The following is a 243793-nucleotide window of genomic DNA, read 5'->3' on the forward strand; positions in this document are numbered from 1 at the left end:
CTGTGAACACTATACCTCACTTTGGTGTAGTACATACAGAGCCAGCTTCCTACAGAGAGGGGTCTGGCCTGGCAACTATTGCTGCTATGCCTGTCATTAATTTCACATCAATAAGCACAGCAAATTATGAACACGCTATTAACCTATTTAAAATTATCTCCTGGAACATTGCTGGTATTCACATGAAGCTGCTCAATGAGGTGTGGTTAGTGTATATCCAGGGCTTTGACATCATATGCCTCCAGGAAACATGGCATATGGATGATAGTGTGATGGACGGCTATCGCTTGTTTACCATCCATGCGACACCCTCATTGGCAGGGAGGGCTGGTGCTTCTAATTTCTGTAAAATATGGGTCTAACAAGCCTCTGTCATTAACTCCTCACCCTGGTACCAACTCATCTTGATTTCTAAACTGATTTGGATCAAGTTATTGGTGGTGAATTGGTACTACAACATCTTCGACCAAAATAGCTCCCATGTTATTGAAGCGCTTCAGGCAGAAATCAACACAATTTCAGGGAAGTGGCAGCTACTATGTATTTTCTGGGTGGGGTATTTCAATTGTACCGCCTGCACGCATAGCACTAAACACGTTTGTGGGCTGTTGGACTTAGAGGACCAGCCTCAGTCGCATTTTATTCATACACCACAGGGCAAGGCCTTAAATTCTATTATTATTGATAATGACCTGAGTCTCATCAATGATTCGGCCACGAGCCTTGTGGCACAGTGCCCCACTTATATTGGAGGAGGTATGGGGAGTTTTATAGATTGTATGTTCATCTTGAGGAGGTATTTGGCGTTTGTTGGTGATTTTGAGGTGGAACCAAACAATGCCAGTGATCATAATCCCCTCACCATTTCCCCTAGTGTAATAGCCCTGGTAGGGAAAGGAGATGGTCGCCGTATTCAATATGACCGCAACAAAGGGGTAAGATTAAACTGGGGTAAAATAAACCCTACGGATTTTGAGGGAACAATTGTGGCAGCAAATGTGGACTCTATTATGAGATGCCTTCAACACGACGCACCCCCAGATGAGGTAGTTCACGGCTTTGAACTTGTTTGTGCAGACGTAGCTAAAAGACTTACTAGACCTGTACAGATAAGGGAACCCCAAGAGAGGCGCTGGTTTAATACAGAGTGCTCCAGAGCCCAAAAGAATCTTAAAACGGCCCTTTATGCCAATTCTCATGATAGAACCCAAATTAAAAGCGGAAGACAGGCATATAAAAGTGTTATTAACCAAAGGGAAGAAGAGCTGAGGAGATTAGCTTGAAAACATTTGGAGAGAGCCAGTGCCCTAAAAGACTCTAAAAGGTTTTGGAATATCTATAATTGTCCCTTCTTTACTGATGAGGTTGGGCATATGGATTCTCTGATCTTGGGGGATGTTTTGGAATCCCATTTCTCAGCTGTATTTAATCCAAACTGTGTTCAGTTAGAGGAGGAAAGTGAGGATCCACCCTCAGACCTAACCTTGTCCGCCCAACTAAGTTTATCCCTCACTGTGGCTGAGGTTGAGGAGGCTCTAGCAAAAGGAATCTGTATGAAAGCCCCAGGCCCCAATGGGGTCCCTCTTGATTCATTTAATAATATTACCAACCTCTGGGCACCCTTGCTGACCAATGTTTTTAAATCAGTGGTGATTGGCCTCATCCCAGTGTCATGGAATAGGTCATTGTGGTTCCTGTGTTCAAAAAAGGTAATAGGAGCGATCCAGCCTGCTATAGGACAATTTCCTCATTGATGCTACGGCTAACGTTTTGGGGAGGGTCGTCCTGGCACGACTCGAAGCCTGGGCGACCGACACAGGGATCAGGTCATGGATTCAATATGGCTCCAGGAGGGGTTTGGGCACTACAGAGCAGTGCCTCAACTTGTTCCTGATTATGGGCAAGTACATGAGAGCCAGGGGAGATTCTAGCCACCTGGCCTTCATGGACTTGTCCAGTGCTCTTGATACTGTAAATTGGGAGAAGTTGTGGGCACTAATGGGGACAATGGGTGTTGAGGAAGCTCTCATCTCCCTTTTTACGCAGGCTTCATGTCTCTACCTCGGTTGCTATAAGACATGGTTCCCAGGGGGAGAAGTCTAGGCCTATTGTCTCTACAGAAAGTGTACTGCAGGGGTGTATTTTAGATCCATTCCTCTTTTTAATGTGTACTAATGGTCTTGAGGCGTTTTTAATAGACAAGGAAATTGACTTTCCCCGAATAGGCGGGAACCCGGTCCCACTACTATCATGCGCGGATGACACTGTGTTAATGGCTTTGACAGCAAATGGCCTTCAAAAGTCACTCAATGCTTTTACGGATTTTATTTTTGCTCTTCAACTAAAAGTCAATTTTATTAAATCTCATATTATGGTGTGTGGCCCCAAATTGACCAAAACAAGAAAGTTTGCTGTAAGGGGTGAGTCTATTGATAAGATTACTAACTTTACATTCTTGGGGTATCATTTTAATATTACTATGAATTGGGGTCCCCTTGTCACCACCAGGGTGCAACATACCAGCCGGGTTGTGGAGGGGCTATTCCGCTTTGCCTGTAAACTAGGTCACAAACAGGTGACAGAGCTGGTTACCTTATATAAAGCTAAATGTCTATCTGTTGCGTCCTATAGGGCAGGAGTTTGGGGGTACCACAAAAGCCGCCACCTACAGGTTGTGGAAAAGACATTTATTAAAAGGCTATTGATGACCCCTAATAGTGCCCCCTCACTCTTTTGCCATTGTGAGTTGGGGCTGGAATTTTTACAAGATCGAAGAAATACTGCCGCTCTGTTTTTATGGGCTAAAATTTGGCTGTCTGATGATCTAATGTTTACAAGAGATGTTATCAAGGATTGTATTCACCTAGATAGTGCGTTGTCGATCCCCTGGCTATGATTTGTGAGAGATAGACTCCATGAGATAGGCTTGGGGCACTACTACGACAACCCTGCTAGTATTAACTCAATCAGTAAGCCCTGCTCCTGACCGCAAGTGCATGATTTAAATAGTGAAGAGACTTCTATTTTTATCAAGGGGACTACAGAGATTTTACTGCAATGGTTTTTTTAATTTTAAGCAGCTCAGCATTTTATCCACATATTTACTGTGATATTTGTGAGCTGTTTGACTGTTTGCATGTACCCTCACTCCTGGTTGCTTCTGGCTGGCGAAGCTCCTGCCCTGTTCCGCCACGGCATGTCCGATTGTGCGGAGGGAACTGCAACGCTTACTTTGACTTCCGTGGGATCTTGGTCTGAGTCACTTCCGGCGGTGAGCGGTCTAGCCTTTCCCACCAGCCCTCACGATATTAATTGAGGATGGTGTGACCACTGAGGGGGCGCACCACCGGCGCTCCAAAGGCAAGCCCGTCTGCACACGTCTGCACCTGGACTGGGCCTAGGGCCTGAAATTCTGGTCCGTTAATTATTAAATAAAAGTGCAACATTCTCTTGGGAGGATCAGAAAATTCACAATAACTACTAGTATTCTCTAATATCTCTTACACGACACAGTTCACCATCTATACACACTCAATCAGAAGACCCCGGACCCTATTGGCCAATTATAGTACATGTAATACAACAGGGAAATGCATTAAAAAAGTTTTTATTAAAAAGATTTTTTACCAAATTCTCTTAGTGTCAGTGGAGTAATCCATTGTTTCACAATACATTGTTGTATCCAAGGAACTTGTTTATGTCCAATAGAGGATAAGGGCTGTGGACATTTTACAAACAATAGAACAAATTCCATAGGGAACAACCAAAAGTAGATGTGATTAATAGTTTGCACTTTCATTTGTTTGTCTCTCATTACGATATGTATACAACATTGTGTTTTTAATGTATTGGGAAACAGTGCATTACTGTTGCTCGCTCGCAACAGCAATTTTATCTTACTTATACCACCAATGCCCGGATTCGATTTCTCTTAACCAGATTTCGCTTATGCACTCTGCACTTTCTAGTGGAATTCCCAAAACAGTCAGGATGGGTTGACAAACTCACACCTTGCCCTTGTGGTAATATGGCAGCTCGGAGCACCCTGGACTTTATGTTGTTCTGCCCCCTTTATGAAGAGCCGAGGGGAAAATTCCTGGCCCCACTCTTGAGGGAAAATCGGCCTTGTACCTATATTGAAGGTTTTAATGTTTTACATTCTTTGGCTACTCTTGATATTTGCCCTGCTGTGATTAATTTGATCAAAGTTGCAATGATCATGAGAAAACGCTATAAATCACAATAGATGATTGTGAATGCTATAACCTTTTAGATTTTATATTTAAGCATTAATTACATTTTAGGATTGATGTCGTAGTATGTCGAATTGAGTATTTGATATCAAGAAGATTTATATCTCTTTTTAACTGTTAGAATTCTTGGAAATGATTGTTTGTATTGATCATATCCATGCTATTGTACAATTATGTTAAAGAGAAATCTTTAGACTGCAATGTATGTTTGTTAAACTTTTATGGTCATTGTAAGCTGACTAAAGTTATTTTGACTTGACACCAAAGCTGTTGAACAGACCTATTCTATCAATATGCATACAGTAGATTTTGGGTACATCCCCTTTAACTGTTGTCAGTCTTCCAACTGCTTTTATCAACCCTTATCTGTGTCAATCATGTCTCGGCGCAGCCCGGTAGAGTATTCATCTCTCACTTAATTGGCTGCTTTAAATGTATCATTCTGCTTTCATTTAAGTTCTTGCATTTAACTGCAAGAATGACTACTTTACAATTATAGCCCTACCAGTCTGCTTCCACTGACCCTTTCTTGTCTGTCTTGTTCTAGTGTGCTGACTCTTGCCATCTCCCCGCCTAGTTTACTCCCGGGCTGCCCTTTTGGAACTAAGACCGATACAGGTGTCTCGGACTCAGAAGGCTACCGTCTCTCTCCCGTCTCAATCCCTGTCCTGCGGTCTGCTGAATGTGCGGTCGCTTTGCAAGCACCACACAGAGATTGCCTTCCTGATTGAGTCCTCAAGGCTGGATGTGCTGTTTCTAACCGAAACTTGGACTCGAGAGGACTGCCTAGTTGAATTACGATTTGCTTGCCCCCCAGGCTTTAAAATCATTCACACCCCTCGACTGAAGAACAGAGGTGGTGGAATTGGTATCATCTACAGAGAAAAGCTGGGTCTCTTTCAGCTTAAAATTAGTGAGGTTTCGGGTTTTGAACTGATGGGGTTCTCTATTAAAGATTTGGAGAGAACACTGCTTACAGGGGTGCTTTGCTATCGTCCACCGGGCTCGGCACCCTACCTATCAGACTTTCTTGACCTAATATATGATTTATCTAACACTCACTCTAAGCTGTTGGTCCTGGGGGACTTCAACTTATGGCAGGGGGGTCCACTGGATGGGGCGTTCACGTCACTTTGCCAAGCCTTTGGGGACATTCAGTTGCAGCAATTGGTCTGCTCAGCGACTCACAGGGGAGGTCATGTCTTGGACTTGATTTTCGCTGACGCTCAATCGGTAGTGATCAACGATATCTTACGCCAATGCTGGACCGACCACGCTCTTGTGGCCTTCTCCCTTCATATAGGGGATTATTCCTCTGAGGCAGCTGGGGTAGGACGGTCGAGACTGGGTAGACCTTGGTCTCGACTACTCAGTCTATCTCCTTTGCCTTCTTTATTATCGGACAATTTTTGTCTGAGTAATTCAGTGGAGGAAAGCTACTTGACTCTATGCCGGTCTATTACTGACACGCTAGATATGGTTGTTCCCCTTCGCAAGTCTCGTGGGAGAGTGAACCGGGCCTCTCCCTGGTACACGGAAGAGCTTCGACAGTCGAAGTTGAGCTGCAAACGTGCAGAGAGAGCATGGAGGAAGCAGTATTCACCACCAGCAAAGGCCTTGTTTAGGCTCGCACTGCAGAGCTATAAGGCGCAGATTAAGTTGGCCAAGGCCGCTTTTTTGGAACTTTCCTTGAATCAGGCGCCTAATAAATCTCAAGCCCTGTTTAGAATTGTCAGGGACATGTCCCACCCTATATGTGTGGTTAACTCGGTACCTGCGTCGCAGGCCCTGTGCGATTCCCTGGCTGGGGCTTTTGAAGAGAAGACTGCTAAGATCCTAGAGGGCCTAAAGTACCCTCTGCCCGCTGCTCTCGGCTTGGGAGCCCCGGTTAGCCCGCTCAGTCGACCCCGGCCATGTGGTTGTAACCCTGGCCCGGGAGCTCCGAACGGGTTATCCAGTCGACCCCAGCCGACAGAATCTGCTCCCCCAACAAGAGCCCTTGAACTGGGAGCTCCGGGTGGCCTGCCCAGTCGACCCCTGACAGGTGCTTTTGGCCCTGATCCGGGAGCTCCGGACAGTCCACCCAGTCGACCCCAGCCGAGTATCCCAGCCTCTAGCCTGGGAGCTCTGGACATTCATCCCAGTCGACCCCAATTAAAACTTTTCCCCCGTCCTTCCTTTGAGGAATTCTGTAGTTTGGCAAATACGGTGTCTTCCGGCTCTCCGCTTGATCCACTGCCTCCCAAATTTTGGAAGGTTTTTCAGGTGGAACTTTTTCAACCTTTGTATTCTATCTGCCTCCAGTCTCTGGAGTTGGCATCTGTCCCTGAGTGTTGGAAGCTAGCAGTAGTGTCACCTCTGCTCAAGAAACCAACGCTGGACCCGACTTGTCTTCCAACTTTAGGCCAATTTCCTTGCTCCCTTTTCCTATTAAGATCATGGAAAAATGGGTGTCCCGCTCCCTCTCAGGTTTCCTGGAGGACATCGGATGGCTCGATGAGGCACAGTTCGGTTCCCGCCCCGGGCACGGGACGGAGTCCGTGCTGGTAACCGTGTTGGACAACCTTCGTTCGCGTGTCGACAGTGGTCGGGCAGACTTTTTAGTGCTGCTCGACATGTCGGCCGCGTTCGATACGGTGTGCCATCGGACCCTCATCAGGAGACTGGAGGAGTGTGGGGTCACAGAGGATGCAAGAGACTGGCTTACATCTTATCTGGGCAGTCGGCAACAGTTGGTCTCGCTTCCTCCATTTTGCTCTGAGCCAAGGAAAGTAGGGCAGGGGGTCCCACAGGGCTCGGCCATCAGCCCAATACTTTTTAATTTGTACCTCCGCCCTTGGTCCAGCTTATAAAATCTTTTGGTGTCTCGGCTTTTAATTACGCCGATGACACCCAGCTGGTTTTTTCCTTGGAGGGCAATAATGCGGTCTCGCTGGAGACATTTCATCGCTGCATGGCAGCCACAGCAGACTGGCTACGGGCCAACTCCTTACAATTCAACAGTGCAAAGACGGAGGTGCTCTACTGTTCCACAGATCGGATTCCGCGGGTACTTCCTGGGAATTTCTGGCCTGCCTCCTTTCCCGAGCCAGTGTCGGCAGCAGAGTCTGCTCGCAACTTGGGGGTGATCTTCGGCCCAAATTTACAGCTGGATATGCACGTCAATAAAACCTCTTCTACGTGCATGATGTTGTTGCGCATGCTGCGCAAAGTTCTGCCCCTTCTCCCTGCCCAAGCTAGGCCGGAAGTAGTTCGCGGTACCATATTAAGTCGTTTAGACTATGGTAATGCGTTACTTCTAGAGGCCCCAAAAAATCTGTTGGGGAAGCTACAACGGGTGCAGAATATGGCCGCCAAGTTGGCTCTCTCACGCTCTAGATCTAGCTCTTCTACTCTAGCTTTGAGAGAGCTACACTGGCTCCCGGTACATCTGAGAGTGCTGTACAAAGCCGCGTGTTTGGTGTTTAAGGCAGTACATCAACTGGGCCCGATACCTCTGCAGAATATGTTCACTTGGTACTCCGCCCCGCGACTTCTTCGCTCCTCTTCGGCGCATCTGCTGGTAGTCCCGAGGTTTCAGAGAGTCAGGATGGGTGGTCGCTCATTCAGTGTTGCAGCGGCCAAACTCTGGAACTCCCTGCCTCTCTCTCTGAGAAGCCACAGGGACTACCTTATGTTCAGGAAAGCGTTAAAGACGCACCTGTTTCCTAAAACTGTTGAGTAAGCTAATAGTGCAACTGCTGAAGTTGAAAGCGCCAGGATGCCCTTTGGGTGACAGGACTGCGCTCTATAAGTACACTAAATAAATAAATAAATAAATAAATGTGTTGGCACACTAGACCTAAATCTATTGGTTTTGCCAATGCTTGCTTCAAAATGCCCCTGGGATCTTTGTTCACTTAATTTTCCATCCTGTCTGGTTGTCTCGGTCCAGTGTCATGACTGGATTTCTATTGGAAGAGGAAGGATGGAAAATCAAATGTATTACAAATCACAGGCCAAAGACATCCTAGCTAGACAAATCTACAAGTTCATGAACCAATCCTGCTACTCATCTACACAGAACTTAAAAAGATCAGACCAGTTACACCAACCTCACATGCTCTTGCCACAGCCCGTCTACTCTCTCATTCTATGCCACTCCACTCTATGACTCTCCTCCACGACACGACACTCTGACACTCTGTAACACCCCATTCTTTGCCATTCTACTCTTTGCCACTCCACTCTTTTCTGCGCCGCTTTTGGTCATGCTGAACAGCAGGCACGCTGGTGTACACCATGGCTAAAAGACACTGGCAGAGGCAATAACTCTTGTATAAGCGAGGTCTGTTGGCTTTACCAATGCTTGGTTTGCGGTGTACTTTTCAATCCCCCCATACCCCTCAAACAAATGTAACTATATTTTGCTTAATTTCTCAGTCCCCTCCAGGCAAATCCACAATCCATGGGCACCTTTAGAATTCCTATGATGTAGGGAAAAAGGACGCACATTTTCCATGGATACCTTATGTAGTAAAAAAAAGTTATGGAGCCCTAAATGCAAACTACCCCATAATGAAACAAGCATTGGCATAGCCAATAGGTCTCGCCTTTGGGACCTTATAAGTGTTTAGCCATGCAACAGTTAATATTGTTGCAGTAAGGATATTGTGCTGCATAACTAAATACTTATAAGATCCCAAAGGCGAGACCTATTGGCTATGCCAATGCTTGTTTTTTCTTGGTCTCACCAGGGCCCGCAGCACAAAAAAACTAGCCCACCCACAGCTCCTTTCAAGCTACCCACCGTGCAGTGCCAGCCAGGCCTGTACAACACTGATGGTTCAATAAATAAAATTATCAGCACTAACAGAAGCACCATGGTCTATAAAGCCACTAATGACACACTGTGATTCCTTTTGCGAGAGTAGGAAAAGTTTACTAATGAAAAATGAATTTTCTATGGCAGCGTTTACGCACAACAGGGACATGTGGTGCCATATTTAAAGAGGATGTTGATTAGTGAAGCTAGGCCTAACAAGAAATATCAAACACAGTGAGAATGCGACCAGTTATTGCATCTGCATGTGTTTGAAGCTGACACACCTGGGAGCTTCAGTGCCACCACCACACGCCATGCCCCAGACGGAAGCACGTTGAGCACGGACAGATTGCTTCCATATGGCCATGTCACAGGAAAGCTCCTGTAAGCATGAGCCACTCTAAATGTTTACAAGACCAGATACCTAATTGCGGCCATAGGGCCGAATCAGATCAAAAGGGAGCGGTGCCCATGCCAGGGTGCGTGCCAGGATTTTTGGCACTTGTGCTGATGTGTGGCTCGCCCTTCCACTCGCCTCGACGTCCCTCTCTTCAGATTGTTGTCTGCCGCTGCCTCTGAGGAAATAAACCTCTGCAGACACGAAATGGAGGTTACGCATTGACAGGAACGAAATGCGATTAGCCCTTAAACGTGTAATCCAACTCAGGAGGACGGGCAATAATTGTGTAACTGGCTCCATTTGCCCCAGGAAAACAACCAACAGCAGCATGTTCCAGCAGAACTCAAGATGGAAAACAAGCACTGAAACACAAACGCGGCCCTCGGCGGCGAAAGTTAATTGCGAGTGGTGCGCCCTCGCGCGCTGGGGACAGCAGTTTGCTCCTTTTGGAAGCACATACTTGTGCTTGGGGCACGCGCTTGTGCGCTCCTGCAAGGCGTATGCCGCCACAAGCACGAGTATGTGCATCGAAAAAGAGCAGCACGACAGCTAAAGGTCTCCATTGCAGCACATGCGCTCTAAATAGACGAGACCTAAAAAGCTCAGCAGTTAGGCATAGGATTTCAACTGGGGGGCAGGCTCCCCGGAAGTCCTACAGTGATCTCTGGGGAGGCACCAGGCTCTGACCAAAAGACGTTTCATGCTGATAAGGAGCAGCCGTACATCACTAAAATATTTTGTCATTTATACCCTGGCTGGGAGTATGTGTCTAAGGGGAAGGGACTCCAAATAGTTCTCAAACCTCCCCTCTTGCATTTCTGATAATTACACTGTGAATACGTTTACACTTTTGTAAGACCTGACTGACCAGACCAGATTGTAGAGTCGGGAAACGCAGGAATGATGCAAACAAATTTCTTTATTTACAGGAAAAGGAACGCCATTACATCCACAGGATGGCTAACCTTCCTTCCACTCCAACTGCTCCAGTTGCACTGCCTAAGACTCTGGAACGCGCAGAGGAGAAAATGGAAGGAAAGGAAGGTTTCACAAATCTAAAGCATTAGGACACAACACATCCTCCTCTCTAAGGAAAACAAAACGTAATAATTAGATTCTTCTGTATCACAAATAAAATCATCCAACCATTTGGGCTTGGTTTGTATTTTAGAACGTCTATCTAAACATCTGGAGTTGACAGAATTATCCTCATACCCACAAACTTTAGAAACGTCCTCATTTCCCTCAATAGGAATTATGTTAGGAACAATGACAGTGTTATCATAAGGTTCGATATCCTCTGAAACCTTCCTGACCTCCATTAAAGAAGGATCAGTACTGTTACCTGCAACCATGTCACTTATGTCTTCGTTCTCTGAGTTCCTGTTGGATTGATACCGTCACACTGATCATGTGTCTTCTCCCCAGAATTCTCAAAAACAAGATCTGGAAAACATTCATCAGAGAAAGTAGAAGTAGAAACCACATCAGAAGGTCTAGTATATACACCATGTTCCCCTTTAAGAAAGGCAACTCTTTTCAAATTCCAAACTTTCCCATCTTTAAGACGGACAGAATTTCGTAAAACTTCAAAAAATTGAAAATGTCCTGAAATCTGGCTTTCTCCTTGGTCTACCTTCCACAGGCGGTTTACTTTTTCCCACGTACCAACTTTCATTTGTTTATAAAAGACCCTCTTTTCTCATCAAAATCGTTCTTGTAAGAGTGGCGCTCCCCACCTGCACACAGTCTACGTACTGTGGTGGAATTGCTGCAGCTGATGCATATGCATATTATGTTGCCGTGCAAGTCCTAATAATTAGTGAATGGTGGTATAACTCCCCATCTGACCTGTCATTTGCATTGTAACATGCCACCATGGACAATACACCTCTTCTCCAGCTCCTCTACAGTTCTCATTCCTTGGAGTCGCTGCCCTCTGCGAGTCAAGTAGTGATCCAGCGTTGGCGGTCTTCCGTCTGGCGGATGGGATGGAATGGGACTCTAACACACACGACCCCCTTGTGGCATGGTACATATCTCTGCCCTGTGGCCGCCCTGCCAGGTTTTCGTGGTTGGGACTTGGTGGGGATCTCGACCCTGGGAGATGTGATGAGGGGCACCACATTGAAATAATTTCAGCAACTTTTGGAGCAACTTCCAACTGCATAAGTCCCAGTTTTATAAATACCTTCAATTCCGCCACGCCTTGACCCCGTTGATCCAGGCCCTGGAGTCTCTGTCAGAGTTCCATCCCCTCGAGTGATGGCTCTTAATGGGTGACCTCGGCCTACATAAAATCAGACAAATATACCAAACACTGACGACGCACACACAGACCACCCTAGACAGGACCAGACGTGCATGGCAAAAAGATATTCCGGACCTCACTGGCGATGACTGGGCAGAGGCCATAGCCAGCCCTACAGGTGCGGCGGTGTCTACCCAGTATCGACTCATACAATTTAAATACCTACACTGCACATACTGTACCCGCACCAGACTTTGGGCTATGAGTACAATCCAATCCCCTACATGCCTGAGATGTGAACGAGAAGATGGGACTTTTCTTCATACAATATGGGAGTGCTCTGCACTGCAGCCCTTTTGGCGCAGGGTCTCCTCGTGCATCAGCACTGTGTTGGCATGGGAACTCCCATACGACCCACAACTCTTTCTTCTACATAGTACATATATGATTGGGGGCAACAGATATAAGCAGCACCTACATTTTTTTTTTAGCCTTCATCATTGCCAAACGTGATATATTGCAGCTGTGGAAGGGGACTCCCCCCCCCCCCGCCCCCCCCCCGCCCATCTCTGGGCAAGTGGAAGACAGAACTAGATAGGTGTATGGGTGCGGAAATTGCCATGTTTTTGGCGCTTGGATGCCCCCAGAAGCACCGTAAAATCTGGACCCGCTGGGCAACGTACCGCGGCATTGAGCTCCCCCCCATACCTCCAGCCGATCCTTGAATGGCCCACCTCAGTAGGTGCTCTTTCCTAGTTCCCTTCTGCTCCACATTGGACTTTGCTGTCTCCATATACTCTTATCCGGGGTTTCGTTTGACTGAGTCTGGAATTGTCTGCATACTGTTTTTGTTTATGTTCCTGCATGTTCACAGGCTTTACACGAAATGTGACATAATGGTGTTCCTGTTAATGTATGCTTTCTTACAGATATATGTAGGGCTTCTGCCCAAATGCTACAGGAAATGCCAAATAAAATCTGTTTTGAAAAAAATTCATTGTTCTTGTATTTTAAATGTTTATCAACAATCCTATTTCTTACCTTTTCTACAAAAGGACATGAATTATCACTTTGATTTAACCACTCTGGGTTGCATTTGGTCCTCTCATCTCTACCACACATTATTTTAAAAAGAATAACTCCCAAAGCATTATGAACAGTAGTTCTGTAAATCCAAACAGATTTGTAAAGTTGATACTCCCAATCCAACCTATTTTTGATAGCCATCTGAATACTTCTTTTCAATACCCTGTTAAATTTCTCGATCAGTCCATTACCACTGGGGTTGTAAAGTGAAGTGGTCTTGTGTTTGATTCCTAACTTGTCAAAATAATTCTTAGTTGCATTGGACTTAAACTGCACACCATTGTCGCTAATGATCTGTACTGCTAGACCTTGATTAACAAAAACATTGTCCATAAACTTTTAGCACTTCATTGGAGGTATTCAAATTCAAATTAGTCTTTAATCGATCATTTTCAATCATAAAAGACACATATAAAATACATACAATGTAGAAAAATGACATAAAATGTTTTAAAAGAACAGTGTCATAGAGATTAGGGTTGGATAAAAAATTCCAATAAAAGATTCCGCACCGTAACAATACTTAGTAATGAAAATTGATTACATAAAGGAAAGGAATAAAGAATCATAATAAAATGTGTAATCCATAGCGGAGCAAGGTTAGGTTGTTTTCCTTTTTTTAAATACAATTTGCCCATGGTTGGCAACAGGAGAAGGGCATCACAAAATATAAACAGGTTACTTAATGCAATGCAGAGCCTACATTTGCATCCAAACTATTCCTTCTGAGGGCCCATGTCCAGCTCAAGAATGTTGCCATAGTTATAACTACGATTTCTCTTGTGTCTGTCTTTAGAATGCACAATGCAGATTGGCATGATCTTGTGCCAATTTTTAAATAGATCGGCTTGAGCCATTTATAACGTGGGCCCTTGTATGCGGGGCATACAAACAATACATGTGTTAAAGACTCTTCCTGGGATAGGCACATGTGGCATTTTGTGTCTTGGTCATCATCCCACTTTGCCGTGAAAGATTTTAAGTGGAGGGTACCCACTCTAAATTGTTGATAGAGTTTCCTGTCACCAAGTCTCGTAATAAAATCACAGTAGGCCTCCAGCCTATATTCGTACTTATGTTCTAAGAAGAGGCCTGTTAGGGAGGCACTATTCACCAATGACAAGGACTTTTGACAGACTATGTCCCTATATAGAGCTTTAAAATCATGTTTGGTTGGGAAGGACTTCCCTTCTGGGTCCTCCCACAAATGGCTGAGCCCCATATCAAATAATGGGCCCTTAATCTTTTGTAACCAAGTAATTTTTTAAGACTTATCGGCTTCTCTAATATGCTTAACTGCTTTAGCATAAGGTGCTAACTCCGGGGTTGTCCATAGCCGTCTCCAATACGCCAGGGGTCTGAAACCCGCTGCCTGCTCAAAGGAAGAGCATTCCAGGTCTAGAAGTAGGGACGATTGAGGGAGACCAGTCAATGATCTCAGAAACTTGTTCTGGGCTAGGACTAAAGAACCTAAATTTTGAAAGCCCCAGAGTTCTGCACGATAAATTATTGAAGCCCTAATTTTCCCTTGATAAATAGTTAGTGCCGGTCCAACTGGTTTGGTATGAGATAGCCGTTGTTCTTTCAGAAGGGCCCCTGCTAATTGATTGTGCCTAAGGACTAGTAAATCTATCTGTGGCTTCCAATTCATCCTTTTGCCCATCGTTACGCCCAGGTACGTAAAGGAATCAGTTTGCTCCAAAGACGCATTGTTAGGCTAGTATTTAATATCCCTAGATGCCTAAGCGTGCGTAAGCAGCTGAGTAATCTGCACTGGCTCCCAGTTGCCCAGCGAGTGCACTACAAAGCACTGACTATGACCCATAAGGCACTTCATGGTCAGGGACCTGCCTATATTGGTGCCAGGCTGTCCCCTTACATGCCCAATCGCCCTTTGCGGTCTTCTACGCAAAGACGGCTGGTGATTCCCAGATTTCGGAGAGCGCGTCTGGGGGGGGATGTCCTTTTCAGTTAAAGCCTCAACGCTCTGGAATGGGCTCCCTGAGGACCTCCGGCATATTGAGGAATTGTCCGCATTTAAAAAGAGGCTAAAAACTTATCTGTTTAAACAGTCCTTCTAATCCCTCCGGTCTCTCATGTTTTTCTTTCTCCCACGCGCCAGGACACTCTTGAGTAGCAGTGCGCGATGTATAAATTCTTTTATAACATATAACATAACATTTCTACTCTGCCTTTCACTATTTTATGTTAGTGCAACACAATGAACTTGGTCTTGTCAACGTTAACTACTAGATCATGGTCGTTGCAGAATAAAGTGAATCTGTCAAGGGCTCGTTGCAGACCAGATTGTGTTTTGGACAAAATTAAGGTATCGTCCGCAAACATTAAGAGCGGAACCCTCGAACCGGCAAGAGTGGGGGCGTCAGTTGTATACTCAGTATAATATGAGATAACATTATTTATGAACAATGAGAAAAGGTTAGGGGCCAAAACACACCCCTGCCGTACTCCCTTGTTCACAGGGAAGCGATCTGTTAACTCACCCTGTTGTCCCCACTGAACCAGGGCATAATTAGACTCATTAAGCTTAATAATAAATGTTAAAATCTTAGGGGGCATCCCTGCTTCCTTATGTGTGTCCCACAACTTGTAACAGGGCACTAAATCGAATGCAGATTTAAGGTCTATAATTGCTGCATAGAGAGTCCCTCCTGCTAAAACTACAGTGTTCCAATATATCATCATGAATCTAAAAACTTGATCGATAGTGCTAACGTGAGGATGGAAACCCGCTTGATAGGTGGATAGGATTTCGTTACCATCTATCCACATATTTACCCTACTTAGCACTAGTCTGGCCAAACTCTTTTGCAGAATGTCTATAAGGCTTATAAGCCTATAGTTACTTGGACTGGCACTGTCCCGTTTTTTATAAATAGGAATGATTTCTGCCCCACGCCAGGATTCTGGTAAGGAGGCACCTCTTGCCAGGCCATTAACTATAATGAGAATATATTTGAGCCAATTCTGCCTATCGGATTTAAATATATCCGCCGGGATAGAATCCAGACCCAGGGCCCTGCCTGCTGCGACACCATCCAGAACTCTCTCAATTTCCCCTAAATCAAAGGTAAGGACTGTATCAGAAATTACTCAAGGGTAATGTCTTAGGCTAACTGTGGTAGATGCAAACTGGGTCTGGTAGTGCGCGACCCATACTTCTGGTGGAACATTATTAACTGGTACCGGCCCTATGTCACCACTACCCCATTTAATTGTCTGCCAGAACCAACTCCAGTTTTTCCCGTTGCTTGCATGTAGCAAATCCTTCCATCTATTTTCATCGAAGGTCTTCTTTGCCTTTGTTGGGTTTCCCTATATTCAGACCTTGCTTTCCTAACCTCCTGCGGGACTCCCAACCTAATAGCTTGAGAGAGGCGCCTAAATGCTATCCTACATGCCCCATTGTACCATTTTGCTGATTTTTGGATAGGCTGCTTAGAAAGGGGCTTTTATTTTTTTCAACTTTGCAAACAACCTCATGAGCCTTTGTAAGAGCAGGAAGAGAGGCCTTGTGCATATCAAGATGTGAGAGGGCCATTAGAGTATCTTCAAGAGTTGACTTTATTAAGTGCCATCGTCTTCTGAGGCCAGTGCCCATTTTAATCTGCGACAGTCTTGGGACATAATTACATCTGACGTCGCGATTCCTACCCTCACCATAGGATGGCCCTTTACCTCTAGTGTCAATATTAAAGGATCGTGGTCACTCTCTGTTCTATGATGGACCTCCATGTCCCCTAAGCTTGACCATGATTCTAAGTTAATAAAGAAGTAGTCAATTCTGCTACTTCTTGACCCGTTATTAAAAGTATGGGTGCCTTCACTATCTGATTTCGATCTCCCATTGACGGCCCTGAAACCCCTCTCCAAAGATAAGCTTTTTAATTGGAGGACTGCCTCTGACCATTTGTTAATTGGGGGAAGCGTTAAGAGTGGTATACCCCAAGTCGCATCCTCGTCACTGGTAAGACTTCCATCTTCTAAGCCGAGTGGCTCAAATGTACAGTTGAAATCACCAGCAATTACACAGTGATTTGCCCCTTTTAATTATTTAATGAAGGAGTCCAGGCTAGAAATGGTTGGTGAGGCTTTACCTCTCACCATCCCTCTTGCATAGACATTAATTAATATAAGCTTTGGCTCGTATTCGGAACGTATTTTAATAGCCAAAATGTCAGGGTTGTCGATCCTTAGCTCTTCTACCTTATAACCTGTCTGCTGTCTAGCCCAAATAATCAATCCCCCAGAGGGTCTCCCTTTAGATCTTGCGATTGCCGGTTTACCAAAGGCCAAATAGCCAGGACGAAAGATCGTACTCAATGACCAAGTCGCCTGAAAAGGCGAAGATATCATAATTCTCTATGAAGGATGTCCAATCAGAAGAGGTAGTCCTCGATGGAAGACCAGCAATGTTCCACGATATTATACTTAGTGTGGTAGAAACTTTACCGCCTCCCCGATCTATCGATAACAGGTTCTCGGTACTCTCTGGGGGAATAAGAGTTGCTAGCTGAGATCTCAGATCGGTCAGAGGGGAATAAGCAAGCTGAATAACGGTATTCTCTATCGTGGGTAGATCTACAGATTGTAGTCAGTCGCATGCATCTAGACCGGACAAGGGGGCAAATCTATTCGTTAAGTTTAAATCAAAGGATCTATGTGTAATTCTATGGGGTGCACATGGGGTGCCCCACCCTATCAGAGGGGAGTGGCGGAGTCTATAAAAGAACCCATGGGGCAGGAGAGGAATTTTCCAAGAATGGTACCCTTGATTTCTACTACCTAAATGGTCCAGGAGAAATCTCACAAAATGCTCATTGTTGAAGTTGGCAACTACGCAATCACCCCTCCCATCCTTCATGGAATGTCCTATCCATGCTGAGCGTCTGGCCATGATCATCTGATTACAAATATCCTAATCCCATACCCCGACTTCCTTCAATTGTGTAGTAAGCCAGTGCATGGTTATAGCCATTAGCTGTTCGGCGGATTCACTCTGCCCAACCTGTAGAGTTGGAACGTTCCTCAGGACCAACACCAGAGGGGCGGCAGCCGGAGGAAGGTGTATGGCTCGGGGTCCTTCTAAGGCTGAGCTATGGTCCAATCTAACGTGCATCTTGAGGGATCTCAGCCAGATGTCCCTGGTACGGAGATGGCCTGATTTGCTAAATCACGAGTGGTGGGCAATTTTGCAGTATCACTTACTGGCCTTGCGCAGGATATATTTTCCTCCCCCCCTCGGGGTGCTCGGGAAAGACTGAGCAAATTCGCTAGACGCATTCCCTGTTTCACCCACTTTACCACCGGATACAACTATAGCAACATCAAAATCAGTAGCTACCGTGCCATTTCTCCTAGACGGTAGTAGCGTTGGCCTAATTGTTGGAGGTTTGGCGGGTATAGGCTTTGCTACTACAGTGTTACTCAGTTCGTTGGATATAATTACAGGAGACCAGTTAGTTTTAGCCAGTAAACCCTCGATAGTACAAAAATTGGACATAACCTTCAGTTCAAAATTAGTTAGTCTTTCCTCAATCGTTGTCAGTCTGTGGATGATAGGGGCTAAAGATATTGAGATAAGATTTCCCAGTTTGTTCCACATAGCCTCATTTGCTTTGGGGGAGGGATCGCCCACTGAGTCTAAATTCAAACCCCCAGAGGTAGTGGGAAGAGGGTCTACTATTGTTAGTGGTATTAAAGATGCGGTTTCTCCATTTTTATTTCTCCCTTGCAATTTTGCATTTTTCTTCCTCTGAGGGCCCCCTCCCCGCTTCCTCTTCGATAAAGGCTCCGGAATGGATCAAGAGCTTGAATTTTTGATTGAGGCACAGACCTCGTAGTAATGCGTGAAAATGAACTACTTGCTATGCCCTTTTGCACCAACTCACCGGATGAGGGGATGATATGAGCTTCCGGTGTAATAGATGTTTCCAATGGCACATTCCGGGACTGTGTAACATCACCTGCCATATCATAGGAATCAGTATCTGTGGCCAAGCAGCGGTCAGGAGTACGAGCAGACATCAAACCACCCAATGATGATTGTTTGGACTGGAGGGGATCCAGAGATAGGCGGCGCTCGGTCAATGCAATCTCGTGGGCGAGGACAGTGCTAGCTCTAATTATAAATTTGTCCAATGTCCCCGCCACACTTCCGCTGGTTAGCGCGTTTCTCCCCTTTCTCTCTCGCATATTCATCTTGGGGTGGGTATAGTAGCAAGCAGGAATCCAGATTAATAACGCCCTCAGGGAGGACAGGCATGAATTAAAGCGGACTAACTTTGGGTTTTAGGTGGGTTTGGAGGGGGGCCCGGCCCGGTCTCTAATGGGCTCAAACGGGCCCGCCCTTGGCCCGGGCTTTGCCCGGCACGTGCCCGTGCTCTTCCTGCAATGCGGGTGCCGCCAGCAGTAAAGTAGCTTCCTGCTGGCAGTCACAGGTGCGGGCAATTGTCGGCAAAGCTCCCTGGGACTTGCAGTCCCTCGAGGTGTACAGCGGCCTCCTCAGCCTCCTCAGCTAGCGAAGCAGCTCCTGCAAAGCGGGTGCCGCAAGCAGTAAAGTAGATTCCCGCTGGCAATCACAGGTGTGAGCAATCGTCAGCAAAGCTCCCTGGGACTTGCAGTCCCTCGCAGTGTACAGCGTCCTCCTCTGCCTCCTCAGCTAGCGAAGCGGTGGAGTTATTATTATCCACTAATTTGATGATGGGCCACCTTGTAAAATGTCAATCATAGCTATGACATACTTGGTAGGTGACCCAACCGGTCCCATAATAACTATTGCTACTGTATGCCAAAGTTATTTTGGGAATAATTGGTTCACACATGTTTGGTCTTAAAGTTTTAAGAGATTTGTCGCAATTGGTGCATACTATGCAGTTCCTCACCAACCTCTCCACATCCATATCGATACCTGGCCACCAATACCATTTCTTGACTCTTTGCTTGTTTTTTACCACTCCGAAATGTCCTTCATGCCAGATAGCCAAAATCTCGTTTCTGAGGGACAAAGGAGGAATCGCCCTATCTTCTCTGAAAATAGTATCATTGTTAACTGACAACTCCTCCTTAATCTCCCAAAAACTTCTCATCTGGTCTTTCAAAATGGATTTGTTAGGCCAACCCTTTCTGATCCACTTGATGATTAGTTGTACTTCTTTGTCATGAAAATCTTTTTTTCTCCAAACATCCTCAGACACCCTGGGAACTCCTTGGCCATGTACAAGTGCCACACTCAAATCATCCTACTCATTATCCCCACACTTCTGCATTTCAATAGGCATACAAGAAAGAACATTTGCTAATACGTGACTTTTCCCAGGAACGTAGACCATGCTGTAAATGAAATCTTGGAGACGCACGGACATTCTTGCAATTCTGACTGAAGCACTGAAAAGTCCTTCAGTGGTTAAAAGTCTCACTTAGGGTTTATGGTCTGTGTGGACTGTGCAATGTCTGCCCCAAACAAAAGAACGGAAATGTTCGAGACTCCACACACAGGCTAATGTTTCTTTTTCTATAACAGAACATTTCTCTTCTGTAGGGGATAAGACATGTGAGGCATAAGCTATTATACATTTGTTTCCTTTGCCATCAATATGAGATAAGACACCACCCAGTTCCTTATTACTTGCATCCACAGTAATGACATTTTCGAGATCTGGATCAAACCCACTAAGTACAGGGGCTTCGGCAATAGCCTTTTTTACATCAAGAAATTCATCTTTGCATTCATCAGACCACAAAAACTTGACTTTGTTTTTTAGTAGCTACCTGATGTTGAACACTCTACTGGAAAACCCTTTCACATTGTAAAATTCCACAAAACCTAAAAATGACCTGAGCTCATCCTTACTAGGAGGATGAGGGGCATTAAGTATTGCTTCAACTAGTTTTGGTTTGGTGGCTACACCTTCACAGCACAAAATGTGTCCCAAATAGGTCACTGACTTAACTGCAAATTTGCACTTGGAGAGGTTTACTGTGAGTCCATTCTTTTGTAAAACTTCAAAAACATTTTCTAAAGCTTTGTCATGTTCAGATTTGTCTTTACCAAAGACTAAGATGTCATCCTAGAAACATCGTACCTTAGAATGTTTACCAAAAAGTTGATACATGATCCTTTGAAAAATTGCCGCTGCTAAAGCTAACCCAAAAGGTAATTATTTTACGGAAAGCAACCGATAAGTGTTATAAATGTGGTGATGTGTTTACTTTCCTCATTAAGGCGAATCTGGTGGTATGCGGCTGAAAGGTCGATGGTAGAGAACCAATTAGCCTAGTTCACTAAGCTAAGAATTTCTGATAAAAATAAATAAATAAATAAATAAATAAAATCATTAACATGGCGCAAATCAATGCAAATGCTAATTTTGCCATTGCTGCGTCTAGTGATAGCAACAGGAGAAATCCACTCAGAAGATTCAATTGGTTCAATAACATCAGCAACGCACCAAATAATGTCCTCTGGGAATATTTTTCAAGCCCTGTTGTTCAACATTTCACCAATTACCATACCATATCACACTTACCAAACATTCAAGCGTACGGGTTACTATTCAGACCAACTGTCGCAATGTGTTAGCACGAAAACGTTCAAATCGTATATCTGTAAACACAATTTATTAAAATGTATCACAAAGTTAAAAGCTCATTTCATACAAAATACTCTTATATGATATTACAGTACTTTAAAAACCATATATTTTTTCATGATTACAAACACAATAGGAGCACACCTTTATAAAAAACAAGGCGAGAGTTAGACCAGACACTACTATTTGTCATTAACAAGTCATTTCCATCTATACTGATTCAACTATTTTTTCCAATTCTTTCTCCACCTCTCCCCTGAGGAGTACAGAAATATTCCTTACCTTGTGAGTTTTAGGAGAAAACCCCTCTTTTAAAATTCTTTCATGTTCAAAATTTTGTAACATTCCGATTTTCTCACTGAAAACTCACTGACATTTCTTAAGTATTTTAGTTCCTGTATTTTCTCCATCATCAATAACTAAAACAGGTTCAGGGCTGTTTGGGTTGGTCCTTCCAATCTAGAACAGAAGGACCCTTCTTGGCAATGTAAAGTTTGCCTATTGATTCGCTATTCTTAAATTTGAACACTACGCTTCTTAAACTATCCGGTCAATTTTTTTCACCTGAAAATCCTTCAGGAGTAACATCTGGTTCAAATACATTACTGCCTAACTTTTTTTAAAACTCTGAATTCCAAACACTTTCATCCACTATGGTGAAAGGTGAACCCGAATCAGCATACATCTGCACGTCCACGCCACCAATACTCGTAGTACACACCTGTTTCTTTTTCTCATCAACTACCTCATAGTTGATGTTAAAAAAAAAAGAATCATGTTGAGATGTGTTATTTATGCCACAATGCATTATCTTTTTGACAATGTCATCCTCCTCACTGGAAGTACCTTTATCAACACACTTAACTTTGATATCTTTTCTTTTCCTGCAAACCTTTGCAAAATGTCCAACCATATTACAGATTGAACATCGTTGTTTAAGTGCAGGTCAAAACTTAAAGGAAGCTAAATGTGCAGGACTGTCACAACAGAAACATCTGAAACCTTTTTTTTTGTTAGCAAAAAATTTACCTTGTACTTTTTTGTTGGAATCTTGTGTTTTAGAACCCTCTTTTTTAGTTTTTTCATAATTTTTGGTTTTTACCTTACAGATGACTTCCTCACCTAAAGTTTTACTTTCAGCTTTCAAAACTTTGGCGCTGCGACTAGAGAGTTCCGCTTTTCTTACAATAGCTAATATTTCATCTAAAGCAGAATCCCCATGAATCCATAATCTTTCCTGAATCACCGGGTCGCATGCATGATTAACAATTTGATCACGTATGAATTGCTCTTTCAAGTGATCAAATGTACAATCGTCAGTCTAAGTGCAGCAACATACTCATCAATATTTTCACTAGTTTCTTGTTTTCTCTGAAAAAAATTAAATCTGACAATACCAATACACACTTTTGGAGCAAAATGATTATCAAAGTCATGTAAAGTATCTTGAAAAACATTAGAATCCCCCTGTCCCTGAGCATTTTTTCATTTTCTCATACATTTTTACTCCTTCTGGCCCTACGGAGTGTAAGAAAAGTGTATTTTTCCTTGACAGTTTAATTTTTCCATCTTCATCAATGGTGTCAAGGAAATTAAGGAAATACGTTTTCCATTCCCTCCACTTCATACAAGGATTTGCTCCTGCAGGCCAAAATGTTTGCGGCGGTTGAATAGCGAAATTTTGGTTTGACATGGTTGAAATAACAGTGTCCACTCTTCACCCAGGAAGTGGGGACTAGTTCACTGTATTACAAGAATGGTAGGGAGGTGTTGTGGCTTTAGTAATATGCTTAGTGTTGCAAGTAAGAATCTTCAGGATGCCAAGGTGTAGGTTCCAAGTAATATCTTTATTTGTAATGAAGTTACATGAAGCTTAAGATTGAGCCAAGATGGTAGTTAGGCATAAAGTACGCCCCACCAGGAGCTGTTCCCTTGAGCTCAGCCAGGAGTCAACTGTCACATATCAGTCACACCACATTCCAATACACCAATGAACATTCTAAGTGTTCCTAGGCTGAACAGGAAAGGAAGACAGGGTGGAAAGAAGGAAAATGGAGTAGCAGGCTTGGAGGTTTACAAATGTAGATTGGCACGGAAAATGTCAAAAGTAGAAGCACACCATGACAGTGCTTGCAATTCGAGCATACATTGCAAGTGATCTTTCGCTGTCACACAAGATGGCAGAAGTATTTGCTTGTGAAGAGAAGTAGACAGAATGCAGTAATAACTCACCAAACTGGAGTCACTAGAAACTTGACAAGCCCGAGTTGAGGCTGACAATGGTCACTGGTGGGGCTGGGGCTGTCAGGTGGTAGAACAAAGATGATACCAGCTTGGGTTCTTAGTTGAAGTCGCAAACAAATCTTTTGTCGCTGAATATGTTAATCCAAATAGTTGTAGCGAAGCATTCCTTGAAGTTCAACAGGTTTTGTAGTTAAATCAGTAGGTATCCAAGGGTTCAAGACCAGATCGTCGCCAATGTTGCAAGTAAGAATCTTCAGGATGCCATGATGTAGGTTCCAAGTAATATCTTTATTTGTAGTTAAGTTACAGGAAGCTGAAGATAGAGCCAAGATGGTAGTGAGGCATAAAGTACGCCCCACCAGGAGCTGTTCCCTTGAGCTCAGCCAGGAGTCAACTGTCACATATCAGTCACACCACATTCCAATACATCAATGAACATTCTAAGTGTTCCTAGGCTGAACAGGAAAGGAAGACAGGGTGAAAAGAAGGAAGAGAAGGAAAGACCTCATAACACTTAACAAGGAATTAAATGTTATAAACTAGTAGTATTGTCCACACTTCACAGAATGTAGAGGGACTAGTTCACTGTATCGTTGTATACCATGGAATCATCTTTAACCATATAGGTAATGCCACGAAGAATATGGTTGTCACAAAGATTGTCACTTAAAACAAAATGCCACAAGTAAATTCCAAAGTATAACTGACGCGCGCGCCCCAACGTTCTCAATTGGGCTTCTTTTGGGTTTCTTTTTGGGCGCGTTTGGGCGGCGCGTCTCAGCGCGATTCCCCGACAGTTTCAAAAACGCATTTTGGATCGGTTTTGCCGCTCTGCTTAGGATCGCCTGTACCAGGTTGTAAAATACTGGCCAGAAGAGTGAGCACACGCTCTGTATACATTCATTATTGGCCCTGGTCTCTGACCTCTCTGACTACAGCTTTGCTGAGGGGGTTATATTAATACATTGACAGTTCTGCTGGTGTGCTTGTGGGCTGACCCCCCCCCCCCCCCCATTACACCTCCTGGTGGCTTTGCTTATTGCTGTCTCAGCATTAAATTATAAGATTACTTGTATAATATCCTTCAGTCAACCTGGATTATGGAAGATTGGGTTAAATACCCCAATGAAAATGATGATGAGGAGGAGGTGTATGACGGACAGCAGGAGGCTGTCCTAGAAGATAACCTGGTGAAGGCACTGGACGCCTCGGTCCAGTCCTCCGTTAGTAGAGCAATGGAGACGACGTTTCCCCAGACTGTCCAGCAGGCCCTGGCGGCTGCCCTGCGACCTATTAGAAAGCAACTGGAGGGTTTCGCTAAGCGACATGGCAATGGCATGCGGCCTCAAAAGAGGAAGTCAGAGGCTTCGACTTCGGGTCAGGGCACGGTTAACGCTAAACAATGGCCACTTGCCCAGGCGATGTCAATGCTGCCCGGCAGTGGGGCAGTTGACCATTCTTACTCGGGGGTTAAGGCCAAGGCTAAGCTAACAGCTTATACCGACACGGATTCTACCACGACGGGCACAGACACCGATACCGACACCTCGGAGGAGCCTTCCCCTCCAAAGAAGGCGAAAACTTCACTTCCGTTGGCTGCCGAGCCCCCGAACACTCCTTTTACATTCGACCCTTCTGACATCATGCACCCCCGATCCTCTGACTGGGCACCGCCTCCTGCGGTTTCTGACTACTTACATGAGAATCTTCAGAAAGGGTTTTCACGGGAGGTGCGCAATCTACTACGGTCCGAATGCCCACGCTGCCAGACAAAATGGCTGAGACGCCTGAAATAGACGCGAGCCTACTAACATTCCTAAAGAAATTCTCCCAGGATCCCAAACGTGGCATCGACTGCGCTTGGCGCGGCTGCCAAGATAAGATGCTTGACGTGGTGGGCCCGTTGGCCGAAATCTTGGAAATGGCCTTGGCGGCCAAGGAAAGCGCTGCTCCAATTGACCCTGATATTCTGGCGGGCTGGACCCACCGGGCCATATGCCTCATTGGCAAAGCTAATTGTGCGATTTCTGCGGAAAGACGCAAATCGTTGCTCATAAGAATGGACAGTTATCTCACGGAGTTGGCGGACGCCGAACCTGGTCCCTTGGCGGGCGGACAGCTCTTCGGGGAGCGCTTTGTTAAAGACGTTTCAAAGTACGTAGGCACGTTTACATCACCGGACAAAGCGCAGACTGGAATAAAGAGGGTCTTCCAGCAGGGTGTTTTTAATCGGGCCGGACGAGGCAGGGGCCGCTCGTCAGGCAGCGGTTTCCAGCAAGGCTCCCAGAGAGGCAACTTTGGTTGCGGCCGAGGGGACTGGGACTCCACTCGTGGAGGTACCTTTAACCCATTGCGCCGAAGATTCAACAGGGGACGATTCCAGACCGGCAATAACAGGGCGAACTTCAAGGCCCAGCAGTCCTCAGGTGAGTGTCACAGATCACTCTCATCTTCCTTTGGGGGGTCGTACTCAACACTGTCTGCTGCAGTGGCAGCAGGTGACTCAGGACGCGTGGGTGTTGCAAACCGTCATGGGTTTTCATTTAGAATTTTATTCTCCTCCTTTTCAGAACGCTCCCCCCGCGAGTCTCCATTTTTCCCTACAAGATCGCAGTTCTATAGACGAGGAAATTGCAGGGTTGCTGCAGAAAACGCGATAGCACAGTGCAACGAGGGGCCTCACGGTTTCTGCAGCAACATCTTTCTTGTGCAGAAGAAGGGAGGTGGGAACAGGCTTGTTCTGAACCACAAAGATTTCAATCAGTTTCTCACCTACATTCACTTCAAGGTGGAGGGGATCCATCTTTTAGCAGACTTATTGCAGAGAGAGGACTGGATGGTCAGGTTGGACCTCAAGGACGCCTACCTCTCCATTCCAATTTTCCGACCGCATCGCCGATTCCACCAATTCCGGTGGGATGGCCGATGGTATGAATTTGGCCCTTCCTTTCGGGCTCTCATCAGCTCCTTGGTGCTTCACCAAGGTGATGAAACCGGTGGTCGATCACCTACGGGAGCGAGGGGTAAGACTGATAATATACTTGGACGATATTCTGATCATGGCGCAGAGCCAAGTCATCCTCTTACAGCATCTGAACCTCACGACAACGCTGCTTCAGAGCTTGGGGTTTGTGATCAACCTGGCAAAGTCGGTGGTTCACCCGACGCAATTGATAGACTTCCTCGGGTTCACGATAGATTCCAGGTCTGTTCAGCTGTGTCTTCCCAAGGCGAAACTGAGAGATCTAAAGAAAGAGGTTCTGGCGCTGCTGAGCAGGCAGACAGTCTCACTCCGGGCCATTACCAGGGTAGTAGGGATCTTGGCCTCATCGATTCAAGCCATATTTCCGGGCCCTCTTCATTACAGGGCCCTTTAACGTCTGAAGATCAGACACATTCAGAAAAGGTTGTCATACCCGGATGCCATTCCACTGTCTCAAGAAGTCAGGACCGAACTGCAGTGGTGGCTGGGTCACGTAGATGCCTGGAACGGCAGAGCAATCTTCGGTTCTCAAACCGCAGTGAGGTATATCAACAAGTTGGGCGGAACGAGATCGTCTCTATTTGTCGAGATAGCCAAAGATTTTTACCAGATTTCGGTGATTGTGGAGTACATTCCGGGACAGTCCAATCAGGTGGCGGATTGGAATTCCAGACACCTCAGGGACTTCAGCGACTGGATGTTGCTTCCCGAGGTCTTCCAATGGCTTCAGAAAATATGGGGTCCGTTTCAGACGGACCTTTTCGCTTCCAGACTCACTTGCCAGATACCCCGGTTTTTCAGCTGGAGGCCAGACCCAATGGCTCAGGCGACCGATGCCTTCCTACAGGATTGGTCGGGCGCGATTCAGTATGCGTTTCCCCCGTTCCTACTGATCCCCAGGGTGATGTCACAGGTGATCAGGCAACAGGCAGAAATATCCTAGTGACGCCATGGTGAACATCCCAACCGTGGTCTCCGATGTTACTTCAATGGAGCTGTGACCTCCCCAGGTTGCTCCCCGAGTCGAACTCGTTGTTGCTGGGCCCTCATCAGGAGCGGCATCCAATGATATTGGAAGGACGACTCACTCTGATGGCATGGAGGCTTTCAGGGAACAGTGGCACATGCCAGGAGTTTCAGACAAGGCTTCTGAATTTATCAAGCAAGCCTAGGCACCTTCCACCAGGAAACGTTATTCCTCGTCCTGGAAGAACTGGGTGGATTGGTGCTTGGAACGACATTTGGATCCCGTGGGGTCGGAGCTTTCCCAAGTGCTAAACTTCCTGTCGGATAAAGCTGCGGAGGGACTGGCTTATCGCTCAGTCAACAATTTCCGATCTGCCATTTCGGCAGGGCATGCGCTGGAGTGGGCATGCATCCGGTTGTGTGCAAACTGCTCAAAGGAATTAGGGTTGCTAATCCTCCTAAACCCAAATATATGGGTCTTTGGGACGTGTCCTGAGTTATTTCCTTGTTCAACCGCTGGCCTGTTAATAGTGTCCTTTCTAGGAAACAGCTCTCTGCCAAATTGGCTATGTTGTTGTGTCTGTGGGCGTGCAGACGTTCCTCAGACGTGAGAGCACTCGGCGTTACAGGTAGAGTGTTTACCCCAGTAGGGGTTTCTTTCACTATTACAGGACTTACCAAGACAATGTCTCGTCATATTGATTATAATGCTTCCCAGAAAATGAGAAATTATGTGTAGTGAATTGTTTAAGGGCATATGAAGAGAGTACAAGGGCATTGAGACCTCAAAATTGCTCCCAATTGATAATTGCACTGCAGAAACCGTACAAACCTGTGGTGGCTGCCACCATTGCCAGATGACTCAGATTCATAATGCAGGAAGCTGGTGTTGACATACAAATGTTTGGTGCACATTCTGTTAGAGGAGCTATGGCCTCGATATCATACATGTTGGGTTCTAACATTCAGAACATTATGCGTTGCGCAGATGCGTTGCGCAGATTGGTCCTCAGAGTCAACCTTTAAAACGTTTTATTATAAGCCGGTGGGGGATATTACTTCTGTGGTGTTTGGACAGCTTTAAACTAGCATAATCTGAAGCCTCCGGTCCTGTAATAGAATCAAAAATTTGCTAGCATTCGCGCCAAGAATTTTCAATTCTATTAAGGACACGGAGGCGAGGATTATCCCACCCGGCTTTATTATTAATGCCTACCCGCCCATGTTTTCATGTTATGACATGATTGGACTATACAGTGGTTACGGATGTTATTTCCTTTATTTCAGGATCAGATAAGAAATCTGTGTAGAAGACGATGGATGGCGAGAGTTTGCACCTGAAGACTTCAGTTTATTTTTCCACGTTGGAGGAGGTTTTGGGACTTATTCATGTTGATGTTTGGACTTGTGTTCTCTACAAAGAAAGAGGATGATGGGACCACGCAGGAGGTTATTATGGACTATGGAGGCGTGGCTTGTATATGTGCATCATGGGCAATGTAGTTGTCTTTATTCTAAATTGCATGTTTTTATTGGCTGCTGTGTTTTGCAGTAAAGAAATGAGAAGTATAATCCTCGCCTCCGTGTCCTTAATAGAATTGAAAATTCTTGGTGCGAATGCTAGCAAATTTTTGATTCAAAGATGTCACCCAAACGGCGTGTGATGACGTCAAAACGTCTGCACGTAATCCTAATGCAGGCTGGGAATTACATCAGAACTGCACAGCTGAGGACGCTGTGCGCATCGTGTCCAGAGGCGGAATGCTCCGTGTGAAGAATGCTGGGTGCGCACTATGGTATGCTATAAACTTTTCAAAAGATGCATGAACGAGGAAATGCTAAGATCCTCATAAATTCAGCGCAAACAATTTGAAGGCTTACCAGGTGAGAGGAAAAGTCTTCTGTGGATGTTCAGCAAAAGTTGAAAACCCAAAAACGAACGAAAGACAGGATTTCGAATTCCAAAACAAACGAGAAGGCAGAAATTCTTGAAAACTGGTTACCGCTGGATCAAGGTGTTCCTTAAAGTTCGTAGCCAAATTTTCAGAGCCGGGAAACGCAGGAACGATGCAAACAAACTTCTTTATTTACAGGAAAAGGAACTCCATAACATCCACAGGATGGCTAACCTTCCTTCCACTCTAACTGCTCCAGCTGCACTGTCTAAGACTCCAGAATGCACAGAGGAGAAGATGGAAGGAAAGGAAGGTTTCAAAAATCAACAATGATGCACGCGAGGTCACGTGCTATAATAACAAAGTAAAGCATTAGAGCATTAGGATACAACACAGATGTTTTGCAATCATATATTTGACTGTTTTTTTAATTGGGGTAAAATAACTTAACTGCTACGTTTAAATAATTTTAGACATATTTAAACAATGCCAATTTAATGGAATGATTGTGAAAAATTCTTGGGTTGGGAAGTTGGGGGGGGGGGGTAGGCTATGGTCTTTTTAATGTTTCTTTTTTTACTTACACATGGCAGTCTCAGCCTTAAATAGTTTGAAGACCACTGGGTTCAGGGGTTGAGACAACTGTTGGATACCTGGCATTATTATTATTGTCAAATTAAGCACCAGCGAAGGGTCTTCACCTAAGCGTCCTTGCTGCCCACTTCAGCCCGGGCCGCAGGTGGCTGCAGAGACTTCCATCAAGCCGAGCTTCCACCCATTATTCACGCGCCTTTCGAAGCCTCTTCGCAGAAAGAAGCTCGAGACCCTGTGATGTCACAGACGCATTTCCTGGGTTACCGCCGGCAGCTGGAAGCCGAGGCGCGGGGCCGCCGTTACAATGCGCCCTGCAGAACCCCCACGGCTCGGGCTGCCAGCGAGGGGCACCGTGGACCTCCGCTTCGACCGCCGCCCGCCGCTGTAGGCCAGGCACCTCGCACTCATACTGTACGGCGCCATGAGCAGGCGGGACCGACAAGCCGAGGGCGCCACCTGCAGTCTTCCCACGGAAGCAGCCCTGCCCGCCTCTAAAACACGGGGTCACCAAGCCGATGGCGCCACCTGCAGTCTTCCCACGGAAGCAGCCCTGCCCGCCTCTAAAACACGGGATCGACGAGCCGAGAGCGCCACCTGCAGTCTTCCTACGGAAGCAGCCCTGCCCCCCTCTAAAACACGGGGTCACCAAGCCGATGGCGCCACCTGCAGTCTTCCCACGGAAGCAGCCCTGCCCGCCTCTAAAACACGGGATCGACGAGCCGAGAGCGCCACCTGCAGTCTTCCCACGGAAGCAGTCCGGCCCTTCTGTAAAACACGGGATCGCCAAGCCGAGAGCGCCACCTGCAGTCTTCACAGGAAAGCAGTCAGTTCCGCCTGTAGAGCACTGCAAGCACCTTTCGGCTCGGTGAGGTGCATTTGCCAGATCTGCATCTGCGGGTGAGTAGTGCACGCGGCGGGAGCACCTGAGGGGAGACGGGGCTCATGTATTTTGGATAATTGGATTTAAGGGTTGGAACTGGCGACTGTCAGACTACTAGAATGGCGTGCACTCATGCCTTTCCGTAGCACAACCCCGAACCCGCTCTCACAGGCGTACACCAGGGCAGGTGATGGAAAGCTGAGGGATTACACTGACAATCTGATTACATTAATATGGCGTCTGCGCGAAATGAAACCTTGCTAATATATCAGTTATGGTCTAACATTTAAGACCAGGGAACGACGTGTTTGGCTGTTAAGACAGCCTACAAAAATTCAAATACGAAGCCAAAAGCAGAATTGTGAGTTCAAGACTGTTTAACATGTTCTTTTGATAAAGTGTCCATCGATTTAATGACAATGTTGCACTTTTACATAACTTGTTCTTTATTGTGTAGTCATGGTCTTAGCTTTCTCGACACCGAGTCATCGCATCAGTAATGTTGCTGTTTGTTGAGTGGGCCCACAGGATGTGTTTCTGTATTCAAATTGTGGAGGGGGTACCACCGATGATCGCCTTTGTAAATTGTTGGTTTTATATTTGATCCAGATATTCGTATAATCTTATCTAGTTTCCATTGAGAGACACTTCTTTTGTCTCAGTGTCGTTTTACAGTACTTTGAACTATTTACAACGTCCCAAAGTGACACACAAAGTGACACAGGTAGATGCTGTTTTACATTGTTTGACGTAACTTTTAGCAGTAAAATTGATTCTGAGGAAAATGAGATATAATACTGTGACAAGGTTGCAAATGCACATTATCCAAAGGCCTAGCAAACTTTAAAATAACACGAACATCTGAGTTTTAAATAGCCAGTGATGCTCGTCCTGAGGCTTGTTGTTAAGAAACGCCTACAAGCCCTATCTTCGCTGTGTTCATTATCCATCCATGTTTCAGGCCTAAAAGAAGGTTCTGTTTTCTTGTCCAATGCTGTCTCCTGTGGTAAAAAGCATCCCCTGAAGCTGGAAACTGTAAGGGCAAACCTGACCTCTCCATTGTTTCCCTGACAGTGCAGATATATCATCGGAGTTTTGGCCGACTTATGAAGAGTGTGTCTTTCTTCTTGGGTTGAAATGGTTTCTTCTCTTTCGAACACAAAATACTCATCCTTTTCAGAGGCAATTTGCAAAATGCAGCGACCCACGCAGAAACTGCTTCTGCTTATAGTCTTGCGGTTCCTGGTTGACTGCAGGCCAAATGATGTCATGCCCACAAATCATCTTCCTTCCACTTCTGTTCGACGTTTGCCCCCAGTCAGTGTCTGATGGCTGCACGCTGTCCGTGCTTAGGCTTTGACATCAGTTCTCAAGTCAAGTGGCTTGTGTTTGCATCAGTGGACACTTACTTGGAAAGGCTCCAGGTGCATTGGATGTAAATGCTTTACAGCCCCGCCGTATTTTAAAAAAATGAATAAAGTTGGTATTTATCATGAAATGTTACTTGCTCCCAAAAAAGTATATGATATAAAATATGCGTATGCAGTGCCTAATTTGTAATAAAATAACTTCAAAGCCCAAAAGATTTTTTGGGAGTCACTACTGGGATTTTAGGGCTGTCTAGTCTTGGTTTCACCTTAAGCCTCTTTCTTCCACCACCACACAATTCCTAACTCTTTATCTTGCAAGACTTTTTAATCCCCGATTTCTCCCTTTGTTACTGGTTTTCTTTCCCTTCCTCCTTCTAGCTCAGTTTTCTGATTTTTTGTTATTATGTATTAAAATCTGATAACGTGAAATATATGTCCTGGTCCCCAAAAATAAGTGCTGGTACACACCACTTTAAAGTATATAAAAAGTGCTGAGTTGCTTGTGTTCCAGTTCAAGGAGGACCTGGCCTGGCAGTTCAGGCTGTATATTTTCCCACTGGAGCAGGGTCAAGACTGATTTGCATATGGCTTGGTCCAAGCTGAGGTGGCACAGTGTGTAAAATAAAAATGGATTTCGATGTGGCCCGAGTAATTAACAGTGGCTGAGATTAATTCAAGCATTCCATCCATTATTTTTTTTGTATACTTTAGTGTGTCATCCTAAATGGGATGAGTATGCCAAGACGTGGGTCCCTTGTACACTTTGTCACTGGAACCATGCTATACATGGCTGATGAGCACTAACTAGGGCGGAAACTGGTCCTGGGTTGCTTGTGTTTCAGTTCCGGGAAGACCTGGCCTGGTAATTTGGGCTGGACTGTTCCCACTGGAGCAGGGTCCGGACTGATTTGCCTCCGACTGGTTCCAAAAATAAAGATGGAGTGGGATGTGCTCCAAGTAAGTTATAATAATAATAATAACAATCTTTATTCGGCATATAAATAATACCATAAAAGATACATGTATTTTTATAAAATAAACCATCAGGTAAACAAAAAAACTCTCGAAAGGTTACCACATACCAAACAAAGATAATGTATGTACACTTTCGTTATCCCCCATCTCACAAATTATCATATATCATCCACTCCAACCCATTCTGATTATAATATAAAATTATTATTTGTAATAATCCGTTAAAACTTATACAGCAGCAAGTCATAGTGCAAAGACGCAAACATTTCTCTAGGGTTCAGATCCCCTTCGTATTTCTTAACTTTAGAGTAGCTCTTAAGAAATTAGAAATACAGAAAAGTGTAAAAACATCTGACGACAATTTTAAAAACACAAGGCTACACATGCTTGTCTAAAACTTGATCTTTTAAAAAGGCCCTTCAGATAAATTTTTCTAGGATATGCATAAAACGGGCAGAGTAGGACGAAGTGTAGGGTATCCTGTGGAGACCTATTGTTGCAGCCACAGGGTCCTTTATCTTCTATGTTCAATGTAAAACCCTCAGGAACGGGCAATAAATAATGAAATAAGTTTAATCTAAAATGCGTGAGTAAAAATGTGTTGTGTGAGCTGATTGTAAACATTTAGGGCCCGATTATGATTGCGGTGAATCCGCGTCCTCCGGGCTGGCAGAAGCCACCGCCGGCCCGGAGGATGCCGATTCACCGCTGCGGTGAGTCACAAGACCCCCCGCCAGATTAGGATGGCAGGGGGGTCAGAAAGCCTGTCCGCAGCTTTTCCGCCGCGGTCCCGCGGCGGAAAAGCTCTAATATGGTGGCGGTGTCTATCAGACACCGCCAGCCATATTAGGATGCATGCGTAAACATGCTTTTCCACGGTGGCTTTTCCGCCGTGGAAAAGCATGTGGTCTTTTCGGTTTGGGGGCCCGTTGCGGGCCCCCAGGGTGTCAGGGGGTGGGGGGTTGCACAGGGGGTACCTATGGTACCCCCCTGCTTTTACATGAACAAAGCAGCAGGCACCGCAGAGTGCCTGCAGCTTTGTGCCTGTAAATGCTATACATGCAGTTTTAACATTGCGGCGGGTGCTGCTTCAAGCAGCACCCGCCGCAATGTTAAAACATACAGAATGTGACAGCCAGGGTGGCGGTTACATCCTAATTTGCAGGGAGGGACCGCTGCTGCCCCTGCGGACGGTCCCTCCTCCTCTGGGGTCCGTCCGCCATCCTAATCGGCCCCTAAGTGAGGTTCTATTCCATGTGTTGATTTCACTAATACATATTCTCTCACCGTGGGCTTGGAGAGTTGTATAGCCTCCGATGCCCCATAGCATACTTAAAATGCAGGTCTTTAATGAGTGCCTTATCCTGGGTTCTCGAATTATCAGGGTTTAGGAAGAGTTCTACACGTCCTAGTCTCGAAAGAGAGTCCTTCACATATTTTAACCAGGGAATCTTGAGCCAATGTGCGAGCGAAAGACAATCCTGGAAAACCCTTCTACTGAAGCCAGCCTCTTCATTTGTCCAGACTTTTGCCCAACCTAGTAACGGCTTAACTGCCACTATTTTAGAGATGTATTTGAGCCCAAGTCCTTTGTGAACAATGTATGCAGGGCTGCTTTGCGGTACTTTCAACATGCAAGTTATTATTAGTGGATGAGATGAATTCTAGCATTCTTTTTTTTTTTATACTTTAGTGTGTCACCCTAAATGGGATGGGTATGCCCATACGTGGGCCTCGTGGGAGACTATGGCACTAGAACCAAGATATTCCTGGCTGTTGAGCTTTTACTAGGGCAAACCCGTTCCGGGGTTACTTATGTTCCAGTTCAGGAAGGACTTCACCTAGCAGTTCGTGCTCGACGGTTCACACTGGAGCAGGGTCAACTGATTTGCATTGAGGGCGGGTTGGGGCAGGTGTCCCTTGAGAAAATCCGGGGAACGTCGTTTACGACGCAACTTTTAGCACGCAGTGCTATTACAACACGGTCTTTAAGTCGCATTCTATTACAACGCATGACTCTGGGGGGCGCTCAAGGATAGGAAATACTTTTAATTTACTATCCAACACCTTGCCTAGTGTCAACGGGGACTGGTGTTGGAATAGTAAATTAAAATATTCACTATCCAACACCCCTTTCTGTTATGTGTTGTAAAAGAATGCCTTATAAAAACCGCGTTGTTACAGCATGCGTGCTAAAAGCATGCGTTGTAACAACGTACATCCAGGAAATCCCCTACCTAAAGCCCCTCATCAGAAACCATGAATACAACATTCAGTTCTTTGGGCTAGGGTTTGTAAAATCCGGGCTGTATTTATTAAAACATATAAACTTGGAAAACACATTTCATCATTTCCAATGCACAGTAACCCACAATTTTACATTTCCTTACACAGTTACGTCCTAGCCTTCACAGAGTCACCAATGAATGGAAGTTACCTAACCGTAACTAAGATTGTTCCTGTGCATCTATCACAAGCATCTTCGGAGAGAGATCATGACTGGTTCAGGGACCCTTCCTTGTAGAACCCCATTGTCCAATACCACATTGGGCATGGATGGGCTCCTCCTTTTGGAAGGACAGCACCCACTGATCTTGCATTCCGGGAGTGCCTGTGCAGAGGGCCGTCTGCCAGCCAGGATACCTCCTATGGGCACCCCCATACACTCATCTTCCTCACCCCAAAGGGCCTGCGCTAGCTTGCACCCACTGCGCATGCGTGGGTGGGTGTGAGGTAAGGGCCGCGTGTCACCAACCACCCCAACCCCCGCGCCATTGCAACCTTCTTTCTACTTGTGATGCCACTGTTGATTTGGTTTAAAAGGGGGACTCACATGGACCCGAACTGTTCCACCAGTCATGACCTCACCCGCTAAAAAATATATATACGACATGAATCTGCCCTATAAAAGAAAAGCACAAACATGAATGCAACATACTACAATCACCTGTAAGAGAAAGGTGTGTTAGACTTGAGACATGACTTGACTAGACATGACTTCCATAAAGCCCAGATTACTTCACCAAGCAAGGTTACAAACCTTACCTATGTCACTTTCCACCAAGCCACATAGACCATGCATCCCCGTGGTGCCCTTTGCTCTGGGAATGGTGGGCGGGGAATTTCTCTAACCTGTACAGCTCCCGGGAGCACCACTCAACGAAAATGCGGGGAGGTCGGTGGCTGCAGAGTTGTGGCAGCAGAGCGTGCCATCGCTGGAGGCATGCGGGTGGGGCAGTTACGAGGTCATACTGTGTCTGAGGCGGCAAGGGGAAGAGACCTGCCCCCTGCCTCGCTACAACTTTTATTGGGCGGGGCTGACCACCTTGCTGGGAGCACCCCCTGGAAACATTTTAGTGCTTCCAGGGCAGTTCCCCAGCCAACCAATCTTACAACTGACCCTTCCCCAATGGCCGCAGCAACTTACGCCACAATCCTGTATTCGGGCCCCGGCGTCACCCCCATAGGCTTGGCTCTCCCTAGACAGGTGAGCCTCTGCATTGGCAGGGTCCACACTAAGGTGGTGTGGGGGGCAAAAAACGATGGACTGGGAATTGGCCCCAAGTAATTACTAGTGGCTGAAATTAATTGAAGCATTACCTCCATTTCAAGCTCGCTCTCGCCAAAGACCTATAGTTAGCGTGTCAGCTTTCCAGGAGGACAGCACTGGCCGCGCGCGGCGATTTGTTAAGGTCACGCGCACGAGAACGCGCTCGCGGCCAGGTGCTGTCCTCCTCGAAAGCTGCCTCCCTTCCCCGTGCAGGGCGGGCCGCCGCGCTGCCTGCGGCGACCCGGAAGCATTGCCGGCCAAACCGGAAGTCGGAGCCAGATTACCCTGCGCTGCAGTCCGACACAGACTGGGGCTTCACACCGCCCTCAGAGTCTCTGAGGCTGACAGGCAAGGCGAGGATGAGGTGCTGCTGCCGCCACTTTTCTCTGCCATGGGGGAAAGTGTCCGTTCCATGCTGCCCAGGGGTGTCGGGTGTGCCGCCGACAGTACGGGCGGCTGGACATGGCACTACCTGGCAGAAACACGCCACAAGATGTAATGGCGGCTGGAAAGGTAAGAGGGTTAAACGAGCCTCCAATCTTCCTCCAGGAGGCCGTTGGCCAGACTGATACCCGGGTTACAAAAAATGATATTTCGTTACATAAAATGTGGGCTGGAGCACTTTAACACTGAGCCATTATTACGAGGTAATTAGACTTTTATAATGGCCAATTAAATTTGGAACTTGCACGTTTGAACAAATTCATAGACGGCTGCCAAACAGTGAAAACTGACGTCTAACAGGCAACGAACGACCTCTGACTCAGAGTTCCATCAGATGTACCAAATGAAAACCTTCTAGATTCTTTAGGGCCAGCACCATACCTTTTCACTCCACCTACTGGGCACACTCTTCACTCGGAGTCTGTTATATGCGTGAGGAGAGCGCCCCACCTGCTCGTTGACTTTGGTATGCGAGGGTCCCTGGTGGATGAGAAGCTTGACAATCTGGGCGTCTCCCTTCCAGGCAGCGAGGTGAAGCGGGTAGCAGCCCTTGCAGTCCCCCACGTTCGTTATTGCATCGTTCCTCAGCAGCGCTTCCACCACGTCCCTGCAAGAGAGAAGAAGCAGGCAATCTGAGAAGAGGGGGGCGTCTGTGAAGAGGAAGTGAACGGCCAACACCCCAAAAGTGGCAGCTGAGAGCATCAACTAGGTCGGTACAATGGCTTTTCCTCAATGCAAGCTTCCCATCATGTGCTCCTATACTGTATGCAGAACATTTCGGATGCACCAGTTGCACCCCACACAAAGACCCTGATTAGGAGTTACTGATTACATCAGATACTCTAGTCTAGAGATTGTTTATTGGATTCGACAAGTAACTCCAGTAACAATCTGCATCCAGGAAATCTGGGCATAACATCCTGGTTTTGAATCTTACTGCACGAAAATAAGCACGTTCCGTTAGTTTCTGGGCCTTTTCCCATGGTAGATATCGGCAAGATTGACATGCCAACATTATGCACGGGGAAAATGGTGCTTTTTGACAACCTTTCAAGTGCTGTCATTGGCGTTGGCGCACACATTGCAAGGAGGTACAGCAGGAGCAGTGGCACCGGGCCGACAGGCGTACTGGTGCACTGCACCACATTTATGGGTGCCTTTTTCTACCCAGCCATAGGGAATGGGTCTGTTTTCAGTACTTGCATTAGGACCAATGACACACTTGTTATGCCACTGTGAACAGGTCGGATTTCATACAGGGATGCAGAGAGGATGAAAAGCTCTGTGGTCCCATTCAGTGTATAGCTTTGATCGACGGGAACATTGACAGGCGATGTTTTTACTGCTGGCGGAACTCTGCTCCGGTGAATGAATGTAATCGGTTCAGAGCCGTGAAGAAATCCATTCCATTCCACGTTTATTTACCATTGTAATGCCATGAGTAAAATTGCACCATGAGACTGGCAGAAACACAAAAAGTTTTTAAATAGAAAAATGTGACAAATCCAGGTTTTGACGGGAAACATCATTTACCACGAAGGCATTACCACTACTCACGTTTAACACGTGACACTTACCACGCAGGGTGCCTTCCACGCAGGGTACCTTCCACGACGTCTTTACCACGGGTTAGGGGGGAGACGTGGTATTCCTTCAAGTCGATCTGCGTGGGCATGGGGGGGCAGAGGGAGGGGGGGCTCGGAGGGGGGCTGGGGGGGGTCTCCCCCCCCAAAAATAACAAGCAGGTTACTTTAACAAAAAAACTAACATAAATTTAAAAGAAAGAGGAAAGAGCCTCCCCCAAAGACGGGCCGTGTACGTCAAAAAAGCAGTCCTTTTTTTATTTTGGTATACGTGTTTTGACGCTTGTTTCAAAGGAGGATGGAAGTAAGGGCTCGTGGAGAAAGACGTGAAGGTAAGACGTTGCAACGCGTAGTAAAATGCTACGTTGTAAATACCAGCGTGGTAAAGCCACTTGCGAGGTAAAATTCGCGTGGTAAAGCCATGCGTGGTAACTGAAATCGTGGTATAATCATATATTCGGTTTTGACAGCTCAGTTGGCAATCTCGAGAGAACAAAGTGACACTCTTTGATAGAGTCTATCTTTCAGCTTTAACATTCCTCACGGCGCTGTGACTGCCCGCCCTTCTGAGACGCCGTAGCCCCCCGCCATTACACAGCGGAGCTCTGAACCCGCCCGCGCACGGGCACTAAATTGAAAGCAAGAGGCCAAGTTAATACAGGAACATTTTAAAAGCAGTAAGGCGTCTTTAAAGCGAAACCCTAGCCTGGGTGTCACTTAACCTTTCTTCGCCAGTCCCGGGCGGATGGGAGCCTATGACTGGGGCTGTCAAAAGCAGATTTGTGAGAGTAGATGTACTCACTCAGGATGGGGTGGCATCTGAGGCAGGGGTAATAGCAACTTTGACATATGGCACTTGTGTTGGGCTGTTTCTCTGCTTTTAGCAGTTGTGTGCCCAGCAGCAGTAGTGCCTGCAATGGTAAATGACAGAAGTCGATAGCACAAGTGGTTGATGTGATGATTACAAGTGTTGAAGCAGAGGGGGTGGATGTGGTGGCCACAGGTGTTGCAGGAGCGATGGTGGTCATGGTGGCTATACGAGTGTCAGCAGATGTGGTGCTTCCTGCCATGTTTGCGGTCCATCTAATGGACATGTAGGTAGGTGACTTTGAGCGGCTTGTGGCTCATTTTCATCGTCCAAACTCGCCTCGAGCCCCCAAACAATGAGACAGTCTCGCCCCACACTCCATCCCTCGCCCCACACTCCATCCCTCGCCCCACACTCCATCCCTCGCCCCACACTCCATCCCTCGCCCCACACTCCATCCCTCGCCCCACACTCCATCCCTCGCCCACACTCCATCCCTCGCCCACACTCCATCCCTCGCCCACACTCCATCCCTCGCCCACACTCCATCCCTCGCCCCACACGCCATCCCTCGCCCCACACGCACACCCTCTATCACACGCCATCCCTCGCCCCACACTCCATCCCTCGCCCCACACTCCATCCCTCGCCCACACTCCATCCCTCGCCCACACTCCATCCCTCGCCCACACTCCATCCCTCGCCCCACACGCCATCCCTCGCCCCACACGCACACCCTCTATCACACGCCATCCCTCGCCCCACACTCCATCCCTCGCCCCACACTCCATCCCTCGCCCACACTCCATCCCTCGCCCCACACGCCATCCCTCGCCCCACACGCACACCCTCTATCACACGCCATCCCTCGCCCCACACTCCATCCCTCGCCCCACACTCCATCCCTCGCCCACACTCCATCCCTCGCCCCACACTCCATCCCTCGCCCACACTCCGTCCCTCGCCCCACACTCCATCCCTCGCCCCACACTCCATCCCTCGCCCCACACTCCATCCCTCGCCCCACACTCCATCCCTCGCCCACACTCCATCCCTCGCCCACACTCCATCCCTCGCCCACACTCCATCCCTCGCCCCACACGCCATCCCTCGCCCCACACGCACACCCTCTATCACACGCCATCCCTCGCCCCACACTCCATCCCTCGCCCCACACTCCATCCCTCGCCCACACTCCATCCCTCGCCCACACTCCATCCCTCGCCCACACTCCATCCCTCGCCCCACACGCCATCCCTCGCCCCACACGCACACCCTCTATCACACGCCATCCCTCGCCCCACACTCCATCCCTCGCCCCACACTCCATCCCTCGCCCCACACTCCATCCCTCGCCCCACACTCCGTCCCTCGCCCACACTCCGTCCCTCGCCCCACACTCCATCCCTCGCCCCACACTCCATCCCTCGCCCCACACTCCATCCCTCGCCCCACACTCCATCCCTCGCCCCACACTCCATCCCTCGCCCACACCCCATCCCTCGCCCCACACGCCATCCCTCGCCCCACACGCCATCCCTCGCCCCACACGCACACCCTCTATCACACTCCATCCCTCGCCCCACACGCACACCCTCTATCACACGCCATCCCTCGCTCCACACTCCATCCCTCGCCCCACACTCCATCCCTCGCCCCACACGCCTTCCCTCGCCCCACACGCCATCCCTCGCCCCACACTCCATCCCTCGCCCACACTCCATCCCTCGCCCACACTCCATCCATCGCCCCACACGCCATCCATCGCCCACACTCCATCCCTCGCCCCACACGCACACCCTCTATCACACGCCATCCCTCGCTCCACACTCCATCCCTCGCCCCACACTCCATCCCTCGCCCACACGCCATCCCTCGCCCCACACTCCATCCCTCGCCCCACACTCCATCCCTCGCCCCACACTCCATCCCTCGGCCCACACTCCATCCCTCGGCCCACACTCCATCCCTCGCCCCACACTCCATCCCTCGCCCACACTCCATCCCTCGCCCCACACTCCATCCCTCGGCCCACACTCCATCCCTCGGCCCACACTCCATCCCTCGCCCCACACTCCATCCCTCGCCCACACTCCATCCCTCGCCCCACACTCCATCCCTCGCCCCACACGCCATCCCTCGCCCCACACGCACACCCTCTATCACACTCCATCCCTCGCCCCACACGCACACCCTCTATCACACGCCATCCCTCGCTCCACACTCCATCCCTCGCCCCACACTCCATCCCTCGCCCCACACTCCATCCCTCGCCCCACACTCCATCCCTCGCCCACACACCATCCCTCGCCCCACACGCCATCCCTCGCCCCACACTCCATCCCTCGCCCACACTCCATCCCTCGCCCACACTCCATCCATCGCCCACACTCCATCCATCACCCACACTCCATCCCTCGCCCCACACTCCATCCCTCGCCCCACACTCCATCCCTCGCCCCACACTCCATCCCTCGCCCCACACTCCATCCCTCGCCCCACACTCCATCCCTCGCCCCACACTCCATCCCTCGCCCCACACTCCATCCCTCGCCCCACACGCCATCCCTCGCCCCACACGCCATCCCTCGCCCCACACGCCATCCCTCGCCCCACACTCCATCCCTCGCCCACACTCCATCCCTCGCCCCACACTCCATCCCTCGCCCACACACCATCCCTCGCCCCACACGCCATCCCTCGCCCCACACGCCATCCCTCGCCCCACACTCCATCCCTCGCCCCACACGCCATCCCTCGCCCCACACGCCATCCCTCGCCCCACACGCCATCCCTCGCCCCACACGCCATCCCTCGCCCCACACGCCATCCCTCGCCCCACACGCCATCCCTCGCCCCACACTCCATCCCTCGCCCGCACACGCCATCCCTCGCCCCACACGCCATCCCTCGCCCCACACGCACACCCTCTATCACACGCCATCCCTCGCTCCACACTCCATCCCTCGCCCCACACTCCATCCCTCGCCCCACACTCCATCCCTCGCCCCACACTCCATCCCTCGCCCCACACTCCATCCCTCGCCCCACACTCCATCCCTCGCCCCACACTCCATCCCTCGCCCCACACTCCATCCCTCGCCCCACACTCCATCCCTCGCCCCACACTCCATCCCTCGCCCACACGCCATCCCTCGCCCCACACGCCATCCCTCGCCCCACACGCACACCCTCTATCACACGCCATCCCTCGCTCCACACTCCATCCCTCGCCCCACACTCCATCCCTCGCCCACACTCCATCCCTCGCCCACACTCCATCCCTCGCCCACACTCCATCCATCGCCCACACTCCATCCCTTGCCCCACACTCCATCCCTCGCCCCACACTCCATCCCTCGCCCCACACGCCATCCCTCGCCCCACACGCACACCCTCTATCACACGCCATCCCTCGCTCCACACTCCATCCCTCGCCCCACACTCCATCCATCGCCCACACTCCATCCCTCGCCCCACACTCCATCCCTCGCCCACACTCCATCCCTCGCCCCACACGCCATCCCTCGCCCCGCACGCACACCCTCTATCACACGCCATCCCTCGCTCCACACTCCATCCCTCGCCCCACACTCCATCCATCGCCCACACTCCATCCCTCGCCCCACACTCCATCCCTCGCCCCACACTCCATCCTTCGCCCACACTCCATCCCTCGCACACCCTCTATCTCTCTCTCGCCCTCCCTCTATCTCGCCCTCCCTCTATCTCTCTCTCGGCCTCCCTCTATCTATCTATCGCCCTCGCTATCTATCCTATCACTACAGCATCACTCAGGGGCACCACAACATCACTATGCGCTACCAAAATGCTTATAAGTACAACAGTAACTTACAATATTATTATAATATAATATTATTGCCAACATTGCTTAATATTTTGCAACAGCTATCATCTTGCAAATCATCTTTATACACCAATACAGACTTTGCTAAAAATGTAATGCAACACATTGTCATATACAATGCCAATAACTCAAACTTTAATGCTGCGAGACCTATTGCATTGCAAATGCTTGTTATTTATGCTTTGGTGCACACTACCCAAAATATTTTACGCAATGTACAAATGAAATATGAAACACTCAAAACGGAGTTGAAAATGCTTAAATCTACATGCCACAATTGGGTATTAGCTATATTTTCAAAATAGTATTTTATTAAGAAATTAAGGGCCAGATGTAGGAGCCTAAATACCGGTCGGACCGGTATTTAAGAATTGGCATGTAGGGGCATTATTTTACAGAATCGGTAAATTTACCGATTCGGTAAATTTACCGATTCTGTAAAATACCGAATCGGTATTTTTACTGATTCGGTAAATCCCAGATGTAGGTGGGACTCTTCTGAGTCCCAAAGGCCCTACAAATTCGGTATTTTACCACCCAATCCAATTGGGTGTTAAAATACCGAATTCAGGTGTGCATGCACATGTACATGTGTGCATGCACACCTAGCCATGTGACAGACAGACATGCCCTTAGGGCATGTCTGTGTGCCACATGGCGCACATGCCTATTTTTGGAGTGCCAGAGGGTGTCAAAGTGACACCCCCTGCACCTTTGCAAAATTCGGTATTTACCGATTCGGTAATTACCGATTTGGTATTTCCCATTGATTCCTATGGGCTTCACAGCCCATAGGAATCAATAGGGAACACCGATTCGGTACTTACCGAATCGGTAAATACCGAATTCTAACGATTCGGTATTTCAACATCTGGAAATACCTACATCTCCCCCCTTCATATTTACCGACTCTTAAATACCGAATCGGTAAAATTCAGTATTTAAGAGTCGGTAAATATGAATTACCTACATCTCGCCCTTTATCTTTACGTATGTGGATTAGATGGTTTAATGAAGGTAACCAAAATTAAGTTGAACAGTGGGAGCATTACAAAACTGTGCATGATGTGACACCCCACTTCATACTTAGTAACTCAACAACAGATCTTTTCACACTTTGAGGACGAATTTCGACATGTCAAACACACTGTGTGTTCAGGTAATATACAAACTTTAGGAAGAGAAGAAGGCACTTGATAAAGGATTTACAGACCGCCTCTACTGTTATCTCCTGACAGAGACTTTCGATTTCGGATGTCTCTATTTCTTGACTCTAGTAATTGCCCAGAGTGGAGGGGATGGTAAGATGTGTCAGTCCGAGGGATAGCTGACCCTGTAAGTTCTCCTTAACGTTAGTAACTGTTGTGTTATTGGCCTTAGCCTGTAAGATCTGTATAATGTAAAGGAAAGTCTAGCTTTGCACAGCCGAAGAGGATAAGATTGATGCAACCTGATGAATGGTCCTGCTGTATCCAATGCTACCTTGTATGTTCTGTAACTTAAGGGCTGGGTTTGCTGGATATTTGTGTCACGCGATAGTGAGTGATACCTGAAATTATAAATTGTGCATATCTTGATGGATAGCTTTCCTGGCTGAAGCCTAACTGTGAGATCTCAGTAACCTGATGTGAGAGTCTGAAGGATGCGTTTGCTGCACTTTAATAGTACTACACTAGTACTAAAATGCTACAAAATGCTATCCACAGACCTATGTGTGTAAATCTCCTCCATCTCTCCTATCTTATCTATAGGGAGATCCTCAAATATGTATGTTTACTACGTAGCAGTAAATGAGGCAGGGGCCAGAGGGAGAGGCTGGAAAAACAGAAAGATGTAAATGTGTCTTGGCGCTAACCCATCCTTAAATAATCTGAAGATTGGATGTGGGGCAGTCAATGCATTACAAAATTACGTTGATAGTGAGGGGAAGGGCGATGTCTTCAGAGCCTGCATGAATTTCAGAGGTGAGGACTGTGCTATGGCAGCAGTTGGAGCAAATTCCAATGTTTCACCACTGCAACAGAAAAATCTCTGCCTGTGATGAAACATTAACAGAGCTTATTGTAAAACAAGATTCTGAACAGTGATGGCAGCTTGGTTGTAGAAGTTAAAAACCGAGAAAGAGGTGATAATTGTTTGTCAAAGAGCGGGCAAAGATTCAACATAGCGGGTTGAATCTTTGCCAGCACGACTTTTGGCGGATATCTCAAACGGAGCAGCCGATTAAATGGGTGCAAAATATGGTGAACTGATCACACCACGGAGAATATACCACTATAACTCTAGGACACAGTGTGTCCCTTATCCGTCCTTGCGATACATTTTTTAGAACTTCTGGCTATGATGATCAATGAATGATCGGTCCTAACGCTTTTATGCAGATATATAACGCTCAAGCAAAATTTTTAGTCCTGAAGATAATCGCGCAATAATATAGCAGTCGAAACGCCGTCGACGCCTTTCTGTGGCCAAATTAAATAAGGACACATTATGTTTATGTTGTTGCTTTATTGTGACATGTAATGTTTTTGTTTGCCACTTGTCTGGTTCGTGATATGTTTGTTTTGTATACCAGCACTGTTTCTTGAGCGTAACTGTTTTTAGAAATAATTTTCTGCAATGTGTATAGTAAATAATAACTTTTTTGATACGTAAATATTGTTTTTCAATTTGAAGGGCTTCTCTATTTTTCTTCTCTCTGTCTTTAATGTTTTATTGTTGTTGATTTTTTATTATTTGTAAATCCAAAATTAATGCACTGGATTGCATAATTTTAGGTAACCCTTCCCCTGAACCTCTGGTTAGGTGTATTAACTGATTGCCCCTGGTTCAGGGTTGTCGGATAGCCCTTGTGGTTGTTAATGATCCTGCAAATTTACAGGCGTTCGTCCCATCTCAAATTTTCTTCCAACAATATCATGATAATTAAAGTTCTGCACATTGGAGATTGGGCTACCACCTACATTGTGTTTATGTGAATGTATTTTTTGAGGACCGCAGATCATATATATGAGTTCTGGTGGTTAATTTTTAATTGAAGCTCCCCTATAAATTCATTAAAGGAGTAAAGTAGTGCATACAAACCATTAGTGGTGCAGGCAATTAAAACCGCATCATCCACGTGGAGTAAAACGGGAACTGGGCTGCTCCCTTCCATTGGTAGGTCCTTTTACTCTTTTCGGCAGCATGGGCTCAAGGGAATTGATGTAAAAAAAAAAATCAAAAAGGGCTAAAATGCAGCTCTGTCTGACTCCTCTATTGGACTGAACGGGGGCGGGGCTACATTCTCTATTTAGACCATATCGAGCCTTTGTGGTCGTACCCCAGTGCAGATGCTTCAAGAGATTAATCAAGGAGTTATTGAAGCCTGCCTTGCCCATCATATCCCATAACTTGCCTCTATCAACTAGGTCAAACGCGCTGGAGGGGACCATAAGTGTCATATGGAGCGCACTTCCCCTAGAGTTAATTCATTAAGAGTAGTGGAAGCAGGATATGGGGAGTCCCCTATATTAATAGGTCGACAGTGGGTACCACAGTATGAGGAAGTGATATTTGCATGAGAAGTGGTTTTTGTCTATTAAAAGGTGAATGAGGTTAGATTTTGGGAGGGTACAATAGTGCAAGTATAGAACAAAATTCAAGTAGTTGTTGTATAAATTCAAACTCAATATGAAGTTATGTTTATCTTTATTTTCAACCTGAACACGGAAGCACTGTTTTCACCTCAGCGCTGGGTAGCTCCAGAGCGACGCCACGCCTTAAACCCACGCAAGAGAATGCATATGTAACTCTAACATCTTAATCTATATAACATACACTTATAAATACAAAAACTTGCCTTAGTAAATACATCGAACAGGAAGAAGACTAAAACATACAATACATCTTCACCCTTTTGAACAAAAAAAAAGACCAGTTGATAAAACAAAAGTAAAACATTGACATTATAAAAACAAATATGTTGAATGGTATTGGACTCATTTAATTAATCTTCTCCGACATAATCCTGTAAACAATTTGGCAGTTTCCATGCTCTTTCTCTCGCCATGCAAACATTTTAGGTAGTACCCACACCTTCAACACTGGTATCTTTAGGAATGATCTGTTCCCCATTATCATTCACAACACCACATTGTGCCTAGAAATAGTATCATTACCATGTGGACTCTTAACAAGCTCATTGAACATAACATTAACTTAACCTAGGTATTCATCAACTAACTTATCTATAACATTGGTGACGTTATTATTATTCCAGTGATAAGGTAATTCTTTATTTCCTTGCAACCAAACTTTTCCATCACTGAGTCCCACTGAAGTTTTCAATATTTCAACCACCATCTTGGGTTCCATGAATTGAGTCTCACTTTTACACACCAACCATGTTTTTAACATTTATCCACTGTCCTACAGAAATGTTCACAGATTTAGAGCCATGATTTTGGTAATAATGCTCCTGGTTACCATCTCATATTTTTTATATTGTATCTTACCTCTTCAATTGGTACATTCAAAACACTACACTCAACCAACCATCCAGGATTACGCTTAGTTCTAGCACATCACCCTCTCATTAATTCACATGATGTAAACTCTAAAGATTAAGGGTCTGAGTGAGGTCCTCCTGTCGGACCGCCAAGCCCATAGTGCGTCCGCCTGCTGGATTACAACTGTAATCCATGGCGGGTGGGGGGTGCTGCGGCAGTGGCACGGCAGAGGCTGTCTAAGGCTCATATTAGAGCCTTAAGACATACCTCCGCTGTAAAGTAAAGTAAAGTCCACATTTGTAAAGTGCACAATCACCCGTAAGGGTCTCTAGGCGCTGGGGGCCGTTGGGAAGATTAAGCGAGCTATTGCCCAGAGTCACATGGTGCTGGGCTAACCTGCCGCCGGAGCCGGGGATCGAACCGTGGTCCCCAGATTCCAGCGTCAGTCGCCCTGGCCGCGGCGCCACACCTCTCCCGCTGTGAGACCGCTGCAGCACATTCCTGCATTCCATACTGTGCAGGAACTGGGGTGCAATTCCAATGGGGCACAAATAGTGCCCCCCTGCATGCACCTCCTGACAACTTGTAATATGCTTGGCGGGGCCGCAGCGACCCACCCATGCTTTTAATCCAGCAAGACCGATAGAATGTAAGATAATCCTCTTTTTCTGTTCCGGAGACATCTCAATATGTTCTTCTACCGTTGCAAAATAGTTCAGAAACTATTTCTTCTGCTCCAAACATTTCATGCCGGGTCGCTCCCAGATGGCTAAAATTGGAAAACTTTTTGAGGCCAAAATAAATGCTGGAAAGTAGTAGTTCAGTGTCTTTGCGTCAACCAAAGGAAAGGGTGAGTTCACTGTTCATTCTTTACTACTTTATCCGTGCAGCAATAAGCACAGGCTAAATAAATAACAAGGAGTTCTTATAACTACCCAAAAAAAATGCCGAAGAAAATTGCTGAGCAGGCAACCACCCCTTCCCACCCCCCAAAAAAAGAAAATCCTTTCATATGCGGGGTAGCATATAATACCTGCAGGAGGAACTCTTACAACTCCCCAAAAGATGCTGAAGAAAATGGCTGTGCAGACTGCCCCCTCCAAAGAAAATCCTTTCACATGCTGAGTAGCATACAATACCTGCAGGAGTAAACTGAACCAGAGTGCTAAAACGAGTCAGCGTCAGAATTAAAATGCAGAAAATCTACTGTATACATTCAAAACAAAATCTTTCTGCATGCTCAGTAAAATACAATGCACTCCCAATGTCAAATTGCAGCAGGGTGCCAAAGTGGTTCAATGCCAGAAAAAAAGTGCAGAAACATGCTGTGCTTGCAGTTCCATGGATCTCCCTTCATAACCAAACTTGAGGAGATGCAACACTCATCCTTTAACACACCAATGTGACTGATCAGGTGTAATATTATCAAATATGGCACCAATGGAAGGTCGCGCAGCCTGACCTCATAAGAAACTTAGGGGCATATTCTCAAGCCCCTATCACCACAGGAACGTCACTTTTTCTGACGTTCCCGTGGCAATAGGGTCAGCCCCATATTCTCAAGGCAGCGTTAACCCACTTAAGTGGCTTAACACTGCCTTGAGAATAAGGCCCATTTCATGCTGAATTTAGCATGTATGGGGCATGCAGTGGGTGTTGCGGCGGACGTTCCACCGCAACACCCATTGTGATCGACGCTGCCGCCTATTATCAAGAGTGGCAATAATAGGTGGCAGTGCCGAACTTAAGACCGGAAAAATCCTGGTGGGCGAAACGAGGAGAAATTCTATATTTCTCCTTGTTTTTGCTTTTCCCATGTGTGCTTGCCTTGGGAAAAGCAAAATGGTATTTCAGGAATGTTCATGTGCAGGCACCTTCCTGTACATCAACAACTCTCCCCTGCACACAGACACACTTGCACTCTGGTGCAAGGATGCTGTGTTGGCGCTAAGTTGTGAACCTTAGCGCCATCGCAGGGGTAAATGCCTGGCTGCACCACATTCTTGAGAATAGGGTGAACCTCACGTTTTCGAAGTGGCGGTGAGAGGTGTTAAGCCAAGGAGGCTAACGCCTCTCACCACCACTTCCTTGAGAATATCCCCCATTGTGTTTTAAATACTCCTTACAATGAACATTTGTTTCTTTTTCCACTATCCTTTAAGCCCCTTTCATGCACTGCTTAACTTATGATGATTAACAAGATATGCCAGCGTGATTGTTAGAAAATTTGAAGCTCACCCCCACCCAGTCTTACTGACCAAGCTTTGCCCCTGCCCACAACTAGCTCTTTGTAAGAAACAATCATTAGTAACGTCAATAGATATGGCTTGCCTTGGGAGTCCTGACTAAAACCTTAAAAAAAGCCTGCTGGAGTGAAATAGAATGAAACAGAAATGGTTACTAATCTCTATTCAATGCAGCTATGTGATAAAGAATGTAATGTGCAATCATTTAGTTGACTTTCACATGTAAATTAGCCTGTCATGCAATGCAGTGCAAGCACTCCATAGGAGGCAGAATGATACACCAGTAAGCCAACATTATAAGGTGGGAGAGAAATACTCCTCTAGGCAGAGCCAAAGCCCACTGTAAGTATATTTTGAAGAATTGATAACAATAGGTCAATGTGAGCTGTGCAAAGCTCTTTGGTCGGAGCACTTAACCACCTTGTTTAACTTTGTGCTTAGGACTTCAACTGTTCCAGATTCCTGGCATGGGGCTATAATTCACCCAATCCATAAATCAGGCTCCTGTGCCACTCCAAGCAACTATAGACTAATTGCCCTCCTTGACATCGAGGCAAAGCATTACGCAGGCATACTTCTGAAGGAGCTGAAGGGATGGGCAGAACAGCGTGATTTGTTACCAATGAACCAAACAGGCTTCACTGCCAATTCAGGGACCCAGACTAACTTGCTTACATTGTCTATAATCATCGACAAAACGCTTTTATCATCAAGATCTGTGCACTGTTTTGTTGATTTTAAAGCAGCGTTTGATCGGGTCCCAAGGGCAGCTCTATGGGATAAACTGAAAAAAATGGGGGATCCCTGAAAAACATCTGGATGCGATAATCCAACTTCACTCACACACCTGGGTTTAGGTGAAGCTGGGGTCCGGCACGCACCTCTCACGGAAAATCATGACAACCAGAAGAGTCAAACAGGGGTGCATGCTGGCCCCCCTCCTTTTTAACCTGTTCATTGCAGACCTGACGGTCACACTTGATGAAATAAACAGTCACCCCCCTAAGGTTGGAGGCGTAGCAATAAGCAATCTTCTTTACGCCGACGATCTGGTTCTTTTTAGCCTTACTCGGGTCGGGCTTCAAAGGCTTTTGGACAGGCTACACAGTTACACAATTAAGAACCAACTTGAGGTAAACTTAAAGAAAACCCAAGTTGTGTCCTTTGGAAGGAAACGCAATGGTGGCGGTGTGTGGTCATATAACAATAATAATCTAACAACAGGACGCTCATATAAATACTTAGGGGTCCACTTTGATTCCAGGGGTAACTTCTTCAAACAGCGTGATAAAATTGCAGTAAAAGCCACGATCCTACAGGTTACTTTATCTAAGCTTGCTAAAGAGCTGTCCGGTCCAACCCTCTCATTACTACTGGAAATTTTGAGAGCAAAAATCAGACCCACCCTTACGTATGGTAATGAACTATTTAGGGGTAAGCTAAACACAACTCTGAACCAACTTGTGACCAAGATTTACAAAAAAGTGCTACATTTGCCCAAATCTGCCTCTGCTGCCCAGATCAGGCTAGAACTGGGCTTATTAAATCATGAGGCCTTCAACACCGGCACATATCTAAACTTTTGTCACAAACTTAGAAAAGCAGCTATAGGTACTTTAGAGTCTCTAGTTTGGATGGAGATCAGTCAGAAGAACCCTGGGGGCTCGTATGGCCGCCTTTTTATAGACTCTATCCGCGAAATGGCGGCGGGTGATCTATGGGCCCTCAATCCCAGCATGACAGCATTTAAAACATGTATCAAAAAGAGCGTCAGAATGTGCTCACTCATTATGGACAAAGCGCTACTTCGCAGACGCAGTCATGCATAGTCAGTCATGAACTCTTATGGGCGCATATCACCGGCTACTTACCTCTCCTGTACTTATTCATTGCACTTAAAGCGGAGCTTTCTGGCCATCAGATTGGGGGTTAGGCGTTTTTTAAAAGATCTGCCCATATGGCAGCGTACCACGGAAGATCTAACTTGCAGAGGGTGCGGCATGACAACCGAAACGCTAGAGCACGTGGTTTGCTTATGCCCCGCACTTACGTCTCAACATAGACGTAAACTCAGAGCAGAGTGGAACAGGTTGGGTGTTCGGACCTCTAGACAGGCAATTATCACCTCTCTGTGCCCAGAAAACATAGCTCTGAATATCGCCTTTACAACATATATTCGGGATGCTTATCGCATCTTTACAGCAAAGGCGAAAGGAGCAGCAATCCCCGCGCAGTCCCGTCCAGTGACCCAACCCAAGCTGCATTTTAGCCTTTAGCTTTAAGATTAAAAAAAAGAAATAATAAAATTATGAGTCTTAGTTGTTAAACGCCAGTACATCAATACCCCCTGCTCTTTTGCTAAGTGTTATCGCTGTCTAATACACAATTGTTTTAATTTTTAAGGTGTAATATAATGCGAGTAACAGGTGTCGATAGATTTTTACTGTTCAACTGTGAAAAAATATGTTTTGAAGTTTTTTTTATTACAATGTACCGATTTGTGGATTCAATTTGTAATGCTTTTAAGGATATTTTTCTTTTATCCAAATAAAGATTTTACATACAAAAAAAAATTAAATGTGAGCTGTGCTGTAAAGCCATACCTGAAAAGATGTGAAGTTAGTTGTCTATAATGAAGTCAGAGATTCTATTTTTTATGGCCTGGCTTGACAGCGCAGCTTTCGCCAGACAATTTTGTGACCATCACTAGAGAGGGGCTTTGGCTCCACCCACATGCTGGGATCCAGAAGTATTTACTTTGATTGCAGAGAAGTTATGTGCTTCCCCAAAAAAAGTGCTTGCCCTCCACACAACTGTGATAATTTGTTTTTCCAGCTGCTGAGCTTGACCCTTCAGGGGCACAAACATGACATTGTAATGCTATTAAAGTGTTAAAGTGTCTTAGATAACTTGATAATTTATACTGTTTTTCTCTGGCAGCACCACAGATGGAAGTAGGGCAGGCATTAACCTACACAGATGTTTAAGTCTGGCTTGACATTGCAACTGTTGCCTGACTTTTCAACCTACATAAACGTTACTCTACAGTTCTTTGTTTCCACACAAATACTTATCTATTCCCATACTATTTAATCATAATGCTTCGCATTGCCATACAACCAGGGCCGGCTTTAGGGCAGTGTGACCGGTGCCTCTGCATCTGGTGCTGACCTTGGGGGTTCTGTGTTTAGAAATATCTTCTGGGTTTAAAAGCACTGCTGCAGAGTTCAATGTGCTCCCAGCAGTTTTTAAGTAACAATGTCAAGGTAACTGGTGATTCATTTTACTTCTGGAGAGAGATCGAAGTTTTGTCTAGTGGCAGTGTTAATCCATCATTAAGTAGTGCAGAGGGTTAATATGCCTGCTGCACAGAATGTGTACCATGTAAATCACAGAACTGTTCTTTATGTGAATAGCTAAGTAGGTTACTGTTTTTGTCACAGATTTCCTTTTGTAACTTGCAGTTCAAAATCATAGCACAGTGACCTATAAACTGCCATCAAAATACTGCATGGAGACTGCATGATATAGCTTAGAACGTTATGTTTTTTCCCCAGTCTTTCATTATCCTAAAGTTGCTAAAAAGGGTTTACTTAAGTATGAATTGATTCTCATTAGTAAAGCCAACCACTGTGATATGTTTTAAATCCTAAATTTGTGCTTCCCCGGACCAAACACTGTTAACATATACTGTCTACTAGTATGGATGATGTGATTCCTCCACCTTATAACCCTCACTGTCTTATGTAGCATTTCCTATAGACTTATTTACACATGGTCGATTAATTGTCTCTGTATAAGGTGTGTGTGATGTAAAGTGCTCTGACACTCAACCCTGGTATGATTAGTGCCATAAAACAAATGAAATGCTTTTGGGAAAGGGGCTATGGAGAAATGAGGGGCACTTTTAGAGGGTGGTTGTGAGTGAATTTGTGGACAAGGAGGTCAGTGGGGCAACAATATAGATTGTTGCACTAGGCGCTCCAGCACTAAAGCTGGCCCGGCATACAATGTTGCCATATCTATTGGCATTGCCAATGCTTGTTATACTAAGTTAAAAACCTTACATTGAGGAGTGCCCCTTTACTCTGTACCACTTGCTTTAGCACTCAGTAACTGATATGGGGAGGATGCACTAGGTTGAATACCACCCACATTTCAGGAATTTGATTTGACTGCACCACCCAGCTCCATACTGATGACATAAACCATACAGCACCGCTTACATTTCAAGTAAACGTACGCTGAAAACTGCAGCGAGCTCTGCTCAGTTTCTTTTTTCATCTTATATGTATTGCTGTCAGTCCTTCCCAGCTCCTCTTTTCACATATTAAACTGCTGAGTAATATTACTCAGCAGAGGGAGATATAACATTTTCCATTCGAACATGGTGCTCTGTACCTCTCACAAATCGAATCCCTCTATCTTGACAGCCCTTAAGAATTATTAGCCTTCCCTGTGACTTTTTTTTAAATTACACTTATTGTTATCAGAAAGTGTTAAGGTCCCTGCAGCTTGTGGCACCCGTGCAGGGCAATATTGCTCTAGTTTTTATTTCACTTATTAATCTTGCATACCCTAAGACTGTTCTCTATTTACAGAATGTTAAGTTCTGTATTTTTTGTGTAGCATATTACTCTTGTATAGTGCATACTGTGAACTGAGTTGTCTTCATATGTTTATAAAGTGCCACAATTAAGAGCTCTGGAGTGTGAATTTCTGAAGGTGCCTGTCAGTGGGTTAAAAAGGTGCTCAGAATATATGGTCATCCACTCCTTGGCCTCTCTGCAGAGCGCACAGAGCAGTGGTCACGTATTCCAGTTGCAATTGTGATTGTGTACAAATTTGTTTAAAGCAGGTACACAGTTGTCAAAATATTGGCAAGGTAAAAGTAAAAGAAAATGTATTGCTTATTTATTTATTACAAGTGAGGGGTGTGGTGTGCTTGGGGGTCGTGATGTGAAGGAGATGCAAGAAAGTGCATTCAGGAGGGAATGAAAATAGGGTGCTGAAGAGGAAAAAGATGAAGGGTAAGATATGTAGATGGACAAGATGTGGAGAGAACATCTCTTGTCTGACATAGAGTGAACACAATAAACGTGATTGAGACACCCTGACAACCACTAACCCTTGCACAGGCCTCAGTAATGTTTAACCTTTTCGCTGCTAGGCCTTTTCTCCCCCTGTACTAAGCCTTTTTTTTGGCTACTTGGGGTAGTTTGCGCTTAGGTCCCTGTAACTTTTTGTTCACATAAGGTATCCATGTCAAATTTGCGTCTTTTTTTTCTAATGCCCTGAGGATTCTAAAGGTACCCAGGGTTTGTTAATTCCCCTGGAGGGAACCCAGAAATTAGCCTAAATGGGAAAAAAGTGCTGCAGAAGAAAGTGTCTGTTGTTTTACCTGCAAATGGCATCAACAAAGGGGCTGTGGTGATGAAATCACCATCTTCTCAGCTTTCAGGGACAGGCAGACTTTTGTCAGAAAACCAAACTTTTCTACTTAGTTTTGGCATTTTACTGGGACATAGCCTACTTTTTGTGCTTCCAACCGCCTTTCAGTTAGCGGTAGAAATGCGTGTAAAAGAAATAATGGATCCCAGAAAGCTATACATTTCTGAAAAGTAGATACAATTCTGGATTCAACAAGGATTCATTTGTTTCAGTTTCTACAAGTTTTGTTATAGAAACTAGGGGGCCGATTAGGATAAGGGGCGGACTTTGTCCACCCAACATCCCTATCGGTAAACGGGACCGCCCGCCATAAGGGCGGGGGTCCCATGGGGGCAATTAGGATGCGCCCGCCACAGTGGCAGGCGCATCCTGCATTCCTGTCATTGTGGCGGGCGGTGCACTCAGCACCGCCCGCCACAATGCCAGGAAGGCATGTTGTGCAATTCCATGCACAACATGGCAGGCACCGCGCGGTGCATGTTAATATGGCGGGGGCAAATTGGGTGGCGGGTGGGGTAGGATCACGGGCGGATCACCACCGCCATGTGGGCGGTGGCGATCCGCCCGTGATCCTAATGTGCCGCTAACAGTTGAAAATAAAAAATATTGAAATTAAGTTGAAAAAAACAGCCATTTATGCCAACGTTTTCTCCTGTAATTTCTTCTAAATATGACAGATTTTTTAAAGCAATATGCTGTTACATCCTCTGGACTCTTCTGGTAGTTGAGATATATAGGAATTGTAGGTTCACCAAATACGCGAGGATCCAGAGTCAATAACTGAGCTGCATCTTCCAACGGTTTTTCATTGTGTACCGGGTATATAGCAATTGATTTGGTAAAATATAAAGAATGGAAAAAGGGAACCAAGTAAACCTATATATTTATAAAATGGGAACATAATATAGAGTTTCGAAGCAGTGGTTATTTGCACATCTCCAAAATTGTGGGCACCCATACCAGCATGTGAATTAGAGATCATTTTTCAAAATGACTTTTTTTTACAAATTGTCTTACATTTGGAAGGCAGAAATGCAAAGAAAGTGCACTTGTTCTACTATTCTGTGTTTCTCTAAGTCCCCCCATAAAAATGCTACCTCACTTGTATGGGTAGGCCTAGTACCCACAACAGGAAACAGCCCAAAATGCAACATGAACACATCACATTTTTCCAGCGAAAACTGACCCTTTTTTTTGCAATGTGCCTAGCTGTGGATTTTGAACCCTAGCTCAGGGAAACCTAGAAAACCTGTACATTTTTAAAAACTAGACACTCAGGAAAATGCTGGATGGGGTGACTTGTGTGGCTCTCATCAGGTTCTGTTACCCAGAATTCTTTGCAAACCTCAAACTTTGTCAAAAAAACACATTTTCCTTACATTTCTGTGATGGAAAGTTATGCAATCTGCCTTTATCCTCAAACTTCCCCCCACCCAGCATTTCTGAAAGTCTCCCGATAAAAATGGTACCTTACTTGTGTGGGTAGGCCTAGTTCCACAGCAGGAAACGGCCCGAAATGCAAGGTGGACACATCACATTTTTCCACTTCACACTGACCCTTTTTTGCAATGTGCCTAGCTGTGGATTTTGAACCCTAGGTCAGCCAGCACCTAAGGGAACCAAGCAAACCTATGCATTTTTCAAAGCTAGACACCCAGGGAAATCTAGGATGGTGTGACTTGTGTGGCTCACATCAGGTTCTGTTACCCAGAATCCCTTAAAAACCTCAAACTTTGTAAAAAAATTAATCTAATTTTCCTGACATTTCAGTGATGGAAAGTTATGCAAACTGCGTGTATCCACAAACTTCCACCCACCCGCCATTCCCCAAAGTAAGTCTCCTGATAAAAATGGTACCTCACTTGTGTGGGTGGGCCAAGTGCCCGCGGCAGGGAAGGGCCCAAATGATATTGTGGAGACAACAAAATTACCAATCACAAAACAACCTGGTTTTGCAAGGGAGGGGATCACCTGGGTTTTTGGCCACGGGCTCAGCAGCCTTCTAGGAAAATCTACCAAACCCAGACATTTCTGTAAACTAGACATCTGGGGGAGTCCAGGGATGTGTGGCTTGCATGGTTCCCTGAATGTTTTCCTCCCCAGAATCCCTCCAAACCTAAAATTTCTGTCTGAGATCACTGTGCCGGCACAAATGTCCAACCACTCAGCGTTCCCCCTAGTCCCCCAAGTAAAATGATACCTCACTTGTGTGGGTGGGCCGGGAAACATTGTTTACAACGTGGTGTTTACACCGCAGTGCCTTTATAATGATGCCATTACAACGCAAGTCGTTACTACGACTTGCGCTGGATGGCGCTGTTGGGCAAGGAATGTTGTAATTTTATATTCCAACACCTTCCCTACTGTTACGTGGACTGGTGCTGGAATATAAAATTATAAGATTCCAAAATCCGCGCCCTCCAACGCAAGTCGTTGTAACGACTTGCGTTGTAAAAACAGCGTTGTCAAGTACCGCGATCTTTTGGATCGCGTTGTACTGACATACATCCGGGTGGGCCAAGGGCCTGAGACTGGGAAGGGCCAAAAAACATAGGGATTGAGAGGATAGCACAGAGAAACTCTAAGCACTGTATTTTTAAAAAAATACATTTTTAGGCGATTCTGCACTGTCCATGGCCATCCAAGAAGGAGGAGCAAGTGCACACCTGACGCAGACTGATGCAGTGTTGGTTGGGTCGGCAAAAAGACTGTGTTATCTCACTTGACTGGACCTTGTGAGGAGACACACAACCTGGAAAAGCGCTGCCCCAGTCTCTCACTGGCACTTGCAAATGTGGTCAGTCCATCAGGAGATAAAAGGGTAGAAAAGTACTGTGAGGGGTGAAATAACCAGTGGGGGGGACTCTACATCTTGGGACTAAGTAAACTGCATTTCTTGAGGGGGGGTTGGCAGAATCATAGTGAGCCAACGTTTAACATTACCACTAACTCCCACAGGTGGGCAAATAACTGAATTGCATGGCACCACCATACAATACCTGTGTATTAGTTTAAATGCACTCTGATTACGTACAAAATTTAGTTGTAAGAAATATTTTATTTTATATTCTGAATACAAGCACTGGCTGGACTTTGATTTATTAACTTATGTGATGTTTCATTGATTTCTGAGTTTCTGTGCCACACCACCTTCCTGCATAAGCCTTGGACAGCTCGACTTTGCTACACTGAAGGTCAGTCAAGCTAAACTTGGTGCGCACATTAATGGCAGAAGACTCGTTCTATGAAAACCCGCTGCTACCATCTTAATTCCGCCCTTTGTACTTTGCTTGAATCAACAAGCCTTTTTGACTCATGGCCTGTGTTATCATGTTTGCAACTCTTAACAACACTTTTTGTTCTATAGGTGTGCACATCAGATTTCTTGTGCCTCTTACTGGTTGACAAAAGCGGCGATTTCTATTGCACGTGACACTATGTATTCCTGTTCATATGCTCCTGACAGGAGAGGCACATTGGCTTACTTTTTTGTACAATTATTTTTAGATTTCGCCTGGCCGTAGCACTGCGAAGCAGTGCTCCGCCCAGGCGAAATCTTATGATCCTACAGTATGGGGCTGTGTCCCGCCTCGGTCTTCCATTGGCTAGTTCCATAAATGGAGGCTAGCCGTTGGAAGAGATTGCCTGTCAATCACTATTTCCCCGTCGGAACGCGATTCGGGGGTGTTTCTGTGTCTTTTTTTAAGTCCCGCCCTCTCCTCTTCCCATTGTCTGGAATTTTATCTTCCAGCCAATGGGAAGGGGAGAGCACGAAAAACACGCCCTCGAATCTGCCGGGCCGGGACACCCCCGTGACGTCATTCCCCGGGCCGCGCTGTGATTGGCTGACGGCCCGGGACCTGACTTGTTTTTTTACTTAGCACATTTCATCAGTTGAAATTGGTCTCTCTGGAATCAAAGGACGGTATTCTACAAAACCCCCTGCTGACTTTTATATAGGCTGTTTTATTACTCTTTAAGCAGCTCGCTCTAACCTTGTCAAATTTAAAGAGCGTTATTTGAAGTGGCCGAGGATATAAACGAATCAGTAGAGAAGTCCTTGAAGCGGGGTGCGGGTGTCCACACGAGCTAGACAGCACTGCAGAGACGTTTCCCCCCTTCCTTCAGCTGTCAGCGAGTCTCGCCCGGAAGCGGCGGCTCTGGAGCTGGAAGCTGTTGCCGGGCGTGGTGCACGCTGGGAGTTTGGCGCGTTTGTTTTTGTGGCTGGATCTGAGTCCCACTGTGAATGAAGCGAACACTGCGAGTCTGACTGGCGCCCACTGACAGAGGGGGGCCTTAAGCTAAGGCATGAGACCACGCACACTAGCGGAGGCATGAGACCTGACATAGACTCTTAGAGGGGAGACCGAGCTGCCGGCACAAAGTGGCAAGGAGCTCAGCTCCAGCAGCATGTCCCACCTGAAGATCCCACCCCGCTGGCTCAACTGCCCCCGCCCGGGGTAGCCCGTAGCAGGTACTGGAGGGATGAGGTTGGCATGCAGGCAGGACATTCCAAGAGTCTGACGCCCTCTTGTCTTTGTAGCAACAGTTGTTGCTTCTTTATGTCATTTCAATCAGTTACGGTGATCTATATAGTTCCACCGTGCATGTGCGGTTTGTCATGTTTCTTGGGTGATTTAAATGTTCAGTTGTTCCCTTCTGCAGTTACCAGGATAATATATCACTGTGCGTTTTCTACTTTGCTCTGCGAAGTTACCCCTTTTTGTCACGCACGACTCCATTAAACAGAGCTGTTGCGTTATCCACGAGTACCTTGGATAGTAGGACTCGTATCTTTGTTTCTGTTGCAGCTATTGGCTGTACGTTCCAATATGCTACTACTGCTTATAAGCAAAAGACTGTCACGCGTGATAGAACTACTTGGCAGCTCACTTTTAATCATCTTAATTTTAAGTTTGCGGGAAACTAACAGTCCGCATTCTCTACAGCTTCGTGTTCAGAGCATCTTTATTTGACTAGAGGTCACCAAAATATTACACTAGAGAACACATTGCATCTTGGACTCAGGATTAGGATGTCTGTTACCTTACTTCAAAATATTTTGAAGGGGTGAATTGGGGATTGTTTATGTAAACAAACCAACAATACATTTATAAATAGCATTCATTCGCATTTACAATACAAACGCACTACTTACTATCAAATCTTTGTTAAAAGGAACAAGTATGGATTTCAGGGGGGTTCAGAAACTGGTGATGGACGAGGCGAAACATTGATAGCTCAAATTATCAATGCATTTTTCATATCTGTCGTGTATAGTCTTGCATCAACCATCTTTGAATTCTCCTGGGTGACAGGTCAAAGATCTGATTGGACCCTTTCATGACATTATATTGACAAGTTTGGTCCATAGCTTCTATGTATGGAGTTATCTTTGCATTCAACTATTAGACGCTGGCGTGTCCAGAAATTGCCCTTTGACTGCTTCAATCATATTGCACGAAGCTTTTGTAATCTGAATGGTTCACTCTTTCTTTAGAGTCTTATTCATCAGAGCTGTTATGGCCAGTAAGACTTTTGAATACAGTGGCTTCTTATTTGCATAGGATTTTCATTTGGTAAATGACTGAATTAAACTGTTTTGTTTCTCAGAGTTTGCCTTGTTTAAAATAGTGTTTCTCGGAATGCAGATCTTTGTGATTTGAACACCTCACACCCCCACCGCAGGATCCTATCAGATTTGTTTTGGTTGTAAGGCTTATATTTTCCACACGTTAAATCGCTGGATATTTTCCCTGAAGCCTTTTGCTGATGACAATTACCTCCTCTGAGGGACAGCTGGCAAAGAGCTGCCAATTTGTCAGTCATTTAAATAAAGTGGGTGATTGAGTAAACTCATGCTCCTGATTTACGTGTGATCTACACTTACACCTTCGAATTCAGGTAAGGCCAACTCGGCCTGTCATCCTTCCGATGTCATTATGCCGTAGTAACTCCTGCTGTCTGATACGCTTATACGCGAGAAACTGTTGCGTTAAGGGGACAAGTTATCAGTGACCTTTAGTTAATATAAAAGGAAGACTTTATTTAAGTAGCATTGGGCTTCAGGGGTTCACTGATTAGCTCTGTGTGTGGGGCTCTGTGTGTGTGGGGGGGAGCTCTGTGTGTGTGTGTGTGGGGGGGCTCTGTGTGTGTGGGGGGGCTCTGTGTGTGTGGGGGGGCTCTGTTTGTGTGTGGCTCTCTGTGTGTGTGTGTGTGGGGGGGTGCAAATCCAATAGGTCTCGCATTTGCGAGGGAATAAGCTATTGACATTGTAAATGGCAATGCCATTTATTTATCTTCTTTCAAAACCAACACATAAATAAAAATGTTGTCATTTACAATGCCAATAGCTCTAACTTTGGCAAAGGCGAGACCGTTGCATTGTAAATGCTTGTTTTATTATATGTTCCAATTGCATGTAAAATTGTAAAAATGTGTATCTCCTCTTGTCTTGTCCTGGAGCTTTTTACCATGTGTATGTTTTTGTCGAATTGTAATGGTTTTAATAACCACACAATAAAATGTTTAATATTATTGGTGCTCACAACGCCCATTATGACCAATAATTGGGTAAAGTCGCAGGACACCAGCAGTAAAAGGCTCTGATGTTTACATGCTGAGTCCAGCAACCCCATTCTGGCCCGGGGCTCCCGAAAACGTTCCCACATAGCACTGCTGCTTTTCAGACTTTGCCGTGCTGCATGAATTTTAATACATCTGAGCCTTAATGTGTATTGCCAGGTTCCTTCCAGGACACAGGCCAGTGGTCTTTTCCAAGTCCGGAGGCTCATTTCCCATTTCTTATGTTCTTTATGTTCAGTGTAATTAAGAGGCCAGGGCCACACTGTGCTGCCTCGCCATTGCGACCATAAGAGCCAGGCCTCACTGCTTCATTGACAACAAGTTAGGGCATGAATAGATTTCACTGATTAAGGGCGCTGCCATTTTAGTCCTTAGACCCCGTTCTGTCAGCGGACGGTCAGTCACAATTCTTTTGAAGAGAGACGGGCTTCGGTGGGCTGCAGTTAACTGAGCAGTCGCCCTGCGTGTGACGAGTACGCAGGGCTTTAAGTGGGCCGGGTCCTGCCGGTGTTCTAAAAGAGACGAGTCTGTATCAGGCTTTCCATTTTCGCCCTCATCCTCAGGTTGAAAAAATAATCTTAACTCAGCAGAAGTGGCACCCTTCACCGCCCTTGATGTAACTTCAAAGAGACTTGTTATAGTTCTTTCAGTCTCATCACTTAAGAACTGAAGCATTTTCAGTATTCTATACAACCAAGCCATAGTTCTTGCTTATTTATCTTATGCAACTAACAACCATTGGCAAAGCCAATAGCTCTGGCTTTTGTTGGTGTAATGTTACTTGTTGTATTACATCTGGATGCAATGAGAGAAGCAGCACATTAACAAGCAGGCGGCACACTATGCTGAGCACAGATGATTTATAGCTTACTTGTTAAGCCACGCCCATCATCCACGCCCCTTTGACAGACTCCCCAGTATTTTCATCCCACTTAAAGCCCTGTGCGTCGCGAGCCTCTTGCTTGGCTCAGTAGTTCGCCCTCCACGTAGGAGCAGAGTGCATGACCTAAACTTTTCAGCGACTCTTCAGTTATCTGAAGCCACCCTGGCATCAGAACAAGCACAGGGAAATGGTGCAGGGCCGCGGGCCGAGCCGTGGGAAGAGTGCGCGAGGTTCAATAGCATTGTATTACATGTTATATGAAAGCAATAAAGTGAGAGCGATGGTTCTGACACAAGGCTGAAGAGGGTGAATCCCGCGAGGTCATCCCGTGCCATCTGTTCCCCTGCGCCCACCGCTCACGTTTAACATTCATAGTTATCCCAGAGGCATGACGTCAGTACCAACGAATCATCATGTAATTGTTTCAGAGTTATTTATGGTGCTTGGATACAATAGACACCAAGCTCGTCTTGTTCTTCAAACGCCGTTCCTATCTTTTGTTCCAGAAACTCCACTGTGATTGAACTGAAAGTCGGGATAGATTTTCCCTGGTAAGAGCCGAAACAACTGAAATTCAATAGCGGATTTGTTTCGACTCAAACGCTGTAGTAAGTATACACATGGAAAAATGGACAGAGAATTACGGCAGCGAACCATCAGCTGACAGGCAAACAAGCACAGTGGATTCAATTGAACGTAATTTGGAAAATAACTTACAAAAATGTCTTGCATCACCTGGTCCAGAAAGAGGTATCAGTGACTAGGATAAAATTCAAAAGACTTCATAAACTTCAAATAATTTAGATTCCATACTCATAAGTACCTTCAGAGAGTGAAACCTCTCTTCTGCCATCCTCAGCAACAGGTCAAGCAAAGCACATCACCTAAACTAGCAATAACTTGAGGAAACAGGACAATCAGTACACTGGGAACAAAACTCTGCAATGCTTTGAGCTCAACCCAAAGGAAACTAGCCAGTGTTTTCCATTCTGCAATGTTGACGGAATAAGCAGGCGGATGAGATGCCTCTCATGTCCAGTTTCCTGTGTTGGCTTGTGCAGGGCCCAAACGGTGCTTGCTGATGTGGCATAGCCCCTTATTGGAGAGGATATGTCCTAGAATTGACTTGTTACAAGATGAAAGCCTCTATGAATAGACCTATTATCAAGAGGGCAAAGAGCGGCCTCATATCAAGCAATTCTTTAACACTGCAGAGCGGTCGAATAGTAACCGTTAAATAAGTGACTTGTATATAAATAAATGTAGGTACCTTTTTAGAAAGTCGAAATTATGTAATCGTTGTGCTCTACTCGTCCAATGTATTTGCTATGTGCATTGGTGTGTTGACCCCCGCACTGGTTGTAGCCTGCTAAATAATCTCTACCATGTGTGCTCTGTCTAAATTATAGTTTTTATACATTTACAAGTTTCCATAGGTGTCTCTATTGTAAGGCACTCCTGCAAAGTTGCCCAGAGCACAGATACAGGAAGTACGAGTAACATATATTTTTGACCCACCTACTTTTAAAACGTTGCATGGGACATTCAGATTACTTGTTTTGCTAGTATCCCATACCCCAGGGACATATGCCTGGTTTATAAAATGTATTTAAATCCTAAATCTTTGACATTTGTTTGTAAATATCTACCAAAACAAATTGTGCCTACATATAACCAGGAGAAGCTAGTTTACATTCCTATCCCATATTACCTTTACAGAAGTGAAGAAATATGAAATCTATTTTGCCTAAGCTCAGCAAATGTGCATTATAAAAAGTATACATATTTCAGTCCGTTATCAAACTTCGTTCACACATTTTTAGATCTATGCTTGCTAGCTGCCACTTTAAATTACTATTTCACAATGCATAGGATGGGAGAGAATACTCTACTGGGGTACCATCTTTGAATGGGTCTGCTGCAGTTTCTAAATTACAGTCATTACTACTACCTAGTTTATGGTTTTGAATTTACCAGGCTTGAAAGCACGATTCCTTGCCTGGATTTGATCTTGTAACCTTTATCTGCCTGTATTTGTTAGCGATAAGTGTTCTGATAACTGAGCCACCCTGTCAGCCATCGCACATTCCCCATTGAGAGAGGTAATCTTAGCAGACTCAGCAAACTTCGGGGCTAATATCGAGTTTGGCAGTCCGATGGACCGCCAAACCCACAGTGGTGGTGCGGCTATTGCTGCACCGGCAGTCCGACCATCGTATAACAAGTTGGGCGGTCGGACCACCATAGGACCGCTGCTAATGCCAGGGATCGCAATCCCTAGCAGTCTTGTACGGGTCTGAGGCCCATAATATACTGGCACTGCTGCTGCGGCACTGCCAAACATATTAGTAGTTTCCTCACTGCCACAGTTTTCATGGCGGTCAGCCCACCATGAAAAGTGTGACAGTGAGGAACCTAAGGGGGCCCTACAGGGCCCCCTGGCACCTCTATGAACGAGGGTGCATTCAGGGGGGAACATGGTGTGCCCCCCCTGTCGTTCTGAATCCCCTGTTCCTGTATGGCCTGGACTTCGAATTCCATGCCATGCAGGAATGCGCTTTGGTAGGCCCACTGTGGTGCCTTTTTATAGGTCTGCTATGGGTCTGCAACTGCAGGACCGCACGCCAAATTTATTAAATGTTATCTTAATTATTTAAGTATATTTTGTGATTTTAAAGTGCATTTTATTTTTGTATCATTAATTTACAAATTTATATTTTAGTAGTGGGTTAGTGGGTCTGTAGGAGAATATGGTGGAAAGGTATTTAAATTATTTGTTTTTACAAATTAATTTTTATATTACATTTTTATTTGGCAAATAATTATGCTAATGTCATTATTTTTTGCTCTCAATTACTTGCATTTTAATTGGTAATTTATTTTTAAGTGTATTTAATAATAAAGATTATCAATCTAATTTATATGTATTATTGCTTTTATTTAGTTCTTATTAAATTACAATTTTAATATGAGAATGGTATTATTTTTAAATTTCTTTAATTTGTTGGGGCCTGTGTTTTTTTCAATAATAGGCTAGGATGGTATTCATGTTGAATTAAAGTGTTTTGTTTTTTATTTGTTAAATTATTTCTGTATTCATTGTTTTCATTTACATTTAATTGTATTTATATACATGGTCTATCTATCTATCTATATATCTATTAATATATTCCATAATAATAATAATTTTATGTTGGTAAATATTTAAATGTTTTAAAAAAAAATGATTTGGAGTTGGAATTCTGATGCTGATCCTGATTCCACTCTTTTCCATGTCTCTGCGTGCATTGGAGTGGAGATAGTAAACGTAATCCCTCTAAAGCCCAACAATTTCTGTGCTTTTGCTTGGATTTGAGTAAGAACAGTAACTAAAACCCCTACAGAGTCCAACAGTTTCCCTACAGTTGCTTAGATTGGAATGGGAATAGTAAATCTAACACATCCAAAACCCAACACGTTCTTTGATTTTGTTTAAGTTGGACTGGGAATAGTACATCTAACCCACCCACCGTCCATCTCTTTTTCTACTTTTGCTTGAATTGGAGTTAGATGAATCAATTTGACTCCCTCGTAGTCTAAAACTGTTGCTAGTGTTTTTTTATTTTTCTTATTTTTTAATATTTCGTATTTTGTGTTAATCTTTATATTATTTTTTCAACAAATATAATTGCATTTCAATTGAATGTGTTAATATTATTTTTTTAATTAACTTTGATTTATGTTTTTGATAATTATGTTTGTTAAGTTATATTTTTAAGTTATTGCTCTTATTAATGTAATATTAAAAAAATGTTTAATTTTTTTAAAAGATATGTATTATTTATGGATTTAGTTCATAGTATTAATTCAAACTTTTTTGTATTTTAATATTTACATTAAGTTCAATATATCATTTGGTTATATACATATTCAATTTTATTTTTAAGGTATTCTTTGTATTTTTTATTTTAATGGATTCTAAAAACAGTTTAATGATTGTTTTTATGTTTGCAAATATATGTATATATACATATGTATTACATATGTATATGTATATTTACATAAATGTATTATTTACTTTAACTATTTGAGCTATTTAATTTTAATTATATTATTTTTTGTAGTGTAATAATTTTAATAAATTAGTAATAATTATATGTATATTAATATTTCCATGTACCAATTTTTTTTAAAGATGGAGTATTCCACAATATTTTGACACAGGATTTCGGTAATTCACATACAAAGTATATTTGTAGAGGATATTTTTGACACAATATTATGGTAAATCAATATTGTTGTTCTCGATATTCTGTTGTACAACTAAGGCCTTCCAGAAGGACAGAGATATTCATGAAGCTCCTGTGATGGATAAGGCATTAGCATTGCTTCGAGTTGTTGAATGCTAAGTAGAGAGACTAGGCTTAACCTAAAAGGATAAGACTACATGAATCCTGTTTTGAGGGGCCTGCAATTGCTCTCGGTGGAACAAGGTGCCACCTGAAAAAATCTGTGCTTGACCCACTAGGATCGAATTTTTAGAACCACAAGAACCCAAGCAAGGAATCATAACATTAGGAAACTTCCCGCACTGCTTTCAGCGGACCAAATTCTAGCAATAGTCAGAATTGGTTAAGCCAAAAAGAAGGTGTAGAGATGGCCCCCTTTTTCTGTTGTAAGTGCCCTCTCCTTAGTATAACATTGCAGAAGCTGGCAGCAAATAAAAAAACATAAGTGAAGGGCTTGGAGGCAGTACTCTCCTGACCACGGTGGGATCAGGGGTAGGAAGACATGGAGGATTCGAAAGCCGGGAATAGGAGAGTTTAGATGAGGAGACAAGTAACATAGACATGGGCACAGCCAAGTACTATAAGTTTGAACGTAACAAAGAATTATAAGTCCATATAAAGTGTGCATTAGGAGCATTGGAAGTATTTGAGCAGAACAAGCACTCAGAATCATGGAAGTAAGAGGGGGCCTGAGTCAGAAACACAGTAGTCGTAATCCTTTCTTTCTTTAGTCTTTTCTTTTATTTCCCTGTTATTCAGAGAATTTTAGCCAGCCAACACGTGTTTCGTCGCCACACTGGGAAATTGTCCAGCGACTTTTTCAAGGCTAAGTAAATAAACAAAGAATAAATAGCCAAGTTACACCATACAGAAACTGGCATACTTTTGACACCTCCAAACATTTCACCGTGACTGAGTATAGTTCCAATCACAGATTGGAGACATATAAGCAAAACATGCAACGTGTGGATCCCTCATACCATATTACAAAAAAGCAGAAATTGGGTGAGAAGAGAAGGTCTTATAATTAGGATGTTACAAGGAGACCACAAGGCACCCAGCGCTACTGCAGTAAAAATAAAATGTGCGTGAATATAAGAGCTACATGATGCACGACCAACCACATATCAAAAGTATGTCTAAGAGCAAAAAGAAAAGACGGAAAAGTGCAATAGGCACCAACCAGTGCCAAGACAATCATGCGTAAATGAAATATTTTCCAAATACCTCAAATATTACTTGTCCAAATCTATATACAAGGGAAATGAAAACGATAGTAATCAGAAAAGCTACGTCCATCTAAGGCCTACTCTCATCTGTGATCTCGAACGAACACCAACACACAACAATATCACCTACTTCTCTTGTGGGGATAATTCCATCCCACAGATTATATAGGAAGAAATTTGCTGTTCAAGTTCGATATCCCAAATCCAAGTCAGATGACGATCCTAATTAGATCCTCCAAGTCTATAATCTGTAATTGAAAAGATATGTATCTATATGTCCGACCTGCTAAGTTCATACTGCACATACCACACATCCTCCTGTAGTGTAGTTCCTATTTCCCTTATAGGCTCTGCACATTGAAATAATCTACACTAAAGTTTTGACATAGGACTGAGGTCAGTATGTCTCTATCGAGTACATCTAACTTAATTACTTGTGTGTGCCAGCCAACTCATCACCACCCCCTTTTCTGTATAGCTAACTCAGAGGTCACTAGAAACTTCTTGAATGAACAAGAAAGGATTCGTTTCTGACAACCGCATAAACATGACAACTTTGTTTCCCTTTAGAATCGGAACAGTCTCAGAATCGTGGAAACAATAGATAAAAGTTTCACTCAGTCAATCGTGCATGCTTAGTTTCTTCAGAGTTACACAGAAATAGGTAGACGGGCGTTTCAATAAAAAGTTTTTATTGAACAGTCTTATTTCTTGTTCAAGAGATATGAACTGCTACAATCCTAAAACAGAATGCGAAGTATAATACGTACAGTGTTAGGAGTAAGATAAGATAGTCCTGCAATAGCATGGTTTGTAGCTATGTTTGTATATCCATTAAATACATACATAAATAACACAGGCTAAATGTGAATACTCATCTGGTGCTTCTAAATAGTTCTACCCCAGTGTACCTAACCTAAGTGTAGTACGAGGTAAGAAGTAGGTGCTGTTTTCTATAGTCTAGTTTAGCTATAGTTAGTATTGCCAAGAGTCCCTCTAGGTTCTAGTATGCTCCATACCTTAGAATGAGAGAGGTTGGAATCTCTTTCCAGATCTCGATCTCTAACATCCCGTGAAGGGAGTCAGAAACACTGGAGCTGGATTCTCTGCGAGGAGGATGACAGTGTCTGGTCAGTGCGTCAGGCGGGGACTCAAATTCCTTCCGAACTTGCCGTGGCGAGCCGAATCGAGCTGTGCAGCCGAGCCGTGATTTGCCATGGTAAGTGCAGGTATATTTATACATTGAAGGTGTTTAGGAATACCAGTGTTGATGTAGAAGTTGGGCAGAGGAACAACATGAATGAACCCCTAAGGAATAGATGTTGATGCATAATAAATGAGATCTTGGAGAAATCAATAATCCAAGCAGGGGAAGTCCTAAAGGCTTAAGAGTCTGGTTTTCCAAGAACTCGTTGTGACGTGTGATGAACGGATGTAGGTGACCATGCCTGTATTTGGTTTGCATGGCTAATGCCTAAATAAGCCTGGAATTCTATGCCTAAATAAGGGCAATGAGAGTTGTGCCTATATAAGGGCATGATTCGGGAAACCTATGTACGGGTTATCTAAATCGACATACAACACTCCTATGAATTAGGTCCTTTACACCATATAAGGCATCCTGCTAATAATTTAGGACGGACAGGTGAACCTCCCATAGGTGCCCTTATACACAAATAAATCCTTATCTATGTACCAAACACTCTGCGATAATATCATAAATCAAAGCGTGTTTAAAAATTACAAACGTCCATGGGCCATGACACTATATTAAGTGTTCAGACCCACTCTCACAATCGTGATTGTGTAGTCTGATGTGCTCGTAGCAAGAATAAGCTAAAGAAGCTCAAAGTCCAAGCAACCTATCACTTACCACTGCGTATGTAGATGGACAAAAAAGGTCTCCTTGGGTGTCCTTCCATCATCAGCAATCTCAAGTCACTGAAAATGCAAGGCGCCAACATGTAACACAATCTAGTAACATGGTAGTAAAATAAGGTACACTACCCTAAGTCAGCATTCAAACTCTCTTACCGCTTATCGAATATGTTGACCGTCTCCCTACGAGACCCGTTTGACCAACACTCCTGCATTTAAATATTTCCCGCAAGTTCGGTGCTGGTAAACATGAAGATAGGACAGAGAATTCTGTCCAACCCTTCATGGGCGCCATCTTGGAAAATCAGACGGTCAAACTTAGTCTCCATCTGCGGGCGCCATCTATAAGTTACTTCCTACCAGTATATAAAACGCAAGGGGTAGGGCGCCCACGTACCTATTTAGGGGTTACCTAGTGATCACAAAAGCCTTATAATTAATATTAAAAAATCTTCGGATGTTGTGAAATAAAGTGTTTCTCATACAGTATACAGTGATTACCAAAGCTGTATTCTCAATAATTAGAAATCATCGAACAGCGCCAAATATAAGTGTGTCTCAAACATTAAACCAGTCCTGGTATAAGTGGTAGGGCGCCATCAAGCCCACTTTTAAACATGCAGTTAAATGAAACCTGCATTCACAGCCAATGGAGAGTGATTCGACGGACTGGGCTCAACACCTCAAAAATTCATAAGGCACAAGTCAAAATAATATATAATAATCATAATGTCATAAATCAGTACAGAGAACGTTATCAATAAGCACAGTGTCACCAATGATAACCGTATATATACCCATACGGACGTTACTGCCAAAACGTCAGACAGTCACTAGTGGGTACGTATAAGAAAAGTGATGTTCCATATGTGGATACAGTAAATCGACTGCGCAATTATTGACACAAACTCTGGAGGAATGTGTGGCAATAATCCTTAGTTCAAAACCTTCTAATTTCTATTGCTCTTGCTTAGTGTGCAAAACCTAAATCCCTCTGGATTGCCCCACCAACACCAAAATGCCGGTCAATATCATCACATATTGGACTGTCCATCTCCTCTAGGTGCTCAATATATCGAGATGACCTCAAATGTGTTATGGAAAACTGATACTGTTGTGCCCACAAAAAATCAAAAGTCTGAGCACAAAAATGCAAAAAGATGTCAGTGACTCAAAAATCTAAAAACAAAACACAACCATATTATAACATCTCCTCAGACTCCTCAACATAACAAAGGCAAATTTAAACAGGTGTATCACAAATCATTACAGTAATGCCATTCATTAACACACATGACAGTAACAGTGAACAGCAAAACCTCTTACGTATATTATACATTCATGGCATCAGATGTATTTTGACAATTATCTGCCTAAAAAGTAATGAAGCTCTTGATCCAGGTTAAGACTTATTTCTGTGCTACATAGTCTCAGAATCCAAAAGGCTTCTCGTCTGCGTAAAGTCAATTTCCTGTTGCCACACCTTGGATGCCTCAGGTTCTGATTAAGCCCATAAAATAGAAAGTCTCTATTCCTGTTCTGGGAAGGGCACTGAGCTATGTGTGCTGCAATCGGGTACCTATTGTCTCCTTGCTTGACAGCTCTCATATGCTCCCCAATTCTCTCACTTAAGGTTCTTATAGTCCTGCCCCCGTAACTCTTACTACATTTCCACTCAATGATATACACAACAAATTTCATGTTGCAGTTGATATTTAACATGATTTTATATATTTTATCACCAAAGGCCATTAAAGTGTGTTTTCCTGTTACAGGCCCTGTTACATATATTACAATGGCCACATCCACAAAATCCTATTGTGTGTGGAGTCAACCAGTTTGTTTTGGTTTTCGCCCCAGGGTAACTGGGACCCAAAAGATTCCAGAGGCAGAACCTCTTCTATAGGTAATGTTGGGTCTTTCAGTTAAATAAATAAATAAATTGAACCACATAGTGATCTGTCTGCCTTACGGATGTGCCAATGTCTGTTTAAGCTACGCACAAGTATCCTGACAGAGTATTATAATTCTTGACCATACGTATTTTCCCACCCTTCTTAGTCACCTTTTTTCACTCTTTCAATGTATCCTGTCTTTTGATCTTATGTATTCTCTGTTCAGCCCTTGCAGGTATATTCTTGGCATAGCCCTTTCTTTTGAAGCGAGCAAACATTCCTTTTGCGCATTCCTCTAATTCGGGGACATAGCTGCAATTACGTCTCACACGAATTAGCTCTGCAAAGAGGATACCCCTAATTTGGTGTGCAGGGTGTGCACTAGAGGCATGCAGCAACACATTACACCCAGTTGTTTTACGAAAGAGTCTACTGTGAATCTTATTGTCCCTGATTTATAATTCTACATCCAGGAAGGTAATCTGACTCGCACTATATTCAAATGTGAACTTGATAATGCATCCATTTTTGATAAGGTGTTCAAAAAAATCCCACATGTTTCTCTATGCCTCTAGTGCAGACCTTTAGGCAGTCATCAATGTACCTCTCCCACAAAAAGGATGGAATCATTCCACTTAGTGCCCTTGGGACCCCAGATCCACGTCTCCTCGAACCAACCCATGAAAAGGTTGGCATATGAGGGAGAAAATCTGGAGCCCATGGCCACTCCTTGCTTTTGGCGATACCAATTATCTTTAAATAGGAAAACATTGTTGTCCACAATCAACTCAATCACGTTGATCAACATTTCAGTATGGTCCTATGTGCTAGCAGATCTGGTGTTCAAAATTCTTCTAATAGCACGCAACCCAATATCTCTTTTGAAACTAGTGTAAAAAGCCCCCGATATTTGGAACCAAGTGTGCAGAAGGACACAAAAAATTGTTGAGTAGAAGCATTCAGAAGTAAGTGCATATGAGGGGGTGACCCATGGTCATGTAGTAATTGTGGGATCTTCTTGAATCTGCAAGATATTGTGTCCTTTTTCCTCTTAGATTCTTTAGCACTGATAAGGGACAACTTGGACACCAGGTATGCCGGGCTCGTATATGTAAAGCCATGTAGATAATACTGACTGTCCAGAAGTTGCTTTGATCTTCTAAGGGAAGCCACTTAAGAGATAATAGAATTGTTTTTTCCGGGCAATGAAATGGGCAGCGGAGTGAAAAGCATCTCTTAGTGGTGAAATTCAGGTATCAAGAAACAGTGAAACAGGCATTGCTGTGAAACAGGCATTGCTGTGAAACAGGCATTGCTGTATTCTATTCTTGAAATGCCCAGGGCTTGAACTAGGGCTTTGAGATCTGTACTGCATAAGAAGTGTCTGGTGTTCGGAGATTGCATGCAGAACATTTGGTTGTTGCTTTTGCGTGTGTGTCAAGGCAAGTTTTAGAGTCCAGGGTTACACCGAATAATTTCGCTGAGAATAATGTGGGCGAAATGCCATTCTTAGTCAGTACCTGCAGCCGGTTAGAGGGAAGCATACACTTTGGTCTCCAAGAGAGAATGAAGATTAGGTTTTTTAGATACTGAGCTTAATTTTCATATTTTTCATCCAGTGTTGGGCATGAGAAAGGAAATTTAATAGAGTTGGAGGGTTTTGGGGGTATACATTGCCAGGTAGATCTATCTGGATGTTGTTTGTGTATTGGCAGAAAGTAAAGCCATGTTTTTGCATCACTTCTCCCAGAGGTTTCATTTATAAGTTGAATTAGATGGGAGCCAGAACCAAGCCTTGTGGGGCCTGAGAAAGAAGGGGGAGAGGGAGAAGGAGGAGTTGCCTAAATAAACTTGCTGAAAGAGGTTTGAAAGGTATCATTTAAACCAGCTCAGTATAGTCCAATCACAGCTCATGGATTGTTTGAGAATTTTGAGGAAGATGTCATGGTATGTGTTATCGCAAACAGATGATTAATCAAGTTTTACTGAACTGAAGGGAATCACAACAATCTTTCTTGAGAAAGTAGTTTCAGTGCTGTAGGTGTCTCTGAAACCTGATTGGGAAACCCCTAAGTGTTCTTGGTGATTGCTCATTTCTGGGAGTGGAAAAACATTTTTCAAGTAGTTTGGTCAAGTATGGGAGGACAGTGATTGGTCTAAAATTGTTTATTTTGGGGGATATGCATCATTCTTTTAAATAAGATGAATAATGTGACCAATCTTCATATGGTCAAACACAGTGACTGTTTGAAGAGAAGCTTTGATGCATTTTAAACATAAAGATGAGATGGGATACTTTAGTTCTTTAGCTTTATTAGAAGAGTTCGGATCATCAGTGTAGAATGGCACAATTTTATTTACACAGTGGAAGACAAATTCCTAGGCAGTCTAACGAATCAGACTACATCAATCTATTTTCAACAAGACCAAAATGATAACATCAACTCAGTGTAAAGGGAAAACAACTGTTTAAAACGTATTGAAAATAGATTTATTCATATTCATCTAAAAATAGGCATATAAGAACAGGTAGGACACGAATTGATGCGTCATAAGTCTGATACAGTGTGTTCACCATTTAGTATAATGTACAATGTTACTATGGTTAGTATTCGATTCTGAACACGGTACAAGAGTCGCTCGAGGCAGTGGTTTCTGAAGGACCCGGCAGTGGACACACAAAGGGATAAATTGGTAACAGGAAACAGTCAAAAGAGAGAGCTTTCTCCGCTCTGCTTAGTGCTTACGATGAAAGTGCTTGATAAGTAAAACGGAGGTCCTGCTGAGAGATACCGTCCGTGTAGTTTATACACTGCAGAGAGCCTGGGTAACCATAAAAAGAACTATACACAGATAAATTAGGCGGCAAAATAGTTCGCCACGGCTGGGACACTTTCCGGTTTAAAATATTTATCTATTTTCCCCCCGATCAACGTGCCAGTGGCAAGAGACCCGGAGGGCTGCTGACGGGCTCAGGCAGATGTTACACAAGTAACTCGGCAAGGGGGTTCGCCATGCTGGAAAACCCAATTTTATTTACATTCTTCTCAAGGTATGATGTGCACCTCGTTGTAGCTGTTCCGGGGTAACAGAAAGAAGGTTATTAGTATATGCGGGCATATTATCAACTTATTTCCTGAGACCAAAAATCTTGTTGGCAAAGTAGCTCACTAGTTCTTGATATCTAGTGTTCAAGTTCGGAAATTTGTATAGCGTGCTACTCACCCAGAGGGTCTCAAGGCGCTTGAGGGAGGGGGGGTGCTTTACTTATCGAATATCCAAGTCTTAAGTTGCTTTCTGAAGGAGAGGTGATTCTGTGTAAGGCGGAGGTGGGTGGGGAGAGAGTAGTGGACGTGAGCGGTGGATAATTGTTGCGTAAGGATGTGGAAAATCTCTCTAGGACAGTTTTTTGCAGCCTTGAGCCTGTTTGTAAGCAATGTGCATTTAACTTAGTAAAGAGGCTGTTTAACTGATAGATTTGAATTGCAAGAGTGTGTTAGCTGAAGTGTGTTTTCTTTGTTTCCTCTCTAATGTTCTCATAAAGTGCCTTTAAGTGCTAAACTGGCTGGAGTACCAATTAGATTATTTCTTTTTAGTAGTGGCCATAGTAGAGGAGGGGGAAGTGGTGTCTAGAATCTATTGCATATTCTTGTTTTAGTCCTGAACAGTGTTTGTGTGTGACAGGAGAGAAGCATTTGTGGAGGTCACCATCATTATGCCGAAAGTTCTGTAAGTATTTCATGGATTTTAAGATTTAAATCTTGGGAGTGCTTGATAGATGGGGTACTGGGTAGAGGATGGCTGCAGTAGCGGCCCGTGCAGGTAAGGTGGTGGGGCGGGGTAGGGGGGACTCGGCAGATGACAAAGAGCGAAAATGAAATATTTATTGGACACTGTCCCACCGCCCCACCTCTCTTACCTTCACGGGCCACTCCTGAATTGCCGACCAGTCCACCAGAAAGGGAGTCTATATTTTTTTCTAGGCAGCTATGAAAATGGGATCGAATGTTGATCTTTGGTTGTCCATGCTTGAGATGAGATACTGAGAAAACAGTTTTTCGTTTTTTTTTTAATATATTTTTATTGAGAGTTCATAAAAGCAAGATCAACATTGCAGAATACATTTGTAAAAGATTTAGTACAGAACATGGTATACAAATATAAATAAATAATCGGCGTTCAAGTATCCACAGCATAATTTTAAAGTGCAACATAGAGTTGTAAAGTGCAAATTACTTAAAAGTGCATAGGAGCAGACTGGTGATTATGAAGATATACATTACGAATTAAACACACTCCAAAACTTTTCATATTTCTTGAGCGCCCCTGATCTAAGCGCGTATTTTCTTTCCCTGCCCTGGATTCTTAATAGTTTAGCCTTTCAAGCCTGGAAGGTCGGTACTTGGTTGGTTTTCCAGGACTGCAGAACAAGCGATTTAGCTATTAGAGAGGCTATAAAAATAAATTCGTCGTATTGGGTGTTGGTCGCTGAACAGCCTAGAACAGGGACTAGATCATCAAATATTATAGAAGCTTTAAGCTCAATGGAGAGGTATTTTTCAAATTCCTTCCAAAGTGGCTGAATTTTGGGACATTCCCAAACAATGTGCTTCCAATTCCCTTTTTCCTCACAACGGAAACATTTGTCGGCAACAAGGGGGAAGATATTATGGAGATAAGAGGGAGTTCTGTAAATCAGCCATTTATTATAAAATTGCATGCGTTTAAAGTTCGCGCCGCGGAAGATTGTTTTGTTAAATTTATTTATTTTATCCCATACTTGTTGATTGATTTCAATATCCTCCCTCTTTTTCCACCTCTCAATAATCTTACTAGGAGATTCCTGCTCCTTGTCCTCTTTTAGTATTTTAATCCAAATACTCATCTTTTTTGGAGTTTTATTATTCAACACTGTAGAGATAGTTTCGTTAAAATAAAGATTTCCTATATCTAGCTCCCTGAGTATTGGGTTAAACATAAGAAAAGACCAGTTCAGGATGGAATGAGAATGATGCACCTGTCTGGCTATTTGGTCCCATGACTTCCACCTATTGCCAACCAGGAAGTTTTCAATTTTCCCAAAGCCATTGTCTTTCCAGAGATTTATTATTTTACTGTCCATACATCCCTCTTGCCCTATGTTGAAATTGTTCAAATCCGTTGTATTAGATATTCTAGGAATAGAGTGGAATTTAAAAAACTGGGTTTTCTGTCTGAAAATCCACTGAAGGGACTTATAGCGAATTTTCTTTGGATCTTTAGTGACTCTGATCGGATCAGTTATTTTTACCTCTGGCAGCATCTTCTTCATAAAAAAATTGTCTGCCTCGTTAGTGTCTAGAAAGAAAAACCTAAAGCTGTGGTGAGCAAAAGACGCAAAATAATATTCTCTAGTATTTGGGAGGGACAGCCCTCCTTGTGTTGATGAAAGATGTAAAGTGCTAAGTGCGAGCCTAGGAGTCTTTCTGGCCCAGAGAAATGAGGAAATCAGGGCATCCACTTTTTTTTAAAGAAGCGAGAAAACTGTTTTTCAAGTAAAAAGGCTTTCAGTTGGTTGACAGATTTTTTTTCAAAACAAACTTATTTAAGTTGTTGAATCCGCCATAAACAGCACATCTACATCTGAACAACACCATAGGGGTTGCACATTTCAGCTTGAGAAATCCCATTCCCGGTCCACGGTAAGCTCCAACTTGTAATGGGGTGGTCGGATCAACAGTGCGGCAGTGGCTGGACCGTCACCGCTGCGCCCCCACGAGTCTGGCTGTCCTCAGATCGCCAGACTCTTAATCAGGCCCATTGTGTGAAGATTTGCTGTTCAGGGTGAGTTATGTGCACCCATTTCCTGCACACTGTAGCATCGCATAAGAGGATGCAGATGCTTGTGCTCCCCCTGCTGCAGTAAAGATAGAGTCAGTACACATATTGCACCAATGCAATCTTAAAAGGACATGCCCTCATTTGCATGGGGGTGTGGCTGCACCAGAGCCATCTTAATGACACAGGCCAAGAGGCCATCAGGAGATGCGCTGACTGTTTCCCACAATGAGCTGGCACACAGTCAGTGCTCAGGGCCGGACTGGGAACTGAAACCAGCCCTGGCAAACAGCTCTGCCGGAAAGCACCACTGCTGCTTTTGTTACCGGGGCCGATATTGCAGCTATGCTGCAAACCCGCAGCCCCAGTAACAAACCCTCCCCCCACCCCCCAACCTGGCGGCCCACCGGGGAAACACCCAATGCCAGCTATGGCCAGTCCGCCCTGTTAGTAATCCCTTGAGGGGGGCACTCTGGGGTGAGGAAGAGGGTCCCATGGACTGGCCAGACATCCACTTGCAGGTGGGCGAAGTCACTCACTGTTCCACCCTTCGGGGCGAACTCTGTCCCCCTTTGAAGTGGAGCTCATCTGCCTCCTCCACTATAAAACATGGAGCGGCTGCTTGAAGCAGCCGCTCTACTTTCACTAAGGTGCTGTCCCCAGGGTAGGTACAAGTTTGCGGCTGCTTCAGCGACAGCACATTATATGTAATAGGGTACACTGTCCTTATTTGCATTACATGTAACATGCCCCCTGGAGGGTACAGTTTAGGTGGAGACAGAGATAAAGTTTGAGAGGTTGGGGTTGTTGGATTACTTGACATGTGTAGCGGGCTAGGGGTAGTGGAAAAGTGGTGGAACATTGTGCAGTATCGGTATATTCCCCAACGGGTCATAAGTGGCAGAGAGCGGTTGTCAGCTGTGAGCGTGGAGTCCTTTGTGTTTGCCAGGTCAGAGAAGGTATCAGAGTGGTGGTTATCAGGGTGCACAGACATAATATCGACTCCAAAATATCGTTTGGACAGAATATCGAGTTTGAAATATCGTTTGGGCAAAATATCGACAGGACAGAATATAGACAGCCAAAATATCGTTTTTAAGGTAAGTGAAGTAATATCGACTGTAAATAATATAGAAAGTGAAAATATCCAAGTATATAATCTAGATAGTAAAAAATATCGTTCTTTAAATAATATTTAATTATTTATAGTGTTTTTATGTTATAATATGTGTGAAAAGTGTCATTTTATGTTATAATTATTTTTAATTAATGATTTTTTTAAATTATTGTGTAATTTTATTCTGTAGCTGGTTGTGGGTTTATAGGGGAATAGGGTGGGAAGTAATTTAATTATAATTAATTAAATATGTAAATTTATTAATTGGTAGTAATAATTAATTAATTGGTAATTAAATAATATTTGTTAATTATTTTAAATTTAATTGGTAATTAATTTAATTGATTAATTGCTAATTATGTAAATTAAAATAATTTATTTCCTGTAGCGGGTTGTGGGTTTATAGGGGAATAGGGTGGGAAGTAATTTAATTATAATTAATTAAATATGTAAATGTATTAATTGGTAGTAATATTTAATTAATTGGTAATTAAATAATATTTGTTAATTATTTAAAATGTAATTGGTAATTAATTTAATTTAATTGATCAATTGCTAATTGTGTAAATTTAAATAATTTATTTCCTGTAGCGGGTTGTGGGTTTATAGGGGAATAGGGTGGGAAGTAATTTAATTATAATTAATTAAATATGTAAATTTAATAATTGGTAGTAATATTTAATTAATTGTTAATTAAAAAATATTTGTTAATTAATTAAAATGTAATTGGTAATTAATTTAATTTAATTGATTAATTGCTAATTATGTTAAATTAAAGGGTATTTTTAGGGTTCAGGGTCAGTTTTTAGTTTTTGGGTAAAGGGGTATTTTTAGGGTTCAGGGTCAGTTTTTAGTTTTTGGGTAATGGGGTATTTTTAGGGTTCAGGGTCAGTTTTTAGTTTTTGGGTAAAGGGGTATTTTTGGGGTTCAGGGTCAGTTTTTAGTTTTTGGGTAAAGGGGTATTTTTAGGGTTCAGGGTCAGTTTTTAGTTTTTGGGTAAAGGGGTATTTTTAGGGTTCAGGGTCAGTTTTTAGTTTTTGGGTAAAGGGGTATTTTTTGAGTTCAGGGTCAGTTTTTAGTTTTTGGGTAAAGGGGTATTTTTAGGGTTCAGGGTCAGTTTTTAGTTTTTGGGTAAAGGGGTATTTTTAGGGTTCAGGGTCAGTTTTGGGTTTTTGGGTAAAGGTTTTTTTTAAGGGTTCAGGGTCAGTTTTGGGTTTTTGGGGTACAGGGGTACAGTGTAAAAATAAAGTAAAATTAAATTTACATTAAATTAATTTAATGAAATTAAATTAAATTATATTAAATTATTTTAAATAATTTAAATTAAAAAAATTATTATATACTTACCAATACTTACGTTGTAATGGTAGTGCATTGTAAAAGTTGCGTTGTAATGTCATATATCCACTGTTGCACTCTTTGGAGTGGGAATAGTAATTTTAACCCCTACGCTATCCAACGCTTTCCCTACTGTTGCACCCACTGGAGTGGGAATAGTAATTTTTACTCTTTTGTATTTGTACGTTAATAATATTGGCTATTATTTAATTAAATGTTGTTACTATATATATATATATGTTTTAAGAAATATGATAAAAAAATATTATTTTTTTACTTTCATTAATTATTTAATTATTAAGTTATTTTAAGTATTGTTAAGTATATTTTAGTAATTAATTTTTTATATTATTGTAATTAAACATTGTTTTTATTAAAGTCAATATTTTTTATAACTATATTTTTGTAAACGATATTTTTAACTCGATATTTTTGTACTTACCTGTTTGTAGATAGAAACTCGATATTTTGTCTCTCGATATTTTGTCAACGATATTTTTGTTGGTCGATATTCTGTCCCTCGATATTATTTCAGTGATCCGGTTATCAGCTGTCAGAGGAGCGCCAGGTTGTGTTTAGACCTCTGAAATCTGGCATCACGTTGGTGACTGTCAGCATACGTCACCAGACATGGGGTATCTGATATGCCTTCTAGTGATTCAAATAGAATGGCAGAGTCGTAGTTTCATTTTCTCCTGGTGTAGCCTGTGAAGAGGAGCCCAATAGGAGTGAGAGGTTGAGGTTTAGAGAGAAGTAGGAGAGGTGTGGGGTTGGTTGGGGAGGTGGAAGTGGAAGGCAGGCAAATGTAAATGAAGATAGGATTGGAAGGGTTGGGGAAAGGGTCTGTGTTTTGTTTTTCAGGGTGCTTGAAGATAGTGGTAAAAATGTGGAGGTTGAGATCTGCTGTTTGGTTCATAACTTTAGCACTGTTATATAAGCTAATGTGGAGGTCAATTTGAGTTTGTGTAGTCGATAACTCATAGTTTCTTCCAGCAAGTTAAATTGGATTTTTGAGGCACAATGAAAAAGCCCTAGGTACATATATACATACATACGTGTATATATATATATATATATATATATATATATATATATATATATATATATTATTTATACATTCCTGAGTGCGGCTTAAAAAGCTTTAAAAGTATTTATAATTAAATTGTAATATAAGTCACTGCTACAGTCAATAATATTAATCTCCCTTTAACATGTTCCCAAATTGTTGCCAGTCTCATTAATCAGTAATAACAACAAGTACAATGAACATTTTGTTTGGGACAAGACCCAAACAGCGGAAAAAGTCATAAATTCCATTTGGCAACTATTTCTTAATTCTTGACTAGGAGGCCTTGCGGCGGGGTCTTTGTGCACAGGACTCACTCACAGCGAGGTCACGTTTATTGAGATTAATCGGACTCTTATCTAATATTTTTAGGAACTCGTACAAAATGTTTTCCTGGCAAATGATTGCTCATATGTGGAAGAAAAATATGTATCCTTATTTTCTTATTGCCAAACGATAACGCACCTTTCCAAGTTATAAAAGAGGCCGATAAAGCCAGCTCTTGTATTCACATTTAAGTTGAATGGATGGGGTGAGAGAAAGGGGCGAACCTGTTTCAGGAGAAAACTAGTCTATTTGATTAATGTTAAATCTCTAGTAGGAAGTGGAAGTTTTTTTCTAAGTGAAAAAAACGAGAGCGACAAAGATAAGAAATGCAAAAAGGCAAAAACAAGAACAAATTGTTCCAGTTGTGCCCTTGGTCCGCTCGAACCCTGTGCACCCACACAGCAATTTCTGCTGCTTCGGGGTGATGTTTAACCCCTCTGCTTCCAGTACGTCAGTTTGTCCTAATGACTTGGCCTTCTCCATTGCCAACCAAGTGATCTTTGTTCTTTGCTTCTTTGATATGTCCATCAGTCTTGCCTTGGTTTTTTTAATGTCAATCATGGTCCAGTTAGCTATGCTGGTAGAGGTCATGGGGTGCACAACCCTACCCCGAATTTAGGGGCATATTACCAACAACTAGCGATAATTATCGCTATGTTGGTTTAGCGGCGATATTTTTATCGCCGAGCTGCGGCGGTTTTTATCGCTTAGGAACCCTGCTATTATCAAGGTTTATCTCCGAAGCGATAAAAATCGGCCGAAATGCATGAATATCGCTGAAAAGTCAGCGATATTCATGCATTACCGAGCTAATGCTCTTAGCCATGTTATCCACCTACCATTGGATAACATGGCTAAGAACTGCTCAGGGGCAGGTCTTAGCTTTTGGAGATATTCTCGCTTAGCGCGAATATCTCCAAAAGTTGGAAATAGGAGATAGCGATGTTAGCGACTGTTTCCAGTCGCTAACATCTTGGCACGCCCACTTTGCATGTCATTAGTGATAAATATCACTGACATGCAAAGCGGGGCCCAAGATGGTCGCTATCTCCTACTAGCTGTCGCTAACTGGTGTTAGCGACAGCTAGGTAATAGGGAGATAATTTTATCTCCGCTTTCTTGGCTTTTAAAGCCAAAAAAGCGGAGATAAACCCCCTTGAGTCTTTTGACAGTATAGAGGACTGACACTACTTTGTGTGAGTGAGATCAGTATTGTGGTTTGACTTCACCTAGTCCCAACTCACCTATGGTAGTGAGCCGCCTTCTTGTGGATCGCGTCGCCTCCTCTTCTGCACATCGTCCCCCGTGTTGTGTTGGTAGACTGATGCTGGCTACCTTTCTGTGCACCGGTGTTTGACTGCAGCCTGTCTGACAATATGATGCGATGGGAGCACAAATTAAAGATGTGTATTTGCCACAAAGTCACCATTTGTTCTGCTATTGTTAAATAGGGCTAGTTCCATCCTCTTCCATTTTGCAGCCTGTTACTAAGTAAACAGGGAACTTTGCAGCACTGTTCCAGAATGTGATACAATTCAGATTTTGCTAGACGGTGCACATTTTTGACCTATCACCCTTTTTTGTACATGTGCCACTTTTCTTTAATGTTGGCCCATGCAGTTGTCACTGCCATTCATAAGTATTGTTGAAGAAATTGAGGCAAAGAGAGCGGATGTGATTATTTCTAAATCCGCTGCAGGTTCAGGGGAATCAAGACATGAACCTGTGGTCTTCAGACTCCAGGACCACAGTGGCGGCTGCCAGCTATGAGGAGTGGTGGGCGGGCACCCGCTGCTGGGCACCTATGCAAAACAGAAGCAATCTGGCACAACCCTCTAGCCTTACCCATCCAAAAAATCTGAACTCATTAAAACGAACAAATTCTCCCTAATGGCAGCTCCATAAAATCGAATTAGTCTCTTGTCTGTGTTAACATTTTTTGAAAGGTCAAACCTCTGACTAACAAAATTCAGTGCAGGGCAGTGCCCAAGTAAAGGTAGATTGTGTGCTCTACGAAGAACAGTCAACATTAACTGTGCAACAGGAAGCACGTGCCAAGACAGACATTGGCATACCATGGGCATAACAGTGCAATACCATCAAAAACCATTTACATCTGAACTGTAGTGTTAGTCTGTTGTAAATCCTCACAACATCTTCAGAGAGCGAAATGATAAGGCACAACAGCTGCCAGCCTGGAATCTGTGCTGGACGCAGACAGGTCAAATGGCTGCACACAGTGAAAACCATTCTTCTATCATAACTTGACTCAGGGTTGAAGGTCATTTGGCTGTTATGTATGCATCCTGGTGACACAAAGTCAAGGTACGGGAAGCCATACATATCGCAATCGCGTCAGTGGCAGCTGGTAGGGAACGGGGGTGGGGGGACGAGGGGGTTGAAAAATATTTTTTTAATAGGACTTACATTTTTACGCCATCTCTCCTCGTCATCTCTGCTTCTCTTCTCTTCCTGACTCCAGCCTAGAAGAAGCAGGAAGCAAACAGGCTCCCCTAAGCCAATCACAACTCTGCAATGCAGCGTTGTGATTGTTCTGATCGGCGCTCAAGCGGGGACAGGGAGCCTGTGCAAGCAGTTGTGCACGTAGTGTGCACAGACCACTACTCCTCCCTGAGCCACCCTAACCTGCCCTGCAGCAACAACAAAAAATGATAACTTCGTTTCCCCCTGTTCTAAGAGCAGTGGAGCCGCCCGCAAGACCATCTTCCATAATGCACCATTATATGCCAAAGAGGAAACCGGCAGTTGCTGTCTACTGTGGAGGGGGTGCACCACAGTACAATCTGATTGATTTATTTATTTATGTCACACTATCTGCAGCTGGCTTTCACCATTTCCCACAGTAACTGAAAAATTACTTCACCATTACTCCTAGTTCTACTCTTACTCTTCGTAGTCCTATATCTTACCCAGAGTTTTAATTTTTTTTTAATTTAATGCGATTTTATATAGCGCAAACTTTACCCGAAGGTTTCAGAGCGCTTTACATAAGAACCAGTTGCAAAACATAAGGACTAAGGATTACATGTGTTACATAAAAGATACAAACAGAAAAAAATTGCAAATGTACAAGATGTAGAGTCACACACGGAAGAGATACAAACAGAAAGAAGAGGTAGGAATGGATATACTCTAAGAGTCACATAGGAATGGTAGAGACTACAAAGGTCTATTGCATATACTAGTGATTAGAGTCATCTCTATATACATAGGGAAGTGATACGAAGGGATATACTCTAAGAGTCACGTAGGAATGGTAGAGAGTACAATGGTCTACTTCATATACTAGTGATTAGAGTTATCTCTATATACATAGGGAAGGGGATATGAATGAATATACTCTAAGAGTCACATAGGAATGGTAGAGAGTACAAAGGTCTACTGCATATACTAGTGATTAGAGTTATCTCTATATACTGAAAAGCAGAGTTCCATTAAGTGGGGTCAGAGGGGGGATGCAGTCACAGCACCAAGGGAGGGTGGGAGGGATACAAGGGTATGGAGAAAAGGCAAATCAGAAAAGGGAAGAAACATTTGAAGATCGTCGGAGAAAAGGGTTAAAGGACGTGGGAATGGACTAGATGGTGGTTCAGAGTCCAGAGAAAAGTGGCCGAGATCAGCAGCAAAAATGGCGGCCAGGACAAAGGAAGAAGTAAAGAAGTACAGGAGAGTCCGTGGCGTAGTTTCTTTCATTCGAATGTTGCTACAGGGCTGCTGCCTGCATCTGGTGATTTCACGGGCCGCTGCTTTGTTTTGCGGAGGGGTGTGTGTGCCCCAAGTGCCGCTCTGCACCGGCCCTCTCTGCTGGCCCAGAATTGCCGGGGCTGCCGCAGATGTGGGGCTCTGCTTGCACTGGTTGCTGAGGCAAAAGGTTCCAGATCTGCTTGGGCTGCGAGTTATCACCCTCCCGGGCCGGGCTGCTGCCCTGCTGGTGGTGCTGGTGGTGGTGGTAGAAGGTGGTGGTGTGGCACGGCTGCCCGTCGCACACTAGCAGCACGTTGCCCAGGTGGGAGATGAAGCTGGAGGCCAGCCGCAGGCGCGTCTCGATCTTGGAAAGCTTGCGGTCGGTGGGCTCGGTGGGGATGAGGGAGCGTAGGGCGGTGAAGGCCGCGTTGACGCTGTTGGTACGGTGGTGCTCCCGCGCGTTGACTGTGTGGCGCTGGCGCGGCTCCCTGTGCAGCCGGTGGGTTTTGTGTGGGTTCATCTGCCCTGGTTGTTGTGTGGGTTCATCCACGCTTGGCGAGGGTGCTAAGTAGCTACTGCGCTTTAGGCTTCCGGGAGATGCAGAGCCTGCCTGCTGTGGTAGCCTCTGGGCCTCTACCCTTGATGTGACCACTCTTGCTTTAAGGCAATCCATTGTTGGGCTACGCGCTCAGGATGTCCTTATGTCCGCCATTTTGGAGTCAGGAAAGCCTGTTTATACCGATATTGCCGGAATCAGGTCCTAATTCAAATAATACCTTACCGGAGCTTCAGATGTGTGTCAGTTCCCTGCAAGCATTCAAGTGCTGCACGAAACATGAGTGCTTGTATCACCTGGTAACCACTCTCGGCGGTCGGCTCTTCTTCCGCTCCCCTCAGTAGTTTTTCAGCGCTGGGAGCACACTATGCTGAATTTCGGAGGATCTGTGTCTTGCGCTCCCCCAGCGGGTTTTGGGTTTCCCCCACCTTCTAACCTGGTGCCGGGGGCTGCGGGTCTCTGTTGTTCATGCCGACAGGACGCGCTAGTAGCGGGGCTCCGTTCTGTACATCGCGACTCTCTCTTGGTCAGTTTCGGATTCCATGGTCGCCATCTTGTTCCGGTCCCTTCATGGCGAGCCTCGCTCCTTAAAGCACTTTTTTTTCTTATTAGTGAGTGACTCTGGCATCTCGGGATGACGGTGTTGCATGGCGCTGGTGTTCCGATACCCTAATCATCCTTTTGTCTGATTTTTCTCAGGGGGGGCCGGCCCCCTCCGGGGCTCGGAGCCCCCTCCCTCCCTCTGGGGCTGTGACGGTCCAAACACCAGCTGCCTCATATGTGATGAGGGGTATCCACCTTTGAGCTTTGATCTTTACCATGAGGATTGTGGGAAAGATCACCTACTACGTTGACAAATTTCTAGCTACAGAGGATCCTGCCCAGGAGGTGGATCCATTTTATAGTAAGGACAGTAAGACCAATGACCAATGAGTTAAGTAATCTGGACACTATTTCATTATGGGTCATCTCATTTACTTCTTACCTTTGAGTTCTCATCCCTTTTTTTCCTCCTAAAAGGGAACACTGCATTCCTTTTCCAAGATTTTCTTTTGCTGCATCTTCTCTAATCTTTTTTGGGAGATGCTTTCCATAGGTTTAACATTGTTGGCAGTTACAGACAATAATACGCGTTTTTGTGATTTAATGAAGAGAGTGTACATTTATGATCATTTCCATTTGTTTACATCAACTGACTTCATTTGTTTAATAAACAGCACCTGTCATTGATAAAGTGCCCTAACCTTGTAAATGCTGGTTTACCTGGATTGTGTGGGATTGTTATTGACTGAGCTGCTGCGATCTATAAGCGCCCCATAACTTTTGACTCCTGCCGATTGAAAGGAAACTCCACCTGCTGATTAACCACACCAATCTTTGACTCACACACTCACACAAAGCATCAGTATGTTGTAATTGAGTTTAGTTCTGAAATTAAAACTACAAATACTTAACACAGGTGTTAAACCTGGATATTATAATCTTGGTAAAATGCTGTTTCTTGTTTTTGCCAAGACCCCATGATGAAGTAATGTGCCTTGCCATAGATGGTCAGATAAGATGGAATTCAACACTAGGTTGGCTTTTTTATTCATTTTTTATTAGCTGTAAAGCACTGCATGCCGCTTTTTAGTCACCGAACAACACTTTGATGAGAGGAAGGTTGTGGGACCAATGGAAATATCTAACAGCTCAAGCCACATATGGAATTGTAGGTGATTCTTAAGTGTGGCATTACAAGGCTTGTATTGCTGCTTGGCAACTGCCTTGCTATGATACATTTGAGGGTGAAGCATTCAATGAAGATTACCTTTAGGAACCTGACAAAGCACGGAGAGGTGATGCAGTTTGTCGTAGGTGCCTGATTGACAAGCTGATGTAAGGTGAACCGTGACCAGCGTGGAATGCTTGACAGAGCAATCTCAGCTGTAAGCCGAGTAGAAGAAGTGCGTCTTTACGCCTCCCCACAATTTTAAGAAGTCCCCTATATAATGGATCCTGGGTTTCAGATGGCATTCCTGGAATTAGAGCCTTGTATATAAATTGATCTGTCCCTGTATTCTTCGTATCAGGGTGGGTAGGTGAATGTATTTATTTTTGTATTGATTAAGCATATTTCTATAGCGCAAATATAGTTACTTGTACACACGAACAAATCAAATGAAACAGGAAATAAACTGAATGTGAGGCACGTTTCTGTGGATGGAGTAGAGAAAGGGTTAACATTGTGCAGGTGGTTGTAATTAGTCTTTCAGCTAAAACCTTAATAAATGTGTTTTCAGGTTTATTCTGATGGACATAAGGTTGGAATTCAGTCAGACATCCTCGAGTAGATGGTTCCAGAATCTTGGAGCTAAATAGGAAAATGATTGGTTAATATTTTGGATTTTTTTCACTGTCAGGATTCGTAAGAGCAATCAAGGTTTGCTTCCACTATTTCTTTTTGCTCCAGTAATGTCAAGTTGTCTTTAAGGTACTTGGTTGGGCCTTTGTCTATGGCACTGTGAGTAATGCATGCCACTTTTAAGAAGATTCATGTATCAAGAGGGAGACAGGAGAGTTCTTTCATAATAGTGGGTCACACGTTCTAATGACTGAGCGCCTTTGACTAGCCAGGTACAACAAGTAAGCTGGCTCTGTAAGGGTCTAGTGCTGCTTTAGGAAGTCTGGCCAGTATTGCATTTCTGGCAAGCAAGTGGCACCCTAGTCTCAAGAATACATGGAAAGTTCTAGTTTTCTGACAGGGTAAAGCTGGAATGATGTGGTTTTAGTCAGTTTGGGGAGGTGAGGTGATATGAAGACATTTTGATCAATTGTGAATCCTAGAGATTTTATGGCAAGGACCATGGTGTAAAATATGCATTTGCTGTGAGATCCACAACCCATTATTATTATTTTTTTAAATGTTTTATTTGTATTTTGAGCCAAAAAAAACCCAAAAGAAAGCCTATCACCTTCGGTTACAGTCGTGCAGAGGTGTACCTATACAATCCACATCATCATCTCATCAAGCGATTCGAACCTGCAAGTTCCACCCATTCACCGTTCTTCGCGGCAGTGTCCCATGTTTCTTCCCAATTCTGGAGTGCTCTGGGTCGAAAGAGCCGGCATTCATGGCTAGGGTTAAAGGAGGGACCCCTTAAATCCCGCTAACCATCGCCCAGTCCTCCATCTAGCCCATAATATGTCCTCCATTTGCCCCATACCCTGCAGAACTTTCATGGGCAGCCTCTCGCCTTGTATGTGACCCTCTCTGCCGCCATGTACATATCCAGTCCCGCCTTCCATTCTCGGAGCTCTGCAACCCATTTTTGGACTGAAGGCAATGCTTCATCAGCACAGAGGAGAAGAAGGCATTGTAGTGATTTCTCTTCAGAGAGAATGAGCCCATCCACTTTGTAAGGTCTTTTTAGGAAGCCTTTTGAGGTAGTAATGTCGAACTGGTGAAATACTTTAAGGTAAAGTTGGGTGTCTTTGGCATATTAGTTATCTCTTCAGTATGCAGCACTGTGCCAAGTTGTTTTATGTAATGATTGAATAGAAATCAGAGTGAAAAGCTTAGTGGTACACCATAGTTGTAGGGGACAGTACGCGATCTGAAAAATTCCATTTTACAAGTTGTGATATTGATGTGATGAAAGATGAAAAATATTTCAGTAGTTGGCCTTTGTTTTCCATTCGGGCAAAACAAACGATCAGTAGAGTTTCTTGATCAATAGTACTGAACACTGCTTGTAATTGTACTGGGGTGTTTAACTAGAGTTAGCTGCCCTACTTGAAATATACAAGTCATAATTATAATAATTATAATGAGACCCTGACAGCTTGGAGTATATAATGAATAATAATAATAATAATAATAATAATAATAATAGATCACTATCTCCACAATTTCTGAAGCGAACCAGCAGGACATAGTCCTCTCTATGTCTAACGTAAAATCTACACTAAGGTCCACCAGAACCGTAGGGCCTTATTTACAAGGAATTAACGCAGCGCTATGCAGCATGCCATTTAGTTGCGCAGTGTCGTGTTAATTATGAAGCAAAGGGATGCGTCATATCTACAAAGATCTTGCTCTCCCCCGCGTTGGCACACAATTAGCTACCTTGCGTCTATTGCGGCACCCTTGCACTATGGTGCAAGGGTGCCTGTGTCACAAGGATGATTGTTTCTGTGCAGAAAGGAACACCTTACTGCACAAAAACAATCACAAGAGGTGATTTCCTCTTCCTATATGTGCTGCAGAATGCAGAATGCAGAATGCAGCACGCATAGAAAGAGAAAAATAACGAGGAGAAATTAAAATATTTCTCCTCCTTGCACCTCCCTACGCCTCCCCTGGTAAGGTGTAGCATTCTGATGCATTTCCAGGTTTATGATTTCTCGTAAATCTTGAAATGCAGCAGAAGACATGGGTGTTACATGGGGCCACCAACACCTTTCACACAAAGTGTTTCTTGTAAAGGGACCATATTTACAAGGACACAAAAAGCCACGCAGGGTGGCTTTACATGTCCTTGTAAATTTGGGGAAGCAGGTTGCGCCGCCGGTGTGTCACAAAAAGTGACCCACTGGCAGCGCAAGGGGATTGTAAATAAGCCCCCTAATCCTAATGGATTCACCTGGGTCACTATTTAATTTAAAATGGATTTATGCGCATAGGTGTTAATTCCACTATATGCTCATTGCCAGAAAAAAAAATGCAGTCCCAGATCATTCTTGATGGCTATTCACAAAAAGGGCCAGTACTGCTCCCTAGCCATTTATCCATTGATAGCATTACTAGAAGTAGAACAGAACTGCTTTGTGTAGGTAATCTGATTTTTCTGCATGGGCCACCTGGATTTTTTTGCCTTTTGCTGGACCCTATGGGGCAGATCTACAAGTAACTAACGCAGCACGATGCAGCAAGTCATTTTGCTGCGCCGCTCTGCATTAGTTTCAAAGCACAGGGATGCAACATATTTACAACAATATGTCACATCTCTGTGCTTCCCCCTGCGCTGGCGCACAAACTGCAGCCATGCGCCGGCGCAGGCACCCTTGCACCATGGTGCAAGGGTGCCAGCGTCATGGGGAGATTGTTTTTGTGCAGGAAAGGACACCTTCCTGCACAAAAACAATCAATTGAGGTCATTTCCTCTTCCAATGCTGTGCTGCAGAATGCAGCACGCATTGAAAGAGGAAAAAAACGAGGAGAAATGAAAACATTTCTCCTTGTTGCACCTCTCTACTTTCTGACGCATTTCCAGATATAGGATTTCTCGTAAATCTGGAAATGCATCAGTGGACATGGGTGGTGTGTGGGAACAGCCATTTCACGCCCCTAACATGCAGAGTGTTGCATGAACAGGGGCAATATTTACAAGCACAGGTTAAGTCACGCAGGGTGACTTTACCTGTGCTTGTAAATATCACTCAGCAGGCTGCGCCACCGGTGCGACATGCAACGGGGTGCACCGGCGGCGCATGGGGCTTGTAATTCTGACCCTATATTTTTGGGCTTTAGAACTTTAGTAAAGTGCCTGTGATCCCCCTTTAAACATGGTTAAATTGGTATACACCTAATTGGTAAATTTGCTAAAGCCATACTAAAGCATTTTGAGGAATGGGCTGAACATAAACAGCTGACACCCAACTACGAAACAGGCTTCCAAAGGGGCAGCAGTACTGAGGACATCTTAGTGGCATTATTAATGCTTATCCATCAAACCATCAACAAAATACTCTTTTATACACAGCCTTTATCCATTTTAAATCGGCTTTTGACTTCAAAGATTGGGCAAATTATGGGGGAAATTTGTGCCGAGTGCATCCCTACAGGCATATGAACGCGCCTATCAGTTAATACTCAAACACTTGGGTAAAGATCAGACTGGCCCCAGATATGACAAACTGTGGAGAAAATCAATACATTAACAAGATTGAAACAGGTTTGCCTCCTAGTCCCTATATTATTTAGTTTATATGTAGCTGACTTAGAAGCAGCCCTTAAGAAATCCCTCTCTTCCCCCTAAATTATTTGGACAATCTCATAATAGCCTGCAATACACAGATGATACCGTGGTTTTAGGAAAAAAGGAAATTGGCCTTCAAATAAAATAAAATAAATTAAATAAAATAATTTTATGGAAATCTCAACCAGAAATTTAACAATGACAAGACAAAGGTGGTAGTTTTGGGACATAAGATTCAAGAGAAAAGAAGTTGGTATCTAAACCAGAAAAAGTGGGAATGCACCAACAGATATAAATATTTAGGCTTATGGCTGGATGAGCGTGGTGGTACAAAGAGACAACCGGCGGCTATGAAAACAACTGCCTTAGCATTAAACACCCCTTTCTTTTAACTAATGGGCAAGCTATCAGGCCGTCACTGAGTCCACCCATGCGAATAATCAAGAGTAAACTTATACCTACATTAATTTTTGGTCCAATAATTTTCTACTGGAAAAGTACCAAATGTGATACCACTCAGTACCACACCTACAGGTTTCTCTTCATTCTCCCGGATAACTCAGCACAAACTCAAGTGCGACTGGAGTTCAATCTGCACAAGCAAGCATATATTCTTAATGTCTTCTGCTTAGCCTATTCCACCAAATTTAGAGCAGCCCCTGAAAGGTCCCTAAAACATCTATTATGAAAGGCCATAAACGACTCTGTGGAATGTATATAGAACTTCCCATAGAAACTTTGCAGTTACAAACCATGTGGACATTAACCTTTCCTCCCCAAGAAACAAAAAAAGCTAGCACTAAAGCAAGCAGAATAATACCTTTTGTCGAAGACTGCCTACTCTGGGGAAAAAAGAAACATAAACTGGGTGGTATTAAATGCATATGAAACCAACTCAAAGTAAAGGTACTGGTACCTTCTGCTCAGTATAGAGAGAAAGAGACGGTTACTCAGAGCCAGATTTTGCTCGCTGCCAATAAGGGTCTTCCACTATGGCTGTCTCAAAGGCAAACTGTTTATCACTTGCAGATTGAGTAAAGTTAACAAGGAGACATTGCTCCATATAGTTTACGCTTGCAATGAACTCACAGCCTCAAGGCGGACGTTTTTAAGACAATCCTTCCTGAAGTTGAACATCTAAAACAGAACTAACGCTACAAAAGCATGTTTAAGCTGTGCCAACCCCAATTAACTGTCTGTTTTTTAAAAAGAAAATTGGACAATGTTCTACATAAGATCACATTGCTTGAGCATCACAAACCAGGCGAGCTTAGCCGCCTATAAGATCATGAACATTCAGTTGTGAAACCACACATGTAGTAGAATCAATGCCTGTGTTGCAATGATTTTAACCGCATGCGCGCTAGCGGTTTTCCCGCTGCGCGCTGCGTTTTTAAAAAAGCCGCGTTACATGACGAGCTCAGCTCGTCATCAGCGTGCGAGCGGTGCAACTCATGACGAGCTCAGCTCGTCCTGAGCGCCGAAGTGGTTAAAGAAAGGTACTTCGCCCAACGTCTTATAAGGACAAGAAATTGTAATTGTAAGATTACAAATGTGGTGGTTTCAATTGTTGTATTGATTTGTAATTTTTTTTAAATAATTGTGGAATAAAATCTTCTTTTCTTATTACCTATTGATAATAAATTGAGCAGACAGAAAAAAAGATAAGCGATTACATAGCCTTGTTATTAACAGTAGAATTAGCAGCAATAATACTTCAGCTTGTATTAGTAATACTATCATTAGTACTGTTACAACTAATATAATTAGTTGAAGATTTTTAATATTTTGATTTTGACTGCAATGGTGCTCTTTTAGGAAACTGTTGTAAGAAGAAATGCATTACTAACCTGCTTAAAACTATTATTAAAACTATTACCAATAATACTGATATTTATAATGTGATGCTGTACTGAAAGATTCTAGTTTTAAGCTAACATCTTGATTGTTTTTCTTTTTTCTTTAACAAATCAGGCGTCACCATTGCCCTCATCTTCCAACCAAGATTTTTGATCCTGCGGTGAAGCCAAGCCTAATCTCAGAGTACGTAGACCAGTACCCTCTTCGCCAGCCTCAGCCTGCAAAGTCCTACAAGCCATGTCAAGTATATGCACGACCGACTGTAAAACTTGATGCCTTGTCCACTTCCAGGTGAGCAAAATCGAGAGGAGGATGAATGAACACCCAATGCAAATTGTATCTAAAAACACTGCAGCTGGAATTATCTGTCTTGATTGCGCTACCTCTAGAACAGCGGCCACAATCACACTGCTTTGGTTAAATGTATGCAGGGATGCTTAGCAAACTAAGTAATATGAGTTACTAATTAAATGTAAGGCCTCTGTGACTATTAAAGGACAGAGGGTGCAGATTGCTGAGAACTAGCACTATAAAGATGTATTGTGTGGCTGCGGGAGCTCAGTCGAAAAGCCAGGTCTTTAGTTTCTTTCTGAAGTCCGTCAGGGAGGGTGCTGTTCAAAGGTGGAGGGGCATGTTGTTCCAGGCTTATCGACATAGGAGAAGGAGCGGCCCCAGTTGTGGCTGTGACAGATTCGAGGGGTGTTCGCAATGAGGATCTAAGGTGTCTAGCAGGTAGATGAAAGCTGAGCCGTGGTTGATGTAGGTTGGCCCTTGATCGTGCAGGGCTTTGTAGGCATGCATGAGAATTGAACTGGCATCTCTTCTGGATGGATGGGGAGTCAGCGGAAGTTCCTAAGGTGGGGGGTGATATGAGTCCGATTGGAAAGGTGCAGGATGAGTCTGGCTGCAGCGTTCTATATGGAGGAGCTGCGGAGAGGTCGAGGAGAATGAGGGGCACCGTCTTCCCGTGGTCAAGGAGGGTTCTGATGTCGTATGTGGCAGCGACCAGCGTGGTTTCTGTGCTGTGGTTGGCATGGAATCCTGACTGGAAGGCGTCAAGCTGGTGGTTTTATTCCAGGTATTCGGTGAGCTGTTGGTTGAATGCCTTCTTAAGTACTTTGCCAGGGTAAGGGAGCAAGGAGATTGGTCAGTAATTTTTTAGTTCACTGGAGTCGAAGGGGGTTTCTTTAGGAGGGGTAGACCTTTGCCTGTTTCCTTCTGTCCGTTAAGGCTGCTGTGGTGATGGAGGCATTGATGATGCTGGTGAGTTCCGTGCTAATTTGGTTGGTTCTGAGGTTGAAGAAATGGGAGGGAGGGGTCAGTGGATGCCCTTGAGTGGATGGGGGAAACATCCTTTACAACGCAACTTTTACAACGCACTAACATTACGACGCAACTATTACAATGCAAGTCATTACAACAACTTGCGCTGGAGGGCGCTCTAGGATAGGGAATAGTTTAATTACTATCCAACACCTTCCCTACTATCCACGGGGACTGGAGTTGGAATAGTAAATTAAACTATTCACTATCCAGCGCCCCCCAACGCAAGTCGTTGTAACGACTTGCGTTGTAAAAGTTGCGTCGTAATGGCATGCGTTGTAAAAGCATGCGTTGTAATGTCATACATCCGTGGATGGATGCCCCGATAGCTGAGATGGTTTGTGCGGTGAGTGGAGACCATGCGGTGATCCTTCAGCTGGTGCGAGCTGGTTCGCTGAGGCTGTTGAGGTTGAGCGCAGTGGGTTGGGAGTCAAAGTTGTTGTAGAGTATGGCAATCTTGCTGTGGAAGTAGTCCCAGAGGGTGTCGCAGATTTTTTGGGAGGGGTGGATTGTGTTCTCTGGCTGTTGAATTGGAGAAATCCTTGACTATTTTGAAAAGTTCTTTTATGTGGTTGGCTGCTGTGCCGATGTGGGCTGTGATGGCTGCTCTCTTGGTTTCTTTGATGTGCAGGTGGAAATTTCTGGGGATGCTTTGTGAACCTCTCTGTCGGAGGGGCTCCTTGTGGAGCGCCATTGTTTTTCAAGTCGGTAGCAGTTATGCTTGGTGGTTGTGAGCTCTGGTGTGTTCCAGCTGGTGTGATTTCAGGTTTTATTTGTTTTTGCTTGTTTCCATGGGGGTGACTGTCAGCGCATTTGGTGATCCATGCAAAGAAGTTCTGGACGGCCTGTTCCAGGTCTGATGAAGCTTCAGGTTGGGTGGTGCTGAGGGCTTGAGTCCACTGTGTCTCTGTCACCTTGCCCCAGCACCGGTATGGGGAGCTGTGATGTTTGGTGATGGTGTGCCTAGTGCTGGCCATGGGGAAGTGGATGATGGCGTGGTTGGACCAAGTGAGTTCTGTGTGGAGTTGGTATTGTTGGGGTAGTCGACGTGGAACTCGAGATTGCTGAGTAAGATGTAGTGGTCGAAGTCGATGACTAGGGGGGCGATGAGGTAGGAGATGGTGTTGCAGAAAGCCGGTCAAGGTGCTGGGGTCTAATTAAGTGTGTGGAGGGGTGATAGGTCCTGGTCCCTTACTCGCCGTAGGTTATTGAGCAGTTCTTTTAGCGGCACTTGCCCTTAACAGGGGGAAACCCCTAACCCCCTACAAAAAACGAGTTCCAAAGTGATTGTAAGGGCAAGTCTGATTATCGTACGATTTCAGGAAAAATTTCCAGTAAGAAAGGATTCATGGTGATAGTTGTTTATAAAAGGTGATGTCACTCTTTCTGTGAGGATAAGCATAGAAGTGACTGACAGCCAACACGTCTTTCACCCCTTTACATGGTCATCCGGCCTGGGGCTTACTCAGGGCTATTATATTACAGGCGTAATGCCGGTCCGGTCTGTGCGGATCCGTTGTTGTGGCTCCTGGGGTCTGTATACGAGGGTGCCTCTTATTGTAGTCTTGGTATCGGTCTGTAGTTGAGAGTTGAGGTGTTCCATAAGGGGTGTGTGGTCATCATTGGTGGTGATGCATCGGATGATTTCGTTGAAGATAATGGCGATGCCACCACCATGTTTGTTGGTACTTCTCAGTGTATCATCTTGTTGATGTCGGGTGTTGCGGTGGCTATGTGGGGGTTGGAGAAGGGGCTAAGCCATGTTTCGGTGATGTTGGGGCATTGGATGGTAATGGTGTCGAGGGATCGGGCGTTGAGCAAGATCCATTGGAGCAGTTCCAGGTTGTCTGTGGTCTTCTGGGCGGATGTGGGGCAGGATCCTCTGTGGGCTGGCAGTCCTGTATTGCAGGAGAATCAGCCGTGGCAGCAGGTCAAGGGTCCTTTGGTTGTTCGCGGGGAGGAGGTGCAGCAGTTGGTGCAGCGTCCAGGGCTCACAGATCTCAAAGCAGAGTTCCTGTGGGTGTCCGAAGGGCCAGGGTCCCTGTCACATTTAGATTTCAGTGCAATTACAAATAATTTTATTTTCGTCTGGCAAGTGCCATTCAAAAATAAAATTAGAAGTGTTTAGGTAATAGATTACTGTAAAGTTGCATAAAAATATCGAACAATGTGGGTAAAAATTAAGCTACGACTCTAGAAAGTGGAACACAATATTAATTAACAGGTATTCTGTTTTGCAAGTCATTTAGGGTCAGTTGTCAGTTTCACTTACTTTCTCTTTGACTTCTTCTGCATAAAGGGGAATGGCATTAGATCTTCTAGGTAAGGTCAAATCCAAAGACGGGATCAGTCTTCGATTTTCAAAAACATTTTTAAGATGAACCGTTTAGGGCCATGTGCACACACGGTTCTTATGGCCACAAGCACTACAGTAATTTTATGAATGAGGGACTTGGAAGCCTGTAGAATCTCACTTAAGAATGTAAATTCTACAGTTCCATAACTAAGTCATTTGTATTCATGAAGCAGGGACTTTGCAGTCTTTTCACCACAAAATGCATTTTCTTGCTCGTCAACCAAGTCATGGCGCTATAAACACAATTGCATCAGTTGCTGCAAGCAACTTGAAGTGATTTTGCTTCCATACAGTACATCCACTTTGTTATTACAGAAAAGGTCTTTCTTCTTCGTTATAGGGAAGCTTACGTCCCCCATGAGGTGTTACGACGAATATGGAAACAACCAGACGCGTACAAGCCAGGCATAGGGGACATGGACATGCTTACCACCTATAAGGAAGCATTCAATCCATACTGCGTCGAGAAAACAGCTTCCTTCCGACCAATTTACAAGAGAAATGAAATGACTGCAAAAATGGACACGGTGCCCACGTATACAGGTAACAAATGTGAATAGCCAGAGCATTGTCCACGCATAGGTGCCTTCACCACATAGCATTTCATACAGACATAGAACACTTATTGAGTATCTTTGGACCTCAGACTTTTCAAAATGAAGCAAAATTAAATAGGAATTTCAATTCCCAATAAGTTTTAGAGGGGAGGGCATATTGAATGATACTGCCCTGCACAAACTCCCCCAGACTTTTAAAAATGTTGCGTCCACAGAAAGGCAAAGTTTCATTTTTAAAAATACTTAATAGCTCTCGTAGAGATCACAAACCAGTTGTATAATACTATATCAAGGTCGATAACATCAACCTTCAAAAATATTGAATTGACTATATCACCTACCACTGGATGTATGACATTACAACGCATGCTTTTACATCGCATGCTTTTACAACGCGGTTTTTACAACGCATACCATTACAACGCATAGTGCTTTGGGGTGCTGGATAGTGAATAGTTTAATTTACTATTCCAACTCCAGTCCCCGTAGATAGTAGGGAAGGTGTTGGACAGTAAATTAAACCTATTCCCTGTCCTAGAGCGCCCCCCAGTGCAATGCGTTGTAATGATTTGCGTTGTAAAAGTTGCGTCGTAAAGGCACTGTGTGGTAAAAGTTGCGCTGTAAAGGATGTTTCCCCCTACCACTGCATCAGCAAGGTAAATATATGTTTACTATTCTTAACTTCACATCAACTTACCTACACTTTCCTTGTACGATATAGGGATTAGGTTGATGTAGTAAAAGTGATATTTTTGTCATGTGATATAAATATTGCATGTAGAATGATGGTCGTGTACCCACCAAACATCTTTTCTATTCAGTACTTCTTGTATGAGGTATATGGAGTTAATGCACCTTATTTTCCAACCACTTTCTGACATTATGGGGCATATTTATGAGTCTTGCGTCACATTTGCACTACGCAAAGTGGTACATGCATAACTCAAGGCTCTATGGTGAATTCATGAAGCCACCCAAAACCACATGGAGTGGCTTTAAGTGCCTCATAAATCTTGAGTAACGCAGCGGAGCGCAAATCGCTGCATTGCCTTACTCTGCGCAAGGGAGGCATCCGTGGACATTGCAGTGGGTGTTTACATACTGCATCACACACAGAAGGTGGAAATGCTCCTAAAGATTTTTTTCATGCAGAAAGGCGCCCCTGCCTGCAAGAAACTATCCTGCCCGCAACGCAGGCACCCTTGCATGGGGCAAGGGTGCCTGGGTTGGCGCTAGGCTGTCAAGACGGCCCCAGTGCAGGGTAAAAGGACAGAAATGCACAGTAATTGATAAATACGGTGCTTTCCTACCAAAGCCCCCTAAATGTGGCCCCAGAAGTCTGCATGGGGAGTGTAAGTTATTGTAGCTTTGCACAGCTAGTCTCAATTGGGCCTTTGATAAGGTCAACATTGCTTCCCTGAGACCTCATATGTTTTCGAAAGACTCTGAGGTTACATGGCCATGCTACTCAAAATTCAGATATTATCAGCCACGGCTCGTGCAGGGCGTTACACCGAGCGGTGACGTCAGGCAGAAGAGGGGCAGGGTGGGGGTTGTAAAATGCGGGATATAGACGATGTCAGTTAAGTACCGGAAAAAAAACCCGAATTTCGTTGCGCGCGCTGCATCACATTTGGCGATGCAGCGCGGGTAACGAAATTCGTTTTTTACATTTTTTTCGGTACTTACCTGACATCGTCCATATCCCGCATTTTACAAACCCCTACCCTGCCCCTCCTCTGCCTGACGTCACCGCCCGGTGTAATGCCCTGCACGAGCCGTGGCTGGATATTATGGGCTTGATTCCCATTATAAAGACTGTCTACAACAATCAGGAGTACAAAAAAGCATGAAGGACCAGACTGATAAAATCAGTTCACTTTACATATAATATATCAGTGACAGTCCGTATTTACGTTTATGCATCAGCTGTAGACGCAAAAACACCTCAATACAAATACTATTTAGTGTTTTCTGATGGTTTCCAACATAGGTGGCTTGTATCACACACTTGGGCACATTATGAACATGGTAAAATCATTCTTTTAAACTATTTTTCCTAAGAAGTTACTACCCGATATAAACTGTTAGCAAGCGCTATGGCAAAAACTAGAGCACATTCAACCGCGCTAAGCTACCAAATAGGCGTTATTGCTAAAAGAGGTGGAAAAACTGTTTGCAATTGTCTTAGCCAGAATAGCGAAGTCTAAATGGCCCTAATACTCTACTTAGGCTAAGTATGAAGAAAGTTATATGAAAAAAATAAGAAAATAGCAGTGAAATATTTTAATGTATGGCAATCTTAACATTCAAAATATGTATGTAACCTGCACACCACAATTTTAACATTCAGCCAGTCATATTGGAACTACAATAAGGAGAGAGGTTGCAGCACCTGAAAATTTAGAACACCGTGGCGGTCATTTAGAGCTAGGAAGTAAATGAAAATTCTTCAATTTGTGGAAGAAATTCTAAAGATGGGCTAGAATGTTCTGGGACGAATTTCCTTCTCAAGATTATCCCCCGGAGGAGGAACCTCAGCCACGGGTTCTATTACGCGTTTAGAGTTTCATCCAGAAATCTGATGTTTTTCAGTTTCCTCTCAATCTCAAATGAGATTCTGGGTGTGGAGTAGGGATGATTAGGAAGAGGGAGTTAGACAAAGTAAGAGAACTCTGATGTCAGGATGATTGTGGCTAATTAGATGCAAGAACATAAGGAAGCTTTCCAAGGTGGAAAATGACAAAAAGCAAATGAAGCAGAAGAAGTAGTCTAGTGAACTTGGGGCTAGACCGCATCAGTTGGACCATTGTTGGACAATTTTGCGCTGACACCGGGCAATTTTGCATTAGCTGTAAACTGGTATTTGCACCGACTGACTGGTGCACAGCGTAGTTGTGCATTGGTCAGTTGGTGCAAATTCCATTTTGCTCTTGTCCTTCATGAAAAATGTTCACAAAATGCCATACAATTGCCTGGTGGCAGTGCAAAATTGTCGAGAAACTGCAAAATTGCCCCGCTCCAGTGAAATTACTGTGATATGGTTTCAGATCTCGATGTTGTATTGGTGTGGCAGGCAGGGGTGTGTACAATTGTCCATGGGCTCAGCGTGTCTTTTTGTATCTGTGTGTGTTTGCATGCATACGTGTGTACATAATGAGAGTGCCGTTGCAGCTTTAAAGCGATGGAGGAAACAGTGGAACCACTGTTTTTGCCACAAAGCAACCTACCTCTTCAGGCATTCCTTTTAATGTATTCCTTCAAACTATCTTGGAGCTCCTCACCTCACCTTACAACATCTCAACACCCATCAGGGGTAACAAATGCTATATGAATGCAAATCTTTCTTCCCCTTTTATCCCTCCGCTATCCTTCTCACTCCAAGTAACTGACTAATATCCACCACTGAAATTACTTCATATTTCACCATATTAATTCACCACTAATCCTTTGTAGGCTTCCTGAATAGCATGTGTCAACAAGCGCTATATAAATACAAACCTTTGTCCTCCTCTATCCTTCTGCTATAATTCCAAATCCAAATAACTGACTAACCTATCCACCACTTAAAATGTACTTGGATGTTTCACTATACTAATTCAACACTAATCCTCTATGGGTCCCGGAGTAGCGTGCTACTCGCCGAAAAAGCGCTTTGACGCCTCGTATGGGGTAGTAAGCGCTATATAAATGCAATTACAATACAATACAATACCCTACTCACACACTAGCTCACCCTGCCGTTCTCCCTTCTCCATTACCCTCTTCTTTCCCACGTTTTCCCTTTTTCCCCTGGTTCCCACGCTAGTTATGTGATGCGGTTTAGTTATCCAACCTTTTATCTCACACCTATTGCATGACACTGCAATGCACTGTAAGACATTTCTTCCTCATAATCCTCCCACCTTGGCACAGTTGTCGATATTGCTTGTAAACTTGATGTGTTATTTGCTGGTTGCTGCCCTCTGCTGTCACTCTATTGTACATTGTCTTGACCATCGTTGAAAAGATGGAAGTGAAGATGGTGTAGAAAAAAATGGAAGCCACAGTGGGATTTCAAAGGATTTTTTGTTTTTTTATGCGTGGTTGTGAAATGCTAGTCCAAAGGAAGCAGCATGCAACCTTTTGTTTTCAGCTCGTGAAATGTTGCCCAATTTAAATAAACATGTTCGCAACGTGAGCTGCATCCACGCTGCGCGAGGAGGGAAGGAAACTGACAAGGAAGAGTCACTTTCCTAACCTAATTGGAAAACGTTCACAAGAGCCGGCACCTTGGAAGTATTTTCTTAGGAATTTGAGCTGTGGAAAAGTCTTCTTTGAAAAAAGTATTTGGTGTCTGGCAATGCGTGCGTGCAGAAAGTTGAAAAAAGTGCAACAAGTTTGCATACTTTGTAGGTATATTTAGGATATTATTAAAATAAATATTTAAAAAATCCTACAGAATTAAGGACGTGCTTGCTCTCTCCGTTGGCCTCCTCTTTCGTAGTAAGTGTCCTCCAAGACTACAACAGTGGTACCCAGCATTATAAAAGTGGTAATGATATTGCCATGTGCCTAAGTTTTGGGCTCTTCAGGAAGTCTCTGGTTACAATCCCCCTGTCTTTCTCAAGTGCACAGCAAAACATTGAACATTGCAAGCACTCACCCCCAATCAACCGATCTGGGTTTAATCCATCATCATTCTTTAGCTCACTCCACCACCCCATTTCAGACATGCCAATATGCAAACCAGTCTGACCCTGTGCCTCATGGGAACAGACCAGCCCGAACTGTCAAGCCATGTCTTCCCTGGACCGGAACCAAACATCCTGGGACCGGTTTCTGGCTAATCAGTTGTCATCAGCCAGGCTAGCTTGAATCCAGTGGTAAAGTGAGCAAGGGACCTACGTCTGGGCATACCCTGCCAACTTAGGGCGAACAAACAAAACCAAAGGGGATGATGGACGGAGCGTTGACTGGGGGTGAGTGCTTGCAATGTTCAACACTCCGTCCATCATCCCCTTTGGTTTTGCTTTCTCAAGTGCACAGCATCCTCTGAAGCTGGAAAAGCATCCAACGCACACCTGGGGGAGGCATCAGCAGACGGACCAAGAACGAAATGTAGTTGTCTGTGTCCTCTGAGGATCAACATTAGAGGTGGCAGCATCTCCTAGTGTTACTCCCTTGCTAGGTTGGACGGTCAATGTGACCCAAAAAGACCACCCTAGCTCCAGAGGTCTTACCCTCTATTTTTTCCTCATGGTGTCACCAGTAAGGCCATGGGGTCGTATAAGGGTCATCAGGTAGGGCAGGGCCTCTTTTGCTGTTGACCTGGTGGACATTGTGGGTGCAGTGGTCAGAGGGGGCTCCTGGAGCTAGCAGACCCTATGTTATGGGGTGAGCATAGAGTAGTATGACCTGGGGTTCGGCTCTCATCGAAAGGTATTAGTCTGCCTTTGGAGGGGGGGGGGGGGTTGATATAAACAGAGACAGCTCACAGAATGAGTGACAACTTAAAGTCATAGTCTTGGATCCAAGGCGCTACGTGATTGCGCCTCGTCATCACTGAAGTGTAAAAGTAAGGTGTAAGAGCAGGGCTTTAAGTGGGCCGGGTCTCACCGGTGCTGAGCACCGGCAGTTTTTTAAAGGAGTCCTCGAAACGGGTCTCTATCGGGTTCTCTTTTGTGCCCTGGCAAAAGCGGTCTGTTATTTCCGCACTGCAGTGACAGCAGGCACATCGATGTGCTCTGCTCATACTACTTTCTTCTCACTAGTGGTGAAGTTACAGCATGACAGCATGCCAGGGGAGCGTTGTAGGGAAAGGGAAATCCTTTAAAGAGAGTCATTTTCTCTCTGTATTTCCATTCTCGTTTTGAAACTCAGGAGCAGCAACAGTGTCGTGGTGTCAGCAGGGCTTTAAGTGGAAGCTTTTTTAATAGTATATACAGGCCACATTTGCTTCTTATTTATCTTATGCAACTAACAACCATTCACAAAGCCAATAATCCTGACTTATGGGTTTGATGTCACTTGTTGTATCATATATCTGGATGCAATGACAGAAACAGCAAAATACCAGTCGGGCGACACACTATGCTAAGCACAGATTTTTAACTTACGTGTTTTTAAGCCACGCTCTTAATTACATTGACCTCGCCCCTTTGAGAGACCCCCCCCCAGTGTTTTCATCCCACTTAAAGCCCGGTGTAAGAGTACTAAGGCATGAGATGGGAATGAATGTTTGTGCCTTCCAGTATATGTATATTAATATAGCTTAACAGTATTTCTTATTTTGTTAATGAGCTGTTTCTTGGTGAAGTGTAATTTTGGGCTTGTTGACTATTTTAGATTTTTTTAAAGAAGGTTGGTGAATATGAATCAACCGGAGAGAAATGTCACTGGCCTCGAGAATGCCAGTGGGTTTTTAACAGCACTTATAGGTAGGTATATTTTGGGGCCTTGGTGATATGCAGATTTGATGTGTTACAAAAATATCCTCACCATGAATGTTGATAAAGTGGGCTTCGTGGGCACCCTGTTGTGAGCAAAAAAGTGTTTGTGTCTTTCTTATCGATCACATTAAAATAGTCCACTAATCAACTGTGGACTGGAATGCTCTACTTGACTTATTTGTTCGAGGTAACATTAGAAAAGTGCCTCATAGGGGGACGTAATTTCAGTCGCATACCACTCTGTAACGAGGGTGGACAGATGAAGTTTACAAAAACATTTCTCTTATGAATTGCTACAATTACAAATATATTACAAGGTCTCCTACAAGATAAATGTATACCAGAAATATACAGATTTGGAAATCGTACAAATGTGGTACATGTCTGAGGTAAGAGACATTATCCTATTATGTATAGTCACAGTTGGGTAATATGCAAATGCCCCAGAGGTACTATGGTAATGGCCTACCTCTAAATTATGAAACCAAATTCAAAATGTCTATAACCTTTCAACTTCCGGGGAAAGTTGCAAGATCCCAGTATTGCTGGCTACTGGATAGTTTGCCTGTCTTTTAGTTAACTTGAGGATTTCTAAATCTTCAGACTGTTGTCACTTAAGAACTGTAGGTCATAGCCTCAGTAGTCTAATGGTCTGGGACTACTAAGACGCCTCTCTAGCTTTTGGTGTTTTTTGGTCTCTTTAACCTTGAGCCGTCATTTGAGATCCAGGCCTCAGATCGGTCAATACTCATAGGTGGTTTGGGATCCAGGCGGAACAGGAGCCATGGGAAGGGTGGATCTCTGCACAGGGCCACTGGAAGGTCCTTCGGTGTGAGACTTAGGAAATGTTTAGTAGCCACATTAAAACATGCCAGCTCTTAAGACCATCTTGGGTGAATAGTGTGTGTTTGCCTAGCAGGTTGTGAGCAGTCACGGCACCATGACTCACCGGTAGGGGGGTCGGGTGGGGGTTCGCGCAGGAGCAGGTTTTAAAAATAAAAAATAAACGTACCTTACCGGATCCTGCGCCGCTTCTGCTCCTGGCCGGGTCCCGCGCTTCCCTGCTGCTTTCCTGCTCTCCTCCCTCCGGCAGGAACAGGAAGCAGGCAGCCTCCCTCCCCTCCCCTAAGCCAATCACAACGCTGCAACTGCAGCGTTGTGATTGGTGGGGACGGCACCCAGCCGGGCACTCAAGGAGAGGCCATTTTCTCTTTGTAGGCTGCATGCAGGCTACATAGAGAAAATGTAGAGTGTGCATGACTGGTTTGGTCAGCCCCAGAGGGGCTGCTCCTGGTTGTGAGTTTTCTTTGAAGAAGGAGACTTTATGTTGGCTTTGGGAAGCATGCTCACTGGACAGACTTTTGCTGCCCTGCGCTTAAGCCACTGGTTCTTGAGCCCTGCAGGTCTCATCTGTGGCTCAGCAGAGTTGTCACAGAGCAACAGGTTGATCATGAGTGTCTAAAGAAAGTAGATGAGTCGAAGAGCCATTGAAAAGTGACTCATTTGTCTACCTGAGGATGGGGAGGGACCACACTCCAACTGGAGGCCTGGCCTGAAGGAACAAAATGCAATGTTGCTGGGGCACATGAATGTGATAGAATGAGCAGAGTTCAGATATAATTGAAATGGTCTATATAAACTCCTTATAACATGCCTGCAATAAGACTGGTGAAAAGAAGCTCCTGCTCACTGGACCATACTCGGACAGAAGATTGATCTGGGACATTCATCAAGTTCAGGGTCTAATTAAATCAAGTCTACCTCGAAATTAGGCATATATAGAACAATTATGGGACAAATTTATGAAATAGTTGCTTCACCCTTGTGTCACACCATGTGGTGCAAGAGTGATGCAACTCTTAAGTTAGATTTATCAAGCCATGCAAGGCCACGTTAAGTGGCTTGATAAATCTAGAGTAGCGCAACGCAGCACAAATCGCTGCGTTGTTTTACCCCAGGGAGGTATTCCATGGATGGAGCTTTGGTGCTTTAGTGTTCTCACTCCTCCACCCGATGATTTTTGTGCATTCCCAGATTTACCATTACAGGTAGACCTGGGAATGCATTCTGCAGCACTCATAGAAAGAGGAAAATGCCTCTCAGGATTTTGTTTAGGATGTTGTCCCTTCCTGCACAAAACCAATCCTGCTTACAATGCAGGGACACTTGCACAATTGTGCAAGGGTGCCTGCGTTGGCGCTAGGCAACACATTGTGCGCCAGTGCCGAGAAAAGAAGGACTAGCTACCAGATGGATGATTATGATTCTAGATCACATTAGACTGAATTCTGATCTCCTCTTGTTTTGATAGGATCTAAAAACTCACTTCTTCAGACTATAAGTTCCTGATTAAATTCCTCTCCTGTGACTCTTCTTTTATATCTTTCAATCATGATTATGAGTTTTAACTGTAAAGCTCTCCGCTGTCATGTGGCAAGGTCTGCACTATTGAAAATATTTGAAATAAATAGAAAAATGCCATTCAGTGGTGAAACTGTGGAAGATACCACTTCTGCGAAGTCTGACAATATGGTGAAGTGAGGTCCATAAATGTGTCATGACGAGACAAATTTATAAAAAACAAATTCACAGCCGTGCTGGACAGATTGCATTGGTGGAGTCAGTACTATGTCAGGGCAACATTTTAGGTACTTTTGCCCAATATATATGGTGGAATCATAATCAGCATACAAGACAGTAGTTTTGTCCTGCTGCCGTGTTCTTCTTTTCAAGTAAAGCGCATTAGTTCCCCCATATCTCTTGTTGCTAGTCATTATCTGACTACTCTCCAGCACAAGAACAGCATGTTCTGGGTCAGTGGTTCTCAACCTTTTGACAGTGGACCCCCACTTAGGGGCCGATTATGATGTTGTTAGCAAAGCATTCCCTCCGAATCGGGTTAGGAATGCTTTCTGAACGATTCGTATACAGGAAGTCCTACAGACCGATTACGATGTGTCCGGATACTTACAGACTCTGTTCGGTCGGACTTGCATTGACTCCAATGGGAGCCTGTGTCCCGAACGAGAACACAGGCTCCCATTATAAAAAGGGGTGGGTGAGGAAAACCTTGCACCCTGGGACGGTCACCCCATGGTGCCTGCCACATTGTGCATGGTTGGGAAGAGGGGTCTCTTGGGTACATCCACAGGCCACATTCATACATCTCTGGTTGAAGGGGGGCCCACAACGTGCCCCCAAAGACCGATTCCCAAAACTGTTTCATCTCGGGCAAACCGATTCGGAACGGCTGTCCGTATTCGTTATCATACTCGCTCGTTCGGAAACCGTCTCCATTGGGCTTTACGATTTGGCTCCGAATGACTCGGGCTGCCTGAATCCCATTCAGAACCGATTCGGACAGCCCAGATGCCTTCCTTGCATCTTACTCTGTTGTCTGGAAAGCCGACGATTCAGTAGGAAACAAGGGTTCCATATCGAATTCGACAATAATGAATCCCATCTGAGCCCTTCCTAACGACATCGTAATCGGCTCCAGTGATCCCCGCTGAATAGATATTGGAAACCTAGGGTCCCGGCCTAATCAATTTCGAAGATTTGAACTGCAAAACAATACACAAAAATACAGCAGCAAGCATTCCCAAAGTCAGTGCACAACTGATTAAATATTTCATTTAATTCACAAACAAATATTTTGAAAAACAAAATTACTTTAATGGAAAGTTGGTGCTTTTCTCAATTCAATAGAGGCCACCATACTATATTTAGTTTGATGCATTTGCTCTGCTCGCATGATTTAATCTGAGGATACCAAATAATGGGCATAGTTACGAACCCCGTTGCGTCGCTCTTGCACCATGCAACATGATGCAAAAGCGACAAAACACAATAAAGAGATTTATGAAGCCACACAAGGCTACCTTGCATGGTCTTCATGGTTTTATAAATATCAACTAAAGTAATGCAGCACAAGTCATTACATTGCATTACTGTGCACCAGGGAGGCATTTCCATTGATGTTGCATGAGTGTTTCCAAGCAATATCCATGGATTTTGACACAGTCCCAGATTTACAAGAATAGGTAAACCTGGGAATGCATCAAAAAGATACGCCTCCCCAGGTGAGGAGTAACAAGGAGAAATATGTTTATTTCTCATGTTTTTTCCACTTTCTATGTGTTCTGGATTCTGAAGCACGCTTAGAAAGAGGAAAACGCCTCTCAGGATTATTTTAGAGCAGGAAGGTGCCTCTTCCTGCCCAAAAACAGTCCTGCATGCAACAAAGGCACCCTCGCAACATCGTTGAAGGGGGCTTGTGTTGGCGCTAGGCAGCCCACTGTATGCCAATGCAGGGGAAAGGACAGGAACGTCCCATATTGCTTTAAATACAGAGCATTCCTGCCCTTTCCCTGTAATGTAGCGCAGCAAGGTGACTTGCTGAGCTGCGTTACTTTTCTATAAATTTGGGCCTTCGTTTTTAGCCTCCAGGTTCAATTTCTTCACATCTACACAATGCTTAAAAATGTTCTATTTTACTTTTCCTAAGAGGTCGCGTACCCCCTGAGTAAGCATTGCAGACCCCTAGAGGTTCCTGGACCACAGGGTAAGAACCCCTGTTCTTGCTCATTAAACCTTAGGGGAAAGGGAGGGGAAACTATTTTCACTTTACCTACCCAGACCTAGTAAATATCTCAGTATCAAGTAATATTTCCATTCAAATGTAGACTTGTCGGCTGATTTACCATTTATTAGGTTATAAACAGAAATCCTAAGGTTTGTGGAAATGTTGTTAAACCGGAAGAGAATCCACCAGTGGAATTTCCTCCAGCACACAGATGGTATTGGTGCAGTGGCATAACCATAGCCCCCACAGTGTGGGGACTCCTCAGGCACTGCGAAAGCCCCTGACTGAGTCTAGAACACAGGAGAGGCCCCCCTTCTTGTACTTTGCCTGCCCCCCTAAAGTTTTTGTTATGCCAGTGTATTGCTGTAAAAATTGCACAGATTTTCCTCCAGATTCTGCAGTTCCTTCATAAATGTGTGAATTGCCATTAAACTCTAACTAAGGCACACTGGGGCAGATTTACTTGCAATTCACACAATGCAGTGCAGCAATGCACGTTGCGTGAATTGGAGAGAGCTGAAAAGTGCCATATCTACTAAAATCTGGTACTCTTCAGCTCTATCCCTGCACTGGTGCACTTGAAGCTGCTTAGTACCAATGCAGGCACCCTTTCACAATGGCATGGGTGCCTGAGTTACAACCAGGGTTGTTTTTGTTCAGAAAGGAAAACCATTCTGGACAAAAACAATCCTTAGAGGCAAACCGCCTGATTCATCAAGCTAAATTGTACTCGCAAAGGGCAAGATTCTCAGAATCTTGCCTTTTGCGAGTGCAATTTTTGCATTTGGGATTCATCATCCCAAATGCAAAATTCGCTATTTAAGAATTCGCACATTTGCGATGAAGCATTTTAAAATTGCGAAATTGCAATTTTGGGCCGCTATTTACCGAGAGGTCAGACCTCTCGGTAAATAGCAAAAACTTAGAAAAATGCTTTTAAATGCATTTTTCTAAGTTGCATGTTGCACACACACATGTCCTTTGGACATGTGTGTGCGCAACACCAATGTAGATTACATTTCAGGGGTGCTACAGGGTGTCCTTTGGACATCCCTGCACCCTTGAAATCGCATCCTTTTTTGCGATTAGCTAATTGCTAATTGCAAATAAGGAATAACTCCCCATGCATTCCTATGGGCCTGTAGGCCCATAGGAATGCATGGGGAGTTATTCCTTATTAGCGATTAGCAATTAGCTAATCGCAAATAAGGAACATGTAGGAATCGCAATATTTATTGCAATTCCTACATGAATACCGTTTTGCAAGTCCCTAATAGCGATTCGTTATGAATCGCTATTAGGGGCTCGCGAAACGGGAGAATGATGAATCAGGCTGATAGTCCTCTTTCTAGTAAATCTGAAAATGCGCCAAATCCCTTGGGTGTATGTATGGGAACGCCCATGCTCCACCCATGGAATTCCTTCCCAAAACAAGATAATGCAAAACAGCGCCATGCGCTGCTTTGCTTTCATTTGTATTTACTAAAACACGCAAAGCCACGTAAAGTGCCTTTGCATGTCTTATCAAATACCAACATTGATTTTTTTTTTGTCAGGACTGCGCGCCAAAAGTGGGGCAAACCCGACTCAGAATTAGTAAATCTGCCCCATAGTCTTTAAAAACACAGCACTCTGGGAAAGATATATCACAGTCTCTTATTAAATGTAACATTGTATTGATTGTGTCGTAGCTCTGGTTTATGCTAATACAAATCCAGTTCGGTGTGCATAAAGGATTCGAAACCCAAAGGGTTCTTTATTAGAAATACTTGTATTTATTGATGTGCTAGACAGCTGACACGTGTGCCTCTCAGACTCACATTGGAAATCGAATCCCTGTAATTTTGAATATTAAGCAACTTAAATGGCTGAGTAAACATGATGAAGCAAACAGAACAGCAGCAGAAGTTTGAGCCCTGGGAGGCCAGCCACACACACAATGTTATCCATACGTTTTGAAGAGATTGCTTGCACCTTTGCATTGACGCCTTTTCATTCTTGAGTTGCATTCCATCATTTTGTTTGCACTGCAAAAGTCATCTCGCTCCAGTGTCTAATTTGTAAAAGAATAAGTACTGGGGACCAAAGCTTTTCTCAGAATGACACCGATCACGCTGCCGAATGTCAACGTGGTGTAAGTCTTTATTCCACTTCATGCCTCTGTTTTTACCACCTCAATGCACCACATCTGTCGTCTCACTTTATCAGGACCTTTTTCATCCCTGCTTTCTCCATTTGTCACTGTTTTCCATCTTTCTCTTCCTCCTTCTTTCTCCCTTTTGTGTCTTTCTCTCTCTGGGTCAAAGTCAGAGGACGACAAATAACTCCTGGTCCAACAAGCATTTGCAATGCAATAGGTCTCGCATTAGTAAAGTTTGAGCTATTGGTATTGTAAATGACACATTTTTTATTTATGTGTTGGTTTTGAAAATAGCAAAATTAATAGCTTTGTCATGTACAATGCCAATAGTTATAACTTTCGCAAATGTGACACCTATAGCATTTGTAATGCAATATGTGTTGTATTTACGTGACTTAGATGTAATGATATTACAAATAACAATGGCTTTTATTTTATTTTATTCTTAAATAAAAGTTATTGTAATATATAATGGCAATAGCTTAAACTTTTGTAAATAACTTTTGTGAAGATTATGTTCAGTGTATTTTATTGTGACGAAAATCCAAGAACAGAAGTGAAATATTAACATCTTTTTGTGACATTTGTAATAAAGCTTGAAACATTGAGAGAACATATTTGAACTAGTTGTTGTTGAATGGTTGCACAGATTGATGCTGCGGTGGCGCTGAGTGATGTTGTGGTGGCAACGAGTGATGCTGAGGTAACGCATAGTGATGTTGTGGTGCCCCTGAGTGATGCTGTGGTGGTGCTGAGTGATTCTGTGGTGATGCGATAGATAGAGTGAGGGCGATAGATAGATATACAGATAAATAGAGTGAGGGCGATCGATAGATAGAGTGATGGCGATAGATAGAGTGAGTGCGATAGATAGACAGATAGAGTGAGTGAGGGCGATAGAGTGAGGGCGATAGATAGAGTGAGGGCGATAGATAGATAGATAAATAGAGTGAGGGCGATTGATAGATATAGTGAGGCGATAGATAGATAGCTAGTGAGATAGAGTAAGAGCGATAGATAGAGTGAGGGCAATAGATAGCTAGAGTGAGGGCGATAGATAGATAGAGAGATAGAGTGAGGGCGATAGATAGATAGAGAGATAGAGTAAGGGCGATAGATAGATAGTGAGGGCTATAGATACATAGATAGAGAGTGAGGGCGATAGATAGAGTGAGGGTGATAGATAAATAGATAGATAGAGTGAGGGTGATAGATAAATAGATAGATAGAGTGAGGGCGATAGATAGATAGATAGATAGATAGCGATAGATAAATCGATAGATAGATAGAGCGAGGGCGATAGATAGAGTGAGGGCGATAGATAGACAGATAGAGTGAGAACGATAGATAGAGTTAGGGTGATAGATAGATAGATAGATAGATGGATAGATAGATAGATAGAGTGAGGGTGATAGCTAGCTAGATAGAGTGAGGGCGATAGATAGATAGATAGATAGATAGATAGATAGATAGATAGATAGAGGGCGATAGACAGATAGATAGATAGATAGAGGGTGATAGACAGATAGATAGATAGATAGAGTGAGTGCAATAGTTAGATAGAGTGAGGGCGATAGACAGATAGAGTGAGGGCGGTAGATAGAGAGATAGATAGAGAGATAGATAGATAGATAGATAGATAGATAGATAGATAGATAGATAGATAGACAGATAGATAGACAGATAGACAGATAGATAGATAGATAGATAGATAGATAGACAGATAGAAAGATAAAATGAGGGAGATAGATAGATAGACAGATAGATAGACAGATAGAGTGAGGACGATAGATAGGGTGAGGGCGATAGATAGATAGGTAGATGGATAGATAAGATAGAGTGAGGGCGATAGATAGAGTGAGGGCGATAGATAGATAGATAGATAGATAGATAGATAGATAGATGTGTGTGTGGTTGTGTGTGGTTGTGTGTGTGGTTGTGTGTGTGGTGTGTTTGGGGTTGTGTGTGTGTAGTGTTTGGGGTTGTGTGTGTGGTTGTGGGGTTTTGTGTGTGGTTGTGGGGTTGTGTGTGTGGTTGTGTGGTTGAGTGTGGTTGTGTGCTTGCTTGTGTGTGTGCTTGTGGTTGTGTGTGTGTGGTTTGTGTGTGTGTGGTTGTATGTGTGGGGGGTGTGTGTGTGTGTGTGGTGTTGTGTGTGTGGGGGTGTGTGTGTGGGGCGTTGTGTGTGTGGGGGGTTGTGTGTGGGGTTGTGTGTGTGTGTGTGTAGAGTTGTGTGGGGTTGTGTGTGTGTCTGGGGTTGTGTGTGTGGGGGGTTTGTGTGTGGGGTTGTGTTTGGGGGGTTTGTGTGTGTGGGGGTGTTGTGTGTGTGGGGGGGTTGTGTATGGGGTTGTGTGTGGGGGGTTGTGTGTGGGGTTGTGTCTGTGTGTGTGGTTGTGTGTGTGTGGGGTTGTGCATGTGGGGGTTTGTGTGTTTGGTGGGGTTGTGTGTGTGGGGGTGTGTGTGGGGGGGGTTGTGTGTGGAGTTGTGTGTGTGTGGCGTTGTGTGTGGGGGGGGGGTTGTGTGTGTGAGTGGAGTTGTGTGGGATTGTGTGTGTCTGGGGTTGTGTGTGTGTGGGGGGTTGTGTGTGGGGGGGTTGTGTGTATGGGGACGATGTGTGTGGGTGTGTGTGTGTGCATGCGGGTTTGTGTGTGGGGGGTTGTGTGTGTGGGGTTGTGTGTTTGTGGTTGTGTGTGTTTGGTTATGTGTGTGTGTGGCAGAGTTAATTACACTCTTTCACACGCTCAAATTCCTCAATTGATAGTTCTGTAGAAAGATGAAAATACATTCTTAGAAAAAGCCACATTATCCGGAGTAACCTATGAGCAAATCTCGTTTCCAAATACACAAATAAAAAGCAAATCGAGAGTGAAACTATTTAAAGTCGTACAAACAGTTCTGTGACAATTAAGGGAACAAGGGGCAAGGATGTGAGCATTGGTTAAAGGCCAGATCTACCGAATTTGGAACTGGGAGACCCTGTTCGAGTTTCGGCGTCGGCTCATCATCATCTGATTGTGGGCAAATCACTAAACTGCCCGAGCCTCAAACAAAAGGATGTGTCCTTGTGTCATGTAACTGGTGCTTGTGTGAAGCGCTCGAATACCTTCGGGTCGAATTTGCTTTACATAAAACTGCAAAAAAACAGGCCAAACTATTTCTTTGTTTAAATCCCAAAATGAGGGGAGAGAGAGCATGTGTATTTGTGTGTGTGTGAGATTAGTTGGTGGAAAAATACACTAAGCCAGAATGTTCTACATTCCTTGCGATGTTTCATGGAACATTGCCAAAAGATGATGTCACTTCCTTGAAAGTTACAGCAGTTTCATTGCTATCATTCTATTTGTCCTGCCTCATACATTTCTAGGCCCGCTTCTGAGATTGCCCTTTAAGGGCTGTGGCATGGGTGACCAGCCTGCCGTTTCTGCTAGTGCCGGGCCTCACATTGCATCACATATTCGGCCAAAACCGCAGTGTAATTAAATGAAGCATGTTCTACTCATGGAGTTCGCACAGATCACTGCAAGGCCTTCTCTGGTATGTGATGCCGGATCAGCGCGGGAGATGTGTGCCATAGCTTCCAATGAGTTTCACAATTCACTGTAAACACATGTTAACGAAATGTGAGCATACTTCGCAATGAGGGCACTGGTGTACCTTTGCAGTGACGATGGCCACATCTGCTCTGCACTACGCTGTGGCCATATCTCAAAATAAAGGATGCTCACATTTCCAGACTTGGAGCCTGATGTACCAAACATGTTTCCCCAAAATACAGGCTTCGCGGGAGCTGTGCATCTATAATAGGCCTGCGTGGCTGCAGGCAGAATACAATTAGCCGTGCACTGTGCAGTTGAAATCCCGGGGGCGGGGGCACTCTAATTACCGGGCCCGTGTGCACGGGCACCAGAGCTGCTAACGAACCCTACGAGGGGCTCCAGTTCCGAGGCGCTAATGAGGCCACTGTGTGCAGAGAGTGGCACTCCAGGACGGCCACTGTGCAGACATCCTCGGGGGCGCACAGTGCGACACACGGCGGGAAAAATGGTTTGGGGCAAGGACCAGGCGCTATAGGGCTTCAAAAGCAAACAGAATATGGATAATTGTGACAAAAAGTGACGTAGTGCTACTTGGGTAAAAGCGTCAGGGGGTCCAAAGGGTACACGGACCAGAAGAATAAGGCACATAAGTAGAAAAAAAAAAACATGAGCCAGGGAGCATAGCAGAGGGGAACAGAGAATGGCGGTCATGGAGCATGGAGAGTAGGCGCTATAAAGACCAGGAAGTAAAGTGGGGTCCACAGGTGCGAAGCAGCATAGGAACAATCGGAGCAGAGGGTGGGGCAGGGGAGCCAGTCCGCATAGGCAGAAGGAAACAAAAGGACAAAGAGGAAAGGCGACCTGAGATCATGGGACCCAAGCAGCGGGGGGACGAAGGACGGCGACTGCTTTAAGGTGTAGGGCACAATTACAAATAGGCAGATGCTTCCGGAAGCATAGGATTAATGGACACAAGCGCACAGAGGGAAAGGCATCGGGGACAAGGAAACACAGGAGGCACCGTGACATGCTGGCTGGAATAACAACAAGCAAAACAAGTTAAACAGGTTTTAAAAGGAGACACGGCCTCCGGCCGTGAAACTGAAAGTACGGCCGGGCGGCCGTGAATAATTAGGTGGTGACAAATGCGCTGGGAGGGCTGCCTTTGATGTGGTAATGCGAGGCAGGCAGGCAGGCGGCTGGTGGCATTGTGCACGCGCTTTTTAGGGCTTGCGCTTGCGCAATGACCTAAAAAGCACATGCACTCAAAGGAATCGCCAGTGGAATCGCCAGTGGTGGATAAACACTGGATAAGCCCCTATAGAGCTTCCAGCTGTGCACATGTGCACAGCAGGCGAGCCCTAAAAATGAGTGCCAGTGGTCCCCAACTGCGATCAGTGGCCCGAATTAAGCACTGTCCAGCTCAAGCTGCTGGGTCCCAGTTTACGCAGAGAACACCAATAACACAAAAACATGTTTCGGCCCTTTGGGGCTGCCTCGTGATGTGCACTTGAGGACAGATCTGGATGTTCGCAGCATGATGTAATTTGGGTAGGACATGTACTGCACTTCTTATTTGTACTTTTGAAGCAGTGTATATTATAACAACCCATATATCAGGTTTAAATATGTACATCATCAAGGAATAGAACAGCAGACACTACAGAACAATTTCAAGTGTTAGGTGAGGTTAGAATTGATTGTTTTTCAGGGTGTTACTGGGTGTCTTCTGGGAGAGCATCCCACAAATTTGAAATATGGCAGCATGTTTGAAAGCATGTATGTTTTTTCATTTGTTTTATGATGTAATGTTGAACAGATTCATTTTGCCGACCTTAAAAGCTAATTTTCCAGAGGGAGCTGGAGAAAGTAAACGGTGCCAAGCAGAACAACTCTCGTGTTCTTGGAACTCCGTTTGTCCACTCTGAGGTCAAAGGTCACAAGTGCAGTGACAGAGGTAGCAAGGGACAAGTCAGGGGTAGCAGCTGCTTTCTTTGGAGACCCCCAAATGACGTGCACTACAGTCAGTTGCTCATATAATGAGGCACTTTGGGCCAAGTTCAGTGGCTCATACGTAATGTGCTGAAAGCTGTTCTGTTTTCAGTAGGCAGCCAATGTAACTGTATTAAAATTAGTGTGATGTGATTTATTGTTACTCGGCATCATACGTATGACTGGAAAAATGTGGAAATCCTTGCACAGTCTTCTGTAGAACTACGTGGCTGATTCTCTGAGCACTGTGAATGCCCCGGGCACCACTGGCGCCAGCACATCAGCAGCACATTCACCCCCTATCACCCTACTGTACCTGCCAATGTTCATTACCCTTGCCTACACCTCCATCGCCGAATCCTGACACTCACTGCCAGTGGCAGCTGGTAATTTTACCAGAGACCAGAGGGGGTGGGCAAGGCTCACATACACATCACTCAAACCCATGCATTCACACACAAAGCCATTCACAACAGTCACTAACAAGTACACATACATTCATACACACGCGCACTCATTCAGCAAACATTAAAAAAATTATAATAACTTACGTGCAGATCTCCAAGAGGAAAGCCTCGGTGATCCCAGGAGGGAGGGTTGGGGCTGCTGGCTTCCCCAGACAATGAGGGTAGACAACCGTCTCAAGCCTCGGAGATCCCAGGAGGGTTGGGACTGCTGGCTTCCCCAGACAATGAGGGTAGACAACCGTCTCAAGCCTCGGAGGTCCAGGAGGGTTGGGACTGCTGTATTCCCTCGAAAGACAGCAGTGCCAACCTCCTCACAGAGTGGAATGGGGGTCAGTGAGACTGCTGACCTCACCCCACTCTGTGACGAGGTGACACTGATTGACACTCGGCCCTGGGCACTTCAGGGCTTAAAAATGAAGTGCCCAGGTCTGAGGCAGTAAGTGACGCTCCCCCTCGTCATGAGGGGGTGGGCCTCAAGCCCCTTTTCCTAGGCTGAGGAGGTCACGTCCATACGGCTGTGAAATCCTCAGTCTGGCAAAGTTCAGCACAGGCAGCCAGGAACCTTACTTTTAACGCATGTCTAGCTCCTGGGTGCCTGACCTGAACAAGAAGAGTGTCTGCCAGGTTGACCTTTGTTCAGCCTGTCAGACACTCTTCTTGCCTGGAAAAAGGTGCGGGTACGGCCACTCAGTCCGTATGGATGGCCCGCTGCTGCTCACTGCCCTCCTTTTCAGCATTATCCCCTACAGATTCCATGAGCACACACCCACTCACAAGAGCTTTGGGTCTCCACCTGATCTCTTCATAGCCTCACAGTTGATAGATTTTTATAATTTACCATCAGGCAAACCTCTTCTTGGTTTTTCACTCACATTGGGAAAAGGCATCATAACTGGGCATTTCCTTGGAACCTGCACCATATTCTAGGATTTCAAATAAGCACATGTGGATTTAAGACTACCAGCCTTAGTATTAGATATGTCAGCTTTTAACTGCACCAGTCGTGGGCATCTGAGCAGAGCTTTGGGCACCGGCACTCTTTCTTTTATAAATTAAGCACTGTCTATACCATTACCTTAGGTGTCCCTGCTTATGTTATTAATAAGACAGGCATTATCCCAGATAGAGCAAGTGCACATGACTATGTCTTCAAGATGGTAAAGGACAGACTCTGTTCTCCAAATTGGCCTGTAAATCGTCACATACAGTGTAGAGCTGGTGTGGTCACCAGGTGATATCTTGCATTGGTGACATTCCATCTTCATCAGCCAGCAGAGTGGCTTCTGTACTTAGGACACATACCATTAGCATCACTGGTCAGGTAGACAGTGGTATTCACCTACAGTAACAAATGAAAAGTCTGCCACAAAGTCTGGTGGACAGAGAATCAAATAGGGATACCTAAGGCCATATTCTAATTATAATAATGATACCCTGACAACTCCATTAAAAAACGTGGGGGCATGGTAGGTTTGCAGGGTGTCCTGTGTTTAGGAAGGGGATGAGCGCGCACATGGTGATGGGCTAATGGGGAATAGAAGAAGGGGGAGTGGAGTATGACAGAAGAAGGAGTAGGATATGATTTGGGGGGTTGTTACGACCATGGACATTGGTGTAGATTGATTACAGGCCTCTATCTGGCCAGAGTTGAGGCCTACGTTTGGTGAGAGTTGAGTTAAGGCATTGGGTATGTGTTGTGATGTTCGCTTGCATATGTCTCAAGCATCACCATCCTCCATTAACTAGCCCTGGACTTAATCCACAGAAATATGTGTGCTATTATTATTATTATTAAAATTTTATATAGCGCGCAGCTACCCTGGGGCATCCCGGCGCTTTGAACAGAGCATCGACAGTTAAAACAATGAGATGGTTAGGTCAACTCACGCAGGAAACAGGTATGTTTTCAGACCTTTTCGAAAGCGCAAAGTGCAGGTCTCGGCACGAAGTTTTAGGGGCAGAGAGTTCCAAAGCGTTGCTGTCTGCACAGAAAATCGTCTCCCGCCCGTGCGTGATCTTTTTACTCTCGGGACACGGAGCAGATATTTCTGATCGGACCTCAGCGCTCTGTTCGCTTTGTAAGGCACTGCCAAATTTCTTAGGATAGATGGTCCATTACCCTGAAGAATTTTGTGGGCGATGCAGAGTGCCTTGAACTTTACTCTCTCCCGCACCGGTAACCAGTGCAGGGCCTTAAGGGCGGGTCTAGCTGATTCGGTTCTGGGGATGCCCATGAGTAATCTGGCCGCCGCATTTTGGACCTGCTGTAATTTGCTAAGGGTAGATTCAGGGGCACCCAGGAAAAGACCATTACTATAGTCAAGGCGAGATGTTATAAGACCCTGAATCAGCAGCTTCCTCGATGGAAGAGGAAGAAGCGGGAAGATTTTACGAGCGGCCCGCAGCAGGGCAAAACACACTCCTGCAGTTTTTTTGGCTTGAGTTCTGAAGGAAAGATCTTGTTCCAGCCAGACTCCCAAGCTCTTAATCTCCTCTTTCATGGTGGGGAGATCACCCATACAGCTCGGCCAGCATGTTAAAGGCAATGGGGGAGCTTTGTTCCCTAGCAGCATGATCTCTGTCTTAGAGCCGTTCAGCTTAAGAGCTGAACCGCCCATCCAGGTGTGGACGTCCACCAGGCATGAGTGCAGCAAATCAGGGTTATCTACAAGTTGAGGAAGGGCGACCACCAGCTGAGTGTCATCTTGATGTTATAAGGGGCCACCACGTCCTCCAGGGGGGCCATGTAGACATTAAATAATGTCGGGCTCAGGGAGGAGCCCTGTGGCACACCCCACTGGAGAGAGATGGATGTAGTCTTGTTACTGCCTTCCCAGACCTGGTATGACCGACCGTCGAGAAATGAACTAAGCCACTTCAGGGCGGCCCCTGCCACACCCGCCTCTGACAGTCGTTGGATCAACACCCGATGGTTCACGGTGTCAAACGCAGCACTCAGATCCAGGAGGATCACTGCCACTGACCCTCCCGAGTCTAAGATGCGTCTGGATTCTTCAACGACTGCCAGGAGGGCTGTATCAGTACCTTGGCCAGGACGAAAACCGGTCTGCGAGTCTCGGAGCAGACCATTCAACTCTAAGAAGTTGGACAATTGGTGATTTGCAAGCTTCTCAGCAATTTTGCTGAGGCCTGGCAACAGGGAAATAGGCCTATAGTTGGCCAGCTCCGCCGTGTCAAGATTAGGTTTTTTTAACAGTGCCTTAACCACAGCTGTTTTCCAGCTGCTATGTTGTATAATAATTCCATGTTCTCAGAGAACACACACATCTGCAAGGTTTATGCAAATCTGCGCCCCCTCTTGGTTGGCAGCGCCTTGTGCACATGCATCGAATGTTATGGGCATCATCCCCACTTACTGTTTCAGGGGTGCAGTCTACCGTAATGTCAGCTTATGCAATATGCTTACAGTCAGTATAATTTGCCTTAAAAGCAGTGATTCACTGGATGAACTCACCAGAGACATACAGGGACAAGAACTATCACTCGTGAACATCAGTGGCTCCTTTGATGATGAGTGGTGTCCTCCTGTGTGATCTAATTCCATCTTCGTCTGGATATCAAAATGTCTTCTGCCACCTCTGAGTTAGAACTGGAAACATTTATTGCTCGAACATTGTGGCCATGACATTATGCATGCTGTGTTCCAGCTCTGCCTGATAGGCATGATAACCCCTGTCTGCCTATCTCAATCAACTCCTTTGCTTGTTTATTCAATCGGGATGCTCCAATTCTGAGCATCTGTTTTCGTAAATATTGGCTTTCTGTTTTTATTCTAATTGGTTACATTTATATGTGGGACAACCACAAATCCGAGGATGTATTGGGGTTGGTTCATCCAAGTCATAGCATCCGGCATTGTATTTACTTTTACGGCAACTCGGTGATTATGCGCTTTGATTGGGTTACACATCACATGCCTGCATCATGCTTTGTGCTAATCTCTGGGTAGACCAACACATTAACGGCTTGCATTCGTTTTTTAATGTTCTTTCAGTGAAATTGTACTGAATGGACTCTTACACCAAGGTTAGACTTACTTCTGTGTAGCAGGACCCACAGCCCCACTTTGCCACCCTTACATAACCATACCTTCCGCTAATGCATGTTTGTTGTTTATCGTTTTAAATTATCTAAGGGCCGTCGTCAGCTGCCTAGAAGTGGTTGGCTCTTACATGTGTATGTGTTCCCCTACTGTTTTCTAGGGTGCTAATGTGATGCTTCTAGAAGGTTTCTTTGCCCCCTTGCTATAGCATGAAATGTATGCATTCACTCCGGGTTGATGATAGCCTTTGGAATATCTTACTATAGGTGGCTGAGGCTGAGAGATTCCGGCACATAGTCGGCAGCCCTCTGTAAGGCAATAGTAGACCAAAACAGGGATGCCCCATTTAATGGGAGCAATATCCTCCTTTGGGACTCAAACTTGAGAGGCTTTTTTTTCCACTGCCCCATCCTTCCCTTTTCACTTTTTGTTAATGGTTCAATGGTTCCCCTACTTTTTGACATGCCTAGGGAGTCTTAATTCCCCTGTTAGCTACTCAGCACCCCCCAGGTGATTGCTATGCTACTCCTGTAATGAAAGAGGATCCCCTTAAGGGGGCATTCCTCTCGGTCCCTTTAATGGGAGTCAACAGTCTGATGACAGTGGATTGTTATTTGTTTGTGGTGATTTAGTCAGACCTGCACAATGTGCCCTGGTGCTCAAGGTCTGTATATTTCTCTCTTGTTTCGCAATCAAAAATGTCAAAGGCAGTGTCACTTTATCATAAACTGGCAATGTCGTGTTGTGTTTCTGTCAGAATTCGTTCAGTTTACAACAGGCAGACACTCCCAAAGATCATTCGGTGCCAGAAACTGACAGACGTTTTCAAAGATCATTCAGTGCCAGAAATTTGCAGTAGTTGCCCAGTGTGTTGTGCAATGTATTATTTCACTTGATCGGGGCACACTGATCTGCATTGTGTAACGTAGTGCACCATATTGGCACTCCACGGTGGTGCACAATTTTCATTATTGTTAGAAATGGATCCAAAGTGCATGAAAACAATCAATTCAACACTACATTGCTGAGGCTTAAAGACTGGCGCACTGAACACAAATACATTAATTAATATTAATATCTAATATTTACAATGCTAAGAAAATGTAGTATCAAGTGTTCTGTAAAAGAAACCAGGTAAGTTTTTCTCAATACAATATAGGTGATCAGGCTAACATTTTAAGGGACAACTTTGTTCTTTTTGAGGTAGGTTTTTTCATCCTAACCCACTTTCCTGTGCTTTTCAGTTTTTTCTTAATACTTTGTGACTGCTTGTCTCCTGACCCTTGCCACTTAGGGTGGTACATGAAACAAACAAAAAGGTGATGGGAGGAATGCCTGCAATTTGTCTGCCACTGGCAATCGCTTGGCGTAGCTTACCAACGCATCATTCTTTTGCCAACCACGTCACCTCAGTTTGGACCCATCCATATGCAAATCAGTCTTGACCCTGCTCTTCATGGGAACAGTCCAGCCCGAACTGCCAACCCAGGTCCTCCCTGAACTGGAACACAAGCAACCCAGGCTCAATTTCACCTTAGTTATGGGCTCATCAGCCGGGTACAGCTTGGTTCCAGTGATACAGTGAGCATGAAATGTGGACAGCTACCATGCTGTCTTGTATGCCATGCACCCATTAAGCATCACAGAAAAAATATATACTGCATGGAATTAAAGGCCAAGACTCTTTTTGTGTCCTGCACACGGTTTGCCTTCAGTACTGCTGATTACTGTGCAAAAACACTTCCCTCCTTCCTATGCGTATCACACCATTAATGTTACCACACTTTTTACAAACACCCTATGTCACAAGTGCTTTAACATAGGATAGGTGAGTCAGTGAACATAATACTGTTTTTCATGTCGCACACATGCACCGTGAGTGGTCCCTTGGCACTGGTGACGGATAACGGATGTTATTGTTACCCAATGTTAAGGATGCGTTTTATCAACCTTGGAAGGTGATTGGCAGGGTAAACCCAATGGTAAATGTACCTGTGACAGCCGGGTCTAACACAGATCTCTGTAGTGGTGTATTAGTTAACTGTTCCATGCAAAGTGGTCCCTCCCAGTGTCCCAAAACGAGGTACAGATATTTTTAAGGTGATTTACGGCACAATGTAGAGAAACTTAGGGAAGTGATAGATTTCTGGATTTTCTGTGCAGTGTTGCTCAATCCCTTGGCCGCTGGTCAAGATTAGTGACAGGAATTCCGAAAATATAGCTTGTTTTTTTTACCTTGTGAATAACTGGTGAGATATTACTCACAAAATTGCAATAGTGCAGCAGTTAGGTCACCCGAAGGGCTTTATGATCCTGAAAGCTCAGCACCCTGGGAAAATCAGAGGATTTACTCGTTTAACTACACAGGTCAGGGCCACGTTACTTTAGGTAGAACAGGCCACTGTGCAACAACAACCACTTTTTGCCTTTCTTTCCTTTTTAGGTCTTGTTAAAGACAACTAAGCTGTAGAATGACTAAGTTATCAAGTTCTCAAAAAAGTGCAATAAAAAGGAAGACAGGAAGAGAGTGAGCTTTCAGACCCCTTTCATCATTGACTTTCATGTGTTTTTCCCGGTTTTCTATTGCTTGCATGGACTATTCTTCAAAGCCATGGTATTTGGAGGATGTTATATTTCCCCCTTAGGGCACAATGCTATTCAGGATTTGTACTTATGTAAAACATTTTTCACTTTAGTATCATGATAATATGTTGGATTTATAATGTTTTTGTCCACCAAGTAATTGAGTGTGCACACTTAGGGGCCGATTCCAATTCGGTAAAATGCCCTCCGAATAGCGGTAAGGAGCTTTTTTCCCATACGAATCGTATGCAGAACCATACCCGTACGTACGATGTAGTACGATGTGTACCCAAAGCAGTTCTCCGTAGGGATCGTACCGAAGAGCGTACAACTCACTAATCCGTACAAATCGCATTCAGAACGCGCAGTACGCGATGTCCGTACGGATCGAAGCTGCATTTTCCGACCAAGCAAGTACGAATCGTATCGACAACCGTCCTTACGACTCTTTTTGTACTGGAGCTTAAAACGTCTGCAAAAGCAGATTTCACCTCGAAATGCGTACAAAACGGACCCCCCGGGTACGGTGCATACACCCCATGACTGCAGGGGTATGGTGCGTACACCCCTGGATTACAGGGGTGCGGTGCGTATGTCCCCTGCGTACACCCCATGATTGTAGGTGTAAGGACCGTAGGGGTACGGTGCGTACACCCCAAGGTCATAGGTGTACAGTACGTACACCCCGTGCGTACACCCCTTGATTTGAGAGGTACGGTGCGTATGTGATAGTGTTGCCCTCCATACGAATTGCTCATACGCGACTTTTACTGTACGAATCGCGTACTGATTCCCCAGTCCGGGTCGTACTTGGCGGTTCGTACGGCATTTTTACGAATCGTACGGGTCACTGTGCGGGTCGATGTATGGATTTACCCTTCATTTTCGTACGGTTCGCAATGATTCAGACGTATTATTCTTGCAACGGATCGTACTACGCGATTCGGACGGATTCGTACAATTCGTACGGAAACGGCTACGAATACGAATCTTCGTACGGATTTGTTTCCCGAATAGGAATCGAACCCTTAGTCTTTATTAAAGTTGCAGTGTAAATACTGGCCATTGAAAACCATCTACTATTCAATAAATAGTTTTCTGTACATGCATTTTAAGTTCACTACTTACAACACAAACTTTATCTTCTGACTTTGCGAGTCACTCCGCCTAGTCAATCTGTTCTGCAAAGGATCCCTACCTTCAGTTTACATAGTGTTGTTACCCAAGGTTTTACTTAATGATGGAATTATTGTCTAGGCCAGCTTTGGCAACACAGTCGCCCAACTATTGTCAAACATGTTGTGTAACAAAAAGCAAGACCCACTGGCTTTACGAATGCTTGTTTATTTTGGAAGTAAGTTTAAATAGGCACACTGTGGAAAAGAGAGTGGTTCTTAAAGTCCTCTTATCTTGCACAGGATTTTTTTATATTCTGCACAATCTAATTATCTGGTGAGGCTGTTAGGAATACTTCTAAACGCACACTTACATGTGCATCCATGAACAGTTTATTATCCTCAGGTTTAAATTCATCAAATGGGACAGAAATTATTTAGGGTCCCGGGACCTAAATTACAGAGCAGCCTTTCTGTGTGTCACAAGAAATGAACTCATACAGTATAAATTCAAGAACACTTGAAAAAGTGCCTGAAATCTAGAGAGTTTTTGTTTTTCTCAATTTTGTTTAGTATCAATACACTTCTGTTAGGGTGGATGTGTGCACATTATAAATGTGTTCTTCACCTTTTCGTTTCTTTCTTTTTTTTTTTTACCCTTGTTCGTATCAACTTCATTCCTTGACAGCCCTTGAGGCTAAATCGGTGTTTAGCACACACCAGTGAGAATAAAGTTACCTAAAGGAGTAAGTACTTTATTATCCGCAGCGGCAGCCGTCTTAAGAAGACATATCTGGTTTCCTTATTGTAGCCATCACATTTCTGACAGTAACATTTGGATAACAGGTTTTTTAATAAATCAAACCTGTCCATAGACAGCCCTTGGAGCATTCGGGTATAAACAGTCCAGGCACTAGAGGGCAGTATGACATCACATTAATTCTTGCCAGATGGGGCAAGAAAGGAGTATTTTGACCAAATCAAGAGTAAGCAACGATGGTTTCTTTTCCCCCTCTCTGAGCCGAGGAAAACACGTATTGTGACACCAAGAGCGTCACTTCAAGTACGTTTTTAGAATAGGAAGTCACACAATTCCAGGCGTACAATGTGTTGTGGAAGTCTAAAATGTTGCTAGCAATTGGTCCTTCGTGACATAAAATAAAGAAAAAGAATGCTAAAATCCATCATCACCCACATTAAGGATAATCCCGAGGCTGCACTGCTGGTAGTGATATTTTAAACACTCAGGGGCAGATTTACAAGCCCCCTGCGCCACCAGTACGTCACTGTTTGTGACGTACTGGTGGCGCAGGGGACTCCTCCATATTTACAAGGAGAGGAAAAGCCACCCTGCGTGAATTTTCCTCTCCTTGTAAATACAGCTCCTTCACACGTAGCATTTTGCGTTGAAGGGGTGTTCTATGGGTGTTGCTGTGGGTGTTCTCACGCAACACCCAAGGAACAAGACACATCTCCAGATTTATGAGAAATTGTAAATCTGGAGATGCGTGTGAATGCTACACCACCCTAGGGGTGGAGTAGCGAGCAGCAACAAGGAGAAATGTTTTCATTTCTCCTCGTTTTTTCCTTTTTCCTCTTTCAATGCATACAGCACACATTCAAAGAGGAAAATGCCTGTAGTGAATGTTTTTGTGCATGAAGGTGCCCCTTCCTGCACAAATACAATCTCCCCATGACGCAGGCATCCTTGCACCATGGTGCAAGGGTGCCTGCGCCGGCGCATGGCTGCAGTTTGTGCGCCAGCGCAGGGGAGAGCACAGGGATGCAACATATTCTTGTAAATATGTTGCATCCCTGTGCTTCAGAAGTGGCGCAGCGTGGCGCAGCCAAAGGGCATGCGGTGCCACGCTGTGGCACTTCCTCGTAGATCTGCCCCACTGTTGCCAACCCGGTTCCTACTTACAGAAAGTGTCTTTTCACGATTTCTTTCAAGAAAACTCTTCCATGGTGTGTTTACCGGAAGCATTTCCAAGTGGTGCTACTAATTTAAAGTATTTTCTAGCTGTGACGTGTTGATACTGTTGACTGGAAAACAAAGTCTGCCTGAAAACCACCTTCTTGATGATCAGCTGTGAATTGTGTTGAGTTTAAACCGGAGAGTAGCAATTTATTCTAAAACCTCTGCAATGGTTATGCCGAGCCACTAGGATACATCCGAGGATTACAGGTCTTGTCTACTAGGGGAAGTCAGGACTCTGGCAGAGGAACGCCTTAGTCCAATATTGGCGAGCCTGACTGAGATGGGGTAACGGCCAGAGATGCTGACTTTGGAACTGGGGAGCAGGTTCGAGTCTCAGCCTCGGCTCAACATTCTGTGATTCTGGGCCAGATCACTTAATCTCCCCGTGCCCACCAAAAATGAATGTGTCCTTGTGTAATGTGACTGGTGCTCCTGTAAAGCGCTCTGATACCTTCGGGTCGAGTTCCCGCTACATAAAACTGCAAAAAATGCGTAAAGTTTGCACAAATCTGCCTTTAAATCAGGAGCCACCAAGCTGCTGTGACAGAGTAAGTGCCTGAGAAATGCTGGCTGGAATGTGCCTTGAGTCTGGGGCACACTGGAATGATGAAGCCTCAAGGATGCACATTGTGTCAGAGACAAAGGGCAACTAAATCCTCAAATATCCCAGTCTAGGCCTTTCATTAACATCCCTATTTATTCTGGGGTTGGTAGTGTTGACTCACTGCAGTTGAGCCTGTTGAACTAGCACAAAAATCAATTACTTGTCAAAGAAAGTCCTACGACTGAAAAAGTTGTATCCTACCAGCACGGAGTGATCTGGCAACCAAATGTACATAGCTGTCAAATTCACTAGCCTAGGACATCATAGGCCACAAAAGCAAACCGTGCTTGGATCAAGTCAGAGGCCTGGCTCAAGCCCAAACACAAATTAAATTGACCCCCTCACAAACAGCACAGCATGACTAAAAAGAGTTAAAGGGGGCATCAATGGTTGTGCTTCGCTGCTGCTCTGTCGTGATGTTCAGTGGCAACTGGCTGAAAATGCAACTAACAAAGCAAATGAGTTACACTTTCTGAAAATGGGGTGCAGTCGGGTTTTCCCCAGAGGAAATTAGAATAAATGGGGTGAAAAAGTGCATTTCGCAGCATATTTTTACATCAATTTGCTAAAAGGCTTAGAATCTTAAAGGCTGCTCTGAAATGTTTTTCAGTACTTTCATGGTGTACCAACTAAGCCTGACTGCCCCTCCCATTCCCCCCCGAATGGTTGCAAGCTTGCCTGGCCTAAGATAATTTGGAGAAATTGTGGCAAAATAGTGCATTGTAAGCACAATATAAACCACATAAAAACCCAGAAGGGAAATGGATAGCTTAGGAAATCCAATTTTACCTGGATTGGCATTTACATAGTATTATTCTAAGATTCTTCATTTTATTTAATTTCATTGTTCCATGCTATCTTTTCCTAGAAGATTCTCCATCATATGTTATACAAGACAATCTCCTTTAAAGGGGCAATGAGGGGAAAAAAATACACAGATCTTCCAGTCTCAGGCAGGAGGATGGTGAGAAGGAGAGTGAGAAAGGAAGGTTAGAGAGAGAGAAAGAGAGAGAAAGAGTAGAAAAAGTAAAATGTGGCAGAATACTGAAGTTTAAGAAGAGGATGCCGAAGAGAGTGTGAGAAAGAAGAAGAACATTTGTCAGATAGGAGGGGGAGTGAGTTCAGGAAAACCAAAATACAAATAAGGAGCATGTGTGAGATATGTGTGAGAGAAGAGTAAATAAGAAAAGTGAATGTATGAGAATAAACTAGAGAAGAGGGTAGCATGTGGCAATGGTTAGTGATTCGCATATGATGTTGGCAGATGAGGTGAAGAGAAAAGGGTGTGAAAGTAAAGGTGAAAGGATGGTGAAATGGATGCGAGTGTGCAAGTGAAGCGAGTGTGTGAGACAAAGGGCGTTGTGAGAGAAGAGTCAGCTCATAGCACTCTACTTAGTGAGTTCTCAGCCACATTGCTGACACTTCCTGTGATATCAATTTTTATGAACTCCTAAATGCGGCCCACCTCAATGGCCAATGGCAAATGCAGAAGTTGGCACAACTGCTAGTAGGGGCCCTGCGAGGCACATGCACCAAAAAAAGATAGGGCCTGATTCCCAAAGGTAAACTTACACTTTTGTCTAAGTTTACGACTGTTTGCTATTCATAAAGGGATTTACGAGTAGTATCTTTAAGAGTGTGGAGCAGTGCTTAATTTGAGGCGGTGGTTTCCGGTGCTTGGCACCAGCACTAAATTGTCAACACCAGCACTTATGACAGTCTGCTGCATGGTGGTACTGTTTGTCTAATAAAGAAACAAGCACAACAACACTTGGTTATATTCAATATACATTAAAAATGATTATTAGCTGCCACCCAATCCATGCTTACGGTTGTATGTTCTTACAACGAACTCCGTTGTAACGCATGCCTTTACCACGCATGCGTTACAACGGAATGCTATTTTCACGCTTATCCTTCTCCACGTATTTTTCCGTAATGACGTCATACGTAGTAAAAAAAAGCGTCCGCTTCCTTCGTCTGCGACGCCGATATCCTGCACATTTCGACTAAAGGTTAGTGTTTTTATTGGGGGAAGCCCCCCCCCCCTTTTTTTAATTTGTACCCTTTACCACACATGCTTTTACTACGTACCTCGTAGTAAACGTATGCGTGGTAAAGGCTTTCGTTGTAACCACTCATGCGTTGTAATGCATGCGTGGTTAAGGTTTTCGTTGAAACGGCCGCGTTGTAGTGGCCGTTTCCCCATGCTTACATCTTGAGGGGCCTTGAATAATCTGTATTGTCACATTTGTGTGAGTGTGATGGTTAGTAGATGGGTTAGTACTGTCATCAGAAGCGCTGACAGGGGCAATGGGTGGTGCAAGCAACAGGAGCCTGATGACAAGGGCCCTGTAACATATTATTTTACAAATTAAGCACTGCCTGACTCTCCGCACATAAAAAGATAGCATGCGGAGATTCCGCAATTGTAAAGATACTACACATAAATCCGATTGTGACTAGCAAACAATCGTGAACTTACACGAAAGTGTAAGTCTGCCTATGTGAATCAGGCCCATACCCGCTCTAATTATTCATATGCTAAATTGCTGTCCTGCCCTCTGGCATCATTTACTCATAGACTTTCTCGAGCCCGATGAATTCTGCTTTTGTATCCTGTGGAAATCCTCTTCTCCGCATCTCCAGAAACGGAAAGCGAAGTGTGCCAAGATGCTGATTGGTTGTGCATGTTGGCCTCATCCTCAATGCAAGAGAGGTATTTAGGCCCCTGCCTTTGATCTGACGTCGGGTACAAGGAATCCTCAATGTCTTGTCCTCTTTGCACTTCATCTGCACAACTACCGAATTACAACCGCATCAAGGCATCCAAGGAAAGCACAGCTTTCTCCCCAAATCCCACCCAGCCTGACACTTATTCTCTTCAATTTAGGTTGAAAGAAAGTTCCCAGACCTGAAACTTTCTGCGGCCTACTCCCATAGAGTGTCTCCAGCACGGATTACTTGGAGCAGTGCACGAACCAAGGGAACCACAAATGCACATTTTATAGGAGCCGGATCTTTGTTCCTTGAACGGAACAGTAAACATTTAAAGGGATTTAAGAAGGTTAAAATAGCAATCGAAAAGCTATCTTTCAAGTCATTTAAAGGCATTGGAAGTGCTCAGCCAAACAAGCCAATCTGTAATAACTTTATTTCGGTCAACGGACCATAAAAGTGCAGATAAAATACTTACATAGCACAGATCATTAAAACAATAAATAAGGAGCAAGTCGATATTAGAGATAAAGAATGAATTAAACTCGACAGTTATCAAAAAGACCAGTGTATATAAAAATCACATTCCATATTCAAATACATATATTTATTTGAGAAACGCTTCTTTCTGTATGCTGAATAATTGAGGCTCCTGGAAGGAAAAACTTGAGCCCGATGTACTAACGTTTTGCATTTCGCAAATGGTTTTGCAACCACAAAAGGTTCAGTGTGCAATGTACTAAAGACAGTAGGTTGAAGGTTTTTGAGGATTAGCACCACAAACTGAATTAACTGGTTAGAGCACTGGGTGTGTGTGGGGTGATAGTGTTCCTGCAGTTTATGACACTGATGCCCACATGGGGGATCATTTGCTGTACCTGAGGGGGATTCATTGACCTGTGGCTGTGGTATCAATGAGGTCCTATAGATGCCTCAAGATGCAGGGTGCTCTCTCTCATCTCTTCCGTGAGAGGCCCTCCTGAAGTGCAAGCTGCTTCTCTGCTTCTCCTGGTAGCCTGTTTGACCTTGATATGTGACCTTTGCCATATACACAAATTTTAAATTTCGAAATGCTACAATGCTTCGCACCCACAGCATTTATACTTTCCTGGATACCAGTCCAGGGTTTATTTTTGTGGCCTTTGGCACTGATAGGAATGCTATCCCAAACAGCTTGTTGATTCTCCTACTGTTGTGAGATCCAGCTCAGGAGTTTTCTCTCTGAAAGTTCTCATGGCCAGCAATATGCAACAGGGCCTCTTTTCCTGGTTTCCTGTTTCAAAGGGGCCGGTGAGAATTTGCACACAAGAATAAAGAAAACTACACGCACAAATACTTCGATTTGGTCATCTTGTTTTGATACAATTGAACATTTGTTGATGTATTATTTGTATTACACAGGTTGATTGCTTAAACAATCTTGAGACTTACAAGATCCATTAACAATAAAATCGGGTTGTGCTGTGCTGACCTTTCTATTTTGATATCCTATCATATAGTCACATGTTTCTTGAAATGGCCCTGAGATGTGGAAGGTTTTGGTGTGGAAGGCAGTGGAGTGGTTAAGAAGCTAATGTCCTGCTCTTAAGGGAAAGGACACTGGGACTGACCAGACAGTCAATCGTCAGTATCTCACTGCATACTCTCAAATGGACCAGACCAAAAGCATCTAATGAGTCCTAGGCCTGCCTTTCCTCGATGGGAGATCAGATATTCCTGCACTGCTCTTGAAAAAGGAACATTCCTTTATGCGTCATTCAGATTATCTTTCTGGTGTGGAAAGCTGCATGACTGGGAGAAAGTCTTGAAGGTGATAGGACCTAAATCAAGTCACCTTGTCCTCTCCTAGTTAAATTTAATTTTCCGCGTTCCGAGCATGCAGACAAAACTCGCCTTTTAGGTGCGTATCTGCCTCATCACGCCAAGTCTGTCTGATCCTCCAGGTTTGCAGCATTACCTAGTTCTTATTCCCACTAAATTCTGTGGCACTATTGGACCTGTGATAGATAGAAGCCAGTGGACTCACCTCAGCCTGCATTCTTAATGTTCAGGGTGTAAGAGGTGTGCAGTTATTTTTGGTTCCCAGTAGTCCATTGGACCATTATCCGATAAACATGCAAAGCAGATCATGATACCGCAGATCAACGCGTTAAATTATAAACCATGCGTAGATACAATTCCTTGGGTAATGTTGAAGAGACATGAAATAATATTGCACTTTTAATTATAACTACAATGCAGTCCTATCCTACGATGAACATAATTTGATCTCCTATAGTAGCTTATTTTATTATATTGTCGACCACCTACTGTTTGCTCCTCCCAAGAGAGTTCAGAGCTGCTCTCATATTACAGCTGATCGGTGGGTGAGCCATTTTTCTTACATTTATTCGCCTATAACACCCCCCTACAGAGGATAGCCCACTCGTGCTAGTAGGTTACTTCAATCTTTAATTTTTTCGGTAGAAGAAGTTAAGGCTAGAATTCTACGGTTGTAAAAAATAAAAGGCTCCTGGTCTGTATGGGATCCCAGAGGATGTATACCTGAGTCAATCAAAGATCTGGGTCGCTGGAGTCACGCAGACCCTGAGCAAAGTGGTCAGGGCTGGTCCCCTGCCCTCGTGGTCTAACTCAATAATTGTCCTAGTTTTTAAGAAGGGGAACAAGGAGAACCTGAAATGTTATCGGCTCATCTCTTTAATAGACTCCATAGTTAAGGCACTTGGGAGGGTAGTCCTCAAAGGACTCTTGGCCTGAGCTGAGGAGAATCACATTTTATCAGACCTGCAGTATAGTTTTAGGTAGGCTCTGAGCACTATTGACCAATGCTTGAAATTGCAACTAGATAAGTACACAATTCCTAAACCAGGTTCCGTTTATATGGCTTTCATGGGCTTAATGCAAACATTTGAATCAATAAATAACGTACTCTGTGTACCACCTTTACTAATAATCAGGCCCAAAGTCTGTTCTTCCATGTGTATTTTTACCTCCTTGACAAGTTGGTAGTCAATATTCTTGACTTCAATATTTTTACCAGGAGCAACTTTGAAAAAAAGGCCCAGGTTTCATAAAGAACCCAGCCACACTCTATATAGCAATCAGGAATTTCAGAACAACAAATTCCCACACCAACAGAAACTAATCAATGTTTTGTGATTGCAATTACAGTAGCAAACCACTGATATGTAGGTAACTGAATCGCAGTTTGGAAGGAACATCCCTACAATGCCCCTTCCAAATTTCAATTTGGTAGTGAGTTCTAAACGCATTGTGCAATTTGGAAAAACTTTTCTGAATCGCAAAATAGGGTTAGTACATTTTATAGGGTTTTTGCAGTCTTAAACTTTGTATTTGCAGAATTGGAGGGTGTGCGATTTCGAAAACACTTTGGGCCTCATTTATGAAAAGTGACGCATCGCTGCGTGAAAACAGCGATGCGTCACTTTTCACTGCACCCTCCTTGCGCCACCAATGATGCGTCATATTTACAGTATGACGCATCATGGCGCAAGGAGTTACAGATACGTCAGTATTTCTGACGTATCTGTATGGCGCAAAAGTGACGCAACTCCAGCAATGTGTCCTTTCACATGGGGCAAGCCCCATGTAAAATGGCTTGCATCAGTCTTACGCCTGCTGTGAGGCAGGCGTAAGAAATTGACGCATTTGTGTCTTTGAAGTGACGCAGTGAAATCTTATAGATTTCACTGCGTCACTTCTATGACCCTTTCCTGCGTCAGAACGCCCCCCCTGCATACATTATACCTGGCGTAAGTATAATGTAGCGCAGGGGTTTGCAAAGTGACGCATCTACCTAGATGCGTCACTTTGTAAATATGATGCAACAAGACACATTTTTTACGCTGCTGGTGCATGACGCACCCGCGGCGTAAAAGTGACGCACGGCCTCATAAATGAGGCCCCTGGTACATCTGGCCCAAAAATCTGCTGTAGATCAACAAACAATATGTCTAAAAATTACATTTGGAATAGGACGTCATAATATACCCCCATAACACAGGAAAACATTAGAATCTCAGACAAGATAGTTGGTTATATGGTCAGCAGTTAAAGTGTCACATGTTATCGATCGGGGTGAAAGGCCATGGGTGCAAGCCAAAGGAGGGGCTCCAAAGATATAAGGACATAGGAGCACGTGACAAAACCAGACTATTCACCTCCATGCAGTTACCACCCTCCCAAAACATACTGTTGCCCTCAGCTCGCTCTCTAATCACGTGACAACACACTTGCATGTATAAAAATTTGATTTTTTTTTCTTTAATGAAAGACGTTGCTGGCTGGTTTTAAATGTGACGTTTTACGTTTCTTGGATTTATTGCAGAGCAACATTGTATAAATATTCTACACGTACAGGCGGTGCACTTGAAACATGCCATATGCGATTCTTGTCTTTTATCAGGGGTTAGGACGGCACTGAAGCTAAAATGCAGTAATAAAAGGCAGAATGGAAACATTTGGTTGTAATCAGTGTTTTTGTTCTCCTTTCCTCTGCCCTATGTGAGATGAAATGCCTGGAATAACCTCTCTGTGATCCAACTGCCTGGTTTTCGGCATCAATTCGAGTCCAAAATTTACAATTCGCAAATTTGTGTTTCTCGGCCATCGAGTTCGTGCTATCGATTACCATAACCTGACCTCTTCCAATGGCAGCCGTTGAAAAAGGTCCCCCAAACCCCCCTCCCTCCTCCTCCTAGATTTCAACAAAAGGGCTCTTTTCCACCAGGGGATTCTAAGTGGTATATATGGTATTTTAGCCAACTGCAGAGGGCTGTAATGGATGTTAAAGGCCTTGAAGCGGCTTTAGGTGCGAGTCACAGGCAAGGGCCTTTAAATAGGGACAGCACCTTTAACAAACAGTATAGTCCGAAGCAAAAGGACTATAGTGCAAGTAGAACAGTCCACTCACTGAGAGTTGAGTATTCTAAATTAAAAAGGAAGAAACAGAAAGGCAAGTGTTGGAATGCTGGAGTTGCAGGTCTATACCGGCCATTAGGGGCCCTGAGCCACTCCGTTGTCTTCAATGGAGCTCTTAAAATGTCATTGTTCTAATACAGGCTTATAGCCTGCCATAGCGGGCTAGACCGGTCATTAAAAGGCCCGCTCCAGCATTAAAGGCCTGAGCCAAGCCTGCTGTAGTGGCTATAAGAACATTCTGGCTCTTGAGGGCAGAATGTTCTAATCACAAAAACAAAGTCCTCTCAGAGCTCAAGGGGGTTTAAATCCCAGCGGCACCGAAGCCTTTGTTTCACAGCTGTTGTTGCGATTGTTCAACAGCTAACAGCCATGCGCAGGGCCACGGCTGTTAGCGGCTGCACATTCACAGGCCGCTGCTGCTCCATTGTCTTCAATGGAGCTCCCAACATTCCAGTGCTCTAGTGGACAATAAGAGCAATGTTTAAGATATCTATGGTGTCATTTTGAACTCTGCGGTGTAAAACACTGGTCAGTATAGGCCAGGTGAATGGCAGCCAGATAACTAATCGTTGGTAAGTAATTCCCCTATGCTGACGAGAAAGGCTGCTATTGAAGGTGGCAAACAATATAGGGGCCAGCATGACAAACTTTTGTCACAGATGGTGTTGCATTGTCAGCATTAATGACAGCATGTTGGATTCAATCAAACCATCAGCCAAGTAGCAGTTGTGATGTCACAGCAGTAAATAATTCAGAACAAATTCAACTGATTCCTCTAACAGCTTTCAGTGAGAGCCGAATTCAACAAAAGGCATTCATCCACATTATGCACGTGACATACGTTTATCAATTGTTTCCCCCACAAAGCGAATTGAAAAAGAGTAGCATAGCAACCTGAGTAAATACCACATCACTGCAACTGATTGCAACAGAGCAATTGCCTGTAGCAACAAACAGCACACTGATGGAAAGAATGCTTGAATTAATAGCATCCAATAGTGATTGCTTGGATCCACATTCCAGGCCATTGTTTTTTGCCCTCTCTTGCACTGTAGACAGGGGCCGTCTCACTAGCACTCCAGATGGGAACACCAATCATCTTGGGATTGCTTGTGTTTCTATTTAGAGTGAACCTGGCCTGGCAGTTTGGCTGGACTGCTCTTATTGGAACAGGACCAAGAATGATTTGCACATTGCTGGTTCCTGTTTAAGGTGGCATGGAGGGCAAAAGAAAGATGGATTGGAATTTAGCTAAGAGTAGCATGGCAAAACAACAATTTTTATTTTCCTCTGAACGTTTGGCTGTGGTTGAGAATTCTGCAACCATTTTATCGATCACAATTGTATTTCAGTGTGATGCGCTATGTGCAAAGGGTATATCCAGAGTGGGTCCTGTGTTTGCTGTGCCACAGCGCTCATGCTGCACCCCACTGATGATGGTCATGAAGATCTCAGACTCAAGTGGCATTAGAGTTCTGCATACTCAGGGTAGGGCCAGAGCTGCTATGCTTCCCAGGCAGTTGCTAAATTGTGGAAATCTGCAAGACTTCCCCCTGGGAATTCCTTTGCAATGTTTGTGGTCTAACGCTAAAGGCCTAACACTAGCTCCCAAACTCAAGCTGCTCTATTTGGGCAGCTGGGTCATAACACACTGTGACGCGAGACAAAGATTGTGCTCTGGGAAGTACTGATCTACACATCTCTCATACAGTGAAATCATCAGTTAGCATCTACCTTGATAGACCAAGTCATTTGCTTCTGAATCTGCTCCTCAGTTCCATGTTTCCTCATTGTACAGTTGTTGGATCATATGTCTCTGTGCAGACCTTGTTCCCTTTCTTTCCAGGGTTGTGTGTGTCTTGATGTTGCACAGATCAATTGTCATTATCTGCACTGTCTGCAAATGCAACCTGCTGCTTTCTGGTTTCACATCTCCCAGCTACCTTGCACAGGTATCCATGGAAGAGGCGAGTATTCTTAAGGTGATATCATTTTCACTGAGGTTCCCATCTCTCTCGCATGATCTTCCCATATTAATATGTGTTGGTGCTTCTGGGTACAGCAGTCTCAACTACTTAGAGCTTGTGTGGAAAAGTTAGCCCTTCAGTCTGGCTTCTCTCATATACCTAAAGACTAATTGTGTCTAACGTGGACACTTTGCTTAGAGCCTGTTCTGGTTACTCTGTGCCTGCTGCCTGTAACATACTAGACCTTAAAGATGCCGGGCTCTTATACCATTCTGTTGGACAGGCCTCGTAGCCGGGCCGTCCCCCCCTACGCACAACAGGGCCCGGACCCCGGCTCTCCCTGAATCCCCAGCAAGAGCCACCCCGGCAACCCCCCGAGGTAATCCACAACCCGTCCACACCGGGACTCCAGCTCCTGAACCCTCCCGTACCGGCTGGCCGGGTCCCCGTCAGCACCCTGGCCCCGGCCCGGCAGCCATCTTTGGACACTACAACACAAGGCCACGTGGCCTCGACTCGACCCCGTCCCTGGGCCTGGCCCGGCCCCGACATCGAGGCACCAACCTCCACACAGGAGGTAAAGAGACCACTTGGCAGGTCAATGAAAGAAGAAGGCGTCAACGGCTCTCCTCCGCCGGGTGTCGATCACCCCCGGCCTCCCTGGGCGCTGGCTCCAACCCCCTGCTGGGTGTCGGGACTCCCTCGTTCCGGACCTCCCGACCTCAAGGCGCGAGGGTCCGGACATCAAAGGGAACCAGACCTATAACTGGGGCCGCCCCAGACCAGGAGGGCAGTTGTATCCTGGAGTCGAGAGACACCGAGAAGAACTCATCCTTGGCGGACTGCTGGCGCTGCCGCAGCCCTGCTCTGTGAACCCTTCGTCTTGGCCTGCTGGCGCTGCCGCGGCCCTCTGCAACGTGAACCATCATCTTGGCCTGCTGGCGCTGCCGCGGCCCTCTGCAACGTGAACCATCATCTTGGCCTGCTGGCGCTGCCGCGGCCCTCTGCAACGTGAACCATCATCTTGGCCTGCTGGCGCTGCCGCGGCCCCCCCCTGTTACGTAAACCATCATCTTGGCCGGCTGGCGCTGCCGCGGCCCTCTGCAACTTGAACCATCATCTTGGCCTGCTGGCGCTGCCGCGGCCCTCTGCAACGTGAACCATCATCTTGGCCTGTTGGCGCTGCCGCAGCCCCCCTGTTACGTAAACCATCATCTTGGCCGGCTGGCACTGCCGCGGCCCTCTGCAACTTGAACCATCATCTTGGCCTGCTGGCGCTGCCGCGGCCCTCCGCCATTTGAACCATCGCCTCGGCCTGCTGGCGCTGCCGCGGCCCGACCCCGCAGACTCCTAAGCTCGAGGATTGTGAGCTTCCCTCCTGCCATCTCCTGTACCGATCCGGTACCAAGACTGTCCCGCACCCCCTTCCCCTACAGAGACTAGAATTGAGAGGACCCTCGAGTCCTGAATCTCCTGTACCGCTGATAACCTTGCCGCAAGAACCCTATATAAAGAGTGTTGATCTCATCCTTGTGTGGTGTCTATCTGTGGGGAGGGAAGTGACTTGTCTGTACGATCGCCGGAGACGGCCCTCATCGGAGGCCTCTCCCCCAGTATTCGGCCGACCCTCCGGGTCCCCGTCTAACGTTGGTGGCCAGCGGCGCGATCCGAACCTACGCATAATCGTACAGAGGGTCACTCACCCCACGACACACAACCACCATGACAACAAAAGAGAGCGGAGCAACAGAAAAATTCCAGATGGAAAAGCTGGAAGAATACAACCACAGAGAACTGAAACAATTTTGCATAGAATTAGGCATTTCAACCACAGGACTGAGCACGAAAGAGGACTTCAAACGAGCCCTGGAATCTTGGGCGGAGACGGGTACAACCGTACCCCAAACACGAAGCCACGAGACACCCGAAACAAGCCCCACGCCGACGGAAGAGAGAAGATCGGGTCTCTCCCCAGAAGAGGTCCGGGAACGGGAAAAAAGCAGGCTCCATGAATTAGAACTGGCACGACTTCGCTTAGATGGAGAGCTCAAATTGGCGGAACAAAAAATAACGTTGGAACACTTACGGCTCCGAGAGGAGCGAGAAGAGAAACAAAGGCAGAGAGAGCTAGAAGAGAAGAAGCTAACCTACGAACATGAGCGCAACCTCAAAGAACTAGAGATTCGGAAGCAGAACAAGGAACTCGGGGTCCCCGAGCGCACGAACACTCCTGCCCCTACAGACCCCAAGGTCCACATACCCAAAGATGTCGTCAGAGAGTACTACAAGAACGATGACATCCAGCAATGGTTCAAAGCGTACGAGGTAGCCATGACCTCCCACCGGATTCCCCGGAGCGACTGGGGAGCCGGGTTATGGGGGAGGTTTGTCAACGAAGGGCGAGACGCCCTGCTGCAACTCCCGGACCATCTGATGACATCCTACGACCACATGAAAGCCGCCCTCCTCACTCGATACGGACTCACACCCGAGATGTACCGCCAGCAGTTCCGCGACTGCAAACGGATCCCGGGTACAACTTTGTTGGAGTACGTGAACTTCTTTAGCCGGGCCTTCGAGGGGTGGATCAAGGGCAGCAACGTGACCACCTACGAGCAGCTCTTTGACCTTGTTGTGTGGGAGCACCTTTCTAACAACTGCTTCATCGAACTCAGGCAGCACCTCCTGGACAGTAAACTAACGGAACCTCGGCAACTCGCCGCCGAAGCTGACCGATGGGAAAGCACCCGAGTTGGCCGAAACGGACCCAGCGAAGCACACAGAACTGCCCAAGGGCCCCATCGCCCCCGTGGAGGAGGAGGCCAGGGTCGGGGTAGAGACACCGGCCCGGTGACTCCCGCCAGCAACCCCCCGGCCCCGGCCGGCAGGGGAAACCCCCCGATGCGACCCGGCTTCCGAGCCAACATCACTTGCCACCGATGCCAGCGACCCGGCCACTACGCAAATGATCCCAATTGCCCAAAGAACCCGAACCCTTTACCCCGCCAGGTCGCTGCTGCAGCCCTGGGGGAAGAGCAAACCCCAGAAGACCAAGAAGAGTACGAAACCGACCAGCCTGAGTGGGAACCGGCCGCCATGTCCCTGGTTTGCTTAGGGGAACGGGACCTGATCCCTCGGGCCCCCCTTCCCCCCAACACGCAGAAGTACAGCCAGTGGGTCAACATTAATGGCCGCCGGGCTGAAGCCCTCCGCGACACCGGGGCCAGTGTGACCGCGGTCCGCTGTCATCTGGTGGCCCCGGACCAGATCTTGCCGAACATTCTTTGCCCTGTCCGGTCGGCCGACAACTCAGAAAGTCTATGTCAAATGGCCTACGTCCCCTTCGAATGGGGAGGAGTATCAGGGATGCTGAAAGTGACTGTCCGCGATGATGCCCCCGTGGATTGCCTCCTGGGGAACGATCTCGAAAGTTCTCCCTGGGCAGCCGTCGAACGGAGAGAGCACCTGGGGATGCTGGACCTCCCCGAATGGGTCTGTGCCACGACCCGGTCCATGACCGCCCGTGCCGTCCCCAGTCCAGAAGAACCCGAGTGGCCGGAGCTTCCTCCCGCGATTGTCCCAGAGGAGGCCACCCCAGAAGCAAGTCCCCCGGCCCAAACCGAAGAAGGACCCGGTCGGCTCCCGGACCTCCCCGACCTGGCCCAGTGGCGTCAAGAGGGGGGTCCCACCCAGGAACAATACCAACAAGAACAAAGAACCTGTCCCTCCCTCGAGGGACTCTGGAAGCAAGCCCTTGCCCAGAGCGCAGGGGACACCTCAGGGGCCCACTGGATCTACTGGGACAATGACCTGCTCTACAGTGAGCAAAGGATTGCAGAACTGGGGGCCAGTCGGGTGCTGGTGGTGCCCCTCCGCTTCAGAGATTTCCTCTTGAACTTAGCCCACGATATACCCCTTGCCGGACACCTGGGACAGGACAAAACGTACGACCGCCTGGTGACCCACTTTTACTGGCCCCGAATGCGAAAAGATGTCACCAACCACTGCAAGGCCTGCCCCACCTGCCAGGCCAGCGGAAAAAGTGGCAGAAAAACCAAAGCACCCTTGCAACCTTTTCCCGTCGTCACCACCCCGTTCGAACGGGTGGGAATAGACATTGTGGGGCCCCTGGACCCCCGAACCGCCCAAGGACACCGGTTCATCCTGGTCCTGGTGGACCACGCCACCCGCTATCCCGAGGCTATCCCTCTTCGAACCGTGACGGCGCCTGTGGTAGGCTTCAGCCCATTTGAACTCCTGTATGGGCACCCCGTCTGGGGTCCCCTCAGCCTAGTCAAAGAAGGTTGGGAGAGGCCCCCCCAGAAAACTCCCCCGGATGTATACAAATACCTCTTGGCCCTTCGCAACCAGACCCGGCGATTCAGGGAGATCGCCAAAGTCAACCTTGAAGCCAGTCAGGAAGACATGAAGAAATGGTATGATCAGCACGCCTCCTCCCTCGAGTTCGAGCCGGGACAGCAGGTCTGGGTGATGTCCCCGGTTGAACCCTGTGCCCTACAGGACAAATGGTCCGGACCCTTCAAGGTGATCGAACGCAAGGGGCCCGTCACCTACTTAATCGACATGGAAACTTCCCGGAACCCCCTACGGGTCCTCCACGCCAACAGACTCAAGCCCCATTTTGTACGCTCAGAACTCAGCCTCCTGATGGCTACCGATAATGGGACGGAAGAAGACTCCGAGCCCCTTCCGGACCTGCTGAGGACCCTCGAGCAGGATGGCTCCGTGGAAGGGGTCAGACTCTCCGAGGCCTTGTCCCCGGAGCAACGCCAAGACTGTCAAGCTCTCCTGACACGATTCGCATCCTTGTTCTCTCTCACCCCTGGGGTCACCCCCTGGTGCCTTCACGATGTGGACACCGGGGACAGCCCCCCTATTCGCCACAGGGCGTACCGCGTACCAGATCGGGTGCGCGCCTGCATCCAGACCGAGGTGTCCAAGATGCTGACACTGGGAGTGATCGAACCCTCGGACAGCCCCTGGGCCAGCCCCGTCGTCCTGGTCCCCAAGGCCGCCGCCCCGGGCGTTGCCCCTGAGCTCCGGTTCTGTGTGGACTACCGGGGACTGAATGCCGTTACCAGGACCGACGCTCACCCTATCCCCCGGGCAGATGAGCTAATATGAGCTAATTGACCCGTATGGGGGCCGCCCGCTACCTGAGCATCATCGATTTAACAGCGGGCTACTGGAAAATCGGGCCTCACCCCCAGGGCCCAAGAACGATCCGCCTTCTCTACCCCGGACGGTCACTACCACTTCAGGGTGATGCATTCGGCATGAAAAACGCTCCGGCAACATTTCAAAGACTCGTGAACCAGGTACTGGCGGGCCTCGAAGGATTCAGCGCCGCTACCTGGACGACATCGCTGTGTACAGTCACCACTGGACCGACCACCTCCGCCACCTGCGGGAAGTTCTACACGCCCTCCAGCAGGCCGGGCTCACCCTCAAGGCCAGCAAATGTCAGGTGGGCCAAGGGTCCATGACCTACCTAGGACACCAAGTGGGAAGCTGGTCTGGTGGCCCCCCTCCAGCTCAAGATCGCTGCCATCCAGGCTGGCAACCCCCTACGACCCAAACCGAGGTCCGGGCCTTCCTGGGGCTCACCGGGTACTACCGGCGGTTTGTGAAGGACTATGGCAGCATCGTGGGGCCCCTCACGGAGCTCACATCCAAGAAGAACCCCAAAACAGTCAACTGGACTCCGGACTGCAATCGGCCATTCGAGAAGCTGAAGGCCGCCATGTGCACTGCCCCCGTGCTCCAGGCTCCGACTACGGCCGGGAATTCATCGTACAGACGGACGCCTCCGATCAGGCGTGGGGCCGTCCTCTCCCAACTCAACACCGAGGAGTCGATCAGCCAGTGGCATTCATCAGCCGATGCCTGCTGGCCCGGGAACAGCGCTGGAGCACCATCGAGAGGGAGGCCTTCGCCGTAGTATGGGCCCTCAAGAAGCTCCGGCCCTACCTCTTCGGCACCACCTTTCGGGTGCAGACAGACCACCGACCCCTGCAATGGCTGATGCAGATGCGGGGGGAGAACCCGAAACTGTTGCGCTGGTCCATCTCCTTACAGGGGATGGACTTCACTGTGGAGCATCGTCCAGGCCAGGACCACGCCAACGCAGACGGCCTGTCACGCTTTTTCGCCTCGGCGAGGAGAGTCCCCAAGAGGATGGCTGACTCTCCTGCCTTCAGCTGGGGGGGACGCATGTTGGACAGGCCTCGTAGCCGGGCCGTCCCCCCTACGCACAACAGGGCCCGGACCCCGGCTCTCCCTGAATCCCCAGCAAGAGCCACCCCGGCAACCCCCCGAGGTAATCCACAACCCGTCCACACCGGGACTCCAGCTCCTGAACCCTCCCGTACCGGCTGGCCGGGTCCCCGTCAGCACCCTGGCCCCGGCCCGGCAGCCATCTTTGGACACTACAACACGAGGCCACGTGGCCTCGACTCGACCCCGTCCCTGGGCCTGGCCCGGCCCGACATCGAGGCACCAACCTCCACACAGGAGGTAAAGAGACCACTTGGCAGGTCAATGAAAGAAGAAGGCGTCAACGGCTCTCCTCCGCCGGGTGTCGATCACCCCCGGCCTCCCTGGGCACTGGCTCCAACCCCCTGCTGGGTGTCGGGACTCCCTCGTTCCAGACCTCCCGACCTCAAGGCGCGAGGGTCCGGACATCAAAGGGAACCAGACCTATAACTGGGGCCGCCCCAGACCAGGAGGGCAGTTGTATCCTGGAGTCGAGAGACACCGAGAAGAACTCATCCTTGGCGGACTGCTGGCGCTGCCGCAGCCCTGCTCTGTGAACCCTTCGTCTTGGCCTGCTGGCGCTGCCGCGGCCCTCTGCAACGTGAACCATCATCTTGGCCTGCTGGCGCTGCCGCGGCCCTCTGCAACATGAACCATCATCTTGGCCTGCTGGCGCTGCCGCGGCCCTCTGCAACGTGAACCATCATCTTGGCCTGCTGGCGCTGCCGCGGCCCCCCCCTGTTACGTAAACCATCATCTTGGCCGGCTGGCGCTGCCGCGGCCCTCTGCAACTTGAACCATCATCTTGGCCTGCTGGCGCTGCCACGGCCCTCTGCAACGTGAACCATCATCTTGGCCTGCTGGCGCTGCCGCGGCCCCCCTGTTACGTAAACCATCATCTTGGCCGGCTGGCGCTGCCGCGGCCCTCTGCAACTTGAACCATCATCTTGGCCTGCTGGCGCTGCCGCGGCCTCCGCCATTTGAACCATCGCCTCGGCCTGCTGGCGCTGCCGCGGCCCGACCCCGCAGACTCCTAAGCTCGAGGATTGTGAGCTTCCCTCCTGCCATCTCCTGTACCGATCCGAGTCTTGGTGACTGTCCCGCTACCCCCTTCCCCTACAGAGACTAGAATTGAGAGGACCCTCGAGTCCTGAATCTCCTGTACCGCTGATAACCTTGCCGCAAGAACCCTATATAAAGAGTGTTGATCTCATCCTTGTGTGGTGTCTATCTGTGGGGAGGGAAGTGACTTGTCTGTACGATCGCCGGAGACGGCCTCATCGGAGGCCTCTCCCCCAGTATTCGGCCGACCCTCCGGGTCCCCGTCTAACACATTCATTCATATATATATTTAGAATATATTTATTTGCATGTTCATAATCAACTTAAACATTACTTTGTAGTCATCTCATACAACAATTTGGACAAAAAATGCATAAAAAAGAGCAGTACAGGGTACATATCTAACACATCCGTCATGCTGCCTTTGCAGTACGCCCTGCCCAGACGCTTGTCTGGATTAGAGCCCCCCCCCGAGATACCAACAGGCAGTGCAACTCAGGTGCCATTCCATCTATTGGTTCTCCACCACCCCCATATTTTATTGAACTTTTTTAGACAGCCTCTTGCAGTGTAGACCCGCCCATTCAGCCTCCATCATAGATATATTATCATGAAATAATGGCACCAGCAGCTGAAGCAAACCAGGTGTAATGAATGACCACACCAACCCTCACCAAATATTGTATACCCTAGCAGCCACCTCCCAGTACTGTAAATCCCCTGGGGCTTCCCTGCCTACTGACTGTTTACTGTTTTTCATTTTCACCATGCCTACACTCCCCAGACACTCTTGTTACCATAGTGGATTTAGTTCTTACATTTTTTGTCGGCTTTCTTTTATTTCTGTTTCTGCAGCTGTTGGAATATAATAAAATGCTTCATTTTGTTGCTATATTTTGCCTTGCTTAAGTTAGCATTGGCGGCACCATTTTATTTTCAGCCGCCATTGTGAGCCATTATCGAAACTAACTTTTCTTCGTCTCTGCTAGAAACAGCCATGGTGAGTCTTGTTTCCTTCAAGGTTGGGCCTCGCTGGGCATCGTCCAGGCCAGGACCACGCCAACGCAGACGGCCTGTCACGCTTTTTCCGCCTCGGCGAGGAGAGTCCCCAAGAGGATGGCTGACTCTCCCTGCCTTCAGCTGGGGGGGACGCATGTTGGACAGGCCTCGTAGCCAGGCCGTCCCCCCCTACGCACAACAGGGCCCGGACCCGGCTCTCCCTGAATCCCCAGCAAGAGCCAACCCGGCAACCCCCCGAGGTAATCCACAACCCGTCCACACCGGGACTCCAGCTCCTGAACCCTCCCGTACCGGGTGGCCGGGTCCCCGTCAGCACCCTGGCCCCGGCCCGGCAGCCATCTTTGGACACTACAACACGAGGCCACGTGGCCTCGACTCGACCCCGTCCCTGGGCCTGGCCCGGCCCCGACATCGAGGCACCAACCTCCACACAGGAGGTAAAGAGACCACTTGGCAGGTCAATGAAAGAAGAAGGCGTCAACGGCTCTCCTCCGCCGGTGTCGATCACCCCCGGCCTCCCTGGGCACTGGCTCCAACCCCCTGCTGGTGTCGGGACTCCCTCGTTCCGGACCTCCGACCTCAAGGCGCGAGGGTCCGGACATCAAAGGGAACCAGACCTATAACTGGGGCCGCCCCAGACCAGGAGGGCAGTTGTATCCTGGAGTCGAGAGACACCGCGAAGAACTCATCCTTGGCGGACTGCTGGCGCTGCCGCAGCCTGCTCTGTGAACCCTTCGTCTTGGCCTGCTGGCGCTGCCGCGGCCCTCTGCAACGTGAACCATCATCTTGGCCTGCTGGCGCTGCCGCGGCCCTCTGCAACGTGAACCATCATCTTGGCCTGCTGGCGCTGCCGCGGCCCTCTGCAACGTGAACCATCATCTTGGCCTGCTGGCGCTGCCGCGGCCCCCCCCTGTTACGTAAACCATCATCTTGGCCGGCTGGCGCTACCGCGGCCTCTGCAACTTGAACCATCATCTTGGCCTGCTGGCGCTGCCGCGGCCCTCTGCAACGTGAACCATCATCTGGCCTGCTGGCGCTGCCGCGGCCCCCCTGTTACGTAAACCATCATCTTGGCCGGCTGGCGCTGCCGCGGCCTCTGCAACTTGAACCATCATCTTGGCCTGCTGGCGCTGCCGCGGCCCTCCACCATTTGAACCATCGCCTCGGCCTGCTGGCGCTGCCGCGGCCCGACCCCGCAGACTCCTAAGCTCGAGGATTGTGAGCTTCCCTCCTGCCATCTCCTGTACCGATCCGAGTCTTGGTGACTGTCCCGCTACCCCCTTCCCCTACAGAGACTAGAATTGAGAGGACCCTCGAGTCCTGAATCTCCTGTACCGCTGATAACCTTGCCGCAAGAACCCTATATAAAGAGTGTTGATCTCATCCTTGTGTGGTTGTCTATCTGTGGGGAGGGAAGTGACTTGTCTGTACGATCGCCGGAGACGGCCCTCATCGGAGCCTCTCCCCCAGTATTCGGCCGACCCTCCGGTCCCCGTCTAACACATTCATTCATATATATATTTAGAATATATTTATTTGCATGTTCATAATCAACTTAAACATTACTTTGTAGTCATCTCATACAACAATTTTGACAAAAAATGCATAAAAAAGAGCAGTACAGGGTACATATCTAACACATCCGTCATGCTGCCTTTGCAGTACGCCCTGCCCAGACGCTTGTCTGGATTAGAGCCCCCCCCCCCCCCCGAGATACCAACAGGCAGTGCAACTCAGGTGCCATTCCATCTATTGGTTTCTCCACCACCCCCATATTTTATTGAACTTTTTTAGACAGCCTCTTGCAGTGTAGACCGCCCATTCAGCCTCCATCATAGATATATTATCATGAAATAATGGCACCGCAGCTGAAGCAAACCAGGTGTAATGAATGACCACACCAACCCTCACCAAATATTGTATACCCTAGCAGCCACCTCCCAGTACTGTAAATCCCCTGGGGCTTCCCTGCCTACTGACTGTTTACTGTTTTTCATTTTCACCATGCCTACACTCCCCAGACACTCTTGTTACCATAGTGGATCTAGTTCTTACATTTTTTGTCGGCTTTCTTTTATTTCTGTTTCTGCAGCTGTTGGAATATAATAAAATGCCTTCATTTTGTTGCTATATTTTGCCTTGCTTAAGTTAGCATTGGCGGCACCATTTTATTTTCAGCCGCCATTGTGAGCCATTATCGAAACTAACTTTTCTTCGTCTCTGCTAGAAACAGCCATGGTGAGTCTTGTTTCCTTCAAGGTTGGGCCTCGCTGTACTAATGAATACACTGCTTTTGTTAGCGCATACCTTTCCCACTATATAGAGGTCTGCTCCCACTGGTCCAGGCATGGGCGCAGGCAGAACGACCTTGGCACAGAGATAGTGTGTGCGCGGTATCAGGATCAAAACATATCTTTCTGTGCTTTCTTTGTGCAGCTGGTTCGAACTGGAAATTGTCAGTCTGGGTGTGTCTTCATTGGTTCTGAATTGTGCATAATGTATCACCATGCTTGCTGAAGTCAGTCCCTCTGCAGCAATCCCAGGAGGTTGGTCAGACTGGATTCCACTCGAGTGTACCTGAAATAAACATATACTTGGTTTGTATTCTCTACTGTCTGACCTTCTCTTCATTTGTGTGGAAGGCTGAGAGGTGGTCGCGAGTGACCTGGGTGGCCCTAATTGGGTCACTTCCTTCACAGCACAGAACTGGGACCCTGCTTCTCTGGTCTAATCCTATCTTCTGATTCTTGGTATGTAGGCCTCTAGATGCTGTAATTTAATTTCGATACTCTGATTTTGTTCCAGGCATTCACTGAACCATCGGAGCCCCCCATTGACAAAGATTCTTGTTGACTGGCCAGTTTCATAAGGTTCCTGGTCTGAATCTGGGCTTTGTACCTTACCCAGTGCCCCTCTTGGGATAGTGGGTCCCAAATTGACTGTGGAGTGGACAACACATCCTCCTCCCTTACTTTTACAGTGGAAGTTTCCCAGAGGGCCCTAGCAAGGCTGACATAAAGTAAATGTCCAGTGATGGTGAATACAACATTTTCCAGCATTTGCAACAAGAATATTAGATTCTATTAAGGACACAGAGGCGAGGATTGTGCTTCTCAATGTCTTTACTACTCAAACAGCAGCCTGGAGATGGACCACGAAATACCTTGATGGCTAAGATCAATATACTGTCTATGAATATATGCGGCCTTAATGATTTAAAGAAAAGACAGAAAACATTGGAGAGTCTTAAAGCTTCCGGGGCAAATGTTGTTTGCCTTCAGGAGACACACATTGAGGGGTCGCAGCAATATTTACTTAAAACATTAGGATATCGCCTCATCGTAGCTACAACGCAGGGGACACGGACCAGGGGGGTTGCTATTTTATCAAAAGGTGGGGGGTTACAATTTCCACGGGCCTTATCAGATACATTAGGACGATTTGCAATAGTAGAATGCCACTATAACAACGGGGAAGGCAAGCTAACAATATGTACTATATATGGCAATACTAGCGATGATCCAGATGTATTGATTACGGTCTCTAATGAACTAACACATTGGCCTCTCCCGTTAATCATATGTGGAGATTTAAATATTCACCTGCCTAGCGAATGGTCTACACATCAAGGTTTTAAATTCCAGGGTAGGAAGCAAAACGTTTTTTATGCCTTAAAAGACATGCATGCTTCATGTGTTATTAGACGTCTGGTCAGTAAAACACCCAGGGGACCCTGGCTATACCTATTATTCACACCCTCACTCAAGACATGTTAGATTAGATTACATGCTCTTGTCTAATTCCCTGAGACCAACCTATCAAATCGAGAGACTACCCAGAATTCTTTCAGACCATAATCCATTGGTGCTTAGCCTTACGAATGTCCCAGAGAAATCCAATATAAAAACATGGACATTTGAAAGGGCATTATTACATAATGATGCTTATTGCCAGCAAATGAGAACCTGGATCCCTGCTTTTTTAGAAGATAATGTAGGTTCTACCTCAATTGGCATGGTATGGGATGCTCTGAAGGCTTGTGTCAGGGGTGAACCGATGAAATTCTCCTTTAAATACAATAAAACAGAAAAACAAAAAATGGATTTACTAGAACTAGATCTGCGAAGAGCAGAAGAGGACTTGATTAAAGCGGTACAGGAAGGAAGGCCGATAGATAATGCGATGCCCAATGTGGCTATTGCTAAAAACTATATTTCAGAAATATTAGTTGGGAGGGCAGTTGCTAGAGCCAGCATCAACAGGGAAAAAACCTATGAGTTGAGCGAAAAAGTGGGACATCAATTAGCCGTTAGAACTTGAGAAGAGACCTCATTTGCACTAATAAAAGAAATCAGGGACTAAGATTTGGGGCTAAGATCAGACCGCTGAAATAAGAATGGCCTTCCAGAAGTTTTATGGGAAACTATACCACGAAGACGACAACGAATGTGGCGACCCTAAAATATATCTGGATTTATTTACTCCCAATCGCTTGGGAACCGACGACCAAGAACTTTTAGATGGGTCAATCTCCTGGGAGGAAATACTACTAGCAATAAAGGGCCTGGCTAAGGGAAAAGCAGCGGGTAGGGATGGGATTCCCACCGAATTTTACATCAAATTCGCTCCACAACTGAGTACCACTATAACATCACTCTTTTAATATATTTTTCTGGGGGGGAACCCACCAAGGTCCTGGTCATCGGCCAAAATAATAGTTTTTCCTAAAAAGAACAAGGATGTTAAAGAAGTGGGTTCCTATCGCCCCATTACTTTGATCAATGGGGACTCAAAAATCTATTCTAAAATACTGGCATAACGGCTGGCACCTATTATCCATAAAATAGTTTCGGAACGGCAACATGGGTTCGTTCCTGGACGATCCACCACCGATCACATACAAAGAGCTATATCTCTCTTTGACTACATGGGACTGACAGGAGACCCTATGGCACTTATACTGCTAGACGCAGAAAAAGCGTTCGATAGGGTCTCCTGGAAATACTTATGGGCAGCCATGACAAAGTGTGGGATTGGAGAAAAATATATAATAGCAATTAAACTGCTTTATGTTAACCCGAGTGCCTGCGTTTTGATTAATGGGGTTCTCTCTGAAAGCTTCGCCATTACTAGGGGTACAAGACAGGGCTGTCCCTGCTCGCCCCTCCTGTTTGCCATCTATATTGATGCATTGATAGTTAGCAAAAAAATGCCTTGATTCCTACAATCAAAATACGGGATTTGGAAACTAAATGCATGGCATATGCAGACGACATAGCTATCGTTACAGGTGACCCTAACAACGCTATAACATTGATAGAAAAAGAAGCGCATGATTTTGGGTGTGTTTCAGGATACAAATTGAACTCTAGTAAAACTCAGATAGTATTGAATAACAAAATCACGATGAACGACCGAGGATATGTGATAAGGCGACCTATCTAGGGGTTAGTATTAGCGCTAAAATTGAAAACATCGTTGATGATAATATTGAGCCCCTTATATACCGCACCAAGAAAGAACTTCTTCGGCTACATAATCTGCATCTAACAATTGGGGGAAGAACTAACGTTGTCAAGATGTTATTTTTTCCTCAGTTTCTATATTTCTTTCAAGCTATATGCTTAGAATTTTCACCACTAATTTTTAAAAACATAGACACTATGTTTTCACGCTTTCTATGGGGATATAATAGACCACGCAGAGCACTTAAATGGATTACTGTACCCCGAGAACGCGGTGGTTGGTCATCACCCAATTTTAAACTATATTATTGGGCTACAGTGCTAAAATACAGTGTTAATCTACTTACGGTTAACCTGGATGGTTGCAATATACCCACCCCGCAAGAACTTATCTTGAGTGATGGAAGCGCTGGTTGTTTGTGGCGCCATATTAATGATGACTATTTGAAAAAAGTGAAATTTAAGACTATTTTTAGTGTCTGTAAAGTATGGGGCAATGTAAAAAAATTAGTAGGCTTAGGTCGGTATTCCTTTTATACCCCTGTGTCACAGAATACGTATCTTCCTGAAATATTCCAGGATGTATATATGCAGAGATGGGTTGAATTAGGTGTTGCGCAGCTCGGGTGCTTCTTTTCAACTAACGGATTAAAATCATTTGATGAATTGAAAGTAGATTTTGATTTGATGAATCTGGACTTTTTTAATTCCTCCAGGTGCGGGACTTTATATCAAAGAAGGGGGGCAGCCGTATCAAATTTCAACCCTCTCAAATCATAGAGAAACTTAGACTAGCTAAAACTCAGAGGATTTGCGAGATATATGCTGGATTGAATTTATTATTACCCGATGATATAGATAAACATGGGGTGGCATGGCAGACTAGGCTGGGGGTTTATCCTCAAATCTCTCTAAACGCTTACGAAATGTAACTCACCTGCTTAATGTCCATGAAACTTCAGGCACAATTCTTTAAAACCTTCTTCTCACTTTATTATACTCCTGGACAACTAGCCAAATGGGGGACGGGGAAAGGAAAAACCTGTCCACGATGTGCATTTCCTGCAGCAGATCTAACCCATATGTTCGCCTCCTGCCCAAATCTAGCTAATGTATCAGCAGAAGTTTCCGACTTCATCTCGAGCATCACACACTGTAGGGTTACCACCACTAATGAAGAAGTCTTGCTGGGTATAACCAGTATCGTCCGACCTCATGAAATACAAGGGCTGATTTTTGTAGCTATGGCGGTCTTCAGCATGGATAGATCCGTTACCTCCACAATTGTTAGAATGGAGAGCTCGACTGCTTGCGACCTGCAGCCTGGAGGTTGCAATCTATAGAAACAAAGGGAGGGATAAGCGGAATCGGGGTATGAAGATCTGGGCGCCACTGTTAGCTTGGATTCAGGATGTTTAACTGTTGAAACAATACACATGGGCCATCTGTTGTAAATATGATATATTTTCAATCGCATGATGTCCTTTCGCTCTTAAAACTGTCTATGCTCATTATTGTTTATGTTGTAATAAAATGTGATGGATACCTGTTCTCCGGGGGCGGGGTGGGTGGGAGGGGAGGTGTGTAATATTAAACTTGAAACTCAAATAAAAACTGGTTAAAAAAAAAACAAACAAACAGCAGCCAATGAAAAAACAGTAAATATGTAAAAACACTACATATCCCATGAGGCTTTCAATCACGCCCCCTTCAATTAACCAATCAAACATGTCCTGAATATACAAAATAGCTAGGCACCATCTTGTCTGCCTCTTTCTTTGCAATAAGCAGTCTTAAGTGTCCAGTAAACAAACAAGCAACAGTTCTGACTCTCAACGGAGAGCAACTCCAACACAAGTCTCGGACTAGACAGCTATTCACCAAGAGTGCCAGCCTCCTTGACACGAGGAAAAGCAGATTCAGCTTTGTTTGGAATCCGTTCCTGAAAATAGCAACAAGTTTGAAAACAGGGAGTCACAAGTTTGGTTTCAGGGTGGGTCAAAAAATCAAATATCTTATGCATCATAGAACAACATGACAGTTGTAACTCTTACCTGTCCCACCGGGTGGGATAATCCTCACCTCCATGTCCTTATTAGAATCTAAAATTCTTGTTGCGAATGCTCTAAAATGTTGTATTCTATGGGAGGACCGGAGGCTCAGATTATGCTTGTTCAAAGCTGATCAACAGCAACAGAAGAAACATGAGCAAAGGGTTTATAAAATAATATTTTAAACATTAAATCCAAAGACCAATCAGCAACTTTCAAGATGTCTTCTAAACGAGAGCCCATAATAAATGATTTAGAGGCCATAGTCCCTCTTGTGGAATGCGCACCATAGACAGATATATCTATACCAGCCTCAGCCTTACCCACCTAACCCAACGCGCCAGAGTGGCCGCTGAGACTGGGCGAAAAGGTTTCTGGATTGCCAAAAGTAATTGACCCAGAGGGCCCGATCTGTGAGCTAAAGTACATTCTTCATACACTTTTAAGCTTTGCAAAACACATAATTTAGCATTGTGAGGAAAAGCGGGATACTCAACCGAACGAGACATCGTTTTGATTCTTCTAGAGATGATGAAGGAAACACCTTGGTGAGAGAAAACCCTTCCTGCCACGTCTAAAGCATGAAAATCAGACACTCTACGACAGGAAATGAGACACAACAACATAGTGAGTTTGGCAGATAATTGTTTTAGAGATAAATCTTTATTGTTCGGCCATGATTCTAACAAAGAGAGAACTTAGGATACATCCCATAGGGTAGTATATCTGGGTCGTGGAGGACGAGCGACTTTGATACCTTTCAACAACATACACACCAACGGGTGCACTCCCACAGGTTTTTGATCAATGTGGATATGTCTGGCCGATAATGCCGACATGAAGTTATTTACTGATCTATAAGACAGACCTGATTCAGCACATTCAGACAAAAAATTCAGTATGTCCTTCAAATCCGATACCACTAGATCCACCTGCCGTTGAGGGCACCAACCGATCCATCGCTTCCAGGATGCAGAATATCACTTGCGGGTGGGTGGAACCCAAGCCTGCTGTATAAACTCGGCAGCCGCCGATGAAAAGCCCTCAATTCGTTCATGTCTCCTGAGAGCGACCAAACCATGAGGGTCAACTGATTCTGTAGGACCAGAGGATGCGGAGAGCCCACTGGGCCCTGGAGCAGCATCGGAAACACGGGCAGATAGAAGGGCAGGTTCACCGACAACTCCTTTAGAGTCGGAAACCATTATTGTGTCTTCCATAACGGTGTGACTAATACTAATGAGGTTGCCTGTCGCCGGACCTGAGCTGCAACTCTTGGAATTAATGCAAAGGGGGGAAAGGCATAGTTCCTCTGGGTACCCCAGGGGTGAAGGAACGTGTCAGTTCCCAAGTCGTTGGGTCCAGTCCCCAGCTATAGAAGCGGGAAAGCTGAGTATTGAGGTGAGAGGCAAAGAGATCTATCAGGCAAGGACCTCGAATACTCATGATCTCTAGAAACACAGAAGGATGAAGTCTCCAGTCGCTGAAGTCCCTCAGAAACCTGGAGTTCCAATCCGCTATTTGATTGCTCTTGCCGAGAATATATTCTGCCTCAATCCTGATCTTCTGCGCCAGGCAGAAGTGCCAAAACTCCCTTGCAATATTGGCCAAGAGTCGATATTTCCTCCCTCCTAGGCGATTGATGTAGCTAATCGCCGACACATTGTTCATCCTCAGGAGGATGCAACAATTGCTCTTCAATGGGGAGATTGATCTGATGGCAAACAATCAGGCTAACAACTCTAGACAGTTGATGTGTAATTTTAACTCTTCTGCTGACCACCGCCCGCCAGTGGCACAATCTCCGCATCTTGCACCCCAGCCCCATCAACTGGTGTCCGACTCGATAACTACGTTGGGAGAGGCTCCGAAAATGGCCTTGCCATTCCAGGCCTCCATGTGAGCTAGCCACCATTGCAGTTCCTCTTGAGCTTCTAGATATAGAGCGATCAGATGATCGTACAAGAACCACTTCTGTAGATAATGGATCTTGAGGCGCTGCAACGCCCTGTAATGGAGAGGTCCTGGGAAGATAGCTTGAATAGAGGATGCTAGAAGACCCACAATCCTTGCCAGGGACCTCAAAGAGACCATCTGCTTTGACAGAGTCGTTCGTATCTCCCACTGTATGGACTTGATCTTGTGCGCCGGGAGGAGCAACTGGGTATTCACTGAGTCAATTTGGAAACCTAGGAAGTCAACTTGTTGTCACAGGATAGTCATGGACTTTTTGGTATTGATCACAAAACCCAACTCTTGCAATAGAGAGATCGTCCATTGTAAGTGAGTGCACAACAGTGTGGGATCTTGAGCCAGGAGAAGCATGTCGTTGAGGTAAACGATCATGCGGACGCCCATTTCTCGAAGACGAGTGGTCACTGGCTTCAGCAGTTTGGTAAAAACTAACCCTGGGCGTAGTTTGCGTAGTGGGGCTACGCAAAGCTACGTGAAGTGGGCATGATGCTACGCCCGCTCACGCGCTTCGCGTAGCCCCACTACGCGCCTCTCGCCTCCCTCCCGCCCTCTTTTACAAACATAATTTTAAGGTCCCAAGTAAAGTAAAAGTATATGAAAGCACTTACCTGGTCCGCGGCGTCCCGGGGCTCCCTCTTCTAGTTTGCGCCGACTTCTCCCATCGAAATGCGCATGCGCGGCCGCCCGCATTTCGATGGGAGAAGTCGGCGCAAAATAGAAGAGGGAGCCCCGGGACGCCGCGGACCAGGTAAGTGCTTTTATATACTTTTACTTTACTTGGGACCTTAAAATTATGTTTGTAGAAGAGGGCGGGAGGGAGGCGGGTGGCGGGCAACTTCACTCTGTTTACGGAGCGTGCGTAGTGCTGCCTACTACGCCTACTTTGCAAAATGCAAAGTAGGTAACACTACGTACACTCCGTGGGCGGAGCGTAGTCTTGCGCCCAGGGTTAGTAAAAACCCACAGGGCTGATGAAAGGCCGAAGGGAAGAGATAGGTAGCGGAACCATTGCCCTTTCCACTGAAACTGGAGATATTTCTGATGGGAGGGGCAAATGGGGACTGTTAGGTAAACGTCTTTTAGGTCCAAGCTGACCATCCAATCCTTTTCCAATAATAAGTCTCTTAAAAGATAGATTCCTTCCATCTTGAAATAGCTGTAGATAATGAAAGGATTGAACTCCCTGAGATTTAGCACTAATCTCTGTCCTCCTCCCTTCTTTTGCACCAAGAAGACGTTGCTGCAAAAGCCTTTGGGAATGAAGGGTCCCACAGCAATAGCCTGCTTTGCCAAAAGCTCTTGAAGTTCTGAGTTCATAAAAGATTGTTCTTGTAGGGAAAAATGGAGAGGAGTAGGGGGATTGCTAGAGAAGGAATATCGACTAGCTCTATCTGTTATCCCTGAACGGTGTGGATGATCCATGCATCTGAGGTGTTCTTTGTCTAATTGTACAGAAAATGCATTAGTCTGCCCCCCAGAGGAATCAGAGGAAGGAAAGGTGGTATTACTTGAGGATTGGGTATCATTATTCCTGAAGCCTCTGTTGATGCCTCTGTTGCACTGGCCCCGGGAAACCCCTGGATATGGTGGGGTAAAATCCGGCCTGGTCAGGTTCCTGGGTGTATCCCCTACGAATAGGTGCGAAGCCACGCTAATGTCTTTGGTGACTGAATCAGCCGGCCAAGCGTTCTCTGCCACGACCGGCCCTGCCAGAGAACGGAAGTGAACATATTAACAAATTTTGCAATGTCCTTAACAAATCTCTCTCCGAAAAGCTGTCCTTCAGCTAGTGGACCTGGTTCGGCAGAGGCTAATTCCACGAGCTGTGGATCAATTCGTAGGCGGACTGACTTGTGTCTTTCTGAGGAAAGCGCACAATTTGCATTTCCGAAAAGACAGATTGCCCTCTGGGTCCAGATTGCAAGGACCTCCGGATGGATAGCGGCCCCAGTCTCTTGCGCCTGCAGTGCTAGCTCTAAAATCTTAGCCAAGGGCCCGAGACATCCAAAAGCTTATCTTGACAAGCCCAAAGGGCCCAATCTATGCCTTTTTTTAGGGTCCTTTTTGTACTTCTTTAAGAAGGTCTGCATGGACGTATAAATCTCGGGTGTCAGAGCAGTTTTATTTGCAAGATCTGGTCGCGGGCATTCAGATCTCAAGCAGACCGGACCTCCTCATTGTAGCTCTTGTGTAGGTTAGTTTGCATGTATTCCACCACAGCCGGGGGTGTAGTCCAATCGGAAGAGCAGGGTGGATGATACTGGAGGGATCAAAAGTGAAAGGGGAAGGTTGGACGGGAGGAAAAGAGTGCTTGCGCTTCTTGGCGCGTTTAAATGGGCTAGATTCCTGTGAAGAATCGCTATCTGTATCAGTATCCGTCAGAGGGATGGGGCGGAGGGGGTCAGGACCGGGGAGTGGGCCACTGTGTTTGCGTCATAGTCATGTTCCTTGATGGTCCGAAGTTTGGAATAAATCTGCACGTGGGGCCAAGGGAGGCCAGGGAGCCCGGAGGGGGGAGAGAAGTAGTTGGAGTGCCTGCAGGAGGGTTAGGAGTGGGACCTACAATTAGTCCAGAGAGAAATAGGAAACAAGGCGGAGGAGAGAGCCTTATCCAACTTTCTATCTAAAGTCTTGTCAATAAGGGACTCAACATTCTCGTCATCATAATAATCTTCGTCTTTTGCTGGACCATAAGCAGCAAGTCCCTCCTCATAGATATCACAGTCCGACATCTTGAAATAATAAATATATGTATATATAAATATATATTACCTACTGGCCGTCGCCAGTAGGTAGTTGTATTTAGGACCTATTTTCCATAGGAAATCTGCAACATTCTATTCGCAATAACTTTGGTGCTGGTTGACGAATCTTCCGAAATTTTCAAAACTCGTGGCGTGCTCCGGTCCGCTCCTATCTTGAAAGTTTCGGGGTGATTCGTCAAGCGGGGGCAGAGAAAAAACGGGGGTCCCAAAACATGTTTTCCCCATGTAATTTCACATAGGAAATTTTAGACACGGCTACAGCCCGAACTGCTGAACGGAATTACACCAAATTTGGCAAAGAGGTAGTTCTTAGTTCAGAAAGAACCCTTTTTAGGTCTCGCCTGTCGATGCGCATGCGCATCGAGCTTGCGAGCCTATTGCGGCTTATACAAGCTTTAACTAAGAAGCAAGGAATCGTGGCGATTCCTTGCAGTGCCCGTGACTTTTAAGCTCAATGCGCATGTGCATTGAGCTTAAAAGCGCGTGCACAGCCGCCCGCATTCCTCCGACACCTTTGAAGTGAAGCTTAGCTTCACTTCAAAGGCCCGGCTTCTTCACACCCACATGCCGCTCTGCCCCGCTCAGCCCCCTCCCCTGAGTCATCCTGCCTGCCCAGACTTCTCCTCCCCCCTAATTACATCCCGCTTTCACTTGTTTGTATTTACATCATGTTGATTTATGTGCAACATAAGTTTTATCACATTACTCGAGGCTTCGTGACGCTAAATGCGCTGACCAGCATTGCAATATTAGACCTTTCTTTTCTTTTTAGCTCCGGCCGACATATGCTGCGTGTTTTTTACAGCTACTTTACACGGCAGGGATGCACCTTCTTGTCGATGGCCCTCGGTCTGCCAACAGTTTGCCTCTTGCTTTGTTCGTACCGCACAAGTGGAAGGTTCAGTCTGATGAGTTTTTGCCCACTTGGCACAGCCACGAGTACAGTCTTTCTTATCGACGGCGCCACCATTTACAACTCATCAATAGCGCCTCAAGCTGCTCACTCTCCTTCTCCCCCACCCCCCACCCCATCCGACTTGTTTTTCTTTTAACTGTACCCCAACCGAAACGGACTCAGAAGGATGAAAGGCTTTTGCATGCGACTACCCAACTCATGCGAGCACCCCCCCAGTTCTTCCTGCGCCCCGCCGATTACCACCCCCCCCCCCCCCCCGCATTCCTTCACTTCCATTGAACCACGCAGCCCGGGACACAATCCCCCTGCACCCATCCCCCTTTAGCCTCCTCCCGAGCCATGCGATCCTCCCCACGTCCCTCACTCATCCAAATTTGAACCCAACCCCGCTTACTGAAACTTCAGCTTCTCTCCCCACTCTCCACCACAAGCCCCCGCTAGCACATCGATCACGGGGGTGAAATATTCAGTTCACACTATTTATTTTGCTGATTTCTTCGTTTTCTTAGGTGCAAACCGCGTGCGCATTATAAACACTTTTTATTTGTCCTCTCTTTTGTGTGTTCTGTTACATTATATCTTTCCTTCCACTGTTATCTCCCTCGACTTACATGCGAAGCAAGCGCCCGTCACAAACAGGCTGTCTAGTCTCTCTTTAGTTTGCTGGCGCCATTCAATTCACACTATTTGTTTTTCTGCCATCTCCTTCTACTTACATGCAAAGCGAGTGCGTACTTCAAACACTTTGTATGGCCTCTGTTTAGTCTGCTGTCTACATTAAAATCACACTTGAATTTTAGGTTACCTTCATTTGCTAGTATACACATCGGGCGTGTATTACAAACAGTTGTATATTATATGTAGCTTTTGCAAGCACAAGTGATGTTGTTTACCTATATCTTAATGTCGATTAGAGCTGCTTATCATTAAAATATATAAAACCATTGATAGTATAAGGCATTTATTTTTTATATTTTTCTATGAATCGTCATGTGTAATATAAAACAAACTGATGTGCATAAACACATGCGCTCAGTGTTACAGTAGCGGACCATATTAATGCGATCTTCCTTGGTCTAATTTTTGCTGAGGCGGTTAAATAGGGTACTCTGTGGCAAAGGACCTTTGTTTTATATATCTTCCGCTTTTATTGTATCAGCATGGGGTCTGGCTTGTTAAAAGAACCATAACAAGAGCTGAGCCATACAAAGATGTTGCGCGTAAATCGGGGAACACTTGTCATGTAAACATACGAGAAAGATCATTCAAAATTAAAAAAGTTATTTATTTTTTAGCATTAGAATTTTATTTTGATGGACATTTATTGAAAGAAATTGTTTCAAATATGAAGCCTTCAAGAAAACCCCTGTACTCTAAAAACATTGCCACGCAACGCCACTCACCCACGCAACGCCACTCAGCCACGCAACGCCACTCACCCACGCAACGCCACTCACCCACGCAACGCCACTCACCCACGCAACACCACTCACCCACGCAACGCCACTCACCCACGCAACGCCACTCACCCACGCAACGCCACTCACCCACGCAACGCCACTCACCCACGCAACGCCACTCACCCACGCAACGCCACTCACACACGCAACGCCACTCACACACGCAACGCCACTCACCCACGCAACGCCACTCAGCCACGCAACGCCACTCAGCCACGCAACGCCACTCAGCCACGCAACGCCACTCAGCCACGCAACGCCACTCAGCCACGCAACGCCACTCATCCATTTGCAAAACGAAAAATGTCAAACTCTTCTATTGCGAGACCTATTGCATTTTCAATGCTTGTTGTTAAATGGTGTAAATCCGTTCAGTAGTTGCTGAGAATTTCAAAAGTAAAAACACATATATATCTAGGGCCGCGGATTCTCCCGAGCACGAGCTTTATGCTAATTGGCTGTCAACACTCAAAACCAGGAAGTGTTGGCAGCCATAGAACCGTGGCACAAGATAACAGACAAGAAACAGTGCAAAAAACGTAAAGGGGGCAGGGTAGAAACACCCTGACCCCCTAGGCCTGCTCAGGGGTTCCCACAAGGACCCCCAAGGCCCCCCAAAAATGTTTTGTTTTTTTAAGTCGCGGGATGCGCGTAGGATCCGCACATCCGGCCGTGGAAAAAAACAAGAAGCGAGGGCTCTCGCGCGTCATTGCTAATTAGCCCCCGGGGGGGCCAAGTCCCGGGGGCAATATGTTTAATGTAATGGGGAGCCCAGAGGGGCCCCACAGCCCCAGGGACCGCCACCCGGGACTTTTCCGAAATATGTGGGGGGGCTCTCAGCCACCCCGGCTTTATGAGAATATATGCGAGGGGCTCATGGCCCCCCCGGGGACCAACACCCCCTCCGGGGCTTTAAATTGGAACTGAGGGGCATCCAAGCCCCCCCAAGCCCCGGGGTCCACCACCTCCCGGGGCTTTGAAAATGTTGGGAGGGGGGCCGCGCAGCCCCCCTCCTGGAGCCCTTGATGGCCATGGGAACCGCCACCCCCAGGGCCGGCTCCAGCAGTGTCCCAGGGTGCCCACCTCGCGGCTCCCGCCCAGCCATAGCAAACTTGGTTTGGATTTTGAAAGAGAGAACAGGGAAACCTGCTCTCTCTTTCAAAATGCAAACCAAATTGCTTTTCCACACGGGGAGCTGCATCTTAGCAGCTCCCCATTTGGAAAAGCAATGCCGGCTCCCGAGTGAAGGGGGAGCCGGCGGGACCGTGGAGGGATTGGGGATCCTCCCACGCCCCCCAACGGAGAGGGCCAACCCCGGGAGATGGGGTCCCAGGGGCTAGAAATGACCCAGGAGGGGGCCACGCGGCTCCCCTCCCCAAAATTTTCAACAAAAATAAAAAACCATAAAAAAACAAAGAACGACCCTGGGGGATGGGTCCCCGGGACCATAAGTGGCCTGAGGAGGGGGGCAACGCAGCCCCCTCCAAAATAATAAAAAAAAAAATAAGGCCATGCCCCGGGGGATGGGGTCCCCCGGGCCGATTAAGGCCTCGGGAGGGGTGCCACGCGGGCCCCTCCCAATTTTTTTTTTTTAATTAGGGGGCAGGCCCTGGGGGATGGGGACCCCAGGGCCAATAAATTAGAAAAAGGAGGGGGGCCACACAGCCCCCCTTCTTAAAAATAAATAAGTTAAAAGACAAGCATCGCGTCGGAGGCCATGCCCTTTCCTTGCAGCACTCTGCAAACGCGCCACCTGGCGCGTTTGCAGATGGGGAACGAAATAGCCCACCAGGAACCTCCAGTATGCACTAGGGGGCTGCGTTGCAGAGAGGTGTTTTGAGGCCATGCCCCTTTTTACACCTCTCTGCAACACACCTCTGTGGCGCTTAATGGAGGTAGCTGGTGGGCTAGTTTCGCCCCAGGGACCCTCAGGATTCAAGGGGAGTTAATCCCCCAACTTAAAACATTTGTGAAGGGAGGGGGCGGGGCCTGAGGTGGCATGTGTGCAAACACGCCCTTTGGCGCGTTTTAAGTTGAGGAATTAATACCTCTTCAATCCTGAGGGTCCCTGGGGGCCAACTAGCCCACCAGGTACCTTCAGTAAGCGCCATGGAGCTGCGTTGCAGAGTGTTGTAAAAAGGGGCCTGGCCTCTGAACACCTCTCAACAACGCAGCTCTGTGGCGCTTACTGGAGGTACCTAGTGGGCTTGTTGGACCATAGGGACCCTCAGGATTCAAATGAACTTAATCTCCCTACTTAAAACGGCCACAGGACGTGTTTACACAGTCGTGAAGGGAGGGGACGGGGCCTGAGGCGACGTGTGCAAACACGCCATGTGGAGCGTTTTAAGTTGGGAATATAATTCCCCTTCAATCCTGAGGGCTCCGGGGGCCCAACTAGCCCACCAGGTGCTTCCAGTAAGCACCACTGCGCTGCGTTGCAGAGAGGTGGTCTAGGCCGTGCCCATTTTTACACCTCTCTGCAACGCAGCTATGTGGTGCTTACTGGAGGTACCTAGTGGGATAGTTGGACCCTAGGGACCCTCAGGATTCAAGGGGACTTAATCCCCCAACTTAAAACGGCCACAGGGCATGTTTACACAGTGGGGTAGGGAGGGGACAGGGCCTGAGGTGACGTGTGGAAACACGCCCTGTGGCACGTTTTAAGTTGGGGAAATAATTCCCCTTCAATCCTGAGGGCCCCTGGGAGCCAACTAGCCCACCAGGTGCTTCCAGTAAATGCCACTGCGCTGCGTTGCAGAGAGGTGGACTAGGCCTTGCCCCTTTTTACATCTCTCTGCAACCCAGCTCTGTGGCGCTTACTGGAGGTACCTAGTGGACTAGTTAGACCCTAGGGACCCTCAGGATTGAAGGGGACTTAATCTCCCAACTTCAAACGGCCACAGAGCGTGTTTGCACAGTGGTGAAGGGAGGAGATGGGGCTGAGGTGACGTGTGCAAACACGCCCTGTGGCGCGTTTTAAGAGGAAGTTTTAATGCTCCTGCCCATTATTTACTAGTGGCTTACAGAGGAGCTCATGCTAATCACAGGGGGACCCCAACGCATAGTATTCCCTAGTGTATGTAGATGTTTTCACTGTATTCTAAGTGTCTTTTAACACTGGCTCTAGGATTGGTTAGTCAGACTCAGTTACCACCAGTATCAGTCTGAAAAAGTTGAGGGGACAGGTTAATTTTGCAACAAGGCTTCTTTCTGCTCTTGTGTTTTTTCTGTCTGCATGTTTTCCTTGTTCCTACACTTTTCTTCATCTTTGAGGACTTCTTTTGCTTCTTTCTGCATTTCTTTTTTTTATTTCTGTGTGTTTTTTCTTCTTTCTTCACATGCCCTATCTCTGTAGGCATAGTTAGAAATTATCATTTAAAAAAAACATTGAAATTCACTGAAAAAACCATAGGCTTCTGGCACGTTATAGTTAGGAATTAGCATTTAAAAAATCTTAGAAATTCACTGAACAACCATAGGTTTCAGTGGTGTTATAGTTAGCTGGACATTTCACTCGTACAAAACCATTGAAATTGCCCCTTTATAGTTAGTTCAGCTAACTGTAAATCGCGCGCCCACAATGCACTGCTGATGACGTCACATATTACATCACTCATGACATGGTCAGTGACATCACTCATAATTTGATGGCAACTACGGAACCCACTGTGGGTAATTAGAGGCAGAACCACAGATCCCATAACTCACTGCGAGGCATCTCACGTTACTAAACGCAAACACCTGAGACTGTGGAACAGAAGAAGCCTCATAACATCAGAGTTGCCGAGAGCCCAAGAAGAAGGTGCGAGTGACACTGAAACACGAAGGCAGAAAACGGCAAGCAAGCATAATGACGGATGTTTTTTTCACCTTGCAACATGACAATAAAGGATTTTTTACCTTACTGCTGTCGTGTGCTCCTCTGCTGCTAGAGCCTTTGTAAAATAGAAATTACTCACGACAGCTTTGTCGTGGGAGAAAGCACCACCTTGAGAAAGAGGAAGGAGCCGCTGGTGAAAGGGGCCTTGGGACAGGGGAATCTCCCTACTGAACGGCGCAGCAGTGCCTACAACTAGCGAAGGTGATAATACCTCCGGGGCACACTGAAGTGCCTAAACTCACAGCGGATTTTAAAAGAGCAACTGGGAACTTGCATAATTTGATGGCAACTACGAAACCCACTGTGGGAAATTAGAGGCAGAACCACAGATCCCATAACTCACTGCGAGGCATCTCACATTACTAAACGCAAACACCTGAGACTGTGGAACAGAAGAAGCCTTATAACATCGAAGTTGCCGAGAGCCCAAGAAGAAGGTGCGAGTGACACTGAAACGCGTAGGCGGAAAACGGCAAGCATGCAAAATGACAGATGTTTTTTTTCACCTTGCAATATGAAGTAAGAAGGTGCACTGCCTTAGGCTAGAAATGAAGTAAAAACAAATGTTTATGCAACAGTTTTTTAAGTTTGGGTGCTCACAAGGTGGCGTGTCCGTCCTTCACGTCAAAGATAATGAATCAGAAATGTTCCTCCAGTGGTTGGAAGAATCCCTTGATATAGGCACACCTTTGGTTCAAAGTACAGGACTCCAAAAGTTATATCCAAAATTATTTACACCATTCAGGTGTTCAGCTTGTTCAACCGGTTTAATTTGATATTTGAATTAGATTTCATTCAGTTTCAAATTATATCATCATTCCACAAATGTAAGTTTGTACATGAATGCTCCAATGCATTTTGGGTCAAATGCCCTTCTTCCGGGAGCTCATCTAAAAATAAAGGATACAGCATTTTAGCACGTATTATGTGCCTTCATCTATCATTCACAACATGACGCAGTTCCATAATCAGTGTTTCACCGTGTAGTGTAGTGCATAGATGTGCCCGACTGTACCAAGTGATATGTGAGGTCAATAAAAAGGCTTTCACTTACGTGTCATCGAAATATACAGTTTCAATGGTCTGTAAATAAAGCATACATAGCGCGGGAAACATTAACGAAAAAATGTGCGAAAATATGTACGAAAAGATACACGAGTTCTACAAGATATATAACGTCTTGTGTTTACATAGATTCCGCTCCGACTTACTCATAATGGCGACGCCATCTCAATCGCGTGCTCCTCACTCTTCAGGGAGAGTTGTTGTGGGTGCACTGTAGGCGTGTGTGTGTCCATAAAAAACGTTTGCGGTCTTGTGATGGTAAAAAAATTGTATGAACATCGAGGTAAGACTAACGCATATATATGAACATGGCGGCCATCTTGGAATGGCACTACAATAAATGTGTCAGTGAAAAGTATTACTGAATCGGACCTTAAAAGATGAAAAATAGGTGTGTGTATCAAACGATGTGTATCATGTTGTATGGCAAATGTGACAAAAGTAACACAATTAGTGAAATAAGCACATTAGTGAAATAAGCAACAACAAAGGATTACATTAGCATCAATATGCCCAACGAGGGCTTCAGGATTAATGTATGGTAATAAATAACAATTAAATTCTAGGCGGTCGTTCAGGCCCAGCGGTTTCATAGAATTTAATTTGAAAATCCAATAGTTCTCTCTTTGGAGTAACAGTTTATTGTTATCTCTACCTTCTTCTTTCAACACTGTTTCCAAAACCAAAAATTTCAGTTGCGATATTTGGTGTTTCAATTCATTAAAGTGTATTGCGATCGATGACTTCTTTTCACCTTGCAACATGACAATAAAGGATTTTTTACTTTACTGCTGTCGTGTGCTCCTCTGCTGCTAGAGCCTTTGTAAAATAGAAATTACTCATGACAGCTTTGTCGTGAGAGGAAGCACCACCTTGAGAAAGAGGAAGGAGCCGCTGGTGAAAGGGGCCGTGGGACAGGGGAATCTCCCTACTGAACGGCGCAGCAGTGTCTACAACTAGCGAAGGTGATATACATCCGGGGCACACTGAACTGCCTAAACTCATAGCGGATTTTAAAAGAGCCACTGGGAACTTGCATAATTTGATGGCAACTACGGAACCCACTGTGGGTAATTAGAGGTGAGGCAGAACCACAGATCCCAAAACTAACTGCGAGGCATCTCACTTCACTAAACGCGAACACCTGAGACTGTGGAACAGAAGAAGCCTCATAACATCGGAGTTGCCGAGAGCCCAAGAAGAAGGTGCGAGTGACACTGAAACGCGTAGGCTGAAAACGGCAAGCATGCAAAATGACGGATGTTTTTTTTCACCTTGCAACATGACAATAAAGGATTTCTTACCTTACTGCTGTTGTGTGCTCCTCTGCTGCTAGAGCCTTTGGAAAAAAAATATATATATATATATATATCCAAGCAATTCCTCTAACCTCCACACACCGTGGCGAAAGAAGGAGACGGACCCCACGGCTTCAGGCAAGATGTTTTTTTATTTTGAACCCTTCAAGCGACGCGTTTCGAGTAGCGAGTACTCTTGATCACACACCTGATTTAACGGTCAGCTTGCTTTTTTAATGCTGTGTTTCCCTGACCCCTCCTATGGGCCACACCTCCTAAAGGGCATCACATGATCAGATTCATCAACATAGAAATATATATATATAAAACTCAGAGTCCCCAGGAGGAAGCCAAATTTTACAACCCTGACTCTCTGCTGAGAAAGGGCTCCAGAAGGGAGCCAAGTGCTGGAGAAGTGAAGGCCAAAGAAGATACAAAAATCCCAGTAAACTAGGACTAATGGGGGGTATTAGCCCTACCTGCCTATTTAAATCAGGGATTGTCCAAAAATTATATTTTCTGCAGGCAGAATCAACAAGGGGTTAAATTTAGCTCAAACACTGAGATAATTTATGCAGATTCCTAACCTGTGACCCGGTACCGGCACAAGCACTGCCTGATGCTTCTCACTGTTCTGTTAGCCCGGGAGAGGCGTCGTTCAAAGCCTCATGGGATATGTAGTGTTTTTACATAGTTACTGTTTTTTCATGGGCTGTTGTTTGCGTACTAAAGAAATTGAGAAACATAATCTGAGCCTCTGGTTTTGCCAAATAATCCATGGCCTTTTAGAGACACACTGCGATTTTTGGTTTGTCAGTTTCTTTCCCTGCTCCCTGTTTTAGTTAAATGGGAATCACCACGTTCAAAGTCTGTCAGGGCCCAAAATATTTAATTTATGTTACATTTGCATTGACTGATTTGCGTGTTGCAAAGAATTGTGGTGCAAACGTAACATGAAAATGTCCCTGCTAATTAACTAACTGATGGCTGCTAACAGGATTGAGAGACTTTGGGAAATTAGATATTACACCGGGTCACTATTTTTAACGCCTTTGCTGAAGAGAGCCATGGCGTCGAGTAACACGAAATTGAATAAAAAAAAGATCACAGTAGAGATTTTTTTTAAACTTCTATTAAGTAACAAAGCAAGACTAAATAATACCCTGTAAAATATCTTTGATTTCTTTTTTGACTGGCAGCACAGGAATGCATGCGAACGATGACCCTCTGTAGGTAGAAAACTGCATATGACCTCCTGTGACCTTCCAAACAACAGACATGCCAACCCTCCCGATTCAGGCGTGACACTACCGATTTGAAGGCTAGTCTCCCGCCTCCCGATTCCTACAAGCAAAACCCCGATTCTTCGGGGGTTTCAGCTGACAGGGCTTGGTATTGTGTAAAGTGCTAATTCTTCCAGCAAAGAGTGGCGATGCAGGGGCTCTCGAAGGGGTGAAAAACCAACAAAGCAGCGTCATTAACAAGGGAATCGTCTTTTAAAGACCTGCTAAGTACTGGGGGGGGGGCTGCCACAGGGGGGTGGGGGTGCATGCACTGCCAACAACCTGCCAGCCCAGTGCCCATCACCCTCTCTGCCTGCCATTATGCTCCATGCTTCTGAAAGGTAAGGAAAAAACGTGCATTTGCGTTTCAAATGTCCACTCCTGCAGCAGCCACTTCCAAAGCCCACACATGCCAGTAACCCGATTCAAAGCCCCATTCTCCCGATTTATTTTTTTAAATCTCCCACTTTGCTCTCATGAAATGTTGGCATGTATGAAACAATGCTTTTCACTGACAGGTCTTCCTGCATCCAAGCCCCACAGAACATGGCTGGACAGCTGTGAGATTTAAGCAAGACTGTCAGGTATCATGATAAACGCCGATAACCTGCACTTACTTCACACTGCTCTCGTACAAATTCAAACATGTATTAAATCTATTACTATACAGATGTGTTTTGTCTGTCTGACTGGGAGGACTTAAGCATTATGCAGCGCGTTTGAATCCGGAGGATAGGCCTGCCTGGTTCCCTGGTGTGCGCGCGCTCTAAATGCTTTCAAGATGGCGGCGCACGGGCAAGTATCTCCCGGTGAGGAACTCAAGCTTCCACAGAGCGAACAGGCGTATATTATTTGGGGTTGTTAAATTCCGGATTCGACAGGGCAGCATGACGGCGAGCAGATACACGGCGCCCTGGAGAGCGTTTAATGCGCTGGGTGTTGCGGGGGCATTTTTGGCCAATTGAAGAATGCTGATAAATCTAACTCTTTGGAAAAATGTTCACAGTGTTGTTAGTGAATTTGTGCCAGCGCATAAAACCGGCAAACGTAATGTCATGTGCTCTACTGCGCTCTTGGAAAACAGGAGAAGTAGCTGAGTTTGAAATAAGAGGTGTGAGTAAAGCATATTTCTGCGCCTACTTTGAAGAAGTGAGTGGGATAAGGGCAGGTACTTTGGAAATGTGCTCTCAATAAGGAAACAGTTGTAGGAGGTTTAAAAGCATATCAAAACAGCATACAGAGTCCACAGAAAGCAAATGTCTTCAATTTGGCGATTTTATTGTTATACTTCGTACATCCAGCATCAAATCTGCCATGTTGTTTGATCGCAATACCAAAGGGGATGATGGACGGAGTGCTTGAGCAAATCAAACACTCCCCCCCCCCCCCCCAGTCAATTGATCACTTTGCCATTGGATTCAAGATAGCCTGGCTGATGAGGGTCATGAACCCGAAACCGGTCCCAGGATGCTTGTTTCCGGTCCAGGGAAGACATGGTTTGGCAGTTCGGGTTGGACTGTTCACATGAGGCACAGGGTCAAACTGATTTGCATATTTATATATGTCTGAACTGGGGTGGTGGAGTGAGCTAAAGAATGATGAGGATTAAACCCATATCAGTTGACTGGGGGTGAGTGAGTGATTTGCTGAAACGCTCCGTCCATCATCCCCTTTGGTATCGCTTTGTTCGCCCTAAGTTGGCAGGGTATGCCCAGACGTGGGTCCCTTGCTCACTTTGCCACTGGATTCAAGATAGCCTGGCTGATGAGGGTTATGAAACCGAAACCGGTCCCAGGATGCTTGTTTCCGGTCCAGGGAAGACATGGCTTGGCAGTTCGGGCTGGACTTTTCCCATGAGGCACAGGGTCAAACTGATTTGCATATGACCATGTCCGAACTGGGGTGGTGGAGTGAGCTAAAGAATGATGATGGATTAAACCCAGATCAGTTGACTGGGGTGAGTGTTTGATTTGCGCAAACGCTCCATCCATCATCCCCTTTGGTAGACGTGGGTCCTTGGCTCACTTTGCCACTGGATTCAAGATAGCCTGGCTGATGAGGGCTATAGACCCGAAACCTGTCCCAGGATGCTTGTTTCCGGCCCAGGGAAGACATGGCTTGGCAGTTTGGGCTGGACTGTTCCCATGAGGCACTGGGTCAAACTGATTTGCATATGGCCATGTCTGAACTGGGGTGGTGAAGTGAGCTAAAGAATGATGATGGATTAAACTCAGATCAGTTGACTGGGGGTGAGTGTTTGGTTTGCTCAAACTCTCCGTCCATCATCCCCTTTGGTATCATGTTGTTTGATCGCATCGACTGATATGACTTGCTGAAAAGTCTTATATGTGATATTGGACATAGGGAATCTGTTTACTTATCCAGTACCCTAGGGGATCGTTAATACTAAAGGGTGTGCTCATTAGTGCTATATGGTTTTAGGTTTGCATACACATTAGATTTTTTCTTTTGTGTGATTAGCTTCTTTTGGTAGTAGATGCAATTGAGCCAAGCCAGCACCCCAAAAATAACCATTACGTAGAACACAAATTTATTCACACTTTATTACTTTACAAGTTGATACTTTTGTTCTATTTCTTGATTGTGAGGTTCTTTCTCATTTATTGGGAACCACTACTACCAATTTATTTGCAACAGTTGTTGGAGGTTGTCAACCGGGTGATTGTAGACGAAAAGGCTATTTATCTGCTTTGAAAGAAGTTTCTTTCTAAAGAAGTGGACAACAAAGGTGCGGCGAAAAGAACTAGTGCCAAGGACTTTTATGTTGAAATCTTAGTAATATGTTTTAATTTGCGAACAGCATAGTGCCTATTATCAAACTTGTACCCGTATTTTTTAAGATTAAAGTCATTTAAATTTAGGGATGCGTGCAGTGTTCACTGGTGTTAGATGTAGTGCTACACAGTGAGGCATATAAACAATGGATTATAAATGTATAATTCCAGCGTAATGACCCTTAAACTAACAAAGACATGTAGAGGCACATTTATCAACAGTTTGCGCTGGTGTCAAGTCACAGAAAGTATTGAAACTGGTGCACAGTGTTGAGAAGTATTTAAGGCCCGATTTACTAACCTTTCACGCAACGCAGTGTAGCAAGACAACTTGCTGCTCTGTGTTGCATGAAAGGGAGAGAGCAGAAATGCGCTAGATCTAGTAAGACATGGCAAACTTGTGCATTCTCATAGCGCTGGTGTACTTCAGGCAGCCTAGCGCCAAGGCAGGCACCCTGTCACCCCAGTGCCAGGGTTCCTGCGTTACAAGGAGAATTTTTTGGGTGCAGTAAGGGGCACGTTCCTGCACAAAAACAATCTATCGAGGCATTATCCTCCTTCTAAGTGTGCTGCAGAATACAGCTCACATAGAAAGAGGAAAAAACGAGGAAAGAAAAAAAGATTAAGTCTTCTCGTTACACCATCCTCTAGGACATGGGTACTCACAAACTTTCTCTCGGGGGGCCAAATTTACAGTGTGGTTTGCGGCCGAGGGCCGCACCGGTGGGGGCGGGTCAGAGGGGGCGGGGCGAAAGCAAAAAAAATTGTGACCATGAGGTTAAACACAGGTCCCTGCAGCAGACACCTTCGTCCACTGAGCCACCAGACCCAGCATACACACATCTTTCTCTCTCTCCCTCCTTCTCTCTCTCTCCCTCCTTCTCTCTCTCTCCCTCCTTCTCTCTCTCCCTCCCTCTCTCTCCCTCTGTGTCTCCCTCCCTCTCTCTCCCTGTGTCTCCTTCCCTCTCTCTCCCTCCCTCTCCCTCCCTCCCTCTGCGTCTCCCTCCCTCTGCGTCTCCCTCTCTCCCTCCCTCTCTGTCTCCCTCCATCCCTCCCTCTGCGTCTCCCTCTCTCCCTCCCTCTCTGTCTCCCTCCATCCCTCCCTCTGTGTCTCCCTCCCTCTGTGTCTCCCTCCCTCTCTGTGTGTCTCCCACCCTCCCTGTGTGTCTCCCTCCCTGTCTCCCACTCTTCATCTGTGTCTCCCTCCCTGTCTCCCACTTTCCCTCTGTCTCCCGCCCTCTCTCCCACTCTCCCTCTGTGTCTCCCTCCCTGTCTCCCACTCTCCCTCTGTGTCTCGCTCCCTGTCTGCCACTCTCAGTTTCCCTCCCTCCCCCTGTGTCTCCCTCCCTCTGTGTCTCCATCCCTCCCTCTGTGTCTCCCTCCCTGTCTCCCACTCTCCCTCTGTGTCTCGCTCCCTGTCTGCCACTCTCAGTTTCCCTCCCTCCCCCTGTGTCTCCCTCCCTCTGTGTCTCCATCCCTCCCTCTGTGTCTCCCTCCCTGTCTCCCACTCTTCATCTGTGTCTCCCTCCCTGTCTCCCACTTTCCCTCTGTCTCCCGCCCTCTCTCCCACTCTCCCTCTGTGTCTCCCTCCCTGTCTCCCACTCTCAGTTTCCCTCCCTCCCCCTGTGTCTCCCTCCCTCCCTCTGTGTCTCCATCCCTCCCTCTGTGTCTCCCTCCCTGTCTCCCACTCTCTGTTTTCCTCTGTGTCTCCCTCCCTGTCTCCTACTCTTATTCCCTCCCTTCCTCTGTGTCTCCCTCCCTGTCTCCCTCCCTCTCTCTGTCTCCCTCCCTGTCTCCCACTCTCTGTTTCCCTCCCTCTGTGTCTCCCTCCCTCCCGGTCTCCCTCCATCCCTCCCTCTATGTCTCCCTCCCTGTCTCCTACTCTCCCTCTGTGTCTCCCTCCCTGTCTTCTACTCTCTCCCTGTCTCCCTCCCTGTCTTCTACTCTCTCCCTGTCTCCCTCCCTGTCTCCCACTCTTTCCCTGTCTCCCTCTCCCTCTGTGTCTCCCTCCCTGTCTCCCACTCTCTCTCTGTGTCTCCCTCCCTGTCTCCCACTCTCCCTCCCTGTCTCCCACTCTCCCTCCCTATCTCCCTCTGTGTCTCCCTCCCTGTCTCCCACTCTGTTTCCCTCCCTCTGTGTCTCCCTCCCTCTGTGTCTCCCCCCTCTGTGTCTCCCTCCCTCCCTCCCTCTGTGTCTCCCTCCCTCCCTCTGTGTCTCCCTCCCACTCTCTCCGTTTCCCTTCCTCCCTCTCACCTGTGTGTGTGTGTGTCAGCCCTCAGCCCGGGCAGCGACAGGTTCCTCAGCTCGCGCACACAAAGCCGCACCAAGTACTTAACGAGTCTTTAAAAGACCATTTAGATGTTAATGAGGCTTTGTTGAATTTCACCTCTTAGGCCCCTGCAGCTCCCCTCTGACAATACTGGAATCCCCCGCACCCCACAGAGCAGAGTCTGAGTCCGCGCTGCTGCGGCTGTATTTGCGAACACTATTGATTTTTTTTTTTTAAACACGTGTCTGCAAGGTCCGCGGGCCGCCCAGGAAGGCTTGCCGGTCCGCCACCGGCCCGCAGGCCGTACTATGAGTACCCCTGCTCTATGAGATGTTGCGATTTCATGCAATCCTAGGTTTACGAACCTTTATAAATCTGGGCTTGCGTGAAATCCATGGGTGGATGCATGGGAACACCCATGTTCCACCCATGGACTCCTCCCAGAAAGAAATCATTTTTGTTTTACAAAGTCACGCAATGTAGCACAAATCATCCCTTGCTTGGCTTTGTATATATTTACTTGCATTTTCCATCATGGATGTGCCACAAAAGTGGTGCAGCGCAGAATGTTAGTAAATGTGGCCCTTACTTTCCAGCACCAAATCCAACACCAAACTCTTCTGGTACTAGAAAGCAGCCTTAAAAGTAATGCAAATTGCGCTTTGCACTACTTAGTGCTACTGTGCCTCCTGGGTGCGTCGCATGGGTGGTACATGTTACTACCCTTGGTTTTTGGCGTGAAGCCCTATCTACAAGCAATGATAGCCAAGGAGGTGTATGAAAAATGAATGGCTCCTCGAGATAACGGCTAACAACGAGAAATTATTTCTATTTATCTTAACTTTCACACATTGCATGTGTATGTCTAGGTACACTATTTAGTACTGGAGTGTTACCCTTCTTGTACAAAACCTATGCTAAACTTCACACACACATTTATTGCGGTATGATGTAAAGGTGTGTGTGGTGCTAGACACCCTGAAAGCGCACCAACACTGGGGAAGAGAGCAGCAGTGCCGCATCTTATGCTCTCTCTTCTTAGTGCTACACAAAGCAACACAGGAACTTTGCTTGCGAAGCTGCATTGTGCTATGGTAAATCTCCCCTGTAATGTTGAGAGTGGGAGACACAAGGTGATACAGAGGTCTGATAGAATCTAATAATAAAGATGATGGCATTTAAAATGGTGCCTCAGAACTTCCACCTGCCCTTCATTCCAAAAGAAGACAGCAGGATATGGCCTATTGCCAGACAAGTGATTCATTCATAAGGTACAAGAAAAACACAGAATTTGCAGGTGGAAAACACTTTTATGAAGGGAACCATACTTTGGATTATCACCTATTCAGCGTGTCTGGAGCAGGGTAGGGTTCTGGGGTGGGAGCTGTCAGGTATGGGGGTCCAGGCGTCATTCTGGCAGCCTGCCAACCTGCAGGTGTTCTTTGAAGACATATTCTTTGTGGAGAAACACAAAGGTGCAAAGGGAAGGATAGACTGATTGACAAAGGATGCAGTCTGCTGACTGACTTTGTATTAAGTTCTCAGTTTTAGACCTGCCTGCCGTGTGGTATGAGAGATATCTGACATCACTGTATAGAGTTAGTGTTGCAGACAGTCAGAGTGACATAAGGGTTGTGTCTTGGCACAAAAGAGAGCTTGACACTCAAGAAAGTAGTTTTCCCTCCCTCTCTGTCTTTGTTTGGAGATTCAGACAACAGCTTGGAATAAAAAAGGTTTTTGGGATAAAGGAGCAGTCATTCTATCTGTGAATCTGAAACAGAGTACAGGTTCTATATAGATGAATACACATTGTATTGTATTGTAAACAACGATGGAAATATTAGAACCATGGTAATTTGGTTCTAAAATATTTTTTTGTATTTTTTATATTAAGAGTTTATTATGAATATTTCTAAAAATGTCAAATGATTCATAACTGACTCACTGCATTCATACCTGATGCTGGTGTGACATGATTGATCAAATGATGACTTATGTTGTGGTAAAGTGAATTAAATGCCTCGGGGCGACTGATCCAAAGAGGTTTCATATCTTTGTCCCAATGTATTGAGACTGCTCTTCGCCACTCTTAGCCTAAGTCGGATCCCGCTGTGTAATGAGAGGGGGCGTTTTCAGTATCCACAGTTTTAAAACAGTTACTATTTGATTGGTCATTGTATAGACTGTGTCATCTTGGATTCAAAGTAGTCAATGAAAATTAACATAGATAATGTGTGGGACACAGCAACAAACGCATACAACTGATAACTGGAAATGACTCTTTTTAGGTGTAGCAAAGAAAGCCAACTGGAGATAACCACATCTTCAACACCACAACTGCGACCCGCATAGTTCCTTCCATTCACATTTTCTACACATGCCACTGACCCTGGTATTCATGCATTATGCCCTCTCCATTCCATCCATACATTTACACCGCACTTCACAGCACCGCATAAAGTCGGTTATAATTGATGTGAAAATGCACTAAAAATCAGTGACGTTGATAAATAGCAGGTCAGTTCCACACAAACGTCTCTTGCTAACCAAACAACGCATGTGCCCATAGACTTTGATGTGATGATTTTGTAGTGAACGGTATCTTGACGTCACCTACTGCACTACTATTCGGTGTCCTACAGAACAGCAAGGAAAGACGTAAACAAATAACGCACGCGGTAGTAAAATGGGCACTGAAAGTCCATGTCTTTGTCACAGGTTTGGGATGATTGGTACCTGAAATAGTTAAAGAGCTCATCCATTGGTGTTTTACCACTGCAGACTGCGAGGACTGTTTGTTACTTGAAGGAATGTGCAATTTTGACTGGAAATATAGCAGCAGTTGTTGACATCTCTAAAGAAAACATAAGAACCAAGTGCAATGCCATAAAACAACACAAAACAATAACACCATAAACACATAACATAGCCTAACACAACAAAATAGTCAAAACAGAATGCAAAACAACAACCACAGTCAGTGCACAACCACAACGCAATAATACAGTGAAAAAGCACAATAACATAAACTCCAAGTCAACAGATCACCACCACAACAAAACAAAACACACCAAACAAGCATTCTGGTCACACATTTACACCTCATCAAACCTGCTTTTATAATATGATGGAAAAAGGTGCTTGTGCTCAGCACTGCCTTACCACCAAGGACCTCTATAAGCACCATTTAAAAAGGCTGTGTGATCTGATCCCATAACTCCGAATATCTTACCACTCGGCGATAATAAAAAAGTAAAGGTACATGGAAGCCACAATAACCTAGGAGCCTTCAAATGCATTTTCAGTTTCATCAAAACACCCACCAGTACACCACGCTGTCAGCCGCTCACCATATTCACCACCCTCTTAAAGGCAAAACACAGACTGAAAAGACCCACCATACCACCTCTCTCCCATCATTCTAACCATCACACGCATCTGCTACTCCCTCAATAAGCATTGCTATTGCTTTTTTTACTGAATATAAAAGTTGGTTTGCTCTCCATTACTTTGAGCTGCTGCTTTCACACAGTTCAAGCGATATGTTCTTCCGTAGTAACTGTTATCACTGACTGTTACACCTCCTGGGACTCACAGCGACATGATTTTTAAATTCATCGCCCCACTGTTTGATCACCATTCCACAGACTGCATCAATCTCTACCTACAACGAGCATAAGGACAGAGGCGATCCCAAGATATATTCTGAAGAGATCCCATGTACGTAAATAGCTAGGCCCTTGTATAAATTCCGAATCAGATGCATCTCTAACCCACTCTCTCATTTATTTTGTCTGCACACTACTACCTACCAAAAGAAATTCCCTGCTAACCTTGGCTTGCACAAGCACGTCCTTAACCTTTTGAAGCAATCTTGCATACTATCTTTTCTAAGTGGATGATTCCTCACGCTCCAAAGGGTGGAGTGTTGTCATGCGTAAGAGACTGCACTGCATTTTATAAATCATATTTTGCACTAACATTGGCCAAAGGCGGCCTTAACTAGACCTGGTTCCATCTTGGATCTCAGCACAGCCATGTTGCATTTTAATTTCTTCCCTCACTGCACCCGCCCTGAGCCTCCTGCTCTCCTGCCTCCTGGGCTTCCCCTTTCACCTCCCAGAGCTACTTAATGAAGGATGCTGCACGGCCACGCAGTGGATGCGCCACCGGTACGCCAAAGGCAAGCCCGTTTGCGTCCATCCAAGCCTGGCCGCGCCCAGCTCCAGGACCCCTGGTTCTACAGGTCGATGCTGTTACTCCACTGAAGATATCCAACACTTCCAACAAAGCCTCAAAACATCAACTGCTGTAACGCCTCTCCACGATCCACCAAAGGACCCTTTAATTGCAACCCCTCCTGCTACTCCTGCGACACAAGAACCACCACAACCACCAACCAGCAGCAGGCCCCCCCTCAGAGATCACAGCTGCACTGTGCCTTACTCAGCATCGGATTCCTCTGCAAGCACGCCACGGAAATCTGGGACAAGATAACCAACATCGCCCCGATGTGATGTTCATCACCAAAACCAGGCCTACCCCCTCGTCAGCACTCGACATCACCACAGCAACCCCACCCAAGTACAAGATGACTCAGCGGAGGCATTGCCATCATCCACAAGGACTCCCTCAACTGCATCACCTCAGACAACCACACAGTTCCATTCATGGAGCACCTCAACTTCCAGATCCACCTGGACCGCAAAACTACCCTCAGAGGAACTCTTGCCTACAGACTCCTGGGCCCCTGCCCCAGCTTCTGCAACTCCATCTTGGACTTCATTGCCCTCCTGGCAATCGACTCCAACCTCGACATCTTCCTTTGGGATATGAACTTCCACCTAGAAGATCCGTCCAACACCTGCTCCACCACGCTAATGGAGAACATGAGCATCATCGGCCTTTCACAACGTATCACCTCCCCCATTCAAAGAGTAGGACACTCGCTGGACCCCATCTTCTCAACAAGCAACAGAACCAAGTTCTCCCACAGCACATAGCTGACCTGGACGTACTTCAGCATCGTCCACTTCACCATCAATGGCTTACGAGATACCCCGACAAAACCCCCACCCTCCATCGCTGCAACTGGGACAAGGTCACTGAACCCATCTAGGCCACCACCCTAAAAGAAGCAAGTCCGACATCCAACCACTCAAAATCCCTCAAACTCGACGTCCTCAACTTCTCCAACTGGATCTCCTAAGCCGCTGACACCATCATACCCTTGAGGAACAGCACAAATAGCACCCACAGCGGACCTGCCAAATAAGCTAGGTGGTCCTCCCCAGAACTACATACCCTCAAGTGAAACTGCAAGAAACTAGAAAGACTAAGGTGAGCCAAGAAGACCCATACTAACCTCAACACTTACAAAGCCGCCCTCAAGAGATATCACCACCACCTCAGAGAGACCAAGAAGGGAGCCCTCAACACCCCAACAAGACAAGCGCCAACCACATTGATAAACTTTTCAGCATCGCCAGAGAATTCCCCTGCCACGAGAACACGATCCACCCCTCCCAAGCTCTCTGCGACTCCCTGGCAGACTACTTCCACCGCAAGATCTCCGACATCTACTGCAACTTCGACTTCCACCCCACGGACCTCAACATCAAGATTTCCGACTCTCAATTCATGGACCTCAACCTCCTCTGCATCCAAGCCAACGACCCCCTGCCCAATCAACAACTGGAAGCAGCTCTCGATCGAAGACACCACCTCCATCATGAACTCCATTCACTCTGAGTCCCTTCGGATCCATGCCCGCACCACATGTACATCCTGGGAGTAGCAGCAATTGCTTTCCCACCACATATATCCTGAACACCTCCCTCACAACAGTCACCAAACCAGATGCCTGGAATCACGCCAAGGTCAAGCCCTTCCTGAAAAAGCCCTCAGCCAAGCCCAACAAACTCAAAAACTACTGACCAATTCCCAGCAAAAGTCCTGGAGAAAGCTGTCAACCGCCAACTCATGAACTTCCTTGAAGGAAACAAACTGCTCGACCTTTCCCAATCCAGTGCCCGACCCAACCACAGCACAAGACCGCCTTCATCGCAGCAGCTGACAACATCAGACACCTCCTCAACGAAGATGGAACGGCTGTCCTCATCCTCCTTGACCTATCAGCTGCCTTCAACACCGCCTCCCATCACACCCTCGTGACCAGGCTCCACCCCATCGTTTTTCAAGTCATCTCATTGAACTTGATCTCCTCCTTCCACTCTGGCTCTCCACCTCCCACCCTTCTCCTACACACTCAGACATTATCAGGTAGATTCATCAATGCCTCAATTTGCGATTTCTAAATTGCGATTAAAAGCGAATCGCAATTTAGAAATCGCAGAACGGCATTCATGAATTTTAGCGAGAAAAAAATGCGATTCGCAAGCGGCCGCAATCGGCGATTGCGAGTCTCAAAAAATCGGTAAATAATCGCAGAATCCGCCGATTCCCGTGTTGAAATTGCGATCTCGCAATTACCGAAATCGCAAATTGTGGTCTCGCTAACTGCGAGATCGCAAAAACGGGAAGTCGCATCCTGAGCACAGTGATGACATCCAACCAGGAAGTAGGCAGGTTACACCCTCATTCTGCAGTGAGAGGCTGAAGTACAGGCAGCAGTGTCAGAGCTCCCCTCCAGTGTTTTCCACATGAGTACAGCAGGAGACACCACAGTGGCAAGCATGTCACAGGATGCAGCAGGAGCTTCCACCAGTGGGAGAAAGCGGAAAATTAAGTTTTCTGAGCAGGAGCTCGAATACCTCATAGAAGGAGTAGCAAAGGACCACAACAGGCTATTTGGCAGTGACTCCCGAAGGGTGCCTGAGGCCGACAAAAGGCGCATATGGCTGCGCATCCGCGCCAAAGTGAACGCAGTAGGGGTGACCCAGCGCTCGGTGGACGAGCTGAAGAAGCGCTGGTACGACCTAAGAGGGCGGGCAAAGGAAAAGATTGCGGAGAGGCTGGGGGAGCATGTGGCGACAGATGGAGGGGAGCCCACTGTCCCACAGAACACACCACTGGAGGACCGCGTGGAGGAGACCATCAATCCACAGGCCTGCGTGGGTGTGACCCATCTGGACTCCTCCCGACCCACCAAAGACACAACAGGTAAGTGCCATGCGACAGCGACCCCCTGTCCCCTAACAATGTCCATGACTCCAGTGCATCCCATAGCAAACCCCAATCATGCTGCCAAAGCACACCACTATAGCGCTATTGCATTGTGGGACATGTAGTCTGACCACAATTACCATCCTGTACCATTAAGCCTGACATGCCCAGTGTGAGTCAATCCTGCAGCGAGTCAGGGAATGGTAGTCTGCATGCATGTAGCAAGCCTAACCGTGTACGGAACATGTCACTAATCAACGTCCACCTTAAATCACAGGTGGCGCTGATGTCTCCAGCACGGACAGCGAGGCCCTGGTGATTGATGACAACTTGGAGGACACGGAGGGAGACACACAACATACCCCGCAGCCCGGACCATCAGGGCAAGCTGCTGCGCCAGCGGTCATCCCACCACCTGCCCCTGTGGCCCCTACCACCCCTGTGCCAACAGGTGCTGCTGTACCACCGCGCCGCACTCACCCATCAGTGGGGCCTGCAACACCAGCAGTAGGTCGCCAACCAACCCGCCGCCCTGCGGCTGTGAGGAGCCAGACTAGTGGACTGGCGAGAGAGCAGCGCACCAACACCTCCAGCGCTGGCAGGGTCAGAAACGTGCGTGCAGGTGGGCTCTCCATCGAGCGCAGGATGTTACATGTGCACCAAACACAGGCCCATCACCTAGCCGCCATCCATCTACAACTTGACAAGACCGCACGTAATGTGGATAGGATGACTGCAGCTCTTGAGGCCAACACACAGGACATGTCCAGACAGCGCGATCTCAATCGCCGCAGGCACCGACAACTGATGACACGCGCTCAAACTATGTTATGGGCAACGCCACCTCCCAGCTCTCGCGACTCTCCCTGGCCATGCAGGTCCAAATGGCCCAGTGCTGCCAGGACGTTGCGACAGCCCTGGAGCATATTTCAACAGCCATGCAGGGCATGCAGGCTACCGGCCATGGCCAGGCGGGGGGGGGCAGACGACACCAGCGAGGCTACATCAAGCCACAGCAGCCAGTCCCTTCCACCGGTTGTAGCACCCCGCCGCAGCAGCAGGCCCTCTGCTGCCTCACGGCAGACTCAGGAGGAGGACGTTGAGAGGAGGTCAGGGGCAACTACCCGGAGACGCCACTGAACTGTTGAACATTCACATGAGGGTACATGCTGACACCACAAGCATGCCCTACAGACATACAGACATATGACGCAATATGTCAGTCTTGTTGAAGTTAACAGAATGACCATTTTATTGTGCAGTAACATATAAAAAAATTCTGATTAACTTATAATAATATAATAATAATCCACATTTGTAAAGCGCACAATCACCCGTAAGGGTCTCTAGGCGCTGGGGGCCTTCAGGAAGATTAAGCAAGCTATTGCCCAGAGTCACATGGTGCTGGGCTAACCTGCCGCCGGAGCCGGGGATCGAACCCTGATCCCCAGATTCCAGCGTCAGTCGCCCTGGCCGCAGCGCCACACCTCTCCTCTTAATCTGACTCATGTCATTATTAATGTTGTCATGCATGAGTTGAGTAATGGGTGTGGGGAGTGGGTGCACTAGAAATAGTTCATGCTGATTTGGTTGCGGCGCCTCTGTCCTTCAGCAGGATTCTCTCCGCGTGCGTGGCGCACATGTGCAGGTGGTTGATTGTCCCTTTCCGACTCACTACCAGAGATATCTACAGGTATCCTGCGCTTGATAGCAATGTTGTGGAGGATAGCACACACGGCCACGATGCGGCAGCAGACCTCTGGGTCGTATTTGAGGCCAGTCTTGTGCAGTATGCGGAATCTGCTCTTCAAAAGGCCAAATGTCCTCTCAATGCAATTTCTTGTGCGTATGTGTGCTGCATTGTAACGCCGTTGCTGTGGTGTTGCAGGGTTGAGGTATGGTGTGAGGAGGTACTCACGGAGGGCATAGCCGCTGTCACCTGAATGATAGGAGCAGAGGGTGAGTGCCTGTGCTGCGCAGCATTATTATCACATACTTATATTGTGGGGCATGTGTACTTACCCAGTAGGTGTCCTTCACCAAAGTCTCCCCTGGCCAGTCGTGTGTGAATGCCACTGTGCCGGAATATGAAGGAGTCATGTGTGCTCCCCGGGTACTGTGCCACTATGTCCGTGATGATTGTCTTTGCATTGCACACCATCTGGATATTGAGGGAGTGGTAGGACTTGCGGTTGCGATACATGTATTCCGTTTGTGCTGGTGGGCAGATGTGGATGTGGGTACAGTCAATGCATCCTATTACATGTGGGAATTGTGCTACATTGTAAAATTGCAGCTTGGTGTCATTCAAGTCCTGTTGGCTGGTGGGGAATGAGATGTAGTGGTGTAGGCGGGTCAGCATGGCCTCCAGGAAACTCCTTAGGCAGCGGGACATGGTTGGCTGGGATATTCCCCCTGCAACAGTGACTATCCCCTGGAAGCTTCCGGAGGCCAGTAGATGCAGGCTGCACAATACCTGCACATGGGTGGGAACAGCATTTGTCCTCCTTGTTGGGTGCTGCAGGAGGGGGTCTAGGTCCTGGATCAGCTTCAGGATCATTGGCCCATTCAGCTGGTACTTGGCGTAGATTTGCTCCCTGGTTTGGCCCAGTATGGTGACCCGCTGACGGAATATCCGCTCCTGGATGCGACGTCTGTTCCGTGCTGCTCGCTGTAGCCTTCGCCGCCTGACCACCATGTAGAGTCCCGGCATTGTGAGAGTCCTCAGGCTCCAGCTGCATGTCCTTAAGTATGTTTGGTCAGGCCTGCACCTGTTGCTAATTAGGAAACGTTTTTTCAAATATTTTTTTTTTCCTTACTGGTTACCACCTGGTTTGGGTTCTCCTTAAATTGCGCGTCGCAAAATGCGAATTTTGGGTTTTTTGCAAATTGCGATTTTTCATGAATAGCGATTGCGATTTATTTGCGATATCGCAGTTTCATTCGCAGAATCCGTGCTTTCTCGCTATTACAGAATCGCTAATGGGCTTCTTCAAGGATTCTGCGAATTTTATTGCGATATCGCAAAAAATGTTTTGCGATTTCGCTATTTCTGGATTTCAACTGTCTTGAATTCCATTTCTGGAAATTGCGATCGCAATTGCTTTTTCGCAGCTATTGCGATCACAATTTAGCTTCATGAATCTGGCTGTATATGTAGTATTCCTCAGGGCTCCTTCCTCGGTCCCACCTTCTTCAACCCTCACATCAGCAGACATCAGCCGCATCCAGGGATTCAACATAATTTCCTACACCGATGACTACCAGCTTGTCTTATCTCACTCAGAAGATGCAGACACCACAAGAGCCAACTTCCAAATCACCTTGACCAACATTGCCTCCTGGATGAGGACCAACTGCCTCAAACTCAACTCTGCAAGACAGAGGTCATCATCTTTGTGAATAAACAGTCTCCATGGGACAACACCTCCAACCACTCATGCAACCTTGGATTAATCTCAGACTCCCAGCTAAGTATGAAGCAACAACTCAACACCTTCTCCTCTGCCTGTTTCCAAACCTCTGCATGCTCCGCAAGATCTTCGATGGATCCCTGTCTCAACCAAGAAGACGGTCGCCCAGGCCCTCATCACAAGCCGACTCGACTACGCCAATGCAATTTACGACGGAACCACAAAAAATCTACTGAACCTCAACCAGATCATCCATATCTTAGTGGCAAGACTCATCCTTGACCTCCCCAGAAGAACCAGCATCACCCCCCACCTCAAAGCCCTCCACTGACTGCCCGTTCAGGAAATATACCTTTTCAAACTTCTCACACAGGCCTATACATCCCTCCACAAGTACAGACCCGCCTACATCAACGACCGCCTGACATTCCACAAACCGACCAGAGAGCTCCGATCCTTCACCCTCGCATTGACACACGTCCCACGCATCCGTCACAGCCGATGCAGAGGCCGCTTTTTCTCCTACCTCACCACCAAGTACTGGAAATAACCCCCCTCCATCTACACACTTCCCCATTTTTGAAGGACTTAACGAAACAGATCAAGACCTGTCTCTTCGACCACCACCACCTTCCGACAAAGACTCACGGAACCCCAGCGCCTGGAGACCCCCCCCCCCCCGGCATGACAAGCCAGCTCTCTACAAGACCCTCTGGTTCATTGATTGATTTCACAAAGCGAAATGTTTACTAATGATATTCTATGTGTTCACACGCTGTACTTGATGAGCTCCAGTGTAAGCTCTCCTTTCAAATGTAATTGTTCAAGGTTTTTCCTTTTAGTATTTCAGGAGGTCCATTCATTATAGGAACTGCCTTCAGAACTAGAATTGTACTGTCACATCTGATGACATTAGGTCAAAGGGGAACTAATAATTGTGTATTTAGATGCTGGTGTTCAGTCTTGTTGCACTTTTCTGTGCAGCATGATGTCAGAGCCTTGTACCATTTTATTCACTTAATGTTGACTATTTGATTTTTCATAGGTCTGCTTAACAAATAAATATATTACTTATGGTTAAATATATATTTATGTATATTTCTATGCGTAACATGTTTATAAGTCACTGCATAGTTTTCATATGAGTTATTTGATTAGATTCTTATGGGTCTCTGTTTTATTGCTTTATCGCAATATGTAAATATTATCATAACCATTATATCTATAAGTGCTTCAGTATTTAAATATTGAGGAAAAGAAGATTTTAAGCAAATAGTTCTAAACATACATAAATAACTTAGCTTCAAGTACAGAAACACCTGAAATTCCGAGTTTATACAATATAACTTTGAATCTCCATATATTTTCTTCCATGTACATGTATACCCATTCTCTGTAATTATGAATCTATATATTCATTACTTTACTCCTACTGTAGAAAAAGAAAAAAAAACACCTTTGACTCTATCCAATGCACTGCTCTCTCTCACCACATACCAGTGGCGGCTAGTGAACTTGGAAAGTGGTAGGGGGCGAAAGTACATGTCTTAGATCCAATTTAGTAAGAAAAAGGGAACAATACCCATGTCCTTGAAAGGGATTCATAGGGGCCTTCTTTCTAGAAACTTTGAAAAAAGCCTGGGCCTGGAAATATTTTTGGATTGGTAAAAACTTTTTACACTAGCTGTGCAACCATAGGCCAGCTTTTTAAGTTGGTAAACCAAGCTTTGCACTAGCAGTTCATCGAGTGAATGATGTTTCGAGTTGCTAAAACTCCCTGTCCCAGCAGTGTAGCCCTAGGGTGCCTTTTATAACAACTGAAGCGCACAATTACTTTTGAGGGTATTTCAATAGTGAAAGGATGTTTTTAAAAGGTTTCATATGTAATTACAGTTTTTTTTACTTTTAAGTGAGCAATATAGTTCTTTAGTGCACAAGTAGGGCCTGGTATCTTGGTGGACTATGCAGAAGCAAGACAAATCTGTTGATTGTGCCCCATCCACTCAGCCTTTCATCTTTCAAAGATCGAATATCCTTGAAGAAGGTGACAAACAACATGCTGACATTCAATAGGCTGAGAGGCCCTGGAGGGTGACCGTTATGAGCTACAAAAACTTATGTTATAGCAACTAGTTTTACCAAGTAGTAACACCTGGGCATTTTCCCTCGTTTGCATTTGTAGTTATTTCTTTGTTACCATTTTTATAGTGCATAATTTGTCACTGGCATGGCATCACTGCCCTTTTCTGTGATTTGGAACAAGTACTCTAAAAGTATGTAACTCTGGAGCCATTAGGTCACATATGTATACAAATCTCAATGGAAGTCTATTATTGAACATCTAATCCCAGCCTGAGTGTTGCTTTTTAATATTATGTTTTTATATTATTTAATTTAGGGTTATTGGCAGAGCATGTAAACACCAAAGGGTTCAATGCACTGACAAATCTGTGAAAATACTGCACTGAAACGTGTTTTCTGTTTCTTGCTGAAAGAGGGGTAAGAAGGGATTGTGCAGCGGTGGCAGGAGGAATAGGGAAGCACCACTGATGTGAAGACAAGTCTGCTTGGAATGGGCACATCATTTTGGATTTTGGAAATATCCGATAAAAACGCTCCACAATAAAATTAAATTAAACTGTACTCATGATTCTTGTCAGCGCAAAATAAACCGCCTATCCGTGTTTAGTGGCAGACAGACAACTTGAAGCAGAACATTTGCCTGAAATCATAGAATTTAGGAAAGTGGATTGCAAGAATTAAAATCGGTGTCTTACGTTTTGAAAGTCGGCGTATTTTCCACGATTGGTGCATGATAACAATGAAAACATAATTTGAGGGAGAGAATGCTGGGTGAAACATCGAAAGGCACCTAAGCAGTTACAGGGAACGATGTGTACTGGAGATACGATGCTTTTATAATATACGACAAACAAGTGTTTCGATTTATTTACCTTTAATGCTTGCTGGAACTCCACCGCTATATAGGTATCTGGCAGGCTGAGCTGATTGCTTCTATCCAACTGCAAGTGGGTCTGGCGCTGTTGAACGGACTCCCAACAATCGGAATTCATTAAAGGGCTGGGTCCTGCTTATTGTTGGTGACCATGTTGCTCGTGACCATTTTGTTTAGGCAGCCAGTGTGCTTTTGCTATAGGCCTGCATGTGTTTTTTGTTGTGGCCATGCCTCCTTGCTGGTTGTTGTTGTTGCTGTGACTATGTGGTTGGCAGCTATTTTGTGTAGCCAGTAAGTGTTCTTTTGCCATAGGCCTGCATGTGTTCTTTCTTGTGGCCATGCCTCCTTGCTGGTTGTTGTTGTTGCTGTGCCCATGTGGCTGGTGGTCATTTTGTGTAGGCAACCAGTGTGCACTGCTTTGGCCATACGTCTACATGTGTTCTTTTTTGTAGCCATGCCTTCTTGCTGGTTGTTGTTGCTGTGACCCTGTGGCTGGCGGCCATTTTGTGTAGGCAGCCAGTATGCTTTTGTCCTAGGCCTGCATGTGTTCTTTGTTCCCCATGCTTTCTTGTTCAGTGTTGTTGTTGACCATGTGGCACTAGTTGGCAGCCATTTTATGTGTCCAGCCAGTGTGACAGTGCCATAGGCTTGCATGGAAGGATGAAATACAGATTTAATAATATGCTTGAGAATAATTTCACTTATTGTAAATTTATTTGTGTTTTTAATTTTTGAATTCCATTTTTTAATTTCCATTTTTGTAATTGTAATATTTTTTATTTAATTTTTCAATTGTTTTTAATTTCATTTATTTTTAATTTGATTTTTTTGCAATTGTTTTTCTTCTTTTATTGTAAATGATATCTTTCTGTTTTGACCCAGTCGATCCATCATCCATCCATCCACCATAGGTGCACAGCCGTACAACAGAATTCAGTTTTTTAGGTATATAATTAAATTTCCTCCTTGTGGACCCCCTGGTTGCGGTGCACTTTAAACTCTAGCATAAATAATTTTTTTTAAAGATTGTTATTCCATTTACACATTTAGTTCCCTGAGTGCTACAGGTGTCTCATTTAGATTATAATGAACATAAAGGAAAGAGCTCTATCATTCTGTATATTGTGTGCTATATGCTGATGGGGAATTGTGGTATTGTGGTGTGGTTTGACTTTAAAGTGGTTACCTAAGTTAACAAAACAAAAACACTAGTATTGGCTTTGTACTAATTCAAACTGCAAACAATGCCACGTTTTACACTAAATATTTTTCTTGCTTGTTTGTTTTTAGGTGCACAAGAGAAGACACATTACCTGCAGTACTGCCATACAGAAGATCTGTTCAATCACAGGTTAGCTCTCTAGTCACTTCCTCGTGTGCATCTTGGTGCAACTGCCAACTGTGAGCTTTAAAAAGATGGCCCCAAAGAAAGATGCTGCCAAGAAAATGGCCAACTAGAAGAAGCAAGCTTCCACCACTGGCGTGCCGGCCAGAAACCTTTTTTGGCCGGCATATTATGTTTTTATACTTGTGCCTACTGCATGGCTTTAGGGGAGCACGCTGGGAGCAGCACCCCTGAATTAACAGCACCACCCCAACCTAAGCCCAGGACATGTCTGTCAGTGAGGCAGCCACCGCAATCACTTCAACGTTGAATTGGATTTCTCCCTTTCGCAAAGTAGTACACAATTGTTTCAGTAAACAGAGCAAAGTGGACATCAGCCACAGCCAGCAATAGTACATTTTCCTAATGTTGGAGCAGAACAGGACGTTGAGCTTCCTTTCGAGCACAAACCTCCTCTTTTAGAACCATGGGCTCCAGGATCTCCAGAAAGAAAAAGTAAGGGTATTACTTCACCATCTTCTCAAAGCACCACTTCTGATGATGAGGATAGGGACATGCAGTGGACCTTCGGCAGAGTTCAGGAGACAACCGGGGAGGCAAGCGGAAAGAAAAGTTCCTGAAAGACTTAGACTTATGGAAAGAGATGATGAGGAGGATGACAATGACGAGGCAGTCATTGTGGAAGGTGACACAAGGAAGTCTGACATTGCTGTTTAACCTGCTCTGAGGGATGTGGCACAGGTAGCACCGCCACCAGCTCCCATATTTGCAAGGACCCAGATGAGACCTGCACCAACCCATACCTCAGGAGAAGCAGAGAGTCAAACAATGACGCACCCACCTACTTCCAGTTCTTCTTCAGGCATTAGCAGTGGCACAGTAAAAAGTACTCCTCCCCAGTTTGGTACTTTTTATGGTTAGAAAAGAGAAGCACATTGCAGTATGCAGCATTTGCAACACAAAGGTTCGTCAAGTTAAGCCTAGTACACAGTAAAGTACTGAAGGTCAAACGGCTCATATGAAAAAACACCACACCATCAAGTGGGAGGAGCACCTTAAAAAAATTGCTGAACATAATTGTGGTGGTGAGGATTTGGGGAACATCAGCTACTAGTTCAATCATGGTGGTAGGGGATCATGAGGAAGAAGAGGGTTACATCTTCATGCAAAGCAGCCCTGTCCCCAACAGTGCGGCCGCAGACTCACCCTCCTCAGCAACTTCACAATGGCACAAGACTCTGAGTGATATGGAGACACTCGGCATACAGTGACTGCCCCACCACAAGACGCACATTGAGTCTTCCACCACCAACTACTTCCCCAAAGATGCCTGTGTCAGTGACCCCAGAAAAGAAGAAAATTCAGGCTACTATTCCGGGCATTCTTAGGCAGGGCGGGACCTATGAGCAGAACCACCCAGCTGCTCGTTTGTACAATGGAAAGCTGGCAAAAATGTTAGCGCTGGACCTCCTCCCTTTTTCTTTTGCGGAAGGAGTGGGATATTTAGAATTTGTGGCAGTCATCTGCCTGAAATGCAAGGTAACAATTCAGACCTAATTTGTCAGAGTTGCTGTTCCAGCACTGCATCACGATGTGCTGCAGTTGGTTGGACAAGCTTTTCAGGAAAGTGTTGTTCGTACCATCCGCCTGACGACAGACATGTGTACCAGTTGTGAGGCAACTGAGTACATGCATATCACAACACACTGGATCTCTTTTGCGGGGTAAACCAAAAGATATCTGCAGGTCTTGACCCTGAAGAAAGTTTTAAGAGTGTTTGGCGGCATGCAACAGTGGCCATGTTCGCCATAGAGAAATCACATACAGCTGTAAACATCTTAGAGTATTTTAACAGCAAGGTTTATGAATGGCTGTGACCCAGAGGTCTCAGATTGGATTTGGTGCCATGAACAATGGCAGTAACATATTCAAGGCCATGTCAGACAGAGGCTATTTCAGGGTCCTGTGTTTGGCCCATTGCATCAACCCTGATGGTGCAAGATATCTCCAAAAAGAAGACATAGTCAGCAACATATCGACCATCTACAGAAGAATCTGCACTCATTTCAGCCATTCTTTTAAAGCCCGGTAGCAGTTGTGGATTATTCAGCAAACGAATAGAGCACAAGTTAAAAGCTGTGATACCAGAGGTATAACACATTGGAACTCGACGCATTACATGTTACAGCGTTTGTTTGAGCATTACAAACAGATCAATGACTATGTTATTCAAAGAGGAGGGGATGTAGTTGGGAAATCTATGACCATGGAGGCGGACAAATGGGGCCTAGTCAAATGCCTGACACAGATGCTACTCCCATGTGAGGTTTTCACACGGGGAATTAGCAATGAGGACAGTACAATGGGCCAAGCTATCTCATTGTTGCATCTCCTATAGGACTAGGTAAAGAAGGTGTTTGAAAGTTTTGCCCTGCCGGTGTGAATGAAAACACAGAAGTGCATGCCTTCGTTGAGTGCTTAATCCTTTGCTTGCCTTGTAATCAAGGCTGACACATGACATCATTGTGTCCAAAGAGTACATCTGTGCCACACTGCTTGATCCACGGTACAAACACATTTTGCCTCCTTTCATTTTCTTTTTCCGAAGTGGATGTTTTAAAATACAAGAGGTGGATTGTAGAGCAAGCAGGAGACTTAATAAAAGAATGGCTGGAACTTCAAGTGCCATCCCACAGTATGGGGTGCTGCCTTCGACTTCCAGAAAGGACAGTCTTGTCTCACAGCAGCCAACAACACCATCAACCAGAACACCGGCAACAACAGAAACGGAAGGACCATACCCACCTCTGCATTGCATTGGTTTCAATCAGCAGGGCTCAGGTCCAGTACAGAGGCAATCGCAAAACAGGTTGAGCAAGTGGCAGCGCCAGTGGCCAGAGCTCATTGTGTCTGCTAAACATGTGTTTAGTGAAGCTGGTGCAGTTGTTAAAGTGAGAAGGACCAGTCTCTCGCATCAAAGCATGGAGAGATTGACTATGATCAAAATTAACCAACATTTTATACCACACAATAATACTATTCCTGAAACAGCACAGGAGAAGGATGATTGGTCAGAAATTGAATCAAGTGTGTTAGCTGATCAACTTCTGGGTGAACCACCTGAGTTTGGCGATGAACTCTACTTCCCGAACTAAGTATACCAGTGCCTCTATAGAACCTTTTAATTATTTCTCGTTGAACGTCTATGTTTAAAAAAAAAGTATCTAGTTTCATTATTTTTGGGTCTGATTTATGCTGCGTCACGATTTTTTTGTCACAAATATAATATTGTCGGATTGCAGTCGGACCAGTGTGCATTGAAGAAGCCTCCACAATTCCTTCATGACATTGGCGACCATGCCTGCCCCCCTCGCATACCTATTGCTTATCCCTTTTTGCTTCACATAGCACTAGCAGGTCTGCCCCATAAGATTGTTGATTTACTAGAGTGGCTGCCAATACCAAATTCCAATGTGTTGCCTGTATCAAAGATGTATACCTAATACCTAAACTTGGATTTGAAGAGGTAACTACAACTATGGCACTGATGAGTGAGTGATTGTATGAGTGATTATGATTCATGATTCATGATGTGGTAGCTGACAATGAGGAAGAGTGTGTGTTGAACTGTAATGTGGGAATGTTCTTGAGATGAATGGTTTGCAATGTTTGAGGCCTGAGTGATGGGCAATCATTTTTTCCCTGGAGGTGATTGGCCTTTACAAATTTACTTAGCAAAAATTAATTGACCTCCATGGTCCACTCCTATGATCCTTCTGTTTTTTTTATCATCATCTAGGATTGCTGATCCAGACAATCGTTTGATTTACAAGACTGCAAAATTCCAATCTGTGGCATGCATTAAAGGGGAGATAGTGTACCTACCACCGTGCTTGGTTTGGGACAGGTAACTAATGAGTGGTCTTATTATTGAGTGATTGTGAGTTTTGATTGATGATTCATGTGGGGGTTGACAGTGAGGGAGGGTGTGTTGAACTGGTATTTCGGGGCTTTCTTGAGTTGATTGTTTTGCAATGATTGAGGCCTGAGTGATGGGTTCTAATTTGTTTTCCCTGTAGGTGGATGGCCCTTTCACACATAGCCAGATTTAATTGCAGGGTCCTCTCCTTTTTTCTGGTTCTTCAGAGACCAGAACAGTCACTTTAGTTAACAAACAAAATCTATGCAAACTTCTGCAATTCTGTTTCTCTACTTGTTCTTCAACACTACAGCAGAACACTAAACATTCTTTTTTGCTCAGCAGGTCATGATGACTGGTCTGGGACGAAGTTACTCAGAGTCAGAAGGAGGATGGAAGAACTCAAGGTGGGAGCAGCATGGCAACCTTATCATCAGCTAGAAGCAAGAAGTTATTGACTTCAGTTCCAAGGCAAACCAAGAGTCTGAGGCCTAGTACTCAGCTATGTGGAATGGAGAGAGGAGCATTTTGTGAAATGCTTCTGTGTCTGTGTGTGTTGGACTTATGGCAAAAATGAAACAAAGAGTTCCCCTCTAGTTTTTTTTGCTCTGCTTCTGAGTCTTCTTGATACACTCCTCATGAAGCTTACCTTTCTTCGGTCCTTCTCCTTGACTCTAAAATACAGTTTGTTTTACAATCTGCAGACCTTCTAAATCTAGTCGCCTGCATGAACAAAAAAAGAAAGATGGGGGCGTGGCTACGCAGGTGATGATGGTGGACGTGCTCTGTTAGAACTCTGCTGCTCATCCCCTGAAATCTGATCATTTATGCGACAAAGTATCCCCAGAGCCGCTAAACAGCTCTGGTTATCCCACACGTTTTGCGGACGCCAATGTGCTGATGCTGTATGACGCAGCAACAGTATTGAGGGGATGCAGCCTGTAGCTGAGAGGCGCGAGACGCAGCTACTGCTGCTACACAACACCAAGGCCTTGCTGCAGTTCGGGGAGCACCCCACAACGGTTCTGTGGGGATGTCGACGGCAGGATCCCTTCGCCCCCCCAGATGCCACTATGCTGCTGACGACTACCCGTGCTCCGGGGACAGGACAGAGCCTGACATCGGGGGTTGCGGCCTGGGGGTGACTCCTGCGGCCTGCAGTTCATCCTGCAGTGAGAAGTGAAACAGGAAGCGAGGATCTAAGACAACGCAAAGGAAGAAAAAGGCACAAAAAACAATCACACTTCCAGAATCTTGGCCCAAACCCAGAACAGATGAGACTGGACCAGCGCAATGCACTGCAAGCAGTAGCAGAAATCGGAAACACCGTGGGCAATGCATCATCGGAGGCAAGCTACTGGACAGAGGCAGTGAAGCGGAATCCACAGATGAAACCTATATCTCACAAGACTCAGAGACTTTACCGGAGGTCACACCCCAGACAGCGGACAACATAATATAGCATATTACATGCTGGTTGAGGGACTCGGCCCGTAAGACTGTAGCGGCGAATATGCAAGTATTAAGGGACTTACAAACTGTTGTCACTGATAGAGCAAGATTTCGCATATTACGCGACTTGCTTGAGTCATGAACCTCGAATCTGTTATAACCCAGTAATAACATTTGTATGTTATACTAAATTCCCTTATTTTTGAATGTGTGTGTATCTTAGTGACGCTTGCTTATGTGTTTTACTAAAACGATTAACTCTCGTCTTAAAAATGGCCGCTGTTTTGGAATTTGCTTCTGCGCATGCGTTAGTCACACTCACGTGACGTGACGGAGTTGCAGTTTTGGTGGGAGAATGTGCGCATGCGTAATAGCCTCAAGATGGCTGCTTATGTATTAAAACGTGGTGAAGCTTGTGTAGATGCTCTCGTGTTATTGTGTGTTGCGCTAACCCGTAATTGCATAGTATATTTTTATAAGTAAGAAATGTAAAGTAGTTACTCATGGTATATGGTACATTCGTTTATTTCTATGTTTTAATTTGTTTTCGCTTACTTTTCATGTACCGCGGTATTGAGGGGCTGATGGGATACTCGGGATCCATGTTGAAACTCTTTACTGCGCATGACAGACTTCGACCCGTGACATTGAACGACTGCCAACCAGAGGTGGCAGCCAAGACGTGCCTGGGAAGATGCACCTTCACCCAGCCGATGAAGTCAAACTGTACTGCAATTGATACATATGTATTCCTTTCGTTGTATTCTGTAGAGCATGTCATGGGAACCCCAAATTTGCTAGGCGGTCCCAGAAAATGCAAATGTAGGCTTGTAGAGGTAAATTATGATTGGTGTCCTGACCTATCCTACTTGAGGACCAATCAAAATTGGGGATTCTGACACTTGCAACATTTGGGGGGGGTGGTACACTGACCCGAAAACAGTATAACTAGCCTAGGTTTAGCTAGAGAAATTGTCCGACTTGTCTGAATAGCTGACCTGTCACTGACCCAACGCACTCAATAGGTGACTGAATACAGAGCGCTGCGGAGCACTCTGTCCGAATTTGACCATAGACTCAAAGGTTTTACTAAACCTTAAGTGCTGGCGGAGCACTTTGCTGGGGAGTTCGCTAACCCAATCGGGGTTATGACTGATAGCTGTAGAGAGGGGGGAGCGCAGGCGTTGCTTCCGAACTGCGGGTGCTGGTCGTGCCTTGGTGGTCCTGTCCTGATCCTAATCTGGTTTTCCTGTCCTGTCCTGGGGTGTCCATTCTGCACCTGCTGTCCCACTGATGATTGTCCTTCCTGGGGGTATTTCCTGTCCTTGACTGATCCGTGGCCAGGGTTGGTTTTCACACCATTCTAGGTAAATATATAGCTAGGAACTCTATACTGCACCTTCTATTTTTCCTGTCTTTGCTTTAATAAAGACATACCTTTGCGCATAATTGATTTTCCATGCTTTTGCAAAACTACTGAATAAAAGCTCATACTGTTTTCCATAGCGTGTTCCTATGTTACCCTCCCTTTTAGCGCATTTCTCCATACTGTTCCTGACATATAGATGTGGTTCATAATTTTCTCCTGAAACTGATTTGAAGTAAGGTTGCTATAACTATAGCGTGTTCCCTTTTTCACATACCTTTAGATGTATAGGATTTTCAACTCTCACCCAACTTAAATATTTCCCTGAAGTATACTGTAGTATGTGTCTTCACTAGCCCCATTTATAGTGGTTCTTTCCTAAGGTATTTTTCTGTGGAAACTGCTTAGCATATTCCCTGTTCTCATCTCATATTAGATTTATAAATGGTTGCCCTAACACTTGTTCTATATGGTTATATGATTTTCGTTATCTTGATTATTGAATGCCTTTTAACTGTAAACTTGATGCTTTCTGAATCTGAAATCTAGATAAATCTTTTTAAACTTTCCAGTTGTCCGTGGTCATTTTATGAATATTAAAGTTATATGAAGTTGGGTTTATATTTTGCCTGCCTTCTTTCACAGCTAGCTCCCTGATCCATTGTGGTCATAGGTACCCGTAACGGTGGATTGGTAAGTCGGGTACACTAGAACTAAATAGGAAGGAATCAGGGTTGCTGGTGGAGATTTGTAAGGTCGCCTGATTAATGTATATGGTGAATTGAAATTTATGGGCCCGAGAACTATATGGTGAAATTGTTGGTCGGGTGACCTGCGATCTCTATCATCACAAATACCAACCCACTAATTATAATGTTTAAAACTCCTTACTCATGCCATAGATAATGCATGTGGATTTAGGGCAATTAAGGGCTATTACCTCGCACTCACATGAAAACTGCCTTGATTGATGAGGCGTCCCATGCAATGGCCTAGGAGGCCCCGGAGTTTGCTTTCCTTACGTCAAAAGGGGGATTCCAAGCTCACTCACACCTACTGACGTACATCATCTGGGTGACCTTACACCCTAGCCGCTGACGATAGGTTCCTTTGTTTTATGAGTTGGACGACAGCTTGTTGCATTCTCGCCCTAATGGCATTACATGTTTTGATTTTTATTAGTTTAGTTATCCAACACACATCAGGTCGACACAGTACCCAAAGCGGCACAGTAGTGAGACGCCAGACAGCCCCACCCCCAGGCTCCATTACACACATCAGACGTCCCTGTACCCCTCACGAGACTTGAGCTTATCTTCCCACCTCCACCATGACCTCAATTAAGATATATACTTGGAATGTTATGGGGAAACATACTCCTTCCCGAAGGTATATGATTTTCTCATATCTTAAGTGAGACCAGGTCCAAATAGCTCTTTTATAGAAGACGCACCTAGCGAGGCCTGAGTCAAGCAACCTACATTAGAGATGGAGGTGGCAACTATACACCACAGGTTATTCAGCATATGCCAGAGGTACTGTACTGTACTGTATTGTATTGTAATTGCATTTATATAGCGCTTACTACCCCTGATGAGGCGTCAAAACGCTTTTTCGGCTAGTAGCACGCTACTCCGGGAGCCATAGGGCATTAATGTTGAATTAGTATAGTAAAACATGCAAGTACATTTTAAGTGGTGGATAGGTTAATCAGTTATTTGGATTTGGAATGATATCAGAAGGATAGAGGAGGACAAAGGTTTGTATTTATATAGCGCTTGTTGACGCACTCTATTCAGGAAGCGGATAAAGGATTAGTGGTGAATTAATATGGTGAAATATGAAGTAATTTCAGTGGTGGATATTAGTCTGTTACTTGGAGTGAGAAGGATAGCGGAGGGGAAGAAAGATTTGCATTCATATAGCACTTGTTACCCCTGATGGGTGTTGAAGCGCTTTTCTGGCGAGTAGCACGCCACTCTGGAACCCATAAAGGATTAGTGTTGAAAATTAGTATAGTTTCAATATGAAGTAATTTGAGTAGTAGATATGTTATTCAGTTATTTGGGTAGTATATTAGTATAGATGAATATGGAATTTGAGAAGTGAACATGTTAGTCTGTTAATTTTGATTGAAAAGGATAGTGGAGGGATAAAAGAGTGAAGGATTTATTATTATTATTATTTTTTTTTAAGTCTTAGCAGTAGGAGGAGGCTTTTGGATGAGTAAAAAGAAGTTTTTGAGGGGAGGAGTCAGAGGGAAGAGTTTAGAAAGGTTTGTTTTAGGGGATCGGTATAGTAAAAAGAGGTGTCAGAAGATGCAACGGGGGTAGAGTAGGAGAGAGTTATACACAGACCGGGACGTTTTGGGAATCATCTCTACACAGATGAGCACTGGCCACGAGAAAATAATTGACTAAAGCTCTACAAAAGAACAGGAGGCACTTTCCCTGTATTATACTGAGTGGATAGAGGGGGACACGCCGAGCATATTTTATGAGAATATCTGACTGTGATAACATAGAGACTATATGGTGGCTGTCACAATTCTTTTTCAAAATTACCAATTGAGCCCTGAAGAAGTCACGGATGTGACGAAACGCGTTTTCAACAAGCAATTTTGTTATTTTAATTGCAACATTAAATAAAGAAAGTTTGAAAATCTTCAATCAACTTCTTTTGAGATTCTTATTTGTGGGAAGTTTTCTTCTGATCATCGACAGCATTTGTGAATTATAGAACTTTGATAATCCAGTACCTGTATATAAACCTTGGTGCGGGTCAATTTTTGTGGTATAGGAGAGAGTTTAGAAAGGGTTATTTTGGCGATCATAGTAGTGGTATGGGGTTTGGGATAAATGAGAGAGTGGATGTACAGGATATATTGATAGATGTATAGGATGAGAGATAGGGTAGTGCATTGGGAGGAGTAGTAGAAAGAAGTTTGAGATGAGTTAAAAGGTTGGGATAGAAGATATATTGAGCGAAGTATAGGCTGAGAAATAGGGTAGTGCATTGGAAATGCTAAATTAGAAGAAAGTGATACATATATAGATCCATAAGTACATTGAAAGTATATAGATACATAAAGGAAGTAAGTATATGTAGATTAAAGATATTGATAGATGCACAGGATGAGAAATAGGGTAGTGCATTGGATATGCTTTTGCAGTTGAAAAGTAACAGACACACAGATCCAAGTACATGGAAGGTACATAGATGCACAATAGAAAAATGTACATGTAGACCAAAGATGATTTTTTTTTTATTATTATTATTTTTTTTTTCTCTTAACAACATAATTATTTTACATGTTTATACAAAGTAATACACAAAGATAGGTACATATCTATAGTGAAAACAAATGCTTATATACAGAGGGATATGCTGTAAATTCTGTTTGTGTATGGTGATTATGTGGGGAAGAGCCAAATCTTGAGTAGTTTTCTGAAGATAAGGTGGTTGTCGGTGGATCTTATGTTTGGGGGTAAAGAGTTCCATAGTTTGGCTGCTTGAACAGAGAAGGAAGTGCCACCCATGTTTTTTTTCTTGTATGGTGGGATTTTGAGGCGAGATGCTCCTTTAGAGCGGAGGTTCCTTTGTTGAATGTGTTTTTATTCCTGATGAAGAGTTGTCCTATTCCATGTATTGTTTTGTGGGTGATACAAAGCAGCTTGAACGTGGATCTTCTGGCAAATGGTAACCAATGCAGGGCTTTCAAGGCAGGGGAGATGTGGGCTTGTGGTTTGATATGCAAGAGTTGACTGGCAGCCGAGTTCTGAATCCGTTGTAGTCTTTTCATGGTCGTTAAAGCTGATCCGTGGTAGAGGCTATTGGCGTAATCGAGTTTGGACAGAACAAGGGAGATGGTAGCTTGGACCTTGTGTGAAAATCCCAAATGAGGGAAAATTCGTTGCAGCATTTTAATAGTAGCAAAGCTTGATCTTGCTAGTTTATCCACTTGGGCATTCATCGACAGCTTGGAGTTCATGGTCATTCTGAAGTTTCTTACTTCCTTCGATACTTTAGGCAGTGATCCCAGTTCATCAGGCCATGCTGCAAGCGGGTTGTAATTTTTCCAATCGCCACACGTGAGTATTTCAGTTTTTGAAGCATTCAATTTGAGATGGCTCCAAGTCATCCACTGATCCACGGCTCTGAGACAGCTGAAAATCGGTGATTTTCCATTGTCTTTAGGGCATTCCAGTTGATGGAGTATTTGCGTGTCATCTGCATAGTTGTAGCACGTGAGGTGAAATTTATAGATCAGTACTGGCAATGACTTCATGTAGATGTTGAAAAGCATGGGCGAGATGCTAGTTTATCCACTTGGGCATTCATCGACAGCTTGGAGTCCATGGTCATTCCGAAGTTTCTTACTTCCTTCGATACTTTAGGCAGTGATCCCCGTTCATCAGGCCATGCTACAAGCGGGTTGTAATTTTTCCAATCGCCACATGTGAGTATTTCAGTTTTTGAAGCATTCAATTTGAGATGGCTCCAAGTCATCCACTGATCCACGTCTCTGAGACAGCTGAAAATTGGGGATTTTCCAATGTCTTTAGGGCATTCCAGTTGATGGAGTATTTGCGTGTCATCTGCATAGTTGTAGCACTTGAAGTGAAATTTATTGATCAGTACTGGTAATGACTTCATGTAGATGTTGGGCGAGATGATAGAACCTTGAGGGACCTCTGCTTTTGTGGAGTACGGTTTGGACGAGAAAGGTGGGGTATGCATGACATTAGTCCATTTCGAAGGTAGGACGCTATCCAGTCTAGAGCAGTTCCCTCTATGCCGGCTTCATAAAGTCTTTGTTTCAGAGTGTCATGGTCAACTGTGTCAAAGGCAGCTGAGAGGTCCAAAAGGAGTAGCGCAGCAACCCCGTTGCGGTCAACTGTATTCTTTAGGTCATCCCAGATGGCAAGGAGGGCAGATTCAGTGCTCTTCTAGGACGGAATCCTGTTTGGAAATCTGAAAGTATGTCATTCTCTTCAATAAATTGTGGCATCTGAGCGAACGCTGCTCTTTATATCAGTTTGCCCAGGAAAAGTCCATTTGTAATGTGTCTGTAGTTGTCAGGGTTCAGTGGGTCCAAGTTTGTTTTCTTTAGTAAAGGGTGTATGTATGACTTTTTGAGTTCTTTTGGAAATATTCCAGTAGTTAAGGAATCGTTGATGATTCTTCTTACTGGAGTGGCACCAGAGGTTGTTAAAAGAATTGTCTTCAAAGTTTGTGGCGGACAAGGGTCAGAAGGGCTGCCGGTAGGCCTGCTTGCTTTGACCAGGTCCATAAATTCATTGTGTGAGATGTGTTGGAAGGAACGGAGAGGCTTGATTAGAGCATTCTTGGATTGTTTTGTACAAGGGTTAGTGCTGGTGCTTTGTTTCTGTTTTAAGTATGAGTCCAACGTGTCTGCTTTGTCCGTGTAATGATTTGCCAGTTTGTCTGTGATATCTTGAGTAACAGGATAAGTTCCTTTTAGGCAATTTGGTTTGCGAAATTCATTGAGTATTTTATAGAATTCTTTATTTGCACATTTAGCGTTTTGAATTCTGTCTGAATAGTACCTTTTCTTAGCTTTTTTGATAGACGACTTGTATAATCTTTTAATTTTCTGTAGGTGAAGTTTGTCTTGTTTGGCATTTGTTCTGAGCCAGGTACGTTGCAGCTTTCTAATTTGTTGTTTTATGTCTTTAATTTCTATGTTTCTCCAAGGCGCTTTTTTTCTTTTGTTCTGTTGTGTGGTTTTGAGTGGTATCAGGATGTCAAAAGCTTCCTGTAGCCACTCATATAGATTTTGAACAGAATTTATGGTTTCCAGATTTGTACTGGATGTTAGTTGTATTTCCAAGTGTTCCAAATTGAGTTTGTTCCACCGCCGATAGGTGGATGGATGTAAGGTAGTTTTAGGTGAGTCGCTTAGCGTTGTTTTATGTTGGAAAGCAAGCAAGTGGTGGTCTGACCATGTGACTGGAGTTATAGTTTGATAGGTTACTAGTTCAGTATTAGCAAAAATGACATCTAGGATATGTCCAGCGGTGTGTGTCGGATTGTGGACAATCTGATGCAGGTTCAATGCGTCTAGGCCGGTGATTATTGTTTTTGGATGGGTCATATTGGGTTTATCAAACCAAATGTTATGGTCACCCAGAACGCCTAGGTTGGAGTGTATTGTTATCAGGTTTGAAACTGTGTTTAGAATTGCGTCTGGGAATGTTGCCTTGCTAGGTGGAGGTCTGTAAAGGAGCAGGAAGTTACAGGAGGAAGACGGTGTAGGATTGCATCTTGTTAGAAGAGCCTCACAATTCTTTATGGAGATGTTGTCAATTTTAGTGATGTGTATTGTTTGCCTGAATACAACAGCTAGACCACCTCCTTTTTTGGCTATACGATTTTTGGTGATTATTTGATAGCCTAGAGGAATGGCTTCATGCAGGACTGGAGCCATATCCTCTCCCAACGATGATTCGGTTATGAATAGTATGTCTGGTTTTGCACCGGTGAGAAGGTCGTAGATGTGATGCTTGTTTTTAGAGAGGGATCGAGCATTTATTAGTAGACAGTGTAGAGAGTGGCCTTTGCTGATAGTGGGACTTTGTTTTGTAGAAGAGTGATCAGTATTGTGTGGGTTTGTAGCAGGTGTGTTTTTATTGCTGGTATTAGCTGTATTAGGATAGCAATCATGTAGCTGTTCTGTATCGTGTTCCTCATCCAGCATGCTCAGAAGGCATTTTGATGGGTCTGCGTGTGTATGTGTTGGAGATGGTGTTTGAGAGTGAGTTGGAGTGCTGTGTTGCTTTTGTGGTGTAACATTGTTGTGAAGTAGACATGGGAAAGCAAAGTTGTGAGGTGTGGCATGTTGCTTATATTTTTTGCATGCGTTTATGGTGGAAGGTGTATTAGTCAGGGGATGTGGTGCAGCATGTGGGTCATGTAGTAATGTTCTAAATTGTCCAATGGATGAGAGGCGGTTAGAAGAGAGGTACTGTATTGCTGTATCTGTGTTAGATATGGTGAAAGAGTGAAAGCTTGGCATTGGAGTTTGTTTCTTTGTGTGGTTTAAAAGGTGGGTATATGTCTGTATTTTGTGATGGTAAGTATTATTAGGTGTTGCGCTTTGAAGATATTCTTGTGCTGGTGTGTGTGTGATATGTTTTGCTTTTGAGGAGTAGTGAAAAGGGGTGCTGATGTATATGTTTTATGCACTGGATTTGGTTATATAGTATTGTTTGTGAGAGGAGGTTGTGACGTAGAGGGGGTGGTGATGTGTTTATGAGTAGAGTGTATGTTGTGTGTAGGAGTGAATGAAGTAGAGGTGAGAGTGTTTATCTTAGACTGGTTTGTTGCAAGAGTTACAAAGTGTGGTGGTGTGCAGTTTGTGTGTTGTGTGTTAGTGTTATTATGGTAGAAGGGAGAGGAGGGTGTTTATTGGACAACTGATGGAAGGATGATTATATGTTTGTTAGTGATAAAAGGTGGTCTGTTAGGTGTAATTGCAGCAGGGAGTCTGAATGGGATGTAGTTATGTATGGTGTTGATTGGTGTTGTGTTAGTGATGAGGGTATTGGTTAGTGGTATAGGATAGAGTTGTGTACTGTTTGTAGGTGATGGTGTGTAGTGTAGTTCCTATATTCCCAATAGGCTCTGCGCATTGGAATAATATAAACGGTAGTTTAGACGTAGGACTGAGGTCATCTAGGTCTCTACTGAATATATTAGACTTAATTAGGTATGCCAGCTAGCTCAGTGGTCACTAGAAACTTTCTCGAATGACCAGGAAGGAGTTAACTTTCCTGAATAGACAAGAAGAGATTAGTTTCTGACAACCGCATAAACATGACAACTTTGCTCCCCCCAGAATAAGGAGTATATCTCCAGAGTCGCGGAAAACAATAGACAGCTATTTCACTCAGTCAATCGTGCATGCTTAGTTTCACCAGGAGTGCAGAGAAATAGAGAGACGGGCGTTTTCAATAAAAGTTGAGCAGTCTTCTTTCTCATGCAAGGGAAATGAATTGCCACAATTGCAATACTTATCATGAAGTAAAGTACGTACAGTAAAAGGAGTATTATGAAATAATACTGTAAAGGCATTTATATGGTTTCTGAGCCATAAGGTACTTAAAACGGATAAAATATATACATACATAAAATCATTGACTAAACGTACTCAACTGGTGCTTCTAAGATACGCCAACCCCGGTGTACCTAACCTAAGCCTAGTACGTGGGAAGGAGTAAGTGAGCTGCAGTTTAAGTTAAGTTATTTTTGCCAAGAATCTGAATCAAGAATTCTCTAAGGATCTAATCAGCTCCGTACCTTGGTTATAGAATGAAGGAGGTCTTGTATCTCTTTCTCAGGACTCGATCTCCCAGCAACCCGTAAGGGTGACTGGAAACACTGGAGCTGGATTTCTCGGCAGGAGAAAAGACAGCGTCTCTCTCAGTGCGTCAATGGGAGGGTCGGCTTCCTTCGGCACTCGCTACAGCTGGGCTTCGGGTAAGTAGATAGCCGATCTGCTCCAAACCACCGTGTGTTTGCTTAAGGCAGATGCTGGTATATTTATACCTGGAAGGTTCCGAGTTTGATGTAAGGTTGGACATAAGACGTCACTAAGAACTCGCAGTTCTTTCAGGACTCCAGGAGTTCTTGGACAAATCAAAACAGAGGCAGGGGGAATTCCCGGGCTGCTGGAGGCTTGGTTTGTTTAAAGAACGTGTTGTACTTTCTAGGAGTCTATGGGAGTAGCCTTGCCGTATTTGGACTGCATTGACTATGACTAAATATGGATATGATTCTTATGCCTTTATAAGGATATGATTTGTTATAACTACATAAGGGCATAAATCGGGAATATTTAAATAGGGTCCTAGATACGTTAACAACAGGTGGATATGTGTGGTAGTTGGGATAGTAGGGTGTGTAGATGTGGTTTGGTTGGGTTTGTGGTGCATGCGTGTACATTAATCTGTGCATAGTGTTGTGCGTGGTGTACATTTGGTGTGAGTGTGTTGCTCTGTTTTTGGATGTGGATGGTGTGGGCAAAGTATTGCTAAATGAGAAAAAGGGCAGCATTTCCGGCCCTAGTCCCGACCAGTCTCAAACAGGCAACTGCCCTTGTCCTCTCTGCCCTTAGCCTCGACGCCCGGGCTGAGACGCCCTAAGCCTGTCCTTTTATAGCCCTAGTAATCAGGTGACCCCTTCAGCCAATGAAAACCCTAGCCCTAACACTATCCAATCACAACACTAGCCCTAAAATCTAGAACCAATAGGAGACCAGGACCTTACAGCCAATCTTAGCCCTAGTCCAAGCACCGAATCAAATTAGAAAACCCTGATCTCTACGTCCAATAAAGGCAATAGCCCTATCAGTAGTACCAACCCAAGTCCAAGCAACCAATGGTACAGGTAGCCCTAGTCCCTACTTCCAATAGAAAGCCTAACCCTACTCTTAGTCCCACAACTAGTCCAGCAACCAATCACATCAGAAGCCCTAATAGCTACTTCCATTTAAAGGTCTAACCCTAGCACTAGTCCCACCCTACTCCCAACAACCAATAAAATAGTTAGCCCTAGTCCCTACTTCCAATAGAAATTCTAACCCTAGCCCTAGTCCCAACCCTACAATGATTGAATCACAGACCCAGAAATCAATAAGAACCCTCAAATACCCAACCAATGAGGACATTAACCCTAATACAACAGAAACACCAGATTAAACCTCCAATCAGTGTACACATGTACCAAACACTAGCAGACCATATAATGTCCCAGACACCTCAGACAAGGTTTGCGGGCCAGGGAGTTGGAAGCTGCTTCCCCTGTTCAGAATCTCCTAGGAGACAGACAGGCTCAATCCACACTTAAGACTTCTGCAGGTAAAGGCTTCACTAAATTGAAATCTAACAATACCATTTGAATAAAACTATACTCCCTCTGCGGACCAAAAATTTAAGTGCACAGGCCCTAGTAAACACAGTTTAAACAGCTCACAGAAGCACCCTCTGATGTAGAATATCCTTGTTGCTGGGGGGGGGGGGGGGGCAGGGGGGCTGGTTTCAATGGCGTGTGGACACACAATGGTGTCTGGGGGGTGTACTGTTTTAACATACTGGTTTTAGCACAGAGCAAAGGAGAAATTTGGAGGTAAACAGAATTGTCACCAAGGAATGAGAGGGATAAACTACAGAGGTTGGACTGGGTAAATGGAAGCAATCATGGGCAGGGAAAACTACAAGTTTAAAACACAAAACAGGTGATAAAATATGCAATCACAGGCAGGTCAAAACTACAATTTTAAACTGTAACAACCACAGGCAAAGACAGTAATCACAGAAAGGGAAAATCGTTTTTTAAACAACTTTTGTTTTGGGAGGAAACAGCACTAGTCTGTCTCCTTACCACTTCCTGGACTCTGCTCTCTGCAATCTGGGGCACAGGTAGGCTGCAACTCACAAGATGGAGGAGAATGATTTGGGGTGCACCCAGCAAGGCCTTAAGGGGCCTGGGCAGGTGTGAGAGGAGGGCTCAGACTTGCCTGGTAGCTGAATAGCCAAAGGTCTTCTGGACGGGGGGTGGGGGCTGGGGAGCTGCTTCTCCTGTTCAGAATCTCCTAGGAGACAGACCAGCTCAATCCGCACTTAAGACTTCTGCAGGTAAAGGCTTCACTAACTTGAAATCTAACAATACTGTTTGAATAAAACTTTACTCCCTCTGCTGGCCAAAAAACGAAGTGCATAGGCCCTAGTAAACACAGTTTAAACAGCTCACAGAAGCACCCCTGATGTAGCATATCCCTGTTGCTGGGGGGGAGACAGGGGGGCTGGTTTCACTGGCTTGTGAACAGAAAATGGTGGCTGGGGGTGCTCTGTTTTAACCTACAGGTCTTAGCACAGAGCAAAGGAGAAATTTGGAGGGAAAACAGAATTGTCACCAAGGAATGAGAGGGATAAACTACAGAGGTTGGACTGCAAATCCAACAATTCAACACGTTAAATGGAAGCAATCATGGGCAGGGGAACCACAAGTTTAAAACACATAACAGGTGATAAAATATGCAATCACAAGCAGGTCCAAAACTACAATTTTAAACTGTAACAACCACAGGCAAAGACAGTAATCACAGAAAGGGAACATCGTTTTTTAAACAACTTTTGTTTTGGGAAGAGACAGCACTAGTCTGTCTCCTTACCACTTCCTGGACTCTGCTCACTGCAATCTGGGGCACAGGTGGGCTGCAACTCACAAGATGGAGGAGAATGATTTGGGGTGCACCCAGAAAGGCATGAGAGCATTAAAAAGCTGCACAGCACAATGGCACTTATTGGACGCATGGCGACACAGAAATCCCATGGATAGGATCTATTCATTTTACTCAAGGGCACATGACTTATATGTCTGACTAGACAGAATAATGGTCACAGACGACTTACTGCCAGTCATAGCGGACCCTCAATACCTCGGGTAAACCCACTCCGACCACAATCCACACATGTTAGTATTAGAATGAGGCAATAACACAATGCCAATACCAGGATGGCGCATGCAGTCTGAAATGTTAGAGGATGGGCCCTTCCGAGATTCATTACTTCGATAAAAACACTGACTCTTCTTCAGCGGCACTAATAGACTGGGACGCTTTTAAAAAGGTGATGCAAGGACACTGCCTAGGAACGCAGACTGGCATGCGCAAAATACTTGAGACAGATCTTACCAAGCTGGAAAATAGGTTAGCATACCTCAAAAACCACACAGCTAATGACCTATGGTCTGGCAAGAGATTGAGCGAGAGCAGGGCAGAGCATGACCACCTTCTGGAGAGGCTTCACTGCCTTAACTACACAGCACACTCAGCACGTACACATAACACTGGAGACAAGGCTGGTAGGCTCTTGCGTGGCTTATCAGACAGGAAGACACCGGTTTCCCCATCACATCCATTCACTCCTCCCACGCACACTATTGTATTCACAACAGAATATTTACCGGGAATTCGCAAGATATTACACCACATCATACAAATCCACAGACACTGTCACGGTAGAGGAGATTCGCCAATACCTAGCGGATATCACCCTCCCCAAAATAACTCCGGAGCAGAATTTAGAGCTCGAGGCCGCCATAAACATGGAAGAAATCATGGCGAGTATGCACTCTTTAGCTACTGGAAAAACCCCGGGCCCGGATAGCTTGCCATCTGAATTCTACAAAGCCGACACCGAGTTGCTAGCGCCACAGCTTAAAAGAGTATACAACACCGCATTAACAGATTTTAAGCTCACGGCCACACAACGGAAGGCATTACTGGTCTCTCTCCCCAAGCCAGGCAGGGATCCAGTGTTATTAGGATCGTAGCGTTACTTAACATGGACTATAAATTCTAGTATCCATCATCGCCGTGAGATTGGCACAGTTGGTGAAAACCTTAGTTCATCCTGATCAAAATGGTTCTGTCCCTGCTAAGAGCACATCACTGAACATATGTAGATTCTTCATAGTCCAGCAATACGCCATAGCCGCTTGTTCCAACTGGTCCTGAACCTGGAGAAGGCCTTTGAATCAGTCGAATGGCCTTATCTCTTCTTGGTATTGCGCTGGTATGGGTTTGGAGATGCCTTTACCCAATTGATTAAACTACTCTACACACAGCCCACTACCAGGGTGCGCACAGGTTGTATAACATCGGAGAGCGTACCCATTAACAGAGGTACCAGACAGGGTTGCCCTTTGTCAATGCTCCTTTTCTCGCTAGCAATGGAACCGCTAGCAACACAACTGCGTAGTAAAGGTAGAGATTGGGGTATTCAGCTGGGAGATGGTCTACACGTGGTTTCGGTCTATGCGGACTATCTTCTGCTATATCTTACGGATTTACACAGTATACCTGATTCCATAGCGAAAACGTTAAAACAGTTTGAGACAACGTCAGGCTTAAGGGTGAATCGGGCCAAGTTGTGCTTATATCCTTTTAGGAAGCGATACAAAAGGGGATGATGGACGGAGCGCTTGAGCAAATCAAACACTCACCCCCAGTCAACTGATCTGGGTTTAATCCATCACCATTTTTTAGCTCACTCAGCCACCCCAGTTCAGACATGGCCATATGCAAATCAGTCTGACCCTGTGCCTCATGGGAACAGTCCAGCCCGAACTGCCAAGCCATGTCTTCCCTGGACCGGAAACAAGCATCCTGGGACCGGTTTTGGATTCATAATCCTCATCAGCCAGGCTATCTTGAATCCAGTGGCCAAGTGAGCAAGGGACTCACGTCTGAGCATACCCTGCCACACTTAGGGCGAACAAAGCGATACAAAAGGGGATGATGGACGGAGCGCTTGAGCAAATCAAACACTCACCCCCCGTCAACTGATCTGGGTTTAATCCATCACCATTCTTTAGCTCACTCAGCCACCCCAGTTCAGACATGGCCATATGCAAATCAGTCTGACCCTGTGCCTCATGGGAACAGTCCAGCCCGAACTGCAAAGCCATGTCTTCCCTGGACCGGAAACAAGCATCCTGGGACCGGTTTCGGATTCATAATCCTCATCAGCCAGGCTATCTTGAATCCAGTGGCCAAGTGAGCAAGGTACTCACGTCTGAGCATACCCTGCCACACTTAGGGCGAACAAAGCGATACAGCTTTTGGCCGCCATAAGTGTGGCAGGGTATGCTCAGACGTGAGTCCCTTGCTCACTTTGCCACTGGATTCAAGCAAGCCGGGCTGAAGACGGCTGTAATGCCAGAAACCGGTCCTCGGAAGCTTGTTTCTGGTCCAGGGAAGGCATGGCTTGGCAGTTCGGGCTGGACTGTACCCATGAGGCACAGGGTCAGACTGATTTGCATATAGCCATGTCTGAACTTGGGTGGCAGAGTGGGCTAAAGAACGGTGATGGGTCAAACCCAGATCTTTTGACTGGGTGTGAGTGTTTGATTGGTCCAGATGCTCCGTCCATCACCACCCCCTTTTGTACCGTATATCCTTTTAGGAGCGAGACCCCGAACCCAGATAGTAAACAATTCTCTTCTCAACTGACAGCCATCCACCTTCAGATACCTGGGCATCTTTGTCTATCAAGTCCCCGCTGACATTCTGGAGACGAACCTGACTAGAGCCATATCAGCCATCAGGTCACAAGTAAAGTTCTGGAAAACACTGCCACAAAAGTGATGAGCAGAATCGCCCTGACCAAAATGGTAATGTAGCTGACGCTGTTGTACTATTTTTCCAACTTCCCCGTCTATGTCCCGACTAAAACACTCCGGGAGCTGGAGCAGTTGATCCGAGGCTTTATATGGAACTCGGGTCACCACAGAATAGCACTATGGCAATTGTACGCACCCCATGCAGGGGAGGGCTAGCTGATCCAAACATGGAACTCTTATTTGGCTGCACAGCTGCAGCGGGGGACGAAATGGCTTGCTGGGCTTAATTTAAATGACACAGCTACGACACAACCACCATGGTCACAATCCCAGATTTACCATTTGTTCCACCAAATGACCCGACCACCATCCCATTGCTGACTTATCTAGCTTTTTTTTTTTTTGAAGAGTTTTATATAGCGCGAACTAGACCCGAACTGAATCAGGTATCAGAGCGCTTTACATAGCACCAGTTACGTTACATGAGGACACGCATTCATTTTAGGCACGGGGAGATTAAGTGATTTGCCCAGAATCACAGGAGGTTTTTGGCGTCGTTACCGAGACTCGAACCCAGATCCCCAGGTCCGAGGTCGAGCGCCCTAGCCGTTAGGCCAACCCCTCTCCCCACCAGCTTTAGCCCACCGTTGTCACAAACACATCCTATACCTCACCAGAAACACTATCCCTTATGCCCCAGTGCTCCCTCTCCTGGGGACCCCAAGAAACAAAAAGGGTACTCTAAATAGTGCACTTGCACACTGGCACGCTGCCGATATACATACTCTCGTGATCTATACGCCGACGGCACCTTGATCCCTTTTGATAGTCTGTCTTATGTGAATGACTTGCCAGCAGGTCAATTCCTGCTACACAACTCAATTATAAGATCACTCACATCGGCATGAGGAGACAAACACTGAACCAGAATTGCATTTAATGATTCAATACCTACACGTAATGGGCAATGGGTCCCACATAGTACATTGGCTCTACTAACTCACACTACACAACTCATGGCAGCCTTGCGCACACGATGGGAAGAGAACAGGGGACCTCCATGGACGGATGGTGAATGGAACATGATCCTGGCCAGCTTCACGCAGATATCAAGAAACGCCAAATTTAGACTTATACAGACGTACATCATACACAGGGCATATCTGTCTCCAGACAAGCTGAACAACTACTTTCAACCAGTCGACTCAGCATGCCCTCGGTGCACGCAGGTGGGTGCTGACTTCCTACACATGCTGTGGCTCTGCCCCACCCTACAAACATATTGGCAGGGAGTAACGGCAGCACTGACAGACCCCAATTACACACATGGGAGGAATGCATACTAGGCTCATTCCCCAGACCCAAAAAGTACAAAGACACCTCTAGGTTCACAGATCTAGGTCTTATAGTTGCTTTAGGATCACTGACATAATATCGACGGACAGAATATCGACTATCAAAAATATCGTTGACAAAATATCGACAGACAGAATATCGAGTTTGTATCTACAAACAGGTAAGTACAAAAATATCGAGTACAAAATATCGTTTTACAAAAATATAGTTGTTAAAAATATTGACTTTATTAAAAACTGTTAAATTAAATTAATAGTAAAAATTAATTACTATAATATACTATTCCCACTCCAGAGAGTGCAACAGTAGGGAAAGCGTTGGATAGCGTAGGGGTAAAAATTACTATTCCCACTCCAGTGGGTGCAACAGTAGGGAAAGCGTTGGATAGCGTAGGGGTTAAAATTACTATTCCCACTCCAGTGGGTGCAACAGTAGGGAAAGCGTTGGATAGCGTAGGGGTTAAAATTACTATTCCCACTCCAGTGGGTGCAACAGTAGGGAAAGCGTTGGATAGCGAAGGGGTTAAAATTACTATTCCCACTCCAGTGGGTGCAACAGTAGGGAAAGCGTTGGATAGCGTAGGGATTAAAATTACTATTCCCACTCCAGTGGGTGCAACAGTAGAGAAAGCGTTGGATAGTGTAGGGGTAAAAAACTGTCTATATTTTTAACATTCGATATTACATTACTTACCTAAAAAACGATATTTTTGATGTCTATATTCTGTCCTGTCGATATTTTGTCCATTCGATATTTAAAACTCGATATTATGTCCATTCGATATTTTGAAGTCGATATTTTGACTGTTTACCGTTGCTAAAAGGCTAATTACTAAACAATAGAAAAACAGAAACCCCCCCGGACTCGACAATTGAAAAAACTCACAGGTGGGATGGGAGCAGGCAGAAAGCACGGCCCTACACAGGGAAGAGGTAGCTGGCCTGCACAAATATCCCATTGTGCAATGCTGGGACACGATGCTGATGAAATTGAAGCAGGTAGATCAGGAACCCGAAGGCAATAACTAGCAAAATGGCGGCAGGATGGGGTCAGACACAGACACTTAAGCAAACTACAACTCAGGTACCAACCACAATAACTCGGCACATATGCTATATAAGAAAGAGTAGGGATGATACACTTAGGAGCTGGTGCGAACCCGAACTTCACTTTACTCAGTCTTGGGGGTGTGGGGACGAGACTAAGGGATGGTTACCCTGATAGCCCAGCCATTATTATTAGCTTGGAATGATTTTTGTGTGTTTGGAATGTTGTTGTTTTTTCGTTAATTCCATGTTAATTACACATTGCACTATTCTCTATTATGAAGGCCACAAAGGTCAAGTAAAAGACACAATGGGCAGATTGACACATGAATCTATCGGGTATGGCAAACCTCAGACACAGGAAACATCTGTTATTACTTCTGCTGGACACACAAAATAAACTATAACTTTTGTATACTCATTGTGAATTGAGGCACCTCCCTAACCCAATTAAATATACCCAAGCTGTCATGTCTTATCAACCTATGCACATGCAAACTCCATCTGATGGATCCATCATATATATTGTACTATATTCCATGTGGAAACTGTAACATTTAAACATAAAATTCAAATAAAGAAATGTAAACAAGAAAATGAACAAAAGGTGACAGATGAGCTCCACACTCCTGCTTACCTACAGAACCAGTCCAAACAGGCACCCAAGAGTGATGGACATTCCAGAGATGAATGCAGATGCACCACCTAATTTTGCAATACAATATCATTTATATTTTAACAATCACATTTTGAGAACTGGGTGGGGAGGTTCACTTCACTTCCAACCTAGAAAACGGACCATTTAGATATCTGATAAGTTGGGATTTCGTGTGCCGAAGGGCTGCTTGAATGCATTTAACTGTGCTTTGGCAAACCCATTCCTTCATTTCCTTACACAACAGATTGATGACGAATGATGTGCTGCTCATTGCCCAGATGAATGTTGTCCTTGTGTAGTGTTTGTCTTTGTCAAACATATCCCCAAATCTCCTTTCCCATCCAATCATCAAGCCTCTAACCCTCTTGCCCCCGGGCTGTGTCATTTATTGAGGTGTGGTTTAATTTACACCATCAATGGATCACACACTTGGTGGGGCAGATGTGGTGAAAGCAACACCAACTTACTGCAGGATCTTCTAAGAAATAGCCCACACTGGGCCCATTTACCCACCTGCACATGAAAAGTGATCTATATTTTAGATATGGAACGAAGAACATCAGTCGTCAGCATCATTCAGGCCTTGTGTTGCATAACCGTAAACGCTTAACCTAAGCTTGTCCACTCCACTTTGAGTCCATTTTTTATGACTCGAGGATTACGTAACTACTTTACTACTAGGTCCCATTAGGCAAATATTTTTTGTTATTTTATCACTATCAGTAATTCCTGTTGTGTTATCAATGTGTAGTACTCTAGTGTCAATTCTTTGTATAGCTTTGATATAACCCACTAGCTCAGTCTTTTTATTTCCATTTAGTTGCCTACGATGCATAATCATTCTGTTGATTAATCCTACAGTTGCCGCTCACCTGGGTGGAACTAGAAGTGGGACCTCGCTTGTGAAGTTGTGAGGCCTTCCCTATTATTACTTAATTTATATCCAGGTAATACTACTATGGAGTGAGGTGGACCAGTTAAATTATTAAGTAAGTAACTAATTGCTAATCAATCAATCAATGAATCAAGGGTTTGTTGAAGTGCGACTACTCACCCGTAAGGGTCTCAAGGCGCTAGGGGGGGGGGGGCATGGGGGGATGCAGGTTCCATTACATCAAGGAGGGGGTCTGTTGAAGAACCAGGTTTTGAGATTTCTTGTGAAGATGGGGAGCGATGTTGTCTGTCTGAGGTGGGGCGGAAAGGCGTTCCATGCTTTGGCCGCGAGGAAGGTGAAGGAGCGGCCTCCCGTTCTGGTCTTTCTGGTGCAGGGGACCATGGCGAAGGAGAGCTGGGCTGATCATAGGGTCCTTTGGGGTGCGTGGAATTTGAGTTGGCTGTTCAGGTATGCTGGTCCGGTGCCGTGGAGGGCTTTGTGTGCGTGGGTGAGTATCTTGAAAGTGATTATCACCTCAACGGTGAGCCAGTGGAGTGTGCGCAGGTGCTGGGAGATGTGGCAGTGATTTGTCAGGTTGAGGACTAGTCTTGCAGCGGCGTTCTGGATGTTCTGTAGCTTGCGGATGAGTTTTTTGTTTATTCCGGCGTAGAGTGCATTGCCGTAGTCGAGTCTGCTGGTGACCAGGGCATGAGTGACGGTCTTTCGGTGTTCAAGGGAGATCCATTTGAAGGTCTTAGGGAGGAGGCAGAGGGTGTGGAAGCAGGAAGACGAGGCGGAGTTGATTTGGTGGTCCATTTTGAGCTCGGAGTTCAGGATGATTCCCAGATTGCTTGTGTGGTCTGTACGCGTTGGTGGGTTTCCGAGGGCGGGGGGCCACCAGGTGTCGCTCCAGGCATCAGGGTTTGGGGCCATGATGAGTAGTGTTTAGTTGTAGGCAGCTGTTTTTTCATCCATTTGGCGCCGGCTTCCACGCCTCCTCGAAAGTTGTGGCTGGTGGTGTTGGGCTCGTTGGATAGGGAGAGGATGAGTTGGGTGTCGTCTGTATATGACACAATGTTGAGTCCTTAGGTCCTGACGATGGGGACGAGTGCTGCCATGTGGTCTTTGAAAAGCGTCGGGCTGAGGGAGGAGCCCTGGGGGACTCCGCAGGTGGTAGGTGTAGGATCCAAGAGGAAAGGGGGGAGTCTGACCCACTGCGTCCTGCCGGAGAGGAAGGAGCGGATCCAGTCGAGGTCCTAGTCCTGGATTCCTGCATCGTAGAGTCTGCGTATTAGGGTGCGGTGGGAGACTGTGTCAAATGCCGCTGAAAGGTCGAGGAGGATAAGGGCTACTGTCTCTCCTTTGTCCAGTAGGGCGTGGATGTCATCTGTTGTGGCAAAGAGGGTGGTTTCTGTGCTGTTGTTTTTTCCGAAGCCGGCATGGGAGGGGTCGAGGATGTTGTGTTCTTCAATAAATGTGGCGAGTTGGCTGTTGATGGCTACTATCGTTTATCTGGGTTGTTGTAGAAAATATAGCTCATGACAGCATCCCACCTAATGGTCAAGATAGAGTGGTATAACTCTATAACTAAGCGACACTCTCCCTTACAAGCACATAAACAGGCTGCGTAAAAATTAAATGTGTTACAGCAAACACATGATGGACGGAATGCTGATCATGCAAACATTCTCCCCCCAGTCAAAAGATCTGGGTTAAATCCATGGAACTTTTGCCCACAACACCACCCCAGTTTAGACCCAGCCATATGCAAATCAGTCTTGACCCTGTGCCCCATGGGAACAGTCCAGACTGAACTGCCATGCCAGGTCCCCCCTGGACCGGAAACAAGCATCCTGGGACCGGTTTCAGGGTATGTCACCCTTCTTGAGCCAGGCTAGCTTGAATCCAGTGGCACAGTGAGCAAGAGACCCACGTCTGGGCATACGCATCCCACTTAGGACAAAAAGTGTTACAGCAAACAAATGATGGACGGAATGCTGACAATGCAAACATTCTCCCCAGTCAAAAGATCTGGGTTAAATCCATAGTTCTTTTGCCCACTACACCACCCCAGTTTGGACCCAGCCATATGCAGATCAGTCTTGACTCTGTGCCCCATGGGAACAGTTCAGACCGAACTGCCAGGCCAGGTCCTGATGCCAGTATCAGTACGGCATTATGCACTATGGAGTACAAGTTGCGTGTTGTGCTAAAATAATGGAGCAATGCTCATTGCTAGTCGGCGCGTCTGGTATTATGCTACTGTCTGCAGCTGTAGTTGACAATGATCTATTTTTAATTCCAATAGCCATGATCTTTTCCAAATACATTTCTCTTTCTACCCTGACTCCAAGAGGCAGATGAATAATAAATAAGTTACTATGTCACACACCTCATGTATGGAATGCAGATATTCATATTATCCTGTCTACAATAAGTAGACGTTGGGGAAAGGAATGGGAAATATAGATTGTATTTGGCACGTTCATCACAGTGTATCCCATACACCAAACTTGACATCAAACCATGCTCTTACTCCCACTTTACTAACTAGCCTCGCCCACCACCACATATTATTTCCAACAAATGTATTCGCTGGCCATTAAGTAGGGAAAGGAAACTTAACTTACTCTATGGCAGGGTAGGGTAGAGGGATTCGGTGGGTAGGATAGACCTTTTGATATAGAATGGAAGGGTCATTACACTGATCATCGATTTGTCATCTATGGCTTATTCAGTCACTGTACTAGTCGACAGAAGTCGAAAGGGAAAAATCTGAACAGGTGTCCAATTAATCTATTGTAGAAACAATGAAATATATACTGAAATAACTTAACTTCACATGGTAAAATCAAATGTGACACATGCTAAGAATGGATTTTGAAATTTTTTAATAGGCTGGGATGGAAGAACTTTGGAAAAAATAAATCAGTAAATCACTAAGAGGTGACTGGGTGGGCGAAGGGAAACACACCTTGTGGGTTCAGTTTGCAAAGCATTGAAAACTCGGTAAATGCCGCATTAACTGAAGATGATGCACATTGCACATCAAACACTACTGCAGTGATGTCACAAATTGAACCATACTGCACTTCGATCATAGGTGGCAAAATGCCATGGGCAGGGAGGAGGGTGATAAATGATGGGTGGGATACATTTGGCTCAATTAACAAATACAGCGAGTCAAGGGAGCAGAAAAAGAATAAAAAATACCTCCACTTTGAACCATTGCTTTGATAACTCTACATTAACAAAGTAAGCAAAGTAGGTGAGCAGCATGCCCATCACCATGAAAAGACCTTACCTGCCTTGTTTATTCATCAAAACAATCCAAATATTAATTCATCCTTTTCTAATGTACCCATATCCCCCCATTAACAAAGTAAGCAAAGTAGGTGAGAAGCATGCCCATCACCATGAAAAGAGCTTACCTGTCTTGCTTATTCATCAAAACAATCCAAATATTATTTCAACCTTTTCTAATTTACCCATATCTCCCTTGTGAATGCACATTTATAGAGCATATTAAACCATAGGCATCAAAGCACTGTAACCAGCAAGAGCATACAAGAGAGACCAACAAACAATTATAACTGGGAAAAAAGCCAAGTTTTCACATTCTTACGAAATGCTAAGTATGACGTAATACTAGCACTATGTACTGTAGAGTGCTCCATAGCCTAGCAGCTGCCACTAAGAATGCCCTCTCACCCCATCTCGCTTTCCTAAAGCAGGGGACCATAACTTTCCTCTGACCAGCTGATCTTAACTATCTACTGGGACAATACCAGTTAAAGACGGTTCTTTTTAAACTTCAATTTTTGAACGTTTCCCTTAAGCCATCAATGCTCATTATGTGAGCTTTTGGTGAGTTGTAGATAGAAGAGGCCATAATAACTGGAATACCACTGCAGCTGGTAAAGCGGGGTGGGGGGGGTAATGGTCATGAGTTAACTATACCCTCATACTAGCTAGTGAGTATAATTGTCAATAAGGAAACAATAATGTGACATACCAGTGCTGTGCCGCCACTTCTCCTAGTCCAACTGACTTGCCTCCTGCAGCGGCACTGGAGCAGGTGTCACTGGTGGTCTGTGTGGCTAGAATAAAACATTATACTTATTTTAGATGCCAGATACACCACCATTTAATTTTTTTCAATACAACCACAATACATCACTACAGTTCGGTTACCACTGCAGCACCTTCTAACATAACTATAACTCTGGGCATTTGGTTGGTTCACACACTGTTAGACAAGCCAGGCGTGGGGTAATGCTCAATGAAAGACATATGCTGTTGCTTTGCAAATGCAATGGGAGTAGAACCTAATACTTTTTTCCCAGTCAAGGTGCACTGTCATAGAAAACTGCTGATATACTATATAAATGAAAATTAATGAGACAGCACACAACAGCTACGAAAAAAGAAAAAAAACATATAATTTAAGAAAAAAAAGATGATACACTGATAACAGAAATTAAACAAAAATGTAATCCATTGTGCTTTGCACGAGTGGGTTTGTATCCCGTCCTTGTCACCATGGAAGGAAGAAGGCAGGTAAGATTACCAGAGAAATCTGATTTCTCACAAGCAACACCAGCCTCCAGGCAGCAACTCTCGTTGGCGATGCGGCAAGAGCAAGGCAAGTGTTTCAAAAAAATGTTTTACTTTCCCTATCTTGTCATCTGTTGACTCCCCTCCCCCCCGCCCACCCGCCCCTTCGCTGTTACTTGTGCCGGCCATGCCTGAGTATACCCCATCATTCTACCCTGAACCCACAACAATAATAACAAAACCCAACATTAGGGAAATAATAAATAGGTAATAGGACTTACTAGGGTTAGCAGAGCCCTCTACAGCGTCGCTAGTGGTCGGTGTCTCCTGACCAGCTTCTCCTGGACCCTCGACAACATCCTTGGTTGCTGACGTAAGAAATGAATAAGATAAAAAACAACAGATTAGTGATTCAGTTAATCTTCACAAAATTATGACAGGCAAACGCAGTCACATCATTGTACTTCTCTAAAACGGGTCCCCTATAGTACTAGAAGTCTATTGTTGAGTTGCCCATACTAATCCTAAAATCCCTAATCCAAAGTTCCTTAACAAAAACTACATTTGGAAGTAATGCATTGCAGTGAATGATCTTTGATTCTATTCTCGCTTCGAAATCTCAAGTTCAACCCCTGTGATGGACCAACTCAGTCTCCCTTTTTGGGGCTCGCCCCTAGTGATGGAGTGCGCAGCACTGTTCGTGCAGGCGTGAGCCCTTATTTAGGGGGTTTAGAAACGGAACCTGGAATCGAGCCTATGCTCGTGCATGTTCTTTTCCTTTTGGCTTCCGTTATTGGGCTTTTAGTGCATGTTTTTTTTAAACAGAGCAGGCAATAGGCCAAAGGTGGGCGCATTGTTCGGCCCATAGCCTATTGGTGTCTGTTACGCGCACCAGAGCCCATGTGGTTTCAATAATCGTGCCCAGACACAGTCGCGATAATTGAAAACATATTGCTCGCTGTGGCACGCGCACCACCCGCGGCCGTGTTTTTTTTTTTCTTCAGTCCTGCTTGTTTTGTCTAGTGTTTTTTGCAGACTTCCAGCTTCCTATTGCCGTGAATAACAAATGCTGCTATGGCCTTCGCGTGCCTTCTATTCACTTGAGCTTCAAAGGATGGGCGGTCGAGTTTAGCAATCCAGATTCAAGTGTGTGATCTCGTGCTCATGCAAACAACTCTTCAGCAGATGCTTCATGCAGTTCCGGTATTACGTGCTAAACCAAAACTCTTCTATAACCTGGCTAAGGTTATTTTTGGTTGTATTTGACCACCATGTTTGCTAAAGGAAATGGCATGCAGCAAAATGTATTATTCAACAGAAGAGCAGAAATTCCAGGCGGTCTGACTCTGCATGTTTTCCAAACGCTCAGTAATCGAGGCCACAACATCCATGGAATCCTTTTTAGGTCTCGTGACCTACAATGCGCGCAAGCGCATTGAGGGAGCGAGAATTCAAGTGCTCAAAATCCTCGTGAAACCACGGGCTTTTTGCTGCGGTTTTCATGAAGTTCACGTGGCCACAGGCACGCGCTTTTGGGCCATAAACTTGCATTTCTCCTCCCCCTCCCCAGCCAGATTCCCCCAGGCCGTAGCAGCACTCCTCCCACTGCACTCGGCCCCTGCTGCTTCACACCGTGTCGCATTTCTCCTCCCCCCTCCCCTTCTCTGCCTTCCCTCCGTCTTTGGATTGTTGGCACCGAGCTGCTCCGCTGCCACACAGATGCTTAGTGTTCGGCTGATCTAATTAAGCTGTGCAGGTTGGGATTGTAGTTTGCATCAGCAGCGTCCGGTGCGAACTCTTAGATAAGAAAGCGCCACTTTCTGCATCATGTATGTTAGCTCTGGCTCCTTGAGAAACCAGCGGCCATTTGTCACTGCCAGATTAAAAATAGACCCAACTCTCAGCCTTGCGCGATTTATATTTAAAAAGGCACGCATAACTCTGCGGGTTAATTACATTGCCGCAGCATTGTATGAAACTGCACAGGGCGGGCTTGTTACTCAATCATCTCCCAGGATTCATTTTGCCAACAGACACTTCATGCACGCCCCACTCCCCCTACTCCTCCCTCAAAGCAAGACATTTCCCAAAGCCACTTCACGCGCTCCGCAGGTCATAAACCGGCCCATCTGCTCGTGAATCAGCCCCCCTCCCAATGCTGCCTGTCCTTCTTCAAAGGCAGCTTGTAACCCGAGCTGCCTTCTGCCATTACATTCTGAACTCTTTTTAAACACTCAATCATGCCACCACCCCGTCTTGTGCGCTGGTCGCCCTTCATGTTTTATGCACTTTTGTTTTAATTTCCCCACCTTACTTTTGTACCACCACTTCAAAGTTGTCAGAATGCTGACTCGAATCCAGTTCCCCTGCATCAAAGTCGCCCGCTCCAGCCATTACGCCAGAGCCTCTTCATTGCCCAGTTCTGCCTGATCAACCCCCCACCCCCTCCCAAATCACAGGCATAACGGGATCAGCATTTTCGTGAAGGTCACTTTATCCACTGTATAAGGAGGAAGCTCTTCAGATGGGCGGAGTTGTGAATAGTTCAACTCATTGCCCGCGGACCACTGATCAGCTGTCTACTCCTCATGACCAGGGAACCGTGCTTAATGTTTCAGCTTAGCGCCCGTTTTTATGTAAACACAGGTAATACAAACAATGGCAGCTGTAGCATTATTTTCACAGCAGGCACCCGCTCCCATAACTCGTTTTTTAAAATTTACATTAAATCATGGCTGCAGGAGTCTTCTTGTGCGCCGCTGAACCAAGTCCTTTTTTTAATACACAATCATGGTAGCACCGTCTTGTGCGCTGGTCGCCTTTCATGTTTTATGCACTTTGTTTTAATTTCCCCCCCTTACTTTTGTACCACCACTTCAAAGTTGTCAGAATGCTGACTCGAATCCAGTTTCCCTACATCAAAGTCGCCCGCTCCAGCCATTACGCCAGAGCCTCTTCATTGCCCAGTTCTGCCTGATCAACCCCCCACCCCCTACCAAATCACAGGCATAACGGGATCAGCATTTTCGTGAAGGTCACTTTATCCACTGTATAAGGAGGAAGCTCTTCAGATGGGCGGAGTTGTGAATAGTTCAACTCATTGCCCGCGGACCACTGATCAGCTGTCTACTCCTCATGACCAGGGAACCGTGCTTAATGTTTCAGCTTAGCGCCCGTTTTTATGTAAACACAGGTAAAACAAACAATGGCAGCTGTAGCATTATTTTCACAGCAGGCACCCGCTCCCATAACTCGTTTTTTAAAATTTACATTAAATCATGGCTGCAGGAGTCTTCTTGTGCGCCGCTGAACCAAGTCGTTTTTTTAATACTCAATCATGGTAGCACCGTCTTGTGCGCTGGTCGCCTTTCATGTTTTATGCACTTTGTTTTAATTTCCCCCCCTTACTTTTGTACCACCACTTCAAAGTTGTCAGAAGGCTGACTCGAATCCAGTTCCCCTGCATCAAAGTCGCCCGCTCCAGCCATTACGCCAGAGCCTCTTCATTGCCCAGTTCTGCCTGATCAACCCCCCACCCCCTCCCAAATGACAGGCATAACGGGATCAGCATTTTCGTGAAGGTCACTTTATCCACTGTATAAGGAGGAAGCTCTTCAGATGGACGGAGTTGTGAATAGTCCACAATACCTTGGATGTTGCCCCAGTGCTTAATTTGTAAAATATTAAGCGCCAGGACTCTGACCAATTTTGATGTATACATTATTCCTAAACAACTGTTCTGCTCATCTCTAAATTAGATGAGCAGTGCCACCAAATGGTAGACTGTTCTAAGTATGGTGTTGACCATTAGATGCCAGTGCCGAGAGCACCGATGTTCCCGCTGATTAAACAAAAGAGCTCATGTTACAGAGGTCAACACTGGCACCACGTGAGGCTCTGCTTTGTTTCCAGTTTTTACTGCACAAACCCGATCGAAGTCATTTCGCTGGAAACACACACTACGTTAAATTGCTCATATTAACAATGGCCAGTTCATAAAATTCAACTACAGTTTATATATTGCTGACTTTTCAGCAATTCACAATATTTTCAGCCTTTTCATTGTAAGTGGTTTCTGCCAGGCGTTCCCAGAAATACTCACATTTGTGTCACTCTGTACTTGTATACACTTCTGCTAAAATTTGATGTAACATGCATTTGTAAATGTTTCTGTACTAAAACGTATTTTTTCCCTTTAGAGAAATGGCCACTCCTACGCCTCTGCCACTTGTTAGGATGTTCCCTCCCCACTCGCCGCCTCAAAATAGATTCATTACTGCCTTTCACATTGCTATAGCTAAAACTTTTTCTATATGAGTATCATCCTGCAAAAACATTCAGGACTAGCAAACGGGTGCCTGGTGACCAACTTTTAAAGTTGAGCCCATAAAACAGCCCACGCTAAAAGATTTGCTTTGAAGCAAATGCAATCTACTGGCGGGAATTTAAGTTAGTAAATGCCACTGGTGAGATTTCTGCTTTAGTGCCAACTCTCGATGCTGAGATGGTTTGTTTCTCTCTCCTGCTAATTCCGGATTCCCTCGTGGAAATTTCATTCACCCTCCAACTCCAAATCCACCCTCCAACTCCAAATCCACCCTCCAACTCCAAATCCACCCTCCAACTCCAACTCTACCCTCCAACTCCAAATCCACCCTCCAACTCCAAATCCACCCTCCAACTCCAAATCCACCCTCCAACTCCAAATCCACCCTCCAACTCCAAATCCACCCTCCAACTCCACCCTCCAACTCCAACTCCACCCTCCAACTCCAACTCCACCCTCCAACTCCAAATCCACCCTCCAACTCCAAATCCACCCTCCAACTCCAAATCCACCCTCCAACACCAACTCCACCCTCCAACTCCACCCTCCAACACCAACTCCACCCTCCAACTCCAACTCCACCCTCCAACACCAACTCAACCCTCCAACTCCACCCTCCAACTCCACCCTCCAACACCAACTCCACCCTCCAACTCCAACTCCACCCTCCAAATCCACCCTCCAACTCCAAATCCACCCTCCAACTCCAAATCCACCCTCCAACTCCACCCTCCAACTCCACCCTCCAAATCCACCCTTGCCAATAGGTCTCGCAGTAGGAAAGTTGGAGCTATTACAATTGCAAATAACAATGCCTTTTATTTTTGTTTTCATTTTAAAAACATAAAGGGATTTGTTATTTGCAATTGTAATAGCTCCAACTTTCCTACTGCGAGACCTATTGGCAACGCCAGTGCTTGTTAATAAATGATGTGCGCACCACTCGTGGCCGTGTTTTTTTTTCTTCAGTGCCGCTTGTTTTGTCTAGTGTTTTTGCACCCTGCCAGCTTCCTATTGCCGTGAATAACAAATGCCGCTATGGCCTTCGAGTGCCTTCTATTCACTTGACCTTCGAAGGATGGGAGGTCGAGTTTAGCAATCCAGATTCAAGTGTGTGATCTCCTGCTCACGCAAAGAACTCTTCAGCAGATGCTTCATGCTGTTCCGGTATTACGTGCTAAACCAAAACTCTTCTATAACCTGGCTAATGTTATTTTTGGTTGTATTTGACCACCATGTTTGCTAAAGGAAATGGCATGCAGCAAAATGTATTATTCAACAGAAGAGCAGCAATTCCAGGCGGTCAAAACATTTGTCTGACTCTGCATGTTTTCCACTGTAATTTGGTATACAATAGGGACACATTGTGAAGATTAAGATTAAGATATGAATTATGAATTATGTTATCTTAACAGCACATCCATGCTAACATAAGTAAGGGAATTAAGGAGAGGAAAGAGTAAACTGAATTAGGTCAAAGCAATGTATAAATAGAATAATGTCCCCCCCCAGATCAGAAGCACATAAAGCTCTCGATAGTCAGCCATTGCTCAGTTCCATTTTTTAATAAGCTTCTTTTATTTTAACTGATGCATGTTCATAATGTTTATGGGCTTATTTACATTCTTGTACATTATTATATTCGGGGCTTAATTTGAGCCGGTGGTATCAGCCAAAGAGCCCTAGGATGGACCATGCTCTTTCTTGACAGAAGATGCCATTTTGTGTAGATTGACTTCTCCAAAGTGATTTTCATCTGATGCTTGAGGGAGCACTTAGGGATCCGATGAGCCACAGACTACATCGCTCTTCACATGTGTGCTCATGAAGCCCCATGCAACACTACTCGGTCATTATGCCTTGTATCTAGAATTTAACTTAAAGTGGACATTGGCATCAAGATATAGTTCTCGAGTAAATGCTGTCTCACAAATCGATACCTACAGCAGTCTCCCCGGCCACCTACATTAGAGCCAAGTCCTTGGGCTTTTACATCAATCAGGGCCTCTCATTTAAAGCCTGGTACTGATCACCGAAGGAGAATCTTGACCCTCCCACATTGTCATGGTGGCTTTTACAGAGGAGGCTTGGTGCAGTCCATGCTTTTGGCATGTGCGTCCTCTTAAGTGAGTAGAAGGATGCTGTTTGTGAGCTTCAGAGCTCTCAGAAGTAACTTTCCACTTCTGGAGTGACGTCAACAAACACACAACAGTTGAAACTCAACATGGGTTGGCATAAGAATTACACAACACAGCATGTGCAGCCCAAAATGGTACGGCGCAGGAATCACGCAGGACTACAATTGTAGCCAGACACACACCAGTGCATGTAGTTGCAAACCAGCAAAGCTTGTTACACTATGCAGGCAGTAAGGTAGATGCAACCCCCAAGGTCTGGTGAAGATTTCATACAATAAGGCAATTCCAGCCCAACACATGCCAGTGTGTTTCTCGACGTAAACCAAGAATGGGAGCCAAAGACCCACTGCAACCCAGGCCACGCCTGCCTTTGCTTTCTAAGGTAGTTGTTTTTTCTGGCTGTTCCTCAACCCCAAACACTCTAGGATTCTTCTCCTGGGCAGTCTCTCCTCTTTCAGGGCCAAGCAGACTCCTTCACTCTCTCTGTAGGCAGGCACTCTTCTAGTCACCAGACAGGTTTTCAGCTCCTCCAGCAGAAAATACAGATTTCAGGTGATATTCCCTCACCTCTGAAAGATTGACTGTCAAGAAGACACCAGCATTGGACACACAGCAGTCCTTTGAGGGCTCTGTTGAGCACTCCTGTCCTTGGTAATGAACAATTAGGAACTGGAACAAAGTAGGGTGATTTGGGTCCAACTTTTAAAAACATTTTGTACACAAGGACTAAGTGTCCTTCCTAGGCTGCTCTCCAGATGCAGCCTTGGTATAGAGAGATGATTCTCACAGCAAATAGCACAGAGACAATCTCCATTCTAAAATACCTACAACATGGGCCTAATGAAAAGCGACATTCCTGCACATTGCTGTGGTATTCCTGAACAGTAATCAGGGACAGACATAAGGGCAGGCCTTAACCAAGAAAATTCCTCACATTCGTCAACAGAACTGAAGTCTCAGATTTCACTCCTACAATCACTCAAATGGCAGAGATCAGGAAGTCTTCATGACATTTCTAATGGTAGCCCTATCTCCAACCTCCCCACTTGAGTGTCTGGATCTCTATCTTCCTGCCACAGGAATGCAGGCAATACATTTCAACTGTCTGGGAAAGCTGTCCTCATCCTCCAGCGTGAGCATGCAAAATGGATCCCATTCATTTCACTGATACTCACACACACAAACAAACACACAAATGCACACTCCAAGTACAACATGCTTATTACATGCACCTGGTATACCCGCACATGCTCATTATGCACATAAGAAATTAGTCCAACGTTCTGGCTTTCACATAACAGCAGAACTTTACACAACAGGGTTCTATATTCACATTAATAACAAGCATTTGCAATTCAATAGGTCTCGGATTATTAAAGTTTGAGCTATTGGCATTGCTAATAATAATGCAACACCAATAGCTCAAACTTTGATAATGCAAGACCTATTGCATTGCAAATGCTTGTTTTGCAATGCATAGATGCATACTACACATTGCTGTTAGCTTGGGACTGTATGAGCTATATAAACAAACGCCGACATTGCGATTCATTCGCCCGACCGCCTTTTCAACTAGAGATTGTTCCTAGTACGGAACCGATCACAAGCAGGATCGGCGTCCAAACCCGCCGATAATTCCTCCATCGGCCTGACCCTCGGATCTTAAGAGACCGGGACTCTCCAGAATTATATCGACAGTTACAGTCGACCGCTGATGGACTTCCAGCCTCAGCCCAGCCCTTGATGTCCCTCGTGACCATCGGTTCATAATCTTTGGACCAAGGAACTCTGAATCTACCACTGCACACGACCCTTTCAGTCCTGAAGATGATCCCAAACTGCTCGGATCGAAACGCCGTTGACCCTTCAGCCTGTATTTAGGTGCTTCCTTCATAGCGAATTTCTATGAAAATGAAATACTAAATCAATTGTTTAAAGTGTTTTGAAATCCCTATGTTCGAAGTCACTGTAAATTTTCTCACTTAACACCTTGCGCCGTCCCTCGCTGATCCCTTTGTCACTTGCGTCGCCGTAGTGTCACTCCTTTCACTCGTGCACCTTGTACACACTTGGGTCATTGAAAAATGTGTATTCACAATTGCAGTGCTGATATTTAACTGTAATCCTTTCCTGTTTTATTAATTTTTGAATATGTTGAATTAAATTGATGCTTTTAGCATTGAAAATGAATGCATAGAGTCTCCTGGTGCCTCTCCGGATAATGTTTTCATATTCTTTATAATTGTCTTTTAATCATACCAGTTGGGATATTGTTCAATATATATAGCTATATAAACAAAGTCACAGGGAGAATGCTAACTCACAGTTATCACTGATTCACTATGGTGACAAGTTCACAGTCTGCAATGTCTTCTTAATTATTCAGCCAAAGCGAGCATTGATGATGAGTACGATTAGGTGGCGCTGCTGAGCACCTGCCTAGCAGAAACTAGCAATTGGATCACAAAATAATATTCCAACATAAACTAAACATAATTTACCTCTAAGTGTGAGCAGCATGCGACTCAGAATTTTTTACAGCATTGTAGAACACAAACACAACAAATAAATAATGAATGCTCTCCAAACCCCGGAATCTCGCCGCCTAGCAAGTCGAGCAGATCCTGGTGTAACATATCTGCCCAGGACAGTGAGCCAAACCTGGCTGGCGCACCCTCCCCCAACATACCTGATGCTCCCGCAGGGGGTATTCGCTACCAGGCTGGGCACCTGCTACCAGCATGAAGGGAGTGTTGCCACGTCCTTCTCACCAAAGTTCTCACCTGGGCAGCATCGCTCCCCGCAACATAGGCGTCCTCCCTCTGCCACGGTGCTGGGTGGGTTAATTAAAAAAAGGAGGGAAAGGAAAGAAGAAGGAAGTAAGGAGAAATAAACATAATACAGAAAGTCACGAAAAACACTATTTCCCCCCCAAAATGTAAAATACAAATACACACACTATTATGAAAAATGTGAGGTAGATAAGTTTTAGGAGGGGAGGAATATATAGATTATAGAGGGAGTAAGATTTAGGCCCAGCAACATAACAGAGAGCAGAAAAACAAGATGGCCTCGTCCATACGGACCGCGTGGTGCAGTTCGTGTGTGATTTGGAATGTGAGGATGCACATGAAAACCACGTGAACGAGCGTGCCATCAAACTCCGCCTGCAAGCGGAACTCAGCGTAACACAGCAGAATTGTTTTTGCGCCTTCACGGAGTGCCATGTAGCGCAACTCCGCGAACACCGCCCGAGCCTAGTTTTGACACTAACCATATTTTGCCTTCTCTAAAGCACTTTGGGCCATATGTATCAAGCACAAATGCGTTCTGCAAATTTCGGCGTTTGCAATCGCATTGTTGCTAAATGGTATGTATGAAGCAAATCTGCGTGCAAAATAAGGAATCACAAAATTTGTGATTCCTTATTTTGCGATTGCATTTAAGGAATCGCACATTTTGCGATTCCTTAAATGCAACGTAAGAAGCACCAAAAAAGTGCAATTTCGCCTTAAGGAATCACAAATTACTACCAACTTCAAGTTGGTGGTAATTTGCAACTTCTTTGAAAAATGCACTTTTTTGCATTTTTCAAAGTGCCATGTGACGCACATGCATGCCCTTAGGGCCTGTATGTGTGCCACATGTGCACCCATGCTTATTTCAGGGGTGCAACAGGGTGTCCTTTTGACACCCTTGCGCCCTTGAAATTGCATTCTCAATTTGCGATTCGCTAATTGCTAATCGCAAATTGAGAATGTCTTCCCATTCATTCCTATGGGCCTCTAGGCCCATAGGATCGAATGGAGAGGTATTCCTTGATTGCGAATCGCAATTTGAGATTCGCAATTAAGGAATATGTAGGTTTCACAAAATGTTTTGCAAGTCCTACATACATAGCATTTTGCGATTTTCAAATAGCGAATCGTAAAAAAATCGCTATTTGAGAATCGCAAAATGACTTTTTCATACATATGGCCCTTTATTTTTAATAAACCTTCATGCTTTCTAATGTATGCTTTGCCTCAAGAAAGCACATCACCTTCTACAATCTTGAGGCTAACACCGCCCGATCTTGTGAAGGCACTTTATCTCATATTGTATAACATTATCAAAGATAGGATCAACACATGAATATGTAAAACGTCAGCTTTACACATTACATTGTCAAATTCACATTCCCAATAAACATTAACCATATCATTCCTAAGTACTTGAGACTTTCCTCTGTCACATTTTCTCATTCATTTAAGCTGTGGTGGTGAGTGTGGTTCTCAACCCATTCCAATGTTGACTGAGTAGGATACTTCACCAAACTGAACATTTGATAAAAATTAACAAAAATGCCTTCAAATAAGCATCCTCATTCATCAAAACCAATTATGTCTGCCTCCATTCTGATATCTTTAAGGCGCTCAGAAGTGGCATGTATTAAATGTTAGACATTGTAGCTATGTCCTACCAAGGTAGGTTAATTTTGCTACGGTAAGGGCAAACAAATGGTTGCTTGTATGTAGTGTAAAAGTAAGAAATTAGGATGCATAACCATCAAGAGGTTGAAGTATGATGTAGTGGGGCTCGGATAGGCCATATCATATTAGACTGCACAACAGATAAATTCCAGGTAGGCTAGAGAAGCACTCTGGGGTCCATCAACTATGTGTTGAAGGTCTACTTCACACACATAGCTGCATGCAAGTCAGTTACCTATTCCTCAATATTTTGACAAATGAGGGGCTGTTCCTCAGTCCAGTGAATCCATATACCTTCATTTCGAGTGACTACAATGAAATGAAATAGTGTATTTAATATAGCGCACAGCTACTCGAACTAGAGTGTCCTGGCGCGAGGCAGCGGAAAGAGTAGTTAGGCAAAAGGGACAGATTTGTTTTTAAAAAGCAAGATTTTAAGGTTCTTCTTGAAAGATAGCAGGTCTGTGGTTAGTGACAAAGTTTCAGGTAGGCTGTTCCACATCATTGCGCCTAGAAAGCCAGAGGAGCTGCCTCCCGTGTGGGCGCGGCATATTTTGGGCACGATGGCCAGGTTAGCATTAGTAGATGCTAGGGATCTGGATGGAATGTAGCGATTTACGCACTTATTCAGGTAGCCGGCACCTAAGCCGTAGAAAGCTTTTAAAAAGATGATCATCACTTTGAAGTCAATCCGTTCCTTCATGCGTTGTCAATGTAGAGACTTTAAAATTGGAGTCATGCTAGATCAGGGTTAGGACCTCACGATCGCTCTAGACACCGCATTTTGCACCACTTGCAGGCGCTAGATAAGACATTTGTAAAGACCGAGGTACAGACTGTTGACATAGTCGAGTTTTGACTTCACCAGAGCTTGCACCACAATCTTTCTGCTGTCTAGTGGTAGCAGCAGCAGGATTTGTTTTTAACATGCAGAGTATGCCAAAGCATGCGGCATGCGCCTGTTACATTTTGGATCTGAGGTCGCATGGAGAGTGCATTGTCTATGACAATTCCTACATTTTGACTTTCTCATTAGCTGTGAGTGGGGGTGGCAGGTCTTTTTGGCTACCAAATGCTCCAGTTGCATGTTTCCGGTTGTCCAAAGAAAACAACTTCTGTTTTGTCTGGATTACACTTCAGCTGATTTATCTTAAGCCAATTAAATACCTTTGCGAGGCAAAATCTAATCATTGCACCATCAAAGTCGATTCCTTTATCGCATGTAAAAATCAGCTGAGTGTCATCTGCATAAGAGACAATTTTTGTGCCCTCTTCCTCTACCAAAAGTGCAAGGGGTGATAGATATATATTAAAAAGGGTTGGACTGAGAATAGAGCCCTGAGGGACCCCCACCTTCATGGCCGGAACAGGTGATGAAAAAGGGGTAAGCCAGATATCCTGAGATCTGTTTCCCAGGAAGGAGGACATCCATGTTATGGAGGTCCCCCCCAGGCCGATGTCAGCTAGTCTGTCTAGGAGCCTCTCGTGTGGGACCGTATCGAAGGCCGCCGACAAACCGAGTAGTATCAGAACACGCTTTCCTCCTTGGTCTAGCTTACCCTTGATAAATTCAGTCACCTCAAGCAGAGCGGACTCTGTACTATAATTGGCCCTAAAGCCTGATTCAGACTTATGAAAAAGCTTCCAGTCTTCAATGTGTTTTTGGAGGGCCCTGTTAACATATTTCTCTAGCACTTTAGAGAGGGCAGGAAGAAGGGAAATTGGCATTTAGTTGGCGGGGTCCCTCTGTTTGGCGTTAGCCTTTTTTAGAAGGGGAAGGATCTTTGCTTGCTTCCATACTTTCAGCATATTGCCTGAGAAAAGGGATAAATTAAATAGCAGATTTGCAGTGAGGTTTATGACGGGCACTAATAGGTTAAGGAGATTAGCTGGGCAAGGGTCGGTTCGGGAGCCAGACTTTATGCTTTGGAGAAGAGCGAGTGACTCTTCCAGCTAAAGCTCTGTGAAAGATAATAAAGAACGGGGTTCCAGGGAGTCAAATTTACCATTTGCCATGTGGTAAACGGTCAGTTCTTTGGGAATCCCTTACGCCACCCCTGAAGATCCACAAGATGGAAGTCACTTTTGTTGATCTGTCCTTTCTCTATGCAGACTGTGGAGCAGGGGACAGTGTGTATTGCTACTTGTGGTGCCTTTAGTGAATCCTCCTCATGCACCATTTGCCTCAAGGATGATACCGGCCCTGGCTGTGGTATTCCTCTGTAACTATTACAGTGGTATCTAGTCTCAGCTCACCCTCAAAAACATCAGCACTCTTTGTAACCATGAACTTTAGGCAGACAAAAGAAAGCTTCCATTTTAAGTTAATCTGCTCAAAATGGCTCTAAATGTGTGTGCCCCTGACTCTCACAAGAGTGTTCTACTCTTACTGGTGAGATATCTGATGTCAGTCTGCTTAGATGTTCTGTCCCTTGGGGATGCATGGATGACATGATAGATATGTCACATCGCCATAGGTTCATAACTCTATAAACACCTTCCCACTGCATATTCTCTTCAAGCGTGCCCACAAGAAGTTCAAAATGAATAAAAAAAAAACATAATTCGCTCTGCTTACATACAAACACTTTGGGCATTTTTGTTCCACCATTATTCTCACTTTTTGTCCTTTCTGTAAACATTGAAGTTGCAATCTGGCATCATGAAAAGCTAATAATGAATAAAATAACAAAAATAAATAAATAAGATATGGCCTCTTATAATTGTTAGGTTTATCTAGATTTCATAACGTGATGTACCATGACCTAAAATGGCTTTACTGCAAGCCACTGTTAACCCTTATGTATTCTATTAAGCCTGTTTGTTTAGTTTCTACCAATTTCATTTGTTTTTCTGCCTATGGAAGATCCGCTGCATCTGTATTTTCCCAGCACCATTTCTTGATACCCAACATAAGTTGTTTGGCCCACTTTACCCTCAAGGTTCTTCCTAATAGTAGGTAGGTCACAGGTACATTAAGAGAATAATGCAGATGGTGTTTGGCTGAGCCTGCTGTGCTTAAGAGAGAGAGACTGTGCAAACCTGTCTCTTAGGCTTGCCAACAGGTCTCCTCAGTTTTTTTGTTGGCAGTGGTGGTCCAGTGGGACTGTGGTAGCTGGGCCAGTATTATACAAAGTATGCTGTATGACGCCCTGCAGTACTTTGGTATTATAGAAGGGTCCGCAAATTCCCGCATGGCTCCTACTGTAATTTATAATATCCCAGATTGACGTGTTTCCATGAAAACCAAAGATGCATGCCCTCATTTGCATGGGGACATAATTGGATGACATTGAATGAACCCTTTGCCTTTGTGCACATGCCTTATTACAGATATGGCTGCAAGGGCAAAGAAGCTGTCAAGAGGTGATCTGATTGAGTGCCTCATATGGGGTGGAGCACAATAATTGTGCTCACTCCAAACCGCAATGGCCCTCTGGGGAAGGGGGCATGGATGTAACAGGGGCCTTCCAGGAATCCTTCTGAAGGTGTTCACTCACTGTACCCACATGGGGGGAATCTCTGCCCCATCTGAAGGTAAGGTCAGGCCTTCGCCTGCCATGAAAGGCGACTGGCACCTTCAAACAGCGGATATTTCTTTAACCTGCCCCATAAGTTGCCACTTAATTTGCAGAGGGCAAAACAACATGTTTCCTGCTCAAATTAACCGGCAGATCAATCTTTTGTATAATGATGAGTAATTTACCTTTTCTTGCCACATAATTTAGATAACCTTGCCACAAAGGTTCTTCCTCCATCAGCACCTAATCTTGTCCTGGTGGCCGTGATAATAGTAAGACTCTGCAGAGTAGTTAGGGGCGGGGTGTCAGAGGAGGGGTACTGTCGTTATGACTATTCCACTGAGAACCATATACTAGCTTCAATATTCCATGGGTCCATGTGAAATATGTTTTTTTATACCACTTCATTTTGTGAGATAAAATCACACATTTATGCAATATGTAGTATATATGCACATGTGCAGAGTGTAATATGCTATTTATTACCATTATTGAATGGGAGAAGGAGCTATGACACAGAAGATGCAAAGCCTTGGGTGGGTTGTGGTGCCTCTTCCCTCAAAACTTTCTTGCCTCAGACTCACTGGAACCAGAACGCATTTACAGCTGCCCTAACAAGTTGTATTACCTATATCCTGGAGAGCTGGTGCCATCTGTAACAAGAATGGGAAGTATAATTTGGAGTGTCGGTGGGCCCACTGCCAAGCTCTGCGGTAGGTAGGTAGAAATGGCCTTATAAAGCTGAGCAATGGATGAAACGTGTGTGTATATATGCATATATAGACTTGCGAATTTCAGTACTTTTGCGTGTTTGAACCAGAAGCATTACCACTTTTTAAGAGTTTTTTTCTGTGAATATATATTCAAATAGGCAAAACCACTGAGAGTCACCAGCTATGGTATACAGCACACATAACGTATGCCACAACTTTTGTCACCTGCCATGTTTATTTCTTACATGATTACCTTTTTAGGTTTCGCCTAGACAGTGCATGCGTTGTCTCTGCAAGACTTTTGTTTACATACAGTGAGCTTACAGCCCGTCCCGAGCTTACAATTTGTTAGCTTCATAGTTGCTCTCATTTCCTTCATGCCCATTTGTCATAACAGGTGTGGATCATGCCCTCTTCTGGTGTTTGGCCCTCAAAAGGAGAATGGACCAAGTACTAGTGCCCATCCACTGCTCTCGTTTTGGAGCTCCTTTTTCCTTCGTTTCAAGCACTCCATATGAGTGCTTGCGTTTTTCAGTCCATCTTCCATATCCCCGTCCATGCTGTTTCTTTTCCTTCCCACCCCTTAACCTGTACTCTACATCACTACACTCTCCGCTACTGCACTCTACTCTGTACCACTTTATTCTATGCTACTGCACCACTCTACGTCACTGCACTATACACCACTGCACTCTATGCCATTCAAATCCATGCCACTGCACTCCATATGACTGCATTCTACCCCAGTGCATTCTATCAAACCGCGCTCTATGTCACTCTGCAATACTCTACTCTACACCACTGCACTCTACTCTGCACCTCTCTACACCTCTGAACTCTAGGCCACTTCCCTATATTCTGCACCACTCTACACCACTGTACTCTGTGCCACTTTACTCTACACCACTGCAGTCTATGCCACTATACTCTACTCTGCATCACTTTGCGTCAATGCACTCTATGCCACTCAACTCTAGGCCAATGCACTTTATACCACTGCACTCTGTTAGTACACTCTACTCAGCAGCACTACTCTATGCCACTATACTCTGCACCTCTGTACTCTATGCCACTGCTCTCTACCTTGCACCATTGCACTCTTCGCATCTGCACTTTATGCGACTCTACTCGTTTTTGACCACTGCACTCTATGCCACTCTACTCTACATCATGCTGCTCTACACTACTGTAAATGTAAATGTACATGTATTTATATAGCGCAAATCACCGACACGGTATCTAAGCGCTTGCTTAGGGAACCCGTCCTGGTATTCCCCTGTGAGAAACCCCGGCAGGGTGTCCACAAGGTGAAAGCCAGGCATCCCGCCGCGAGGGGCCGTAATGGAGATTAAGCAAGCTATTGCCCAGAGTCGCAGAGTGTGACTCCGTGAGTCGAGTAGGCACCAGAGCGAGAATTGTCGAGTCCATGGAGTTTTTTGAGCCCGAGACCCGCCGAGGCGGGGAATCGAACCCTGGTCCATGGTCGATCTCAGCCTCCGGGTCTGCAGCCTTAACCACTGAGCCACGCTTCTCTACTGCACTCTACACCACTGTACTCTAATTTCACTGTACTCCACGCCACTGCACTCTATGCCACTCTACTTTGCAGCACTCTACTCAATGCAACTGCACTCTACTCTATGCCACTGCACCATACTCTGCACCACTTTACTCTTCTCTGCACCATTCTACTCTATGCTACTGTACTCTATGCCAATGCACTCTATGCCACTATACTCTCCACCACTGTACTCTATGCCACTGCTCTCTACCTTGCACCATTTCACTCATCGCCACTGCACTTTATGCCACTCTACTCTGTTTTGACCACTGCACTCTATGCCACTCTACTCTACATCACTCTGCTCTACACTACTGCACTCCACACCACTGTACTCTAATTTCACTGTACTCTACACCACTGCACTCTATGCTACTCTACTTTGTGATCCCTGGCACCGGCGGCAGATTAGCCCAGCATCATGTGACTCTGGGCAATAGCTTGCTTAATCTTCCCGACGGCCCCCAGCGCCTAGGGACCCTTACGGGTGATTGTGCGCTTTACAAATGTGGATTATTATTATTATTATTATCTCTCTACTCCAAACAACTGCACTCTGCTCTGTGTCACTGCACCCTACTCTGCACCACTTTACTCTACTCTGCACCATTCTACTCTATGCTACTGTACTCCATGCCAATGCACTCTATGCCACTCTACTCTGCACCACTATGCTCTACTTCACTGAATTTTACTTTGCACCTCTCTACTCTATACCACTGTACTCTATTCTACACTACTCCACATCAATGCACTCTGTGCCACTGCACTTTACTCTGCATCACTGTACTAAACTGCACTTTTTGCACACTCTGTTCTATGCCACTGCACTACGTCACAGCACTCTATGCGACAGCACTCTATACAAATACACTCTACCCCACTGCACTCTATCTCACTGTACTCTATGTCCCTGCACTATACACTGCATCACTGCACTCTACACCACTCTACTCTATTCTGCCTCACTGAACTGCATCCCACTGCACTCTACTGTATGCCACTGCATTCTACAGCACTGTACTTGACGCTACTGAGCTCTACTCTACACCCCTCTATGCAACTGCTATCTATGTCACTCTATTCTGCACCTCTCTATTCTATGCCACTGCACTCTACTCTGCAGCACTGCACTCTACGTCACTCCATTCTACTCTTTTCTGCACTAATGCACTCTATCCCACTGTCCTCATTGCCACTCTACTCTACTCTGCACCCCTGTACTGTATACCACTTCACTCTATGCCACTCTATTCTGTACCACTCTACTCCTCTGCACTCTACTCTGCACCACTCTACTCTATGCCAATACACTCTACCCTGCACCACTCTAGGCTACTGCACTCTACACCAGTCCACCGCAAACTTCCCCTACTGCACTCTATGCTACAGCACTCTACACAACTGCAATCTACCCTACTGCACTCTATCAAACTGCACTCTATGCTACTCTACTCGGCACCACTCTAACATATGCCACTGCACTATACCCGGCACCACTCTATATCACTGTACTCTATGCCACTGCATTCTGTGCCACTGCACTCTACTCTGCACCACTCTGTGCCACTGCCCTCTACACCACTCTACTGTATGCCACTGCACTCTACTCTACACTACTTTATACCACTGCACTCTATGTTACTCCACTCTGCACCACTGCACTCTACTCTACACCACTATACTATATGCCACTCTATTCTATTCTGACTACTGCACTCTATCCCACTACACTCTACCTCACTGCAGTCTATGCCACTCTACTCTACAGCACCGTTTAGGCCCCTGACTTTTGGACACAGGGCGTCCTAGCCCCAACAAGGCCAGTGGCTTAGGGACTGCCACAAGTGGTGGCTTATGTACGTTGTTTGCGCTATTGAGTTATGTTCTGGCACCTCTGAATGTTTTTATGCATCATGTGTCTTCCTTGATTTTACACCTCTGAATGTGTTGGTTTATGCATCATGTGTTTTTCCTTCCCTGCACCTCTGACTGTATTTTTGATGCATCATGTGCCTTGTTATTACACCGCTGAATGTGTTTTTATGCATCATGTGTTTACCTTTTCCCTACATCTCTGAATGTTGTGATGCATCATGTGTAATGTGTTCTTGCTGATACTCCTAAATATATTTTATTCTTAGGTGGTTGTTCTTTCCAGTACAGGTGGACCTAGTGAGGTCCTGGTTCCCTGCGTGACATTCTCCTAAGGTGGTTAGGGTTGCGTAGGTGGTACTTACCTGTTACCAGTAGTTACTGGTTGTGTGCTATACTTGCTAATTTGTGCTACAGTGATTTTATATCCTTTTCTTCTAATTTCTGACAGTATTTCTAAAAGTGTTGATTCTGACAGTGGCCCAGAAGTTATTTTGATATTACCCTGTGTGGAGTTCCTTTTGTTGTGTGCCTAAGATGTTGTTGCTGTTGTGTGCTGGCGCAAATGCTTTACACATTGCCTCCGAGTTTAGCCTTACTGCTCGTGCCAAGCTACCAAGGGGGTGAGCAGGGGTTATCTTGGCGTGTGACTCCCTTGCCCTGACTAGAATGGTGGTTTCTACCTGGCTTCGGCGTCAGCCTTAGCCTACCAGAAATAGCCAGTTATAACATTGGTGGTCAGCGGTGCGGATTAGGACTTGTGTTTGCGCAGTACCACAGCGACAGCTGGCTACATTACAAAACTCTGCATTTTTTAGATAGTCACATGTTTGGGATTATTGTTTGTGATTTTGTTTTTCCTCAAGAGTGTCATTTTCAAATGGTGTTTCCTGCGCTTTTATGTTTAGTGGCAGATGAGAGAAAATGACAGGGCGGGACGCCAGTAGAGGGGGAGGTTCCCATATATTAGGAATCCCTTGCTGTGTCCAGTGCCCAATCCCTGTTCCTGTCCCTGTGTGGGTAGATGGAAGAGAGGGAGTGTGGAGGAGGAATGGCTTGCTTGGGAGGGTGGTTATCCCCTGAGTGTAGTGTGTGTGTCTGGATTCCCCAGTATGGTAGGATCCAGTGGTGGCAGATAAAATATGTCCAGTGCGTGAAGTCCCATTCCCAGTTCCCAGAGTATGGTGCCTGGTGCTCAGTAAGAGGGGTACAGGTTGAGAGTCTGGGGCAGTGAGGAACTGTCTCACCAGTCTGGAGGGGGAGTGTGTGGATGAGTGGTGTGTTGAACTGGAGGAGTTGGTGTGAGTTTTAAAAAAAAAGGAGCTTTCACAGGAGGTGTACCTTTGGTGGTGTGCAGGAGGTCCTGCAGAGGCACTGGACAAGAAGGTGGATATCTGGCGGTGTGCTAGATGTCTTGCAGAGGCATTAGGGAGTGATTCTAAAAGTAGTGGCTTGTGTATCTGATGATCCTGTGTAGGTGAAGAGGTTCATGTGTAGCCCAGCTAGGTCCCAGTAGGATGGTAGGGGTGTAGGGGCTCACGTCCTGTCTCAGTGGAGGCAGAGTGAGTGTGGGACGGTGTGTACCACGTTGGCCCGAAACCCTGTCTCCGGGCCTGGAGGGTTCCCTAAGGGAGCGCCAGGTCAGGGGCGTAGGCTGTACTTACAGGTCATTTGAGGAGGATCTTCCTGTGTCTAGAGGACGGGGAGTGTCTGTAACCAGAACTCCGGCGGTCCTGGTGTTTGGCTTCCAGGGGTACCGCTCCAAGGTGGGAGGGTGCAGAACTCTGGAAGGGGGTGCAGAGGGACGGTGTACTCCTGACCCCGGTGCAACCTGAGGGTTTAGATCCTAGGTTGGGAGATTAGGAAACTTCTAGGTCAAGAAGGAATCTCTGCCAAAGTAGATCAGCTGAAGAGACTGAGGGGGCTGCCCTTGCTGTGTGATCTGGGGCTCACCTGCAGTTTGTTGTTTCCGCTAAGGTAGAGGAAAGGGGACTTTGCTGTGTGCTGTATCCCCCACCTGCTTGAAAGGGGAATTTGCGGTGTGCTGTGTCCCCCCACCTGCTTGAAGAGGAACTGTGCTTTGTGCTTTGTACCTGAAGTGAAATAGTTTCCAGATCCTAGGTGGTAGACCAGTGATGGAGTGAGGTCCTGATCTGGTAGGAGAATTGTGTTCTGGTGAGTGCTTCCCTGTGAGGGTGCGGGAACCCAGAAGTAGAGGTAGGGTGGGGCATTCTTGCCTGTGACCTCTGTTCAGCCTGAGGGTATGGTCCCTAGGTTGAAGGATCAGTGGTAGTTGTAGCTACACTGAGAGGGAGAGTGGAGAATGGCTATTGTGTGCCAGGGGTTACTGCCCCCCACTCTGTGGATTGGTTAGGACCCGTGACATTTGGATGGCCTAGGGCCTGGTCCTGACCGTGGATGACTAGAGAGTACCAGTGGGGTATCCTAGTTGAGACAGAGAGTTCTTGTTGAGAGAAATCCATGTGGGTTCAGAGTGGCGAAAAACCGGAGGGTGTCCCTGCCGTGCGGGCCCGTGTCCATGTTTTGTCGCCCAAATCAAGGAAGCCCATCAGTGGAGTGATTGGTCTACCCTGCGTTTTGGCTGGAAGGGGGTTGTGTTGGACCTGGCCCTTTTTGGCAGGTTCACCCCGAAACTTTTTGCTTTTTCCTATCCTGTTTCTGTGACCTGGTATTGGTGATTTTAGGCCTCTGTGCACTTTTTCACTGTGGTACAGTGTAAAGTGCGTGAGCTCTCTGTGTATGTGTGGTGAGTTACCTGCCCTCCCATAGGAATTAATGGGGAATATGTATGCCCATGGTAGTTCCTGATGTGTGGGGAGTGCAGGGTTGAGTTTGGTATGTGCGAACTCGTGAGATTGAATGCTGCGTAATGATGTATGCGGCATGATTGTGTCTAGTGTTGAAGTGCCATTTTTAGAAGTTGGCATATTTGGGTAATCTGTGCCTGGCGTGTGATTGGCTGGAGCATGGCTCCAGGAGTGAGCCTGGGCCTGCTTGTGGATTAACTGTCTGGTTTGAGGGTGACAGGGGCTGCAGAGCCCCCAGGAGGTTGTCTGAGTCAGCCCGTGGATGAAAGGCTGCATCTGCTGCCAGGGAAGTGGGAGGAGATAGCACCTGGGAGTGAATAGGGCTGTGCCTGCCTGACCACAATGCTGGCTCCACCTCCCGCTGGGCGACTGTCACCTCTGTCCCTGATACTGAAAGAAAGAAGGAAGCCAGGAAGCCCAAGGGCTCCAGCAACACCCAAGAACTGGTTTAGACCGGGCTCTGGGCCCACTTGCACAAAGACTTCAAAGACTTTTTGGGGTATAAGAGAAGGACCCCTGACAACAGAAAAAGAGATTCTACAATCAAGAGGAACCTCTGCTGTAAGAAGGACCGCTGGAGAACTGAAGGAAGATTGCCTTGCTGTGTGCTCTAAAGGCTGACCTGTTCTGCTGACCAACTGAAGCTGAGGAGGAGAGGGACTTTGCTGTGTGCTGTGACCCTGCCTGCTTGACCTACAAAGACTTTGCTGTATGCTGTGTCTGTTAACTGAATCTCCAAGGGCCTGAGAAGAGCTGGCCTCCTGTCCTGGAACCCAGGGTCAAAAAGGTTCCATTGAAACTGAAAACGCTGTGAAGATCGTGCTGCAGATTGTTTGAGGTGCGTGAGTTTTAACTGCGGGCCTGGGACCAAGATCGGTGCGCTCATCGGCGCGCATTCCACGTGGTCCGGGGGATCGTAGTGTCTCCCCCTGTGAGTTTTGCCGAAAGAAGGTCTACGGTCGAGAGGGCAGTCTATTTGTGACCCCCGCCCCCAGAAACCTTGTGCCGCCAAGTTCCGATCTTGCCCGGGGCCCGGGAACACCCTCCGCAGTCTGCTGTACCTTGCCGGTACCCACGAAGCCGAGAACGAGCCCGCTGCTCCCTGATTGGAGGAGAGAGCCGAGCCCCCTCACTAACGCCGCAACGGGATTGACCCGTGCGCCGTAGCATCATCGCTGAGACCGTGTTGTGGTTGGTTGCCTGCGTGAGCATCATTGAGGACTGCCCCGGGAGCCGCACTGCCATTGGCTGACTCCCGGGTGAATGTGGAGGCTTGCCGAGAATGCCGCGACCTGATTGGCCCATGGCGTCATCCCCATCGAGGGTCACAACCAGCGAGGGATCCATCGTCGTGTCCTCTCCGGGACCCGATCTCGTCGAGGGAGCCGCGTGTGAGTGCACAGCCCCATGCCTGTTGTCCCTGCAAAAGAGTGCTGCTCAATCTCCCCGCCGCTCGTTGGATTGTCGAGAGCAGGCGGGAGAGCAGTCGAGACCGGCCGGGGCTGACATCGAAGGCTCTACTGACATCGGGGCTTCTAGAGTAAGCGCATCAGTGAAAGGAGCGGGGTATGAACCCGCTAGTGTCAGCGAAGAGCTGATTTGGGCCAATAACATGGTGGCATTGTTTTCAGTATTGAGTTAAAGAGACTTGAGACTATTCTTTTATGATAAGAACTTGATAATACAAGTGCAGACGAGCCCCGAGAGGCTCATGGGGGCATATTTGGTCAAGAGCCTGTGTGGCTCCTACCTTTTGGCGCAGTACTGTTCGAGGGCTAGTGAGAGCCCATGCCATGGTTTGATTGTTATCCCAGCTGCCCAGCAATTAGTGGGCAGCTGCACCGTTTAGGCCCCTGACTTTTGGACACAGGGCGTCCTAGCCCCAACAAGGCCAGTGGCCTAGGGACAAGTGGTGGCTTATGTACGTTGTTTGCGCTATTGAGTTATGTTCTGGCACCTCTGAATGTTTTATGCATCATGTGTCTTCCTTGATTTTACACCTCTGAATGTGTTGGTTTATGCATCATGTGTTTTTCCTTCCCTGCACCTCTGACTGTTTTTTTGATGCATCATGTGCCTTGTTATTACACCGCTGAATGTATTTTTATGCATCATGTGTTTACCTTTTCCCTACACCTCTGAATGTTGCGATGCATCATGTGTCATGTGTTCTTGCTGATACCCCTAAATGTATTTTATTCTTAGGTGGTTGTGAGGTCCTGGTTCCCTGCGTGACATTCTCCTAAGGTGGTTAGGGTTGCGTAGGTGGTACTTACCTGTTTCCAGTAGTTACTGGTTGTGTGCTATACTTGCTCATTTGTGCTACAGTGATTTTATATCCTTTTCTTCTAATTTCTGAGAGTATTTCTATTTTTAAAAGTGTTGATTCTGACAGTGGCCCATGTGGCCCTGTCTAGTGAATAATCCCTTGTGAATATTGCCCGTGCCAGTTGGCACAATGTACATGTGTGATTTTTATCTGATGTGATTTTGACAATACAGAAGTTATTTTTATATAACCCTGTGTGGAGTTCCTTTTGTGGTGTGCCTACGATGTTGTTGCTGTTGTGTGCTGGCGCAAATGCTTTACACATTGCCTCCGAGTTTAGCCTTACTGCTCGTGCCAAGCTACCATGGGGGTGAGCAGGGGTTATCTTGGCGTGTGACTCCCTTGCCCTGACTAGAATGGTGGTTTCTGCCTGGCTTTGGCGTCAGCCTTAGCCTACCAGAAATAGCCAGTTCTAACAGGGCTTGTGTGATGACCATTCTGGTTTTGACTGGGAGCACCAAAACTTAACAAAAGCATGCTTTCTGAGCAAATCTGTACTATTATGCCAAGTTTTGTTTAATTCCGTTCAGGGGCTTGGACTGGAGGGGTGAGTAAAATTTCCTATAGGAGCTAAAATGGGCAAACACATCAGGAGTGGCTGTTTATGTGAAACATGTACTACTGTACATCTAAAAAAACGAACAGAAATGTACTAATAAAAATAACAGCTAAAGATTAGTTATTATTTATAGAACAAAAAAACACTCGAAAAGTGCACTGTGCCCATTGTGGTGAAGCAGCATGCTCTTTTTTGTATTAAATGTGGGTTGTATGTTTCATGTACCTGTGATGAATCTCGGAAAGAAAGGTCCTCTCTTTTTCTGGCCATTTTCATCGTCTCTTTAGGTTCTGTTTAAGAGAAATTCAATTTTTAAAGTTTAGTACGTCAAATATACAATGTACACAAACAAAAGAAAAAAGAAATTAAACAAAACATACAATTTGGCTAACACTGTTTGGATACAAGTATGCGAAAACATCAGATTAATCATAAGGGGAATTCCTAGTTCCTACAGAATTCTTAGGGGGAAAGGGATCTATGTCAGCTATATGATTCACGCTGACGTTCAAAGGTTAAATTGTCACAATATTTTTTTTCCTCTTTACAGATGCTTACAGATTATGGAACGAAAAGAAACGTGACTCAATGAAACCAGACAATCAATATTGTCCACCAGGAGAACCTTTTGCTTCCACAACCACTTCTCGGGATGCTTACGAATTTAAGGGATCAGTTTATACGAAGAGCTACAAGCCCGTAAATCCACCTAGAGGTTGCGACATCCCCTTTAATGATGTGTCAAATTACCAAGAGGCCTATGTTGGCCACCCAGTGGAAAGACCCACATTCCATGTTGGAGAACCATACAATCCGTGCTTGGATCCATTTGAAGGCATTTCCACCCACCAACAAGATTTTACAGGACGGCCCGGTTGTCCCGCTGAGTCCACTAAGCCATGCTACACCCGACAGGGTTACGACCTTCCTTTTTGTCCATCGACAGAGAGCCGGGATGCATACACAAAGATGCCACTGCCGTGTCGATTCCAGAGAACGGGTAAGATCTATGTTCCTCCAACGGGGAAAATGGACCTAGAGTCAACGTATCATTCCGACTTTTTAGAGCACAGATTGCAGCCGCCAAAGTCTTTCCGCCCTGTGCTCTGCCGGGACAAAAACGATATGCCTTTTGATGGTAGTTCTGTCATGAGGGAAGACTACAGGCAGTGGAACTATTCAAGAATGCCTCCCGTGAAACCAGTGCAGATGATCCAGTTCTCAACGGAGCCAATGGACTTCTTGTCATCTTCTAGGCTTCACTACGTATCACATCCTCCTGTACACACGCTTTCCTGTAAACCAGTCGGACCTGGAGTTACGACCCATGACGTTTTTGATGCGGAAAGCATGTACAACACCACTTACACACCCAAGGAGATTTGTCTGTGCCCTGCTCGCTTCAAAGACCCCGAAGGCTATGTCTTTCAAGCACTGGACAAATATGGTCACAAGCAGTACAGATCCATGTATAGGGCGAGCCAGCGCTCTAGTTCCAAGGACGAAAAAGTTTGCCTTAACCTAGAAGGTAGCCTTGCATTGAAGAAAAATGTGGACTTTTGTGAGCAGCCCAGGAAGGTGGAGGCGGTCTGCTGATTATTTTATTATTTTAGGATCAATTATGAAACCTTCCAAGAAGATATACGAAGATGTAAGAAAGCTCAGGGCCTTCCTGGAAGAGTTAGGAAATAAACACACACTATTATACTGTGTTCACTGAGTTCTTTTTTTAATTCCTGGTGAAGCATTATCAAAAAATAGTCCCTAGACATATCAGCACAAGTGAAAAAAGGGGATGTGCCTGAGCCATTAAAGATATCAAAACTCGTTCAGTACCGCATATTTTCTAAAATTCTTATAATTGAAGAATTCATTTGGTGGGGCAGGGGCATGTTTAGTTCGAAATTTGTAGCTGTCTACTTTCCCCAAGTATGATATATATACTTATTGTTGCCACCTTTTAGAAAACATTATCAAGACGTACCATTGGTGAGGCAGAGGGCATTTTAGCCACACTTCAATTCCCAGTACCCAGGGTTGGCACCAAAAACCTTTAAGACAATATCTTTCATTTCTGAGG

General features: G+C 45.5%; 1 protein-coding gene across 2 annotated transcripts; it reads left to right on the top strand.

Moving 5' to 3' along the window:
- The first annotated feature begins 29288 nt into the window (after positions 1–29288).
- SAXO1 (stabilizer of axonemal microtubules 1) lies at positions 29289–243406 on the top strand. 2 transcript variants are annotated; one of them, XM_078675972.1, is made up of 4 exons: positions 29289–29395; positions 94352–94528; positions 98257–98459; positions 242264–243406. In XM_078675972.1, the coding sequence occupies exons 1-4, from the start codon at positions 29361–29363 to the stop codon at positions 243307–243309; spliced, it is 1461 nt and encodes a 486-aa protein (XP_078532098.1). In that variant the 5' UTR covers positions 29289–29360; the 3' UTR covers positions 243310–243406. The 2 variants fall into 2 exon arrangements, with proteins under 2 accessions (XP_078532098.1, XP_078532097.1); XM_078675971.1 differs by lacking the exon at positions 29289–29395 and adding an exon at positions 30351–30985.
- Positions 243407–243793: the final 387 nt, after the last annotated feature.

This window comes from Lissotriton helveticus, chromosome 2_1 (assembly GCF_964261635.1).
Source record: "Lissotriton helveticus chromosome 2_1, aLisHel1.1, whole genome shotgun sequence".
NCBI classification, from domain to species: Eukaryota; Metazoa; Chordata; class Amphibia; order Caudata; family Salamandridae; genus Lissotriton; species Lissotriton helveticus.

Bases quoted from the DNA above. Each gene is read 5' to 3' on its own strand.
- SAXO1 (XM_078675971.1), top strand. From the start codon at position 30,510: ATGAGCAGGCGGGACCGACAAGCCGAGGGCGCCACCTGCAGTCTTCCC. The intron at 30,986-94,351 runs GTGAGTAGTGCA...TTAACAAATCAG, and splicing joins TGCCAGATCTGCATCTGCGG to GCGTCACCATTGCCCTCATC. The intron at 98,460-242,263 runs GTAACAAATGTG...TCCTCTTTACAG, and splicing joins CACGGTGCCCACGTATACAG to ATGCTTACAGATTATGGAAC.